We start from the raw sequence: 243,793 nt of genomic DNA, 5'->3' as shown, positions 1-243,793 counted from the left end.
CTCATCATCCCCCCCCACCCCCCTCATCATCCCCCCCCCACCCCCCTCATCATTCCCCCCCTCCATCATTCCCCCCCCCACCCCCCTCATCATCCCCCCCACACCTCCTCATCACCCACCCCAAACCACTAGCAATCCAAATTAACTGTTCATACTTATTATACAGGCACAAGAGTGGATCATTTACACAGAGGCTAAGTGACTCTATAGTCCTCTCTCTTTCTCTGTGTGTGTTTGTGTCCCACTCAATGCCTTCCCCTTCTCCCGGAACCATTGTGCGGGGCCAGCAGCGCCTGGCCGTCGGGGTGCTTTAACTTGCGTGGTTTCCGGGTGAGGTGGCCCGGGTGCTGGGTCGGGTTAGGCTGGGCTGCTTTGCTGGGAGATGGCTGAATGCAGAGTGGAGGCACCGGGTCCGATCCCGATCCCGATCCCGGAGCCGGGGATCGGCGGCGGGGCCACGCAGACTAACAATAACCCGCTGGCCAGGAAGCTGAATAAAATCCTGGAGACCCGGCTGGACAATGACAAGGTGGGGGTTGTCAGTTAGTCAGTCAGTCAGCCAGCCAGCCAGCTGTCAATATACTGACTTCACTCTACTAAATAATCAGATTCATTATCTATTCAGTGAGAATTACGTTAGACAGAAATAAGCCTCCTGCAACTAAGAAAAAAACACAGTTCACTGAATGGAAGCTGCAAAGCTTCTGAATATATTGCAATTATAGACAATTCTTTCCAATGTAGAGAGCCTCAGATTAGAAGTGACGATGTTCCTCTAGCATTTTGTAAATGTAATCTGCTTGGATATGTCAATGAGAAAGAAAAGGCGCAGCTCCATTTGCTTAAATAGGTTAACAAAGTGTAACGCTCTGTAAATCGGTTCATTCTCACTCGTTATAAGGTGTTATTTACATTTTGATTTAAAACGTTTCTCATACTCAGACATAAACAGCAATATTCCTTTGGTCACCATGAACCTACTCTCAATATGAACCACAATCGCTCCCTCAAGTTAAAGGGTGCAGACTTGAGCATATCTGATGCACAACTGGTTCAGCTATCCATTCAATCGCATCAAGTGCTATCACACTCAAAACTATTTACTAGTCCAGGATCACTGGAGAACAAAGATAATCCTTGGCATCTTTTCTCCACTATCAACTGCCTTTCCTTTCTGCTACTTCCTCCACCCTCATCCTCAACAAAAGGTGCAAGGAGCTTGTGGATGTTTTTGTCAATATAATTCATTTGAATGCTTCTCCTCAGGCCCTAACTAGGACACCCCTGTGTTTCACTCTAGTTTCTTTCTTATCTTCCTCAATGCCCTTTCTGAGCTCACCTAGCCCATAAAATTCACCTCCTGTTGTCTTGAAAACTCTGGTTCCCACTCCACAGGTATTGCCCCCACCCCCCTTTATCAAACCACTGTCACCACCCTCATCGTAAAAGAAATGTGCTTGATATCTCTATTCTTGCAGATATCTATATGCAATATAGATGTCCTTTCCAAAGACTTTGAATGTGCTGTTGCCGCCCAAATCTATACTTCTACACAATGTCATGTTTGAACCTCTCAGTTTTTGCCCCTGATCATATCCAGAGTTCTCTAGAAATGGCTTCTCTTCCTGGCCCTGCGCTGTAATATATATTTGGATCCTTTTCTTCCCCATCAACATGCTGGTTCTTAATGACATCATCTGCAGACTTGGGGTCAGTTTTCATAGGTTTGGTGTTGATATCCAGATCTACCTCTATCAGCTTTCCACTGTATGTTTTGTGAGACTGTTTGTTTGAAATATTATCTGAGTCTTGGATGAGCCCCAATCTCTGGCACCTAAACGTTGGGAAGATTGAAGCCACTTGGACTCCTCCATACCTTTGCCATTGATTCTATCTCATGCGGAACCCAACTGATCACAAACCTGGTATCCTTCATGACCCTGAGTTGAGCTTTTAATCCCATATCCTTTTTGTCACAAAGGCCATCTCCATCCATCTCCATAATATCACTGGGCACTGACTCTGCCTCTCCTCCAATGCATCTATTGCTGAAACGTTCCTCATCCATTATCACCTCCTGGATCCACCTCCCACCCTGCACCCAGCATAAACTTCAGCTTGTCCAAAACTTTGCTACTCATATCCTGTCCCTGTTAAGTCCTGCTCTGACATTGCCTTTATCTTCACTACCTTAGTTATAGTGGCTTTCGACTCTCCATATCTTCAATTTAAAATCCTAATCCTTGTGGTTACAATCCACCATGGCCTTGCTGCACCCTATCCCAGGAACTTCCTTAGACCTCAGCCCTACAGCCACTACTCCAGCAGCCCGCAATGTCTCTCTTTTCCTTTAATTGTGGCCTCCTGTGCATGCCAATGTCCCACAGTTGGTAATTATGTTTCGTGCTTAGGCCTCACACTCTGGGATTCCCTCCGTAAAACATTTGCTTCTCCAGCTCCTTAAACATGTTCCTTAAAACTCCTTTGACCAAGCTTTTTATCACCCCGGTACCATCTCCTTCTTTGGCTTGGAGTTGATTTTTCTTCCCTTGCTTCTCAGTGAAGCCTGATGAGATGCTTTTTCTATGCTTTGCGGGTGACACAAAACTAGGTGGGAATGTGAATTGTGAGGAGGATGCAAAGATGTTCAAGGAGATTTGGACAGGCTTAATGAGTGGGCAAGAACATTGCAGATGGAATATAATGTGGATAAGCGTGAGTTATCCACTTTGGTAGGAGGAATGGAGGTGCAGAGTATTTCTTAAATGATGAGAGATTGTGAAGTGTTGATGTCCAAAGGGACTTGGGAGTCCTTGTTCATAAGACACTGACAACTAACATGCAGGTGCAGCAAGCAATTAGGAGGGCAAAATGGTATGTTGGTCTTTATCACAAGAGGATTTGAGTACAGGAGTAAAGATGTCTTGCTTCAATTGTATAGAACCTTGGTTAGACCGCAGCTGGAGTATTGTGTACAGTTTTAGTGGTCTTAGCTAAGGAAGGACATACTTGCCATAGAGGGAATGCAGCGGGGGTTCACTGGACTAATTCCAGGAATGGTGGGAGTGTCCTATGAGGAGTGATTGAGGTGGCTGGGCCTGTAACCTCTAGAGTTTAGAAGAATGATAGGTGATCTCATTGAAACTTACAAAATTTTTAAAGGGCTCAACAGGGTAGATGCAGAAAGGATGTTTCTCCTGGCTAGGGGGTGGGGGTGTCTAGAATCAGGGAATATAGTCTCAGAATTGTACTCAAACACAATCTGTAACCTCATGGCCCAGCATATCCTCCACTCTACCATTACCATCAGGCCAGGGGATCAAACCTGGTTTAATGAAGAGTGGAGGAGGGCCAGTCAGGAGCAGCACCAGGCATACTTAAAAATGAGGTGTCAACATGGTGAAGCTATAGCATAGGACCACTTGCGTGCCAAACAGCATAAGCAGCAAGAGATAGACAGAGCTGAGCGATCCCACAACAAATGGATCAGATCTAAGCTGTGCAGTCCTGCCACATCCAGTCGTGAATAGTGGCAGACAATTAAACAACTCGCTGGAGGAGGAGGCCCCACAAATATCCCCATCCTCAATGATGGAGGAGCCCAGCACAGCAGTGCAAAAGATAAGGCTGAAGCATTGCAACAATCTTCAGCCAGAAGTGCCAAGTGGATGATCCATCTTGGCCTTCTCCAGAGGTCTCCAGCATCACAGACGCCAGTCTTCAGCCAACTTGATTCACTCCACATGATATCAAGAAACAGCTGAAGGCACTGGATGCTGCAAAGGCTATGGGCCCTGACAATATTCCGGCAATAGTACCGAAGACTTTTCTCCAGAACTTGCCGCGCCCGTAGTTAAGCTCCTCCAGTACAGCTACAACACTGGCATCTACCCGTGTGATAAACTACCCAGGTGTGTCCTGTACACAAAAGCAGGACAAATCCAACACAGCCAATAACTGCCCCATCAGTCTGCTCTCGATCATCAGTATAGTAATGGAAGGGGTCATTAACAGTCCAATCAAGTGGCACTTGCTTAGCAATAACCTGCTCACTGATGCCCAGTTTGGGTTCCGCCAGGGCCACTCAGCTCCTGACCTCATTACAGCCTTAGTTCAAACCACGGACAGAGAAGCTGAACTCCCGAGGTGAGGTGAGATTGACTGCCCTTAACATAAAGGCAGCATTTGACCGAGTGTGGCATCAAGTAGCCCTGGAAAAACTGGATTAATGGGAATCAGGGGGAAAACTTTCCGCTGGTTGGAGTCACGCCTAGCCCAAAGGAAGATGGTTGTGGTTGTTGGAGATCAGTCATCACTGCAGGAGTTCCTCAGGGTAGTGTCCTAGGCCCAACCATCTTCAGCTGCGTCATCAATGATCTTCCTTCCATCATAAGGTCAGAAGTGGGGATGTTGGCTGATGTTGCACAATGTTCAGCACCATTTGCAACTCCTCAGATACTGAAGCAGTCCATGTCCAAATGCAGTAAGACCTGGACAATATTCAGGCTTGGGCTGACAAGTGGCAAGTAACATTTCACGCCACACAAGTGTCAGGCAATGACCATCTCCAACAAGAGAGAATCCAACCATCGCCCCTTGATGTTCAATGGAGTATTGTGTGCAGTTCTGGTCACCACATTACAGGAAGGATGTAATAGCTCTGGAGAGAGTGCAGAGGAGGTTTACAAGAATGTTGCCAGGGTTAGAAAAGAGTAGCTACAAGGAGAGATTGGATAAGTTGGGGTTATTTTCCTTAGAATAAAGAAGGCTGAGAGGTGACTTGATTGAGGTGTACAAAATTATGAGGGGAATAGATAGAGTGGACAGAATAAAATTGTTTCCCTTGACGGAGAATTCTAGAACCGGGGACATAGATTCAAGATAAGTGGCAGAAGGTGTAGGGGGGACATGAGGAAGAACTTTTTTATGCAGAGGGTAGTGGGTGTCTGGAATTCGCTGCCCAAGTTGGTGGTAGAGGCAGAAGTGTAACTCTTTTAAAAAGTACCTGGATCTGCACCTAAAGTGCTGTAAGCTGCAGGGCTATGGGCCGTGTGAAGGAAGGTGGGATTAGAAAGGGCACCTGGGTATCCTTGGGTTGGCATGGACAAGATGGGCCGAATGGCCTCCTTCTGTGCTGTAACTTTTCTATGGTTCTATTACCATCACTGAATCCCATGTTATCAACATACTGGGAGTTACCATTGACCAGAAACTGAACTGGACTAGCCATATAAACACTGTGGCCACAAGAGCAGGCCAGAGGCTAGGAATCGTGCGACAAGTAACTCACCTCCTGACTCCCCAAAACCTGTTTGACATCTACAAGGCAGAAGTCAGGAGTGTGTTGGAATACTCCCCACTTGCTTCGATGAGTGCGGCTCCCACAACACTGAAGAAGCTTGACAGTGTCCAGCACAAAGCAATCCGCTTGATTGGCACCACATCACAAACATTCACTCCCGCCACCACCGACGCAGAGTAGCAGCAGTGCGTACCATCTTCAAGATGCACTGCAGGAATTCACCAAGGCTCCTTAGACAGTATCTTCCAAACCCATGACCATGACCATGTATACGGATAAGGGCAGCAGATCGATGGGAACACCAACTCCTGGAGGTCCTCCAAGTCACTCACCAACCTGACTTGGAAATATATCGCCATTCCTTCACTGTTGCTGGGTCAAAATCCTGGAACTCCCTTCCTAACAGCACTGTGTGTATACCTACACCACATGTACTGCAGCGGTTCAAGAAGGCAGCTCACCACCACCTTCTCAAGGGTAACTAGGGCTGGGCAATAAATGCTGGCCCAGCCAGCGAAGCCAACATCCCATGAATGAATAATAAAAAAAAAACTCTAGGAAGGATGTCAGGATCCTTGAGAGGGTGCAAAGGAGATTTACCAGAGTGGTTCCAGGGATGAGGGATCTTTGCTACAAGGTTGGGAAAGCTGGGTTGCTCTCCTTGGAGCAAAGGAGTTTGAGGGGAGATTTGATAGAGGTGTACAAGATAATAAGTTTAGATAAGGTGAATGGAGAAAAGCTGTTCCCATTAGCTGATTATAAAAGGACTAGGGGACACAGATGTAAAGTTTTGGGCAAGAGATGCAGGGGGATATGAAAAGGAGCTTTTTTATGCAACGAGTGGTAATGACGTGGAACTCACTGCCTATGAGGGTGATGAAAGTGGAAATAATAAATAATTTCAAAAGGAAATTGGTTGGACATTTGAGGAAAATAAACTTGCAGGTCAATGGAGATAGAGCAGGAGAACAGGACTGACCAGATTGCTCTACGTCGAGCCGGCATGGACCCAATGGGCTGATGGCCTTCTCTGTGCCGTTACGACACTATGGAAGCATATTGGAAACACGTAGTGACCAAGGAAATTAAAATGGGTTTGCAATGTCTGTCACTCTGACATAAATGCCACTCCTTACATTTCAATATTGACAGCTCTGATATATTAAGTCAATATAGCCAATTCAAGATTTTTACTAGCCTCTAATAAGTAGTTACCGCAATCTATAATTACTGGCTGAGTGACTGAGAACCTTGAGAAATTTGAGCTGATCCGAGAGAGCTAGCATGAATTTGTAAAGATTAGGTCATGTCTATTGAACCTAATAGAATTCAGCCATTTCGGACAGAAGTTAGGAAACACCTCTGTGCAAAGGGTGGTAGAAGTGGGGAATTCTCTCTTAGAGAAAGCAGTCGATGCTAGCTCAATTAATAATTTTAAATCTGTGATCAATAGGTTTTTGCTAACCAAGGGTATTAAGGGATAGGGAACCAAGCTGAATGGATGGAGTTAGAATACAGATTAACCATGATCTCAATGAAAGATGGAGTAGGCTCGCGGGGCTGAATGGCCTGCTTGTGTTCCTATGACACTGGGAACTTTATATATAGGTGGACATATAAAGATCTTTGTTGAAGAAGTTTTTACATAGCACTGTATATGTCGACAATGTTTATGTTTAACAGTTAAAGTCAGGTTCAGATAATCTTGTAGCTACTGATTTAAGTTAGAACCCGGGCGCTTTTTTTTTCTTTAATGAGATGTGGATATTGCTGGCAAGGCCAGCTATTACTCGACTAGTCTGTGGGACACCTTCCCTGATTTTGGCACAGGCCCCCGGTTTTAATAAGGAGGATTTTGCAGGGTCGACAGCATACCTTTTGTCGTTTCCAGTGACTAAGTTGATGCCAGGTCGTTGATTGGTTTTATTCCTTTTTGGCATTTCTGTGGCGGTTTGGTTCAACTGATTGGCTTGCCAGGCAATTTCAGAGGACAGTTAAGAGTCAACCGCATTGCTGTGTGTCTGGAATCACATGGGTAGGCCAGACTGGGTCAGGATGGCAGATTTCCTCCCCTAAAGGACATTAGTGAGCCAGGTAGTTTTTTTTACAACAATCGATGATAGTTGTCATTGTCACCATTGAGACGAGCTTTATATTTCAGATTTATTACCAGCTGCCATGGTGAAATTTGAACTTGTGACCCAGGGCATCAGGCTGGTTCTCTGGATTACCAGACATGATCACTCGTGAGAGTAGAAATTGCAGGGGCACTAGTGATAATCTTTCAGTCTTCCTTAGACACAGGGGAGATGCCAGAGGACTGGAGAAATGTGAATGTTACAGCCCTGTTCAGAAAGGGGTGCAAGGATAAAGCTGGCAACTACAGACTAGTCAGTTTGACCTCAGTGGCAGGGAAACTTCTGGAAGCTATAGTTTGGGGTAAAATCAGTAGTCACTTGTGCAGGATAACTAAGGAAAGCCAGTATGGATTCATTAAGGGAAAATCATGTTTAACTAACTTTCGGGAGTTTTTTTGAGGAGGTAACAGAGAAGGTTGATAAGGAAACACTGTGGTATATATGGATTTTCAAAATGATTTGGTACAGTGCCACACAACAGACTTGTGAGCAAAATTCTAGGTAATGGAATAAAAGGGAAAGTAGGCACTTGGATAAGAATTGGCTGAGTGACAGGAAACAGAGAGTAGTGATAAATGATTGTTTTTCAGATTCGAGGAAGGTTTGTGGTGGAGTTCCCCAGGGGTCAGTGTTGGGGCCCTTGCTCTTCCTGATGTACATTAATGACCTAGACTGTGTTGTGCAGAGTATGATTTCAAAATTTGCAGATGATACAAAGACTGAAAATATTGTCAACTGTGATGAGGATAGTCTTGAACTTCAAAAGGACATAGACATGTTGGTGGATTAGGCAGACAAATGGCAGATGAAGTTCAATGCAGAGAAGTGTGAGGTGATCCATTTTGGCAGGAAGAATATGGTGAGACAGTATAAAATAAAGGGAGGGACTTTAAAGGAGGTGCAGGAACAGAGGGACCTTGGTTTATATGTACATAGGTCATTGAAGATGGCAGGGCATGTTGAGAGACCAGCTAAAAAAGCATATAGTATCTTAGGCTTTATTAATAGGGGTATTGAGTACAAGAATAAGGAGGTCATGTTGAACTTGTATAAGACACTACTTATCTGGAGGACTGTATCCAGTTCTGGGCGCCATACTTGAGAAAGGATATGAAGACATTGGAAAGAGTGCAGAGGAGACTCACAAGAATGATTCCAGGGTTAAAGAACTGTAGCTATGAGGATAGATTGGAGAGTTTGGGACTCTTTCCCTTGGAGGAACGAAGACTGAGAGGAGACTTGTTAGAGGTATTCAAGATCCTGAGGGGTATGGACAGGGTAAATAGTGAGAAACTATTCCCACTCAAGAGAGCATCAAGATTCAAAATAATTGGCAAAAGGAGTAAATGTGATGTGAGGAAATTTTTTTTCACTTAGAGGGTGGTTGGAGTCTGGAACTTTTCTGAAAGGGTGGTGGAGGCAGGTTTGATCGAGGTATTCAAAAGGGAATTGGATTACTGCCTGAAAAGAAATAATGTGCAAGGTTATGGGGATAAGGCAGGAGAATGAGACTAGGTGAAATGCTCTTTCAGAGAGCCAGGGCAGACTTGATGATCCAGATGGCCTCCTTCTGCACTGTAAAGATTCTGTGACTATGCCACCATCTCCCCCTAAGTTAAAGAGGCCTGTGGGTTGAGTGCTCAATCTATGCACCTTGATGTTGAACCATGGAATATATTTTAATTGTGAAGTGTTCAGATTCTTCCCTCCATTGAGCAGGTTTCGTGTCTCTCACAAAAAGGAACGATGGTGGCATAGTGGAGCATCACTGGACTAGTAATCCAGAGACCCAAGATAATGCTCTGGATTACTGGATTACTCTGGTTTGAATTCCACCATGGCAGAGGGTGAAAGTTGAATTCACTAAAACTCCATGAAACCATTGCTGATTGTTGTAAAAACCCATCTGGTTCATTAATGTCCTTTAGGGAAGGAAATCTACTGTCCTTAGATAAAAGCAAAATACTGCGGATGCTGGAAATCTGAAACAAAAACAAAAATAACTGGAAAAACTCAGCAGGTCTGACAGCACCTGCAGAGAGGAACACAGTTAACGTTTCGAGTCCGTATGACTCTTCATCAGAACTAAGGAAATATAGAAATGTGGTGAAATATAAGCTGGTTGAGGGGGTGGGACAGGTAGAGCTGGATAGAGGGCCAGTGATAGGTGGAGGCAAAGAAGAGATTGCCAAAGATGTCATAGACAAAAGGACAAAGGAGTGTTGATGGTGGTGATATTATCTAAGGAATGTGCTAATGGTGACATTAAGGGTAGAAAGCAAGACAAGCAAGTGACAGGTGGTCCTAGTGGGGGGTGGGGGGAAGAGATTGAAATGGGCTAAAAGGTGGAGATAAAACGATAGATCGAAATAAATTTTAAAATAGGTGGGAAAAGAAAAATATATTGAAAAAAATTATAAATTATTGGAAAAAGGGGGAATCGGAAAGGAGGTGGGGATGGAGGAGAGAGTTCATGATCTGAAGTTGTTGAACTCAATGTTAAGTCCGGAAGGCTGTAGAGTGCCCAGTCGGAAGATGATGCGCTGTTCCTCCAGTTTATGTTGAAACGCAGGCACTCCACAGCCTTCTGGACTTAACATTGAGTTCAACAACTTCAGGTCACGAACTCTCTCCTCCATCCCCGCCCGCTTTCCGATTCCCCCTTTTTCCAATAATTTATAATTTTTTTAATATATTTTTCTTTTCCCACCTATTTTAAAATTTATTTCTATTGTTTTATCTCCACCTATTAGCCCATTTCAATCCCTTCCCCCCCACCCCACCCCCACTAGGGCCATCTGTCACTTGCTTGTCCTGCTTTCTACCCTTAGTGTCACCATTAACACATTCCTTAGATAATATCACCACCGTCAACACCCCTTTGTCCTTTTATCTATGACATCTTTGGCAATCTCTTCTTTGCCTCCACCTATCACTGGCCCTCTATCCAGCTCTACCTGTCCCACCCCCCATCAGCCAGCTTATATTTCACCACATTTCTATATTTCCTTAGTTCTGATGAAGAGTCATACAGACTCGAAACGTTAAATGTGTTCCTCTCTGCAGATGCTGTCAAATCTACTGCCCTTACCTGGTCTGGCCTACATATGACTCCAGATCCACAGCAATGTGGTTGACTCTTAACTGCGCTCTGAACAAGGGCAATTAGGGATGGGCAATAAATAACATGATGGTTTTATAGGATAGTGACCTCTCTGCGATCCCAATCTTGAAGTTATTTGAAATATACCACAGTAATTAACCTGATATCAAGCCTGTTTTTCAGTGTATCACAGGCAGTTGGACAACCTGGCTCAGACTGGGCCAGAAAAGGGAAAACAAAGGGAGAGTGCACCAAAGCTTGTGGGTATTTGTTCTTTGCTAAGCCTGTTGGAGAGACAAGAATTATATTTTGTTTTCTTTGAAAGTAAATTAGAAACAGTGTTGACTCTAGACAAGCCAGGTCACAGTCAAACCATTTTCTGAGCTCTTCCCTTTTCGTTGCTTTGCTGTGCCGAACTAATACATGTAATGGAAGAATGATCAGCCACTTTTGCAAATATTTTTAACATCTATCAACACAAAATAATTGTGCAAATAATTTCTATGTCAGTATTCTTGAACAAAATCTTTTCTTGTAAACTTGATGGCAGCAACTCAAAGTTAACCTCTCTTGTGCATGTTCGAGTATCAGTTAATGCTGGAGAAAGTATAAGCGGACATCAAAATTGGTGCGTTATAACACTTGGGAGTGTTTTTATCAGTGACTAAAATGCATTCGCATGGCATGTGTTTTTTTTCATAAATATGACTGTTCTGCTGTTCAGGGAAGGCTGAAAGGACTATTTTGATATTCCATATGCATTCCTAACTTTCTTTTAGATAATGCATTTATTCCTGTTCAGAATAAAATACGAATGATAATTTAGCAACAAAACTAATCTGATAGTTTTTATGGTAACATAAATGCTTTCATTCATTTTATTGGTGGTAAATAACTTAATGTACCAGTAGACTGTTCAGAAGTTTGGTTGATTGGGAAACAGGATGACATTGAGAAAACAGTCTGTAGCTGCAGGTGAGGGAATGCATAGTGTGCAAGAGGGAGAACCAGATGGAAAGGAATGGTGGGAAGAAGAAGGTACGTGGAAAGCAATAATCTTGAGAAACAAGCCAGATGGAAGGGGTCACCATGAGAGCAACATACATGGTATTCTCAGGCATCCTGTTGTCTAGAGCTAATCTGTTATAATGTTCATATGTTAGTAGCTTGTAGAATTGAGACCAGTGAAATTTGTAACAGTGCACCAGTGAGCATGTTCTGATGAATATTGCATGTCCTCTGATTGTACTCTCTCATACTAGTATCTTGGTTTTTATGTTTCTAAAGCTGCTTATTGTAAATGTTTTGACTTTCTGATATTGCCAGGCTAGCGATTGTTCTCAATTACTGGCCTTAATTCTAAATTAAATAATTGCTTTTAAAAATACCACATATGAGGCATAAGTAAAATTCTGTAGGGGTTCTCTAATGATTCAGTGGATATGTTTATCTGTATGTTTACCAGCTATTCCATGTGGATCAAAAAAATCCAAACTGGCTGAGTCAGTCGATTCCTGCTTGGCAGTGTTGGGAACACTGCAATTAGCTTTAGCCCTACTAAAAATGAATCAAGATTATTGGTACTGTTAGTGCTGTGTTAGAAACAGTCAAATGTATCTGTAATGGTCACTGTGAGCCTTGCTACCCAGAAGAACAAACTCTTGACAAATACCTTGAAGGGCCTGTGCCGCATGTCGAACTATACTACACAATGTGTTGCTGCCATGGAGATAGCTAATGGAAGAAAACTAGACAGAATCAACCTCTTGATAAATCTGTGATATGGGTCTCAAACTTCTTGATGTCTAATGACAGTTGTACACAATTATTAAGAAGCAGGACCAACGTTGGTGCATATCGCCAACAGAAAAGAGAATCTCTTCTCCTCCTCCCAAAAAAAATTGACTCTTATAATATAAATCACTTCACTCCTTTTGACTTAGTGTCATTGGGAACTTTTAGAATTTTTTTTTAACCTACTCTGAAAATATATTGAAGCAGAAGTATTTGGTTTGTTGAAGTCCTGTTATGGCGACATGCATTTACTTGTTCTTGGTACCTCTTAAATGTATCTGTTAATCTTGTTGCATGGTGGAGCTGGAGAAATGAGCAGCTTTCGTGCGAAAGAAAAGTTGACTTCAACAATCATTTTATTTTTCTGGGTGTTAACTCATCACAATCCTAAAGGGTAAAAATTCTTGCATTCTACAAGTTTCAATAACTTACTTCAAACCCATCACAATCCTTTTCATTCACTTTGAGCTGTCCTTTCCTGCTGAAAATGGGGAACATTTTCAGCAGATTTGGCATGATTGCTATTTAGTTATTTTACCTCTCTTGCCACCATGCTGTTGCATGGTTCCAAAAACACTGGCAATCCTTTGACACTTCTTTCCATTGGCCATTCTTATATAAGTCTACATAGTGAGTGTTGGCATTCCTACCCTGGAAAACATTAAAGCCAAATCTAATCCTGTTCACAAGTTCACTTTTCACCTGGGATCATTGAATAGTGATCAGGAAGAGGAACACTACCTGATTTTCCTTTTCTCTCCCTAGCCAGAAATGCTATTGCCGTTATCTCAAGTTTCAATTGTATCTTAGTTGAAACATCAAGCTGAATATAAGTACAGTGAAACCTGTACGTTACGGACACTTTAGGAACTGGCACCAGGCATCATTGTCTTGCAGGTGTCTTTATTTTCAAAATGATCATTGTTTGTGCTGTAGACATCATCAGTAAAATGGGGAGTTCTTTGCCCAGGATCCATAGTAGCAAAGAAACCTCTCCAATCCTGGGATAGAACTGCAGATGCATTCACCCCTCGAGATAGAGCAGCATCTCTGCTGCCCTGCATGCTAGGTAAAAAACTTCCCATTCCACAAAAGACGTTTCTTTCACAAAACGCACCACTGCATTGCATGAGATGGTGTACACTGATCTCACGAGAACTTGAGGGCAGAAAGGAAGCCAGCTTCAAGTTAAAGCATAAAAACAAAAAGCTAAAAGCTACTGCGGATGCTGGAAATCCAAAACAAAAACAGAATTACCTGGAAAAACTCAGCAGGTCTGGCAGCATCGGCGGAGAAGAAATCAGTTAACGTTTCGAGCCTTCATGGCCCTTCGGCAGAACTGAAGCATAGTTAGAAGAAGGGAGAAATATAAATTGGTTTAAGGTGGCGGGGGGGGCGGGGTGGTGGGGGTGGTGGGGGGAGAGAGAGACATTGAGGGTGTGGTGATTGTGGAGATGAGCAGATAATCAAAATATGTCACAGACAAAAGGGTCAAAGAGGTGTTTTGTCTGAGAAAAGTGCTAATTAAGAATGGAGTGATTTATATTATAAGAGTCAATTTTTTTTGGGAGGAGGAGAAGAGATTCTCTTTTCTGTTGGCGATATGCAGCAATGGTGGTCTTGCTTCTTAATAATTGTGTACAACTGTCATTAGACATCAAGAAGTTTGAGACCCATATCACAGATTTATCAAGAGGTTGATTCTGTCTAGTTTTCTTCCATTAGCTATCTCCATGGCAGCAACACATTGTGTCCTCCATTCTTAATTAGCACTTTTCTCAGACAAAACACCTCTTTGACCCTTTTGTCTGTGACATCCTTTAATTATCTGCTCATCTCCACAATCACCACACCCTCAATGTCTCTCTCTCTCTCTCCCCCCACCCCCCCCCCACCCCACCTTAAACCAATTTATATTTCTCCCTTCTTCTAACTATGCTTCAGTTCTGCCGAAGGGCCATGAAGGCTCGAAACGTTAACTGATTTCTTCTCCGCCGATGCTGCCAGACCTGCTGAGTTTTTCCAGGTAATTCTGTTTTTGTTCAAGTTAAAGCATGGCTGATCTCAACTCACTGAATGTTCAAGATACAGCAGCTTTGTGACAAGCTGTGTCCTGTGCATTAAAAGCTGTCCTTAGTTCGTAGTTTCAGAGTGTTTCTTGAACATGTTGCCATGTAAGTTACTTTGGGTCTCTTAATGTGTTTCATTTTTAGGGATGTAAATTTATACTGGTTTTACTGAAATATACAAAATGTGTGAATTGGACTAACAGTAGATTGTTATATGTTTTGACAACTTTGCCCTTAACTGTTTTGCACCCCCCCCTTCCTCTCTGAGATGTTGATTTGAGCGTGGTTGCAGGTACCTGCTACTCTGGTACCTCACCCTTGCTAATACTCATGTGTGAGGCATTGACAGTAAATGTTAGCAGGTTATTCAATATGGGGTTAGCATACCCGAGTCTGATCTTGTCCAAACATGCATGCTGCCAGCAAGGGTCACTTCATAGAGATCAATGGTGAGAACTCACTGTTTCAGCTTACATGATGCCAAGAATAGTTTACCTATAAACGCCTCCCGGACTTCAGCCAAAGCAAGACAGTCCAAGGGCTTACCCCAGAGCTGTTTGACCTGTATGCCCTAGGTATTTACTGTATATACCCATTGAGATGTTGAAGTGTTGGGATTGTTGTGTTTGAAGCAGCTAGGCGTTTAACTAGACTTAATGCTAGTACAGAAAAAGAAACATTCATTAACTCTACAATCAATAAAGCCTTAAAATCCTTATTACTATTTTCAATAAAATACCTTGGTTCTCTGTAATACTTTCATTTGTCACAGTGATTCATAGGGGCTCCAGTTTCTTGTAGGAATTTCCCAGTAAATACTAATTTGCCAGTGATTCATGACAGTTCTTGTTTCTCTAAGGATTTCCTCGATCTCATTCCTCAAAGGGACTTGCTTTGACAGGCTTCTTATAACCATGCCCTAAATTCTTGGAAATTAGCTTCTTGTAAAGCCCTTACTTTATACAGAGATGGACTATAGTGCTAAAATCTGTTATTGATTTTTTTTTTAAACCAGCTTTATTTATTTAAATGTAGAACTGATGAGAACCTTGAATTTAATTTTAAAAATAAAAAAATGTGCAGCATTAGCTCTATTAGATCTTCATGGAATAGAGCTTCCAGACCTATCATCCTATGAATGGGATGCTGCTGTGCATTTCACTTGTGCTTCATTATACTACTAGCTTTAAATGCAAGTCCAAAACCTCAGGTTACATAATCACAGTGCTTTACAATATTTTTGACATAATTTCCCATAGGAAGGACAGTAAAGACAAGGTAATCAGCTCTTCAACTTGTAATTTAAGATTTTTTAAAGTGTTCAGTCTCAATGTAGTACATTTCCTATTAAATTGTAAAATATACCTTTTCAATTCACAGGACATGTTGGAGGCTCTTAAAGCCTTGTCTGTATTCTTCACTGAGAATAGTTTACGTACCAGGAGAAATTTGCGAGGAGACATAGAGCGGCGTAGCTTGTCCATTAATGAGGAATTTGTACGTGTATTCAAAGAAGTCAAAGAGGTACGTGTCAAACATCTCTTACAATGAAGAGGACTTATGGCTTGTGAAGTATTGATTGATGGAATTTAGATTATAAATGAAGGTTCTTTTTTCAAAAAAACTAAAAAGAAATTGGAGCAAACTGATGACAAAAAGTCACATTTTGCACCTATGCATCAACAAAAATTAAACATGTCTTTCTTCATTAGGGAGCTTTTGCTCACTTTCAATAGGTTGCTGCATGGAACGTTTGCTGAAGTGGTATGCTTCATCTTGATAAAGAGAGACAGAGAGAAAGGATGGCATGACCAGATTTGAACTTTCTATTTTTATTAATCTGGGTGATCACAATGAAGAACATAAGAAATTTTAAGGGCATGAAAAGCCATTCAAGCCATTAAACCTCATCCCTCTACTGCTTTAACTCTCCTATTGTGGGATATCTATCTTTTGAACAATCCCAGTATTTTGCCTTGATTACCTAATCTGGCAGGTTACTCTGCCGCAATTTATGTCAGCGACTACCTTGATGTACTTTGAAGCAATAATGTGGATTTTTCTTGCAGAAAGGAAAGAAACACCTTGCATGAATATGATGCCCTTCAAGACACAGCCAATGAACTACTTTTAAAGTGTAGAGACTGTTGTAACTATAGAAATGGGGCTTACAATTTGTGTACAGGAAGGTCTGACAAACAGTAATAAAGTAACAAGTAAATAATCAGTCTGAGGTGATGTTGGCAAAAGGATAAAGTTTGGCCAGGGCACCAACAGGAGAATTCCCCTGCTCTTCCTGGTATAGTGCCGTCGAATCTTTTATGTTACTTGAGAGGGCAGGCACCTCCGACAGTGCTCTTTCAATTCTGACCTCTCCTATATCCCTGAGTTCAGTCATTCCATCATTAATGCCTGCAGCTGCCTGGCCATATCAGGTCTATAACATAGGAAGGCATTTGATAAAGTGCCACATCAAAGGTTATGTAGAAAATAAAAGGTATAGGGGGTAGCATATTGGCATGGATAGAAGATTGGCTGGCTAACAGGAAACAAGGAATAGGCATAAATGGGTCTTTTTCAGGTTGGCAAGATGTAACGAGTGGTGTGCCACAGGGATCAGTGCTGGGACCTCAACTGTTTACCATTTATATAAATGACTTGGATGAAGAGATGGGTGGGATGGTTGCCAAATTTGCTGATGACACAAAGATAGGTAGGAAAGTAAGTTGTGAAGAAGACATAAGGAGGCTACATAAAGATATAGATAGGTTAAGTGAGTGGGCAAAGATCTGGCAAATGGAATTTATTGTGGGAAAATGTGAAATTGTCCATTTTGGCAGGAAGAATAAAAGAAAAGCATTTTAGCTAAATGGTGAGAGATTGCAGAACTCTGAAATGCAGAGGGATCACAAAAGGCTAGTTTGCAGGTACAGCAAGTAATTAGGGAAGCTAATAGAATGTTCTCATTTATTGTGAGGGGAATTGAATACAAAAGTAGGGAGGTTATGCTTCAGTTATACAGAGCACTAGTGAGACCACATCTGGAGTACTGTGTACAGTATTGGTCACCTTATTTGAGGAAGGATGTAAATGCATTGGAAGCAGGTCAGAAAAGGTTTACCAGGCTAATAACTGGAATGGGCGGGTTGTCTTATGAGGAAAGGTTGGACAGGCTAGGCTTGTATCTGCTGGAGTTTAGAAGAGTAAGAGGCGATTTGATTGAAACATATAAGATCCTGAGGGGTCTTAACAGGGTGGATGTGGAGAGAATGTTTCCTCTTGTGGGAGAATCTAGAACTAGGGGTCATTGTTTAAAAATAAGGGGTCACCCATTTAAAATGGAGATGAGGCAAAAAAAATTTCTCTGAGGGTCATGAGTCTTTGGAACTCTCTTCCTGAAAAGGCAGCAAAAGCGGAGTCCTTGAATATTTTTAAAGCAGAGGTGGATAGATTCTTGGTAAGCAAGGATGTGATATGTTATCAGGGGTAGGTGGGATACAGATTTGAGGTTACTATCAGATCAGCCATGATCTTATTAAATGGCGGAGCAGGATCGAGGGGCTGAATGGCCTACTCCTGCTCCTTGTTTGTATGTTCATATGTTAACTGGACTAGTTCCTCAGGCCTGAACTAATAATCTGGAGATGTGAGTTCAGATTCTACCATAGGAGTTTATGAACTTGTATTCTGTTATGTAAATACGTGCTGGGTATCGATTGTCTTAACAGCCCATTTTGTACAATTAATGCCCTTTAGGGAAGAAAACCCGACCTTACCTGGTCTGGCCTCCATGCCTAAAGCTATGTGGTTGACTTTTAACTGCCTTTGAAATGGCCACTAACTTGTACCAAAGGTCTAAAAAAAGGTTTAATAAGTATAAACTGGATGCACCACCTGGCATCAATCTAGGCATCAAGTTCAGGCATTACACATAAAAAGGCACACCCAGCCCAGCCAACCCTGCAAAGTCTTCCTCACTAACACCTGGGGACTTGTGCCAAAATTAAGAGAGCTGTCCCACAGACTAGCCAGGCAACAGCTTAACATAAAAGCAAAATACTGTGGACGCTGGAAATCTGAAACAAAAACAGAAAATGCTGGAAAAACTCAGCAGGCCTAATAGCTTCTGTGGAGAGAGAAACAGAGTTAACGTTTCGATTCCGTATGACCCTTCTTCAGAGCTGAAGAGAAGTGGAAATGTGATGAAATTTATACTATTTAAAGGGGGTGGAGCTGGATAGAAGGCCAACGATAGGTGGGAACAAAGGAGAGGTTGACAAAGATTTCATGAACTAAAGGTCAAAGGGAGTGTTAATGGTCGTGGTAAGAGCTAAAAAAGGTGCTGATAGTGGCAAAGGTAAGAAGGCAGAATGTGATAATAGCAGAACAAGGGCCAGCACTCTGAAAAAAACAATATGAGCAAGTAACAGATGGCCCTTTTGGGGATGGGGTGAAGGGAAAACAGGATAGGAAATGGGCTTGAAACAGCTTAACATAGTCATACACAAAGAATCATACCAATCAGCCAATTTCCCAGACTTCTCCATCAGTATCCTTCGGTATGTTGTGCCCCATCGGCAGAACAAACTTACCAGAAGTGTCGGCACAGTGATCTACAACCAGGAAGGAGTGGCCCTGCGAGTCCTCAACATTGACTCTGGATCCCATGAGGTTTCATGGTGTCACTACTTACTGCCATCTCTCAGCTGGTGAATCAGTACTCCTCCATGTTGAAAACCACTTGACAGATGCATTGAGTATTCTGATTTCACTACAGATCAAAATGGGTATGATAATGCTGGGAAGTGGAACAGTCACATATTGGTGAAGGATTAGCAGTATTTTATTGGCCTATGATCGATAAGGGATGGATTCCAGTTCATTGCAAAGATTCACCAGAACTTACGTACACAGCTACGATCTCTGTAGAGACCAGTAACCTTTAAAAAAAATATTTGAATTCCTAGTGACCAACTTAAGGGGATTGCACTAACAAGATTTTGAGTTTAAGCCTTTTACTGTAACAAACAAATTAAAAGCAACATAATTTAGAAAGCAGCTAATACACTAAACTACCAAAAAGATATCTGCCTTTTAACTTTTAATATGATTGACAATCCCATACCATTGTACATTATACCCTTCTCTCAGCTGAATAACAGTGTTCTCAAGAACCAGTCCAACACCACTCCCAGCTTCCCCAATTCACCAAGTTGTAATAGCGAGTGACTGTCAAAAGGTACTTTTGGAGGAGTCCTGAACCAAATAAAAGCAGTAAGGCCAATTCTGGTGATTCTTTTCCCCCCTGGGCCACACCAGAAAGATCTCCCGAATACCTTAGGTTACCATAGGATACATCTTTTCGACCAGAGACCCTCTTCCCTCCTGTATCCTACTTGGTAGTTAACCATAAGGCAGCACACTCTTCTCTGCTGACCACACTAGCTGCAGTCCTTTGTCTCTTTCAGAGAGACCTCTCTCTATACTTTTCTATCCAAAAACCTGGAGACTGAAAGTCTATCCACCATCAGCACAGCTGTTCTTGCCTTGTTTTCAGGTGAGAAAATCTTGCACCTTCTTGCTAGTAAGTCAACCTGGGCGCTAACTGTCTCCATAGTAACCAAGCCAGCCAGGCTTGTTGCGAAGCAAGATTCAAAGCAGGTCACATGACCTTTTTAATTCCTCCATTTTACCAGGAATTATGTCCCAAAACAAAATCATCTTATTAAACCTCACATTCATAACAACACTTAGGCTACAGTTACACTATGATTGTTGTGTCTATACAAAACAAGATTGCTTTACGCCAGTGCTCTAGTTGTGTAATTCTGTGATTGGGGTCTGATCTGACTGGAGAAAAATGGAATGAGACTCCTTCCTCCATGTTGAATCCAGATTTATAACTTCAGTTTTACATGAAAACAAGCCATTTAAAATGGACACCCCAGTTGCACTCCAAATGCAGCCATAATTTCCACACGTTGGGTATATACCTTAGCATTCCATTTGCTTTATAAAACATAATTTGTTACACTTCTGGACTGTAAAAGTGGTGTGCCTTTTATTACTTCCAGGTCACTATTAAATCACTCTGCAAATTGAGATCAACCAATTGAAATCCTCCAAATCTTTTGCTGCATGTTATGTTTCTACTGCACCCCCTGTTTCAGCAAACTTGATTAGTTAGTTGTTGTTATGCACAAGCTAGTGACCTACATACTTTAGCACTCAATGTAAAGCATATAAGGTGACCCAGTCATTTTATCTGAAGGAAGAGTGAAAGGCAATGATAAGGCCCCTTTTCATTAAGAATAGTTCTGAATGCAGGAAGCTTTCTCAATTTACAGAATATTTTATACCTTAAGCATTTTTCTTAATACCTTAAATATTTTCCTTTTCTGATCGCTGGAGTTGATTAATTTAGAATCCTTGAGAATTAGATGACAATATATTTTTCTTTTACCAGAACCAATTGCTTTGTCCAGAGAATTTGCAAATGAGATCACCAAATAATGATCACAACATATTTTACTTCCTTGTAGTGTGACTATTGACTTAACTATCATTTCAGTGGAGACTTTTATAGTGTATTATGACACAGCTGATGGTAAAGGCTGAGTTGTTCAAATCCCAGAGAGAAACTTGAAACAACTGTCATAATCCATTTTTGCAATTTGTATGTTTCGAGATGCAGGCTTTGAATTCAGCAGTAATAAGACCACTGCGTCTCAAGAGGTTTCTTATATAAAACTAAATTAAACATTTATTAATTTAACAACAAATTAAACACTTATACATGGCTACAAATACCTACTATAATAACTTCTAAACCAATCCTCAAATTAACCACTCCCAGTTAAATCTCTGCCAAGGCAACAGTAACCCATAGCTTTTAAAGGACCTGAGGCAAAGCACATTTAACCATACGAATTCAAAATGAGGTTCCTTGCAAGTTAGTTCCATGCAGACACAGTTGGAGGTGTACAGGCTGGCTAGATCATAAATGCCTCTGCCTTGCACACACAAACTCCTTTCTGTTTATACCTAGCTTTTCCTTTGAATGTAAATTTTCCATTGTAGCACCAGGCTTTAAACATTGCATCTTCTAACAACAATATCCTTTCATTCCACCAATTTCATTAGTAAGCTGAAAAAAATAAACACCTTGCTTGGCGTCTTCTAGCTAGGTGCAAGATTTCACCCATTATTTTGAATGGTTTATTCAACAAGTGCAAATGTACACTTTACCTTTTAACTTCCTTACTGTTTCCCCAATTAGCATCTCAAAACTACTATACATCAAAGCACCCAGACTTGCTGGCTTTAATCCAATTAAGACACACATAAGACACAGACCCCACTAGAACTCTATTTTAAAAAATAATTTCCAATAACATTATAGACATTAATCTCTTCATGACAAGTTGCATTATGGAGATTATAACCATCCTGTCCTTAGTCTACATGTGGACTGGTTCCCTTTATAAACCCAAAATGCAGATTTGAATTTTTATTAATCTTAAAAGGTTTAGTTTTAACCAGCACATATTTGCTTTGATACAGTGAACTTGTTCTCTTCAGTTAACACTCTTTGAGAGCCATATATAAACTTGTTTGATTGGGAAGTTATAATGTTCTCTTGTATACACGGTGCTTTAGCTAGTGGAAAGGGAAGCAGCAATATACATCATGTTGCTGACATGTTTAGTGTTTTATTGACTTTGACTTTAAACAGAGTTTCTAGCCATAAATGTACAGACCACTCCAATTCTTCACCCAAATTGCCAGGATTGTTTCTGAAAAGTGCCTTAACTGTTGACATGGTGTAATGACTTCTCTGAAATATAATTGGCAAGTTGTGGATCAAAGGAAATGCAGCAACCCCACATCCTAAATTAGCAGAAGTTATGTAAAGTTAGGACATTTTTTGGTGTTCACAGTTTTAATGGCAGTCTTATTCTGAATAAAATCTCATAATAAACAGATCAAGGTTTCATGTTTTGTGTATCTCATCACATTTGAATTTAAGAAATTTTTTTGTACCTCTTTTCATGCAGCTGTAGAGTAGAGGGCTTGAAGAGTGTACATAACTTATACTTCTAATTTTCTTGAGCCTCAATATAGGGTTCTGGAGCAGTTTTGTTTTCACCTGAGTGTACATATGGCTGTTGCTGCAGCTGCCATGGGGAGCAGGAAGGATTTACAATAATGTGATATACAATCGCAGCATTATTCTAAAAGTTATCTGATAAAGTAATTATTAACTAGAAATGATTGCATGGAGGTGGTGTATGCCAGCAAGTTGTTACGATCTTAATTATACGTGGAGTTTAGAACATGTTGTAAGCCATAAAAGTGCAACTGAGAAATGCTTATTATATGAATCCTGTCAAGAACTTACAGCAAGAACTTCTGTGACCATTGTTTAATAGTAATAAATAATGTATATATATGATATATACACAGACACCATATACTGTTGACTTGAGTTGGAAGGGAAGTTTCATTTTCTGACAACCTCCATGTACATTTTATTTCAATTTGTACCTGGGAACTCCACTGTCTTTTCTATTAATTGTTTTCAGCTTAACTCTGCACCCCGCCCCCCCCCCCCCACCCCTCCACCTGCTCCCTGTTTCTGCCTTGCTCCTGTTTTCAACACTTCCCATTTCTCCTTCTCATTGCACCATGTCCCGCTTGGTCCCCTAAGCCACCTTCTGCTGTTCAGCTTTTGCAACTCTCCCCTTGTTGGCCTCCTAAACTACTTCTTATGCAAACTCCAACTTACACAAACTCAACTTGTTATTTCTTTCATCCTATTCTGCATTAAGAACTGCTCATCAGTCACACTTGTACTTGCCATTAGGCTCTCCATTGGCTCTACTTAAAATTTTACAGCGCAGAAGGCCATTCAGCATCATGTTTTTGCCGCTCTTTGAAAGAATATTCAATTAATCCCATTCCACTTTGCCTGGGTTTTTTTCCTATCCTATAGTACATTTAATTCAAAATTCTTGTCCTGAATTGTGTTGCTCCCTAAAAAAAAATTGGTTCAGCGCCATGTAGCAACGCATGCACTCTGCTTCTCTGATTTGAATCTCTTTTTGCACTCCTTTTTCCATCCCTCTAACTTATCCTTGGTGGTGGAGACTTCAGACACCTTGATCCATCACTGTGACCTATATCCCTCTACCTTACTATTTCTCTCACCATCTTCAAAAGCCTCCTCAAATCTTACCTCTTTGGTCATGGTTTGGCCACTTCTACTGCAACTATCACTCAGCCTTTGTTTTTGTCTCTGCAGTACTTTAAGACACTTTATTACTTTAATAATGTTTTTTTTTTGGAAAAATATACTTTATTCATAAAATATCTAAAAGATCACTACAAAACATTTCTAAATGGCCAGCACAAAAAGTGCAATCATATTCAACTTTAACACATGAATCACTAGGTGCTTCAACACAATCAATGAATATTACAGTCATTTCAATATGGTCATTACAGACAGTCAGACAGTGCAATGGTATTGGCGTTATCGATATACATCATGTTGCACTCTGAGGTGCTTCAATACAATTATGATACATTTAGTTTTCACTACATTCATTCATTGTGAGTCGTATAGCCCGAGGGGTTTAAACAATTCCTAGCCCCTCGGTGCACTATGGCAGAAAGGTCTTAGACAGCGACCTTTTTTTTTATTGTAAAAATATACTTTATTCATAAAAAATCTTCAATCACATTCAAAACCATTTCAAAAACAACATTACAAGGGTACAATCCAGGTTAAACTTTTACAAAATGTATCACCAGGTGCATCAGTACAAACAATATTACAATCATTTACAGCCTTTCATTTTAATCTGTACAGCCCGAGGGGCTCTAAACAGTTCCCAGTCTCTCGGTGCGCTGTGGTAGAAAGGTCTTAGACAGCGACCCTTCCCCATTGCGCCTTTGCGGCAGCTGCCCCAAGCTTTAGTGCGTCCCTCAGCACGTAGTCCTGGACTTTGGATTGTGCCAGTCCGCAACAATCGGTCGGGGACAACTCTTTGTGCTGGAAGACCAACAAGTTTCGGGCAGACCAAAGCGCGTCTTTCACCGAGTTGATGATCCTCCAGCTGCAGTCGATGTTTGTCTCGGTGTGTGTCCCTGGGAACAGCCCGTAGAGCACAGAGTCCTGTGTCACAGAACTGCTCGGGATGAACCTCGACAGCAACCACTGCATCTCTCTCCAGACTTTCTTTGCAAAGGCACAATCCACAAGGAGGTGAACAACGGTCTCTTCCCCACCACAGCCACCTCGAGGGCATCGTGCAGAGGGGGTGAGACTCCTGGCGTGTAGGAAGGATCTGACGGGGAGGGCCTTTCTCACCACCAGCCAAGCTACGTCTTGGTGCTTGTTGGAAAGTTCTGGCGATGAGGCATTCTGCCAAATGACTTTGACAGTCTGCTCGGGGAACCATCCCACAGGGTCCACCCTCTCCTTATCCCTCAGGGCCTCTAGGACGTTACGTGCTGACCACTGCCTGATGGACTTGTGGTCAAAGGTGTTTTTCTGCATAAATTTTTCCACCAGGGACAGGTGGTACGGCACGGTCCAACTACTTGGAGCGTTCCGCGGCAGCGTGGCCAGACCCATCCTTCGCAACACCGGGGACAGGTAGAACCTCAGCACGTAGTGACACTTGGTGTTTGCGTACTGAGGGTCTACGCACCGCTTGATGCAGCCGCACACAAAGGTGGCCATCAGTATGAGGGCGATGTTGGGCACGTTTTTTCCCCCTTTATCTAGAGGCTTGTACATCGCGTCCCTGCAGACACGATCCATTTTCGACCTCCAGATAAAGCGGAAGATGGCTCGAGTGATCGCCATCGCGCAGGAGTGTGGAATGGGCCAGACCTGCGCCACGTACAGCAACAGCGAGAGTACCTCACACCTGATGACCAGGTTCTTACCCGCAATGGAGAGGGAGCGTCGCTCCCACATGCCCAGTTTCCTTTTCACCATAGCCACTCGCTCCTTCCAGTTTCTAACGCATGCCCCGGTCCCTCCGAACCATATCCCCAGCACCTTCAGGCCGTCAGCCCTGACAGTGAAGGGGACAAAGGATCGGTCAGCCCACTTCCCAAAGAACATGGCCTCGCTCTTCCCACGATTTACCTTGGCTCCCGAGGCCAGTTCGAACTGGTCGCAGACGTGCATCAGTCTGCGCACCGACAGCGGATCCGAGCAGAAGACGGCGACGTCGTCCATGTACAGGGAGGCTTTTACCTGAGTGCCTCCACTGCCTGGGATCGTCACTCCTCTTATGCCCGGATCCTTCCTGATGGACTCGGCAAAGGGTTCTATGCAGCACACAAAAAGGACAGGCGAGAGAGGGCAGCCCTGCCTGACTCCAGATTTAATCGGAAAGCTATCTGTTTCCCACCCATTGATTGAGACTGCGCTACTGATGTTAGTGTAGAGCAGTTGGATCCAATTTCGAATTCCCTCCCCAAAGCCCATTTTGGAGAGCACATCCCCCATGTAGGTGTGCGATATTCTGTCAAAGGCCTTCTCCTGATCCAAGCTGATGAGGCAGGTATCCACACCCCTGTCCTGTACATAGGCAATCGTATCCCTGAGCAGCGCCAGGCTGTCAGAGATCTTCCTGCCTGGCACAGAGCAGGTCTGGTCAGGGTGAATCACCAATTCCAGAGCGGATTTGACCCGGTTGGCGATGACCTTGGACAGAATCTTATAGTCCACATTCAACAGTGAAATGGGTCGCCAATTTCTAATTTCCTCCCTTTCCCCCTTGTGCTTGTAGATGAGGGTGATGATGCCTTTCCTCATGGATTCTGACATGCTGCCGGCCAGGAGCATACTCTCGTACACTTCTAGCAGGTCTGGGCCGATCAAGTCCCACAGAGCCGAATACAACTCCGCCGGCAGGCCGTCGCTTCCGGGGGTTTTACTCTTCTCGAAGGACTCGAGGGCCTTAGTCAGTTCGTCAGGAGTTAGCGGTTTGTCTAGGCTCTCCCGCGTACTGTGGTCTAGGACCTCCGTGATAGAGGACAGGAAGGACTGGGAGGCCGTGCTGTCCGTGGGCTTCACGTCATACAGTCCGGCATAAAAGGATTTGCTGATCCTCAGAATGTCGGACCGTGATGACTTTACTGAGCCGTCTTCTTCCTTCAGGCTGCTGATCACAGAGCGCTCTCTGTGTACCTTTTGGAAGAAGAAACGTGAGCACGTCTCATCCTGCTCCACGGAGCGGACTCTGGAACGGAAGATGATCTTGGAGGCCTCCGAGGCAAAGTGCGAGGCTTGCTGGCCCTTCACCTCTTGGAGCTCCTCCTTGACATCGACCCCCATCGACTGCAGCCGGAGCAGATTCTGCATCTTTTCCTGGAGTCGGGACATTTCCCTCTGTTCCTTTCTAGCTTTCTGGGTGCCTTTGAGGATGAAAAACCTCTTGATGCTTCCCTTGATCACTTCCCACCAGTGTGTCAGGGACTCAAAGAGGGGTTTCACGGTTCTCCAACCTTTGTAATCCCTCTTGAGCTCCTCAATGTTCTCTGGGGTCAGCAGTTGCACATTTAGCTTCCATGCCCCCCTGCCCACCCTCAGGTCTTCCTCCAAGTGGCAGTCCGCCAGTAGGAGGCAGTGGTCAGAGAAGAACACCGGCTTGACGTCGGTGGATCTGACTGTGAATGCACGGGACACAAACAGGAAGTCTATCCTGGAACGAATGGACCCGTCTGGCCGCGACCAGGTGTATCTACGCTGCGCTCCGTCTGCAGGGTTGCTGAAGACGTCGTGCAGCTTGGCATCCTTAACTGTTTCCATCAGGGATCTGGACGTAGCGTCCAATCTGCTTCCGGCCCTGCCGGATCGTCCAGCCGCATCGATGATGCAGTTGAAGTCCCCGCCCAGAATGACCGGCCTGGAGGTCGCCAGCAGCAGTGGGAGCTGCTGAAAAACCTCCAGCCGCTCAGCCCCTTGTGCCGGGCCGTACACGTTAATTAACCGGAGTGGAGCGTTCTTGTACATTACGTCTGCTACCAGGAGTCGCCCGCCCACCACCTCCTTGACCTCGGAGACGGTGAAGTTGCCTCCCCGCAGCAGAATACCCAGGCCGGAGGAACGAGAGTCGTTTCCGCCCGACCAGATCGATGGCCCGTGGGACCACCATCGTGACCATTGCCTGTAGGAGCTGAGGTGCGGTATCGCACACTCCTGCAGAAACAACAGGTCAGCTTTGACCTTGGCTAGGTAGTCCAAGGTCGTAACACATCGCGTAGTAGATTTAATGCTACGCACATTTATGGATACAATCTTTAAACCCATATTAAAGCATTTATTCTCCTACCAAACCCACTGTCTCTGAGAGTCCCAGACCTTTAGTCTGCTCCTTCATACCCGTAGTGAGCTCAAATTCCTTCACTTTGGATGGGCTGAGGTAGATCTCCTTGGCCGTGTTCTGCTCCAGTGGCATCTGGAGGTTCACGTAGTGAGCGGATTTTGAGATGACCTTTGCTGGAGAAGCTTCTCCAAAACTCACCCCCTCTGGGGGGTTGCTGTTCCCGGCTTCCTGGAGCTGGGGTGCGATGATTGCCTCACTGCTCCCAGATTCCAGGGGCTGTGGTGCACTGGCCTCCTCAGGTTGCAGGCAAAGTTGGGGTGCGTTGGTCTCCTTGTTGTCTCCAATTTTCTGGAGCTCGGGTGTCTCGTCCTCCAACGCCCTGGAGCTTTGCCGCCTCTTCTGTCGGTGCCGCTCTGGCACTTCCTCATCCGAAGAGCTGCTGCCCTTGTCATCCGTGTCGGATGGGAGACGCCTCTTGCCGCTTCTCTGGGAAACGCCTTTGCTTCTTCTTCGCTCCCTCTTACTTTTCTTGTTCTTCACCGTCCGCCACTCCCCCTGCTGCTTTTCCACTGCTGCCTCCTCCTCCATTGATTCGCTGTCCTGAGGACTGGAAGGTTCAGGGGGTGGTGCTGTTGATTGGCTCTCTGTTGCCTCAATCTCTTTCTCCACCTTGTCTCTCTCTGTGTCCTCCTTTGTCCCGTTGAGCTCCCTGGGGGCCTTGGTGGTTGGAGTGACACGGAACATTTCTTCTGCTTCCCCGTGGTCGGCTTTGGCTGCCTGTGCGTAAGTACGGCAGCGTTTGGGGCAGGTCCTGTAGAGGTGACTTGCCTCGCCACACAGGTTGCAGCACTTGGCCTGTTTGCAGTCTTTTGTCTGGTGCCCTTCCTGTTTGCAGATCTTGCAGAGGGAGGCGCTGCAGTTGGCCGCCACATGACCAGCCTTGCCGCATGAGCGACAATGCTTGGGTTGCCCAGCGTAGACCAGGTAGCCACGGTTTCCCCCGATTGCGAAACTGGAAGGAGGGTGGAAAATGGCTCCCTTACCATCGGTCTTTAGCGTGACCTTAAACAGGCGTTTGCCTGTCCAGATCCCCAAGTCGTCTCGAATCTCGGTGCCGCTCCCCACCTTATCGAAGTACCTGGTGAGGAAGGTGACCACGTCGGCGACAGGGACGAAGGGGTAGACAGCGACCTTTGCATAAATGCAGGTGGCTTTTGTTTTCACTAAGCCAGGCACCACTAGTGGACAATGTGATTCTAGACCTCTGTTGATACTGCTTTAGGTGATGAGTTTCTGTCCAATCTTTCCTTATCCTCGATGGCAAGGCATTGCCCTTCATCCAATCCCCATAGCAGTGTAATACTTTTATACCTAGTTATGCCGTTAACCAAAGTATAACTTTATTTTGAACAGAAAAGTAAATCCCATCTCCTTTATGTAAACTATGTAAAATGGCAGGTCTGGTAGCAACTGTGGAGAGAGAAGTAGATTTTCAAGTCCAATGTGATTCCTTTTCAGAACTGATTCACAGATGCTTCCAGACTTGCTGAGTTTTTCCAGTTTTTTCTGTTTTTCAGATTTCCAACATGTGCAATATTTTGCTTTTATTATGTAAATGGCATGTTGATTTCACTCTTTTGTAGGAACTAGAGGGTGTTCATGAAGATGTCCAAGCAATGAGCGCCTGCTGCCAGGATATGACCAGCCGTTTAAAGGTAAGCTGTAAGAAATCTACACCTCTCACAGTATGCATAGGAACATGGCTGGATTGATATTATACAGCAAGCCTGATAAATATTGACTACTGTTAACTTTTCTATTTTCATGTGATATGTATGCTGTGGCATTTTGTGGTTTGGGTGAGGGTTGGCAGATGCTTGCCATTACCTTATGACATGTACAAGACTATGATGACATTAAATCAGGAGATCACTCTCTGCCAGCCTACCAACAGTACATGTGTACATTGGTTATGGATTCCATCTGTTTCAGAGGAGTACTTTGTGACTAAATATAAATTTACACTTAAGAAACAAACAAGATTCAGAGTATTTTCTTTACTTGAAATGTATTGTTTCACATTGGCTTAACATTCAACAATAACTTGCAATTATATAGCGCATTTAACATGTTAAAACATCCCAAGGCACTTTACAGGTGTGTAATGAGACACAAATTGACATGAGCCAGATAAGGCAGCATTAGTACAGGTGACATAAAGCAGGGTACAGAGGTAGTGTTTAATGGGTGTCTTAAAGGAGGTGGAGAAATGGACAGATTTCAAGAGGGAATTCCAAAACTTTAGGCTGATGACCACTTAATGGTGGGTTGAATAAACTGAGGAATATAAGAAATCCCAGAACTGGAGGGAATGTGCAATTTGGGCTCATGGAACCACTTTGTTGGCCAGTGTAGCTTTACTGAGTGGTTCAGTCTGCAAATGAGCAGAGGCAGACTATTCTTGATTCAAAATATGATAAGAAAATACTTCAGCTTATTCCCCTAACCTTTACAATAGGATGTTATGAGCCTCATTTAAGAGATAACTATTAATGAATGTTCAATGACTTGAGGGGAAATTTGCCTTGGTGCACTAGGGGAAAGGAGGGAAGCAGCAGAAGTAGCTGAACAGGTGGTCTCAATCTTAGTGACAAAGAAGTCCATGAACTTCTTTTGTTAGCGATCATGGTGGAGCAGCCATGGGAGACTGGTTTAAAAAGATGATTTGTTGCGAAGGGAAGTTGGTTGATATAACTGCACTCTACGATGGTCTAGGCTAAACCAAATATTCAAGTCTGTGTTCCTTGGGTCTCAGGGAGCTAAGATACAGATTGTACCACGAGGAATGGATAGGGAGAGTGTATTAGTATTAGTGAGGACAAGGAGATTAAAGGTGGAGGTGAAGGTTTAGCTGAGCAGATATGTCAAAATGAATGGAGGGCCAAAGGCTAAGCAGTTGGGAACTTGAAAGTGCCATTGTAAGTGACTTCCTAGGGGTGGACACAGAAAGAAAGTGGGGTTTGGAGGGGGAAGGGGGCTGTAAGGAGTGCCGAGTAATAGAACATGGGAACCTGCCAAAACTCCACAGGATGATTTTCTATTTTTATCCATGTTGCTGTTGCTGGTTGGAGACTACAGTAGTTGCTTTGTCAAATTTGGAAGACAGTCATCTCAGGTTGCTCTGACATAACCTCCTTGTGCAACTTTCAGAATGCCACTCATATAAGCCTGGGAGCAGGTTACCTGTTGCCTCCCCTTGAGGGGAGATGGGAGTAGGGAGAAGGTTAAAACTGTACTGGCTGGAAAAATCAAATGTGTTGAATGTAATTTTCATTCTTGACTTAGATTTGTATAAGTGATATGAGTAAAATATCTATTTGTGTAAGAATTGTTGATATGTTATTTGAAGATGTATTTGACTTTTCTCAGGTATCTAACAGCAAAACACATCTTTTCTGTGTTCATTTCCAGCTAGCAAAGGAACAGACACAAGACCTAATCATTAAAACTACTAAGCTTCAATCAGAGAAGTAAGTAGTGTATTACATTTCCTGGCCACTTATTTTATGGAGGCTATTGGGGGTTCCATCTTGTGTTTCATTCCACCATTTTAAAGCTATGTTCTACATTGCATGTCATTATTGCTCTGAATTTCCGATAAGAATTCTTGTGCACTATAATCTGTGTTTCTTCTAAGAAGGCTGGATGAAGTTGGTCACCTTCAATCACAAAAGCTTGTGGGTCAAAGGCTGTCTCTATACCTTGGTACTGTTGCTGAGGGCTTACTTGACTTTGGCAGTTTGGTACATTAAATCAGGGCTAGTGGCACTCCTGATGGTGGGGTAGCCAGAATGAATTCCTCTGGAAGCATGGAGTGGGAGTGATGTTGTCAATTGCTGCGATTTGCTTCCATTATTTCATGTGGCCACATTCATCAGTGGGGCAAGTCCCAAAGCACCAAAGACCAGACAGACAGAAACAGATTTATTTGAAGCAGTTCTACATACTCTCACATAATGGCCTAGTAATGTTTTGGGCAGGAGAATACCAATTTTTTAACTAGCCTACCTTTCCAAATCACCCATTAATTTTCTTATTATGATTCTGGAACTAAGGAATTCATCCTGACCGTTATGTCCTCATAGATTTTTATCTGTTCTTAGGGTTTGGGTGTCCTGGCCATGCCACGTTTATGACCTATCCCTGGTTACCATGGGAAGGGGTTGGTAGGTCCTCTCCTTTATCTCCTTGTAGTTCCTGTAGTGATAGTACTCGAACAGTGGTGGTTAGGGAATTCCACAACATTGGCCAAGCAGCAAATGAAGGAACGACAGCATATGCCCATCAGGTTGGTAAGGACTTGGAAGAGAAATTTAGAGGTTACCACAACATTATATTGACTGTACACCTGGTGGTTAGCTCACTAGGCAAAGGAGGTGCTGACACAGACACAGTAAGCCAGACAAATGGTTTCCTTCTGTGCTGTCTGATTCAGTGAAGCTTGGTTAGTTTCTGCAGTGCATCCTATAAGAAGTGAAGAAACTGCTGCTACAGTGTTGGTGATGAGGGAGTGTATCATGGTTTCAGTAGTTGGGGAGCCAATCAAGCAAAATCCAGGAACTCAGTCCCTAACTGCACTGTGGGTGTACCTACACCATGTGGACTGCTGCGGTTCAAGAAAGCAGCTCACCACCACCACCTTCTCAAGGGCAATTAGGGATAGGCAACAAATACTGGCCTGCCCAGTGATGCCCACAATCTGTAAATGAATTAAAAAAATGTCAAGTTTGAATGTAGCTGCAACTGCACCCACTCAAGTGAGTGATGAGAATTCTATCACGCTCACCATTTGAGCCTTAGTAGATGATATACACACGTTGAGTAGTCAGAAGATGAGCCCATCAGGGTAGATCACCCAGCCTCAACTCTTACGGACAAATTGTGAATCTGGCTGGTCCAGGTAAATTTCTGGTCATTGGTGATCCTCAAGATGTTATTGGATGTTAGAAATGGTGGTGCCTTTAAAGGTAAGCAGAGATAAGACTAGGATTCCTCTTGTTTAAAATGGTCATTACCTGGTAATTATGTAGTATAAATCTTAGCTGCCAATTGTCAGTCCAAGCCTGAATTGTGTCCAGGCCCTGCTGGAGGCTGACAAGGGCTGTTTACGATCGGAGGAATTGTGAAGGGATCTGGATACCTCAGAATTGTCATTGAACAGCCTCACTCCAGACTTGAAGTTGAGGTTTATGATATTGTAGCTAAAGAGGGTTGGGCAGAGGACACTTCTGTGGGGAACTCACACAGCAATGTCCTGAGGGTATGTTGAATGACCTCCAACAACCATGATAAATTTCCATTGCGTTAGTCTCGGCCTTTTGGCTAAGATCAAGTGTTGCAGGGGCGACACCATGGTCCTGCCATGGCAAGGTCGGGATGGAAGGGCGAAAACCAATCGCAATCCGAATTCATACCGTGGGTTACCTATCACCGTCCGAGTCACGGTGAACCACAGCGACGAAGGAGGATCACCTATGGATCGGGGCTTCTTCACCAGGAGGATCCTGTTGAAGGCGTGCGGCTTCCAAGCTACGGAGATCTTCACCCTGCACGACTCCCGCAAAGGTGGTTATTTTGACGTGACGTTCAAGCAAGTGGCAGACTGCGTCCGGCTCCTGAGGGTGTTCGAGGAGAAGAGAGACCTGCCGGAGATGAAGATCCTGACGGCGGAGCCGCACTTTTCTCTGCCGTTGCAACGGGAACGTGAGGTGATGGTGCATGTGTACAACCCCTTCGTCCCTGTCGCCGACGTGGTCACCTTCCTCACCAGGTACTTCGATAAGGTGGGGAGCGGCACTGAGATTCGAGACGACTTGGGGATCTGGACAGGCAAACGCCTGTTTAAGGTCACGCTAAAGACCGATGGTAAGGGAGCCATTTTCCACCCTCCTTCCAGTTTCGCTATCGGGGGAAACCGGGGCTACCTGGTCTACGCTGGGCAACCCAAGCATTGTCGCTCATGCGGCAAGGCTGGTCATGTGGCGGCCAACTGCAGCGCCTCCCTCTGCAAGATCTGCAAACAGGAAGGGCACCAGACAAAAGACTGCAAACAGGCCAAGTGCTGCAACCTGTGTGGCGAGGCAAGTCACCTCTACAGGACCTGCCCCAAACGCTGCCGTACTTACGCACAGGCAGCCAAAGCCGACCACGGGGAAGCAGAAGAAATGTTCCGTGTCACTCCAACCACCAAGGCCCCCAGGGAGCTCAACGGGACAAAGGAGGACACAGAGAGAGACAAGGTGGAGAAAGAGATTGAGGCAACAGAGAGCCAATCAACAGCACTACCCCCTGAACCTTCCAGTCCTCAGGACAGCGAATCAATGGAGGAGGAGGCAGCAGTGGAAAAGCAGCAGGGGGAGTGGCGGACGGTGAAGAACAAGAAAAGTAAGAGGGAGCGAAGAAGAAGCAAAGGCGTTTCCCAGAGAAGCGGCAAGAGGCGTCTCCCATCCGACACGGATGACAAGGGCAGCAGCTCTTCGGATGAGGAAGTGCCAGAGCGGCACCGACAGAAGAGGCGGCAAAGCTCCAGGGCGTTGGAGGACGAGACACCCGAGCTCCAGAAAATTGGAGACAACAAGGAGACCAGCGCACCCCAACTTGGCCTGCAACCTGAGGAGGCCAGTGCACCACAGCCCCTGGAATCTGGGAGCAGTGAGGCAATCATCGCACCCCAGCTCCAGGAAGCCGGGAACAGCAACCCCCCAGAGGGGGTGAGTTTTGGAGAAGCTTCTCCAGCAAAGGTCATCTCAAAATCCGCTCACTACGTGAACCTCCAGATGCCACTGGAGCAGAACACGGCCAAGGAGATCTACCTCAGCCCATCCAAAGTGAAGGAATTTGAGCTCACTACGGGTATGAAGGAGCAGACTAAAGGTCTGGGACTCTCAGAGACAGTGGGTTTGGTAGGAGAATAAATGCTTTAATATGGGTTTAAAGATTGTATCCATAAATGTGCGTAGCATTAAATCTACTACGCGATGTGTTGCGACCTTGGACTACCTAGCCAAGGTCAAAGCTGACCTGTTGTTTCTGCAGGAGTGTGCGATACCGCACCTCAGCTCCTACAGGCAATGGTCACGATGGTGGTCCCACGGGCCATCGATCTGGTCGGGCGGAAACGACTCTCGTTCCTCCGGCCTGTGTATTCTGCTGCGGGGAGGCAACTTCACCGTCTCCGAGGTCAAGGAGGTGGTGGGCGGGCGACTCCTGGTAGCAGACGTAATGTACAAGAACGCTCCACTCCGGTTAATTAACGTGTACGGCCCGGCACAAGGGGCTGAGCGGCTGGAGGTTTTTCAGCAGCTCCCACTGCTGCTGGCGACCTCCAGGCCGGTCATTCTGGGCGGGGACTTCAACTGCATCATCGATGCGGCTGGACGATCCGGCAGGGCCGGAAGCAGATTGGACGCTACGTCCAGATCCCTGATGGAAACAGTTAAGGATGCCAAGCTGCACGACGTCTTCAGCAACCCTGCAGACGGAGCGCAGCGTAGATACACCTGGTCGCGGCCAGACGGGTCCATTCGTTCCAGGATAGACTTCCTGTTTGTGTCCCGTGCATTCACAGTCAGATCCACCGACGTCAAGCCGGTGTTCTTCTCTGACCACTGCCTCCTACTGGCGGACTGCCACTTGGAGGAAGACCTGAGGGTGGGCAGGGGGGCATGGAAGCTAAATGTGCAACTGCTGACCCCAGAGAACATTGAGGAGCTCAAGAGGGATTACAAAGGTTGGAGAACCGTGAAACCCCTCTTTGAGTCCCTGACACACTGGTGGGAAGTGATCAAGGGAAGCATCAAGAGGTTTTTCATCCTCAAAGGCACCCAGAAAGCTAGAAAGGAACAGAGGGAAATGTCCCGACTCCAGGAAAAGATGCAGAATCTGCTCCGGCTGCAGTCGATGGGGGTCGATGTCAAGGAGGAGCTCCAAGAGGTGAAGGGCCAGCAAGCCTCGCACTTTGCCTCGGAGGCCTCCAAGATCATCTTCCGTTCCAGAGTCCGCTCCGTGGAGCAGGATGAGACGTGCTCACGTTTCTTCTTCCAAAAGGTACACAGAGAGCGCTCTGTGATCAGCAGCCTGAAGGAAGAAGACGGCTCAGTAAAGTCATCACGGTCCGACATTCTGAGGATCAGCAAATCCTTTTATGCCGGACTGTATGACGTGAAGCCCACGGACAGCACGGCCTCCCAGTCCTTCCTGTCCTCTATCACGGAGGTCCTAGACCACAGTACGCGGGAGAGCCTAGACAAACCGCTAACTCCTGACGAACTGACTAAGGCCCTCGAGTCCTTCGAGAAGAGTAAAACCCCCGGAAGCGACGGCCTGCCGGCGGAGTTGTATTCGGCTCTGTGGGACTTGATCGGCCCAGACCTGCTAGAAGTGTACGAGAGTATGCTCCTGGCCGGCAGCATGTCAGAATCCATGAGGAAAGGCATCATCACCCTCATCTACAAGCACAAGGGGGAAAGGGAGGAAATTAGAAATTGGCGACCCATTTCACTGTTGAATGTGGACTATAAGATTCTGTCCAAGGTCATCGCCAACCGGGTCAAATCCGCTCTGGAATTGGTGATTCACCCTGACCAGACCTGCTCTGTGCCAGGCAGGAAGATCTCTGACAGCCTGGCGCTGCTCAGGGATACGATTGCCTATGTACAGGACAGGGGTGTGGATACCTGCCTCATCAGCTTGGATCAGGAGAAGGCCTTTGACAGAATATCGCACACCTACATGGGGGATGTGCTCTCCAAAATGGGCTTTGGGGAGGGAATTCGAAATTGGATCCAACTGCTCTACACTAACATCAGTAGCGCAGTCTCAATCAATGGGTGGGAAACAGATAGCTTTCCGATTAAATCTGGAGTCAGGCAGGGCTGCCCTCTCTCGCCTGTCCTTTTTGTGTGCTGCATAGAACCCTTTGCCGAGTCCATCAGGAAGGATCCGGGCATAAGAGGAGTGACGATCCCAGGCAGTGGAGGCACTCAGGTAAAAGCCTCCCTGTACATGGACGACGTCGCCGTCTTCTGCTCGGATCCGCTGTCGGTGCGCAGACTGATGCACGTCTGCGACCAGTTCGAACTGGCCTCGGGAGCCAAGGTAAATCGTGGGAAGAGCGAGGCCATGTTCTTTGGGAAGTGGGCTGACCGATCCTTTGTCCCCTTCACTGTCAGGGCTGACGGCCTGAAGGTGCTGGGGATATGGTTCGGAGGGACCGGGGCATGCGTTAGAAACTGGAAGGAGCGAGTGGCTATGGTGAAAAGGAAACTGGGCATGTGGGAGCGACGCTCCCTCTCCATTGCGGGTAAGAACCTGGTCATCAGGTGTGAGGTACTCTCGCTGTTGCTGTACGTGGCGCAGGTCTGGCCCATTCCACACTCCTGCGCGATGGCGATCACTCGAGCCATCTTCCGCTTTATCTGGAGGTCGAAAATGGATCGTGTCTGCAGGGACGCGATGTACAAGCCTCTAGATAAAGGGGGAAAAAACGTGCCCAACATCGCCCTCATACTGATGGCCACCTTTGTGTGCGGCTGCATCAAGCGGTGCGTAGACCCTCAGTACGCAAACACCAAGTGTCACTACGTGCTGAGGTTCTACCTGTCCCCGGTGTTGCGAAGGATGGGTCTGGCCACGCTGCCGCGGAACGCTCCAAGTAGTTGGACCGTGCCGTACCACCTGTCCCTGGTGGAAAAATTTATGCAGAAAAACACCTTTGACCACAAGTCCATCAGGCAGTGGTCAGCACGTAACGTCCTAGAGGCCCTGAGGGATAAGGAGAGGGTGGACCCTGTGGGATGGTTCCCCGAGCAGACTGTCAAAGTCATTTGGCAGAATGCCTCATCGCCAGAACTTTCCAACAAGCACCAAGACGTAGCTTGGCTGGTGGTGAGAAAGGCCCTCCCCGTCAGATCCTTCCTACACGCCAGGAGTCTCACCCCCTCTGCACGATGCCCTCGAGGTGGCTGTGGTGGGGAAGAGACCGTTGTTCACCTCCTTGTGGATTGTGCCTTTGCAAAGAAAGTCTGGAGAGAGATGCAGTGGTTGCTGTCGAGGTTCATCCCGAGCAGTTCTGTGACACAGGACTCTGTGCTCTACGGGCTGTTCCCAGGGACACACACCGAGACAAACATCAACTGCAGCTGGAGGATCATCAACTCGGTGAAAGACGCGCTTTGGTCTGCCCGAAACTTGTTGGTCTTCCAGCACAAAGAGTTGTCCCCGACCGATTGTTGCGGACTGGCACAATCCAAAGTCCAGGACTACGTGCTGAGGGACGCACTAAAGCTTGGGGCAGCTGCCGCAAAGGCGCAATGGGGAAGGGTCGCTGTCTAAGACCTTTCTACCACAGCGCACCGAGAGACTGGGAACTGTTTAGAGCCCCTCGGGCTGTACAGATCAGAATGAAAGGCTGTAAATGACTGTAATATTGTTTGTACTGATGCACCTGGTGATACATTTTGTAAAAGTTTAACCTGGATTGTACCCTTGTAATGTTGTTTTTGAAATGGTTTTGAATGTGATTGAAGATTTTTATGAATAAAGTATATTTTTACAAAAAAAAAGATAAATTTCCATTGCGTTAGTTAAGACTCCAGTCACTGGAGTTTTCCCTTCAACTCCCATTAACTTCAGTTTTGGTGGAGTTCCTTGGCTGCTCACTCAGTCAAATGCTGCTCTCTCCTCCATCCCCACCCCCTTTCCGATTTTCCCCCTCCTTTTTGTTTTTTTCCAATAATTTATATAGATTTTTCTTTTCCCACCTACTTCCATTATTTTTAAGTGTATTTCCATCCATTGTTTTATCTCTACCTGTTAGCCTATTTCGATCCCTTCCCCCCACCCCACCCCCACTAGGGCTATCTGTACCTTGCTCGTCCTGCTTTCTACCCTTAATTAGCACATTCCTTTAGATAATATCACCACCTTCAACACCTCTTTGTCCTTTTGTCTGTGACATCTTTTGGTTATCTCCACCTATCACTAGCCCTCTATCCAGCTCTTCTTGTCCCACCCCTCCCTTAAACCAGCTTATATTTCACCTCTCTTCTATTTTTACTTAGTTCTGTTGAAGGGTCATTCGGACTCGAAACGTTAACTGTGCTCCTCTCCGCAGATGCTGCCAGACCTGCCGAGTTTTTCCAGGTATTTTTATTTTGTGCTGCTTTAATGTTCAGTGCAGCTCCTCTCACCTCTCCTCTGATAAGAATAGTATTCAGTTAGCAGAACAATAGCACTTTGTCAGAATGTGTGACTTCGAATCATGTTTATTACAAGAAAAAAAACCTAGTAATGGAAAATGACTACAGCAGATTCATCTTTAGAACTTTTAACTTCTACCTTCTCGAGTACAAAACTGACACAGATGTGACATTTTGTTATACTTTTGCATAAGTTTTCATATAGCAACACAAGTGCTAGGGATTACTTTGGGGGATTAGATGTAACTGTAAGTATAATATAACTTGAGCTGGGTTTTGTTATATGGCATATGCTGTTAGTACTCTTTTAAAGTTTAAATCTGGAATACAGAAAATGCAGTGTGTTTCATAGCTGAACAATGTTTATCAAATTCAGGTTCGAGTTTCTTCATCTTAATCCCAACTCTAGACCTGAACTCATTGCTTTGATTTGATTTACCTTTGAAACAGAGCATCAGAATATATTAAATGGTTTCTGCTTTCTATGCAATATGAACGCATTTGCAGAAAGCATAATGCCTTTGAAGTGAAGGTTTGCATTTGCTTCAACATGTGGATGATGAATTAGCAGCAACAACTAAATCTAAACAATAAAGATTCCCTCCCAGCATTTGCAGTAATCAAATTTAAAGTGACTGGACAAATCATAAATAGTTGTTGAAATAGGTAAGCACTTTCTGATTTGAATCGTGACAAATCCCCAACCACTGTAGGCATAGAGCTGCTGATTTTTGAAGTGCCTATCTTGTTGTTTGTACCATCTTAAAACAGAAAGATTTGCTAAGACCAGCATTAAAAGAGACAGGGTGAAAAGGGTAAAAATTTCCAGACTACTGCTTGTAACAAATCTGGCAAATTTAGATCAGAGTTGTGCGAGACCCATGTCTCTGCATCAATTTAAAAGTAGGTTTTATCTATCTGCTGTTTCTGTGAAAACCGCTCATCTTCCAAAATTCACTTGTTTCACATTTAAATAATGATGAAGTGAGAGGACTTCTCCAATGGCTGGTTCTGGACTTTGTAACTATTAACTGTAGTGCAAAGAAAAAAATGAATGTATGCATCCATGGTTTGCTTCATCAGATTTACTGAAACAGATTAAGTACAGTAATCTACAGATTATCAGACCTCTACTAGCTTGCAGTGGATATATTTTTTTACCTTTAGCGTAGCTGTCAACTACTGATTACAATTCTTATTTCCAAACTCAGATAATATTCCAAAGAAGATAAGCTATTGGGAGTGGTTGAATGAAATGCTCGAGTAATATATTAACCAATAAGCTCCTCGGGGTTTAACAGAAAATACTCATTTATTCTGTAAATTAAGTTATTTGTTACTTTCTTACAGCCCTGTGAAATCAACCATTATCTTTCTGCACTATGGATTTTCTTATTAGTTTCATACTGAGATTAATTGAAACCAGAAGCACAATATCAGTGCTTTTGGAAATGCAGTCAATATGAAGTGTGAAAATGATAGTCATTTTTATATGAACATCCGAATTAGGAGCAGGAGTAGGCCATTCGTGCCCTCGAGCCTACTCTGCCATTAAATAAGATCATGGCTACTCTGATTGTGTCTTGAACTCCACTTTCCTGCCAATCCCCTATCCAATTGACTTCCTTGTTAGTCAAGAACCTATCTACCTCTGCCTTAAAGCTATTTGATGACCTTGCCTCCAGCAAGGTCTCTAGGGAAGAGAGCTCCAAAGACCCAAGGCCCACTGAAGGAAAAAAAAATTCTTCTCATCTCCATCTTAAATGGGGGACTGCTTATTTTGAACTGTGTTCCCTTGTTCTAGTCGCTCCTGCAAGGGGAAGCATTCTCTCAGCATCTACCCTGTCAAGTTCCCTCAGGAACTTTCTTGTTTCAAGTAAGATCATCTCACATTCTTCTAAACCCCAATGGATACAGACCCAACCTGTCCAACTTTTCCTCCTAAGATCCCAGGCACCAGTTGAGTGAACCTCCACTGAACTGCAAATGCATTTATATCCTTTCTTAAATAAGGAGACCAAAACTGTACACAGTACTCCAGGTATGGTCTCACCAATGCATTGTACAACTTGCAATAAACATCAAGATTTCATTTGCCTTCCAAATTACTTGCTGTACCTGCTTGCTAACTTTTTGTGATTATGTACCAGGACAACCAGATCCCTCCATACCTCAGAGTTCTTCAATCTCGTGCCATTTAAATAATATGCTGCTTTTATATTGTTGCTGCCAAAATGGGCAAATTCACATTTTCACACAAAATACTCCATCTGCCAAATATTTGCTCACTCACTCAACCTACCTATATCCCTTTGCATACGCCTTGTGTCCTCTTCACAACTTACCTTCCTACCTACCTTTGTGTCATCAGCAAATTTAGCAACCATACATTCGGTCCCTTCATCCAAGTCATTGATATAAGTTGTAAATAGTTGAGGCCTCAGCACTGATCACTGCGGCACTCCACTCGTCACATCTTGCCAACTCAAAAATTACCCATTTATGCCTACTCTCTGTTTCCTGTTAGTTAACCAATCCTCTATCCATGCTAAAATGCTATCCCCTACAACTTGAGCTCTTATTTTACATCGTAACCTTTGATATGGTGCCTTCGCAAATGCCTTCTGGAAATATAAGTACAGTGCATCCACAAGTTCCCCTTTACCCACTTTGGAGTTCTTTGAGGAAGTAACAAACAATAAATTAGTTAAACATGATTTCCCATTCACAAAACCATGTTGATTCTGCCTGATTGCATTGAGATTTTTTAAGTGTCCCGCTGTAACTTCCTTAATAATAGATTCCAGCAATTTCTCTATAATATAACTGGCCTGCAGTTTCATAAAATGTCACACTTTTTGTATAGGATTTGCTGTACAGGTATTCGTCCTTCAGCTGCATGTTAGCAGGAAAGAATCAGATTACTAAGTCAAAGTCAGAAGCTGGAATCTTTAAATTGAAATTTTCAAATAGTGTTATCTTAAAATACTATTTTATCTTGAAGAAAATCCCATCAAATGCAGAGAGCAACGGTTTCGACCTGGAATTAAATGAATTCTATTGCTCTTTTAAAATCTTATAAACTTAAGTAGTTACAGTGCCTTGCTACATTTATTGTGTTTGAATTTTGGAATTTTCAGAAATGTTTAATATGTGCAGAGGTGCACTGTATTTTTGCCAAATAACAGCAAATGTGAAGGAATGAAAAAGCTATATTCTTATGTGAACTATTTTGCAGTATTGTATTATCATGTTTACATGATTAGATGTGGTAAACCCAGGGCACACAACAACAGCCTTTGTAATTTTCCGTTCAACTACAGTTTCCCTGAAGTTCACCCACTATACCATTATCCTCTTTTCTTCTGGTGCTGACATTCATACATCAAAAGTGGATTTGTACTCTAGAATGGTATTTATGCATCCCACCACCAGAATCTTCTTAGTATTAAAGCTAAGACCAGAAGAGGGTGAGTTTATTTTAATTTGCCACCAAAGTTTGTAATTGGGACCAAAGTTATAGTTTCTTGGCAAACCTGATCAAAATAAAAGTAACAAACCTTTATTAGGTTGCACTTTTGATTCATTGGTTAGTGCAGAGCTATCCTGTTCTGCTAACTATACAGCAGGGGAGGTCCTAAATACTATAATACTACTGAGCCTCAGCTCAGTAATAGCACTGTTGTCTTCTAGTCAGAAGATTGTGGGTTTATGCCTCACTTCTCCTGTGGCCTGTAAATCTCATATGAATTGCTTTTTTAAAAATTGTTGTTACTTGTTCTGATGGAGGAGAAATTAAACCTGGTTTCACTGGTCTTTTGGTTGCAAAGTGAAGCATGAGAGCCGAGGGGATGAGTTTTGCCTTACGATCTTCTGCGCATAATTTGGCTCAAAAATGTGTCAGATGCCAAACTAGAAGCTGGTGACTTTTTAAGTGTCCAGGGCACTCTCTAGAAACAAGTGTTGGGTGCCTTGCATGTACATAGAGCGTACCCCACACTGGTTGTATGACCCTGATCAAAATTTGTGTACAAATAGGCGGAGCTTGCAATATGCAACTTCTGCTTAATTGTATCACATCTTGAGCAACCAAACCTGCAGTCCCTAAAGGGATCACAAGTAACTTCAAGGGAGGATAAAAATTTTGGAATGGCAGTACCCCAAGTATTTCCCCAGCTAGGATCAGCTAACTTGGCAGAGATTAGAAATGAAACTGTGGCTATTGTGATATGTCTAGTCTGAAAGGAAATAGCATTATTCCAAAAAGTCTGAATATATTGAATTGATTAATTTATTGTAGCTACACATCTTTGTCTTGTTTTTGTGGTGATACTGCACTGAAGTTAACCACATGTCTGTGCAATGTCAGTGTTGGCCCAGTATCTTTAAAGTGCAGTGCATGACCAGCAGGTTTAAATTAGACAGCTGACTGCACAATGTTGCACCATATGGACTGCCCAGCAAACACGAATGCACATTGATCATTGCCTCAGCCAGTTCATTTTTAATAAGAAAGCATGGGCTTACACCTAACACAAAAACAACTCCAACATAAAAGTGTTCAAGAGATTGCTTAGGCATTCTTGAACCTTCACTCTTTGCCAAGCTGATGTTACACTACACTTTATCGAAAACACTAGCATATCATAGCTTACTGAGGCTATGGTACTACAACAGGCAGCCTTACATTTACTTGCCTCAAGACGATCAGTGCCTGACTTCCAAACCTCATTATTGCTTTTTCAGTGCACACCCAATGCTCTCCTGTTGCTTCATCTTGATCTGAAAGCAGTTGCATAATTGCATTTATTTGAACTGCCCTATAATGTTCACAATGAAGTTTGAGGGATGTAAATAACGATTGAGTCAAAGTAAAACAATCAGCTACTTTTTACAAATTGGTCATTATTTTAAGTGGCCATCAAGTACCTCTTTTAATGCCCATGCTGTGCTTTAAATCTTTACTGTCACTGCTGTAGTACAGTACTTATTATAGTAGCATGGTGCAGTTTTATAATATTTGTTGCTTGTTTTTCTCATCTTGCTCATCAAAATGCATTAACCCTTTGCTGGGGTGCGGTTGCATGAATGCAAGTCATATTTTGATAGCTCATCCAAGCCACTACTGTTCATGTGTAAACCTTCACAGTAAGTATTAACAAACTATTCAACTGTGGGGAATATCAGAACAGTGTTTGATCTTCTCCTCAGTTGACATGAACATGTGTTTTCCGACAGGAATTACTACACAACAGAGGTAGTGGAAGAATTCTCATGCTTTTTCTTCTGACAATCTCAGGGTGCACTGAAGTGAAAAAGATAATCGACCTGAAATGTTAACTCTGTTTATCTGCACAGATACTGCCTGATCTGCTGAATATTTTCCAGCACTTTTGTTTTTATTTTAGGCTAATTGAGTGATGTGGTTACAGTGTGAACTAAGTAAAGATCTAATTGGAAAGTTGCCTTGATGAAATGCAACATTGATTCCCAAACTCACTCACTCTACCCTCAGAAATAATGTCATCTGACATTTCTGAGTTTTAAGATCTGCTCCTTTCTCACATTAAACCTGACCTCAAATAGTAGGCTTATAACATTATTTGAGTCAGATCCAAAGCGGAAAGTTTTGCTTCAACATATCTGAGACTGTCTCAGTCAAACACAACAGGTCCTGATGGTTTTGTGATTTTTTTTAGGAGTATGTGAAAGCTGAACATATGCGTTCAGCAGGTGTTACTGCATGCGCCATTTATTGGATACAGGTTTCATTGCTGATAAGGGCACTGAGTACGACAAATAATTAATATTACTCTTCAATATGCTGTGTATTCCGAATGTTCAAATATTCAATTTTTTAAATGTTCATCTGTGATATTAATGATAATAAGTCATTTTATAATAAATCTACATCTAACAGCTTTCCTGTGCAGCATCAATGCTACCAGTATTTATTTTTCCAAATGCTTTTGAATCATTGACTTTTAAATGGTGAATTCACAAATCAGAATGCTATGAGGATGATTTATGATTTTGTACAGCAACACATACAAACCAAATAAAATGTATTTAAAATTGATTGCAAAGGAAAAATTGCCTTCATGTGAATTCAAGAGATGTTTATTAGCTTCTCAACAGTTGAGTCTGTTATATGCTTCCCTGCCCGTTTGAAGGCATGGCGCATGCTGGGGCATGGGTCTATAGCCACTAGCAGCCCTAAATGACCAATTACATATTGTTCCTTTGTGAGTCCAACACTGAGGTCTGGAGTTTGGCTCCTGGGTTGGGAGCGTGGTCACGACGTTCCCTGGCTCCGCAAACCTGGCTTGGAAGAAAGTGGCCCGGAGTGTCGGATGTTCATTCCAGGATGGCAGGGTTCCCTGGGAGTTGGACCGGGCGATCCTGGAATGAGTGCAGAGGATGCCAGGTGCAGAGGCGAGCTGAGCAAAAACCTGTCTTGGTGCACTGACACTGTATCGAAGTTTCAAAAACAAAACAGAAAAATGTAAAATAGCCTTCCAGCCCTCAACCCCCACACACACTCTCCATGCCCCATCCATGCTAACTCATGCCACCTCATGGCCCCACCGAGCCCCCCCATGGCCTCCATACACTCTATGCCAACCTATGCCCCCACCAACTTCCCATGGCCCCTCACTCTCCATACCAACTTAGTGCCAACTCATGCCAACCCATCTGATTGTAACCTCAACACCGCATTCCTTCCTACCCCCCGATAACCTTTTACCCCCTTGTTAATCAAGAATCTATCACCACTGCCTTAAAAATATTCAAAGACTCTGCTTCCACCGCCTTTTGAGGAAGAGACCCTCTGAGAGAAAAAAATTCTCCTCATCTCTGTCTAAATGAATGACCCCTTATTTTTAAACAGTGACGCCTAGTTCTAGATTCTCCCACAAAAGGAAACATCCTCTCCACATCCACCCTGTCAAAACCCCTCAGGATTTTAAAGGTTTCAATCAACCTCTTACTCTTCTAAACTCCAGTGGATACAAGTTTAACCTGTCCAACCTTTCCTCATAAGACGGACCTGCCCATTCCTGGTATTAGCTTAATAAACCTACTCTGAACTGCTAACAGATTTACATCTTTCCTTAAATAAGATCAATACTGTACACAATACTCCAGATGTGGTCTCACCAGTGCCCTGTACAAATAAAGCATAACTCCCTACTTTTGTATTTAATTCCCCTTTCTTAACTACTTGCTGTACCTGCATAATGACTTTTTGTGATTCATGCACTAGGTCACCCAGATCTCTCTGAATCTCAAATCTCAGCAATCACTCACCATTTAGATAATATGCTTCTTTTTTATTATTTTTATCAAAATGGGGCAATTTCACATTTTCCCACATTATACTCCATTTGCTAGGTATGTGCCCAATCACTTAACCTATCCATGTCACTTTGTAGCCCCCTTACGTCCTCTTCACAACTTACTTTTCTACCTATCTTTGTGTCATCAGCAAATTTAGCAAATATACCATCTGTCCCTTCATCCAAGCATCTATATAAATTGTAAAAAGTGGAGGCCCAGCACTGATCCCTGTGGCACACCACTTGTTACATCCTGCCAACCAGAAATGAACCCATTTATGGCTATTCTGTTTCCTGTTAGCTACCCAATCTTCTATCCATGCCAGTATGTTACCCCCTACACCGTGAGCTGTTTGTTTGCAATAACCTTTCATGTGGCACCTTATCAAATGCCTTCTAGAAGTTTAAGTACAGTACATCCACCGGTTCCCCTTTATCCACAGCCAGTGTGACTCCTTCAAAGAACTCCACTAAATTGGTTAGACATGATTTCCCTTTCACAAAGCCAGGTTGACTCTGTCTGATTGTCTTAAACTTTTCTAAGTGCCCTGCTATGACATCTTTAGTAATAGCTTCTAACATTTTCCCTATGACAGGTGTTAAGCTAACTGGCCTGTAGTTTCCTGCTTTCCGTTTCCCTCCCTGTTTGAAGAAAGGAGATACATTTGCTACATACCTTATCTACTGCCCTTGCTATGATGAACTTAGTCAGCATAGACTAGAATCTGATGTGGAACATTTTGTTCTGTATAGCTACTGCTACAATGGATGGCTACTCTTGACTTTGAAGTCCGAGTACATCAAAGGCTCAAATATCATTCTCATGCCCAAGGATGCTATTGTAACTCTTCGCTTAAATTTTGGGACAAGATAGCAAAATGTCAGAAAGGGATGATGCCCATGAGGACTTGAAAGCAAAATCTATTTTGGTTACAATAAAGAAACAATGGAGGAGCTGTTATGCTGCTGGGTGTATACTGTAGAACATCCAATAATGGAAAAGAGTTAGAAGAGCAAATTTGCAGCCAAACTGCAGAAGTATATAAGAACTTTTGAGTATTGATATTGGGGCATTTCAACTATCCTAATTTAGACTGGGAAAATAATAGCATAAAAGGTAAAGAAAAGGAGGAATTTCTGAAATAAGAACTTTTTTGATCATTATGTTTCTAGCCTAAAGAGGAAGAAAGCAATGCTGGATCTAGTTCTGGGAAACGAAGTGAAGCAAGTAGTGGACCATTTGGGAAATGATAATCACAGTATCATTAGATTTGGAGTAGTTATGAAAAAGAGCTAGAAAAAGCAAACGTTCAAGTACCCAACTGAAGGAGAGTTCAAAAATGGATCTAGCCCAGATGGATTAGAATCAAAGATTGGCAGGTAAAGCTGTATATATGCAGTGGGATACCTTCAAAGAGGATATAGTTCAAGTACATATTAGGCAGATTCTCATCAGGAGGGAAAGGACGGGCATCCAAAGCTAGAGCTCCCTGAATGACTAAAGATAAAGAGATTAAAATAAAACAGAACAAGGAGGCTTATGATTTTGGTTTATGCCAGATGCGTTATTCACTAGAGAAGCAAGCTAAATACAAAAAGTACAGAGGAGAATTGAGAAAGGAAACTAAACGGAGTGTATGAGAATAGATTACCGGGTAACATAAAAAGGAACCCTAAAATCATCTTAACATATAAATATTGAAAGGGTAGTCAAAGGAATTATGGACAATTGTGGACAAAAAGGAGATCTTGTGGAGAGAGAAGGCATGACTGAGGTACTAAATTACTACTTTGCATGAAATGGTGGTGGAAGCAGATTCATAATAACATTCTAAAGAGAATTGGATAAATACATTCTACAATGGCACAAATCTTCCGATATAGGGAGAGGCCTCCGACTCAATGTCGCTGGGAAGTGCCAATGCATGCATATTCACGGTGCTTATTCGGGAAGTTTAAAAGTTCTGATTCCTGGTTTTACCCTGGCTGGACTGCTCTGTGTTTCCAATGACATTGGGATCAGATAGCTAGAACCACTGTTTAGCTGTTTACACTATTCCTACCTTGACTTTTTCATGGGTTTACCTGAAGCTTTTCATAGCAGGTAAAAAAATCAGTGAAACTCAAGTAAATCAGCTGTCAAAGTACTCCAGAACCCACAGCAATGTTCAGCCCTTGTCCTGGCAATGTTCACCCACCCCTCAGACAGTGCTCACCCACTTCCCCCTCCCAGACAGTGCTCACCCCTGCCTCACCCCAGACTGTGGATGCTGCCTCCTGCACCCCCTCTCCCGACTCACCTTCCAGAACCCCAGGCTCCTGCCTGGCCGATGTCAGTATAGGTTGGGGTGTTGAGCATTTTTGTGCATTCCTGGGGGGAGAGGAGGGGTGTGAACACTAGGGAGTGAGAGAGGGGTAGTGAACTATGATGGGGGTGTGGTAGGAAGGGTGAACATTGTAACGGGGCAGAGGGAGGGTGGTGAATAATTTTGGGGGTAAGGGAGGTGAGATTGAACATTGTCGAGGTGTGAGGCTGTGCAGTGTAGGGGTTCACAGCTTTATTAAAAGCAATGTAAGTCAGTGAACTGAAGACAGACCTTAAGGGGTGTGTTTTCAGTTCCTGATGAGAAAAGTGGACGTGACTGCGCTGGAATTACATCCAACAATTTGTCTCCTGACTCTGTTTGCCCCTGCATCCCTGCTGGGGCTGGCACCAGAAGGTGCAAAGGCTCCAGAGTAAAATGGTAAGTGGGCAGATTAAATCGGAGTCAGCATCAGATGCACCCTCACCAACACTGACTGGAAGATCTGGGCCAATATTACAGAATGCCTAAAAGATTGAGTTTAAATGTTTAGCCTGCAAGTTGTTTAAAAAATACTGTGACTATTTTTTATATTTCCTTAAGCACGTGTTAGCAGTCAAAAGTAATGGAATCGCCTTTTGCTAAATGCCTTTTAGAAACCAGGGGATTTAATTTGCATCCTATCTTAAAATGGTACCCAAAAGCCTGTTAATTAATGGGCTGCTTCCATTTAAATAATAGAGAGCAAAATGGGTCATCTTGAGTCATTTCTTTCTGGCATACAATAAATATTCCTGATAGCAGTTGGCGGAAGAAAGGCACTATTGGTTTTTATGTACAAATGTCATTTTTAAAATAAAAAGAATGCACTAAGTTTTTAAGTACTGTGACCGCGAGGAACGTTTTTCATGCTGTATTTTCACACCCTCCTGGAAGAAAAAATGGATAATAAACTTACTTGTGGAAAATAATTATTCAGTAGAATTCAAAATGGTGTGAAAAATGCAACTCAACCTGTTTGTTTTTATTTCCCTGATAGCTAAGAGAAACACTACTTTTGTTGCACAAATGTGTCCTCAGATTGCTTTTTGTGAATTCTACAAGCAGGGCTTCTGTAGATAATACTAATTTTGGACTGATTTTTATTTTCTTTCTATGGCAAGCTTTTTGTTTAGAATCTGCACATCCCTGTATAATGCCAGACAGTGCAGCTTTCATTTACAGCAGCTGAACTAGTTTGTGATTATGTTGATGAACAATCTTGCTGCTTTTTTTCCCCTGTTGTAATTTTTTTTAAAAATAGGATATTTAATCTTGAGTTTGATTCTTAAAAAGCAGGATTTTATTCTCACATAACCAAAATTGCTAACTTTTACCAACCTATAAATGTTTCAGTAACCTTAGGAACATTTTCTTTAATTTTTCCCTTTGCTTTAAGATATCAGCTTAAGTTGGGGCATGATTCTAATTTGCTCTCTGATACCACATGAGCAGTAGAGTGAGTGTTAGGTTTTTAAGCATGAAGTTGAGTCCTCAACCAGCATCAACTTTGATGCACATTTCAGTAGGTGGCCATGGGAGAGCAATGAAGAGAAAATGCATGCCTGATTTTCCTTACCTCTTCCTCCTAACCTGTGGATGCTGAAGCCAATTCTAGTACCCTGCTGTTTCCCTGATTTGGATCAGCTAATTTAGCACATATGGTGATCAAACCTGGAAATTTCTTGACCTATATGGCTCAGTTCCACACTCTAAAGAGATTTTGCCACCGGCAAATATTCCATAGTGTTCCTAATAGCTAGACAAGAAATGTCAACAGTGAAGGAAGAATTAATTTTATGAAGAAAATAGATGTTTGTACTTAAAATTATAAAACGAAGCATGGAATGAGAAAATATCATTGACTTTGCCAAACTTTCTGCTTTGAATGGATTATGTAAAATTTCCAAAACTCTGCACAACAATCAATTGCTTTTTTGAAGTGCAGCCATTGGGTAGAATTGTTCCAGATTTGCACAAAGTGCAGGAGCGGGTGGGAAAAAAGTCGTTTACCCACTGGTCACAAAGGCGGATTTTCCAAGGTATTGTCCCATTCCCAGTACATACCTGCTCATTAATGATGCATTCACAGGTAACACGCTGGATTTCTGGCATGGATTTGCCCGCCATGCCGTGACCTCAGCGCTTCCTTGCTCCGGGCGTCATATTTAAAGCACACCAGAGCGCATGCCTACTTCATGTCTAAGACCAGGACTGCTGCAGGTGACAGATGGCCCCGAAAGCAAAGAAGACGGCAGCCCCCAAATTTGCAGTGCCTCTCTAGGGCGCCTGTTGAATGCAGTGGAAGGCCCCCACAATGTCCTCTACCCCCACTCTGGCCGCAGGAGGTCCACCAGAGTCACCAATCCGGCCTGGGAGACGGTGGCAGCGGCGATCAGTGCCACCGGAGCACAGAGGTCAGCCATCCAGTGCAGGAAGAGGATGAATGCTGTCATCCGTTCCATCATGGTAAGTCAACCATCTCATCACTCAACTCTCACACTCTCAAATCCACAGGGATCTCACACCTCAAGGTACAACACCACTAACTCTCTCACACACCCTCACATCTCCATCAGACTCATATCCTCTGGAGCTTGTGTCCTCATCCTGTCCATAGCTTCGTTCACCACAGAAACATTCCATTTGTCCTGCTCATACTCTCTCCATCTGATTTCACACAGGAGAAGCTGGCTCACCACAGGAGGGAAAGGCCCCAGACCGGGGGTAGAGTGGCCCACGTTAGGCCCCTCACTCACTATCGCGCTGACTGGTGAGGACATTGATACTGCCTGCGGCAACAGTGAGGTCGGCGGTGAATACCCACATGATGATCCTGTACCACATCACCCCTCTCTCAATGCAACTGTGAGTGCTCTCTCTCCTGCTTGTGACTCTGGTGCCATGCTCTAACTATCTCTGCTTCGGTCCACAGGGAGCTCTGCCAAGCGATCGACACCCTCAGCCAGCCAGTCCATCAGCTCCATCCAGGTCCTCACCTCCAGCCTAAAGGACACCTCCTCCATTGAACGGCTGGAAATAATCAGCTTGGAAGACTTGTCACAGCACCTACCCACACCCTCCACCAGCACAGAGACACACACCTCAGTGGGACCTAGATCTAGAGCAGGCTCGGATTCACAATCTGGTGGTCTCCGTACGGACACGTGTCCGCAGCAAGAGGAGGCCGGTTCAGCCGAGCTCCCCAGCATTCAGAGGACTACTGGGGAAGAGGCATCTGTGAAGTCTGTGTCAGATGACGAGCCTCTGAATTCGGCCTTCCAAGTCATCGTGGAGAGTCAGCAGAAGGCAGGGGGACATCACGCAGAGCTGTTGAGGGCTTCCAACAGATTGGCATGTGACTCGGATTTGTCCAGCTGCAACAGGGCCAACCATTGCACAGTCTGTCTCCACCCCTGCTGCAGATGTCAAGGCAGCACCTAGAAGAAGTGGTAGGCCTAGAAAAGTTAAGAAATTCTGATCGCAAGTGGTTGCACGGGTGAACACATTTTGTCACTTTATAATCTGAAAATATCTTCACTTTCACTGATTATTGTGTAATGTTGTCTTTCAGCTTCATTGACAGGCTTCACGAGTCTTCCCACTGTTTCCCCTCCACAACCCCCCCTCACAGTTCGGTTGCATGCACCAGACCATGAGTAATTCTGGAGGGAGAAGTGTGTGTGTGGCAGGGCCTTTCGTACAAGCACTCTCCCACACACGCAGAGCCTTCACCCGTCACACTCATCTTATTGTCCCAAGTGTTTTGAATGCCGCATGCTGGGGTTCTCTTTCAGTTGTCTATCTGAGCTGACCTGCATCTCCGCCCACCCACTGATCACACTCCCATGCAGCACCTGTGCCTGTCCAATACGAGGCTTCGCTCACTTTTGATTTTGACAACAATGGTCACAGTCAAGCTTTTGATCAGCCCCCCTCCCCCATTCACCCATGTCCTTTCCCCTATCACTTTTGACCCCCCTGACATCACATTCCACCTTCCCACCCTCACCTACTAACCCAAACCCTTTTTCCAGGATGTCCAGGTGAACGTGCATGTCCCCACCTTCCTGAGAATCCCACCCCCATCCACGTTGACCTCCCCAACCTCCTCCTTCCGACCCCCAGGGTCCATGTCTGGCTCCGAGTCCCCACCAACCACCCTCGCCATCCTTTCTACCACTAATATCGCACTCTCCCACCCTTCCAGTTCCCTCTGCCCCCACTCATACTCACCATTCTCTCCTACGATGCCCACGCTCAGCTCGCTTCCCAGGAGGCAGTCATTGACTCCATAGACCCCCTCTCTGGCAAGTTCACCTGGACGTCCCTCACCCGTTACACCCTCCTCCCCCCTTACTCCCTCCTCCCCCTGGTCACTTGCCCCGCTCTGAACACCCTCCTCCCTTCTGATCCCTTCCCCTCCCCCCTCCAGACACATTCTACCCCCCTGGCATCTTCTCTCCCCACCTGCCCTCCGGACACCTCTTTCCAGCTTCAGACATCCTCCACGCCCCCCCCACCCCCACCCAAGCTCCTTACCTTATACCTTCCTGCCCCCTTATGCCTACCTCCCGCCTTACACCTACTTCCCCACTTGCTGCATTCTCCCCCATTGCACCCTTCTCACCACCCCTTACTCCCTCCTCCCCCCCACAACCTCACCACCCCTGACATCTTCATACCTTCATCCCCCCACTCCCAGCCCCATCCCCCCGACACTTTTGTCGTCGTCCCCCAACCTCACCCTTCCTGACGCATTCGCCCCCTCTCCCAAACTCAGCCCCCCTGCCCCCCGGTACACCTTTCTCTCCCCACCCTCACTGATCATCTGTAGCAGCCCATGGCTAAGACCATGATGTTCCAAAGCAGACCTGAGACATCAGCGGAGACCTCCCAGTTTCCGCAAGCTGCTTCGCAGCTGAACCATTTCCATGAGAATCCACCCAGCATGCGATGCATGTGTTCGTCCAGGGGCCAGTAGCTGTAGGGCTCCGGCGTCTTCTGCTCCCTCAATGTTCAAGATTTGAGCAACGTCTTAATGGTAAGTCCCAACTTCTGCATGTCACACTTGACCATACATGTTCTGGGTCAGCATGTTTTCCCGTCGGTGTAATAGTTTATCTGGTGTTGGGGGATGATTTCAGTTGGGCCTTACTTTGCATCCCATTAGCGGGATGCAAAGCGGGGTACACAACAGCCTCCAGTGGGATTTACGTTCCACCATGGCGGACATCATCAGATGATCCCGCTGTGCTTTCACACCGGTGTGAAACTGATTTTTGGCCTTCTCGCCATACTGTCGCTCCCCCCCCGCCATGATGCCCGATGCCAACTGGGCTGGAAAATTCCAGCCATTGTTGCTACATAGGCCAATGCAGCAAGTAATTATGAATGCCAAGGTTCCACAAATAAATAAAAGCAAAATACTGTGGATGCTGGAAATCTGAAATGAATCCACAAATGAATGACCGGTCAATCTATTTGGGTGATGTTTGAGGAATTAATATTAGTTGGGAGATGGGAAAACTTTGTGTTCTTTGAGGAATGTAACCTGAACAGGGACATAGATAAAAGTTTGCCATGCCAGTCAAAAGATGGCACCTTTGAAGCACAGCGTCCACCTAGATTATATGCTCAAATCAGGATTGGGACTTGAACCCATGATCATCTGACTGACGGGCGAGACTGTTAACTGGCCCAAGATGCTGTGAACCCCAATTACCTTTTTTTGAAAAAGTTGAACAATTATGACCAGTGGTAGCATTAAGTTTTCAGTGACTCTCATCCTAGAATACTCTTCCTAATCAACCATCTTGTAGTAAAGTGAGGGAGAGAGGCAAATACATAGAAGACAGCAAGCCATGCGAGTCTCTCACACATATAGCTTTGGGTTATTAAGTGATAGAAGGATGAAAACTGGTAAGTTGCCTTTCCTTGACTAGGAACTAGTGGAAGAATATTACCCTGGAGAAGAGCAGGAAATGTAGAAGGGTGTCTCTTTGGGGTAGAGTTGGCCCCAAGAGAGCATAGCTGGCGATGGAAGTTTGAAACTTAATCGACTCTGGTAGCATTCTAAAGCTACTGTTGATGATTGACCAGCTAGCCTGGACTATTGATGGAACCTAAATTGGTAGAACTTTGGGAAATGGAGTTGTGTCCACTTGGTACTGTATAGTTCTACAATCAGTATCTATGTAGTAGAGTAGTGCTGGATCAACAACCATGGGAAAGCTTGCATGGTCTTGGTTATGAACACTATAGCAACTTATAGCATAAGAGAGAGCTAGGCTAGAGCACTCATGATCTGCCTGGCTCAGAGATCACATTACCAAAACTGCCATAATGGGTTGGCTTGATTCTATCACTAATCATGCCAAATCAGAGTTACTTCAATCCTGCCTACCTTCTCTTGGCCTTTTCCAGGAGGTTAACCATTCCCTTTAACTATTTCCTGGCCAAAGGGTGGGCTGATCTTGCAACACTTGTGCAATCACTCTATCGCTTTATAACCCAACACTAGCAAGTGTGTGAAACTGACATGGATTGCTGGCCCTCCAATATCACTCCCTCTTCTTCACCTCACTCCACACCCACCTGGATTTGCAGACTTTGTGATGTTGGGCATCATTGGGCACAAATCTGTTTACTAGCACCTGGCATGGCAATTTATCTTTATTGAGACATTTTCTTCTTTTCAAACTGAAATTTATGTTTGTATCTTTTAGATTTCACACTCTTTTAAAAAAATTCAGTGTTATCAGGCATTATGTTTTCACAGGGCCTTTGAAGTCCTTTGTTCCACTACTGCATTTGTTGCTTGACCGTTATTTTGTCTTCAATTTTCTAATTTCTATTGCCCTTTAATCTTGATAAGATTATTCATCGAGAAATATACCTGGTATTTTATCACCACTGAGATTTTTTTGATCTAGGCGATAGTTATTTATGGACTATAACCTTTCAAAATATGGCTTGCTGGATGTAGCAATGTTATCAGATTCAGACAGGCATTTTATTTATGTAGGTCTGCCCCTGTTTATCTTCAGAACATAAAACCAACCTACTTTCCCTGTTAACTGAATTCCTGCAATAGTTCACTTCCTTTGAAGGTTATCAGGGATTTTTTTACTATTATTTCTTCTGACAGGATTTTGTATAGTAAACTTTAAAGTAATAAGTTGCAATTCTTCTCTCCAACAGAAAGTATTGTAGCTGCCTCCATCCATATAACTTGTAAGTTTGAAGCATTTACACCACAGTGAAATTCATTACGTGACCAAACTTCACAATGTCGTATTGTACAGTCTTGTTGAGCCACTCCTTTGAAGTGGCCTTAATTCATGTGTGAGCTCATACAGGGAGTATCAGCATTTTATTTTACTATGGAGGGCATTAGTGAAATGAGCTTATCCTCATCCAGTATATATCAGGCACTGAATACCACTCTGGACTGGGGGCTTAACGTGAAGGTTTTTTACTCTTTCCTAATTCATAGCTTGCTGTCATTATGAAGCCATCTTGCAATATATTTGCAATGTTTTAAATGCCCAAGGAACTCTTTGCAATCTCAAAGCATTACTGGATATTTTGAACATGTGACTCACCTCTGTCCCCAAAGCCTCTACACCACTTACAAAGCACACATCACGAGTGTGACGGAATACTCTCCACCTACCTGAAGGGTTGCAGTTGCAAGAACACTCAAACTTGGCACCATTCAGGACAGAGCAACTCGCTTAATTGGTACACCATCCAACACCAACAGGTTTACTATGTGCATTATCTACACGATGCACTGCAGCAAGTCTCTCAAAACTGCAAACATCATCATGAAGAAGGACAAGGGGAGTGAGGAACACCATCACCTCCAAGTTCCCCACCATCCTGACTTGGTTCATTCATGAGTAATTTTAGTGTTAGTAAAGTTAATGGTGTTCACATGTTTGTTCATTATAAATACAATTTTTTCCAAACAAACATAAATTGATTTAAATAGTCACTGTACTAAATTGGTTCTTGGTGTTAGAGAAGTTATGCTTTCCAGTAATTAATGAAACCTGTCATTTACATAGAGAGATTTGCCATCTAAATCCTCCTTATACTTTTAAATCTTCTATTGAACTTTTTTTTTCTTATTCTTTCATGGGATATGAGTGTTGCTGGGAGGGCAACATTTGTTGCCCATCTTTAATTGCCCATGAGAAGGTGGCGGTGAGCTGCCTTCTTGAACTGCTGCAGTTCATCCGGTGCAGGTACACCCACAGTGGTGTTGGCGAGGGAATTCCAGGATTTTAACACAGTGACAGTGAAGGAATGTTGATATAGTCCCAAGCCAGGATGGTGTGTGGCCTGGATGGAACTTGAGGGTGGTGATGTTTCCATGTGTCTTTTGCCCTAGTCTCTCTGGCTGGTAGAGGTCGCGGGTTTGCAAAGTGCTGTCGAAGGAGGCTTGGTGAGTTGTTGCATTGCATCTTGTATATAGTACACATTGTTACCACTGTGCATCAGTATTGGTGGGAGTGAATGTTTAACGTGGTGGATGTGGTGCCGACCAAGTGGGCTGCTTTGTCCTGGATGGTATCGACCTTCTTGAGTGTTGTGGAGAGTATTCCAGCATAGTCCTGAATTGTGTCTTATAGATGGTGGACAGGCTTTCGGGAATCAAGATATGAGTTACTTGCTGCAGAATTCCCAGTCTCTGAACTGCTCTTGTAGCCACAATATTTATATGGCTGGTCCATGATAACTCCCGGGATGTTGATAGTGGGGATTCAGCAATGGTAATGCCATAGAATGTTAAGGTGAGATGGTTAGATTCTGTCTTGTTGAAGATGGTCATTGCCTGGCACTTGTGTGGCGCGAATGTTACTTGTCACTTATTAGCCCATGCTTAAATGTCATCTAGGTCTTACTGCAAGCAGACATGGACTGCTTCAGTATCTGAGGAGTCATGAATGTTATTGAACATTGTGCAATCATCAGTGAACATCCCCACTTCTGACCTTATGATGGAGCAAAGGTCTTTGACAAAGCAGCTGACAATGGTTGGGCCTAGGACCCTGAGGAGCTCCTGCAGCAGTGTCCTAGGGCTGAATCATCTTCCTTTGTGCTGGGTAGCTCTACTGGCGGTTCTATTTTTCCCACATAATCATGATGAATTGACGTTTAAATTAAACTACAAATTCTAATAATATATTGCTATGACTGGTCCCTGGGCGAGGTTCCCCCAATTTGTTATGATCCCGGGCAAGGCACCCCAAATTGTTATGCTACCAGGTGAGGAGGGATGAACTGGCCCCCCTTCTTTATTCAACCCCCTCATTTGGTCGCAAGTAGGTTAATTTAAAAAGGATCCCCTCCCTTGTGGATACCTTTTCCCAGTTCCAATGTATTTATGTTTTAAGAGGAGCCAATTTAACCAGGCTTTCTTGAGTCAAAGAAAGAACAAGTTTATTAGTTACTAAAACGCAAGAAAGAAAGAATAATAAAAACACAACACACATACACACAGATTAGAAATGAGAAGTGAGTCCAGAAATAAAGGTTAAAAAAAAGATGTACGAATCAGTCCTTTGGCTTGTCTGTGAGGAGTAGATGGTGAAACGTTGCTGCCATTAAGTTGGGTGATTCCAGTAGAGCTGACTTTGTCAGTTGAGCAGTGGGTTTGGAGATTCTTGGTTCTGCAGGTTAGCTGAAAGGAGTTGTTTTTTTTCCTTTTCGACTGTGGCTTTGTTGACTTGTGATATGCTTCCAGCAATCAGAGAGAGAGAAGACATTTTTACCTGCAAGCGCAGGGACACCTAGTTGATGTTCTTTATCTGTGACCTTCACAGCATACTCTTGCACACCAGATTTGGAACACCAAAACTAGCACACACAGACCAGGGTTGCAGTTGGCTTTTAACCCCTTTTCTTGTGTATTCCCAGAGGGGGATAAACAAACATGTCTTTCCCCCAAATTTGCTTTCTTTTCAACTGACATCATGTCCACAGTCTGGGATATAACTCATGGGAGATGGTTTCTGCTGAGATGGTAATCAGCCTCCATTATCTCTGCAACCACAAGAGATTAGTGCAGTTTTTGCATTGCATCTTTTCCTTTGAAGTATCCCTGTCTGAAGTAGGCCTTGACACCTTTTTAGGTGTGATATTCCATTCTCTGGACTAGCTGGTCAAGTGTAATCCACATAGGAATTTTCCAGCAAATGTTTACTTTACAGTCTACAAGTTAAGTATGCCTGTGAATAATTCAGGCTATGGTCCGCTGTCATGTCAATATGTATAATTTTATGTATAATCAGTTGGTTTTAGATTTGTAGCTACTACTCCTTTGTTTTGTAAGTAAGTTTGCAGTAAGAATAATACCTACTTGCACATCAAGACAGGTGAAAATGAATATTATGAGTATTGCTTTGGTTTGGAGAAATCTTTGATCTCAACAGTTAACATAAATATCAAAAATTACAATATACTTTAGGCAATGAATACAAATCCTTGCTCAAGCTACAATTATTTATGTAGTGCGTGTGGTGGTAATGTATTGACAGCAGCTCATTTCATCCTTCTTTGTTTATCTCCCAAAATATTGAAGCATTTTTAATAAATGAGACTACCTAATGCATACATACTTAATTTTGTGATGGTATGTACAAACTTTTAACACTACACAGAAGCCAAATTATTGGTATGATGCTGCCAGTTTCTCAAAAATTAGCAGTTTGATAATAGATAGACTGCATAGTTAGGGCAATCTGGTTTGCCAGTACTGCTGGTGTAGAGTTGCCTTTTAAATCCTTTAACCCTTTCCATGTTTTAGAAAATCTATTATGTGTATATATGGATTGCTGTTCCCAAGAATGAATAAGTAATTTGTACTAGGAGTATAACCGGCTGTCCACTCATGTCTCTTGCTCACACTGCTCAGAAATATTCCATGTACTGCATCATGTGGTACACTATAATTCGGAAATATATTATTCTTGTCTTTACAAATGAAATTGAGAGAGTTCTGAAGATCCTTAATTTGAATATTTATAAATGTTTAGCTCCTTATTCCAAAGTTTTCTTTGTAGTTTATTCCTAAATTGGTCTTTCTTTTGAGTTAAATTCCAGAATAAAATTTATCATTCAGATGCAGCATTCTGGAACTCTGAATGAAAGACTTAGAGCTGACATCAAACTGCAGGGTATCCTGCTCAATTTGCACATAAAGGTGCATTAATTACTCTTTTATTTGAGGTGTGAGTTGCTTCTATATTTCGGACTTCTCCATCAATATGTTCTCCATTGCTACGCTGTTGTTTTCGTGCCTGGCTGTGACATCTACAACTGCAACCATTTGCCCTTTACTGTCAATTGTGACTCAGATAGTAGCACTCTCACCTCTGGATCAGAAGGTTGTGGGTTTAAATCCTGCTCCAGGACTTGAATACAGAAATCTAGACTGACACCCCAGTGAAGTACTGAGGGAATATTGCACTGTCAAAGGTGCTGTCTTTCAAATGAGAAGTTAAACTGAGGCCCTGTCAGTTCTCTGAGGTGGATGTAAAAGATTTCATGGCACTATTTTGAAGAGGTACAAGCGAGGTGTCACCGGTGTCGTAGCCAATACTTATCCCTCAATCAAAATCACAAAAACTGATTATCTGATTGCTGTCTGTAGGACCTTGCTACATGGAAACTGGCTGTTACATTTCCTACCTTAAACAGTGAGTAAGTACACTTCAAAAGCACCTTATTGATTGTAAAATACTTTAGGATCTCTTGAGGTTGGGAAAGACGCAATATCAATGCAAGCGTTTCTTTATGAGTGAAATGTTGGTCCACATTGACACCCTGCTTTTTAACTACTCTTTGATTTGATCCATTTGGTAGGAACTGCCAGATGACCACATTGACCTTGTTGCATCAGCGTTTATAACTTTTGATTCTGGATTGATGTTTGCTTTAGGGTAAGGTACATTTATGCAGCTCCTTGTTTGGATCCAGTCTCAAGCACTGCAGATTCTGTAGACTTAAATTATACTGCCGACATTGTACCACTAACAAAACAGAGCAGCGTATATGCATATAAGCAACATGCCCCGAACCAGACACTGAAGTTAAAAATGCCAGTGACATTTTAATCTTACTATAGAGTTGGCAACTCTCTACTAATATTTTTTTAAAATAAAATGAAGATTAAACAAGTTGGATAGTTTCTAAAATTTCACTTCACATTGGTTCCATCTTGTGTGAAGATGCATTATTGTTACACTAGCATCATCAGATTTTAGTGCACAGTTTGCTTCTGGAGCACAGCTGACACTAAAGGGTAAGAGTTTTAGTTGCAGATGTCATGGTTGGGCAGGAAAACAACATTACGGTGCTTGAGAAGTGTGAAAAATAATAAGCACCTCTCACCTTAAATAAAAGAGTAAGCAGTACAGTTTTATTTGCAAATCAAAGCAACATCTGTTTGATACTTTTGCAGCTGGGATTATGCTACTCATTTTACATCAATACCAGACTTTACATCAGTGGAAAATATGTTATATAAACTGGCTTGTAAAGCATCCAGAACCAATGTAAAGTATAGAAAGTAGAAGGCAAAGTAAGAATGTTTTGACCCTGTTGATGTAACTGAGCATTGGAGTAAGAAGCTGCCCATTTTTCTCTTACATTGAAATTTAGAATAAAGATTTGAGAGGTTTTGAAAAGGTAAATGGTAAAAGATTATTTCCTCTGATCAGTGAATTAAAAATAAAGGGAAAGTAGGCTATATTGAGAATGAAGAGGGAAGTTAGGAACTTTCCACCAAGAAGATTCTTAGAACATGGAACCCTTTACCTGACTATTGAGATAGACACTATTACATAATTTAAAAGGGAATTGGATAAGATTTTGAAAAGAAAAAATAGAAAAGGATATGAAGAAAGGGAGTACAAATCAGATTAGTCAGGCCTAGTCATAGGATTAAATAGGCAGAAAGAAGCAAAAGTACTGCTTCAATGCTTTAAATTCTGTGGATGTTTTCATGGAATCACAGAATGGTTGCAGCACAGAAGGAGGTCATTTGGTCCATCATGTCCATGCCAGTTCTCTGCACGAGCAACTCAGTCCAACTCTTCTTTCTCCTGGCAGGGCTCGCTCGCCGATGCATAAGATGACGCGGGATGACGTCGGGCGGAACTCCCAATGTCACCCTGCGTTATTTTAATTTTCAGGTCGGCGCGAGCTCAGCTGTATCAGCTGTGCACCCGCCGACCTGTCAATGGCCTATTGAGGCCATTGACAAACTCATTAACATCATTAATGGACTTGCTCATCCAACCTTAAAGTTGGCGGGTAAGCTGGGAGCCCTGGCGGGCTTCAGAGAAAGCATGAAACCTCATCCACAGGCGGGATGAGGTTTCATGTAGGTTTTGTAAAATTTAATAAAAGTTTAACGAAAAGTGATGGACATGTCCCAACTCATGTGACAGTGTCACATGAGGGGACACGTCAAGGAAATTTTATTTTTCTATTTTTAGCATTTTTACATTTGGCGCCAATCTCCCTGAGGCAGCACTTAGCCTCAGGGAGATGAGTGCGCTCCTTCGCGCACATGCGCGAAAGAGCGCCCTTTTGGCTCAGGGAATACCCCCACCCCCCGCCCACAGATGGAGCGCATAGCACTTCCTGGCTGACGTCACACTGGGCAGGCCTTAATTGGCCCGCCCACGTAAAATGGTGGCGCACCCCCAATTAGGGGCGCCAATCGGAGTTGTGTCTCCACACGCCCGCATCTAAACTGCACCCCCCCACCCCAGACCGGGGGGAAAATTCTGCCCTTTGTCTCATTGATTATTGCAGGTTTCCAAGTATTCCAGAACATTTCAAATAATTCAAAAAGGAAATTTGTCTTTTCCAGCTACTACTGAAGATGGTCAGATTGTCAGAAACCAGAGAGGCTAGTCCAATGGTCGTAAACTGTATAAACTGACTTAAATTTACTGTGACATTAAGTTGACATACAGCCATCAAACTGCTAATATCGGCTAAAAGGCTAATAGCTACTCTAGTGGTCAATCTTAACTGCACTGCAGTGAAGTTGTAAAAGTGCATAAATTTAGCTGAACAACAAGACTAATTTTCACTGATATAGCATTTTTCAGGACCACCAGATGTCTCAAAGCACTTTGCAGCCAATGAATTACTTTTGAAGTGTAGTCATTGTTGCAATGTAGGAAGCATTTCCAAGCAAATCATTATGGGTTTAAACATCAGGACTTCTGTTACTCAAACTTGATACCCAAATACCACACAGGCCTGAGTTCACTTTTCAGCTGGTGCACTAGTCGAATGGTGTGCTCTGGAAGTAGAGTTATATCCCATTTATATTACAGAACCACTGCCATTGTTTTGTCAAATTCAACCTGTGGTATTGATGGATAACTGCTTATGTGCATTTTCACACATGTACAGTTTGCCGGTCTACCATCCTTATTATAAAGAATTATATAGAGAGACACAAACTCGCATTCGTACATCGTCTTCACAACCTCAGAACGCCCCAAAATGTTTACAGCCAATGAAATATTTCTGAAATGTAATAACTGCACTGACATAGCTCCATTCTTAGCTCAGCTTAGCCAGAGAATAACCTGCAATGACTTTGCTCTGATCTCAACACCATAGCATGTAGTTTTCTCTTTGCTCTCCAGTTAGGTAGAAGAGTGAGAAATGGTTGCCACTCTTGATTGCTGTCAAGTAGCCCTTGCTGGAAATTGAGTTTGTGGACATTGTATAAGTAAGAATTGGGTTTAGCTGTGATGTCTTACTGTCGTGAAACAGCACATGGCACTCGCTGACCAGTTCTTGCCAGAAGAGCAGCCAATTGGACATTGAGTTAAAGGGTGTGAATTCATGACATACCCAGGCATTAGTAATTCCTTAGCACGAGACTCATGAAGAGAGAAAATTATAGGAGGAAAAACATCAATCAATCAATGTACAAATTCAATAACTTGCTGTATAATCTTCATATCTGTTAACTTGCTAAGAATCTTTACACAGTAAAAAAAAGCCTTTGTTGCAATCTAAAATTGAAATGGGCTCACATTAATGTATCACCAAGAACTACCTTCTGAAGTGATTGTAATTTCAGTCTCTAGTACAACATGCAGTTTGAATGGGAGTGAACTTGGTCTTGGACAGTAGAGCAAAGGGATTCATAGTGAATTGCCTGATCATTTTATACCCTGGATGATTTTTCATTGACTACCCTGGAAAGGAAAATCAAACGGGACTTAAATTAGGCTGCCGATTTGCTATTACCTGTGTTTTCAACCGAGGTCAATTTCACCCTCAATATTCTCCAAAAGATAAAAAAAACCTACAAATCCCTAAAAATCTTAAATAAGAGCAGAAAATGCTAGAAACAGCAAGTCATTCAGCATCTGAAAGTGAATGATACATTCAGAGCCCATGGTGTTAGAGGCAAGGTATTAGCATGGATAGAAGATTATATTTCACCCCTCTCCTAACTACACTCAGTTCTGTTGAAGGGTCATTGGACTCGAAACGTCAACTCTTTTCTTCTCCACCGATGCTGCCAGACCTGCTGAGTTTTTCCAGGTAATTCTGTTTTTGTTTTGGATTTCCAGCATCCGCAGTAGTTTTTTGTTTTTATGGATAGAAGATTGGCTGTCTGGCAGGAGGCAGAGAGTGGAGATAAGGGGGTCCTTCTCAGGATGGCGGCCGGTGACTAGTGGAGTTCCGCAGGGGTCAGTGTTGGGATCACAACTTTTCACTTTATACATTAATGATCTAGATGAAGGAACTGAGGGCATCCTGGCTAAGTTTGCAGATGATACAAAGATAGGTGGAGGGACAGGTAGTATTGAGGAGGCGGGGAGGCTGCAGAAGGATTTGGACAGGTTAGGAGAATGGACAAAGAAGTGGCAGATGGAATACAACGTGGACAAGTGTGAGGTCATGCACTTTGGTAGGAAGAATAGAGGCATAGACTATTTTCTAAATGAGGAGAGAATTCAGAAATCTGGAGAGCAAAGGGACTTGGGAGTCCTAGTCCAGGATTCTCTTAAGGTTAACTTGCAGGTTGAGTCGGTAGTTAGGAAGGCAAATGCAATATTGGCATTTATTTCGAGAGGATTGGAATATAAAAGCAGGGATGTGCTGCTGAGGCTTTATAAGGCTCTGGTCAGACCACATTTAGAATATTGTGAACAATTTTGGGCCCCGTATCTCAGGAAGGATGTGCTGGCCCTGGAGAGGGTCCAGAGGAGGTTCACGAGAACGATCCCAGAAATGAAAGGCTTAACATGTGAGGAACGTTTGAGGACTCTGGGTCTATACTCAATGGAGTTTAGAAGGTTGAGGGGGGATCTGATTGAAATTTACAGAATACTGAAAGGCCTGGATAGAGTGGACGTGGGGAAGATGTTTCCATTAGTAGGAGAGACTAGGACCCGAGGGCACAGCCTCAGAGTAAAGGGAAGACCTTTTAGAACAGAGATGAGGAGAAACTTCTTTAGCCAGAGAGTGGTGAATCTATGGAATTCATTGCCACAGAAGGCTGTTGTGGCCAGGTCATTGAGTGTATTTAAGGCCGAAATAGATAGGTTCTTGATTGGTAAGGGGATCAAAGGTTACGGGGAAAAGGCGGGAGAATGGGGTTGAAAAACTTATCAGCCCTGCTTGAATGGCGGAGCAGACTCGATGGGCTGAATGGCTTAATTTTTGCTCCTATGTCTTAAGGTCTTATGGTTTTAAGGCCTCCACACCTGGTGAAGAAGGCATAGAGAAGACAAGCTTTTGGTTACCTACCCTTAATATCTCCTTATGTGCTTCAGTGTCAAATTTTGTTTGATAGTGCCTCTGCAAAGTGCCTTGAAATGTTTTGTGGTGTTAAGGAATGCTTTATGCTGTAAGCTGTTGTTAAGTATCCAGAAGTTTCATCGGTCAAGCTTGATCCTGCCCTACCTGAAGTTCACTACCTAGTAGGATATTAACAGAAATCTGGCTGGTTATTTACTGTCTCTCTAATTTAGGATCACTGAGACCAATTATTAAGCAACTTAAACCCCTCTGGGATCAGCTGATTTGGAACAGGCTATGGATCGAATCTGGGATTTCTTTTGTTTTGCTAAGGATGCCCATTGGGTAGTGTTATTATCCAATAGAATTTTGCAGGAGCTGTAGCCTTTTTTAAATTAAACCTTAAATAAAAACTGTGATTTTTCTTTTTAAAATACCCTGCACTGCCCAATGTTCATTTTAACTCATCAGGTCAACCATTAACTCAGTAGAATCCCTCCATACATTGAGTACATAGTACCCTTGTCACAGACTTGTTTAAGCAGTGTTAATAAGCCTAATATTCTGTATTCAGAGAAAAAAAAATAGAATTTGCAACTAAAACCTTTTCTTCGGAAAGAGTAGCTAATATCCGTCATCATTATCTTCTGACAGTGTATTAATAAAAGCTAATAAATATCACCAAGAGCGCAGTCAGCTACTTGGGTCCAACTTAATTACACCCTGCCTTCTTGTATAGCTGAAGTATACTCCTGTCAAATAATGAGTGCTGCCTTATTAGACTTTCACTGTTAATGTCAGCTGTGAGAAATTGTTAGTGTGAGTACTTTGTACACATTGTGTTGTGTGAATTAAATAAATATCTATCAGCCTGTTGTCATTTGCTAATCTGAATATGTTAGGAAAGTAATGGTAGTGAGCTAGCCACAAAATATGCATACAGGGTTCTGCTCATTAAAGTTGAACCTTTCAGTAAATGCATTTGTTGAAAAGTAGGACTTGCTCCACTGTTGGAGACCACATTACATTGGAATCCTCTATATTTGACTTTACAGATAAGTATTTCCTCAGGTTATAAGCAGGCAGTTGTCATTTAATCTACAGAGTTCAGATGTTTTATTAAACAGAATGATTTAATGGTGTAGTGTACTTTGATACAGTTCTTTTGGCTCTAGGACCTGGATATGAGTTCCATCCAAACAGATGGAATGAAAGTCTAATCTCTGAAAGTGAAATGAATATTTGCCAATCTCAGTTACGTAGCATGACCCACATATAAATCAAAATCCTTCACATTTCACTAGTGGAATAAAAGGAAGCATGAAATTGGACCTTTTTTTATAAGGTGACAATGTTTTGTTTATTTGAATTAAGTTGTGGAAATTTTTTTAAAATTTCAAGCATGAGTTTGATTACTTTTAAATGCTCTTAATCGGAGAAGGCAATCGTGTTACAAAATCATTAGTGGTCATTGTTAAGGAATGCCTTGCATTTATATAGCATATTGCACAACCTCTGGACATCCCAAAGTGGTTTCCAGCCAATGAAGTACTTTGACGTATAGTAACTGTTATAATGTAGGAAACATGGCAACCAATCTGCACACAGCAAATTCCCACAAACAGCAATGTGATAATGTCCAGATAATCTGTTTTTTGTGATGTTTATTGAGGGATAAATATTGGCTAGGACACTGGGGGATAACTCCCTGGCTGTTCTTTGAGATAGTGCCATTGGATCTTTTACAATCATCTGAGAGAGCATACAGGGCCTCGGTTTAATGTCCCAACCAAAAACCGGCACTTCTGACGGTGCAGCACTTCCTTGGTACTGCACCGGAATGTCAGTTCAAATTGTTGTGCTCAAGTCCTGGAGTGGGACTTTGCCCACAACCTTCTGACAGAGACTAGAGTGCTACCAATTGAACCACAGCTGACAAATTGTAGAAGGATAAGCTACATAGATTTAAAGGGTCCGCTTACTGTACTTACCTTTGTGATTTTAAGAGGTTTTTAAAAATTAACATATATAAACATTATGTCTTAAGATTAATGTTTCAAATTCTTTACGTGCAAACTTCAGGTGAAATTAGTGTTGAGATTAGCTGTGATGATCTTACTATGGTGAGAGAGTTAGTGGGCCTCACTATCTAGACTTACCCATAAATTATGGCCATTTAAATAACATGCTGGTGAGCGGCCAGTAACCATACAACTACAAATATTAAAAACAAAAAGCTAAAAGCTACTGCGGATGCTGGAAATCCAAAACAAAAACAGAATTACCTGGAAAAACTCAGCAGGTCTGGCAGCATCGGCGGAGAAGAAATCAGTTAACGTTTCGAGCCTTCATGGCCCTTCGGCAGAACTGAAGCATAGTTAGAAGAAGGGAGAAATATAAATTGGTTTAACGTGGGGGTGGGGGGGGTGGTGGGGGGAGAGAGAGACACATTGAGGGTGTGGTGATTGTGGAGATGAGCAGATAATCAAAAGATGTCACAGACAAAAGGGTCAAAGAGGTGTTTTGTCTGAGAAAAGTGCTAATTAAGAATGGAGGACAGGATATTCAAAGTACAGCTCTAGTGGGGGTGGGGTGGAAAGGCTAACAAGGTTTTAGTTTTAGATTTAAAAATAATGGAAATAGGTGGGGAAAGAAGAATCTATATAAATTATTGAAAAAAAAGCGGGTGGGGGTGGGGGGAAGAAACGGGGTGGGGATGGGGGGAGGGGGAGTTTAAGATCTAAAGTTGTTGAATTCAATATTCAGCCCGGAAGGCTGTAAAGTGCCTAGTCGGAAGATGAGGTGCTGTTCCTCCAGTTTGCGTTGGGCTTCACTGGAACAATGCAGCAAGCCAAGGACAGACATGTGGGCAAGAGAACAGGGTGGAGTGTTAAAATGGCAAGCGACAGGGAGGTTTGGGTCTTCCTTGCGGACAGACCGCAGGTGTTCCGCAAAACGGTCGCCCAGTTTGCGTTTGGTCTCTCCAATGTAGAGGAGACCGCATTGGGAGCAACGAATGCAGTAGACTAAGTTAGGGGAAATGCAAGTGAAATGCTGCTTCACTTGAAAGGAGTGTTTGGGCCCTTGGACGGTGAGGAGAGAGGAAGTGAAGGGGCAGGTGTTGCATCTTCTGCGTGGGCATGGGGAGGTGCCATAAGTGGGGATTGAGGAGTAGGGGGTGATGGAGGAGTGGACCAGGGTGTCCCGGAGGGAACGATCCCTACGGAATGCCGTCAGGGGGGGTGAAGGGAAGATGTGTTTGGTGGTGGCATCATGCTGGAGTTGGCGGAAATGGCGGAGGATGATCCTTTGAATGCGGAGGCTGGTGGGGTGATAAGTGAGGACAAGGGGGACCCTATCATGTTTCTGGGAAGGAGGAGAAGGCGTGAGGGAGGATGCGCGGGATATGGGCCGGACACGGTTGAGGGCCCTGTCAACGACCGTGGATGGAAAACCTCGGTTAAGGAAGAAGGAGGACATGTCAGAGGAGCTGTTTTTGAAGGTAGCGTCATCAGAACAGATGCGACGGAGGCGAAGGAACTGAGAGAATGGGATGGAGTCTTTACAAGAAGCTGGGTGTGAGGAGCTGTAGTCGAGGTAGCTGTGGGAGTCGGTAGGCTTGTAATGGATATTGGTGGACAGTCTATCATCAGAAATTGAGACAGAGAGGTCAAGGAAGGGAAGAGAAGTGTCAGAGATGGACCATGTGAAGATGATGGAGGGGTGGAGATTGGAAGCAAAATTAATAAATTTTTCCAGGTCCCGACGAGAGCATGAAGCAGCACCGAAGTAATCATCGATGTACCGGAGAAAGAGTTGTGGGAGGGGGCCGGAGTAGGACTGGAACAAGGAATGTTCCACATAGCCCATAAAGAGACAGGCATAGCTGGGGCCCATGCGGGTACCCATAGCCACACCTTTTATTTGGAGGAAGTGAGAGGAGTTAAAGGAGAAATTGTTCAGTGTGAGAACAAGTTCAGCCAGACGGAGGAGAGTAGTGGTGGATGGGGATTGTTGGGGCCTCTGTTCAAGGAAGAAGCTAAGGGCCCTCAGACCATCCTGGTGGGGGATGGAGGTGTAGAGGGATTGGACATCCATGGTGAAGAGGAAGCGGTTGGGGCCAGGGAACTGGAAATTGTTGATGTGACGTAAGGTGTCAGAGGAATCACGGATGTAGGTGGGAAGGGACTGGACAAGGGGAGAGAGAAGGGAGTCAAGATAACGAGAAATGAGTTCCGTGGGGCAGGAACAGGCTGACACGATCGGACTGCCAGGACAGTTCTGTTTGTGGATTTTGGGTAGCAGGTAGAAGCGGGCCGTCCGAGGTTGGGCGACTATCAAGTTGGAAGCTGTGGGAGGAAGATCTCCAGAGGAGATGAGGTCAGTGACAGTCCTGGAAACAATGGCTTGATGTTCTGTGGTGGGATCATGGTCCAGGGAGAGGTAGGAGGAAATGTCTGCGAGTTGACGCTCAGCCTCCGCGAGGTAGAGGTCAATGCGCCAGACAACAACAGTACCACCCAGAGGACCATCAATTTGTTGAAAGATGCTATTTGTAAGATGTTCAGGAAACCTGTTAGTCTTTCAGTGCAAACGCTTGTCCACGACCCAGTGTTGGCTGACTGGCGCATTTCAAGGTTCAGGATTATGTGCTAAGGGATGCAGTAAAGCTTGGGACAGCTGCCACAAAGGCACAGTGGGGAAAGGCCACTGTCTAAGGCCCTTTAGTCATAGTACACCCAGGGGCTGTAAACAGTGAAAAATCCTTCAGGCTGTTTGAATGAATATTGTAACTGGTAATTGTCATTGTAAATGTAGTGAATAATATAGTATTGGAAGAAACTCATTTGTTTTGCACCTTATGTAATGCCAACTTTGAACAGTCATGTAATGTACTTTTATAAATTTATGAATAAAATATATTTTTGGGATACAAAGTAACCATGCAACCCTGTAATCTAAAGGGAACGTTTGAGTATTGATACTATCCCTTATAAAACTGTCAAATATTTTTCCCATTTCAGATCATGAGTAATAGAACTAAAACTTGTAAACAAAATACAGAGGAACTGTCAAAATCCTTTATAACCTATTCGTGACTTTGACATTTCCAGCAGATTTCAATTGGTTAAAAAGCTGAGTATGCACACAATGTAACTGTGTTCAATTTCGGGCTTTCAGGCTCCCTAAGGAGCTCCTTACTGTGCATCCCTATCCTTGGTAATCCTCTGCCATATGTTCCCCCTTCTCCTCCAATGTCCTCTCTTCCACTGTAAATTCCCTTGGCTTTAATGGTGGGTGCATTTTTTGCTCTAACGAAAGGTTAACTGCTAGTTTAAACTGTTACTGCCCATTGCCCAGACCATTGCTGGTCTCTGCCTTCCTCAGTGAATACTGAAAACTTTTCTCAAACTTGGCTTCAAAATTCCTGGACTTTTCTGTACATCAAGATTTTGTTTTTACACAAGATTATACCATAAGGTTCAGCTGCTGCATCTCTGTTCCTCTGCTCTGCTGTTTAAATCTTAAAGTACTGTTATCAATTTAAGAGCCCTTTCTCCACTGCCCCTGTTCCCTGCTGAGCCTGTGACTGACCGACTGGTTCTGCTGTTATTTCAGTTTCAGCTTCAGTCTGGTTCCTAGCCAGAGATCCACTCCCCCAAGCCAAGGTATATCCCTCTGCTGCTTCTGGATCTTAGTAACTTCTAACCTCACCACCGTTTTTTTTCCTGCCCTGCAACTGATTTGCACAACTCCGGATTTTAATTCCAACATCCCTTCAAATAGCTTCTGGACTTCACTCACTCACCACACCTGACTCCAAACCTGGATAGCAGTACATTGATGCTCTATGCTAAGCCTGCCCTACTTCTGTCAACTTTATCCCACCATGCGACCCCTGACTTTAACTCTGGACACCCTCCTGTTGCCTCTTCATTATAGCCCTCTTACCAGCAGGATGTATGTATCCTAATCATTGCTATTGTCATAAATAATAATTTTCATAATATTTTTCTGGTTTATGGGATTAAGTATAGTTGGATCTGTCTGTGTGTGATTTAATTACTTTTGGAGTCAAGGAGACTCCAAGCTTAAATCATAAAAAGAAGCTAGGTGCTTGACATGCTGATGAGCAAACATGGATGCTGGTTTAGTGTGTAAGGTGTGAAGGGAATTTGCATTTTGAGATAAATGAAGGGATATTTGGATTTCGATGGGATTTTAGTCTGTTTACAACTAGCCAGATAAGCGAGGCTAAGGAATGTGTTTATTTTTCTCAAAGGTTACTGACAATATATGGTGACAACATGAAAGTTTTTAAATTATGAGGGAGATACAATTTCAAAGACGTATGGAATAATATAATTTACATATTAAAAAGAGAGAAACATATATAAAGGAGAATGAAAGGCTATGTGTCAGGAAAGGCCATGTAAGGTCTAATAGGAGTGTGTGAAATAGCCTTAATGAAGCCTCCAGCATTTGTGCATAAGTCTGCTATATAACAGAACTGAAGCTGGAGAAAAGCCATTTGGAATTCCACTGTCCATGGTATTGTGTTAACTTGCTGAGTCTATTTTAAATCTAAAATCTGTTTCGGACCATTGCCTTAAAGAGAGTGTAACTGGGGGTCAGGTTAATTAGGAATTTTAGGAGTTATTATAGTAGCAATTGTAGTCTTATGTATATGCTTGAAATCTTTTATATTTTGTTAGTAAGTATTTTAATTTAATTTTTTATATCTCTAAGGGTCTTGGTGGACTTATTACTTCTGAATTCAGTGCACACATCTCGTAATAAATACAAATTGTAAAACCGTTGTATAGCACATCCACGTTTCCCTCATGGATTTAGTCTGCCTGGCATACATCATCTGCCGGGTCACAGCACTATATAGCCAGACCTGTATGGCTGAGTTTTTCATGTGTGGTTTGGCTGCCATTCCAAACCTGAGCTTATCACTTCCATTTTCAGTATTTTTAAATCCATTTTACTTCTTTAATCTTTACCCTTCCTAGACCCTTCCTGTCATTATGCCCCCTTTCATATCTCCCTTGTTGGACAATCTGCCTTCCCTAACCTCCCTCCAAGTCTTGACCTCATTTTCTCCTGCTGCTGTTCCAGGCCTGACTCCTTCTTAGGTAAGCCTGCAACTTCCCTCAGTGCCTCTCTTGGCACTCTCAAGATAGTTTTCACTGCCTTCTTATGGACAGCAACCTACCTGCCCCATCTACTCTCTCACCAGCATTCCCACCCATCGCTCTTGCTGGGAGCTAATCTTGCCATTATTTTTTCTGTACTAATCATGTCTCCCAATGCTGAACATGTGGACTCTGCCAGCGGATCAACTATCACTGCCACTCTCCACATTTCCGTCCAGAATGATCATACACTTGTGAACAAAGCTCTTACATCCATGAGTTCATTGTGGATGTTTGCATCGACATCGTGGCCTTGACGGAAGCTTGGCTGCAGGATGATGACACCTTACCCTTATGTGAAGCCGCGCCACCTGGCTATACTTGTCACTGCTTTTCCTGCCCTGACCAACACGGTGGCAGTGTGGCTTTTCGCACTGAATCACACACTGATCTGAACCCATACGCTCCTGGCACTTTCTTCTCTTTTGGCCATCACACCTTGTTCCACCCCTCTCACATCTCATTTAAAATCTTTGTCCCACCCAAGTACCATAATATTTTGGGAATACTCAGCAGTTATGGCATCATCTGTAGAGAGAGAAAAGCAGAATTACATATAAACATGAGAAATAGGAAGAGCAATAGGCTATTCAGAATTTCGCGCCTGCTCTGCTGTTCAGCTCTGCTGTTCAATAAGGTTTTTTTCCTTCATTCGTGGGATATGGGCATCGCTGGCTAGGCCAGCTTTTATTGCCCATTCCTAATTGCCCTTGAGAAGGTGGTGGTGAGCTGCCGCCTTGAACTGCTGCAGTGCATGTGGTGTAGGTACACCTACAGTGCTGTTAGGGAGGGAGTTTCAGGATTTTGTCCAGCAACAGTGAAGGAACAGCAATATATTTCCAAGTCAGGATGGTGAGTAGCTTGGAGGAGAACTTGCTGGTGATGGTGTTACCTGGAAGGTTCCCTAGTAGATCATGGCTGATGTTTCACTTCAACTCTACCTTTCTGCACTATCCCCATAACCCTTAATTATAAGTACCCCAAAAATATTAATCTCTTTCTTGAATGTGCTCAAAGAATTCCAAAGATTTGAAACCTTTTGAATGAAGGAATTTCTCCTCATGCCTGTACTAAGTGGCTGATCTCCAATTTTAAGACTGCAATCTCTACTTTTAGACTGTCCAGCAACAAAAACCTGTATTTATATATCTCTTTCAACATAATAAAACATACTAAGGAGCCTCACAGGAGCAATATGAAGCAAAATTGGACAATGAGCCACATAAAATTACATTAGAGCACAGTTTGGACTAAGAGGTAAATTTTAAGGAGCATCTTAAAAAGAGGTAGAGAAGCGGAGAGGTTTAAGGATGGAATTCCAAGCAGCCTGAAGCATGGCTACCAATGTTGGATCAGTTAAAATCGGGAATGCTCAAGAGGTCAGAATTAGAGCAGTGCAGATATCTTGGAGGTTTGTGGAGCTGGAGCAGTTTAAAGATGGAAGCGGCGAGGCCATGTATGGACTTGAGAACAAGGATAAGAATTTTAAAACCAAAGCATTGCTTGACCAGGAGTCAATGTATGTCATTGTGCACAGGGATGATGAGCAAGTGAGACTTGACACGAGTAAGGTCTCAGGCACCAGAGTTTTAATGACCTCAAGTTTACAGAACATAGAATGTGAGTGACTGACCAAGTGTATCTGGAATAGTCAAATCTAGAGGTAACAAAGGCATTAATGAGGGTTTCAGCATCAGATAAGAGGTAGAGGCAAAATTGGGTGATGTTACAGAGGTAACATAGGCATAGGCAGTCACATTGCCTATGGAAATGTGACTGGAAGCTCATCTCAGTGTCAAGGTTGCGAACAATCTGGTTCAGCCTCAGATTATTGCCCGGAAGAAGGTTGGAGTTGGTAGCTAGGGAACAGTTTGTAATGGTGCCGAAAGACAATGGCTTTGGTGTTCCCAAAATTAATTGGAGGAAGTTTCTGCTGATACAGTACTGGATGTTGGACAAGCAGTCTGATAACTTAGCAGAAGTGGAGGAGTCAGGAGAGATGGTAGTAAGGTAGGGCTGGGTGTCGTCAGTGTACATGTGAAAACTAATGCTGTGCTTTTAGATGATGTTGTCAATAGGCAACATGTAGATGAGAAATAGGAGGGGGCCTAGGATAGTTCCTTCGGGCCTAGGATACTTCCTTCGGGCCTAGGATACTTCCTTCGGGGACATCGGTGTGGGATAGGGAAGATAAGCCATTGCAAGTGATGCTCTGATTGCGATTAGATAGATAAGAATGGAACCAGATGAGTGCAATCCACCCAGCCAGGTGACAGTGGGAGACATTGGAAGAGAATGGTAAGAATCATGTCACAACCAGCAGGCAGGCCAAGAAGGATGAGGGAGGAATGTTTACCTTGTTACATCAAATTGGATGTCATTTTTGATTTTGATAAGTGCAGTTTCAGTACGTGGCAGAGGTGGAAACCTGATCAGAGCGATTCTAACATGGAGTTATGGAAAAGTTGGACACAGATTTGGCGACAACAGGCTCAAGGACTTTGGAAAGAAGCAGATAGAGTGGTAGTGTACAAGGGCAGTGGGGTCATTGTTTTTTTTGAAGTGAGAGATGATGATTGCAGATTTAGAGGAGAGAGGGTTAATGTCAGCTAACATGGGACCAGGAAGGGAAGTTGGTGGTCAGCAGTTTAGTGGGAATAGGGCCAAGGGAGCAGGGAGTGGGTCTCTTGAACATGATAAGGGAGATGGGAGAGAGACTAAAGAAAGATGCGAGTTCGGAGCTAGGGCAATGGGGAGCTTTAGGTGGCCCAGTGAAGTAATGGAAAGGAGAGAGGCGGTACAGGCAGCTGATCAAATGGTCTCAATCTTAGTCACAAAGAAGTTCTTGAGCTCCTCACACTTATTGCTGGAAGTTAGGGTGGAGGAGTACAGGGTAGAAAGGGGTTTAAGAAGAGGACTTACAGTAGAGAAAAGAAACCGGGGATATCTTTGTATTCTAGGATGATGCTAGAAGAATGAGCAGTTTCTCTGGCCAGGGGAAACATTCTTCCAGCATCTACCCTGCCAAACCCTTAAAAATCTTCAATGTTTCTGTTAGATCACCTCTCATTCTTCTAAATTCTAGGGAATGTAGACTGAGTCTGCTCAATCCCTCTTGGTAGGTCAATCCACTCATTCCAGGAATCAGACTAGCAAATTTTTGTTGCACTCCCTTTAGCACAAGTATATTTTAACTTGGAGTTGGGGACCAAACTGAATACAGTACTTCAGGTGTGATTTCACCAAGGCCCTATTTAATTGCAGTAAAACTTCTTTAGTCTTATGCTCTTCTACTTGGTCAAAACAGTTGTGACCTGAAGTATTAACTCTGATTCTGTCTCCGCAGATGCTGCCTGACCTGCTGAGTATTTTCCAATATTTTGTTTTTATTGCAGATTTCCAGGTGTATTTTGCTTTTGTATGATAATTTTCTAACCAAGATATCTCACTGATTTCCTTCCTTAGCCTTTACACCGAGTGACTTCTTATCCTGAGTGATTTTGACTTCCATCTCAATTCATCACACGCTCTCTCTCTCTCTCCTTAGAGCTCACTGCCCTCCTATCCTCCCTTAATCTATCCCTCCATATAAACTCCCCAACCCATATTCACGACCACCCCTTGACCTTGCCACCTTACATGTTCCCACTACTTCCATTGTGTTAATCACAGATAAGGTAATCTCTGATTACTTCCTTGCATCACGCTCCTCCCACATCCCCTTCCCAAGCTTACTGCCCTGGGAAATAAATCTCCCTTACAACTGCTCTTTCGTAATACCAACTGTCTAGCCTTTGGCCCTCCGTGCGCCATGACTTTTCTGCAGTTACCAATCTGCTATACCACACTCTCACCTCCATTTTCAATGCCCTAGTCCACATTAAAACCATTACCTGCTCTCTTCATGGTTGTTCCTCCTCGTACAGGTTAATTCTCCATTCCCTTAAGTCCAAGGGATACAGACATGAACAGATATGGTGGACAACAGGGTTACTCATTTACTGCCAGATCTGGTTGGACTACATAAAGTACTGTCAGTTCCTGCTCTAGTCTTTCACACTGTCACCTTAAACCACTCTTCCCGTGTCCTTCATCGTCACCTTCAACAAGAAGTGTGAGGAACTCATGGACTTCATTGTTACTAAGATTGAGACCATTTGTTCAACTGTCTCTGCCACTTCTCACTCTCCACTCCTATCACCCTTCCCTCTAATAATGTTCTTTACTATTTTTAAATATTGCATTTTCCTCTCCTACATTATCAATCTTTACAAGATTTATGAACTCCATTTTAAGTACAATGACCTTGAAATTATAGTACATTTGTCTGAAATTCCTTTTTCCGCTTATTTTAATGGAACTGTAACCTAATTATTGTAAATTGATTAATTTCTCCATTAAAACAGCAGAGTGGAGTTTCAGATAAACACTTTTAAACATTCATACACTATTAATCCATAATGTAATTTCAAGGTCAGTGTTACAGATGTATAGTCATCAGAATTAGACTCTGCCAGACAAACATAGAGACTGTTACAATTAAAGACAATTATTTTTCTCTAGTGAGCAGCACTATGGGAAATCGACTAGTCTTAGAGAAAAACATTTAGCAATTGGTCAGTAGTTATAGCTTGCTCCTCATCTTTATATAGATTGTCGTTGCATATCTTGAAATGGAGTCATTTACTGTCACCATTCAGACATGATCAAAGTTACATTGTTGGCATGCTCAGTTTCTTAGTTCCTTGAACTCTGTGCCAAAACTTTTTGTGTTCCTCTTGTCTGGAAATCTCACTTGTGTTTTGAATTATAAAGGCATGTATGCACAAGTGTGCTGTATATGCTTCACGTTTCCAAATGACAATTGTTTCTTCTTCCTTCTGATTACAATAATTTCCTTTTTGTTCCTCTGCTGAAAACTGGAATATGGATCCATAAGTGCCATCAGTCCACTAATAACTTTTTAAATTCATTTATGGGATGTGGGCGTCACTGGCTGGGTCAGCATTTATTGCCCATCCCTAATTGCCCTTACAAAGCCATCCTTTGCACATGAGCCTTGACAGTGTGTATTGGCTAGCTATTCTTTTCAATCATGAAAGCACATAAGATGGTGCCAGGAGGTAAATATACAGCAGGAAATGAACAACCAGTGACCGAATAGCATGTGGATAAGCAGCAGATTAAAAGAAAAAAAAAGACGGAATGGAGAAATCATTGCCATTGTCAGATTGTTTCAAGCAAGTTGCAGAGATGAGGAGGAATTTTTTCTCTCAGAGGTTAGTTAATTTGTGGAACTCTTTACCGCAAAGAGCTGTAGAGACTGGGTAGTTAAGTATATTCAAGGTTGAGATAGACAGATTTTTAATCAGTAAAGGAGTCAAGGGTTATGGGGAAGAGGCAGGAAATTGGAGTTGAGGATTATCAGATCAGCCGTGATCTCATTGAATGGCAGAGCAGACTCGATGGGCCGAATGGCCTACTTCTGCTCCTATGTCTTATGGTCTTACACTAAGGTCACTTGGGTATCACGAAGTGTGGTGCCAGAGTGAGAAATTCTGTCTGGTGGTCAGGGCTATCCACTGCTTAAATGAAAATAAATTATGTTTATAGAAAATGAAAGAGATCTGGGGGTGGGGGGCTCCTTATTGGCATATTGAAGCTATCACAACAATTCTCAGTGGCAGTGAGTAAAGCATATCAGATGTATAAATAGATCAATAATGAGCCAAAAGTGTGAGGCACATCTACCACTTTATAAATCAATACTGCAACTACTGGTCACCACAGTGCAAGAAAGAAATTGCAACTATTGAAAACATACAGAAGAAGGCAATCAAAATAATTAAGGGGATGGAGGGATTAGATTACAATTATTGATTTTGTGAGTTGGGTATGTTCTAACTTGAAAAGGGAAGGTTGAGGTGACATAATTACTGTTTTTAGGATTCTACAGTGACTAGATAATGTAGATCATGACAGCTTGTCTACACAGTAAAACATGAGGACAGCAGAGTGGAACGTGCTCCCTGTGGAGCCAGTGGAAGGGGATTATGTTGATTCATTCAAGTGCAAATTAGGCAGATTTCTTTCAGCAAATAATATTTTTGGATAATATGGAAAGGCATTGGTGGACCTGTTTCTAGACCTGCAATGTTCCTGATGCAAACTGGTAAAACTGAGTGGTTTGTAAGGCCACTTCATTGTCTCAAATGGAAGTTACACATCAGCCACATTAGGTAAGGACAGCAGGTTTGCTTCCCTAAAGAATACTAGTGGGTTCTTATAACAATGCAAAAGCATTTTATTTCCAATCCCAACCATCCATGATGAGATTTGAGCTCCTATTCTCATGTTTACTACTCCAGTAACATAACCACTACACTATCTTGCTCCTTCGAAGTGCCTAAGCACACTCTTGCGCAAGACTATAATCAAGGGAAATCCCTAGTTAGTGCTTTTTTTTGCTAATTCAGCCACACATAGTTTCAGTAAATGGGCGGGATTTTGCATACCTGCCCACCGCCCGCCTCACCCGTGGCGGGTCCCATCTGTGACAGGGCCAGAAAATCCCGGCCAGTGTTTCTTTATTTTTTTTTAAAGGGGAGAGCGCGAACGCAGTCCCCATGTAGGAAACTCTTTCGAGTTACCAACAGTCACAGATTGCAACTCTTTTTCAAGTACAATCACAGTTCTTGGTTTCCGGGAGTGGGACATGAACCCACAACCCTCTGATTCAAAGGCGAGGGTGCTATGAACTGAGCCACAGCTGACACCTTGCAGTCCCTTTATAAAGTGTAAGGTGAACATATCACACCGTTATTACACTAACGTATGATGGGCTGAGGGAGCTCAGGTCTGTAGAGAATCACCTCCACTCCCTCACCATACTCAGGATAGTAACTCTTTCGAGTTATCAACAGTCACAGATTGTAACTCTTTCAAGTACATTCACAGTTCTTGGTTTCCGGGAGTGGGACATGAACCCACAACCTTCTGATTCAAAGGCGAGGGTGCTATGAACTGAGCCACAGCTGACACCTTGCAGTCATATGTGCTCAATTGAAACCCCAGTTAATGCCCTGCACCTGCATACAATTAAATACAATTGAAAACAATTAACATCCACTGGCCCCACTCTGGCTGAGCTGTGCACTGAGCATGGTCATTCCTAGTCATGGAACATCATGTACTGTCTTTATGTTTGGAGCTGTGAGATGCATTGATAATAATAGTACTTTTTCTTTTAGGAAGGATTTGATGCATTCTGTTATTTGATACTGCTGCCTAGCAATCAGGAAGACCCCAGCTTCAATACCTAACCAGCACTATCTGGTCTCACATAGGATAGTAATAAGAAATTACATTTAGCTTTAATGTTCCATGGACCAAAAAAAGGCAAAATCAACCAGATTCATACTCTTTATTACTGCCTTACAAGATGTGTGTAAGAGGGTTCACTCCAAGTTCTTTCCCTTTTCTCAAATCTTTAGTTTTATTCCCAAAATAATTTCTTCAGTGGAAGAGGGTGAAAAAATATTACCAGTCTGAGCTAATACAAGTCTTAGGTCTATTTTTCAGATTCCAGTAGAGAGCACAAAAGATTAAAATGTTTTAAACCATTTTATTTTTATGCCTCGCCTTTTTAAACTGTGCAGAGATCTGCATTTCTAACCTCCTCCAGACGCTCTAGATTATCATTCTAAGTAAACATCTAGAATGATAGTGCAATAACAAATGCTAGTTAGGTACCAACTTTAGCAGATTCATTTGTGGTTACAAACTCAAAATAAATTTGTAATCGCTAACAACATTTTTGGAACACCTCCATCACCCGGATTGCAGTGTTTCAAGAAGAAGGCCCACCTTACCAAAGGTAACCAGGGATAGACAACAAAAGCTGGCCTTGCCAGCGATGCACACATCCTGGGAATGAGTAATAAGAAAAAGAAATTCATGGATACTTGCAGCATCCTTTAATTGCAATTTGATAAATGGGGGATGTATATAGCTAGCAAGTTTGACCTGAAGTGCTTTGATGGTGTTGTCATCTAGCGAAGAGCAGCCTTTTCCTTCCTAACTTGCACGTCTGCCCTCAACAGATGCTGTGGGTAGCATTTGGCAGCTTTACACTCTGGTACTTGCATATTGTACTCTTATGATGGCAAAAGATTCACAAACTAAATCCTGAGAAATTACATAGAATTGGAAAAGTTGAAGAGAAATATACCATTTCAGACTTGTCTCCTAATATGTCAAAGTCAGAGGACTGTATTCCATAGCGTTACGTTCTTGAGATCTTAAGTATCAAGTAAAACCTCAGACAAAATTCAATGAACTAGGACCAATACTTTCTTGTTGAGGGCAAAGTTGCCTTTCTTTGTTAATATGTCAAGGCACCTGGGTGATAATCCCAAAGAGCAGTTCACTTTTGTATTGTGCAAAAGGAGAAAGAACGCCTAGCGTTAGCAACAACTCCAGAATGAGTGCTCTCTCACTGAAGTTCGATTGCCTTGGAAACTATTATAGTTGTGGCTCCCTGGCTCCACTGGATTCCTCCTGGGAATATAAAGCAGGCTTGTGTTCCAGCTTCTTCCCTGTACAGGGGCGGTATTTTTGTCTCGAGTTCCCATGTTCTGCACGTTTTTGTTTATGTATGAAGGACGCACTATGAAAGGCAGGTTTGTCTTCATAGAAGGATGTAACTTTAATGTGACTGCATTACCTTTAAAAACCTGCTGAACATGCATTGTTGTCAAAAAGAACAGAGAATTGAGTATTTATTTTGGTGTTAAAGCACAGTCACAAGGTAAAGTCAAAGTTTATTTATTACTTATAAGGCTTTCCTTGGTTAATATGAAATGAGAGGATATTTGTTTCTGCTAATTATATCAAGATATCTACTTATTCATTTCCACAGAGATTGTAAGAACAAACTCTGAATGCTGACGTGTTCCTTTGTGGGATCCAAAAACAAAATGATGGAGGTGGCTGACATGCCCTAATCTTTTTTTTTGTCATTTACGATTAGAGGAAAAGATGTTCTGTTAATCTGATTAGGTTTCAAAGCCAGTATGGGCAACATATATCTTTGTAGCTCAATTTTTTTTTTGTAGCTTTATTGGCTCATGTTCAAGATTTCTGATTGGTTCAGATAAAGCTGAGCTTTCTGATAGGTTTATTGTTACTAGTACTAAAAGCAACCAATCAGATAGTAGAAGGGAAGATGATTCCTTTCAGCTGTCATCCTGCTACAATTTCTGCAACCTGTCCAACAATCTTAAAGAAGGAAAGAGATAAATCACAACTAATCTCCACAAGTACTTCTTAGCAGATTCCTGATGTTTTGTCCCTTATTCCCTATGCATCCCACTTTCTAATGCCTGGACCCTTGGATTTCACTTGCTCCCAGCTCTGACCCAGATTTCCCTTTCACCCTTGCCTCAGGTCTACCCGCCCCCAAATTCTCCATGCTTTTATCCACAAGCAACAACATGGATGTGATGATGAGCCTTCCGAAACGATGACGTTCCAGAACTGTATTTTTTTTGTATTTTTCTGACTGCGCACACCATTTCTTCATGTGGAGGGTAAACACTAACACAGACTGATTGGGCCAAATAGCCTGGTGCATGTTGTAGCTTCTAAATATTCTAAGAAGGCTAAGAGAATGTTTTCTCCCTGGTTTCTATGAATACATACAGTAACTAGCTAGGATGTTGGTAAGAATGTCACAAATCATCCCAACAAAACCTGTATGAGAAATTGCAGGTGTAAACCTGTTTTACCATTCAGTGTAGCAATGCTTGCAATCCAGAATTAATCACAAATTCAGGAAAAATCAACAATTATCTAGCATTCATTCTAATTTTCCAGCCTATTGTTGAACTTGCGTTGTAGATTTAAGTAATGTTATACCTATTAATTAGATATTCTGATATGCTATTAACATTTTGAATCTATACAATAGGGTCTCTCGTCAGCGTAAGACCATAAGGTGGAGCAGAATTAGGCCATTCAGCCCATCGAGTCTGCTCCACCATTCAATGAGATCATGGCTGATCTGATGATCCTCAACTCCACTTCTTGCCTTTTCCCCATAACCCTTGATTCCCTTACTGATCAAGAATCTGCCTGTCTCAGCCTTGAATGTACTTAACAACCCAGCCTCTACAGCCTTCTGCAGTAAAGAATTCCAGAGATTCACTACTGTCTGAGAGAAGAAATTCCTCCTCATCTCTGTAATAAATGGGCAATCCCTTACTCTGAGATTATGCCCTCTGGTCCTAGACTTTCCCACAAGGGGAAACAACCTCTCAGTATCTACCCTGTCAAGCCCCATAGGAACCTTATGTGTTTCTATAAGGTTGCCTCTCATTCTTCTAAACTCCAATGAGTACAGGCCCAACCTACTCAACCTCTCCTCCTAAAAAAATCCCTCCATACCCGGGACCAACCTAGTGAACCTTCTCTGGACTGCCTCCAATGCCAGTATATCTTTCCTTAGATAAGGGGACCAAAACTGTTCACAGTATTCTAAGTGTGGTCTAACTAGTGCCTTGTATAGTTTTAGCAAGACTTCCCTATTTTTATATTGCATTCCTTTGAAATAAAGGCCAACATTCCATTTGCCTTCCATATTACCTGCTGAACTTGTATGCTAGCTTTTTGTGAATCATGCATGAGGACCCCCAAATCTCTCTGTGCTGCAGCTTTCTGCAGCCTTTCTCTATTTAAATAATATTCAGCTCCTCTATTCTTTCTGCCAAAGTTCATAACCTCACATTTTCCCACATTATATTCCAACTGCCAAGTTTTTGCCCACTCACTTAACCTGTCTATATCTCTGTGTCATCCTCACCACTTGTCTTCCCACCTATTTTTGTGTCATCCACAAACTTGGTGATAGTACTTTCACTTCCCTCATCCAGTTCATTAATATATATTGTAAATAATTGTGGCCCCAGCACTAAGCCCTGTGGCACTCCACTAGTTACAGGTTGCCATCCTGAAAATGCCCTCTTATCCAAACTTTCAGTTTTCTATTAATTAGCCAGTCCTCTATCCATGCTGATATACTACCCCCAGCACCATGGGCTCTTATCTTATTGAGTAGCCTTATGTACCTTATTATCGAACGCCTTTTGGAAATCCAAATAAATGACATCTACTGGCTCCCCTTTATCTATCCTGCTTGTTACCCCCTCAAAGAATTCTAATAATATTGTCAGGCAAGATTTCCCCTTCTTGAAGCCATGCTAACTCTGATTTATTATGTTATGCATTTCTAATTGCTCTGCTATTACATCCTTTACAATAGACTGACATTTTCTCAGTGACGGATGATAAGCTAACTGGCCTATGGTTACCTGTTTTTTTGTCTCCCTCCCTTTTTGAATAAGGGTGATACATTGGCAGTTTTCCAATCCTCTGGGACTTTTCCAGAACTTAAGGATTCTTGGAAGATTACTACCAGTGCACCCACTATCTCTGGGGCTACTTCCTTTAATATCCTACGATGCAACCCATAAGGTCCAAGGGACTTATCAGCCATGAGCCCCATTAGTTGCCCTAGTACTTTTTCTCTCGTGATAGTTATTGTACTTATTTCCTCCCCCTTTTACCCCTTGATTATTTAGTATTTTTGGAATGCTATTATTGCCTTCCACCATGAAGACTGATGCAATGTATTTATTCAGCTCCACTGCTATTTCCTGGTTCCCCATTATTATTTCCCCAGCCTAATTCTCTTAAGGGGCCGATGTTCGCTTTGGCCTCTCTCTTCCTTTTTATATATTTAAAGAAGCTCTTACTGTCTGGTTTTATATTACTTGCTAGTTTGCCATCAAAGTTTATTTTCTCCCTCTTTATTATTTTTGTAGTTATCTTTTGTTGGTTTTTAAAACTTTCCCTCTGGCTTGCCACTAACCTTTGCCACATTGTATTTTTTTTTCAATTTGATACCATCCTTAACTCCTTTGGTTAACCATGGTTGGTTTATCCCCTTCCTAGAATTCTCGTTCCTCACTGGGATATATCTTTGTTGTGAGTCATGAACTGTTTTTTTAAATGCCTGCCATTGTTCATCAACCATCTTTTCTGCTAAAATCCTCTCCCAGTCCACTCCAGCCAACTCTGCCCTCATTCCTTTATAATTACCCTTATTTAAGTTTAGCACAGTTGTTTCTGACCCAAGTTTCTCACACTCAAACTGAATGCTAAATTCTACTATGTTACGGTCACTGTTTCCTAGGGGATCTTTCACTCTAATATCATTTATGAAACCTGCCTCATTACACATTACAAGATCCAAAATAGCCTGATCCCTGGTTCGATCCACAACATATTGTTCTCGGAAACTGTCCCGAATACACTATGAATTCTTGCTCGTGGCTACCTCTGCCAATTTGATTTTCCCAATCAACATCATGATTAAAGTCACCCATGATTAATGTACTGCCTTTTTTACATGCCCTAATTATCTCCGGGTTTATTCTCTGACCTACAGTATAGCTACTGTTAGGGGTCCTATAGACCACTACCACCAGTGTCCTCTTCCCCATGTTATTTCTTACCTCCGCCCATGGATTCTACATCTTCCGATCCAAGATCATTTCTTGCTATCGTACTTATTCCATCATGTACTAACAAAGCTAACCCACCACCCTTTCCTTCCTGCATGTCCTTTCGAAAAGTCACATACTCCTGAATATTTAATTCCCAGTAACCATGTCTCCATAATGGTTATAAGATCATACCCATTAACCTTTATTTGTGCTGTTAATTCATTTATTTTGTTCCGAGTACTATGTGCATTTAAGTAAAGAGCCATTAATTTTGCCTTTTTACCATTTTTCTCCCTTTGACCCTATTTGCTGCTTTTTTTAATGTTTGTACATTCTGTCCCTTCTTGTCACAATCTGGGTATCATTACCTAAATAGCTGCCTTCCAATGCTGACATATCCTTTTGCTTTGTAAGCCTACATACCTCCTTTCCAGAACCCTACCCCCTCCATATTTTGGAGATTCTATATTAAAATTATAGACTTAGAGACGATTGTCTTCATTTGTTCATTAGATTCTCAGGAAAGTATATTTATGTTTTTTGAAGCTATCATGTGTGTACATGAATACCTATATTTTAAAAACTATGATGCAGAGTTGTCTATTCGCGTGCCTTATGAAGGAATTGTATATTTAGCTATACAACCATCGATATTTTATAAAGTCATTGTATGTTTAGCAGCACAAATTTTAAGGAACAATATACTCTTACATATAGTTTAAAAAGCCAATATATTCTGCAGGAGGAATATTTCACCATATATGCGTTTGGGCTGGGGGACAATTAATCTGATTTAGGCCTTAGTTCTGGAGTCAGTTGGGTTCCTGTATCGTGGAAGGGTGCCCTGCAATCTAGTGGCTTTGGCTATGGTCGATGTACCCCATGGTTAGTTGGTGGATTGCTGTATGAATAGGGTAGCTCTCACTTTTTTTGGTGAGATTCTACCTTGTTCTCTTAGCTTTGGAGAAAAAACTATGCAGGAATAGCAAAAATGGAAGCTGAAGACCCCCTCATGGTTCTGTGGCTAAATGCACAAATTATGTGATACCGTGGAGAAAAAACGTAAGTTTAACCTTTGGACCACTGGAGAAGTCTGCAATCATATCTCACTTTATGGGGAAAAAGTTGCCTTGATTCTCACTCCTGCCCATTATTCAACGTCTTCTGCTGAAAAATGTACGTGAGGGCGTTGGTCAAGGAAAAAATCAAGCTTGGTTGTTAAGCTGAACAGTCTAATCAGAATTAAGTGAGGTACTTGGGGTGAGGATGGAGGGGAGAGGCTTTAGACACCGGTCAAGGATAAAATAGGGTGCTAAAAAAAGAATGGAAATGAGTAAAGGTATTCCTTTAATTAAACTTGAGTTTGCAATTTTGTAATGTTCTTTTATTGGTCAAGTAGCTGCATTTTGTTTAGGGAGAAAGTTTGAGGATGTGCTGATCGTTGCTGCCACCTTTTGGATTCTTTGCCGTACTACCTTGTTACAAAATTATGTGTGGAATTTTAGGAAATGCAGAGAGCCATTCAAAAGTCCGTTGACTCCTGGGTGACTGGAAAATCCTGCCAGCGGGAGGGGCTGTAAAATTCCACCCTATAAAGTTATTGGGTATTTACTACTACATCACTGACTTGTTCTTGCCTATACTGATCCTGCATTACAACAGTGACTGCATTTCAAAAGTAATTCATGGGCTGTAAAGGCCTTCAGGACATCTAATGTGAAAGGCATGATAGAAATGATTTTTTTTCCATTCACACTGCAGACCGAAATGATAAATGCAATTACAGACATAATAACCGACTTCCATTCATTTCTCATCCATGGTGCTTTCTCTGAAAAGAAGATTCTCTAACTCTGTTGTTACTCCTACGGGGTTCTCTCCCAGTGACCTCAGAAAAGCTGGTGAAAAGCCGTTATTCCTCACGCGGGGAACGTCGAGATGCCTAGGGCCGATGGCCTCTGTGTTCCTTAGCTTGTGAGAACCTAGCTGCAGACCCTTGCACCTCAGCTGTTGTCAAAGTAGTCTGGTCCAGCTGACTTGCTGGCACCATGGGAGGGGGGGGGGGTGGTATTGGTTGAGGGGGTGGCAAAAGAATGGAAGCAAAACGTAATGCTTTCATTGCACCATTGTCAATCTTATGGGGCTGAGTCTCATCTCTTCCACTGATCTGCAGGTCAGCAGACTTTAGAAGATAAATAGTTCCTTGAAAACCCCTACCAATTCATTCCATCAATCTGTCCAAGGCGTACAACTGTCTCTCCAAGATGGAGCCCAGACTGGAGTAGGCTATTCTGTTCTGAAGCTGTTTGAGCTTCCACCAAATCTGCAAAAGCTGGTGAACACAGCCTTTATCACCAATTTATTAGTTAGAATGTTCATGTTTATTGATGTAATAGTGAAGCTGATTATTTTTCCTTTTGTACAGCTAAACTTTAAAAACATTCATTTAAATAAACGGTGATTTCATAAATAGCAGAGCTTCTGGAACACAATATGAAAGCAGGCATCAGCTCGTGTAAGGCAGTAATGTTGTTTGCAATTTGAATAGGCGATAACTGCTACTTATACATCTGCTAGACAAGTGAATACCAACCCCATCATTATCAATTCAGCTTTGTCCAATGCCTCGGCTATGGTGGGTACACTGTTAATCAAGTTTAAAGCAATTCATAAGGACTCGAAACACCAACTCTGTTTCTCTCTCCACAGATGCTGTCAGATCTGCTGAGTTTTTCCAGCATTTTCAGTTTTTGTTTCAGATTTCCAGCATATGCAGTATTTTGCTTTTATATTAAAGCAATTCATGTCTGATATGATCAAATTCTTTGCATTAGTATGGTGTTTTGAGTTTGTCCAGTAAGCTAAAGGCTGCAAGTTAAGCTGCAAACTTGAGCAGTAGAAAATCATATCTTCTGATCTTGCTGTTTTTTTCATTACAGCCAAAGATTAGAAATCCGAGCTGAGGTAGCAAATGCTTTCTTATCCAAGTTTCAACTAAATGCTGATGAACTGAATGTCCTCCGAGGTCCAAGAGAGGGACCGATCACAGAGGTAATCCACAGGTCCTCAGCTTCCTATTATGTAGAAGAAGGACTGTATTGCATTTATAAAATTGTGTCCTATAATCTTTCTTATGGTTTTAGGACTTCTTCAAAGCACTTGGAAAAGTGAAACTAATTCACAATGATGTCAAGATTCTGTTACGAACAAACCAGCAAACTGCAGGGTAAGGAGTATTTTTAACTGCCCCTCTACGAAGTGTTCTAATTTCCAACTGCTGTAACTTTTTTTTTTAGTAAGTATAGGTTGAGTTGAGGAAGCAAAGGAAATAGTGGTAGACTATTACAACTTTGGTGCCATTGTTCAAATGTAATCTTGGGTATAAGCTTTTGAACAGAGTATTTGGAAGAGAAATAGAGCACGTGGACAAAGAATGGAAGAACTGAGTGGTGAAACGGTATGAAGCTGGGTAACAGAGCAGTCTGACGCGAATTGAAATAAGACTCAAAGTCTAAACTGAAACAGGATTGAAATGCTATCGATTTCCTGTGTGGTGACAATTAGCAGGAAATTCCAGGGCCCAGGATGCCCATGAGAAAGCAAATTCCAGAGCATAAAGCTGGAAGAGGATTAGTGGCGATGAGGCTGAGAGGGAAAGTATTCCTAGAGCTGGAAGCGGGGATAGAATTTTGGGTTGCGGCTAAGGGAACAGAACACAGGTAATAATGATGCGGTTATCTAGGATATCATCACTACTCTTTTGAAAAAAAAAAATTGGCATCTGAGCCTCCTGCCTAAGCCTGGCCTCACTGGTTAAGCTTATGCCTTGTTGCTCATTTCACAAGTTAACAATCAGTAAAATAAGGTCATTTAGAGCAACTTCACAGCCAAGCCTGATCCTGTTTCCGGCTCAATGTCCAGGGGTTACTGCATTGAGATCAGAAATCCTGACCAATTTTTCATTCCTTAACATAGTATGTTAAGGCTATTACTAAAATAAGTTTATTCATCACAGACTGGTAACTGAACCCTGAAACAACCTATTCCATATCACCTACTTACTCACCGGATAAGTCCACTGCTTCATGCCACAGAAAATTGTAATAAAATTTCTAACAAATTTGTCAAACAATCACTGTACTTGAATTTTCAGTAACTTTATCCAAAGTAAAGATAATTAAAGCAGTTTGAATAATAAATAATAAGGAACTTGACATTTCCAAAGATTCATTTTTGGAATTTACCAAGATTTAAATTCCATCAGCATTTAGTCCATCTGTACTTAGATGTGTCAATCAGAAAATTTCTGGTTGCTTGAAGTTTTCATACAGGTTCCTCGAAGATTGCTTTGAAATATATATATATATATATATTTTTTATATATATATATATATATGTATATAGCTTGCTGATTAATCAGGCAGGATATACCTTACTTGCCAAACCTGATCATTTTACAAAGCTATGAACATGTCGCATGTAAATATAGCACTTTGTCATGCAATATCATATTGTTGTGGCTGGTCTGCGTGATCACAAAAATAAGCACACAATAACAGTAAGTGCTTCAGAATAATAAGTTACATTCTCTGTTGTCTTAAAGTTTGGAAATCATGGAACAGATGGCACTCCTCCAAGAAACATCATATGAAAAACTTTACAGATGGGCACAAGGTATGTCACCAGTCTAATGTAAGGAACTGCCGAAGTTCTGATTGAATTAAGCAGAATGCATCCATCAAGTGTACAGAAGTCAAGCATTAAGGATTCTCAGTAATGTTTGGCAAGAAAATTAATTGGGAACTGCTATACATAAGTGATTCATAATGAATAATTTTGAATTACTTCTGAAATGAGAGGCAGTTTGCTGTGCTTATCTTATTGTTATGTTGTAGTTACAACTTTACCATTGTCAAAGCATTTCAGCTGCTTATCCTTTGCACTGAGGTCTCGTGATTTTGGCTGCTGGTCTCAGCAATCAGCAAAGCTGTATTTGACCAAATGTGGCATCAAGGAGCCCTACCAAAACTGGAGTCAATGGGAAACAGGGTGAAAACTCTCCGCTAGTTGGGGTCATATCTAGCACAAAGGAAGATTGTTGTCGTTGTTGGAGGTCAGTCATCTCAGCTCCAAGACATCACTGCAGGAGTTTCTCAGGGTAGTGTCCTCGGCCCAACCATCTTCAGCTGCTTCATCAATGACCTTCCTTCCATCATAAGGTCAGAAGTGGGGATGTTTGCTGATGATTGCATAATGCTCAGCACCATTCGTGACTCCTCAGATACTGAAACAGTCCATGTCAAAATGCAGCAAGACCTGGACAATATCCAGGCTTGGGCTGATAAATGGCAAGTAACATTTGCCCCACACAAGTGCCAGGCAATGACCATCTCCAACAAGAGAGAATCCAACCATCTTGATGTTCAGTGACATTACCATCATCGAATCCCCTACAATCAATATCCTGAGGGTTATCATTGACCAGAAACTGAACTGGACTAGCCAGATAAATACTGTGGCTACAAGAGCATGTCAGAGGCTAGGAATCCTGCGACGAGTAACTCACCTCCTGACTCTCCAAAGCCTGCCCACTATCTACAAGACACAAGTCAGGAGTGTGATGAAATATTTCCCACTTGCCTGGATGAGTGCAGCTCCTACAACACTAAAGAAGCTTAACACCGTCCAGGACAATACAGCCCGTTTGATTGGCACCACATCCAGAAACATTCACTCCCTCCACCACTGATGCACAGTAGCAGCAGTGTGTACCATCTACAAGATGTACTGCAGGAATTCACCAAGGCTGCTTCGACAGCATCTCCCAAACCCACAACCACTACCATCTAGAAGGACAAGGGCAGCAGATAGATGGGAACACCTCCACCTGGAAGTTCCCCTCCAAGTCACTCACCATCCTGACTTGGAAATATATTGCCGTTCCTTCACTGTCGCTGGGTCAAACCCTGGAACTCCCTTCCTAACAGCACTGTGGGTGTACCTACATCACATGAACTGCAGCGGTTCAAGAAGGCAGCTCACCACCACCTTCTCAAGGGCAGCCAGGGATGGGCAATAAATGCTGGCTCAGCCAGCAAAGCTCACATCCTGTGAATGAATATTTAAAAAATCTGAGCTCAACGATCAAATTCCTTGAGTGGAAGTGCATCAGCTACCTTGGTGACTCTCAATGTCTGTAACTTGTGAACATATATTCATTGTGAGGTGAGTTTGCCTGAGGCTAGCTGTGCATATTTACATTTTTAATAAAACAAACTTTATGAAGCTGCCACACTGGCCCCACTATAAAACATTTTAGTTGTAGCATTACTTTGTTGAGTCCAATTCGTAGAACAGAAATTCTGCAATGTGTGTTGCCAGTCAGGGGTTGGATCTTGATGGGCCTTATGTGTTCTCTGACTTACAATTTAAATTTGCCCCTCCTTTCTTGGAAATGGTGACTCCTGCTTGGGGCATGGCTTCATGCATGGCAACAGCACCCCGCATACAGCACAGATGTAGTTCTCCTCATCATAGTCAGATCAGTGAATGCTGTTAGGTTCAAGTAGTTCTGATTCTGGCATTCTCAATTATGTACAAAAGCAAGGTCTCTGGGTAGTGATCCGGAACAAGATATCTGCTGACTGTAATCCCTTCACTCGCCCAAGTGAAGTCAAGCATAGACCCAGCTGCCACCCCAATTGAAAATAACTAATTCAGTACCAGTGTAAAGCTAAAGCTGGATCTTTTCTTATTTGCATGGGTTAGTAGCACAAGAGGTACTATTGAGTCCTGAGTAGAACTACAGACTTCTGAATTTAATTAGAATCAGGTTCTTGGTTCCCCTTGAAATGGGAATTATTCTTATGCTGTTGAATGTATGAAGTGCAATGCTGTTTTCAATTTTGGATTTCTGAAAAGATCCCTGGATAAATTAATCTCTTTGACATTATCAATTGGATAACAAATGCAAAAATGATGCATCCAGTGCTCAGAAAATGAAGGCAATTAACATTGATGAAGGTAGACTATTAACCATTCATCTCTACTCCTAAAGGTGCACATTTTCTCCATTTAGACAGTCAAGCTCTTGGCTTGATAATTCCATGCAATCAGTGTTGAAGAAAGGGAGCTGGCTGGACATGCTGACAGAAGAGAACGTCTAGCCCCACTCATCGTTAGTAATTTCAATGTTCTACAAAGCCTCACTCTTCCCATGATAAGTTAGGTTGCAGAGGATACAACCTATTTTTCAATGAATCACTACAGGACAAAATAATTCAGATCGGTGAACTGATGAAAATCATCCTCTGCATCAGAAAGATATGGCCAGCCTGTCTGCCACACCACGTTTATATAGGGTGTCATAGGCTGCACTCTCTTTTTAGTTATTTAAAAAACCTTCTGATGCTGTTTTGTTTGCACTTCAGTCCCACGCTCCTGATCTACGGACACCCGGTGCGGAAGGGGGTCGGGAAGGAGGAGGACCTCCTTGTGAACCTGCTCCTGGGCCTGGCCAGGTTGGCCATTAACAAGTCCAGGCAGCGGGCGATCGAGGGGGGAGTCCCGCCCGATTGTTTGTCCCTCTTCCGCGGCTACGTTCGCGGCCAGGTGTCCTTGGAGAGGGAGCACGCGGTGTCTGCCGGCACCACCGAGGCCTTCTGTGCCCGGTGGGCGCCGCGGGGACTGGGGTGGTTTGTTGACCCCTTTAATCACATTTTGGTTTAATGTTTGTAAGTTTCCTTTAAACTTTATCCTTGGTTTTACAGCTGACCTGAATTAGGGGCTGTGTTTGATTTATCCCTTGTTATTGTTAATTTAGTTAATTGTTTTTAACTCTACAAGAGTTACCATTAGAAGGGATTAGGCCAGAGTTTCAAGTTCATTCTGGGACAAAAATAGCTGGAGAAGCTCCATCAGGATATTCTTTATTCTTTCAACACATTTGACAAGAACACCTCAGTGGTTTAGTAGGTAAATTTTCTGCCCAGAATGAAACTGAGCAATATAAACCAGGAAGGTCCCAGGTTTCATCCCTGGTCTGTGCTGAGTAGCTGATCTCAGCTAGAACAACTCCAACTTGCACGGGAGACCAGAACTAGAGCCATAAATATCAGATAGCCACTGATAAATCCAGTAGGGCATTCTGGGGAAAGTTCATTACCTGGAGAGTGGTTAAAATCTGGAACTCACTGCCACAAGGATCAGGTGAGTCAAATAATATAGATAGATTTAAGTAGAAGCTGGATAAACATGAGGGATAAAGGAATATAAAGATACATTATTGGGGTTAGGTAGGGTGGGAGGAGGCTTGCGGAAGCATAAACAGTGGCATGGATCTGTTGGGCTGAATGGCCTGCTTCATGCTGTAAATACTATGTGACACCGTGTAAATATTAAGAAGTAAAATGCAAACAATAAAACTATGGAAAGATTTTATCTTTTTATTTTCTTCTTTGCAGCTGAATGTAGAACCCTGACTCAGGAATCTTGTGACATTTCTCCAGCACAAGCTCAAGCTATGGAGGCTCTGCAAGACAGGCTTGTGCTCTACAAGTTAGTACTGCTTTATGTAATCATCCCTAATTTAAATTCACTATGTTACTCTTAACTAAAGCTTTTGAAATGTAGAACAATTATGTTATTATTGCCTGAATTCCTTACTTTAAACTCAATCTTTTGGCTTCTTCTGTGGCAAATGCACTGTCAGGGCGGGATTTTCCGCACCCGCCCGCCGCCAGGATTGTCCGGTCCTGCCGCAAGTCAATGGGCTTCTGGTTGGGGCGCCGCCTCGCCCTCGGTGGGTCCCGCCCGCAATGGGGCCAGAAAATCCCGGCCTAAGACTCACACTTTGTTTTGAGTCGCACAGTTTAAAAATGTCCTTGCTTTTGATCTAAGCATGAGCTTAGACAGCGTATTTGTTTCTCCTGCCCCCTCAACTCTTTTTTTCCCCACCCTCTTTTTTTCTCTTAAATCCACCATTTTCTTCTGCATATCCAAAATTTTGGTGTGAACTGTTGTAGAGGACTCCTTAAGCATTTTTAAAATATGGACTTGTGAATCAAGAATTATGTAACGGAGAGATACATGTTAAGCCTCTAGCTTGAGCCTTCATGTATAAAGATGGCTTTATATTCGAAGGAAAGGTTATATTTAAGGAAGATGAAAGTGCCTTTTTTGAGTTTAAAGCTGGAACATTTTTGTCTGTCTAGTGCTCTTTTCAGAGAAGCCGCTGACCTTTGCAATGATGAAAGTGTCAATTTATGTGAAATACATTTTACAGCCTCTGAGGGTTCATGTTAGTCTTGGCTAGTGTCTCTGTTTTGGGTGAGGTAGACGGAGAGAAATGACATTTTGAAGCAAACGATTATAACAACCAATTACTAAGAAAAATACAAATTATGAATGTTATTTTCTTGCAGATAAGTATAAGATGTAACTGGGATGATATGCTTATGTTAAAAGTGGTAAGCCATAAATTGTGGTTAACCCTGCAAAAAGGAAAATAAATTTTATTTTACATCCTTGCTGAGGGCATTTAGTTCAACTACTTCAACTCTGTAGTCCCATCTTCATCCATGTCACATAAAGGTTACATGTAATGATGTTGAATTTATTCTCCTTGATCGTGCACCATGTGCCGCTTGTGAATTGGGATCAGGCTTCAGGTGATCAGGAGCATACAATCATACTAACCCCAACAACCCTTCAAGGAGAATGGCTATCTTTGTGTAGCAGATGAACAATGAAAGACAGAAGTAGATTCCCTAGTCCATCCAACCTGTCCCATAAACCAGCATTGGAGTGTCATCCATTTTTATCCTTCTTGTCCAATTTGCATGTATAATATATTTTATACTCAGTTGGCAGGAGTTGGAATTAATTGCTGAAGGACATTCTTTATTTAAGAGATTCATAAATTTATACTAAGTTAACTGAACTCAGCAGGGACATAAAAGGGTGCCACAATTGGCCTCAATTCCTTTTATCTATGGAACAATAGAACCAGAACCTGGTTCCTGTTCCCCAGGACCCTATGAACAGGGGTTGTCCTCAGCTCTGATGCCCTCCAGGATTAAATATTCTGACAACGCTCTATTAGGGCTCACACAGTGTGCAAGTTTTTTTTTATTCATTCATGGGATGTGGGCATCACTGGCTAGGCCAGCACTTATTGCCCATCCCTAATTGCCCTTGAGAAGGTGGTGGTGAGCTGCTTTCTTGAACCGCTGCAGTCTCTGTGGTGTAGGTACACCCACAGTGCTGTTAGGAAGGGAGTTCCAGGATTTTGTAGTGGTTATTGTACTGGACTAGCAAACCAGAAGCAGAGAACTGAAATCCCACCATAGAAAATTGTGAAATTTAATTCAGTAAATATGGTAATATGTGACAGTCATCAAAGGAAACAATCATGAAAGCTGTCGGATTGTTATAAAAAACTTGACTAGATCACTAATGATCTGCAGGAAAGGAATCATACCATTCCTCCCAGCCTGACACACATGTGAATTCAGTCCCATCTGACAGGATTGACTTTTTAAATTAAAAGACACTTGGAACCATTTATAGCTAAGCTTTCACAAATATTAAAAATATAAGAACATAAGAAATAGGAGCAGGAGTAGGTCATTCAGCCCCTCAAGCCTGCCCTGCCATTCCATAAGATCATGGCTGATCTGCCCAGGCCTCAACTCCGCTTTCGTGCCAGCTCCTCATAACCATCAATTCCCCAATATTTCAAAAATCTATCTACCTCCTCTTTAAATACTTCCAGTGATATAGCCTCCACAACTCTCTGGGGTAGAAAATTCCAAACATTCATTACGCTCTGGGAGAAGAAATTCCTTTGCATCTCAGTTTTAAATGAGTGTCCCCTTATTCTGTAACTATGTCCCCTAGTTCGAGATTCCCCCACTGGTGGAAACATCTTCTCAACATCTACCCTGTCAAGCCCCCTCAGAATCTTGTACGTTTCAGTAAGATCACCCCTCATTCTTCTAAACTCTAATGAATAAAGGCCTAACCTGTTCAGCCATTCTTGATAAGTCAACCCTTCATCCCAGGAATCAGCCTAGTGAATATCTTTTGAACTGCCTCCACTGCCAGTACATCCTTTCTTAAATACATGGACCAAAACTGTACACAGTACTCCAGGTGAGGCCTCACCAACAGTTGTAACAAGACTTCCCTATTTTTAAACTCCAACCCCCTAGCAATACAGGCCAGAATTCCATTTGCCTTCTTAATCACTTGCTGCACCTGTATGCTAACTTTTTGTGTTTCATGCACAAAAACACCCAGATCCCTCTGTACTGCACTTTATTGCAGTCTCTCTCCATTTAGATAATAGTCTGCCTTTTGATTTTTCCTACCAAAGTGCATGACCTCACACTTTCCTACATGACACTCCATCTGCCAAGTTTTTGCCCATTCGCTCAACCTGTCTGTATCCCCTTGCAGATTCATTATGTCCTTATCACCTATTTTTTATCGTAAGCAAATTTGTATACATTACTCTCTGTCCCCTCCTCCAAGTCATTAATATAGATAGTAAATAATTGAGGCCCTAGGACTGATCCTTGTGGCACTCCACTAGTTATGTCTTTCCAACCTGAAAAAGACCCATTAATCCCGGCTCTCTGTTTTCTGTATGTTAACCAATTTCAATCCATGCTAATACATTACCCCTAATACTGTGAGCTCCTATCTTGTTCAATGACCTTTTATGTGGCACCTTATCGAATGCCTTCTGGAAATCCAAGTACACTACACCTACCTGTTCCCCTTTTATCAACTCTGCTTGTTACATCCTCAAAGAACTCTAGAAAATTTGTCAAACATGATTTCTCTTTCACTAAACCATGTTGACTCTGTTTGATTACGTTAAGCTTTTCTAAATGTCCTGCTATTTCTTCCTTAATAATGGACTCTAGCATTTTCCGAACAACAGATGTTAGGCTGACTGGCCTATAGTTTCCTGCTTTTTGTGTCTCTCCCTTCTTGATCAGGGTTGTCACATTAGCGGTTTTCCAATCCACTAGGACCCTCTCGGAATCCAGTGAGTCCTGGAATATTTCGACCAATGCCTCCACTATCTCTGCAGCCATTTCCTTTAAAACCTTTGGATGCAGGCCATCAGGTCCTGGTGACTTGTCTGCTTTTAGCCCCATTAGTTTGTCAAATACTTTGTCCCTCGTGATAGAGACTGTTACAAGATCTTTCCTCCCATTAGTTCCTTGCTTATCTGATATCTTTGGAATGTTTATAGTGTCCTACACCGTGAAGATCGCTGCAAAATATTGGTTTAAATTATCTGCTGTTTCCCTGTTCCCTGTTATCAATTCTCCAGCGCATCCTCCAAGGGTCCCACATTCACTTTAGCTATTCTGTTTTTATATACTCTTTGAAGCTCTTACTGTTTGTTTTTATATTTCTTGCCAATTTACTTTCATAATCAATTTTCTCCCTCTCTATTAGCTTTTTAGTCATCCACTGCTGGTTCCTAAAAAATTCCCAATCCTCTGGCCTACCACTAGTTTTCGCCGCTTTGAGTGCCTTAGTTTTTGATTGGATACTCTCCTTGACTGCCTTTGTTAACCATGGGTAGTTTAGCCTTCTCATCGAGTCCTTCTTTTTGACCGGGATAAATTTTTGCTGAGCGTTATGAAATATCTGCTTAAATGTCTGCCATTGATCATTCACTGACCTTCCCCTTAGTCTATTTTCCCAGCCTGCTTTAGACAACTCTTTCCTCATACCTCTGTAATTTCCCTTATTTAAGTTGAGGACACTGGTTTGAGACCCGAGTTGCTCGCCCTCAAACTGAATTTGAAATTCTACTATGTTGTGATCACTACCCCCGAGAGGATCCTTAACTACGAGATCTCTTATTAATCCTACCTCGTTACACGTTACTAGATCAAAAATAGGCTGTTCCCAAGTAGGTTTTGCAACATATTGCTCTAAGAAACAATCCCTGATGTACTCTACAAATTCATCTTCAATGTTACCCCTGCCAATCTGATTTGTCCATTCAATATGCAGATTAAAATTGCCTATGACAATTGTAGCACCCTTCTTACACGCCTCCATTATTTCCTGATTTATACTTTGTCCTACAGTGTGGCAACTCTTCGAGGGCCTACAGATGACTCCCACTTGTGACTTCTTCCCCTTGCTATTCCTTATTTCCATCCAAACTGATTCCACATCACAATCTATTGCACCTATATCATTACTCACCATCGCACTGATACCTTCCTTTATTAAGAAAGCTATCCCACTTCCTTTTCCTTTTTGCCTATTTTTCCTGAACGTTGAATACCTGTGAATATTGAGTTCCCAGTCTTGGTCACCCTGCAGCCACATCTCTGCAATAGCTATTAAGTCATATACATTTATTTCTATTTGTACTGTCAACTCATCTATCTTTTTTACAAATGCTGTGTGCATTCAGATAAAGAGCCTTACGCTTTGACTTATTGCCATTATTACTCATTGTGGTTCTAATGTCTGCAGCACTCTTCTACTTATATTTTCTGCCCCTTCCTGTCACACTTTGATTATCGTTCGCCTCTTCACTATCCTGCATCTCTGCTCTCCTGTTTCTTTTTGATTTTTTAAACTTCCCTTCAATTGAACCCTCCCCCCTTCCAATTAGTTTAAAGTCCTATCTACAACCCTAGTTATACAATTCGCCAGGACACTGGTGCCAGCATGGTTCGAATGAAGCCCGTCCCAATGGAACAGCTCTCTCCTTCCCCAGTACTGGTACCAATGCCTCATGAATCAGAACCCATTTCTCCCACACCAGTCTTTGAGCCACGCATTTACCTCTCTAGTCTTATTTACCCTACGCCAATTTACAGGTGGCTCAGATAGTAATCTGGAGATTATTACCTTTGTGGTCTACTTTTTAATTTAGCCCTGATCTGCTTGTAGTCCCTCAGCAGAACCTCTTTCCTAATCCTACCTATGCATTTGGTACCTACGTAGACCACGACAACTAGATCCTTTCCCTCCCACTCCAAGTTCCTCTCCAGCCCAGAAGAGATGTCCTTAACCTTGGCACCAGGTAGGCAACACAACCTTCGGAACTCTCTGTCTTTGCTGCAGAGAACAGTATCTATCCCCCTAACTATGCTATCCCTATTACTACTATATTTCTCTTTTCTCCCCCCACTTGAATCGCGCTCTGTACCATGGTGCTGTGGTCAGTTCACTCATCCTCCATATAGACTGTGTCCTCGTCCACACCAGGAGCAAGAACCTCGTACCTATTGGGAAAGAGCACTGGCTGAGGCTCCTCCAAAGCTAAATTCTGGATCCCCATACCTGCCTCACTTGCGGTCACACCCTCCTGTCCCTGACCATGGACCAAATTTGATGACATTAATCTAAGGGGCGTGACTGCCTCCTGAAACACAGTATCCAGGTAACTCTCCCCCTTCCTGATGTGTCGCAGTGTCCACAGCTCGGACTTCAGCTCATCAACTCTGAGCCAAAGTTCCTTGAGCAGCCAGCACTTGCTCGAAACGTTAACTGTGTTCCTCTCCGCAGATGCTGCCAGACCTGCTGAGTTTTTCCAGGTATTTTTATTTTAGTTTTGGATTTCCAGCATCCGCAGTTTTTTGCTTTTATTGTAGAATTATGTGTTATGGAAGTTGGTCCAGTTTTAGCATTATCAACAAAATTTGTGAATTGTGACGTCCTTCATTATTTTTGTACCCAAGTCAGTGTGGTCAAATGTTCTATAAATTAAGTGAAATTTGCTGTGTAGACTTTCTGCCACTGTTTAATTTTTACTTCGAATAAACCTCATTTGTAGTTTCTAGCCTGAGCCATATCTGAAACAAGCATTTTGGTGTAGGGATAAGTGAGGTACTTAGCATGGAATATGGATTGTAGCCAGGGCTGTTACACTATTAAGCGAATTCTGAGAGACTCATGCCTCTATACACCTCCACACTAGGCAGTAATTCTGGTAAAATAAATCCCACGAGATGAGATGCAGTACAGATGGTAGTAGCACTGAGAATGATTTGGGCTAATTCATTGAGTATCACATAAGAAAAAAATGTGTCCTGGTCTTAATCTGATATCATGCTTAATGTCTTCATACCTGTATACTGAATGAGCCAAGTGACTAAATTGGTTAAAGACTAAGGCCGGAATTTTCCAGCTCCTCACGCCAATCCTGCCAATTCGAACAGAGATTTCAATGGCTCGCCAGCCCTGCCATGGGGGAGCCCAACGTGGGGGTTCTGGAAACTTCCGTCCTAAAACTCAGCATGGTTATAGATGATTCTTGTAAGTATTAGCCAGTTATTCCTGGAGGGAAATTAATATTCTATTTGCTTGTTTCTACTAAAGAGCATGTTTGAAGTAGCTCTTAAAGGGGTTTGCAACAAGATCTGAATTAATATGCATAGACAGAAATCATGTGCATTATGCAGGATAGAGAAGCACTTGGTTCTCTTTACTGCTGACAGCATTCACTGTAAAAGTGCACTTCTTGGTAGGGCTATAGGTACATAAGTGCACTGCAGCATAAACTAATAGAATATAGATCTCTTTTGTCTAAATGTGACCTTCTTTATCACTCCTTGGGTAGAATTTAATAAGAGGAATGTGGGACCCAACAACAGAACTGGGAGTGGCGCCACTTCCACTTATGTGTTGGGAGCCAGTGCACATGGCAATTACATGCCCTGGATGTTGTCTCCTGGCCAGCCACCCCCTCTGGTGCTACCTGCTGCTGGCCTTCCAGCCTCTGCTGTTGGCTGGCGATAGCCCTCTTTTGTCACATCCTCTACCCCTGCCCCCAAGGTTGTAAGAACCAAGTGAGTGTCAGATCCATAGTAAATCCACCAAGTTAACTGCGTGAAGAAGGCAGGCAATGATATGAGCACCTCTGTCCATGGCTTTTATCTATACAGCCACAACCAAAAATTCCTCCTCCACCCCCACCACCCCACCACAGTGACCTCCTCCCACTTGGACCTGGACTCCTGCCAACTTAATCATAAGTTTGGGGCAATGGCCAGTGACAGAACAAGAATCACGATCCACCTGGAACCCATCACGATCCATCCTCTGTCGCCTTCATGTTTGAGCCCATGACATTCCGAACCTCACTTTGTGCCTTCCCTCTGTATGTCACCCTCACACCTCCACCATCACCCTTACCCTGTGACAGTGGGCATGCCATCTCCCCCTTGACCCTGCCCCTTCACTATTGACATTCCTCCTCTGATGCTAGACCTGACCCCCACCCCATCAACCTTGATATGTACTTATAATCCCTTGACTCACCCTCTGAGACCTTCACTTATCCCCTCCCCAAAATAAGCATACAGTATCTTCTTTATATCTGCGCTGTACTTAATGTGTGACTGTCTAAAACCGGCTATCATAGAATTGTACAGCAGAGAAGGAGGCCATTTGGTCCATCATGTCTGTGCTGGCTCTTTGAAATAGCTATCCAATTAGTTTAATGCCCTTGCTCTTTCCCCATAGCCCTGTATATTTTCTTTTTGAAATTTATTATTGAATTTGCTTCCAACACCTTCCTCATCTCTCTCCTGGTTCTTTTGTCCATTACCTTAAATCCTTGTCCTCTGGTTACTGACTCCCCTGTCAGTTGAAACAGTTTCTCCCAAAATTTTCTATCAAAACCCCCACCATTTTGAATGCCTTTATTGAATTTCCACTTAACATTCTCTGCTTTAAGGAGAACAATCCTAACTTATCTATTCTCTGAAGTCCCTCGCCCCCAGTAACATTCCAACAAATGTCTTCTGCATCTCCCCTAAGCCCATGGAATCCTTCCTAAAGCTGCCCTGAATTGGATACAATACTTCAGCTGAGACTTAACGAATGATTTATGAATTAAGCATAATTTCCTTACTCTAACCTCTGTTTATAAAGCCAGGAATTGCATATGACTTTTTAACAGCCTTACCATGTTGTCCTACACCTTCAAAGATTGGTGCATGTATAGCTGAAGGTGTCTTTCTCTCTTCCTGCACCTCATTTAAATTTGTACCATTTAATTTATATTGCCACTTCTCTTTCCTCAAAATGTATAACTTCACATTTCTTTACTTTGAATTTTATCTGCCATGTGTAAATATTTATACGCAGTGGTCCTGGATAACACCACTGTATATTTCCCTTAAGTCTGAAAAACAACCATTCACCACCATTGTCTGCTTTCTGTCCCTTAGCCAATTTTCTTTCCACACTGCCATTGCCTGTTCAATCCCATGGGCTTCAATTTTGCTAATAACTTTTGCGACATTTTTAAATTTTAACTTGTTCTTCTGCAGTAGTCATCAAAAACTAGAACTATTAGAAGAAAAGCTGACTGGTTGATTGTGACCAAAAATCACTATGTAAATCATGAAATTTTCACTGGTAAATAAATGTCACTATATTGGTGAATTTAAAATTATAGCAGTAACTGTAAGGGCAGAATTTAATAATAAGAGCGCCGCTTCTGACAAGGGCGCCACTTCCACTTGAATGTCGGGAGCCACGATGCACGCAATCACAGTGCAAATTTTAAGTGTGCATGGCAGAGACATTCCCACGTTCAATCACGTGGTGGGGGATCACTTTCGGTAGTCTGTCTCCTCGTCTGCTGCTGATGTCGGGGTCGTAACAAGATGTAGTGGTCATATAAGAAAAATGAAGGAATATTGAGGGCACTTTGGTGGCACAGTGCTGAGACACTGTTATCGTAAGCACATGTATACAGATATCACAATATATTTTGTTTACTTGACTATTGTGTGCATTTGTTGGGATGTCCTCCTCCTGAATGAATTAAGGGGACTGACGGACATCTCATCTGTGTAGGTAACAATGTGGCAGCGTGTTAGAGATTAGTCTTTATTGTATGGTAATGAGTGTGGCGTAATTTGTATTCCCAAGGTTGCACATGCAGTATCTGCTAGCCTCCCCATGTACGACTTGCCAAGCAGATTGGCCAACGTCACTGGTAAGCATGAGAAATGATGTGCTGCTCATGCAATCATGGCCTTGACAATGTAGGCAAGGAGCAGAAAGGAGGCTTCATTGACTTGAGTGCCAGTGCAAAGCCGGTACTCTCGGAGGGGAGTAATCTTTTTTCATCCCATGTTAGAACGGTCCATCCCCCTTGGTCTTCTAAGGGGTAGAAGATATGTATTATGAGATAGTTCCGGGTGGAAGCTGGCAGAGATGGACGCACAATCAGAGCAAGCAAAGCTTTGCAGGCGAGAAAATGATGGGCAGATAGATGTACCACTTGTGGACAAAACAATTGAAGATGAGGTTGTCCCTGATAGCTCTGGCAAATCTCTGCCTGGCCCTGGCATCTGCGCAGGCTGCTGCGAGATCTCTGCCATCCTCCTCATATTCCTCCCTGCCGTCCTCATCTGAGGAGGCAATCAGCTCCCCATGTCCTCGATCAGCAATTCTCCTTCCCTTTGCAATGCCACGTTATGTAAACCACAGCAGACGATGACAATCCAGACACCCTCTGTGGATTGTATTGTAAAGCTCTGCCTGACCGGTGAAAGCATCAGAAACGCATTTTGAACAATCCTATGGTGTGCTCTATGATTACCGTTGTTGAGCAGTGTGCAACATTGTAACGTCCCTCTGCAGGTCTTGGGGGATAACACACTGGTGTTATGAGCTACCATGAGGGGATAGCCCATGTCACCCAGGATCCAACCCTGCACTTGGGTAGTGACCTCAAATAGCTGTGACAGCTGGGAGTTCCTTAAGTTGTATGCGTCACGAGAGCTCCCTGGCAAACGAGCGCACATCTGCATAATTCTGTTCCAGTGGTCACAGCCAACTTAAATGTTAAGGGAGTGAAACTCCTTCCAATTTGCAAATACAGCTGGCTGTTCCCAGGGAATTCTAATGGCCACATGTGTGCAGTCCATTACATCCTGTAGCTGTGGGAGCAGCGTGCTGGCCCCGAAGCCAACTGCTCCAATGGCTAGGCTATCAGTTGGCCTCGTTGGCCTTTCTGAACAAGGCATTTGTCACCTCACGTATGCACCTATGTATTGCCACATGTTCCCCTATGAAGCCTTGAAATAAGATGCTGGTGTAGAATTTTAGAGCCGCAGTTACCTTGAGGGCAACTGGCATGGAGTTACCTCCAAAGCCATGAGGCTCAAGGGCAACTAGGGATGGGCAATAAATGCTGGCCTAGCCAGCAAAGCCCACATCCTGCGAATTAATTTTAAAAAAGGGCTGCAGGTCTTTTTGTAGGGACACGCACAGGTTAGTAACCGCCTTGAGAAAGCCTTAGCCATCTCCGACATTGCCTCTCAGAAAAAGGGGCAGAGTTTTACGTTCCGCGGGTGGGTGCGCACCCAACCCAATCAGGCGTAAAATAGCATGAGATGACGGCGGGCGAGCGTCCCGACGTCATCGTGCACTCGTGTGATATTTCACTCGGCAGGCACGCGCGGGAGTCGAAAGCGTGCTCTCCAACAATTAAGCGGGCAATTAAGCCCATTAACGGCACAATTGAATGGCCCGTCCAATCTTACAGTTGGCACAAGGGTGAATCAGCCAGGCGGCCTTTACATTTTTTATGAAACCTCATTCAAGGGCGGAATGAAATCTCCATTAGGAAATAAAATAAAAAGAAATATCTGGGGACAGTATTTTTATGAAGTATGTTTTCAGGTCCTTGATTTTGATTATTTATGCTTTATTTTATTATTTGCAGGTCTGTAGCTCACTGAGGCAGCTGTCTGCCTTCCGAGAGCTCTCTCACAGCGCTCACCCGCACCTGTGGTGACATCGTCGCCCGCCTTCTTCCCACCCCCACCCCGGGACCACTGAGCTTTTTGGCATGTGTTTCACGTTGGCTGGCCGTTTATTGGCCAGCCAGCTTGAAATCGTAGACGGGAGCTGATTGTGGTCAGGGACCCATTTCCGGACTGCTCCCGGGTCCGCCTATCGCGCACGAGGGAAAAATTCAGGCCATGGAGATGCATGTGCTGAACACTTGCTGATGCACCAATGCTCATTGGCCCTTGTTGGCTTCCTCCTGACATTCTTCCCCCTCTGGTGAATCCTCTTCTCCACCCCCAAGGTAGCAAAAAGATTGTACCCATTGCTCATCCATAAAGCGAACTGTGTAAAGAAAGCAGACAATGATATGAGCACCTCATGTTGATGTGGCTTTCATTCCTTGTGCAGCTGCAGTTGACCTTCCCATGGGTCACACCCAGAACTTCTCCCATCCCTCCTTCCACAACAGCCTGATCTCCTGCGCGATAAAAGTCACCTAACAGCACCTGATCTCCAGCAAGGTAGCAGTTTTTTTAGCAACCATGTCGATGAACACCAACACTGTGACTTTTCAGCTGGAGCCCATCCAACTCCACCCTCCCTTTGTCACCCTCGAGGTTCCTCCCATCTCCCTTGACCATCCCAACATTACCCTGCCCTTCCCCCAATCATCCTAGAGCATCCAACCATCATCCTTCACCTGCCTTCACTTTTCCTTGACTCTCCCTCATAGACCATTAACTTGCTCCCCCTGATTGTTGACCTGCCCTTTGTGCTGCAGCTGCCTCCGTTGGACACACAGGACGAGACTATTGCAACAACGGACCCCGCCCTATAGGCCGGAGCCTGGCTCCCTTCCGACACCTCCTCAACCCCTTGCTGGGGTTGCATGTGCTGAACACTTGCTGATGCACATCAGTACCTTGCTGTGCTGCTGCTTGAGGACCCGAGCAAGACCCACCGTCTTGCCAGCCCAACCGCAGCACCATTTGAGGATCTGAGCAGAACACTCTCCATCTCTGTTTCATCCTTTCCGCTACCTTCCCCTGGTAATGTCCCCTGTGCTGCTGTGTTAGACAAAGACAAAACCTCATCTCAGATCCAAAGATTGAACAACCTCACTTGGTGCATGCCATCTTTAAACTATCAGGAAACAGGGGACATGAGTTTCCTGTGCCTCATTGACTCAATCTTGAAGGTAGGATTAAATTTGGTGTGCTTCCCAATTAATGGTATGCAAATGAATGGTAAATAGGTTCCTGCCACTGGGCAACATGTTAGCTGCTCCGCTGCTGACACACTGCCTTGCTTATCTCACAAACTCAACCAGACGTCAGGGAACCAAGATTTTGGCTCCTGCCTAATTACGCCCTCCCACGCCCCACTTTCCCCACTCTTGCGAGCTCCGTTAAATATCAGCTTAAAGGCCTGATTGGAAATAAGTAATTTTGTGAAAAAGATCTGGCAGTATTGGGTTGCATGAAATTTACAATAATGTTCTCATATATTTAATCATTTTGGTGGTTTGCTGGTCTTAAATTTTGCTAATGAGGTATATAATAATCAATAATCAATTACTGATGGAACCATAGTATCCATGTAAAAAATTGATAACTTATTTTTGTCATAAACTGCCAGTATTTAATATGAATGTAGAGTTAAACTATAAATATTTAGATTTAACAAAAATATTTGTGTAAATTTCTGCCTGTCTTTTGTTTGTGGTGTTAGAGAGCATAGAGTTCTCAAATTTCTTTCCAGCTTTCTCAAGTTTCTGATTTGAATTATTTCCCCACTATTAAAAGTAAATTCTCTATCTTCCTGTCTGTAAACTCACCAAAAAAGAGGTTGTGTAGATATTGTTATCCCAGAAGCTAGCAGCAAAGTGATAGATGAAAGTGGCAGGGGTTGATTGATTCACCAGGCTTCCCTCTCTCCCACTAAAGGAACATCTTGCTACAGCTTGACATCTCCCTCTGATGGCTTGGTTAAGATTCTGAATTCATTGGCGGGATGTGGGTATGTGTTAATTTGTAGGTATGAAGCCATATCCTATAGCTGCTTAAAATCAACAAGTGAGAGTCTTTATGAGAAACTCCAGTGAGGGATCTTAGCCTGTTAGGTCACAAAGAGCAGAAAAGGGTGCCTTTATTTCAGCATATATATTTTCTGATAAATAGCTATTCATAGTCTTTTTATATATCTATGGCGGTGAAAAGAAAGTCTACTGCATATTCCAATTATCCTTCCTGGACACTGGCGTGAGTTTGTATAACCTTAGGAGGACTTGCTTAAGGAGTTAACAAAGAACAAAGAACAAAGAAAAGTACAGCACAGGAACAGGCCCTTCGGCCCTCCAAGCCTGCGCCGATCATATTGCCTGTCAACTAAAACATTTTGCACTTCCGGGGTCCGTATCCCTCTATTCCCATGCTATTCATGTATTTGTCAAGCTGCCTCTTAAACACCGCTATCGTACCTGCTTCCACCACCTCCTCTGGCAGCGAATTCCAGACACTCACTACACTCTGCATAAAAAACTTGCCCCGCACATCACCTCTATAGTTTACTCCTTTCACCTTAAATCTATGTCCCCTAGTAATTGACTCTTTCACCCTGGGAAAAAGCTTCTGACTATCTACTCTGTCCACGCCACTCATAATTTTGTAAACTTCTATCAAGTCGCCCCTCAATCTCTGTCGCTCTAGTGAGAACAATCCGAGTTTCTCCAACCTCTCCTTATAGCTAATAACCTCCAGACCAGGCAACAAGCTGGTAAACCTCCTCTGCACCCTCTCCAATGCCTCCATATCCCTCTGGTAATGTGGCGACCAGAATTGCACACAATATTCCAAGTGTGGCCTAACCAAGGTTCTATACAGCTGCAGCATGACTTCCCAGCTTTTATACTCAATACCCCTGCCAATGAAGGCAAGCATGCCATATGCCTTCCTGACTACCTTATCCACCTGCGTTGCCACTTACAGTGACCTGTGGACCTGTACACCCAGATCCCTCTGCCCATCGATGCACTTAACGGTTCTGCCATTTATTGTATAATTCCTGCCTGTATTAGACCTTCCAAAGTGCATTACCTCGCATTTGTCCGGATTAAACTCCATCTGCCATTTCTCTGCCCAAGTCTCCAACTGATCTATATCCCATTGTATCCTTTGACAATCTTCTTCACTATCTGCAACTCCTCCAACCTTAGTGTCATCTACAAACTTACTAATTAGCCCAGTTTACATTTTCCTCCAAATCATTTATGTATACTACAAACAGCAAAGGTCCCAGCGCTGATCCCTGTGGAACTCCACTAGTCACAGCTCTCCATTCAGAAAAGCACCCTTCCACTGCTACCCTCTGTCTTCTATGACCAAGCCTATTCTGTATCCATCTTGCCAGCTCACCTCTGATCCCGTGCGACTTTACCTTCTGTACCAGTCTGCCATGAGGGACCTTGTCAAAGGCCTTACTGAAACCCATGTATATAACATCCACTGCCCTTCCATCATCGATGATCTTTGTCACTTCCTCGAAAAACTCGATCAAGTTAGTGAGACACGACCTCCCCTTCACAAAACCATGCTGCCTCTCACTAATACGCCCATTTGCTTCCAAATGGTAGTAAATCCTGTCATGAAGAATCTTCTCCAATAATTTCCCTACCACTGACGTAAGGCCCACCGGCCTGTAATTTCCTGGATTATCCCTGCTACCCTTCTTAAACAATGGAACAACATTGGCCATTCTCCAGTCCTCTGGGACCTCACCCGTAGCCAGTGAGGATACAAAGATTTCTGTCAAGGCCCCAGCAATCTCCCCCCTTGCCTCCCTCAGTACTCTGGAACTTCTGTTCTGATGAAGAGTCATACGGACTTGAAACGTTAACTGTGTTCCTCTCCGCAGATGCTGTCAGACCTGCTGAGTTTTTCCAGCTATTTTTGTTTTTGTTTCAGATTTCCAGCATCCGCAGTATTTTGCTTTTATCTTGCTTAAGGAGTGTTTGGTTCAGAACTTACTGTTTATGTGATTGGCTAGTTTGTTTTCACCTCCTGAATGCAAGCTACCGTTTAAAACATTTATGTTGTCATTTGTCAAAGATCAAGGACAGTAAGTTATTTATTTAAATAGGTCTGTTAGATAGACAGCAGTGCTTGGAAGCAAGATTTTCCTTTAATGCCTTACTCCTGCCCTCCAACCCCCCACCACAAGGTTTTTGCACATGTATTCCATAGATCCAATGGAAGAATGTGTGGCTCCACAGAAAAGCCCTTTCAGTGGGTTAAATTAGAATGCTAATTTTTTATTAGAAAATTAAGTTTAGAAGTGAGTACTTGCTTTACAAGTTCATTTCTCCTTTCTACTGTTCTTATATTCCCTTCTCACATTTCACATGTGTATTTATTGCCCTAGCTACATTCTTGATGAGTTTGGCACAGCCAGGAGGAGTGCAGTGGTTCGTGGTTTTATAGACGCTCTCACCAGAGGTGGGCCCGGTGGAACTCCTCGGCCAATTGAAATGCATTCCCATGACCCTTTAAGGTATGTCATTGGATGCTTCGAATTTGCTTATGGTATTAGTCTTTTCTTAAACCTGACGAGTAAATCTTGTGCTTTCAGGTATGTTGGGGATATGTTGGCATGGTTACACCAGGCAGCTGCTTCAGAGAAAGAACATCTTGAAGCTTTGCTGAAGCTCGTAACAATGCAAGGTAATTATTTAATCCTTTAAGTGGGCTACCTCCTCCCACGATTATGCAGAAACCATTTGTATAATTCAGATCCCTAAAATTTAATGGTACTGCAAGGCAAATTTCCCTGACAAGCTGAACAGTATTCTACACAGACATCAGATTTGTTCTTTATAGTGAGGTGTTTGTTATATTCAATAAAATATATAATTTATCTCAGCTGAAAAGCAGTTTTTCCGTTAGAATAAATGAAAAAAGGGAGTATTTTTTTAGTATTTTTTGCATATCTTTTAGTGTTTGTAGGGAACTGGGGAACACACCAACCACCTGTTAGCACCCCTGTAAATGATGTGTGGTGTAAAATAGACCTATAGAAGAAGGACGAAAGTACTTTTTGAAAATAAGATAAATGATAGATTTTTAAAAATATATATTTTGGTGAAGCTGTGTCTGGGACTAGCTCTGTGTTTAACTCTCACAGTGCGTATTTGCTGTCTGTGCCTGCAACCTACTTGCCAGCTACACTTGAGAAGCTCTTGCAGAATGCATTTGCAGCACCAGAAGTGTGGAAAAATGAGTAATTGAAGTTCTGTAATGGTTTTCCTCATTGTAGCATCAGAGTGCTGCAGGCCCAAATGTAATTTTAAAAACTTATCCTTGCGAATTGTTCTATCAAATATTAATAAACTCTCGTTCAAGTTAAGTTTTCTGTAACTTTTATTTAAGAAAGTATTACAAGAGTCTAAATCATTGACCAAACAAACAAATAAGGATTCTAATAAAAACAAAAAACTGCGGAAATCCAAAACAAAAACAGAATTACCTGGAAAAACTCAGCAGGTCTGGCAGCATCGGCGGTGAAGAAAAGAGTTGACGTTTCGAGTCCTCATGACCCTTCAACAGAACTGTTCTGTTGAAGGGTCATGAGGACTCGAAACATCAGCTCTTTTCTTTTCTGCCGAAGCTGCCAGACCTGCTGAGTTTTTCCAGGTAAATAAGGATTCTAGTTCAGTTAAATTTATGGATCAAAAAGGCATGTAGGAACTAAATTAAGTAATTCAGCTTAAACTGTCATCCCATGTGAGTTGAATGACTTTTTCTGCATTTAGTCCGACTAGTATGCTCTTTTTCCAACACCATGCTCAAACTTTTCTCTTGAACTGAGTTGATCCAATTCCATTTTCACTGCTGCAGATGACTCAAAATTTATTACACTAGATGGCAGTCTATACATTGGTCATTCTATGCGTGAAGATATTTTTCCTTTGAAGCAGGAGTGAGTAAACCTGAACAAACTAGCTCATGAAACCCAAACAACTGTTCTTTTGTGCTGATATCTCTTAATCATTTGTCCAGTTTAAATTTCAGTGGCCTAAAAGCTGGTTAAGGGCAGATCTTAGTCTGGTTGTTCAACTGATGAATCCTAAATCAGAATACCAAGATCTGTTTGCAGCTTAAGATTTTAGCAAATGGAAAATTGATTTAAAATTTCTATGTGGCCTGCAATGATAGATCCCTAAGTACCTTTTTAAAGTCAGAAAGCTTGGACACATCTGCTTTAAGGATAAGTACAACAGAAGTCATAGGTACTTTTCGTTCACGGTGCTGGTAGTTTGGAATATCTATCAAAAAAGATTACAATTATATAATAATTATATAACATGTTTTTAATAAGTCTTAAAATAAATGTCAAATTTCCAAAGACTGCAGGGCACTCTTATAACATCACAGATGAGGTAAACACCTCTTGCGCCTGGAAGCAATTGTTGGTTTAACCATATCTGCAATGAAATGAGATCAGTCCCCATACTTCACTTCCATTAGTCTAATCATCAATTCTTGTAACAATTATTTTCTATATCTCAATTTTAGTTATTAGTAGGCTGTACTACTGTTTTGCAGTCAAAAATTGATCAATACAGCACTGATTTCAATACCAACACTGGGTTAAATTAAATATTACTATTACAAATCTATGAGGAAGGGCAAAAAAGCTTCTTCTTTCTACAGCTTCATTTTACAGTGGTGTAAGCTGTTCCCCTGCCAGAAATGTGGTTTCTGCTGAGATCATGGAAGAGATGTGTATTAATAAAAGACTTGCTACAGCTAGGGTAAGCTGTACTTTAAAGTAAGACATTCTTTATTATTACAGGCGTGGAAGATAATATTCAGCAGGTGGTAGGACACATCACTGAAGGAGTGTGCAGACCATTAAAGGTACTGACTGAATTTATTAGACACTTGAACTGATACATTTGAGCTAAGAATGCATTGAAGATCAAGGATTTTATGTAATCCTAAAGGCACATACTTCAAATTTTTGAAGTATTGGACTTCCTAATAGCTTTGAGTTTATCCAGTGGGTAGCTGAGCTGTGCAGGTCAAGAACATGTTTGGGTTGAAGCAGAGTCTATGGTTAGTGCTAGGGTCAGTACAGTTAGTCTTGGCATTCCTGGATTAAGGAGGAAACATTGACCAAATGCATCTGGCTGGCTGTGACACTCTTACAGATGAATAGTATGCCAAGGTTCATATGTGTATAATTGACAATTGGATAAGGTACAATAAAGTTGTGAGATCATATCCTACTCAGCAGTAAACACCTTGAGGAGGGTAAGGAGGAAACGTGACAAGGAAAAGATGATGAGAAAGCAAATATTTAGACTTGCATTTTTAACCTAAATCTTATATTTATTTTAAGTTGTGTTTTCTTCCGTAAACTTGAGTGCTAAAACAAAAATTGAGGGTTAGTGGAAAAGTAGCTAACTCTGATGTTATGGCACACACGGTTACACTGATCAGTAGGATACATGTTCATGCTCTAAGTTCCTCATATCCAGTGATGTCATCTGAGATAGAGATGAAGTGTGTGCCCACAAAATGAGGAGGAAAGTCAGTCATCCTGCATTGCTGTTGTCTTAGCTCAAAGTAGAGCTGAAATTATGATGTCTGGGAGCAAGTTGTCTGGCTGCTCTGGGCCAAAGTAGGTGTGTCAGGCAATCAATAGAGAAAGGGAAAATCTTTTTCAAGAAGGGGATACTCAAAGTGCAAAAGTCTTGTTGGACAGATTCTCAATTTTTTTAAATTGTGCTTATACTGGTCACAATAAGCATATTTCTGTTATGGCTTTTGGTATATTTTTCAATTAAAACTTACATAATGTTTAATAGTTACAGATTTAGATATTAACCTTCCAATCATTAAGCAAAACTAACTGATTTCAGGAACAGTTTGTACACATGATGGGCAAGGCATTGTTGATTCAAACATTCACAGTGTCTTGTGTGTAAAGAAAATTGAAAGGGAGAGTGCATAAAAATGCATCATATAGAACAGTAAATGTTTTTGTTGCATTCTGAATAATATTGCTGAATAGCAGCAGGATTTAATAGTTCATATAGACATTTTAAATCACAAGAAAAGGTAATTTATTCACCTTTTAAGCAAAAGCTTTGTAACAGATTCAGTTTTTTTGATGTTTTGCTTATTTCCTCCTATCCTTCACCAATTCTTATGTATGTGTTATTCTCCATTGCGACATTGAAGCAATAAAGTACCAATAGATACTGTGAGTAGCATTTTATGACCGCCTAGCCAAGTGGTGGGCTTAAGCACGATGAATAGATTTTCATCTCTGTCCTCAAGAAAGATTAGATTTTTTTTTAGAAAACAAGTAAGCTATACCAATGGGACCTAAAACACCCATTTATATACAGCAATTTGATGGGATAATACATTGGTGCAAAAGCATACTGCACTAAGGAGCGATTGGCACAACTTTGTTACATGATTCTACACACAGCAGGTTCCTGATTGCAGTTGGACTGCTGGTAAGGCAAAAAAAGAGAAATAGAAAATAGAAGGCAAGTCTGTTGAGCCTTTTTTTCCCTGTGCCTCTTAGTTTAATATGAAGGAATGAAAGAGGGTAATCTGCCCTTCTCTCAAGAGGAGAATGAAGTCTAAAATGAAGAGAAAAGAAGAACAATGAGGGAAATCACATTACTAGAACTTGTTTACAAGTTCTATATTATCAATTCTCAAAGGGAGCCCCGATGCAGCACCAAAACAGGCGTCTTGAGGTAGCGCTAAGGCTTGTTCAGCAGCTTTTCGGTGCACTTAAAGATTCTCACATAGACATTGGGTTCAACCCTTTGAGAATTGTAGGTTGTCAGCAGTGCTAAAAATAGTTGTATTCCGTTTTTTGCTTTTCCCCCTCTCTTTAACGCGGTGGTTTCAAACTATTGTTTTGCATCTTCTGACTGCACATCTGGTTTGTCTTAGTTTTCCTTGAAGGAAAGACGGTTGAGAGGAGATTTGAAAGAGGTATTCAAAATCATGAGGCGTCTGGACAGAGTAGATAGGGATAAACCGTTTCCACTGGCGGGAGAATCAAGAAAAAGAGGGCATAGATTTAAGGTAATTGGCAAAAAAAGCAATGGAGACATGAGGAGAAACTTTTTCATGCAACGCGTGGGTAAGATCTGGAATGCACTGTCTGATTGTGTGGTGGAGGCAGGTTCCAATTGAAGCATTCAAGGGGGAATTGTGTTATTACCTGCAAAGGAAGAATGTGCATGGTTACGGGGAAAAGCCTGGGCAATGGCGCTAGGTGAATTGGAGAGCCAGGTAGACACGACAGGCCCATTGGCCTTCTGTGCTGTAACAATTCTGTGATAATTTTGCTGATCAGTTGAGCCCTCAGAACATTTTGTGCAAGGCAATAAATGTGTGAGCAGCAATATACTAAAATTAAAGAAATGCAATTAAATTGTTGTTTCATCTAGAAGGAGTGTTTGAAGTCTCACTCTGTGAGAAGGGAGGAGGCAAAAGGGCAAGTACTGCATCTCCTATGCTTGCATGGAAAGATGCCATGCGTGGCGGAGAGGGTATTGGTATCGACTGAGAAGTGGACCAGGGTATCACAAGGGAATGAACCCTTCAGAATGTTGAAAAGGGAGGGGGAAGGTCTGTTTGGTGGTGGCATCATGCTGGAAAAAGCAGAGGATGACCCATTGCATATGGAGACTGGTGGGGTGAAAGGTGAGGAAAAAGGGAACTCTGCCCTGGTTTTGGGAGGGAGGAGATGGGGCGAGAGCAGAAATGTACAAAATCAAACGGACGTGGCCAAGGCCCCTGTCAACCATGGTGTGGGGTTGGGGCACGGAGCGGGGTTGAGGTTGAGGGAAAAGAAGACATCAAAAGCACCTTTATAGAAGGTTGCAACATCAGGCCAGATGTGACGGATATGGAAAAACTGGGAAAATGGAACAGATTTCTTACAGAAAGTGGTGTATGAGAAAGTATCGTCAAGGTAGCTATGGGAGTCAGTGGTCTTATGGTGAATATTTGTTGTTAGTCTATCCCATAAATGGAGACAAAAATAAAGGAAAGGAATGGAAGAGTTAGGGGATAGACCATGTGAAGGCTCAATAAGAGTTGAAATTGGAAGCAAAGTGTATGAAATTTTCCAGTTCAGTACTGGACAGCAGCTGTTTGGGGACCTGCCATTCACACCTCCTCTAGACACATTGTTTCTTTACTTGTCCCTTTGGCCTTGTACCATGGGGAAAAAGAGAATTCTGATGATCAGTCATAGACCTGAATCATTAATTCTTGTTTTTCTCTCCATAGATCCTGCCAGACCGGCTGAGTGTTTCTAGTATTTCTAGTATTTCCAGTTGTTGAAAATAGAGAATAATTTGCATTTTCTTCTTGACAATGTTTTTTCGTAAAGATTATCTGATTATCTGACATGGCAATTTCATAGTATTCATTCTTTCCTAAAAAACATGTACCCCGGTGACAATGAGGTTCTGTTTTAAAACTATTGAAACTATGACGCTGAACATCTGAGGAATAAGTGACACAATAGACTGGAACAATACCCTTTAGCTTAAAGTCCCTACTCTGTGAAGGCTGTAAGAGTCCAATTCTGTTCTTGATCCTGGTGGCCATATAAGCATTAATTTGTCAATTTACATTCTGAGACCACAAAGCTGCCTAAAGTGGAAAGTAAAATCTCTTACTATTGTAGTATGGAATAATTTTTGTTAGTTTAGGTATTTTGCAATGCAATAATATTGTATTATAACTGAATCCATGACCTGTGCTTGACAACATTGCCTACCCATCTCTATGCTTCAGTGCTATCTCTACCTCGTTCATGACCACTTTTATCATTCCTTTTTTTCAGCAGGCACACTCTCAAGCCTCCTTTTTTATCCAGCTTTCATCCTATCTCCAACCTTCTTTCTTTACAAGGGCCTGGAATATGTTATTGCCTCTGTTTCTATCTTGTCCACAACTCTTTATTTAGGTCATTCTGAAATAGCATCAGTTTTTGCCCACAGCACTGAGACCACACTGGTGAAAATCACAAATAATCATAATCATGGTTCTGTCTCTCTCCTATTTCTCTCCACCTTTAGCACTGTTGAACATTTGATCCTCCTCCAATGTCTTTTCTGCAATCCACTTCAGAGACACTGCATTACCTTAGCTCTGCATGTACCTATCATGATGCAGACATTGCACTGCCTCCTACAGCTTCTCCTCATGAGCATAGCTTGTTTCTTGGGAGCATTTCCTTTGAAATAAATAGATACCTATTGAATTAAGTTCTGCTATCATTATATTGTATTATCACATATAAAATGAAAAATTCCGTGAGACCCCCCCCCCATATACCTGTAATGTTTTGTTATTTATACCTGTGTGTTTAAAGGAAAAAGTCATGAACAAACACTGCATGGGGATCATTCCACAATCCTGGGTTCACCCTTGATTAGAATAACTGTTTCATTACGTTACCTGATGCAGTATTTATTCGGTGTGTTTTGTCTGGTGCTGTTTTAGGTGCGTATTGAACAGGTTATAGTAGCAGAGCCAGGTGCAGTTCTGCTATACAAACTCTCCAATCTCCTCAAATTTTATCACCACACCATCTGGTAAGCAAGAAAACAAAATACCCTATTTAGTTACTAATGCATCGATTTTTTTTTGACACCTTAGGTGCACAAGCTTGTGATTCAAAATAGGTTTAAAAAGCAGTCAAACTGACTGCAAATCTGGAAAATAAGTACAATAGTCAAAGTTAGCATGAAAGTATAGCAAGTATTTAAGAAGGCAAATTGAATGTTGGCCTTTATTGTAATGGGGTTGGAGTATAAAAGTAGGGAAGTCTTGCTACTACTGAACAAGGTGTTGGTGACACTACACCTAGAGCATTGTGTACAGTTTTGGTCTCCTTACTTAAGGAGGGTTATACTTGCATTGGAAGCAGTTCAGAGAAGGCTCGTTAGGCTGATTACTGGGGTGTCTTATGAGGAAAGGTTGAGCAAGTTGGGCCTGTATTCATTGGAGTTTACAAGAATGAGAGGTGCTTTTTGAAATATAGAAGATTCTGAGAGAGGGTAGATGCTGAAAGGATGTCTGGCCTTGTGGAGTTATCTAGAACTAGGGGGCTTAGCTTCAGAATAAGGGGTTTCTCATTAAGAGGGAAGTGAGATGGAATTTCTTCTCTCAGAAGTTCATGAATCTTTGGAATTCTTTACCCCAGTGAGCTGTGGAGGCTGGGTTATTGAATATGTTCAAGGCTGAGATAGACAGATCCTAGAACTATAGGAGAGTCAAGGGTTATGGCAAACAGGCAAGAAAATGAGACCAAGATCAGCCATGATTTTATTAACTGGTGGAGCAAGCTTGAGGAGCTATATGGCCTACGCCTGCTCCTATTTCTTATATTCTTAAGTAACCAAGCAGACACATGTATTAAACCTGAGACTTTTCATGTCTCTATGGCTCATCTTCTGAGCTATTAGGGGTATCATAGTTACTCTTTGTGCGGCCTATTCAACTATAGTGGCATCACAATGGTCACAGGGAAGTGATCAGGGGGAGGTGAAGACGTAGTGGTATTGTCACTGGACTAGCAATCCAGAGACCCAGGGTAATGCTCTGGACCCAGGTTTGAATCCCACCAAGGCAGATGGTGGAATTTGAATTCAATCAATAAAAATCTGAAATTTAAAGTCTAAGGATGACCATGAAACCATTGTCGATTGTCTGGTTCACCAATGTCCTGGTCTGGCCTACATGTGACTCCAGGCACACAGACTCCTAAATGCCCTCTGAAAGCCACACAGCTGTGTGAAACCACCAGAAAGACTATAAGGCATCGACTTAGGCACGACAATGGCGAACACAGCCCTGTTGATCCTGTAAAGCCCTCCTAACTAACATCCGGGGGCTTGTGTCAAAATTGGGAGAGTTGTCCCACAGACAAGTCAAGCAACAGCCTGACATTGTAATATTCACAGAATCATACCTTACAGATAATGTCCCAGACACCACCATCACCATCCCCTGGGTACGTCCTGTTCCACCGGCAGGACAGACCCAGCAGAGGTGGTGGCACAGTGGTATACGGTCAGGAGGGAGTTGCCCTGGGAGTCCTCAACATCAACTCCAGACCCCTTGAAGTCTCATGGCATCAGGTCAAACATGGTCAAGGAAGCTTCCTGCTGATTATCATGCACCGCACCCTGCCCACCCTCACCACCCTCAGCTGATTAATCAGTACTCCTCCATGTTGAACACCACTTGGAGGAAGCACTGAGGGTGGCAAGGGTGCAGAATGTACTCTGGGTGGGGGACTTCAATGTCCGCCACCAAGAGTAATTCGGTAGCATCACTACTGACTGAGCTGGCCTAGTCCTTAATGACATGGCTGCTAGACTGTGTCTGCGCCAGGTGGTGCAGGAACCAACCAGAGGGAAAAACATACTTGACTTCATCTGCCTGCCGCAGATGCATCTGCCCATTATAGCATCGGTAGGAGTGACCACTGCGCAGTCCTTGTGGAGACAAAGTCCCGTCTTCACATTGAGGATACCCTCCATTATGTGTGACATTACCACCGTGCGAAATGGGATAGATTTCAATGGATCTAGCAACTCAAAACTGGTTATCCATGAGACATTGTGGCCAACAGCAACAGCATAATTGTACTTCAAAACAATCTGTAACCTCATAGCCCGGCATATCCCCCACTCTACCATTACCACCAAGCCAGGGGATCAACCCTGGTTCAGTGAAGAGTGCAGGAGGGCATGCCAGTAGCAGCCCAGGCATATCTAAAACTGAGGTGTCAACCTGATGAAGCTACAACTCAGGACTACTTGTGAGCCAAACAGCATAAACAGTATACGAAATACAGAGCTCAGTGATCCCACAACCAATGGATCAGATCTGAGCTCTGCAGTCCTGCCATATCCAGCCGTGAATGGTGGTGGACAATTAAACAACTCACTGGCAGAGGAGGCTCCACACATATCCCCATCCTCAGTGACGGGGGAGCCCAGCATATCAGTGCAAGAGATGAGGCTGAAGCATTTGCAACAATCTACAGCCAGAAGTGCCAAGTGGATGATCCATCTTGGCCACCTCCAGAGGTCCCCAGCATCACAGATGCCAGTCTTCAGCCAATTCAGTTCACTCCACGTGATATCTAGAAATGGCTGAAGGCACTGGATATGGCAAAGGCTATCTGCCCTGACAATATTCTGGCAATAGTACTGAAGTCTTGTGCTCCAGAACTTGCCGTGCCCCTAGCCTGCTGTTCCAGTACAGCTACAACACAGGGATCTACCAAGCAATGTGGAAAATTATCCAGGTATGTACTGTACACAAAAAGCAGGAAAAATCCAACCCAGCCAATTAGCACCCCATTACTCTGCTCTCGATCATCAGTAAAGTGGTGAATGGGGTCATTAGCAGTGCTATCAAGGTGCACTTCTTTGCAATAACCTGCTCACTGACGCTCAGTTTGGGTTCTGCCAGGATCACGCAGCTCTTGACCTCATTAAAACCTTGTGTCAAAAATGGACAAAAGAGCTGATCTCCCAAGGTGAGGTGAGAGTGACTGCCTTTGACATCAAGGCAGCATTTGACTGAGTATGGCATCAAGGAGTCCTAGCAAAACTAGAAACAATGGGAATCAGGAGGGAAACTCTCCGCTGCTTGGAGTCATACCTAGCACAAAGGAAGATGGTTGTTGTGGCTGGAAGTCAATCATCTCAGTTCCAGCATATCACTGCAGGAGTTCCTCAGGGTAGTGTCCTAGGCCCAACCATCTGCAGCTGCTTCATCAGTGACCTTCCTTCCATCATAAGGTCAAAAGTGGAGATGTTTGCTGATAATTGCACAATGTTCTCCTCAGATACTGAAACAGTCCATGTTCAAATGCAGCAAGATCTGGACAATATCCAGGCTTGGGCTGACAAGTGACAAGTAAAATTCGCGCCACATAAGTGCCAGGCAATGACCATTTCCAACAAGAGAGAGTCTAACCATCGCCACTTGACATTTAATGACATTACCATCATGGAATCCCCCTACTATCAACATCTTTGGGGTTACCATTGACCAGAAACTGAACTGGACCAGCCATATAAATGCTGTGGCTACAAGAGCAGGTCAGAGGCTAGGAATCCTGCGACGAGTAACTCATCTCCTAACTCCCTAAAGTCTGTCCGCCATCTACAAGATACAAGTCAGGAGTGTGATTGATTACTCTCCACTTGCGTGGATGAGTGCAGCTCCAACAACACTCAAGAAGTTTGACACCATCCAGTACTAAGCAGCTCTCTTGATTGGCACCTCATCCACAAACACTCACTCCTTCCACCACTGATGCACAGTGGCAGTAGTGTATACCATCTACAAAATGCACTTCAGGAACTCTCCCAGCCTTCTTAGACAGCACCTTCCAAACCCATGACTGCTATCACCTAAAAGAACTGGGCAGCAGATGCATGGGAATACCACCACCTGTTCCTCTCCAAGCCACACACCATCCTGACTTGGAAATATATTGCCATTCCTTCACTATCGCTAGGGCAAAAATCCTGGAACACCCTCCCTAACAGCACATGGACTGCAACTACACCACATGGACTACAGCGGTTCAAGAAGGCAGCTCACCACCACTTTGTCAAGGGCAACTAGGGATGGGCAATAAATGCTGGCTCAGCCAGTGATCCGCATATCCCATGAATGAATATAAAAAATCAGATGTGGCTGTGGTGCCACTTGGAGTGCCACTGCCATCCTACACTGAGTTGTGTTGTCTCGTCATGAACCAGTAATCTTCCATGTTTGTATGGGACCACCTCATGGTGCATTTACCCATTAATTCACTAATGATATTCAACCAAAACTTACAATCCTGATTACTTTTCTTTCCTTTCCACAGTGGAATTGTTGGAAACTGTGCAGCCACACTGCTGACCACAATTGAAGAAATGCATGTCCTCAGCAAGAAAATGTTCTTCAATAGCCTGGGTCTTCATGCCAGTAAATTAATGGATAAGGTGAATTGTAGAAGTAACATCAATCTTTGTAGCAACCTTCAGTAGATTCTCTTCCAGTATAAATCAACTGATGGCAAAAGAAAATAACAAGCTGTGTGCGGCTTGGAATTATACTCTGTTTCTTGCATTCTTTTCAGTGCTATTGCCAAAATACACATTTTTGTAAATGGAGCAGCTGAAAGATTAGAAGGATAGTTTAGAGAATGTAGTTCAAATATTAATTTTACATGTAATGTGCTCAATCAAGATTTTCAAAAAGGTCTGTAGTCCTTTTTGGATAATGTCCATTTTCCATTCGTACTTTTTTTAATCTCTGAAATGAACAAATCCCAAAGTTCTAATGTCACATTCTTGACCATACCTTTTACTAATAGTATTCATTTATAATGTACCCAAAAGCATTTAACCCAGCATGGGCTGTCCTCCTTTATGCATTCTATAGATATTAGAAAACAAAGAGTATGCATAAATAGGTCCTTTTCTGATTGGCAGGTTTTGACGAAGGGAGTCCCGCAGGGGTCTGTGCTGGGGCCTCAACTTTTTACAATTTATATCAATCACTTAGATGAGGGGAGTGAAGGCATGGCAGCTAAATTTGCAGATGTTGTGAAGAGGATGTAAGGAGGTTGCAGCTGGATATAGGTAGGTTGACTGAGTGGGCAAAAATCTGTTACGTGGAGCACAATGTAGGAAAATGTGAAGTTGTTCACTTTGGCAGGAAGAATAAAAAAGCAGACCATTAATTAAACGGACAACACCTGCAGAATTCCAAGGTGCAGGGGGATCTAGGTATTCTAGTGCATGGGTCACAAAAAGTGAGTATGCAGATACGGCAAGTAATTAAAAAGGCTAATGGGATGCTATCCTTTATTACGAGAGGAATTGAACATAAAAGTAAGATGTTATGCTTCAGTTATACAGGGCATTAGTGAGACCACATCTCGAATATTTTGTGTAAGGTCTCTATTTAAGAAAGGATGTAAATGCGCTTGAGGCGGTTCAGAGGAGGTTTATTAGATTGATACCTGGAATGAGCTGGTTGTCTTATGAGGAAAGATTAGACAGACTGGGCTTGTTTCCACTGGAGTTTAGTAGAGTGAAGGGTGACTTGATTGATGTATATAAGGTCCTGAGGGGTATTGACAAAGTGGATGTGGGTGGGGTGGGTCCAGAACTAGGGAATACTGTTTTAAAATTAGGGGTTGTCCTCTTAGGACAGAGATGAGGAGAAATATTTTCTGTCAGAGGGTTGTGCAACTTTGGAACTCTCTGCCTCCGAACATTTTTGAATATTTTTAAGGCAGAGGTAGATAGATTCTTGTAAGGCAGGGGAATCAAAGGTCATCGGAGGTAGTTGGGAATGTGGAATTCAAAACACAAACTGATCAGCCATGATCTTATTGAATGGTGGAGCAGGCTTGAGGGGCTGAATTGCCTACTTTTGCTCCTATTTCATATGTCCATATATGTTCGTAAATTATCCAGTCATTGACTGTAGCTAATTAGCTAGATCCTGTAAAATTGTGATTGTCAAGTGCCAACTAACAGAAATGATTTCTTAATTACTGTATGTAAATGAAAACGTTCATTAGGATAAGGAGCATCTTTGTTTACTCAAACAATAAAATTTTAAGAGGTTCCAGCATATTTTCATGTGAAGGGCCAGAGCAATTGTGAATGCCTTGCTTAACAATTTCACTCAACAAAACCTGTTTGTTTATCATACTAAGACCGCCAATTTCCACCTCCATACATCACCTGTCTTTGTCCTGCCTCAGCTCTGCTGTTTGAATCTCATCTGCTTTTGTTATTTCTGAACTGAACTATTTGAAAGCTCTGCTGACCAGCTATCCACATTGAACTCTCCGTAAACTTGAGCTCACCCAAAACTCTGCTGCCCTTGTCATTACTTGCACCAATCCCTATCCTGTTCACCTATTACCCTTGTGCTCACTAACCTACATTGGCTCCTGGTCCAACAATAGCCCGATTTAAAAATTCTCATCCATGTTTTCAAATCCCTCCAATGCTTTGACCTCCCTATCTCTGTAATCTCCTACAATCCTTGTTCCCTCTAATTTCCCTTTGATGTGCACAGCCCATCAGACTGCGTAATCCCTTTAAGATTGCTGTACAGCATACAGGTGCAAATTTTAAAGAGACTACTTCTTTGTGCCCTGTGTGATTGGCTCTGACCTGCTGTGTGCCCACAGACACATGTAACTTAAATGGAACTCTGTCTACAACTCCCTGAGACCTCCGCTCCCCCAATTCTGGCCTTTTGTGCATCTCCAATAATCATTGCTCCACCATTAGTAGTGACGCCTTCAGCTGCTGAGGCTCTAAGTTTTGGAATTCCCTCCATCAACCTCTCCACCTCTCTACCCCTCTCTTCTACTTTAAGACACTCTTACCTCTTTGACAAAACTGTTCTAATATCTCCTTATATGGTTTGGTGCCAAATTTGGTTTCAAAACGCCCCTGTGAAGTTACTTGGGCCATCTTACTACATTAAAGGCTGTGGATATAGTAACCATTAAGAAAGAAACTAATGCCTCCATTTCAATTTACACAGGTTGAACTCCCTCCTCCTGACCTAGGACCTACCACTGCACTGAATCACACTTTGTCCCTGTTGCGTGAAGTTCTTTCCTGTCATGACTCCTCAGTTGTGCCGTTGGATGCAAGACAAGCGGATTTTGTTCAGGTAAATTGAAACTTACCCAAAAATGTAATTCCTTTGGTCAAAGGCCTTGAAATTTTTCAAATGTATCAAATTGTGCACTTGTTTTAATCGCAATAGTATGTGGTTTGTAGAGATACTGAACTTGCATTGCCAAGAACTTAGTTTTGAACGTGTTGAAACCCTTTCATCATTTTCAGCACACTATTCTATAAATGTCAAAAGCTTGTTCTTTAAAGAGGTTTTTAGCCTCTCTAATACAGGATGTCCAACAGTCCAGCCAACTGAAACAAAACCAGAAACAGAAATACCTGGAAAAACTCAGCAGGTCTGGCAGCATCGGCGGAGAAGAGCACAGTTGACGTTTCGAGTCCTCATGACCCTTCAACAGAACAGGGTCATGAGGACTCGAAACGTCAACTGTGCTCTTCTCTGCCGATGCTGCCAGACCTGCTGAGTTTTCCAGGTATTTCTGTTCCTGTTTTTGTTTTGGATTTCCAGCATCCGCAGTTTTTTGCTTTTAGTCCAGCCAACTGTTCTGTTTTCACTTATTTTTCATGCGTGTTTTGATCTTGGTTGAATTTCATGAAGCTTTTGAAGAGCTATTCTTAGCTTAATTTGTGGATACATTTTCAATCAAGATTTGTTAGTATCAGCAACTTAACAGTGTTGAGTGGGTATGCGCTCAATGAGACATGAAGGCGATAAGCCTCATTATTCCCACTTTAAACCGTAAGTCAGCAGGAATGGAAATCTAAGGGTCGGATTTCTGTCTCAGCAAAAAAAAACTATTTTCCTCTGCCTTCCCGACCTCACACCGGTTTCATGTGGCCTTTTTGCGGGGCGGGAAGGCGGGTCGACAAAAGCCACAAGCACCTCTTCTGAAGTTGGGTCCCCATTGTGAGGACCACAAAAAAAATTACATTTCTTCCAGCACACAGCTTTTGTGTATCGGTGTGGGTTTTGGAAGCCCTAAAAAAAACACCACCTTGGAGAGCTCATGACCACGGAAGGAAGCCTGCTGAAGAGTCGGGAACATTTTGAAAGGTAAGTGTAAAATGTTTTGGCCCCTTCAAGCATCACTATTAGATGCGGTATTGAAATGTAGATGTGTTTTTAATGCAGTGATTCATCATAGAAATCTGTCCTGCAAAGGTAAGTTGACCCTTACATTGACCATCAATGTGTCATGCATTACAGTGCCTTTTTCAGTGCAGAAAATGCCATAATGCATTTAAAAAATGTAAAAAAAATCTGTCAGCCTCTGCTGTCATGTTTCGTGGGATGATTTAATTTGACTGATAGCTCTGGCTGTTTAAAAAAAAAACCTACTTTTGAAAGTTAAAAAAAATCTCCGCACCTGATCCTCTTCATTGATTGACAGGCATTCTGCTTTGAAATAAAAGTTGGACACCATTCCATTCCATCGGTTTTGGGCAGTGTAGCTGGAAACCTTTGTTATGATACCTGTAACTGCTCAGCAGGTATTTTCTATTGATCCGAAAATGATTGACATTTTAAGAGGCAGTAATAACAGATTATGCTTTTTATTTAGTTTATTTGTTTACAACCTTAATAGGCACTTGCAGGATGACTTTTTTTTTACTGTAGTAGATTTTTCTTTCCAGTTATCAATGATCATGGGTTTGAATTCATGGTTTTATTAGATTGTTAGTGATTTTTTTTTCCCTAATGATTTCAAAATAATTCCCATTGCTATTGCATGGCTTCTGAAGACTCTACATATTGTATACTGGGTGAGTGATTATAGAGGATGTTATGGACAGAATTTGTGTGGTCACTTCAAGCCTGTAATCAGGGTGTTTCTATGTAAGGTGTGTGTATTTCCTTACCTCAGAGTGATTTTTCCTAATTTAAAAATAAATTCCAGCAGCAGGCTTTTTGGTGATTTTAAAAATAAACAAGGTAATTTGTTATCACATACTTTCTTCAGATGTTTGAAACACAATGGGGAGAATCCCCCCCCCCCCCCCCAAGTTGGGGGGGTTGTGCGGGGGCGCACCTCATCGGCACCCCTGATCAGGTCTGTGCTGCCATTTTATGTGGGCTTGGCAATTAAGGCCCGCCCAGTGTGACGCGCACCCGGAAGCGCTGAGTGCTCCCTGTGCGGGCGGGTGGGGGGGGATGGGTTCCCTGAGTTGGGGCCTACACTCTTTCACGCATGTGCACGAAAGAATGCAGAAATCTCCCTGAGGCACTTCTGTGCCTCAGGGAGATTAGTTTAAGTTTTAACTACCTAAATAAAGAAATTAAAAATTTTTTAAACATGTCCCCTCATGTGACACTGTCACAAGAGCTGGGATATGTCAATGAATTTTTAAGAAAAGTTTTATTCAGCTTTTAAACACTTCATGAAACCTCATCCCGCCCGTGAATGAGGTTCCATGAAAAATGTGAAGGCCACCTGGGCTCTTCGCCTGCCCACCAACCTTAAGGTTGGATGGGCAGCTCAGTTTATTAGTTCAATTCGTTTTTAATAGGCCTTTGACAGTTCAGCGGGTGTCCGCTGAACCGAAAATCTAAATGACGTGCGGTGATGTCGGGACGCTCGCCCGACATTACCCCATGTCATTTTACGCTTCGGTGAACGGGCCCACCCCCGCTCGCCAAGCAGAAAATTCTGGCCAATGTCTCAATCACTCTCCTCACTCACACTATCACATATACAAAGATTATATACAGATGAAGTTAAGGCCCTAATTATACAAATGGAATTTATAACTCAGTCCCTATTTCGATGCAGACCTGATGTCATCTTAGTTGAGTTGATACTTTATTTGCACTGAACATCTTTCAGAAACAGAGGATTCTCATGAAGCTGTAAAGCCTATTGTAGACAAATAGCCATGAGATTGGCTCTCAGGTAGAGTAGGCCGCTGGAGAAAATACAATACTAGCTGTATTAGAAGACTTTCAGCTATGATGGTTCAGCCGTTTCAGATGTTTCTGGTGGTTCAGATGTTTCTCTGCTGGATTTGCTTTGTTCAGGGTATTTTAAACTTCAGTTCCTGAAAGTCAGTTTGTCACAAGACTGCAGGATTAACATTTCTGGGCTCCAGACCAGCACGATACCATAGAAGTCGACAATGGTCATTCACTCTTATCTCTGCCCCAATCTGAGCTCAAATATCCTTCTTTGTTCAATATGGCACACGGAGACCAGCAGCCTAGAGATGCCATATTCTTCAAGCGCTGTTTCATCCTGAAACAATGAGATGTTCAAACTTCACAGATGGCCGTGAAGTACCCTTATTCAGATCTTGTTTAACTAAACATTGGCCACAGAATCGAATACTGTCCACGGTTTAAATGCCCATTGTTGCATGTTAAGTGGCAGCCATCTTAACAGGTTTTGTGGCTTTCACAAAGTACAATCTTATAGCCTGGAATATCTAATATCCTCATGCTTGTACTGAGCATGACAAGAGTCCGGTGGGGGCGTGGGGTGCATGGAGGTGGCATGGGCGATTTGAGGGGGGAAGTGGTTGGAGGGGTGGGTTGGATGAGGGGTGATGATTAGGGGACCTTGAAACATAGTTGGGAGCTGGGCTGCAATGTGTTGGAGAACCGAGGTGGACCTTCTAACTGGCCCCCACCATACCCACGCCCCTCATGCACTTCACTGCGACTCGCAAAATGTACTGCAACCCCAACCTCTTTGTGAAAAGACAAAAATCCTGGGCAAAGTAACGCATGGGTCGGGTGTGTCTTTCTTAAGATATTAACATTTGTAGGTCAGGTTTTCCCAAGTTCACAGGAAAATCAGTCCAAAGTCTTAAGTTTTTATCTCATTGCAAGCAAGCTGATGCTGTAGTTTCCACTATACTCCTTTTGTATATATAAAAATGTTAATGAAGCACTATATTACCTTTAGTTTCAATTCCCTTCTCTCTGGTTCAGCCATTTTACTTTTACTGATTTTTATTTTTATCATTAGCTGACTCTTTAAGACCTGAACGAGTTTGTGTTCTATTTGCTGGTGTGTACAATTCCAAATTTAAAAGGTTGAACTAAATTGAAGTTGCAAAATGAAATGTGAAAGCTCCTGGGTCCAAACATATCAGGCAAGCAGTTTTAAAGTCTACTGTCTGTTTAATTCTTTTAAAAGTTTCCCAAGGCTTTTTTGTTCTTTGGGCTACCAGTAATTTCAAGGAATAAGGCAGCTGTCCTGCCCCCAGATCTCCACCAATGTCTACGTGTTTGAAAGTGAATCACAATGATTCTGTTGCAGTTGCTTAGTGATTCCTTCCATTTCCTTTGGGAAGCAATCAGCCTCCACTCAGTGCCTCTCACAGCTACGATGGCTAAGGTTAAAAAATCAAGGTGAGGAGCCAGAAAACTGTGGTGCATGTGGGAAAAAAAATCAAGCCAAAGGTGTGTTGCCTGCAAAAACAGTCAACCAACAAATGAACGGTTACAAATGAATTTAGGAGACAATCTGGTGCATTCAAAGAGGACATGAATAATGAGAAGTCAACTTTGAAAACTTTGTGAAGGTGCAGAACAACATGTAGGTTGTTTACCTAAATAAATATTTTGAAGTATTTTACTTTCTATCATCAGGTACTTTCCTGTATAATGGACCCACTATTACAGTTGTGCACTGTATCCGCAAGCAACCTTGACACCGCAGACATGGCGACCTACATGGTAAACTCTCTACACATGATGAAGACAACTTTGTCCCTCTTTGAATTTACTGATAAGCGGCTTGAAATGCTTCAGTTTCAGGTACATTTTTCAGTGCTCACATATGAAAGGCAACTGTAATTAGAGGAGATTTTAGCTCTGCTCAATTTGTCTTTTTAGGCTAAACCTATATTAGAGAATTGCATTTAAAGTTGAAAGTGACAATGTAGTAGGCCCGCAGAACATCACATCCAAAGCTTCAAGCATCAATTATTCTTTCTTTCTCAGGTGCTTGTTAATTAACCTGATTTGCATTTCATGCATTTTCTGCTTTTATTTCATATTCCCATGATTCATGTTTTTCATTTTAATGCTTGAAGGCCCTGCAGAGTTCCACCTGTTACTTCTTTGCCACCATTTTTCCCCTTACCATTGCTTCCTGCTTTCTTTTCAATTTTCAGTTGAGGTAGCTACTTCACCAAAAATTACACATTTTACCTTCTTTGAGACTCCGGTGTGCAACTTTTTCAAGTACCTGCTGAAAATCTACTAATACAATCAAATGTTTCAGACTTTTGAAACCTGTTTTACTTTTCCAAAGCCATACTGGGTTCCTCATTACATCTAAACCAGAGATACAATCGATTTTGACTTTTGGGCACTCCGCTGGTCAACCCCACCCCCATCTGGTGTCGAAGTGGCGCCCCCGTGATTTTGAGGTCCCAGCTTCATTTGAACTTTGGTGACAACCTGTGGGGCACCAAACAGCCCCTATGATTGGGCCAGGACAGCCTTCAGCAAGGTCGTTTGGGGTTGGTCTGGAAATCAAATTTGTGAAGAGTGGGCATCCCAGAGTGGCAAGGACTGAGATTATTTTGTGGACTATTTTCCTCCCCCTCCTCCCTGCTCGTGTGTATTATTTACAGTAGAAAAAAATACTGTGCTTAGTTATCCCCCAACTGATTAGTTTTGTGTTGTTAATAATTTACTCATTCAACCCCGTCCCTGGTCTCAGCCTTACCTTTATTCTGCATAATGTTGTACATTTCCACGTATTTTTTTTCGGTTAGCCAATCTTTTCCTTGGAATTTTTGATCAGATCTTCAACGCTATCCTTCTCATAATCTGAAGGTTTGCTCTTCCAAAGCATTGCACTTCTCTATTATTTTTGCCACGCCATAATTAAATCCAAATGTTTGAGCACATGGTTTTGGTGGACAGCCAGAAATAGCATACACACATTTCCCCCTTTTGCGCTTTGTAATAGCACTTGCCTCAAAGCTATTATTATAGAAAAAAATGTCTTAACATCAAAAGAAATAGGAAAAGGAGTAGGCCATGCAACCTATCGAGCCTATTCCACCACTCAGTAAGATCATGGCTTATCTGATTGTGGCTTAACTCCACTTTCCTGCCTGTCCTCCATAACCCTTGACTGCCTTGTCAATCAAAAATCTGTCTAACTCAGCCTTGAATGGATTCAGTGACCCAGCCTCCACTGCTCTCTGTGAAAGAGAATTCCAAAGAGGAATGATCCTCTGAGAGAAGAAATTCCTCCTCATCTCCATCTCAAATGAGAGACCCTTTATTTTGAAACTGTGTCCCCTAGTTCTAGCTTCCCCCACAAGAAGAAGCATCCTCTCAGCATCTACCCTGTCATGTCCCCTCAGAATCTTGTATGTTTCAATAAGATCACCTCTCATTCTTCTAAACTCCAACGAGTGTAGGCCCAACCTGCTCAAGACAATCCCTTTGTCCTAGGAATCAGCCTTGTGAACCTTCTCTAAACTGCTTTCAATGCAAGTATATCCTTCCTTACATAAGGAGACCAAAACTGTACACAGTACTCCACGTACAGTCTCACCAATACCCTGTATAGCTGTAGAAAACTTCCCTACTTTTCCTAATTACTTGTGGTACCTGCATGCTAATTGTTTGTAATTCATGTACAAGGACACCCAGATCCTTCTATATTTCAACATTCTGTATATTTAAATGATATTCTGCTTTTCTATTCTTCCTGCCAAAGTGGACAGCCTCATCTTTTCTCACATCTTCCAGTTTTTTGCCCACCCACTTAACCTATCTATATTCTTTTGCAGACTCTTTGATTCCTTCTCATAACTTGCTTTCTTACCTATATTTGCATCATCAGCAAACTTGGCTGCAAAACAGCCTGTCCCTGATTCAAGTCATTAATATAGATCGTAAATAGCTGGGGCCCGCTGCATTGATCCATGCAGTTCTACACTAGCTATAGCTTGCAAACCTGAAAATGACCCACGCATCCTGACTCTTGTTTCCTTTTAGTTAGCCAATCCTCTATTCATGCTAATATACTATGCTCAACATAATGAGGTCTTACGCCTTTTGCTAATCCAAAGAAACTACGTGTATTGGTTCCCCTTTATCCACCCTGCTTGTTACGTCCTCAGAGAACTCTATTAAATTTGTCAAACACGACTTCCCCTTCACAAAACCATGTTGACTCTGCCCGATTTTCTAAATGTCCAACAATTACCTCCTTAATAATGTATTCTAGCATGTTCCCAATGACAGATGTTAGACAAACTGGCCTGTAGTTTTCTGCTTTCTGTCCCCCTCCTTTCTTGAATAGCAGTGTTACATTCGTGGCTTTCCAATCCACTGGGACCTTTTCAGAATCTAAGGAATTTTGGAAGATTACAACCAATGTATCCACAATCTCTGCAGCCACTTCCTTTAAGACCCTAGGATGCAAGCCATCAGGTACAGGGACCATTGGTTTTCCAAGTACTTTTTCTCTAGTGATCGCGACTGCTTTAAGTTTCTCTCTCCCTTTTTCCCTTTGCTTTTCTACTATTTTTGGGATGCTTTCTGTGTCTCCTACTGTGAAGACAGATACAAAATGTTTGTTCAAAGTCACTGCCATTGCCTTATTTTCCATTATTAATTCCCCAGTCTCACCCTATAAGGAACCAACACTCACCTTCGTTGTTCTTTTCCTTTTTATGTACTTGTAGAAGCTTTTACCATCTGTTTTTAATTTTTTTTCCAGTTTTTGCTCATACTCCAATTTCTCCCTCTTTGTTGTTTTTAATCACCCATTACTGGTTTCTAAAACGTTCCCAATCTTCTGGGCTACCACGAATCTTTGTAGCATTGTACATCCTTTCTTTCAATTTGTTACCATCCTTAACTTCCTTAGGTAGCCATGGATGGTGCATACTTCTTGTGGAGTCTTTCTTTTTTAATGGAATATATCTTTTTGTTGATTGTTGTGAAATAGCTCCTTAAATGTCTGCCGCAGTGGCAGTTCCCCTATCGTCTTACCTTTTAGCCTATTTTCCCAATCCACTCAACCTACTCTGTAATTGGCTTTATTTAAGTTTAAGACAGTAGTTTCAGACCCAGATTTCTCACCCTTAAACTGAATGTGATATTATTCTGTCATGTTATGATCAGTCTTACCTAGAGGTTCCTTTACTATGGGATCATTTATTAATCCTGTCTCATTACACATTACTGGATCTAAACGAGCCTGTTCCCTGGTAGGTTCCAGACTTGAATTTCAATTGTGCTTTTCACAATCACAGGGATCCCAAAGTGTTTTACAACCAATGAAGTTCTTTTGAAGTGTAGTCTTTGTTTTAATGTAGTAAATGGCAATCAGTTTGCACATAGCAAGCTCCCAAAAACAGCAATGTGATAATGAGCAGATAATCTCTTTTTGCGATGTTGATTGTGGGATAAGTATTGGCCAGGACATCGGGTATAACTTCCCTGCTCCTCTTCAAAATAGTGCCATGGGTTCTTTTATGTTCACCTGCCAGGGTAGACGGCACCTCTGTTTCACATCTGATCCGAAAGAAGGCACCTCTGACAGTGCAGCACTTGAGTGTCAGTTTTTATTTTTAAGCTCAAGTGGTACTTGAACCCATAACTTTCTGTCTCACTGGTGAAGATACTACCAATTGAGCCACAGCTGACACATACATACATAAGTAAGATAGCTCCTAATTGTTCAAAAGTGTACTTATTTTAATTAATTTCTCCTGAAATGGTGACTCAGTGTGTTGAGTCTGTTTTCTCACCTGAATCGTCCTACTAATTTATGTTACAACTGCAACCAGAGTGTGTCTTGAAGTGCTAGGTTAGCTAAGAAGTTGCCTAGGAACTGCTGTGAACTCAAGTGTACTCACATTTCATAGTTCGAATCAGGACATTCTCTGCTTTTGAATGAGCTGTTTTGGTGACATGCATGGACTGCTCCCATCACATGATCTGAAAAGTATTTAGCTGATATGATCATGGACTGCAAGTTGGATCACATCTTGACAATCCATAAGCTTTATTCTTAATACTCTGTGGAGGAGATTCAGGTTCTTGTTAAAAATTTGTTTACATGTTCTTCATTTCTTTCTGCAGATAGAAGCTCACTTAGATACTTTAATAAATGAACAGGCTTCATTTGTGTTAACCAGGGCAGGATTAAGTTACATTTACAACAGTGTACAACAACACAAACCAGAGCAGGTAAGTACCTGTATATGTAGTTGCCTACTCTAATTCATGCCAGGCCAGGACAGCTGTACATGCCACATTTCTAAACTCTCCTTTTGTCCTATGTGCTAGGGTCCTTTATCCAATCTTCCTAATATGGATGGAGGATCACTGAAAGCTGCCATGGTAAGTGCAAAAATCAAAAAAACCATTTATACTTGTTGATGAGCAATAGAATAGTGCAACATTCTACAGCGTATATTCGTCACAGAGGTCCCCACCTATGGCACCTCCCCATGCCCACGCAGAAGATGCAACACCTGCCCTTTCACTTTCTCTCTCCTCACCGTCCAAGGGCCCAAACACTCCTTTCAAGTGAAGCAGCATTTCACTTGCATTTCCCCTAACTTAGTCTACTGCATTCGTTGCTCCCAATGCGGTCTCCTCTACATTGGAGAGACCAAACATAAACTGGGCGACCGCTTTGCAGAACACCTGCGGTCTGTCCGCAAGAAAGACCCATACCTCCCTGTCGCATGCCATTTTAACACTCCACCCTGTTCTCTTGCCCACATGTCTGTCCTTGGCTTGCTGCATTGTTCCAGTGAAGCCCAATGCAAACTGGAGGAACAGCACCTCATCTTCCGACTAGGCACTTTACAGCCTTCCGGACTGAATATTGAATTCAACAACTTTAGATCTTGAACTCCCTCCTCCATCCCCACCCCCTTTCCGTTTCTTCCCCCTCCCTTTTGTTTTTTCCAATAATTTATATAGATTTTTCTTTTCCCACCTAGTTCCATTATTTTTAAATCTATACCTTTAATGCCCTATCAGTCTTTCCACCCCACCCCCACTAGAGCTGTACCTTGAGTGTCCTGCCATCCATTCTTAATTAGCACATTCTCTTAGATAATATCACCACCTTCAACACCTCTTTGTTCCTTTGTCTGTGACATCTTTTGATTATCTGCTCCTATCACTGCTTGCTTGTCCCTACAACCACGCCCCCCCACAACTTCTCTCCCCCCACCTTAAACCAGCTTATATTTCACCCCTCTCCTAATATTACTCAGTTCTGTTGAAGGGTCATGAGGACTCGAAACGTAAACTCTTTTCTTCTCCGCCAATGCTGCCAGACCTGCTGAGTTTTTCCAAGTAATTCTGTTTTTGTTTTGGATTTCCAGCATCCGCAGTAGTTTTTTGTTTTTATCTCTGTGTTAGCATTATGTTTTGCAAGGCAACTATATTTTGTCCCAACTCAGAAGCTTCTATCCATTCTGACCCTCCATTAGCTGAAATGCACTTCTTTGTGTTTTGTAGTTTAACAATATTATTTCCTTGAAGGTTGCTCACTAAGGATGGATGCACGATATAACATTCTATGCTTTGATAAAGTATTGATTATACTTGTGAAAAGAATATGGCTTTAGAAAAGAATATGGCTTTAGGATGCATGGAACAAGAAAAGGTTGTTCAGCTCATCAAGCTCATTCCTTCGACAAACAATGTACAATCTACAGCTTCATGACTCTTTTCTTCTTCGTTTCCTGTTTAAGTTTTATGCAGAAGTTTTGTAGAATTCCTCTCAGGTTCCAAAGGTAAATAAGAGAAGCTCCAGAATGTTCAACCACAATTCAATCCTGATCTGTTGCTTTTCGTGACCACCCCCTTCCTTCATCTCTTCTCCAGCAATACAGGGCAGCAGCACTATTTTTGTGAAAATATTTTTTAAAGAATCATTTTTAGACTAAAAATATAATTGAAACTAAGTTCAGTTAGCCCTGATGGGAAGAAATAACCATCATTTTTAAAATTAATTGCACAGAGTACTGCTCTGTTTTCTTGTTGAAACTTCAGAACATAACCTAAACTAAATGTACTTTTGCTATGTTTCATGTCACCAAGTAGAATAATTAAAATAATTCCTCAAGGAGGTAAATGTTATTCATCATTTTTTTGTCAGTTTTTGATTTTAATAGCTTGAATACTTATATGTATGTACAAATTTATTGAAGTCAATTTTTAAGTATTGACATCAGCTCTATTTTTTCTAATTAATGAACATTTTCATGGAATTTTCAGAATATATTACTGCAGGTAATAAATAAAGAATTTGCATTTATATAAACCTTTCACACCTCAGGACATCCCAAAATATTGTACTACCAATTAACTACCATGAAGTGTAATCACTGTTGTAGAGCAATGGGGAAGCCAATAGGTTCAACAAACAGTAGGGGGATAATAGTCAGACAATCTGCTTTAAGGATAGCGTTGAGAGATAAATGTTGGTTAAACTCCTTGCAGTTAATTGAATAATGCATGGAAGCTTTTATATTCGCCTGAGAGAACACATGAGGTCTGAATTTAATGTTTCATCTGAAAGAAGGTACCTCCGACCGTGCAGCGCACTCCCTGTATTCCGCTGAAATGTCAGCCTGAATTATGAGTTTGGTGTCGACTTTTGAGATCCAATCTTCTGCCTGAGAGGCAGGATTTCTACTACCAAGGCTGAGGTTCTAGTGGGTCCAAAGATTCAGTGCAGGATCATCAGAGAAACAATGTGACACATATTGAATAAAGACCACATCATACATATTTTTTATCAGCAATTGTATTAACTACATGCGCGCTGGCTCAGTTTTGAATCCTTTCAGACAGATAGGCTTACAGAGATAAAACTGGGATTTTGGCACAACACATCCTGTCTTACAATATCATGCAAGAATCTGTTCAGGAGCAGTGGTAAGGGTACAATGGTTTGACTTGCCATTTGGTCCTGTGAGGTACTTGTAAATCTCATTGTGTGATAACTGTATAGAAACATGTCTCCAAATGTATTCAAAAATGGCCAGCTTCCTTTTCACTTGATAAGTCACTTTGTGATGTGGCAACTGAAGCAGATACCCCTTTGACTTCCATTGAGCAGTTCTTTTCCACCCCAAAATGAAGCTTTTTATAATTTCCTGAAAGTGGTTCGGCTACAAAGCATTCCCCACCCAAAAATAAATTACAAGAAAACTGACCAAAAAAAAAATGAAAAGTGAATACTCCTGTGAGTCAGGAGTATAACACTGTATCTGTGTTATGAATAAAATGTGTCTCCTTTGTGCTTTATAATGCAGCCAATGTTACTGTATCACAAATCATTACCCATCTATCCCCCTCTATTTACTGCACAGAAACCTATGTTAATGAATCACTTTCTGTGGAGAACACAATTTTGGTATTTATGAAGTCAAATATTGCCACTTAAGATGAGTAAAGTATGTTTTTATTCTCACAGCTATCAAAAGTTTAACCTGATTTCACTGAGTGTTCAAAAAGCACTTGTCTAGTCATTGTGGAGAGGAAATGGCTTCAGCAACTGTGTTGTGCCATGTGAGGCCATTTCCTTCCTGACGTCTCTGCTGGAATTCCAGCACGTCAACACGAAAACACTGAGGGGAAATCTGAGTCAAATAAGGTCACTAATTCTTTTTATGTGTTTATATAACAGGGTTACCTTTTTACATGTAATGCGTTATGTCCTCTCTTTAATTGGTTACCAAGTTTGGGAATACCAAGGCATTTTCTTGTGAAGACTTGACTCATTTAACATTAGTCACAGAGGGCTCTTTGCACTAGATGATGCAGGATTCAGACACACTCATTACATTTTTGGGACCTTTGTTTGAACGCAGAATGAGCCTAGTGCTTTGCAGAGCCACTGAAATAATGATGCCAAGGACAACACAAGGTTACACAATCCCCGCACTAGCTACCTCAACTTCTGTTCCCAACTCAACTGTGGCGTCTTCCTATTTACTTGTCCTTCCACAACTGAAAAGCAATAAAGGTCAGAGTTGGAGCCCTTTTCAACATTGAGACCACCTTACTTATTTCCCCTTAAATCCTATTTGTCGCAAGTTAAGTTGAGAATTGCGCAATGCTTCCTTGACTAATACTTCCCCTTAAGGACTTAATGTAGATGGGGAGTTTAAAACTCAACAAGGTATACGTTATAAATTTGCAAATAGCAGAAGCCCAGCTCGTTCTGAAAGCAGGCCAAGGGCATGGCTGTGTTTTTGAAAAGGACACCTACCTATGCAACATTTGACTCTAACTTTGCGATTATGTTCTCATTACACAAGTTTAGTTTCACTTTACCTCCAGAATGTAGTATTAAACAAACAGCAGTAAGATAAACCATTACAAAGGTTTGAATTCTATTAACATTATAGAATCACATCTTTGCTGCATGACTCTAGAACAAGATTGCCCAAGAGAAAATAAATTACACATAAGCAATTTGCATAATTTGACGTAAGAGAGGACAACAAACAAGGGTCATATTTAAAAAAGACATTTCAAGCATTTGGTTTCTTGATTGAGCTAATAAAATTGGAAAAAATCAAGATAAGAGTGAACTTTAGTGAATAGTAAATTCTTCATCAGAAACAAAGAGACCGAACTTGCCTCTCAGCCCTAGCATCATTGTGAATTTAAAGTGCAAACAATGATGCATGATTGCAGTGACCATAAGATTATAGGATCATGATCAGAGTGGTATGGCTAGGAGACTTGTGGGAGAATATTTGAACCTTCCAGGAATTTGGAAGACAGAGCAACTGTTTGAACGTATTTTCAGGAAAGCCTTAGCTGTCTCTGCAACTAGTTGCATGGAAGAGATTGTTGAATTAATCATCTATCTCCCTCTCTCTCTCTCTCTCTCTGCCTCCCCCCACCCTCCCCACCCCCCATCAGCTTAAGACTCCCAAGCAAAATAATTTTGAATATTGTCAACCCCACAGCAAAATACTGTCCACAATTTACTACTATACCAATCACAAATAGAGGCCATCACAATAGCTATTCTAGGAAATTACAATATTAACACTGGTGGAATAAAAGGTTACACTTGTGAGTTTGCGATTAGGATACAGTAATGACAAGATAGAGGAGCTTTACACCACATCCAGGATATGAGCTGTACTTGAGCTGGATCTCCAAGATATTGGCGTTAAGTGGCCTAAGCTGTAACAGTGTTAATTTCCTACTACTGATATCCCTCACTCTGGTTCGTAGAATGACATAGCACAGGAGGAGACTATATTGTGCGTATGACGGCACAGCAAAATTACCAACGCACAAAATGCTCCTTCATATAGATTTTTTTTCACATGTTACTTCTAATGTATTGAAATCAATATTGATGCGAATAATTTATTTTCCACCAATCTAGCTAAATTAAGAAAATTCAATCTTTTACTTCAGTTATTATAAAACTTCAGTAGTTTAACTTGGTAAAAATCATTGGTGCAAATGTTTGAATATCTATAACTAATTGAATTGGATATGTGTGTTTTGTAGGTCCAGTTTGATCGCTATCTGTCCTCTCCAGATAGTCTATTAATGCCACAACTGAATTTCATTTTGAGTGGAACACTAAAGTGAGTATAATGTGAAAGATTCACAGCAACACTTTGAAAATGTATTAGTACTAATGATTTTAAGCCTTTTTGTGGGGAATGCAAATACATAACCCAACAGGAAAACAGTTCACTTATACCGTTATAATATAGATAAGTTTTAAAAAGGAATCGATGCCACTAATCCGAAATACAAACAGAACATGCTGGAAATGCGCAACAGGTCAACCAGAATCTGAAAGGGAAAAATAGGCAAATGCTTTGAACGGGCATATTCCAATCGCAAACAAAAATCTTAAACTTAAACAAAGCCAGTTACTTAGGTATGAGGGGAGAATTGGCTAAGTTTAATTGGGTAAATAGGCTAAAAGGTATGGCGGTAAATTAACAGTAGGAAACATTTAAAGAAACAATTTGAAATATTCACCAAAAATACATTCTACTGAAGAACAAAAACTCAGCAAGGACTCATCTGTTGCTCACTTAGGAAGTTAAGGATAGTATTAGATTAAAAGAAAAAGCTTACAATGTGCAAAGAACAGTAGCAAGTCTGAGGATTGGGAGTGTTTTACAAACCAGCAAAGGACCACCAAAAAGTTGATAAAAATGGAAAAAATAGGGTATGAGAGTAAACTAACCAGGAATAGAAAAACAGGTTGTAAGAGCTTTTATAAGTATATAAAAAGGCAGAGTATCTAAAGTAAACATTGGTCCCTTAGAAGCAGAGGCAGGAGGAATTATGGGGAATGAGGAAATAGCGGAGTCATTTAACAAATACTTTGTGTCTGTCTTCACAGTAAAAGACACAAGTTCTATACCAGAAATAGATGATAACGTAGGGGCTAAAAAGAGTGAGGATAATTGGATAATTAATGAAGATTGGATAATTAATATAGTAGAGACAATGTATTGGAGAAACGTAAGGGACTAAAATCTGACAAATTCCCAGGACCTGATGGCCTACACCTAAAGGTTCTAAAAGAGCTGCAGAAATAGTGGATGAGCTCCAAAATTCCTTAGATTTGGGAATGGTCCCACTAGACTGGAAATTGGTAAATGTTACACCGCTTTTCAAGAAAGTAAGAAAACAGTGAACCACAGGCCAGTTAATCTAACACCAGTTGTTGGGAACATGCTGGAATCTATTATTAAGGAACTCTTAACAATGCATTTAGAAAGCATAGTATTATTAGAACTAGTCAACGTGGTTTTACGAAAGGGTCCTGTTTGACAAATTTATTAAAGTTTTTTGAGGATGCATCTCATACTGTAGCTAAAGGGGAACTGGTGCGCAGTATACCTGGATTTCCAAAAGGCATTCGATAAGGTGCCACACAAATGTTAATAAGTAAGATAAGGGCTCATGGAGTTGGGGGTAATATATTAGCATAGATAGAGGATTGGCTAATGGATAGAAAGCCAAGAGAGGGCATAAATGGGGCACTTTCAAATGGGCAGGCAGTGAATAGTGAAGTGCCGCAAGGATCAGTGTTGGAGTCTCAGCGATTTAGAATCTATATTAATGACTTGGATGAAGAGGCAGAGTAATGTATCTAAGTGGTCATAAGAGTGAAAAAGCAGAATAGTTTTTAAAAGGTGAGAAACTTGTAGGCGTTGATGTTCAAAGAGAGAAAAAGAAAAAGCAGAAAGCTAGCATGCAGGTGCAGCAAGCAATTAGGAAAGCAAATGACATTTTGGCCTTTATTGCAAGGGGATTGGAGTACAAGAATAAAGAAGCCTTTCTACAGTTGTACAGGGTTTTGGTGAGACCGCATCTGGAGTACTGTGTGTGGTTTTGGTCTCCACGTTTAAGAAACAACATACTTGCATTGGATGTGGTACAGCAAAGGTTCACTAAATTGGCACCTAAGATGAGGGGGTTGTCCTATGATTTGAGGCTAAGTAAATTGGGCTTACATAGGACTGAGAGGTGGAGAAATTACTTCACTCAAAGGATTGTGAATCTTTGGAATCTCCACATCAGAGAGTTGTAGATGTTCCATTGTTGAATACATTTAAGGCTGGGATAGACAGAGTTTTGGTGTCTCAGGGAATTAAGGGATATGGGGGGGTGGAGGGGAAAATGGAGTTAAAGCCCAAGATCAACTATAATCGTATTGAATTCCATGGCAGGCTCGATGGGCCATGTGGTCTACTCCTGCTTCTATTTCTTGTGTTCTAATGGGGCTTAGAATATTCAGATGCTTCCTGTGACCAATAGTTTGTCTCATTTAGTAAAACCAATCGTCCAAAAGCAAAGGTATTAGATGTTGCATAGCTGATGGCACAATTGTACATTTTACCTGTAGCCTTTTCATACTCTGATATGAGATTTCCATTTTTGACCATTTCTGTTCTAACTTTCAGGGAGAAAATTTTCAAACGATCCACAGAGCTAGTGTATGGTGCCTACAGCAACATCTACGCAGCAGTTGTGAACCCAACCAACGAGTACAAGGAACCAGCAACAATCCTGCAAAGATCTCCACAACAAGTGCAGACTTTGCTATCCTAACCAATTCCAACAGGACTAGTTCATGCCAATCACTGTACAGCATGTGTTATGTTTTTTCTATATCCTCTATGAAAATTTGCTTTGGAATCAGTTAGCACGCTTCCTCTATGTATTTACAATCTATATCCAGCTAACATCAATATCCTCATATCACAGGTGAGGAGGGTAGGGATTTAACCTTGATCTGATTTTCAAAAGGACATCGAGTATTTGCAGGGAAGATTTTTCTGATTACTGTGGAACTAATGCAATTTATACTAAAAAGTGCTTTGCACCATTTTCCTGCCATTATGCAGATAACTGTGTGAATGGTAACTTTCATGCCTGCAAATCAAGCTTAATATCTTCAGTTCTAAACTAGCAAACATATAGTCTGCACTTACTATTTTAATCAGTTTTAAGTGAATAGAGATGTTAAATTGTGCAGCTACAAACTTCAATAGAATGCGAGAAACCTCATTGATTAAAAAGGGAGGGGGAAACTGTTTGTAAATTCATTGGAATATATAATAACTATGATAAACCCAAGGAAATCAGAAGAAAAGGTTAAATTTTCCACCAGAATAAAAAAGTCACCCTTTACATGCAGGTAATTTGGCCAATTTGTAGATAATATGCATCTGACAAATGCCCTGTTTAAAAGTGATATAGAAAGGAAAGAAAATATTTCTTAAGTAAAAGGTGGCTCAATGTTCTTGTTTAAAATGGTTATCTTTAGGATTTGAAATTACAGAATTATTTTGTATATAATACATTACGTTAGGTGATGGTATAGTACATGGAAAGATTTTGCCTTAAATTAAAATTTTGGTTAAGCAAATAAATTCAGTTGAGTTTGTCCATAACGTCAAGCAGTAGTTCAAAGGTCATAGCACCATTTCACGTGTTTATATTACAAAATTATTTCAGAACGAAATGCATGTTCGGTGGTTTGAATGTCAGAATTTGTGACTTCATTTCAAATCTTTCCTGAAAAAGAGGAAGACGGGTCTTCCGGGGGTTGGGGCGGGGAGTGGGGGTGGGGGGAATGTAGTGGAAGAGGGTGGGGTTCGGGGGACTGGCACAGATGAGAAATGGGAAAACCATTTAATCCAGCTGATGTGTCTATATAAAATGCCAGTTGTTTGAATAGATGGCATTTAATATTCTTGCTGCAACTTTGTTTGTTTAGAGGTGACAATCAAAACCAATTCTTCAAACAGGTTTTCAGTCCTTCCAAAAGTAGCTGCCAGTTAGCACTGTTAGAGCATAGATGTCCCCTTTTTTTAAATTTTCTCACCCTCACAGACAATGCTGTTGTGAAAAATTTTATAATAGGAACATTTTTGTAAAACAAATTTGAAAGAATACTTAAATTTACGCTAATGTCTCTATTGACCTGAAATTTTTTCCCCCACAAGTAACTTGGAATTTTCTGATTATGCAATTTTTATTTATTTTATTTTTGAATTTGCTGCCTATTGATCACTATTACCTTGAAGGATGGGGCAGTCTATGCAGCTAACTTCTCTGCAGCTGCGTCAATGTAGTCCGATGACTAGCTCCTGGATTGTACATTTAGAAACATAGAATGGTTACAACATAGAAGGAGGCCATTCTGCCCATCTTTTCTGTGCTAGCTCTCTGCAAGAGCACTTCAGCTGTCCCATACCCCTACCTTTTCCCCATAGCCCTGCAATTTTTTTCCGTCCAGATAATTTTCCCATTCTGCTTTGAAAGCCACGATTAAATCTGCTTTCACCACACTCTCAGGCAACGCTTGGAGAACCTAACCATTTGCTGTGTAAAAAGGTTTTTGTTCATGTCACCTTTGGGTTCTTTTGCCATTCAGCTTAAATTGGTGTCCCCAGGCCCTAGACCCTTCACCAACTGGATCCTACCAGTTAAGCCATGGATGACACTTGGGATTCGGATTCTTGCCATCTGGCTCCAAATAATCCTCCAATCCAGTGGGCCTATGGGTAAGATAGTCCTTGCTGGACCAGCAACGGGAAGTTTACCAGTGACCTGTACTGATCAACTATGTAGTTTTAGCTGATTAACCTCAAACTATACCCTTTTTTAAAAATTCATTCACAGGGTTTGGACTTTGCTGGCTGGGCCAGCATTTATTGCCCATCCCCAGTTGCCCTTGAGAAGGTGGTGGTGACCTGCCTTCTTGAACCGCTGCAGTCCATATGTGTAGGTACACCCACAGTGCTGTTAGGGAGAGAGTTCCAGGATTTTGACCCAGTGACAGTGAAGGAACGGTGATACATTTCCACATCAGGATGGTAAGTGACTTGAAGGGGAACTTCCAGGTGGTGGTGTTCCCATCTATCTGCTGCCCTTGTCCTTCTAGATGGTGGCAGTCGTGGGTTTGGAATGTGCTGTCTAAAGAGTCTTGGTGAATTCCTGCAGTCCATCCTGTAGATGGTATACACTGCTGCTACTGTGCGTCGGTGGTGGAGGGAGTGAATGTTTGTGAATGTGGTACCAATCAAGCGGGCTGCTTTGTCCTGGATGGTGTCAAGCTTCTTGAATGTTGTGGCAGCCGCACTCATTCAGGAATGTGGGAAGTATTCCATCACATTCCTGACTTGTGCCTTGTGGATGGTGGACAGGCTTTGGGGAGTCAGGAGGTGAGTTACTCGTCACAGGATTCCTAGCCTCTGACCTGCTCTTGTAGCCACAGTATTTATATGGCTAGTCCAGTTCAGTTTCTGGTCAATGGTAACCCCCAGGATGTTGATAGTGCACACCTAAGGGTCTACACATAAGCTAAGTGAGATCTGTTCAAACTACTTTACAACAGTGACTACTTCAAAAGTACTAAATTGGTTATAAAGCATTTGAGAGGTGTCCTGCAGATGGAGATCTGAAAGGTGCAATACATCATCATCTATTAAAAGGCGTGCTGCAATATTTTGAGGATGAACACGGAACTGCCAGCACATGTGATGTTATCCATCATATCAAGACATTGAATATGAAAGCTGACAGTGGACAAATTGGTCCTATCTTTTAAGAGAAACATCTTTACTCAAAAAAATGGTGAGAATGTAGAACTCCTTACTACAAGTGTTGAGGTTAATAATATAATAGATGCATTTAAGGAGCAGCTAGATAACTATATGAGAGAGAAGGGAATAGACGTGTGTAGAGCGGGGCAGAATAGAAAGAGACTCGTGGAACATAAGCAGTGACGTAGACAAATTGGGCTAAATGCCTTATTTCTGTGCTGTAAATTTGATGCAAAAGAAATTTAGCTAGTCCCTTGCCAATCCTAACACAGAACTTAGAGCAGCTGTACACATCCAGATTTGGATTTGTGCTCTCGAACTTCTAGCTTTATAATGAGGCATGAAAACGGGTTCTTTTGAAGCAATCCATGTAAGTGGCATTCCTTTTAGCCTTGCAATGTTCTTCAAATTGCATATTAAGATCTCAGGTAAGAACTGGCGAAACTCATCCAAATGAAGGTACTTAAATTTGAATATCAATTTGAAACAGGAATTGAAGCTAGCACCATTTGCTTATGAATATAGTAGCTACTAGACATATTCATATTATGATATTTGAACTATTAGGCATATGAAAGAAGCTTTTCTCTGTCACATTAATGATAATCATACTATTGCAGTAATATATCTACCAAACATTTTGATAATGATTGTGTTTATGTGAGCTAATTGCAACCATTTGTAGAATAGAATAATAATTTCATAAAGAGAAAGATTTTCTGTAGTGAAACACTTATTCCAGACCTAATAATTTTACATGAAATAATTACTGTCCTCAAAATTTGGTACCACAAATCTGATTGTGTGATAACCATCCCAGTTTCAAACTTATTTCAAATTTTCATTGAACACTGATAAAGAGTGCTGGTTCATCTGAGGAATGCAGCAAGAACCAGGTCCATGGCACCACAGGTGGCTCAGCTCACATGAATCCAGGATGGTTGGTTGCCTCTCTGGCGTCAGGGTCAAGGATGTCACTGAGCAGCTGAAGAGCACGCTGAGGGAGGAGGGTGAACAGCCAGCAGTTGTGGTCCACTTTAGTACAAATGACATAGGCAGAAAGAGGGATGTGGTCCTGCAGTCATAATTTAGGGAGCTAGGTAGGAAATTAGCAAGCAGGACTTCAAAAGTACTGATTCCCAGATTAATCCCAGCACCACACGCAAGTGAGTATAAAAATAGGAAGATAAAGCAGATGAATACAAAGCTGGAAAGATGGTGCAGGATGGAGGGCTTTAGATTCTTGGGACTGACTGGCAGAAATTAGACCTGTACAGGCCAGATGGATTGCACCTAAACATAGCCAGGATTGAGTTCCTTTTAGAGCGATTTGCTAGTGCTACTGGGGAGCATTTAAACTAACTTGGCAGATGTTGGGAACCAGAAGGAATTAACAGAGAGGAATACCAAGATGGACAGAATGCTGGGAGATAGATAGCATTAGAATAGGGAATAGTAAGTTGTTAGGGTGGGGTCAGAGAAAGGGAGAAAGTAATAAATCCAAATCTGGGTTAATATGCATGTATGTGAATGCAGGGAGTGTGGTTCATAAGATTGGTGAGTTAGAGGCATAGATTGACGTACAAATATGGGCACAGATCTTCCATTCTCCAGAGAATTGTACCCCAGAAGATGGCCATGGGACCCCTCACAAGTCTCCACTCACTGACTGCACAGAAATTGCCTGGGATGTTTCAACTTCCATTGGGCAATTACCCTGCAACTGGAATCCTCCGAAACTCCGATTCAAAGTCAGAGACTTCGGATAGTTCTGACTCACTTACTAGAACATACGAACAAGGAGCAGGAGAAGGCTATTTGGCCCCTCGAGCACACTATGCCATTTTATAAGATCATGGCTGATATGATAGTAACCTCAAATCTGCATCCTGCCTACCCCACTATCCTATCATCCCCTTGCTTACCAAGAACCTATCCACATCTGCCTTAAAAATATTCAAAGACTCTGCTTCCACCGCCTTTTCAGGAAGAGAATTCCACAGACTCATGACCCTCTGAGAGAAAAACATTTGCTTCATCTCCATTTTAAATGGGTGACCCCTTATTTTTAAATTGTGACCCCTAGTTCTAGATTCTCCCACAAGAGAAAACATCCTCTCCACATCCACCCTGTCAAGACCCCTCAGGATCTTATATGTTTCAATCAAGTTGCCTCTTACTCTTCTAAACTTCAGTGGATACAAGCCTAGCCTGTCTAACCTTTCCTCACAAGACAACCCACCCATTCCAGGTATCAGTCTGGTAAACCTTCCCTGAACTGCTTCCAACGCATTTTCATCCTTCCTTAAATAAAGTGACCAATACTGTACACACTACTCCAGATGTGGTCTCACTAGTGGTCTGTATAACTGAAGCAAAACCTCCCTACTTTTGTATTCAATTCCCCTTGCAATAAATGATAACATTCTATTAGCTTTCCTAATTACTTGGTGTACCTGCACTAAGACACCCAGATCCCTCTGCATCTCAGAGTTCTGCAATCTCTCACCATTTAGATAATAGGCTTCTCTTTTATTCTTCCTGCCAAAATGGACAATTTCACATTTTCCCACATTATACTCTGCCAGATATTTGCCCACTCACTTAATCTATCTATATCTTTTTATAGCCTCTTTATGTCCTCTTCACAATTTACTTTCCTATCTTTGTGTCATCAGCAAATTTGGCAACCATCCTGCCCATCCCTTCATCCAAGTCATTTATATAAATTGTAAATAGTTGAGGTCCCAGCATTGATCCCTGTGGCACACCATTTGTTACATCTTCCCAACCTGAAAAAAGACCCATTTCTTGCCTACTCTGCTTCCTGTTAGCCAGCCACTCGTCTATCCATGCCAATATGTTACCCAGAACAGTTATGCAGGAGAGTTAGAAGGATTAAAACCAGTCCTAACTCCTGAGTAACTATACTACTGACCCTTCCCACCCCGATCCTGCACTGGATCCACCCGACTACATCTACCCTGACCAGCCGATTACCCTCCCCACACCTCTGACTACCTGCCCCCAACCACCCACTATTCCCCAACTACCCTCCCAACTCCCCAGCTATCTCTACCCCCTTGACCACCCATCCTGCAGCCCCCCCCCAACCCCTCAACTATCCCCCGGAACCACCACCCGACTACCACCAACTACCAGCCAACTACACTGGCCACACGACCTCCCCCTAACACAATCTACCTACCCTCTCACCCATTTAACTTATACACTTACCTTCTGTCCCTAACTTGTCAAAATGGTTGAGACATTTAAACATACCAGAATATGGCTGCTATTGTCTTAAAAAGGGGGCAAGGCTTAGCTCCCCCCGATACTCCTACACTACAAGGGAAAGACTCCAGGAGCAGCTATGCTCCACATTTCTCGGCAGGCCTGGATGTCTGGGTGAGAAATTTGGATTTCCAATCGAAAGCAAGAAAATAGGAGCGGAGTGACAATCCCACAGTGATGGCCACTCTATGGAAGATTCAGCCCATGATATTGTGGCTATAGCAAGAGACCTGGCTCAAAGAAGGGCAAGACTGGATATTAAATATTCCTGGATACAATGTGTTCAGGAAAGATAGGAAAGGAAGATTGGTGGTATTGATTAAGGAGAACATTGCAATGCTGCAGAGAGGATGACCTAAAGGAGTCAAGGACACAATTTATTTGGCTAGAGCTAAAGAACAAAAAAAAAGGTGCAATTACATTCCTCAGTGTAGTCTATAGGCCACCAACAAGTGGGAAAGGTGTAGAGGAACAAATTCGTAAGGAAATTATAGAGAGGTGCAAGAATTATAAAGTAGTTATGCATTACTTAAATTATCTGAATATAGACAGGGATAGTAGTAGCGTAAAGGGCAGAGAGGGGAAAGAGTTCCTAGAGTGTATTCAGGAAAACTTTTGACAGTATGTTTCCAGTCCAATGAGAAAGGAAGCATTGATAGCCTAGGTTCTTGGGAATGAGGTGGGCCAAGTGGGTCAAGTGTCAGTAGGAGAACATTTAGGGGACAGTGATCCTAGTATCATAAGGTTTAGGTTGGCTATGAGAAAGGACAAAAACAATCCAGAGTAAGGATAATTAACTGGGGGAAAGCCAACTTCACTGGGGTAAGAATAGGTGTGGGCCAAGCAAATTGCAGTCAAAGGTTTCAGAAAAAACAATGGCTGAACAATGGGCTGCCTTCAAAGAAGAGACATGTCAGGGACTGTCAAGGTATATTCCCTCGAAAGGGAAAGGTAGACCAAACAAATCCAGAGAGCCCTGGATGACAAAAGAGATAGAGATTAAGATGAAGAAGAATAAGTGTGCTTATGCCAGATGTCAGGTGAATAATACAATAGAGAACCAGGCTGAATATACTAGAAGGTTCAGAGGGAAGTAAAAAAGCAAATAACAGAAACAAATTGTGAATATGCAAAAAAAACTGGCAGCTAACATAAAAGGGAATCCCAAAGTCTTCTATAGACATATAAATAGTGAAAGGGTGGTACAAGGAGGAGTAGGACTGATTAGGGACCAAAAAGGGGATTTGTGCACTGAGATAGGTGGCATAGCTGAGGTATTAAATGAATACTTTGCACCTGTCTTTACCAAGGAAGAAAATGCTACCCAGGCCAGGTGAAAGATGAGGTAATTAATACAATAGAAGGGTTTAAAATTGATAATGAGGTGGTATTAGATAGGGTGTCTGTACTCAAAGTTGATAAGACACCAGGATCAGATGTGATGCATCCAAGGATACTGAAGGAAGTGAGGATGGAAATTGCAGAGGCACCAGCCATAATTTTCCAGCGTTCCTTAAACTCAGAGGTTGTGCCAGAGGACTGGAGAATTGCAAATGTTACACTCTGGTTCAAAAAAGGGTGTAAAGGTAAGCTCAGCAACCACAGGCCAGTTGGTTTAACTTTGGTGGTGGGGAAACTTCTAGAAACAATAATTCTGGATAAACTTATAGTCATATGGACAAATGTAGGTTAATTAAGGAAAGTCAGCATGGATTTGTTAAAGAATAATCATATTTAACTAACTTTCTGGAGTTTTTTGATGAGGTAACAGGGGTTGATGAGGGCAATGCTGTTGATGTGCTGCACATAGACTTCCAAAAGATATTTGATACAATGCCGCACAACAGACTTGTGAGCAAAGTTGTAGCTCATGCAATAAAAGGAACAGTAGCAACATGGATACAAAATTGGCTGAATGACAGTATTAATGTTGTTTTCCGGCTGGAGGGAGGTTTGTAGTGGGGGTCCCCACAGGTCAGTTTGGCACCATTGCTCTTCCTGATACATATTAATGACCTAGACCTTGGTGTACAGGGCACAATTTCAAAATTTGCAGATGATACAAAACTTTGAAGTATTGTGAACTGTGAGGAGGATAGTGTAGAACTTCTAAAGGACATCGGACAATTTGGTGGAATGGGGTACAAGTGGCAGATGAAGTTCAATGCGGCGAAATGTGAAGTGATTCATTTTAGCAGGAAGAACATGGAGAGACAATATAAATTAAAGAGTACAACTCTAAACAGAGTTTAAGGGGGAGGTGATGACGTAGTGGTATTGTCACTGGACTAGTAATCCAGAGACCATGGGTAATGCTATGGGGACCTGAGTTCGAATCCCGCCACGGCAGATAAAAATCTGGAATTAAAAGTCTAATGATGACCAAGAAACTGTAGTCAATTGTTGTAAAAACCCATCTGGTTCACTAATGCGAAGGAAATCTGCTGTCCTTACCTAGTCTGGCCTACACGTGACTCCAGACCCACAGAAATGTGGTTGACTCTTAAATGTCCTCTGAACATGGACAATTAGGGATGGGCAATAAATGCTGACCTAGCCAGCAATGCCCACACTCAATGAATTAAAAAAAAAGAGGAGCAGAATGAGGTGGGCCAAGTGCATCAAGTGTCAGGAGGAGAACATTTAAGGGACAGCCTTGCCTTGTAGATGGCAGACAAGCTTTGGGGAATCTGGAGTTACTCGCCTCAGAATTCCCAGCCTCTGACCTGCACTTGTAGCCACAGACTATGACTGCCCCAGTTCAGTTTCTGTTCAATGGTAACCCCTAGGATGTTGATAGTGGAGGATTCAGTGATGGTAATGCCATTGAATGTCATGGAGAGATGGTTAGATTCTCTCTTGTTTGAGATGGGCATTGCCTGGCACTTGTGTGGCTGAATGTCACTTGCCACTTATCAGCCCAAGCATGAATGTTATCCAGGTTTAACTGCATATGGACACAGACTGCTTCAGTATCTGAGGAACTGCAAATGGTACTGAACACTGCAATCATACACACAATGTATCGGACTATGCTTACACACGATATTGGAGTGCTTGATGCTAATGCTGGGTCTCCAAACTGAAATATGAAAAAAAACTGATATCATTCACAAAATTCAATATTAAAAATAAAATGTTGGTGGAAGAATGAGGCCGAGTTTCCACTCATTTCTGCTAGTTATATCAGCACAATTCAAGATTGGAGAATTTTAAATATCAGTGAGTTACACCCAAAGCCACTTATGTTCATGATTTCTGTGATTATTTGAGCTAGTGCAAGAATCAATTTGGCCAAATCACAAAACTGGTCAAACACGCTGGTTGAAATTGTGAGATTCCACTGATTGCCCTGGTTTGAGAAGGCTCTTCAAATGGCACTGATTTTCTTAGCACTAGTAGACATGTTTTAAAAGTTTATTCATATCAAAAAATATTTAATTTACTAAGCAATTGATAAAGTATACCAAAGAAACTAATAAATGGTTCAGTGTAGGTTTTTTCAAGCTAATTTTAAATCACATTATTTACAGGTGGAAAATACCCTTATTAAAAATTGCAATAGAAGCATAGAAACTAGGAGCAGGAAAGGGCCATTCGGCCCTTCGAGCCTGCTCTGCCATTCAAAATGATCATAGCTGATCCTCTATCTCAACGCCATATTCCCGTTTTCTCGCCATATCCCTTGATGCCCCTAATATCCAAAAAATTATCAAATTCTTTCTTGAATATACTCAGTACCCGGCTTCCACAGCCTTCCATGGTAGAGAATTCCACAGGTTGACCACCTTCTAAGTGAAGAAACTTTTCCTCATCTCAGTCCTAAATGGCCTGACCCATATCATGAGACTGTAGCCCCTGGTTCTAGACTCCCCAACCAGGGGAGACATCCTCTTTGCATCCAGTCTGTCTAGCCCTGTTAGAATTTTATACATTTCAATCAGATCCCCTCTCATTCTTCTAAGCTCTAGTGAATACAGGCCCAGTCGAATCAATCTCTCCTCATACGACAGTCCTGCCATCCCTGGTATCAGTCTAGTGAGCCTTCGCTGCACTCCCTCTCTGGCAAGTGTATCCTTTCTTAGGTAGGGAGACCAAAACTGCACGCAACACTCCAGGTGTGGTCTCACCAAGGCCCTGTATAACTGCAGTAAGACATCCCTACTTCTGAACTCAAATCCGCTTGCAATGAAGGCCAACATACCATTTGTCTTCCTAATTGCTTGCTGCACCTGCCTATTTACTTTCGTTGACTGGTGTACAAGGACACCCAGATCCCTTTGTACATCCACATTTCCCAATATATCATGTTTTAAATAATACTCTGTCTTTCTGTTTTTCACACCGAGGCATATAATTTCACATTTATCCATGTTATACTGCATCTGCCATGTGTTTGCCAACACACACAACTTGTCTAAATCGCCCTGAAGCCTCCTTGCATCCTCCTCACAACTCAGAACCCTGCCCAGTTTTGTGTCATCAGCAAACTTGGAAATGTTGCATTTGGTTCTCTCATCCAAGTCATTTATATATATATACGGTCTGTCCGCAAGCATGACCCAGACCTCCCTGTCGCTTGCCGTTTCAACACTCCACCCTGCTCTCATGCCCACATGTCTGTCCTTGGCCTGCTGCATTGTTCCAGTGAAGCTCAACACAAACTGGAGGAACAGCACCTCATCTTCCGACTAGGCACTTTACAGCCTTCCGGACTGAATATTGAGTTCAACAATTTTAGATCATGAGCTCTCTCCTCCATCCCCACCCCCTTTCTGATCCCCCTTTTTTCCACAAATTTATATAGATTTTTCTTTTCCCACCTATTTCCATTATTTTAAAATGTATTTCCATCCATTGCTTTCTCTCTACCTTTTAACCTGTTTTGATCCCTTCCCCCCACCCCACCCTCACTAGGGCTATCTGTACCTTGCTCGTCCTGCTTTCTACCCTTAATGTCACCTATTAGCACATTCCTTAGATAATATCACCACCTTCAACACCTCTTTGTCCTTTTGTCTATGACATCTTTTGGCAATCACCACCTATCACTGGCCCTCTATCCAGCTCTACCTGTCCCAACCCCGCCCTTAAACCAGCTTATATTTCACCTCTTTTCTATTTTTCCTTAGTTCTGTTGAAGTGTCATACGGACTTGAAATGTTAACTGTATTCTTCTCCACAGAAGCTGTCAGACCTGCTGAGTTTTTCCAGGTATTTTTATTTTTGTTTTGGATTTCCAGCATCCGCAGTTTTTTGCTTTTATCATTTATATATATCATGAATAGCTGGGGCCCAAACATTGATCTCTGTGGTACACCACTAGTCACCGCCTGCCACCTGGAAAAAGAACCATCTATTCCCACTCTGTTTCCAGTCTGTCAACCAATTCTCAACCCATGCCAGTATTTTACGCCCAATCCTATGTGCTTTAATTTTGCCCACTAGCCTCTTATGTGGGACCTTATCAAAAGCCTTCTTGAAATCCAAATACACCACATCTGCTGGTTCTCCTTTATCTAATCAATGACTTACATCCTCAAAAAACTCCAGTAGATTAGTTAAGCATGATTTCCCTTTCATAAACCCAGGCTGACTTTGTCTAATCCTGTTAATGCTTTCCAAGTCTTCTGTTACCATGGGTAGAATTTTCCCCCCATGGGGGCGTTGTGCAAGGACGGGCGCGGATGGGCATGGGTGGGCACGGACCTGGACCCGATCAGCACCCCCGATCGGGAGTGCACTACCATTTTATGTGGGCGGGCCAATTAAGACCCCCAGCATGACTTGCACCCAGAAGCGCTGTGCGGTCCCTCTGTGGGCTGGGTGGGGGTGGGTGGGCGGGGGCGCGCGAAAAAGCGCAGAAATCTCCCTGAAGCACAGAGGTGCCTCAGGGAGATTAGTTTTAAGTTTTAACAGTTCAATAAAGTGTTGAAAAATTTTTTATAACATGTCCCCTCATGTGAAACTGTCACATGAGCTGGGACATGTACATTAATTTCAATAAAAATTTTAGAGAAAATTTTAAACCATTCATGAAACTTCATCCCGCCCATCGATGAGGCTCCATGAAAACTGCAAAAACCACCTGGGCTCTTCACCTGCCCACCAACTTTAAGGTTGGACGGGCAGCTCCATTAATTACTTTAATTGTTAGTTAAATGGATTTAATGGGCTGCGTGCCCACCGAACTGAAAATCTAAATGACGTGCAGTGACGTCAGGACGCACGCCCGACATCACCCCTCGTCATTTTACACCTCGGCGAGCGGGTCCCGCCCCCACTCGCCAATCCGAAGATTCTCCCCCATGTCTTTTATAATAGATTAACATTTTCCCCTCTACTGATGTTAGGCTAATTGGTCTGTAATTCTCTGTTTTTTCTCTCTCTCCTTTGTTAAATGGTGGGGATACATTTGTCACCCTCCAATCTATTTATTTTTGTTTTGGATTTATAGGAACTGCTCCAGAGTCTATAGAATTTTGGAAGATGACCAATCCATCCAATATTTCCAGGGCCACTTTCTTTAGCACTCTGGGATGTAGATTATCAGGCCCTGAGGATTTTTCAGCCTTTAACCCATTAATTTCTCTAGCACCATTTTTTTACTAATACTGATTTTCTTCAATTCCTCCCTCTCACCAGACCCTTAGTTCCCTAATATTTCTGGGAAATTATTTGTTTCCTCTTTTGTGAAGACAGAACCAAAATATGTGATCAATTCTTCTGCCATTTCTTTGTTCCCTATTATAATGTCACCTGTTTCTGCCTATAAGGGACCTACATTTGTCTTTGCTAATCCCTTTCTCTTCACATATTTATAGAAGATTTTACAGTCAGTTTTTATGTTCTTTGCCAGTTTACTCTCATACTCCATTTTCCCCTTCTTGATCAATCTTTTTGTCCACTTTTGCTGAATTCTAAACTGCTCCCAATCCTCAGGCTTGTAGCATTTTTTTTGGCAATTTTATATGTCTCCTCTTTGGATCTAATACGATCCCAAATTTCTTTTGTAAGCCATGGTTGAGCCACCTTTCCTGTTTTATTTTTACCAGGACAGGAATGAATAATTGTTGTACTTCATGCATACGTTCCTTAAATATTAGCTATTGCCTCTCCACTGTCAACCCTTTCAGTAAGGTTCCCCAATACATCATTGCCAACTCGCACCACATATCCTCGTAGTTCCCTTTATTTAAATTCAGGGCCCTAGTTTCGGATTCAACTTCTTCACTCTCCATCCTAACGAATAAATCTATCATTTTATGGTCGTTCTTCCCCAGGAGACCCTGCAAAACAAGATTGTTAATTAATCCTTTCACAATAGCCAGTCTGGGATAGCCTGATCTCTAGTTGGTTCCTCAATGTATTGGCCTAAAAAACCATCACGTACACACTCTAGGAAATCCTCCTCCACAGTATTATTGCTGGTTTAGTTTGTCCAATCTATATGTAGATTAAAGTCACCCATGATTACAGTTGTACCCTATTACATGTGTCTCTAATTTCCTGCTTAATGCCTTCCCTTACATCTCCATTACTGTTTGGGGGGGGCCTATAGACAACCCTCACCAACGTTTTCTGCCCCTTGGTGTTTCTTATCTCCACCCAAACAGATTCCACATCATGATTTTCCAAGCCAGTATCCTTCCTCGCTATTGCATTGATTTCCTCCTTACTAACAATGCTATCTCAGCTCCTTTCCCTATTTGTCTGTCCTTCCTAAATATTGAATACCCCTGAATGTTCAGTTCCCATCCTTGGTCACCCTGCAGCCAAGTCTCTGTAATTGCAACTGTATCATAACCGTTTATATCTATTTGCGCTGTTAATTCATCTACCCTTATTGCGAATGCTCCACGCATTAAGATACAATGTCTTTAGACTTGTCTCTTTAACCTTGTTAGTCATCTTAGTTTTATTTTGCACTATGACCCCATTTGTTTATCGTCCTTGTTTTTTCTGCCTTCCACTTTTGCTTCTTACTTTTTTGCCTTTTGTTTCTATCCTTGTTTCCCCCTCCTCTGTCTCCCTGCTCAGGTATCCATCCTCCTGCCATTCTAGTTTAAACCTTCCCTGACCGCACTAGCAAACACCCTCCCGAGGACATTGGTCCTGGTCCTGCCCAGACGCAACCCGTCCTGTTTGTACTGGTCCCACCTTCCCCAGGACTGGTCCCAATGTCCCAAGAATCTGAATCCCTCCCCCCTACATCATGTCTTCAACCATGTATTAATCTGATATATCCTGTTATTTCTAATCTCGCTAGCATGTGGCACTGGTAGTATGCCTGAAATTGCTACCTTTGAGGTCCTACATTTTAATTTAAGTCCTAACTCCCTATATTCAGCTTATAGGACCTCATCCTTTTTTTTTACTTATGTCGTTGGTACCGATATGTACCACAACCACTGGCTGTTCACCCTTCCCCTTCAGAATGCCCTGAAGCCTCTCCAAGACATCCTTGACCCTGGCACCAGGGAGGCAACATACCATCCAGGAGTCTCTTTTGCGGCTACACAAACACCTGTCTGTTCCCCTTACTATTGAATCCCCTATCACTATAGCCCTGCCACTCTTCTTTCTCTTGTGTAGCAGAGCCACCCGTGGTGCCAAAGACTTGGCTCCTGCTGCTTTCCCCTGAGAAGTCGTCTTCCCCAACAGTATCCAAAACGGTATATCTGTTAGAGAGGGGGATGGCCACAGGAGACTCCTGCACTACCTGTCTTCCTCTAGTCTACCTGGTGGTCACCCATCCCCTTTCTGCCTGTTCAGTCTTTACCTGCAGTGTGACCACCTCACTGAACGTGCTGTCCACGATAATCTCAGCATCGCGGATGCTCCACAGTGAATCCACCTGCAGCTCCAGCTCCAAAATACAGTTAGCAAGTAGCTGCAGCTGGACTCACTTCCTGCACACATGGTTGCTAGGGACACTGGAAGTGTCCATGACTTCCCACATAGCACAGGAGGAGCATATCATGGGCGCGAGTTCTGCTGCCATGACTTCCCTTTCGATTAAACTCGTTAGTTGTTCCCTTTAAAGAATACTAATTACGCTAGGAGCCTTATTCCATTCCAAACATTCCACTACAGCCCAAAGTCCTCACCTTGTTTTATTTAAGCTAATGGACTACAGCAGTTTAATTAGTAGAAAAAGTAGACGTACTCACCTGACCCTACTTACCAATCAGCTGCCTCCCATGCATCACATCACTTTTTGAATCATGACGTCCTCTCTCCCCTTTCAACCCCGAGTCTCCCTGTAACTCTCACTCTGTCCTCGCTCCACTTTCAACCCCGAGTCTCCCTGTAACTCTCACTCTGTCCTCGCTCCGCTTTCAGCCCCGAGTCTGCCCAGAACTCTCGCTCTGTCCTCGCGCCGCTTTCAGCCCCGAGTCTGCCCAGAACTCTCGCTCTGTCCTTGCGCCGCTTTCAGCCCCGAGTCTGCCCAGAACTCTCGCTCTGTCCTCGCGCCGCTTTCAGCCCCGAGTCTGCCCAGAACTCTTGCTCTGTCCTCGCGCCGCTTTCAGCCCCGAGTCTGCCCAGAACTCTCGCTCTGTCCTCATGCCACTTTCAGCCCCGAGTCCAGCTCCTTTTGAATCTCCGCTCTGACTCTCAGCTCCCGCTCTTTTTTTTAGTGTTAAGCCTGTTTTGAATTATATTAATGAAACTGCAGCACGTTACAGCTCTTTAATACATTAAGGGATACTTCACAATGAAAGGAAAAAGCTATTACTTTCTATTATGTTCATGGAAGATTTTACATCTGTGATTATGCTAATGTATTTTAGCTGAAACTTGCAGCCCAACTGAACCATTTCATGTGCCTGTTCGGCACATTTTCTCAATTGAGCCCACAGCAAAAATTCTATCCCAAGAAACTTAGCAAGAGGTTAAGGCATACAAATAAATATGGTTTATGGCCCAAGTAACGTATTTGGTTGCCCTGTGCACCTGGAAATTTGGCTGTCTATAAAAGTGTAATATCTAACAAATACTCTCCTGTAAATTCTGTTCTGCTAAAAATTTAATATTTTGGATACAACCAATCATTCTCTTGTAAAAGCTAACTGACCTGCTACAGATTCCTAGCATTTTGCTTTTATTTTAATGCATAACTAAGTAATGATGTAATATACTGACAATATAATTTATTTTAATTGGCCATTGTTATTTTAAAGGATACTGATATAACCCACTGCACCACAGGCACATAGAGACAAGAGTGGGGCATTCAGGCCCCCACAAACCTGTTCTGCCACTCAATTGAATCATGGCTGATCTGTACCTTAACTTAATTTTCCCTTAATACCCTTACCTAATAAAAATCTATCAGTCTCAGTGTTGAAAATTACTAATGACCCAGCATTCATGGTCTTTTGGGGAAAGAGTCCCAGATCTCCAGAATCCTTTAATGTGAAAAGGTGCTTCCTGATTTCACACTTAGCTCTAAATTTAAGGTTATGTCCCCTTGTTCTGGATTCCCTCACCAGAGGAAATTGTTTCTCTGTATCCGGCCTACCAAATTCCTTTATCATTTGAAAGTCCTCTACTAAATTACCCCTAAGCAATCTAGACTCAAGAGAATACAAGTCCCACTGGTAACGAAGTGCAGGAATGTACAGGCCTGGAAGAGGTGACTGTGCTCATCTGATCAGTCTTGGCTTGACTTCAGTTAGGCCCTGAAAGCTGTCAAGCTCAGACATCTATTGGTTCCTGCACCCTCCACCTGGTCATAAATCAGCTGTGTCATCAGGTCTGCGAACATTGTTTAATCTTTGAGTTAAATTGCCATCAGTGTTTCATTTTGCCTTAGCCCATCTCTGAATAAATTCACTGGGTGCTGTGTTCTGCCGTGAGACTGTTGAGTCAGCTCAAAAGTGTTTCAGAAATGTGCTGCTCTCAGGCATGGTTGGTTCAAACCTCAATTATCTTTCTTCCAGTTGGCTAGAAAAATAGTGGTTTTCAACATTCACATTGAAAGCAGGTGACAAGAAAGCAAATAAGCTTGCAAGTACAAAACGGCTAAGACATAAAATAGAACAGAAAATACAGATAATAAATAATGCAAAGTAAAATATTAGGGGAGAATATCGGAGAAAAAGATTGGAGAAGAAAGGAGCTAGAAGTATTATTTCAACCTGCTTACTGTTGTTTAGGGTTTACTTTGAGTATATGCCAATATTATCGTAGTATTAAAGTAATGAAAGTAATCCAGATATTTCAGTCGTACAGTATTATTGATGTGACCTTAGGTGATTCTCCAGTCTCAGTGTTTGAGCTGAAATTTTTTTAAGAAGCCATCCCTCAAGTTGAGAATTCTCTGGAGATGCCTGCACGATAAAGGTGGTTTTAATAACTCATACAAACGCACGCACAGGTAATTCTTTTGAATATTTTATATGGGAAAATGCATGAATTCTGTTGCATAATCTAAAGGTTCATATGATACTTTAGAAATAGCTCACATGGTATATGATCATGTAATTTTCTTTCAATACCTCCTTAGGTACTTTTAATCCTTTTAAAAAAATATATGCTGCTAAATAAATATTTCAATCAATATTTTTCATGCTGTGTATCACTAGAGGGCACCTAGATGATGAATTTTAACTGTTGTGCAAGTTGTTTCGCATGATAAAACCCAGAACATGTCTATATTTCTATGTATAGCTTAAGTGTATCATCTTGTTAAATGCACACATTTCAGTGGAGTACAAAATTAATCCTGTTTAAAATGGGGTTTTGATCAGTAAATTCATGGGGATGAGGTTAATTCATTATTTGCAAAAGGAAAGTGCATCTAGTTTTGGATCAACGGTTTTAAAATTACAGAGACTTAAGTTCTCAATAAATGAGATGAATACATAATTTGATTGTAGCGTAGGTTTGGGATTGAGTTCAGAATCCAGTAGTGCTTGCCCACTCACCAATATGTGTAATCCACCTCAATCTGTCTGTCTGTGGGGCTGAGTAAGAATGTGAGGTGATGAAGCCAGGAGGATTTTTTAAATTCAAGTATAAACTAAGGATATGCATTATTAAACGCGAGCATTTACCCCTAGATAATTATGCTCCCCTCCCATGAAAAATGTCAAAAAGTAATCACAACTGAAAGTCCCAGTAGAACCTAATTAGTTTCTCCATTTACTCAATGACAGTGAAGTGGATGTAATCCAACAACATCAGCCAAAGGCAACCCTTACACACCCATTGCCTCCCAGAGCATGGACATTTCCTACAATAAGTGTCATTATGCCTGGTCTATTTTCAGAAAACATTTTTTGTAAAAGACTTGCTCTCTGCTTAGTCCTTTAACTGCATCTGCAAACAGTGCAAAGATACAGGTGGCTGAAACTGTTGAGTTCAGTGCTTTACAGGAGATTTGGAGGGTCAGTGTGGCTCAATTGAAAACCCCGTAAATGGGATTGTTTTCAGAGTTAACTTTCATTATGCTTTCCCCCAGCCTTCTTCACTTTTAATACATTTAATTTAAACTTGCTGTCATCATAAGAGTAAACAAAGCTTCAGAAACATTACTGCAGTCCTCTGTGGCAATTCACACACCATTAATTATATTGAATGTTCAGCACAATCTCTGTGCACTGTTCTAGAATAGGCAGCATTGTCCTGGGATGAACAGAAAAAATTATGTCAGTTGTTCAACCCAAAATTGTAGTATTAGCAATACTGATAGAGAGGTATTCACTATGGCCAACATAGGATGAGCCTAAATCTCCTGATTATTTACTGTAGAGTGTCACTGAAAAACTGTTTTGTTGACAAATGCAGTCTAACTTAGCGTTCCTCATAAAGCCCAGGCATGTCACAATGTACGCAATATTTTAACACTTTTAGCATTCTAATATTCAAGAAGCAAGAGGAATTTCAATATTCCAGAGGTAAAGTGGACAGAGCAGGAGCAACTAAAGGAGAAGGGTGAAAATATAATTAATGAGTGATGGCTTCTTAACACGACATGCAACGTGAAAGGTCCTTTTGAAATAGGTAAAGTTTGTGATTTTGAGGAATAAGGTTTATAACAGGGTGGAGTGTAGACCAAATGCGACTGAGGTAACAATGTTATTTCCACGTTTATTACTTACTTGCTACATTCTGTTTGAATTTCATAAATGTGTCAGCATTTGTTGCCTCAGTGATGGATGAACCCCAAATGCGAACACTAAAAGCACTCAGGACAAGTGCAAAGTGCACTTGTTGAAGAAAGTATCAGGTCCATACAATTATAATGAATGTTCAGCACAATCTCCATGCACTGTCCTAGAATGGGCAGCATTGTCCTGGTATAAACAGAAAATATTACCTCAGTTGTTCAACCCAAAATTGTAGTATTAGTGTTCTCGCTTGGGATTCATCCATCCATGAGGTAGCAAGCGCTGACACGTTTATGAAGTTCAAACAAAACATAGCAATTAAGAAATAAAAGTAGAAATAGCACTGTTACCTGAGTCGCAAATGGTCTCCTGTATCTCATCTAAATCTGAAAGTCATTCTCTCATCCACCATGTTAGTTACGTTGTCAGAAATATCAACTGCATTAGTCAGAAATGACATAGCCTTCAGAGATCCATGGTGACTGTAGGGTTGGATTCAAAACTACCAAACACATCTTCCCTTCACCCCCACTGTCAGCATTCCATAGGGACCGTTCCCTCCAGGACACCCTCATCCACTCCTCCATCACCCCCAACATCTCATCCCCTTGCCATGGCACCTTCCCATGCAATCGAAGAAGGTGAAACACCTGCCCGTTTACCTTTTCCCTCCTCACCGTCCAAGAGCCCAAACACTCCTTTCAGGTGAAGCAGCACTTCACTTGCACCTCCTCCAATTTAGTCTACTGCATCCGCTGCTCCCAATGTGGTCTCCTCTACATCGGGAGACCAAATGCAGACTGGGTGACCGCTTTGTGGAACACCTCCAGTCTGTCCGCAAGCGTGACCCAGACCTTCCTGTCGCTTGCCATTTCAACACATCATCCTGCTCTCATGCCCACATGTCCATCCTTGACCTTCTGCAATGTTCCAGTGAAGCCCAATGCAAACTGGAGGAACAGAACCTCATCTTCCGATTAGGCACTTTACAACCTTCTGACTTAACATTGAGTCCAACAACTTCAGATCATGAACTCTCTCCTCCATCCTCATCTTCTTTTCGAATACCTTTTTTCCTACATTCATTTTTATTTTTTATCCACTTATTTTTATTTTTATTCATTTATCCATGGTTTTATCCCCCTTTTTAATCCCCCTTCTATTCCATTTTCTATCCTTTTTTTCCACCCACCACCTCCCCCTTCCACCACCCCATTCCCTACAGGGTCATCTGTTACTTGTTTCATGTTGTTATGACTGTCCTTGATCAGCTGATATTTGTTCAAGTGCTCAGGCACTCTGGCCCCCATATTAGTTGGAGGCAGGGGTTACTGTTTTGTGGTCAGGAAACTTGGATGGGTCTCCCTCTGGCCCTGCCGAATTTAATGGCACGATCTTAACATCTTTTTGCCTCAGTTTCCTAGTCACAGCCAGCTGGATTGAGAGGCTGGCAGGCTGTTGGGCAGATGAGCCTTTAGCACCAGGCTGCAGCCAAGGAACAAAGAGAAGGGAGGGGCCAGAAAGGCCAGAGTGGGGATCAGAGGCCGGAGGGGAGATAGGAAAGGTCAAAAGGGAAAGTGGAAGGGTCAGGCAGGGGGAGATTGTGGTTCAGAGGATTATCCTATCATGGAGAGGCAAGCACCTACCTTATGAATCCAGCAGTCCCCTCCACCTCGTAACTGCCAGGTTTCCCGAGAAACCCCATCAGCAAAATGGAGATTAAATCAGAGGCACACTGCCTAAATATAATATCTTAAGGTAGGATCTGTCTCCTGGAAGCTAGTTATCGATTGCCCACCACAACCCCCCACCACCACCTTGCCTCTGTTAAAACTGGAAGTGGGTGAGTTCAAGGATGATTGGGGTCGGGTTTGAGATTTTTAACATCCCACCCAACCCAAACTTTCACAGCTTTGGGATTAAAATTCTCCTCTCTTTCTCTGTCTCCCTGTCTCAGATAATGAATTCCAGCAACTCCCCTACAGCTAATGTTAAACAGGCAAGTCTGCGGTTTCTCGTTCCCATGCTTCTCAAATAATGGGGTAACTTTTGCAATTATCCAATCAAAATGAACAATTACTGAATCCAGAGAGCTTTGGAAATAGTGACTAAGACATCTGCAATTTTTATACCTATTTCCTGTAATGCATCTGGGCAAAAACTATTATGTTCCAGAAACTTGTCTATCTTATGTTTCATTATTTTTTCCGTTAGTTTTTTAAAATCTACTTTTCCTGTTCATCAAATGATCTTTAGAGTCCCTTCTGGTGGTTTATCCTCTTTCTCCATGGTGAAAACCATACAAAGTATTCATGTAACCAGCCTGCCATTCCTTATTTTCTATTATTAACTCTCCTGCATCTATCTTTAATAGGCCATGTTCTCCTTTATCACTCTCTTTCTCCTAACATATTTAGAAAAACTTCTGCTATCCAATATTCTCTTTCTGCACCTCTTATTACTTTGCGTTTCCCTTTGTTGCCTTTTTAAAGTCTCTCAATTTGCTAGATTGCCACTTTGAAATGAAATTACTTGTGGTGAATCAGAGAGATGCACTGGTTTGAAATGGGGGCATGTGCAAAATATAAACAGGAAGTCTCCATGACATTCAGGGCACATCTCAGGAAAAGACACCAGCAGAAACAATTGATTTGTTAACAATGAGTACTCACGATCAGCCGATCGGTTGAAGAGATAATGGTTCCTGGTTCAGTGCTTTAATCGGTCTCGGGAACTCGACAACACCACAGTACTACATCACAGCCAAGCACAATCACACAGAGACAAGATTTTGAATAACATAGATACATACGTGTATCACAATAATATTATTGACAAAATACTATTTAATTTGTACTTCTTATTGCTTTGGGCTATTTGCATTACAATTTGAATTAATTATTATTGATCTCCAGAAGAGGCAAAATCAAGAAACTGTTGAGAAACGTCTGTGTAGCTCTTTGGGAACTGGGAAGCTGGTATGAATACGCATTTTGAAATCAGGAAGCACTGTGGTCGTGGTTGTAACCAGAATGCAATGAGATCAAATCTGTAATAAATAAAGCATGGGTAATTTAAGACAAACTCAAATAATTCATTTCAAAAACCACAATGAAGTAACAAACCCAATAGAACACATTCTCCAATAAATTTTCTACTTAGAATGTTCCAAAAGACTTCCTACTAAAAACCTGACAACAATTTGTTTTATATCAAAACCTTTAACGTTAAAAAAAGTCCCAAGATGCTTCACAGACCATTATTAAGCCAAATATGACACTGAGCAGCATAAGGAGATACTAGGGTCGCTTTGACAAATAGGTAGGCTTTGAGAAAGTATTAAAGGAGGAAGGCAAGGTGGAGATGTTGAGTGTTTTAGAGATGGATTTCCAGAGATCAGGCAATTGGCAACTGAAGGCACCAATGGTGACGCAATTAAAATCGGGGATGCTCAAGAGGCCAAAATTAGAAGAGTATAGATATCTCGATTTATCTGTTCACAATTGCAAATATGGAGAAGAGCCAGGCCTGGAGGAATTCAAAAATCAAGGATGAGAATTTTAAAATCAAGGTTTTGCTTAACTGGGGGCCAGTGTATGTCAGCGAGCACAGGGGTGATATGTAAATGGGATTTGGTGCGAATTAGGACTTGAAGAGCAGAGTTTTGGGTGACCTCAAGTTTACAGAGGGCAGAATGTGGGAGTGTATTAGAATAATCAAGTCTAGAGGCAACAAGAGTATGGATGAGGATTTCAGCAGCAGATGAAATGAGGAAGAGGATGAGTTGGGCAATGTGACAGAAGTAGAAATAGGCTGTCTTAGTGATGGCATGGATATGTGGTTGAAAGCTCAACTTGGGGTAAGATATGATGTCGGTGTTGTAAACTGTCTGGTTCAGACTAAGACAGTTGTAAGGGAGAGGAATGGATATAGTGGCGATGGAGCGGAGTTTGTAGTGGGGACCGAAGACAATGGCTTCAGTCTTCACAAAATTTAATTGGAGGAAATTTCTGCTCATCCAGTACTGGGTGTCGGACAAGCTGTCTGACAATTTAGAGACAATGGAGGGGTAGAGAGAGGCGGTAGTGAATTAAAGTTGGATATCATCAGTGTACTCATGGAAACTGACGTGTTTTCGAATGGTGTTGCCGAGGGCAGCATATAGTTGAGAAATAGGAGGGGGCCAAGGATAGATCCTTGGAGGACATCAGAGGTAACTGTGCAATTTAGTAAGTTAAAGATCTGGTGGCTGATTAAAAACGCTGCCTGTTAATCCCCACTTAACTACTTTGATACAAACTTTATTTATTTTTTTCTTTGAGCAGCGGAAACTTAAATAAACTCGGTGGCAAGAACTTTGGAATTTATTATTATTTGCAGTCAAGAATGTGGCTTTGTCGCAAGTAAGGTTTGCCAGGAATAAAAATGGCAGCCTCTTAATTGTCACAAGCTATAAAAAGAGACTGAATAGAAGTGTAGCCTGTTAAGTGCCTAGAAAATATTGTATAAAATGCCAGCACAAATATCGAGAAATGTGCCAAAGCTCCATCAATGGCCCCTGGTAAAAGGGATAGGCCTATGCAAAGAAGATTACAGGGATTTCTAAAATAAGTTTAGCAATTCCTTTTGAGAATTGTTATTTGTCTATTTATTATGTTATAAATTAAGAACTAGACTTTCCACTCGAGTTGCTGATATAACTCCAGTGGATTGGAGTGCGAAATCTTTGGATTACTGCTCCCCCTGCTCACTGCTATTGCTTCTGGGGTTTTCCACTGGAAATAATGTCAGGTGTACAATATATTCACCCTCACATGGTCTAGGGGTATTGCAATTGTATGCAAATGAGGGTACTACTTCAATGGTTCTGCACAGACAATGCCATTATTTTGCTGGGTCCGTGATAGCTGGAACTGTGAATGGGAGTGGAGTCACTTTTAAAATGTAACAGATCAACTTACCCCCAGAAAGGGAATTAATTGCATTCGCGAAGGTGGTATTTAATAAAAGGAATTCGTTTCAAAATTTTCCTTTGGTTTCCTCTCCCGAGCTGATATTTATTGTAAAACCTACAGCATCCTTGTTCTATTTACACTATAAATGTTGCTTTTACACACGATCCTAATATAATTTGGTGTTTTCATTCTTCATTCTTCGTTATGCATAGCTATTACAAAAGGCCATAGACAGCTTGGAGCCTGGCAATACATTGTGACAACATCAGACCTGAATACTGCACACTTTCAGATTATGCCTCCGCTCTGCAGAACTAAGTATTGAAGGTAAACATGTCTTTTTAAAAATCAATCAAAACGTTTTCTGAATAATGACATCTAGCTACATTGAGGCTATGGCACAGAAACAGGGCATTCAGCCGAACTGGTTTAGTACACTAGCCAGTGTTTATCTTACACATAAGCCCCCTCCCAGCCCTCATCATCGAACCCTATCAGCATATACTTATATTCCTTTCTCCCTCATGTACTTATCTAGCTTCCTGTTAAGTGCATCTATTCTATTTGTCTCAACTAGTCCTTGTGGTAGCTGTGCATGTTTTTTTGAGGTCATTGTGATCAGGTGTGATGGATTATCTTACCTATCACATTTTTGATCTGTTCTTAGTCATAATCCACACATTTTGCCTTGGTTAGTCATGTGAGACAAAAATAAAAATATCTGGAAAAACTCAGCAGGTCTGACAGCATCTGCGGAGAGGAACACAGTTAAGTTTCGAGTCCGTATGACTCTTCAACAGAACTAAGGGAAAATAGAAAAGAGGTGAAATATAAGCTGGTTTGGGGGGGGAGGGGGGGTGGGGCGGGGAGAGGTAGAACTGGATAGAGGGTGGGGGGGCGGAGAGGTAGAGCTGGATAGACAGCCAGTGATAGGTGGTGATTGCCAAAAGATGTCACAGACAAAAGGACAAAGGGGTGTTGAAGGTGGTGATATTATCTAAGGAATGTGCTAATAGGTGACATTAAGGGTGGAAAGCAGGATGAGCAAGGTACACATAGCCCTAGTGGGGGTGGGGTGGGGGGAAGGGATCGAAATAGGCTAAAAGGTAGAGATAAAACAATGGATGGAAATACATTTAAAAATAATGGAAATAGGTGGGGAAAGAAAAATCTGTATAAATTATTGGAAAAAAGGGGGATCAGAAAGGGGGTGGGGATGGAGGAGACAGTTCATGATCTAAAGTTGTTGAACTCAATATTCAGTCTGGAAGGCTGTAAAGTGCCTAGTCGGAAGATGAGGTGCTGTTCCTCCAGTTTGCTTTGAGCTTCACTGGAACAATGCAGCAGGCCAAGGACGGACATGTGGGCATGAGAGCAGGGTTGAAATGGCAAGCGACAAGGAGGTCTGGGTCATGCTTGCGGACAGACCAAAGGTGTTCCGCAAAGCGGTCACCCAGTCTGCGTTTGGTCTCTCCAATGTAGAGGAAACCGCATTGAGAGCAGTGAATGCAGTAGACTAAATTGAGGGAAGTGCACGTGAAATGCTGCTTCACTTGAAAGGAGTGTTTGGGCCCTTGGACGGTGTGCAGAGGGGAAGTAAAGGGGCAGATGTTGCATCTTCTGCGGTTGCATGGGAAGGTGCCGTGGGAGGGGGTTGAGGTGTAGGGGGTGATGGAGGAGTGGACCTCGAACAGAGGCCCGAACAATCCCCATCCACCTCTACTCTCCTCCGTCTGGCTGAACTTGTTCTCTCACTGAACAATTTCTCCTTAAATTCCTCTCACTTCCTCCAAATAAAAGGTGTGGCTATGGGTACCCGCATGGGTCCCAGCTATGCCTGTCTCTTTATGGGGTATGTGGAACATTCCTTGTTCCAGTCCTACTCCGGCCCCCTCCCACAACTCTTTCTCCGGTACATCGATGATTGCTTCGGTACTGCTTCGTGCTCTCGTCTGGACCTGGAAAAATTTATTAATTTTGCTTCCAATTTCCACTCCTCCATCATTTTCACATGGTCCATCTCTGACACTTCCCTTCCCTTCCTCAACATCTCTGTCTCAATTTCTGGTGATAGACTGTCCACCAATATTCATTACAAGCCTACCGACTCCCACAGCTACCTCAACTACAGCTCCTCACACCCCGCTTCCTGTAAGGACTCCATCCCATTCTCTCAGTTCCTTCGCCTCCGTCGCATCTGTTCTGATGATGCCACTTTCATAAACAGTTCCTCTGACATGTCTTCCTTCTTCCTTAACCGAGGTTTTCCACCCACGGTGGTTGACAGGGCCCTCAAACGTGTCCGGCCCATTTCCCACCCATCCGCCCTCACACCTTCCTCACCTTCCCAGAACCATGATAGGGTCCCCCTTGTCCTCATTTATCACCCCACCAGCCTCCGCATTCAAAGGATCATCCTCCTCCATTTCCGCCAACTCCAGCATGATGCTACCACCAAACGCATCTTCCCTTCACTACCCCGGCGGCATTCCGCAGGGATCGTTCCCTCCGGGACACCCTGGTCCACTCCTCCATCACCCCCTACACCTCAACCCCCTCCCACAGCACCTTCCCGTGCAACCGCAGAAGGTGTAATACCTGCCCCTTTACTTCCCCTCTCCTCACCGTCCAAGGGCCCAAACACTCCTTTCAAGTGAAGCAGCATTTCACTTGCACTTCCCTCAATTTGGTCTACTGCATTCGCTGCTCCCAATGTGGTTTCCTCTACATTGGAGAGACCAAACGCAGACTGGGTGACCGCTTTGCAGAACACCTTTGGTCTGTCCGCAAGCCTGACCCAGACCTCCCTGTCGCTTGCCATTTCAACACTCCACCCTGCTCTCATGCCCACATGTCTGTCCTTGGCCTGCTGTATTGTTCCAGTGAAGCTCAAAGCAGACTGGAGGAACAGCACCTCATCTTCCAACTAGGCACTTTACAGCCTTCCAGACTGAATATTGAGTTCAACAACTTTAGATCATGAACTGTCTCCTTCATCCCCACCCCCTTTCTGATCCCCCTTTTTTCCAATAATTTATATAGATTTTTCTTTTCCCACCTATTTCCATTATTTTTAAATGTATTTCCATCCATTGTTTTATTTCTACCTTTTAGCCTATTTCGATCCCTTCCCCCCACCCCACCCCACTAGGGCTATCTGTACCTTGCTCGTCCTGCTTTCCACCCATAATGTCACCTATTAGCACATTCCTTAGTTAATATCACCACCTTCAACACCTCTTTATCCTTTTGTCTGTGACATCTTTTGGCAATCACCACCTATCACTGGCCCTCTATCCAGCTCTACCTGTCCCACACCGCCCCACGCCATAAACCAGCTCATATTTCACCTCTTTTCTATTTTTCCTTAGTTCTGTTGAAGAGTCATACGGACTCGAAACGTTAACTGTGTTCCTCTCCGCAGATGCTGTCAGACCTGCTGAGTTTTTCCAGGTATTTTTATTTTTGTTTTGGGTTTCCAGCATTCGCAGTTTTTTGCTTTTATCTTAGTCATGTGAGAGTTGCATTTCTTTGAATTGTTCATTTTAACAATTAATTGAACCAGTGAAATGGTTTGATGGTGAGGTAACACAGCAGGGTGTGCTCCAACACATTGTTAAATGATATAACATGAATTCATGTCTGTAGCGCTTTGTGTGGCTCTGGGAAAGATGCAGATTAAAAGCCAGTAAGTTGCTCATCCACAGAGAAGAAAGGAAAACTGGAATGCATGTCATCACAGGCTACTGTCACACAAATCTTAAGTCAATAGAGGACTTGGAATTTGGTACCTGTTTGCTATCTCCATCTAACATACCATGATAAACAAGAATAAGGAACAAAAAATAGGGAAATAACATATTTGTGTTATCACTTGTGTATTTTGCATTTTTTGTTTTTTAAATAGATTGTAAATGAACTGATAATTTACTGTTGGGGAGGAGCAGAATTGTGAAGGTTGCAATAAGCTTTGCATTTCTCTATTCGGGGATTTGCATTCGCTAAATAAAACAAATACTCATAACTTCTTTTTTTCAAAGACACTAACATCCTGGTTTTAACCTAACCCATCTTTATCTCAACGGCTTTTTACAATATTTACAATTTAGTCTTAGAAGATCTTTGGGTCTGTGGGAAAACAGACTGCAGAAGTTCATTACTCCTCCAAAGCCTGTCTTTTCTACCAATCTCTTCACAGTGGACATCTGTCTTTCAGCATAAGAATGGCAGCTGTATGGGCAAATACTAAAGCTGCAAAGGCTGTATGCATTGCTTCCAATTGTGAGGGCCTAGCTGCAGTGGCCCTGGTTAAAGAAGGTAGGTTAAAGAAAGCTGAATGCAAAATGAAAGCACACAAGCTAAAAGCTGATCTTTCCATATAGTCAGCCATGGTGCTGAAACTCCTTGGCAGGCCTTCCAATGCCTGATGTAACTGCTTGTGAGAGACAAGCAGTTCTCTTCACATTGTTGGCCACATGAAGTCCTTATCTTTGTGAAGCTTGGTAGAGCTCAGAGAGAGCTACGACCACCTGCAAGCTGTTCCTTGGTTTATCCCTATTGCCACCAAATCCTGCTACTTCTTACTGGTGCTGGGTGCATCACCATGTGCAGATACCTTTAATTCACCCACTAACCCAGTTTGGATGCTGTGTCAGTGCTGATTCTGGGAGATGATGCAGAGTGTGATAATAGCTTCTAAGAAGGATTCTCCTCAGAAGTATCTTCTTCTATAGATTGCAGCTGCTGAGAAGAACTTGATAGGAAAGAGAAAAGGGGCTAAGGTTGCAATGGACTGAGAGGCTGGGCAGTAATAGATGCCACGCATCCCAATGCACCTTGATGTAGTGAAGCTCATGATGGGATGCAAGTAACAGTCAGTGACCTTGTTCAGAGAAACTCCCACCCTGGATAAATCCTATTCTGACATCTCCAGAGGGGTCACTGACTTCCAGCACTTGCTGCTGCAGCTCAGAGAGAATTTGATTGGTCCTTCTCTCCCTTGTAATGTGTGTTGTCTTGTCCTGCAGCGGGGGAGGGTGAAACATAATTGGGTGTCTCTTATAAAGTAGGGTGCACATGTTTGGAGTTTCTGCTTGTCATACAGGTGCTAAGGGGGATAAGAAGCGAAATGCAAACAGGTTGGAGACGTGTTGAATGGGAAGCGCCTACTCAAGAGTGTAAAGTGTGAAAGAGTGTGTTAAGTCTGCAAAACAGCTATCAGTTGAGAAGAGAATGCTGGTAGTGGGTGATGTGAAGTGATTAAGGAAGAGGCGAGTGCGTGAGAAAGAGAAGTGGTGTAGTGTGGCCATATGCTGGTGAAGTCTGCAAGTGGGGGGAAGGTAATGTTGAGTACTAGGGAAGGGAAAAAGGAGAACTGCCACATGTTTTCGAGGGAGGTAATGACACGTAGCTATCCCCATCCTTAAAGCTCTTGTAGGTGATTGAAGTTCTTCCAGCACTGCATCTAGATCCTGGAGGTAAAGCTCCTGGAGCTGCCAATTTCAGCAATTTCTCTATATCCCTGGTGCACAGTGTTTAGAGATGCACCTCCCACTGACTGGAAAGAAAACTTCTACCCACACCCCGATTTTTTTTTCCCAGCAGGAATTCTCATTACAATACACACCCATCTCTTCAGGGAGACTTCTGAGGAATTGGGGACTTGCCTACAACTCAGGCTGCCTTGGTCATGCTCCACAGCTCCTGCATCAAAATTGTGCAGAAGGGAATGCAACCTTGCTTTAAGAGGAGGTGTATTTGGGCTTTAAATAGGCCTCTGCCTGAACCGCCAGAAATTGTGCTGATTAAATGGGTAGGTTTTCCGCGGTGTCTGTAAAAACCAGTCTGTATGATTTTAACGAGGTCTGGGATTTAAAGTACCCCGGAACTGTGCTCTGGGGCAGCGGGTAAGTTTTGAACTCAGCTTGCTACCCTTCTGCCCAAAATCCACCCATTTAAAATCGAAGGTTTAATGTTAATGCTGGTAATAGTGGGAACACAGCTGATAACGCTGAGTGAAATTCCATCTATTTAGTGACAGGAGAAAAATGTCAGGCAATCGAATGGTTTTCAGCAATAACTAACCTCAGTGCCATCTGCAAAAGAAAAGGAAAATAAGTGGCTATGAAGTGGTAGGCTATCATGTACAAAATAAAATACATGTAACCCAGGTAACGGCAGTGGAGGAAATGATGTGCCAAAAAGAATTACACCTCAGACACTTGGCTTTCTGTGTATTTGCATAGAACATGCAGAATGTAAAATTCCATATAAGACCAGAGTGTGAGACGCCAAAGGCAAATTTTATTTGCAATATCGCAGACCACTTAAGAGAGAAATTTAACTCATGGCTGTCCATTTTGTGCCTGAAAACTGAAGGCAGAAATTGAAATTGAATGGGCCCTTCTGTAGCCTCATTCCCATCCCAAGTCCAACTAGTGCCATATTGAAGTGGGCTGGAATTGGATGAGGAACATACTTGCCTGAATCAGGCATATTTTTGCAGTTTTATTATGCAAGTCATGGATTTATGTCAATCATTGGGTCCTGATACAAAATGCAGGTGCAAATCAGCGTAGCTTGTGAAGCCTAACCGATGGTTCTTAACAGGACTGCAATAGGTTGCCCAAAAACACCTTGCAACTTTTATATTTCTGGAAACAAAAGTAACAGGAGTGCTCAGTAATGAACCTAATTGACATCCTGCCATTAGTGGGTGAATTTTTTTTCTTTATTCATCCATGGGATGTGGATGTCGCTGGCAAGGCCAGCATTTGTTGCACCTCCCTAATTGTCATTGATCTGAGGGCAGTTAAGAGTCAACTACAATGCTGAGATTCTGGAGTCACATGAGGCCAGACCAGGTAAGGATGGCAGATTTCCTTCCCTAAAGGACATTAGCAAACCAGACAGGTTTTTACAACAATCAATGATAGTTATCATGGTCACCATTACTGAGACTAAGCTTTATATTCCAGATTTATTAATTGAATTCAAATTCCATCAGATGCCATGGTGGACCATGAGCCCAGGTCCCCAGAGCATTAGGCTAGGCCTCTGGTTTACAAATCTGGTGATATTACCAGTCTCCCCCAAATGGGCCTCTCTCGGTCTCCAGCTTAATTACAGGAGATTTTCCTGCTGACGGGAGTCTGATAAACCGGCTATTCTAGGATTAAGTGGGCCTGGCTGCCATGTTTGCCGCCACGATGGGCTGGATTAAATTTCGCTCATGATCTGCTATTGTGAATATCATCACAGGCTTTCTCTGATCAAATTAACTGGGCAATCTCCTTTTCTTTCTGATATGGTTTAAGAAAAGATGGAGTAGATTTTGACTTTGTATGATAATGTAAAATGGATGATAGTGAGTTAGCAGCCCATTTTACATTGATTTTTATTGCCATTGGGCATTAGAAATAAAAAATGAAGCAAGATGTAAAATGGGTTGCCTCTTCGCTATTATTCAATTTACAATATGGCACAAAGTCAAAATCTATCTGGGTGGTGCGGTTTAACACAATTTATATCATCGCAGAATGTATTTGTAAAGAAATGAAATTTTTCATAAACTGTTTCAAGATGTATATTTTTACATTTGAAGACCTACATTACAGACATCAACTTGGAGGAAGCAAAAAAGAAGACGCAATAAATTAGGTAACACAAAGGAAGCACCTTAATGAATATACCACCTTTTGCAACCTCAGGACATCCCAAGCTCTTTACATAAAGTGAATGACTTTATTGAAGTGTTACTGTTTTAACATAGGAAAAGTGACAGCCAATATGCACACAACAAGGTCCCACAAACAATAATTTGAGCACTGCCTGATCATCTGTTTCTTAGTGATATCGGTTGAGCGGTAAACCTGGATAATGGGGAGAATGCCCCTGCTCTATTTCAAAATAGTGCTTTTATATCCACCTCAGAGGGTAGATGGGGCCTTGGTTTAACATCTCATTCAAATACCAGTGTGAAGTTTTAAAAGCCAGTTGGTTGTGAAAGGAAAGAAATACAGAGGGAAGTTAGGAACTCTACCACATTGAGGTCCTGGCTAAAAAATGATGCTGCAATGCAATTGTCTTTCTTACAGTGTGGATGCAAGGGAAAGGAAGGAGATGTAGATCATAAATAGAGTCCTGTTTAAGGAACCTCATGAACAAAATGTCCATAGTGAAAATGATGTTGCCTTTAAATATGGTGAACGCCATTTTTATTTAAAGAACCACTGGGTGCTTTGAGTTTTCCTCTAACAATTAAACTTGTACCTTCTCGTGGTCAATTTGCAGACCTTGAAATCTATAATGGCAGGAAATTTGTAATGGCCAATTAAACACTTCTTGATCTAAAATGCAAACCATCTTTAGCAGCAATAAAATAACTTAGATTATTTATGGGGTTATAGAAAAAAACACATATTTTTCTCCGCAAATGAAAACGCCAAGTGTGATAGCAGTTAGCATTTATGTGTGGGCATTTGTTTAAACGGTTTCTTTTAATCTTATAATTGGGATCGCTGGTTCAATTAATAAAGACATGAAATAAGGTTTTGCCAAATACTTTTTTATGAAGCTTCGTAATTGAGAAACCTGCTTGAGAAACCTAGACCTATAATGGACAGCCCACCCACATGGAAAACATTAGAATGTAGAGAATGTAAGTTGTGTTAAGCCACATCATAACAAAAGCTCATCGACCTGAAACACTAACCCCACATCCCACCCCCCACCCTCCCAATTCACGGATGATGCCTGACGGCTGAGTGTTTCCTGTACTTTTTGTTTTCATTTTAAATTTCCAGTATCTGCAATCTGCAGTATTTTTGCCTCCTTCAATGAAATATTGTTTGCACCATTAATTTGATCAGAGAAGCAGCCAGTAGCAGTGACTTCTAGCAGCATCTTCACTTTTGATTTTTTTAATATTCCTTTTCCTAATCAAGGAATGGATTTTAAAAAATCAACTCCTGTGCAACCAGGGCAAACTTGAAAACCAGGAGGTGAGATCTATGCTGGAAATTGTGTATACATTTAATATACACTCTCTGAAATATATACATTTAATGTACACTTAGGGAAAAGAAGGCTGGGAGGAGATTTGATAGAGATATTCAAAATCATGAGGACTCGACACAGTATAGATAGGAGGAAACTGTTGGCGCTCGGTAAAGGATTGAGAATGAGAGGGCAGAGATTTAAAGGCCAGAATTTTTACGTTGGGCGTGCGGGTGCGTGCCCGACACGCCCGAGCGTAATATGACACGCGATGACATCGGGCGTGCGTGCCGACGTCACCACGCACCCTCGCGATATTTCGCTAGGCAGGCACGCAATGAAAACGGAGGCCCCCGGCCATTAATTGACGGGCCAGTGAAGGCCCTTGAGACACCAATTGTCTGGGAGTTTACGTAGCCCGTGCAATTTTCAGTGCGTCGCCCGGGTCCAACAGGTAGGCGGGTAGGCCACATTTTCAAAAACCTCATCCATGGGCAGGATAAGCCAGGTGAGTGGGCTTCTAAATGTGAGTTGTTTGTACTTTAGCTTATAAGTTGCTGCTACTTGCTTGTGTGAACAGGACACCTTCATTTCGCTTCAGAGCTACTCTGACGGAAATAAGAGGCTTCAGTTCAGCACTCCAGAGCAGTCATACCACTTGGGTCCTTCCAGGTATCAGACAGCCTTCCATTACCCTGGTAAATGGGGATTGTGGTCTCCGCTGGAGGCACCCCCTCTGAGGAGGAAGAGAGGGCCAGAAGGGGGAGAAGGCCAGGTGTCCATATTCAGCCTCCAGGGAGGAGAGGCGCAGGCACAAGGGGCGCAGGGCCAACAGGAAGCCCAAGGCAGAAGGGGCCACAGAAGATGCCACTATCCTGCTGCCAGGGTTTACAGGCAGCGAAGCAGCTACCTCAATATGTCTGAGGTGCAGTGCCGAAGGAAGCTCCGCCTCTCAAGGGAGACAGACACCTCCATCTGTCAGCTGATTGGCCCTGAGATCAGCTCCGACTATGTGGATGGACACCCCATGCCAGTGGCGCTGAAGGTCACAGTGGCCCTCAACCTCTATGCCTCCAATTCTTTCCAGGGGTTGGTGGGTGATCTTTGTGGAGTCTCCCAATCAGCTGTCCACACTTGTGTCAAGCTGGTGATGGATGCTCTGTTCAGGCGTGCATTGACTTTCATTCACTACCGTATGGATGAGGCCAGCCAGGCGGAGCGAGCCAGAGGCTTTGCCACGATTGCTGAGGTCCCCTGTGTCCAGGGTGCAATAGACTGTACACATGTGGCCATCAAGGCGCCAGCAGGTAAGCCTGGTGTCTCCATCAACAGGAAGGGATTCCACTCCATGAACGTGCAGATAGTGTGTGATCACAGTATGCTGATTCTACAAGTCTGTGCAAGGTACACAGGCAGCTCCCGTGACGCCTACATCCTCAGACATTCCCAAGTGCCGGGGCTCTTCAGTGCTTCAGCCTGACTGGATGGATGGCTGCTGAGTGACAAGGGCTATCCCCTCAAAAGGTGGCACATGATGCCTCTCCAGCATCCAAGAACAGAGGCCTAGCAGCGGTACAATAGGAGCCACGCCTCCACAAGGGCGGTGGGAGAGAGAGCCATTGGTCTTCTCAAGATACGTTTCCGAAGCCTGGACCGTTCAGGGGGTGCACTCCAGCACCCCCCAGATTGTGTGTCACTGATAGTGGTTGCACGCTGCACTCTCCACAATCTGGCACTGGAAAGGGGGGACGCAGTGGAGGAAGAAGATGTTGATGCAGCTGCTATGGCAGCAGACGATGAGTCCAGTAGTGAGTCTGAGGACGAGTGCGGTCAGGATAACACTGAACGGATAGATGCTGAACTGAGCAACCTCCAGGGAGGCAGGGACACCCGAGATGCTTTGATCCAACCCTCCTTCAGCTAGCCTACCAAATAAGAACCACCACCACATGCCAGGGTTGCAGGCTCCATACTCAATACCTGACAGGAACATTTGCTTAGTCAACAACATGCACTATGTGCCATCTCAATAAAGTTCAATGACAAACAAGTCACGCATAACATCATGGGTTCCTGCACCTGCAGAACTAGTGAAGCACCCAGAGGCTTGTTGAACAGAAACACATTTAATGTTGTGGTGCCTGGCATACATAATACAAATTAAATCGATAGGTGTTATCCATCACAGCAAATAGTATCTAATGTAAAAGTGGGGGGAAAAAATATTACCAATCATAAGCCCGTATTGTGCTTAAGATGCTTTAAGTTTTCGCTTACGGGTGCTACATCTAGGTGCTCCCCCTTTCTGGCACCAGCATTGGAGACAGCCTGCTCACTCTGCTGTCCTGCTGTCCTTGATGGCCTTGGCAGGCGTGCTCTGGCCTGTGGAGCCTGTGCTGGCCTTGGTGGGAGGGAGTGGCCTGTGCCATGGCTGGCATCTCCCCAGCCACCACAGCCTCATCGTATGCCATGGTCACTGGCAGAGGGGCGGAGGGGCTGCTGCCCTCATCCAGAGAGCCCTGAGAGGAGCCCACAGAGACAGCAAGCAGCTCGTGTGCCAGTGTGAGGTCACTTCGGACCTCTCTGCTCACGTAGCTGGGATACTGGGTGCCCAATCCATCTCCCACACTGACATTGACCACCTGAGGTCATTGCCGGTGGGAGGGCTTGCAGGTCCGAGCACATCCCCAGGAACCCCTGATTCAGCTCCTGGAGGAGCCTCTTCATGAGAGTCGCCACTCTCTCCATGGAGGAGGCAGTGTGCTTGGTCATGAGGGTCATTGCCTTTTTCATGCTCCGCAAGGACTCCTCCACAACGGAGACCATGGCACGCATTTCCTCGTGTATCTCCACCAGATCCTCCCGCACACCCTGCTGGACTTCCAGCATCTGTTCCCTCAGGGGCCACTGAGCATGTTCCTGGTCCCCAGCAGTCCTCTGACTGCCGGTGCCCTAGGCATTCTCTGCCTCCACCTGCACCTCAAGCGAGTGTGAAATGTCCTCAACGCTGTGCACCGAAATACTAGCCGCCGATGTAACGCCCACCGAGGTGCTGGTATCTGTGCTGGTACCTGCTTGGCTGAGAGGGCGTGACGCAGGTGCGTTCTTTGGGTGCTGTCCTCTGGGATCAGCGGTGGGCCTTCAGACTCCTCACCCCGATGGTCTGTTAGTGAGCCTGAAAGGAAGAACAAGGACATGTCATTAGTTGAAGTCATTACACTGTTTCTGTGCATGCCTGGCACCCGGATCAGGGTGCCCTCGTCTTTCTGATATCAGTGGGGATTCCATGCTCGATGCTCACATCAACATAGAGGCTACAGTGGAATGGTTGCAATTACCGATACTCTGACCTCAGTGCATGGTACTCTTACCTCCCTGTGGCACCCCAACCTCACCGCAGCCAGTTGACCTAGGCGCATGGCGCCTCTCCAGCTCTAGGGCCTCCAGCTCATATCGAGTTAGGATGAGTAGGTTGGGCGGTCTTCCGCCAGTCCGAAACCTCTTGGTATTATTATGGGATGTCTTCTCCTAAAAGGACAGAGGAGCATTGATTAGTCCACCCTGTACCTGCATTGCCATTGCAGCCTGGCCAACCCCACTGAGGAACACCTCGCAGGGCTCAGGCGATTCTGGAGCCTCAAGACATTCATTCCAAGCAGCCAGGGCTCACCCCCTTGCCCAGATGCTGCCTCATTGACATTTGCCACTCACACTTTAAGACCTCTGAGGTCCAAGGCATTCAAAATGGAATTAGGCTGTTATCTGAAAAAGAAGAATGAGCAGGGTTATGGGGAGAAGGCGGGAGAATGGCACCAGGTGAGTTGCTCATTCAAAGAGCCGGGGCAGACACATTGGGCCATTTGTCCTCCTTCTGCACTGTAACAATTCTGTGATTCTATGAACGCACAGATGTCACATTCATAATGGATAACAATGAATGGGAACTGGAAGGGAAAGTGGATAGCAATGAAGGAGAAGGTGAAATGAGACAAAGAGGGAAATGAATGGTAAAGAAGAGCGAGGAAGGGAGAAATGAAAGAAAGAGGAAAGGGAACAGAGGTGGGATTTTTTTGAGGAGGAAGATAAGAGTGCCAGATTTAACTGAGGGGATAGAAGAAGAATGAGGGAGCAGCAGCAGAAGAGAGTGATGAACGGAAGAGGTAAATTACTGTTCTTTATCATATGCATTCAGCTAAATTCACCCACAAAAAAATTACACTGCTGGGTACAGTAGTTTCTTATTTCTATAATGTAACATTTTTTTATTCATTCACGGAATGTGGGCATCGCTGGCTTGGCCAACATTTTTTGTCCATCCCTAATTGCCCTTGAGAAGGTGATGGTGATCTGTCTTCTTGAACTGCTGCAGTCCCTGTGTTGTAGGGACACCTACAGTGCTGTTAGAAAGGAAATTACGGGATTTTGACCCAGCGACAGTGAAGGAACAGCGATATACTTCCAAGTCAGGATACTGTGTGACTTGGGGAAGTTGCAGGTGGTTGTGTTCCATTTATCTGCTGCCCTTGTCCTTCTAGGTGGTGGAGGTCGGGGGTTTGGAAGGTGCTGTCGAAGGATCCTTGATGAGCTGATGCAGTGCACCTTGTAGATGGTGCACGTACTGTCACTATGTGTCAGTGGTGGAAGGAGTGAATGTTTAAGGTGGTGGATGGGGTGCCAATCAAGCATACTGCTTTGCGCTGGATGGTGAAAAGCTTCTTGATTGTTGTTGAAGTTGCACTCATCCAGGCATATGTAGAGAATTCTATCACACTTGTTAGGAACTAGAGATATTTTAAGTAAGTTATATTTGAACTTGTGGGCATTAGGAATGAATTTTAGCTTTAAGTTTAAGTTTAATTTGTATTTCTGCATTTGTGTGTTAAGAAAGGGGGGAACTTAAGTTTTGGTTTGACTTTAAATTAAGCCTGCATCCTAATGAGGTTTTATGAGTCTTGGAGGGAAGTTAAAACAAACGCAAAGTAAAAAAACCTGTGCTGTTGCCTAGCAATAGAGGTCCAGAGAGAGGGATCCACAGAGACAGAGAAAAACAGAAAAAGTAGTCTCAGTTCAGTTGAAAGGAGTTGCTAAGAGAAGCAGCATAGGAGAGGGACAGGTATCAAGTCCCAAACTAAAGAAGAAGCCAAAACCAGGGAGTGGGACAGGAGAAAGGTCCCAAGAAGACCTTCTAGTCAAAGGAAGAACAGGAATCTGGAAAAGGTTCTGTTAAGTGAAGTTAAAAATGAGGAGAAGAGGAAGGCTCCAAGCGTAAAGGGAGAAGGCTGCAGGGCACAAACTTAAAGCAAAATAGGCTTGCGAGAAGCCAGAAGATTTGAGGAGACAGCCAAAGGTTAGTGACTCCTCACTATGGGCATGTGAAGCAGTGGTGTTCTGTTGGCACAGCTGAGTATCTGAGAGAGAGTGCATGGAAGCCAAAGCTTAAATGCACATGGTGATTCAGGGGAGAGAACAACAGAAGGAGAGTTTGAAACCTTGGAGGTGGACCCTTGTGGAAGGCATCCAAGAGAAAGCGTCGTTTGGGAGAAGATTCCAAAACAGGTGCATCGAGAGTGGAGATTGGGAAACCCTCATGTGCAAGACGAAGTTTAATGAGACTGGTTGGCTCACAGTGTGACAAGCATCTGGGGGGAGTTAAGAACATAAGAACATAAGAAATAGGAGCAGGAGTAGGCCATTCAGCCCTTCAAGCCTGCCCTGCCATTCAAAAGATCATGGCTGATCTGCCACAGGCCTCAACTCCTCTTCGTACCAGCTCCTCATAGCCCTCAACTCCACGATATTTCAAAAACCCATCTACCTCCTCTTTAAATACTTTCATTGACCTAGCCTCCACAACTCACTGGGATAGAGAATTCCAGACATTCACTACCCTCTGAGAGAACGAATTCCACAGATTGACTACCCTCTGAGAGAAGAAATTCCTCCTCACCTCTGTTTTAAATGGGTGCCCCTTTACTCTAAGATTATGCCCTCTGGTCCTAGACTCTCCCACAAGGGGAAACAACCTTTCAGCATCTACCCTGTCAAGCTCCCTAAGAATCTTATATGTTTCAATAAAGTTGCCTCTCATTCTTCTAAACTCCAATGAGTACAGACCCAACTTACTCAACCTCTACTCATAAGAAAATTCCTCCATACCTGGGATCAATCTAGTGAATCTTCTGTGGACTACCTCCAATGCCAGTGTATCTTTCCTTAGAAAAGGGGACCAAAATTGTTCACAGTATTCTAGGTGTGGTCTAACTAGTGCCTTGTATAGTTTTAGCAAGATTTCCCTATTTTTATACTCCATTCTTTGAAATAAAGGCCAACATTCCATTTGCCTTTCTTATTACCTGTTGAACTTGTATGTTAGCTTATTGGGATTATGATCCTAGTTTATGACCCTTATGATCCCAGCTGCTGTTACTACTGGACAAGTCAGGTCCCAGGGTGGAACCCCGCTTGATAGAGCCTAACTTTTATTTTTTGTTTAGAAATGTGAAGGGTGGCTAGTGAACAGAGTCACAGCTGTTGAACTCTTAACAAAAGAATAAAACATTTATTAAACAAGAAAAAATGAACTATATTACAATACTCCTTCACCCACAACTATACTTTTACAGATATATACAGATTCGTATGGATAACACAAGTTACAAAAGCTATTTTATACTCTAATATTCACAGTAAGTACACAGTCCATGTAAACCAATAGGCAATCTATGGCCAGGCACACCACACTCTGAAACAGCAAGTGTGAGAGAAACAGTGTGGTCATTTACAGTGAGAGAGTGCGAGAGAAACAGCGTGGTCATTTACAGTGAGAGAGTGCAAGAGAAACAGTGTGGTCATTTACAGTGAGAGAGTGTGAGAGAAACAGTGTGGCCATTTACAGTGAGAGAGTGTGAGAGAAACAGCATGGTCATTTACAGTGAGAGAGTGTGAGAGAAACAGTGTGGTCATTTACAGTGAGAGAGTGCAAGAGAAACAGTGTGGTCATTTACAGTGAGAGAGTGTGAGAGAAACAGTGTGGTCATTTACAGTGAGAGAGTGCGAGAGAAACAGTGTGGCCATTTACAGTGAGAGAGTGTGAGAGAAACAGTGTGGCCATTTACAGTGAGAGAGTGTGAGAGAAACAGCATGGTCATTTACAGTGAGAGAGTGTGAGAGAAACAGTGTGGTCATTTACAGTGAGAGAGTGCGAGAGAAACAGTGTGGCCATTTACAGTGAGAGAGTGTGAGAGAAACAGCATGGTCATTTACAGTGAGAGAGTGTGAGAGAAACAGTGTGGTCATTTACAGTGAGAGAGTGCAAGAGAAACAGTGTGGTCATTTACAGTGAGAGAGTGCAAGAGAAACAGTGTGGTCATTTACAGTGAGAGAGTGCGAGAGAAACAGCATGGTCATTTACAGTGAGAGAGTGTGAGAGAATCAGCGTGGTCATTTACAGTGAGAGAGTGTGAGAGAAACAGTGTGGTCATTTACAGTGAGAGAGTGCGAGAGAAACAGCATGGTCATTTACAGTGAGAGAGTGCGAGAGAAACAGTGTGGTCATTTACAGTGAGAGAGTGCGAGAGAAACAGCGTGGTCATTTACAGTGAGAGAGTGCGAGAGAAACAGCGTGGTCATTTACAGCGAGAGAGTGTGAGAGAAACAGTGTGGTCATTTACAGTGAGAGAGTGCAAGAGAAACAGTGTGGTCATTTACAGTGAGAGAGTGTGAGAGAAACAGTGTGGTCATTTACAGTGAGAGAGTGTGAGAGAAACAGTGTGGTCATTTACAGTGAGAGAGTGTGAGAGAAACAGTGTGGTCATTTACAGTGAGAGAGTGTGAGAGAAACAGTGTGGTCATTTACAGCGAGAGAGTGTGAGAGAAACAGCGTGGTCATTTACAGTGAGAGAGTGTGAGAGAAACAGTGTGATCATTTACAGTGAGAGAGTGCGAGAGAAACAGCATGATCATTTACAGCGAGAGAGTGTGAGGGGAGCAGTGTCATTTACAGCAAGAGAGTGTGAGAGAAGCGGGGTCTTTAAGATTGAGAGAGTGAGAGAAGAGTATGAGACCATTAAAGAGCATGGGAGGGAAAAGAGCAGCTAATTGGTGAGTAGGATTGGTCAGTATTTCTAGTCTTTAAGATAAAGTAAGGTCTTTAGTTTGTGTTTAGATCTGTAGTTTATTTTTTCTCTTTTTCTTAAAGGTAGTTTGTTAAGTATAAGATCAATATTGATGTGTGTAAAAATAATTATAATGAAGTCTAAAGAGTGGGGATACTAGAGTACTTAATTAATAAATTGAATAAAATATGATAACGACGGCAGGATGGGTGATGTGTTGCTGCTGCAGCATGTGGGAGCTGCTGCTGAACACCAAGGTGATCCAGAGCGAACACATCTGTACCAAATGTTTGCAGCTTGAGGAACTTCGGATCCGAGTTAAGGAGCTAGAGCCCATACTGCAGACATTACGCCACATCAGGGAGGGGGAAAGCTACCTGGACACTCTGCTCCAGGAGACGGTCACACCCTTCAGATTAGGTAATTCAAGTTTGGTCTGTGATCAGGGACAGGAGGGTGTGACTGCTGGTAAAACAGGTTTGGGGACCCAGGGGGTAGCATTCGAGGAGCCACAGCCCTTGCAACTGTCCAACAGTTACAAGGTTCTTGCAAACTGTGTGGATGAGAGTGGGGACTGCAGAGAGACTGAGTGATCTGATCATGGCACTGTGGTACAGGGAGCCATTCAAGTCGGGGGAGGAAATGGGAACGTAGTAATGATAGGAGACTGTATAATTAGGGAGATAGATACTGTTCTCTGCAGCCACAAGCTTGAGTCCCGAAGGCTGTGTTGCCTGCCTAGTGCCAGCATTAAGGACATCATCTCAGGGCTGGAGAGGAACTCGGAGTGGGAGGGGAGGGATCCAATTGTCGTCGTCCATATTGGTACCAACGACATTGATAGGACTGGAAAGGAGGTTCTGCTGAAAGAATTTGAACAGTTAGGAGCTTAATTAAAAAGCAGAGCCTCCAAGGTAATAATCCCGGAATGTTACCTGAGCCATGGGCAAACTGGCATAGGGTAAATAAAGTTAAATGCGTGGCTTAGAGATTGGTGTGGGAGGAATGGGTTTCAGTTCATGGGGCACCGGCACCAATACTGGGGTAGAAGGGGGCTGTTCTGGTGGGACGGCCTTCACTTGAACTGTGCTGGGACCAGTGTCCTGGTGAATCGAATAACTAGGGCTGTACAGAGGACTTTAAACTAAATCGGGATTGGGGGGGTGGGTTCTGGAAAGGAGATACATAGGCTTACAAAGCAAAAGGACATGGCAGCCTTGCAGAGCAGCCACTTAGTTAAAACCCAGAGTGTGACAGGAAGGGGCAGAGTGTACAAACATAAATAAACATCAGCAAATAGGGTCAAAAGGGGAAAAAAATGGTAAAAAGGCAAAATTAATGGCCCTTTACTTAAATGCATGTAGTATTCGGAACAAAATAAATGAATTAACGGCACAAGTAGAGGTTAATGGGAATGATCTTATAGCCATTACAGAGATGTGGTTACAAGGAGATCAAAGCTGGGATCTCCTTATCCCAGGGGGTATGTGACTTTTCAAAAGGAGAGGCAGGAAGGAAAGGGTGGTGGGGTAGCTTTGTTAGTAAAAGATGGAATAAGTACAATAGCAAGAAAGGATCTTGAATTGGAAGATGTAGAATCCATATGGGTGGAGGTAAGAAATAACAAGGGGAAGAAGACACTGGTGGGAGTAGCCTATAGACACCCTGACTAAATTGTAGGACAGAGAATAAATCAGGAGATAATGAGAGCATGTAAAGAAGGCAGTATATTAATCATGGGTGACTTTAATCTTCATGTAGATTGGGAAAATCAAATTGGCAAAGGTAGACACGAGCAAGAATTCATAGAGTGTATTCGGGACAGTTTCTTAGAACAATATGTTGTGAATCCAACCAGGGATCAGGCTATTTAGGACCTTGTAATGTGTAATGAGGCAGGTTTAATAAATGATCTCAGAGTAAAGGATCCCCTAGGAAACAGTGACCATAATATGGTAGAATTTAGCGTTCAGTTTGAAAGTGAGAAACTTGGGTTGGAAACAACTGTGCTAAACTTAGATAAGGGTAATTGCAAAGGATTGAGGGCAGAGTTGGCTGGAGTGGACTGGGAAAGCAGTTTAGTAGAAAAGATGATTGATGAACAATGGCAGACGTTTAAGAAAATAGTTCATAATTCTCAACAAAGATATATCCCAGTGAGGAAGAAGGATTCAAGGAAGGGGACAAACCAATCATAGTTAAACATGGAAGTTAAGGACAGTATCAAATTGAAATAAAAAACATAAAGGCAACAGATATTAGTGGTAAGCCAGAGGATTGGGAAAGTTTTAAAAACCAACAAAAGATGACCAAAAAATAATAAAGAAGGAGAAAATAAACTTTGAGGGTAAGCTAGCAATTAATATAAAAATGGACAGTAAGAGCTTCTTTAAATATATATAAAGGAAGAGAGAGGCCAAAGCAAACATAGGCCCCTTAGAGAATGAGGCTGGGGAAATAATAATGGGGAACCAGGAAATGGCACAGGAGTTGAATAAATACATTGCTTCAGTCTTCACAGTAGAAGATACAAATAGCATTCCATACTAAATAATCAAGGGGCAAAGGAGGGGGAGGAAATAAATATAATAACTATCACTGGAGAAAAAGTACTATGGACACTAATGGGGCTAAAGGCCGATAAGTCCCTGGGCCTGATGGGTTTCATAGATATTAAAGGAAGTAGCTACAGAGATAGTGGATGCACTGGTAGTAATCTTCCAAGAATCCTTAGATTCTGGATAACTCTGGATTGGAGAACGGCCAATGAAATACCCTTATTCAAAAAGGGAGGGAGAGAAAAAACAGGTAACTATAAGCCAGTTAGCTTAACATCTGTCATTGGGAAAATGGTGGAGTCTATTATAAAGAATGTAATAGCAGAGCATTTAGAAATACATAATCAATCAAGCAGAGTCAGCATGGCTTCATGAAGGGGAAATCATGCCTAACAAATTTATTAGAATTCTTTGAGAAGGTAACAAGCAGGATAGATAAAGGGGAACCAGTAGATGTAATATATTTGGATTTCCAAAAGACATTCGATAAGGTACCGCACATAAGGCTACTTAATAAAATAAGAGCCCATGGTGTTGGGGATAGTATATTGGCATAGATGGAGGATTGGCTGACTAATAGAAGACAGAGCTGGGATAAGGGGGCATTTTCAGGGTGGCACCCTGTAACTAGTGGAGTGGCACAGGGATCTGTGCTGGGGCCTCAATTATTTACAATATATATTAATGACTTCGATGAGGGAAGTGAATGTACTATCGACAAGTTTGTGGATGACACAAAAATAGGTGGGAAGGCAAGTGATGAGGATGACACAAGGAGTCTACAGAGGGATATAGACAGGTTAAGTGAGTGGGCAAAAACTTGGCAGATGGAATATAATGTGAGAAAATGTGAGGTTATGTACTTTGGCAGGAAGAATAGAGGAGCTGAAAATTATTTAAACGGAGAAAGTCTGCAGAGCGCTGCACCACAGAGGGATTTGAGAGTCCTTGTTGATGGTGGACATGTTCTGGGGATGCAGGAGATGAGTTACTCTCCACAAAATTCCTAGCCTCTGACCTGCTTTTGTAATCATAGTATTTATATGGCTGGCCCAGTTCAGTTTCTGGTCAATGGTAACCTCAGGATGTTGATTGTGGGGGATTCGCGATGGTAATGTCAATGAATGTCAAGAGGAGGTGGTTAGATTCTCCCTTGTTGGAGGTGGTCATGGCCTGGCACTTGTATGGCACGATTGTTATCACTTATCAGCCCAAGCCTGAATGCTGTCCAGGTCTTCCTGCATATGGTCACGGATTGCTTCAATGTCTGAGGAGTCGTGAATGGTGCTGAACATTGTGCAATCATCTGTGAACATCCCCACTTCTGACCTTATGATGGAGGGAAGGAAGGTCATTGATGAAGCAACTGAAGGTAGTTGAGCCGAGGACACAACCCTGAGGAACTCCTGCAGCAATGTCCCAGGGCTGAGATGATGACCTCCAGCAACCACAAACATCTTCCTTTGTGCTAGGTTTCCAGCCAGTGGAGAGTTTTCTTTATGATTATAGACTTTTGTTTTGCTAGGGCTCCTGATGCCACACTCAGTCAAATGCTGTCTTGATGTCAAGGCTAGTCACTCTCGTCTCAACTCTGGAGTTCAGAACTGATGGAATATTAGGTATAACTGCACCTGAAGTCATGGCAAGTTCATATCCCATTGTAAACTATTATTTTTTGATATGTCCTACTTAAGGCCAATGAATTTTAGTTTTCACAAAAAAAACTAAATTGCAGGACAGGATCACAAAATACCAATAAAAACCTTTAAATCTGAGTTATATAAACAAATTTAATTTCTTCAATTGTCTTGAAGCAGAGGCCTTGGCCATAGGCCTTTATTGCAGGCCACTTTTCAGTTGTGCACTGTGTTTTGAGTTGTCAGCTTCAGTGAATCTATTCATCAGCTTTTCTGAGTTTTGTGCGTTCTTATGTGTGGATTGGGAAAATGCCAGTATGAAGTGGAAGGGGTGTTGAAGATGAGGACTTCGCTGTTAAAAGGGTACATTGAATATGGTGTCTCTGTGAATTAGACCTGGGGAGACTTTGAAACACAGGTGAGGGGGAGAGTGGTTGGATGTAGGAGCGTGACTGTTGAGTTAATTTAGTGATGGCTTGGTTGGTCTGTTGAAAGTATGTTACTTTGGTTTTCATTTTTCGTCTTATCTGTGCAGTGCAAAAGTGTTTAAAATTAACCAGTATGAACTATTTATAATGTAAAACTTCATGCTTTTCAATGGAAAGGTCAATTTTGTGCCTTTAGCATTTGGACTTCCTCCTTTGGGCTCTCATATACTTATTTTCTCCCCCTTCAGTAAAGCTGAAGAAATGTCGGGTGTGTGTCCTGAGCATAAGTTACAAAGCTTTCACCTGCCATAGGCTTATCATCAAGGTCATTCTTAAGTTATCAGCTTTTTTGGGGGAGTTGGGGGGCGTGGGGAGGAACAAGGGGATGGGGTTCTGTCAGTTTTTGTGAAGCTGTTGGATAATTTTTTTGCCAGTTTTCACAGAATCACAGAATCGTTGGTTGGCGTGCATGAAGGCAACATGTACAGCCTCACCCCACCCCTACACCCACTTCCACCCCCTCACTATAAATGTTAAAAAGACACACAATATCCAAATCAATTGAAATAAACCAACAAGGACTCAGTATAGTTAAGCCTAACTAGCTTATAATAATAATCCTCTGATCTCCTTCCCCCAGTAATCACACTGAACACCAGCATACATACTGCTGCCAGGGTCATCCACAGGCCACTGATTGTATTCCATTTGGCAGGCTCTCATTTAATGCAAATTGAGAAAGTAACACCAGTTACTGTATCGTGACATTGTATCCAAGCAATAGTTGCAAAAACAAATAATTATCAAAGATGAAAAAGTTACACATTCAAATGACACTTTGTATTAAAAACTCCTCAGCAAGAAGCAAGATATAGGATAACAAATCCCTCGCGGTGTATTTTTTAAATGAGAAATGTAGTGGCTATTGCCAGTAAATAAATCTATGGTAGAGTTTGCTATTTTAGTGATCATACATATCTGTTCAGTTTTTTGTTTTACCCTTTTGTTCTCATTTTTGGATGTAGAAATATGTGTGGTGCATTATGTCACTGCTTAAGTACCCCAAATGCCATTCAGCTTGTAAATGTAATCATAGAATCATGCATACAATGCAGAAAGAGGCCATTTGGCCCATCATGCCTGTGCTGGCTAGAATGAATGATAATTGGACAAGCTGAGATTTAGAACTTTCCAGGAAGTGTGTCAGTTGTCCGTGTTTCCATGCGCTCAGAAATAAATTGTGTTTTTGTCTAAGAGAGAGACTAGTGGCGAAAATCCTGGTAATGGCTGAAAATTCAAAGTCCCGCCCCTGAACCCAGCATTTGCCAACTTTACGGGGATGGGACTGAAGCCAGGCCAGGGTTCGCGATTTGTGGAGTCAGTTGGTCATTTAAATCCCATTGAAGTGAGATTTTGGAAGGGCAGGAGTGTGGAATCCAAACTGTGCAGATTTGAACAGGTAAGAGGAGGTCTGAACTTGGTTGATTCGTTTGGAGAGCCAGGGTACCCATTTGGAGAGCTAAAATACTCCTTTGGATATGGTCCCAGGACACCTTTGGGAGAAACAAGGCACCCTTTAGGATTGTTAAAAGTGAATATTATTATGCATTTTTACAAACAAACTCATTGTAACTGACAAGCTGTCAGAGCTATCCAGCTGCAAGCAACTGCAAGCAGTTGTCAAGGCACTGTTAAAGAGTTGTCCAGCTGTCAAAGCTGTCCAGGAAGTGTCAAAACTGTCAAAGCTATGCAGGAAGTGTCAAAGCTGTCAAGGAACTGTCCAAGGATACTAGGTGAGTTGGCATGGAGAGGGTAAGGGCAAAGGGTGGCAGGTGGGGGGCATGTGTTGTCATGAATTGACACTAAGGTGGCATGGGGGTATGGAGGCAATAGGGATGGGTAGAGGGCACTAAGATGGTGTGGGGTAGTTGGGCCATGGGGGTGGGTAGGGGCATGGGTTGGCATGAGGGACACTAAGATAGCATGGGGGTTTGGAGGCAATGGGGGTGAGTACAGAGCGCTAAGCTGGCATGGGGTAATAGAGCCATGGGGGTTGGTGGGGGTATGGGTTGGAATGGGAATGTGAGGGGCCATGCAGGTAGGTGGGGGGCATGGTTTGGCATAGGTTGGCACGGACGGGGAATAGGGAGTGTGTGGAGGGTGAGGGGTGAGGGCAGGAGGGATGATTTTTGTTTTATTATTATTATTTTGTATTTATTTAAACACAGTGCTGGAGCATGGAGGCAGGCCATGCACCCAGCCCACCTCTGCACCCTGCAGCTTCCGCACTCATTTCGGGGTAACCCGGTCCGACTCCTATTTTAGCCCACTGCCCCTGACCGAAAATCTGACCTGCAGGTGGCCATTTTTAAAGGTCAGAGTCGCCAAGCTGGGAAATCTCCTGACTCTACGAGCCTGACCGGGGGACAATAATCTGGTCCTAGGTTTTTGTGTTGATGCAAATAGTTTTGGGTATGCAACAGTGGCAGTATAAGACTTCTGAGCAAACTACAAGTGTGAAGTGTGTACCCCTCCAGGGGCTGTCTCACACCTGTCTGAATTTGCACAGAATGCTATAAAATTGTGGCAATAGATTTATTCTTGAGATTGCCTACATGGCATGTCGAAGTGATCAATATCATCATCAGTCTTCAGTATTAGTCTAAACTCAGTCATAGTACTCCTACCTCTCTACCGCTGTCTCAGAAGATTAGAGGTTCATGACTCACTTCATCACATGATATTGTTTATGCTGATACTTTAATGTTGTACTGAGGGGGTGCTGCACTGTTCAAGTGAGAAAGACAGGGCTTTCAATCTGCTTACTTGTTCAGGTAGCAATCTTGAGGCAATTTTTGAAGATATGCAAGGGAGTTGCCCTGGCCAATATTTATCCCTCAACCAACATCATGAAAATACTAGATCAAGCTGGTTCATTAGATTCGTAGAAATTTGATGTTTTCAAATTGGGTGCCGCACTTGTCTACGGTGATAACAATTCAAAAGTAACTTGTTAGTTGCGACATACTTCGAGGCATCGGCTTGAAAGGTGCAATATAAATATAAATCCTTTCTTTTCATAAAATGGTGACTCACCCTGGGTGACTTAAATGTCCGTCACTTAAAATGAGATTGCAAGAGGACTAGATATTCGTGTATAGTACAGTCAACCTTAAAGAGAATGACAACACTCTTCTTTTAGAAAAGGTAAATAAACATAATATACCATAGAACATAAAACACCTCACTTTACAATGTCTTTTACCAAGATAAGTGATTCTTGAATAAAGCATGCAATTATGGGTCTAATGTCAACTCCCTTTAATTCAGTTTATCTATTAATTGAATTGAAATCATGCATAAAACAGTTTTCTGCTGTTTTGTTCAAATTTCTTAATTTGTACTATTTAGATAATTGGATTTTTTAAGCCAATCCATGCCCCCACCCACCCCCACGGCCCAATTACCCTATGCCAACTTAGTGCCCTCTACTCACCCCATTGCCTCCATATCCTCATGCCACCTTAGTGTCAACTCTAATTTAGCAAGAAACAGGTTCTATATTATCACCTCAAAAACCAATTAGAATTGTAATAAGCTGGCAAGTAATGCTAGTGGCAAAAGAATATTTCACAGCACTTAAGCAATGCATGAAGAGACGGATATGTTATTTAACATAAAATTAACCAGTTTTACTGGAATAGACTGGTTCTACCACAGGAGTGGAATAGCAATAAAGGGCAAGTTTTGAAAAATAATCCTGAAATGTAAAACTGTACTAAACATAGCAATTTTTAGTGGACATGCAACTCCAAAAAGTTGACAAATAGAACTCTTTAGTTTCTACTCATGTTACACTGGCACGGACATATGCATATTTCTCTCTCCTGGAACGGTACTTGCAGTTCAAGCAAATCTGAGCAAAGCATAAGCAGAAAGAAGACAGCTGGTGCATGCCATGAAAAACATGGAAATCAAAGACTACATAGAAGACTGAGCACCACCATGGATAGTGGGTAAGCAAAATCAGTTACTGTAGGAAAATATGGCTTGGAAAGAAAACAGTGTTGCTTGGAACTTAAAATAATAGCCCATGGAGCTGGGTCATGAGTGCAACTTGCAGTAAAGGATGTTTTGAGGAGACTATTAAATGCTTTCCTGTAAGTAATTTCATAGACAAATACACAGTTAAGAAGCGGGATCAAATGTATTTCTCTTTAACATTTATCACCTCAAATGTGCATTATTTTAATCTCTTTTACAAATACAAATGTAGACAGGGCATAATGGAGCACATAACTACGTGATCATTGTGCTGGCTTTCCACCAAGTCTGCTTCACACCCAAGTTTCCAGTGGAAACTTCCATCCAAAACAGGTGGGAGTTTTATAATATTTTAATAAGGAAGATATGCAGTCATTTTGACATTAATAGCATTTTACACCAGATAAGGCTTGTTTCTCGTCACCACCAGTTGTGATAAAGTTCCTGCTGATAAAGTGCTGAAAATGACATGTACACTGAGGCTGACACTTACATGAACAAGAAATGAAAGTTCCATTGCAAGAAATTTTAAGACATAGAAAATTCATTATAGGGTCTACAGTGGTAATAGCCGAGGCAAATTAGAACAAAAACAGCAAAAGATTGTGGAGATATAAGAAAACAAGAATTCTTAGGAACAAGGACAGGCCATTACGCCCAATAAGGAATTTCTTTTCGTAGATTTCTTTCTCACCTCAGGGCAATAATGTAATAGTGATACCAAGTCAGCAGCCCATTTTACATTTTTTCCTAAGTTTTATTTCATTGACTTTAAATCAAGCTGACAGTGTCCAATTTTTCTGAAATGTGCTCTTGAGTGAGACTCCACAGTGGGAGCTGTGACTCAGAGTTTATGGTTTGATGAGTTAATCAACATCTGGAAGAGACAGACAGGCTCATATATTGGGTGGAAGCCTTCATCAGACAAGTTCTGATGAAGGGTTCTCTCTAATATGCTGACCTGTCGTTCGCTTTGAGATGCTGATGAACCTATTGTGCATTTCCAGCATTTCCTATTTTTGTTTCGGGCTCCTAGCATTTGTGGTTTTTCTTTTGAAATCAGAATTGCAGCATTGAGATTAAGGGGAATTGTTGCTTTAGGAGGATGTGAACAAGCATTTGATAACAAGGTAATTGCAATGTAATCATCAGATGGCAACTGAGCAATGCTTAATGACTATGGGGCCTGACTTTTTAAAATAGCTGTGACTCTGCTGCTCTATTTGTGGTTTGTACTAGCTCCATAATGAGCCCCGTGGAACTTCTGTGGATGGGATCTATTTTTAATAAGTACACCTAAAGATCCATATGGAGGTTGTAGATCATCCTTCTCAAGGGTGGAGTGCATTATAAGGTTCTATTTATGAAGATATTTCAGGCCATAGCCTATGACAGTGGTTTGTCGTTACAGTAAATGTCTCAGAGCATTTGTCTTTACTGCTTGGTTTCAAGAAAGAAAACAGTAAATTTTATTTGGTGGAATTGTACTTTGGTGCATATATGTTGTAGGATGAATGTTGAAGACCCCCAGGGCCATTCCCTCCTCACTGTATCGCACTGTGAAACCACCTCTGGTGGATCTATTCTGGTGGGGGGAAGGATATACCGGGATGGTGATGGATGAGTCTGGAACATTGGCTGTAAGGGATGATTTGGTAAGTATGCCCATATCAGGCTGTTGTTTGACTAGCCTGTGGAACAGCTCTCCTAATTTTGACACAGGATGCTAATGAGAAGGACTTTGCAAGCCACTGGGCAGGGTGTGCCTTTGTCATTCCAATACCTTGGTTGATGAGGATACTGCATCAGGTTTTATTCTTATTCAATGTTTCTTCAGTAGTTTGATACAACTGAATGGCATACTAGGTCAGTTCAGAGAGGGGTTAAGCATCAGCCATGTTACAAATTCAAAGACAGTCTTTCTAGTGTAATGTCTTTATTGAACTGAATGTAAAGTGGTTCCTCGCAGCCCTATGCCTCGTGGCAGAGGTCACATGACTACAGGAAGGCAGATAGGACAAGTAGTAATGATTGCATTTCAAAAGCCAAACAAACCGCATTGCTGAGAGTCTGGAGTCACATGTAGGCCAGACTTGGTAAGGACGACAGATTTCACCTCCTGATGAACATTAGTGCCATTAAATGCAGCCTTGCCTGCATCAACTGTATTCTGAGAACAACTTTTTTATTTATTTGATATAGAGCACCTTACTGTAGGAAAATGGCCCAGGTGCTTCAGAGAGTCTGCATGAGTTGAAGGGAGAAAATTGGCAGAGAGAATTAAAATCAAATCAATATCCCAGCTGTAGGTAGCATTCCTGTTCCAAATGTGGAGTGGAATGGGTTAGAGTTAGCTCATGGAACATTAACACTGACATTTTCTATTACTTTAAATAAATCTGAAGCTAAAATGAATTTTCTAGCTGCTTTTGGCAAATTGCCCTCTCTCTCACTGGATGTGAGGTTATGTAATGCACTAGGCTTTACAAAATAATATCAAATCAGACATGTACTCTCAGAGTAAATTGTTTTGTCCAAACCTACATCTTGAGTCCTGATGCTGTGCAGTGTTTAAACATTAATTGAGTAGGTGTACTAAGTGTTGGGCTCTCTAGTTTTAAAACCTTGTTATTCAATAGACAAAGGTTGCTCAATTGAAAAACAACTAACATGAATGCTGTTGCATCCTGGAACCTATAATCTTTGAACTCTGAATCTTTGTGTTAACATTTCAAAAGGTAAAAAAAACACAATTCCAGTTGTATGTTTTGCTCAGTGAACAATACTGCCAATTCAGAAATATGCTGTGATGTTGCATAATTTTATTTAACGCTAATATCAAAACTCAGAAATAAACATAAAGGTCAGGAAATTATGCAATAATTAAATTAATGCGTTTCTCAGGAACAGTTTCTGCTAATTTAGCAAAGGCATTAATGCATTTATTTTAAACAGCTTGTTTACTACTTGTACAAAGCTTTCTTCTGAATGTTCTCTGTTATCAGGAGATTCTAGTTTTCCCACAAATCATTAATTACAAGAATGCATTTGCTGTGTACCTATCACTGATTCCTAAACATTATCTCAGATCCCTTCCGATCACAAAACCAGAAGCCAAAGGCAAACTTTGAACGGCCAAGGGGTTGGCAATTTTGGGTGCTGATATGGGTTAAAGTCCCGAGAAGTGGCCTTGGTACAGAAACCCGACACGGTCTCGCCCACCCCTTCTGGGTTTCATTGGGTCAGCAACGCAGGTGAGGGGGTGGGGGGTAACTCCATGCACCTATCGTGTAAATAATTTAAATAACCAATTAGGCAATTGATTAATGCAAAATACTGTGGATGCTGGAAGTCTGAAACAAAAACAAAAAATGCTGGAAAAACTCAGCAGGTCCGACAGCATCTATGGAGAGAAAGACAGAGTTAACGTTTCGAGTCCGTATGACTCTTCTTCAGAGCTAAAGAGAAGTAAAAACGTGGTGAAATTTATACTGTTTAACGGGGAGTGGATCAGGTGAAGCTGGATTGAAGGCCAGTGATAGGTGGAGGCAAAGGAGAGATTGCCAAAGTTGTCATAAACAAAAGATCAAAGGGGTGTTGATGGTGGTGGTACTGGCTAAAGGAGGTGATAATGGTGACATTAAGGGTAGAAAGCAGAAAGTGATAATAGCCGGACCAGGGTAAGCACTCTGGACAAACAACATAAGCAAATGTCATGGCCCTAGTTGGGGTGGGGTGGGGGGAGGGGACGGAGGTGGGAAAAACCATCAAAAATAGGATAATAGGTGGGGATAAAACAATTAATAAAAATGAAAATGAGTTTTAAAATAATAATAATAAAAATAAGTGGAAAAAGATTATAAAATTTTAAAAATAAAAATGAATATTGAAAAAAGGGGTTAAAAAAGAGGTGAGGATGGAGGAGAGAGTTCATGGCCTGAAGTTGGTCTGAAGTTGCAGAAGGTGCAATACCTGCCCCTTTACCCCCCGCCCCCTCCTCACTGTCCAAGCGCCCAAACACTCCTTTCAAGCGTAGCAGCGCTTCACTTGCACTTCCCTCAATTTGCTCTACTGCATTTGCTGCTCCCAATGCGGTCTCCTCTACACTGGAGACACCAAACGCAGACTGGGTGACCGCTTTGCAGAACACCTTTGGTCTGTCTGCAAGCATGACCCAGACCTTCCTGTTGCTTGCCATTTCAACACTCCATCCTGCTCTCAGGCCCACATGTCCGTCCTTAGCTTGCTGCAATGTTCCAGTGAAGCTCAAGGCAAAATGGAGGAACAGCACCTCATCTTCTGATTAGGCACTTTACTGCCTTCCGGACTTAACATTGAGTTCAACAACTTCATACCATGAACTCTCTCCTATTTTGGAGAAGATGGAGCTGCTCTCTTTGGAGAAGAGAAAGTTAAGAGCAGATTTGATAATGGCATTCAAAATCATGAGGGGTCTAGACAGAGTAGATGGTGAGAAACTGTTTCTGTTGATGGAAGGATCAAGAACCAGAGGACACTGATTTAAGATGACTGGCAAAAGAAGCAACGGTACATGAGGAAAAAGCATGTAATTAGAAACAAAAACAGAATTACCTGGAAAAACTCAGCAGGTCTGGCAGCATCGGCGGAGAAGAAAAGAGTTGACGTTTCGAGTCCTCATGACCCTTCAGTTCTGTTGAAGGGTCATGAGGACTTGAAACGTCAACTCTTTTCTTCTCCGCCGATGCTGCCAGATCTGCTGAGTTTTTCCAGGTAATTCTGTTTTTGTTTTGGATTTCCAGCATCCGCAGTAGATTTTTGTTTTTATGTAAGCATGTAATTAGGATCTGCAATGCACTGCTTGAGGGTGTGGTGGACGTACGTTCAATCAAGGCCTTCAAAACAGAATTAAATAAGTACAGGAAGAGAAAAAAATTACAGGGCTACGGGGAAAAGATGGCGAAGTTTGGTTAGATGAGTTCTACTTGCAGAGAGCCAGCATAGATATGATGGGCCAAGTGGCCTTCTTCTGTGCTGTAACCATTCTGTGATTCCGTGATTGTATCCAGGATCCTACTGATCTTTGTGATCCAGGTAGTCACTAGATCAACTCAATGAGCCTTTAGGGGAACCTGTCATAGCTTCATTTCAAAGCTCTGCTTTTTGAGAGAAATTGTACCCTAGATAAAAAAACATAATAATGACCCAGTTCTTTAGAATTGTGTTCATGATTTTATTGTATGCATTCCACTACAGCGCACAGGGAAATCTTCCTGCTTTGCACCTAAATGATGTAAATATTTTTCACTTGATGGATTATTCACTTCCTGAGTTACCATTAGATATGTACAAATTCTAGTTGACACTGTGGAGGGATTTTTGATTCATAACCATTTTTGTAAAATTCAGTAGAAAACCATCAAAGCAGGTCTTGAAGAAAAATGAACTAGTGAACACATGTGGAAGCATGAGGAAATTCTGGAGGTAGAAATTTTTATGCTCATTGGGTTTTATAAATTTTTCCTTTTTAATTTTCAGTTTGTATGAGCTTTAATCACATTAAGCAGAAAATATATCCAAGCAGCAGTACTGTTTTCAAAATTTACTGTCTTTGCAATTCTCAATGATTCATAGCTTGTCCCATCTTCCACAAAATGGGCGGGACTTGCCAACTCTGCCCGCCACCAGGATCATCTGGTCCCGCCGAGAGTCAATGGACTTTTGGCTGGACCACTGAATCTCCCACGGTAGGCCCCGCCACAATGGAGCTGGAAAATCCAGGCCCATGACCTCCAGAGATTGTGGATTATTGCTGTATTACTTCATTTGTTCAAGTTATTTGCATTAGGTTTTTGACAATTTGTCCTGTTTTTCTATATTCTCCTCTCATCTTTTTCTTGTAAAGGACACAAATCAAAACATTGCCCGCAAAAATAAATGGAACCCTACACGCTAGTATAAGTGTTAACAAGCAAAGTTGTCAAATTGGTCTGTAAGGAGGTTAGCCAATCATGGATGATGCTGCATCATGATGGCATCAATCCACTGTGTGTATCTATGTCCCACACACATGGATGAAACATCAAAGTGTGTCAATATCTGAGTGACAGCCAACTCTACACAAACCAGAAGATGAGACTTTGTTAAATATTGAACCTTTTAACTTATTACAACTTCAAAATGCAAATGGTTTGAACCAGATTTTAGGATCCTATGCACTTGTAAATACATTTATGATGAATTTCCAGAGTAACTCATTAAATATTTGGCTAAGAATGCCATGCTATGTATTTTAGAATAATAGTGTATTTTTCAAGCACAAAGCATTTGTTCTACATTTTTCTGACATACAATCAGGTGAAATCAGAATTTCATGAATGAACATTATTCAAGTGTTGCTGTGCAACTTCAATAAATAACTACATACCAAATCTGTCTTGGTCAATACAATTCTATCATTGCAATCAAAAATATAAAAGCTTTGTTTCTTTTTCTTTTAAAATATTTTATTTTTGTCAAATCATTGTTTGGGTTTTTTTCTGTATCTTAGTTTTACTAAATTTCTGATATTAATTGGCACTACTAAAAGATTCTGAGCACCATAACTAATTGCTGCATCTAACCTTTGACCTCTTATATTCTGGACTCTTGTAGACTGGGTCCATTGATTTTAGTTTGCTTTCCTTGTTGGCACCACTGAAGGTGTTATCAAAAAGCTAAAGCCAACATTTATCATTAAATGAATCCAGGTTAAAGGAACCCTACCTGGCCCCATTGTCTTTATCTGCTTTATTTATAAGATGTGGACGTCATTCATGTTGTGTCTATTACTGCCATTACGTTAAAGATACCTCCCTGTCTGACAAACATCAGCATTATCAATTATTGTGCAAGACCGTTCCAAATGTTTAAACTTCCTTGAACTATCCAAACGTGCAGATTGTTTATTTTTAATTCCGCAGCTACTCGCTCTTCCCTATCGAAAGGAATGATGATCCTTTGCCATATTTTAATCCCATGTCAAAGTAAAATATTTACGAAGCGGCTAATTTTCTCAATTGTGGCTGTGCAAGAGCATTTGTAAATTCCAACTCTGTCACAGCTGGCTCTTCCTGACTTTTCAATCGTTACAATTTGTGGTAGCAGATTGTGGCCATTTTTAAGAGCTGCAGACAATAAAATAACCTCCATCTGTTTTAGAACTGCTTGATCATAAATTGGAAGAGCATGTATCGCAAATGGTTACATTAAGCTTGGCAGGAACAGAATCTTAAAATTTTGTATACCTCCAACTCACAGGGCTTGTGAGACATTCAACTTAAACAGCTTTAAATATTTCTCAGGCATTCATACATTTTTATACATGCAGACTAGCAACTGACAAAAATGTAAGAAGGGAGAAATAAAGCTTTATATTCGTATAGTACTATTCATGACTTCATGAATTCTCAAAGTACTTTATAGCTAATTAAGCAGTTTTGACATATAATCAATGCTGTTAATGCAGCAGTCAATTTTCACACAGCAACGCCTAATGCAGCAAATTAGATGGGACTAACAATCCACTGCGGTTTTAATGGAGGAATAAATTTTGACATTATAACTCAGAGTCAAGAGTACTGCCCTGAATCAAGCTGCACATAGCACAAAAATCCCTGAAAGAAAAACAATTAAGGACTTTCCAAATTTAAATGGTTAGATTTTGCCAAGGGCTTTACCCCAGTGTCGGGACAAAATGGGGGTGAACCCGGACTTGGTGGCAGTGAGACTGGCTCGACCCATGTTCATGGAGGCTACACTAATTAAGAACCTAAGAACTAGGAATAGGAGTAGGCCATTTGCTGATGATGATGAACAAGATCATGGCTGATCAGATTGTGGCCTTAACTCCACTTTCCTGCCTGGCCCCTATAACCCTTGGCTCGCTTGTCAATCAAAACTCTGTCTAACTCAGCCTTGAATGTATTCAATGACCCAGCCTCCACTGCTCTCTGGGGTAGAGATTTCCAAAAATTAATGACCCTCAGAGAAGAAATTCCTCCTCATCTCTGTCTTAAATGAAAGACCCCTTGTTTTGAAAATGTGCCCCCAGTTCTAGATTCCCATACAAGGGGAAACATCCCTTCAGCATCTACCCTGTGAAGTCTCCTCAGAATCTTATGTTTCAATAACATCACCCCTCATTCTTCTAAACTCCAATATGTACAGCCCAGTACTGCTCAAGCTTTCCTCATAAGACAAACTCCACATCCCAAGAATCATCCCAGTGAAACCTCCCTGAACTGCCTCCGTGCAAATATGTCTCTCCTTAAATAAGGAGACCAAAATGTACACATATAGGCCAACATTTTCCCACCATTGGGAAGGAAGAGTGGGAGCGGACGTGGGCGGGGGGACGGGTGGGACTCTTATCGGCACCCTGGGTCGGGGGCGTGCTGCCATTTTACGTGGGTGGGCCAATTTAAGCCCGCCCAGCGTGACGTCCGCCAGGAAGCGCTATGCACTCCCTGTGCGGGCGGGGGGGGTGGTGGCGGGTGGGTGGGCGGAGGTATTCCCTCAGCTGGGAGTGTTTTCTTTCACGCACGCTTGCGAAAGAGCGCGCAGATTTTCCTAAGGCAAAGTGCTGCCCCAGGGAGATCATCTCCGATTTAAAACTTTAAATACGGAGGTTTAAAAAATTTCCCTGCCATGTCCCCTCATGTGACATTGTCACACATCAGTTGGGACATGTCCATAACTTTTATTGAAACCTTTTGTAAAAAGTTAAAGACCCTCATGAAACCTGATCCTGTCCATGGGTGAGGTTTCATGCTTTTTCCGAGACCCACCTGGGCTCCCGGCCTGCCCGCCAACCTTAAGATTGGACAGGCAGGTACATCAATGAGGTTAATTAGTTTTTTAATAGCCTTAATAGGCCATTGACAGTTAATCAGCTGCGCGCCCGCCAAACTGAATATCTAAATGACGTGGGGTGATGTCAGGACACTCGACGAATGTATACCTGCGTCATTTTACACGTCAGCGAGCAGGCCCCGCCCCCACTGACTGACTGGAAAAACCTGCCCATAGTGATCTAGTTGCAAGCTCATGCCCTGTATGGTTGTGGCAAGACTTTCCTACTTATATACTCTGCACCCCCACCCCCACCCTTTGTAATAAAGACCAACATTCCATTTAACATCCTAATTACTTGCTGTACTTACGTGCTAACTTTTTGTGATTCATGTACAAGGATACTCAGATCCTCCTGTACTTCAGCATCCTGCAGTCTCTCTTCATTTAAATAACATTCTGCTTTTCCATTCTTCCTGTCAAAGTGGACAACCTCTCATTTTCTCTCATTATACACCATCTGCCAGATTTTTGCCTGCTTACTTAGCCTGTCAATACCCCTTTGCAGACTTTTCATATCCTCCTCACAACTTGCTTTCCTACCTACCTTTGTATCATCAGCAATTTAGCTGCAACAACTCGGTCCCTTCATCCAAGTCATTAATATAGATTGTTAATAGTTGAGGTTCCAGCACTGGTCCCTCTGGCACTCCACTAGTTACAGTTTGTCAACCTGAAAATGACCTGAAAATTTGCTGTCTCCTTGCTCAGCATTATTTTAAGGATGGCTGGCAGGCTTCCAATGCTGCGGGCCCAATCAAAGTCTTGGCAGTCTCAACAGGAGAGGTGGGTGTTACTAAAGCGGGTAAGAGACTGCGAAGGTATCTCAAAATGGAGCTGCCTTCGGAGGGCTCAAATCAAATTAATAAATGGGGGGGTGGGGAGGGTAAGGTGGTGGGCTGCTCAGATTGGGGGAAAATGCCTCTGGATGTATTGTTGGAACCATGGGGTGGGGATGGACTTTCATGCCTGTGGACCCCTCTTTGAAGCATGGAGCCTCCAGCTCCAGTGACTCCTAGATTGTCAAAAAGAAGCCACCTCCATTGAGCTGGCAGCCTCTGCACACGGTGGTGTGGGGGTGGGGGCAGGTGGGTGGGAGTGTGGTGGGTGCTCCGTCACCAGCGAAATGCTAGTGAGCCCTCTAAATCATCCTCATTGGAATGTAAATTGACTCTGTGGTGTGGACAGCTGATACATTGCCCAGGCTGCCCTGGGAAAGTTCCCTGGCAGCAGGAATGGAAACGTCCTGGTGTTGTTCCCTGATACTTTCCCAGGCCCCATCACATTCAGCCCAAAGTCTTCAGTCATGATCACTAGATAGTGTGTATGTGCATACCTCAGTTAATGGAACTGTGCATATTTTTATAAGAATAACTATTCTGATATCACAATTCTGGGAGTAAGGTATGAATGTTAATATTTCCTGCGAAGAATATCTTGGTCCTAGAGTGAATCATCAAAACTCCAAATTGAATCTTTTTCACCTAACAGTTTTTGACATCCATCAGTGTGAAATAAAGGCCTTTTTAAATTTAGCAAAATTCACTCCTTACTGATGTCAGACATTCTCTATTGTCACTTCATGTCCGACAGTGAGTTATTAACTAAGCATGATCAGAATGCCTGCATTGTATGGAAAATATATACTCATCCAATGTGAGCACTCAACCAAATTGACACTTAAATTAATGTCAGACATCAGGATTGATTTTAACTGTTTCCAACATGGGCTAATAAGCCTCTATATGTCACCCCCTTCAATGGAATCACAGGAATGGAAAGGAGAATCAGGCAGCATAATATTCGACAGCTGACTTGTTTCCTCTATGGCGGGTACTGTTAACATCAACACCGCTAATTCTATTGTTGACAATGTGACCATCCCAACCTTTAGAATTCTAGACCTTGATCTTCAGAAAAATCGACCTTCTGATCTGCTTTATAGCTCATCAGGGGCCAATAATTTAAAGTGGTTGCCACCTTCTAGATTGAAAATGGCACATAGGAGGAGAAAGAAACCATGCTGGGGGGAAAGATTCTCATCTATGGGTGGCCAGAGAGAAGTGGAACGCACGAGCCATGCCAGGAATGAAGAGGCTGGAACCATTTCAAGGCCAAGGCCCATTTAATTAGAACCAGTGTCTGTGGCTGCCAAATAGGATTTAGGCCAGTGAAAAATCAGGCACCCCAGAGGCTGCCTAGCCATTAGCAAGCAGAGGGTGGTTGTGCAATTAGGATGGGGTGGAGGTGGTGGGGGCTCTGTGTGCCAGATTATTTTTGTGGAGTACTTGTGCTCCATCTGGCCTCATAGAAATTATTTTAAACTTACATTTTTTGGCGTCTTCTCCATCATACCATTAGTCGAACTGATCCAAAGTGCATGATGTATGCTGTTGCTCAGTTCCATCCAAAAATAGCAACCAGGGAGCAATCTAGGTACATCACTAACAGGATCTAACACCTGAAACAGGCAGGCGCTTTGACTGCCCACAGGTAGGCCCTTTTAAAAATGGCCGAAACTGAACTGGCAGCATAAACAGGACATTATTCTATTTTGAAGGTGTCACTTCTGTTGTGATATGCCTTTAATGGATAGCAGCATGCCATTATTTTAAGGGAAGTGTGACATGTGATCTAACCTCAGTTTCACTTCGGCCTGGAGAATAGTGCAGACGACACATCAGACACCCTGATGTCTTCAAGCTTTCTGTCCATGTATATCTGTTCACATGTGCCTAGAACTAATAAATGAACCCACAATGGGTTTCCACAATCCCTTATGAGTGATTGGTGCCTTGATATCATGATCAACACACACGACAGCTTCATCCTTAATGCCATTTCAAACTGGGTTCCTCAGAACAACAGCATTATTTCACCAAAAGTGCAGCAGAAACCCCATTTACATGTAATTCTTTTATTAAAAGTGCATGTTTTTTTTGGGTACAATTTCTACACAGATTATCACAAGATTTATTGTAAGTTCCAAACATTCTTACAAGTCATTTGAATTGAACAGGCTTGTGAAAGCTATAAAACAGCAGGAAATGCGACCAGCTAAAAGTTTAAAATGTGCCGTAGTTCCTACTGTGGATACCTTTTTTCATTTTTGGGATGTAGGCATTGCTGGCAAGGCCATCATTTTTTGCTCACTCCCAGTTTCCCTGAGAGGCGGGTCTTCTTTTAACAATTGAATGACTTAGTAGGCATCTTCAGAGGCCAGTTAGGAACCAGTCACTTTGGTGGTGATTGGATCACATTTGGCCAGACAGCAGGTTTGCTTGCCAAAGGACATTAGTGAATGAGTTGGATTTTTCCGACAACCTGACAGCTTTGTGGTCACTTGTACGAGCACCAGAGTTTTATTTCTATGATTTTAAATTGCATTCAAATTCTCAAAAGCAACCATGGTGGGAGTTGAACTCACCTTAGATTGTCTAGGCTTCTGAAATACCAGTCTAGGAATATAAATATACCCGGTAAACAGTTCTGTTAAACGGCTTCAGGTTCATAGCATTCACACTGTAGGACAGAGGAGTACGCAATTCAGCCTGTTGCACCATTCAGTCAGGTGATGATTGTTCTGTAGCTCTATATGATTTACCTGCCTTTAATCATATCCCTTGATACCTTTACATAACAAAAATCTACATCAAAAATATACACAAAAAAATTGTTTTTATTCATGATGATGATCTCATTTTTAGCGTCTGCTTCAACGGCCTTCCCTGGTAGCTCGTACTTGAGTAATCCTACTCCATTATGCTTCTGATTTGTTTTCAAGTAATTAAAATAGTGCCACGTGGCAGGGAAAGTGGGGTGCATTTACAGAAATATGTGTTAACATTACAAGAAAATGCTGTTGGCTTTACTTATTTTTATACAGATCTTTATAAAATTTGAAAATTCTTTGCAGCCTGTCACCCTAAATTATTCTTTATACACAGTTAAACCACAAGTATCCTTTAGAACAGTTATCCCATTCAACATTACAAAAACAGCAATGAGGTTTGCTGAAGTGATGAGGACTATTTTTAAACATGCTGTTGCAATTTTATCATCTTTAACAATAATGTGCAATCTGCCAGTCTTGTACAGAGAGATTGCTACATTTTTAACATAAAATAAAAACAGAAAATGCTGGAACATTCTCAGTGGATCTGGCAGCATCTGTGGAGATAGAAAAGAGTCAGGTCCATGACCTTTCAACAGAAAGGCGAATATTTCCAACATTTTCTGTTTTTTATTCCTGAAAGCGCTGCATGCTTCTAAACTTGAAAAAATTGGGGGACATAAGCAGTTTGATACCTGCCTGATTTGGGTATTGCTCTTGTGTGGCTAAGATTAGAACTCTCTGCTGCAGGGAATCGTATTTGTGAACCACTGCATGGCACAGAACATTGAAATGCCAATCTATTATGTTAGTTGACCTCTCCTTTTCATGCTTACTCCTAAGTTCTGAATGAAAATGTCAACAAATCCCATGCTTTTAATGACACCATTACCTTTAAAATTGCATCACGTTTGTTCCATAATTTAAATGTACGCATCAAAGTCCACTTACATTCCTTGGATCATTAACGTCCATATGTTGCTGCAATACATGTCCTGGAAGTCAGCCAGGGAACGATGTTAACAGCATTCATTGACATATCCGGGATTGTTGGGCTCTCTCAACCAAGAATAATATGGGAGGGGAGGGAGAGTGAACAAAATTCAAAAATGCTGTTCCTGTTTGAATCAAAGATGAAATCCTTCACAAGAAGTGCTTGAGAAAACTGTGGGAATTTAAGAAAGACTTCCATTTACATTGTGCCTTTCATGACTTCAGGGTATCCCAAAGCATTTACAGCCAATGAAGTGTGTTTGAAGTGCAGTCACTGTTGTGATGAAGTATTGTAGAGTGGTCACGGTGTACGATTAATGATAGAGTTGATCTGCTCACACTTCTTGGGCAGAATTTTGCCGGCGGTGAGCAGGGGGCAGTGGCCAATTGAGGCCATTGACAGGATCAATTATACAATTAAAGGTTAACCTTAAGGTTGGTGGGCAGGCCAGGAGCCCTGGCGGGCAATAGAAAAAACATGAAACTTCATCCACCAGTGGGATGAGGTTTCATGTAGGCATTTAAAAAGTTTATTAAAGTTATAGTGTAAATTATGAACATGTCCCATCTCATGTTAAGGATTTTTTTTTCTATATTTAATGTTTTTAAAAGTGTCAGCGATCTCCCTGAGGCAGCACTTAGCCTCAGGGAGATGTGCACTCTTTTGTGCGCATGCGTGAAAGAGCGCACTCTCGCTTTTAGGGAATCCCCCCCCCCGCCTGCACAGGGAGTGCATTGCGCTTCCTACCGGATGTCACGCGGGGCAGGCCTTAATCAGCCCGCCTACGTAAAATGGTGGCTGGGCCCGCTTCTCCGGCGGGGATTGGCTCCCCGCCCGCCGGAGATTGGGTTGGGCCCGCCTGCCTGGCAGGCAGAAAATTCTGCCTCTTAAGTTTATTTACAATATTCTCATCAGCAACTACATGTGTGCTTTCAACTCCAACTCTATCTCTACACTGACTGCTGAGGTAGCCCATGCTGCTCTCCTATTGGTTACTATGGATCATGTGATCTCCCTTAACACGTATTACCCTTAAAGGTACATTACACACTAAATAAAACCATAATTACTGCATGTAGGTAATGTGACAGCCAATTTTGCATACCAATAACTACCAAAAACAGCAATATGATAATGACCTGATAATCTGTTTGTGATGTTGATTGAAGAATAAACATTGGCCAGGATACTGGGAAGAACTCCTCTTCTCTTCTTTGGAATAGCACCATGAGATCTTTTATGTCCACCTTGGTTTAATACACTGTAACCTCTCCAGTCCGTTTGGAAACATCAGATGTTTAGTAATTTTTTGAGCGGACCCAAGCAACTCACACTTTCTTCTTTATACAGTAGTTTGGGGGCAGAAAAATGGAAGCTACAGTATTTGGATAAGTGGAACTATTTTTATCTCTGTTTTATATTTCAAGTAAATATTTATATCTATGGTAATAACAAAGCAAAATACTGCGGATGTTGGAAATCTGAAATCAAAACAGAAAATGCTGGAAAAACTCAGCAAGTCTGGCAGCACCTGCGGTGAGAGAAACAGAGTTAACATTTTGAGTCTGTATGACTCTTCTCCAGTTCTGAAGAAGAGTTTTCTTTAGAGCTGGAGAAGAGTCATACGGACTCAAAACATTTTTCAGATCAGATGATGCTTCTTCGAAAGAAGAAATGCTGAGTTTTTCCAGCATTTCCTAGGTTTAAAACGACGATGTTTTCCGGATCACATTCTTGTGATTAGGCATTCTAATTTCATCCTAAAATCCAGAAAATTCTGAAATCCAGAAATGACTTGGTTGCAAACATTCTGGACTGGAGAGGTTACAGTGTATCTTATCTAAAAAACAACAGCATCTCCAACAGTGCAGCACCCCCTCAGTTTACTCTGGAATGTCAACCTAGATTATGGGCAGAATTTTTTCCTTGGCGAGCAGGCTTCCGCGATCGGCACGGGACCACAATTTCACGTTGATCGGCCGATTAAGGCCTGCGCAGCGTGAAATGTGAGCGGCAGCGCTGAGTGTTGCCTGTGTGGGGAGAGGAGGGCGAGTGGGCCGAGTGCGAACTTGGTGCATGCGTGAAAGTGGGTGCTTTATAATCTCCCTGAGGCACAGAGCTGTCTCAGGGAGATGAAGAGATATGAAAAAAATAATTAAAAAAATAAAAATGTAATGAAACATGTCCCCTCACATGAGCAGGGACATGTTATTAATGAAAAAGTAAAGTTTTTATTTTATTTTTATTTGCTTTTGGAAACCTCATTCCACCCATGGATGAGGTTTCCAAAAAATGCAAAGGCTACTTGGCTTTTTTGCCTGCCCGCCAACTGTTAGGTTGGACGGGCAGTGAAAAATTTATGTTAGTTGATTACTTGATGGCCTTAACAGGCCTTTTAATTGTCGGTGGGTGTGCTGCTGGCTCCAGTGTGCGCCCATCGACTGAACTATCGTGCGACTGCACGTTGATGTTGGCACACTCGGCCAACGTCAACACGCATCGTTTCACACTCGAGCAGGTTGTGCATGTGCCCACCCACCGAGCGAAAACTTCTGCCCTATGTGTTCAAGTTTCTGGAGTCGGGTGTGAACCCACAGCCTTATAACTCAGACACAAAATAAGAGTGCTACCAGCTGAGTCAATGCTGATATTAATTCAAGGCATACCATGAGGGAAATGTCACTTCTAAGAATCGACAATAGGTTTTGAAATACAAGCTCGAATAACATAATAGAAAAGGTCCAGAATTTTAGGTTAAGGATCCTTACCAAATAAATGTAAGCAGTGCTCCATTAGTTTAAAGAGAACTGCAACTCAAATTCAGTAACCAAAACAACTTGAGAGCAAAAAAAAATCCAGAGGAACCAATATGAAAAATAAACCTTGAAGAAAGAAAAATGACCACATGCACACAATCGGAATAATATTTGTTAAAATAAAACGATAGTCAGGTATATTGAGTGGCTCACCCTTTATCATATGGCTACCCATTCGTTAGTCACCCACCTGTGCCTTGAACTTCAAGAGTCAATTTGTCAACAGGGACATTAGTTCCCCATCACATTAAAAGAGAAACTGCACCTGCAGCTAACAGAATTTCCATTGCTGACCCCTGTGGCATTCCTAATTGCATTTTGCATTACCATCTTGCCAGAAGCACAGCTGAAATATTTAAATGAGTTGATCTTGCATTATTGTGCAAGCACAACCCATTTTGGCAATGGGGCAGCCAACATCTGGATCAGCCAGTGCCAGATGGGCTGCACTATCAATTGTTGGTGGGATCATTATCCTTGAACTCAGCCTTTTCCACACACCTATGCCCTTTAAGGAAATGTAACTGGACAGCAATCAGGAGTATAAGTACTGTTTGATGTTTTTCTCCTTGTCCAGGGAAATTGAAGCCACTTGCAGCATCCTCAGCACTACTTGCCTTTATATGTAACTTGATGCCAAACTCACGTGGTAAGTTTCAAATTCCACACAAATTTAACCAAGCTGTTTCTTATGTTTGTATCAGTGTCGGGAGGGAGTGTTTATGTCACTACAACTATACGGGACAGGCTCGATGGGTTCTTTCCTGTTGATATGTTCAAATTCCTTGTTCATTAAGAGGACTAAGTTCCAGTAACACTGCTTTATATATTGGTACCAAGGTCAGACTAACCATTAGGAAATCACACGATTTCCTGAGTGTTCCCTGGGAATGACTCCATAGCTGTATTACTGGTGCCTTTACCATAAGACTACTATGCCCATTTGTGGGAGTCAGTCCACCTCTGATTGATAACACTTCTAGTTGCTTCAGTCAGTAAAATTGCAAAGTGAAAGATCAAAACATTTAATGTAAGATGGATTCATTTATTTTAAGTGGATGTAAATGCAATGTTTTCCATCAATATTTCATTGATTTGTGGTTCTCAGTGAGTCACCGATGCTGGTAGAAGTAACAAACAGTGCGTACATGTGTATCTTCAGCTGACCTTTTGTACCCATCTGTTTTGTTGTTGAAAACATGATTTCACGGAACACCATGTATAAAAGCAAAAGACTGATCAGTGAAGTCTCTCACAGTGTAATGGTACAATAACAGAGACTTGACAGAGAACACCCGATATTGACACTAAAAGCTTTTCAAAATTGATTTTTAGACTATTCATTTGAGATTACATGTTCCAAAACGAATTTATTGCCAATTGTATATACTTTGTAGCACCATTTCACTGATCTAGAATCGGTGGGAACATGATGTATTAACAATTTGAATAATTCATGTCTCTCGTGAAATTGTAGAAAACAAATTTCCAGTCTTATCTATGAAAGGAGTTGTTTTTACATTTACTACAGATAGGACTGAAGGCTTGTTTAATGAATGCTTTCTCAGGTGTACAATGAAGAGCAAAATATATGAGCATTACACCATGATGTGTGCTTGTAGCAATTATGGCTTCCTCTATACTTTTCTCTAAGAGCCAGCTTCCTCTGTATTCTAGCTGTATTTACATTTTTCCCACATTATATCCTTCTGAGTTTTAGAGAAAGATTAGCACCAAATTGAATGCAGCTTTCAACTATAAATCACCGGGAATAAGTATATGTGGACAATGGTATAAAGTGGTTGGCATTGACCCGTGTGAAGAAAGACAGAGGGGAGAATTGCCAGAATACTAACCATGACACGCTGGAGCAGGACATAGTCCAAGTTGGTGGGGGAGGTGAAGGAGCAGAATAGAAAGGTTGTAGTTATAAGGGATTCTATAATTAGGATGATATATAGCATCCTGTGGATTCATGACCGAGAGTCCAGAAGGGTCCCTGGTGCAAAATTAAAGGATATCTTGGAGCAACTGGAGAGAAACTTTGAAAGGGAAGGGGAAGAATTACTCTCCAAGGCACATGTAAATTGGAATAGGGATCGGCAGATCAGGAAAGTGAATGCATGACTGAAAGATTATTGCTGGAAGGAGGAATTCCGTACCATGGGACACTGGCGCCAATATTAGGACAGGAGTTGAAATTCTGCAATGGGCTTTTTACCTGAACCAGAATGACACCAACACCCTAACAGAAAGGATAAACCTGATTGTGGATAGGACTTTAAATTAGTATGATGAGGCAGGAATCTGATAACTTAAGCCAGCAAATAAAAAAATAGGGGATTAGAGTGAATTTAGACCAAGCTTTGGAATAAGGCTATAACAAATACAGTTATAACACATAAGTATAAGGTACTCTTAAAAATAATCTGAGGGGAACAATTAATAAGAGCAAATTAAATTGCCTGCGCAGCAATGTGCGCAGCATCAAAAACAAAACAAGAAGGGCAGAACTTTGCATTTTGTGTCGGGACCTCAGCATTGGGGTCAAATATGGGTTAGACCTCTGCAGTGTCGGAATCAGCTGCCCAACATTGATTCTGCCTGGCTTGACAATTAGTGGCCTGAGGGCACATTTGATGTTTTCAGGCTCTCAAAGCTGGATGGCCAATAGGAAGCCCTCCAGCACGGAAGGAGCTACAGCCTGCCATTACAGATAAGAGAGAAGGCACCTCCATCTTGAGCTGCCCTCTCAGCACTTCCGAAACTTTTGAAGTAAAAAATGGCCACAGCTGCCAGACCACCATTGTAGAGGGGGAACACTACACAGGTTGGCTTGTGGCTACAACTATGACTAGGTAGGCTGGGAGGGAGGACGGTCTCAAAGTCTTCCTGAAGCATTGTCCCCTCCTCCTGCCAACCCCAGCTGCCACTGGGAGGCCACCTCTAGGCAATGGTATTAATAAGCTACCTGCTGCTTGCATGCAAGTACCCATTCCGCTTCTCATCAGCCTCCAGGAAAATGGATTGGGGGTGGGATGATGCCAGGCAGCCAGCTGGAGATGGCAAATTATGCACTCGCCCACTTTTGTTCCCACCCCCATATTCAGGGTGAAAATCCTGCCCCAGAACTGGAACCAATAATTCATATTGAGAAGCCAGAGGTACTAGGGATAACTGAAAAATAGCCACATAAAGGATAGGGCTACCAGGATAGAAAAGAAGAGAAGAACGTTGGGATGTTGGAGTTAATTGCACTAATCAGAGACACATAATGGCAATAGTAAAAAGGGACATAGGAAACATAAAGATAGAAAAAGAATTCAGATAGATTGCGACAAAGGATAAGAAGGGATCAATCAAATGAATAAGGGTTTCTACAGACCACCAACTAGTGGAAGAAAAGTGAAGGAATGTAGGTAAACTTGTGAAATGAGTAAAAAAAAAATTGCATGATAATTGTCAATATCTTATCAATCACAGTGGTAAGGTTTGTTAATGTCAATTACATTGTTAAGGTCAAAAGAAACAGATGATGGGTATTAATTGTATTTGAGCACATATAAATAGGGGATTGCCCCACCAGGGGCTGTCACTCTCTCTCATTTATTGATTTTTGTTTCGCTTAAAAAAAGAGTATAAGTAGGGGATAGCTGGGACACTGGGTTGTGTGGGAGGAGAGCTATGAGACTGAACAAGTCAAAAGTATCTCTCAATAAAGAAAATCTGTGTGTCTTGGTTTCAGCTTCACTAACTGGCTGGGATCCTGTTAACAATAATCATGGGAAATTTCAACTGCCTCCAAATAAACTGGCAAGAAGAGGTAGGGAAATGGGAAAAGGAAATAGAGTTTTTGACATGTGTACGAGACTCATTTCTTACCCAGGACTTAAGAAGTCCAACAAGAGAGTAACCATTACTGGATCAAGTATTGGGAATGAACAAGAGCAGATAGAAGAAATAAGCATGGGGGAACATTTAGGCTATAGTGATGATAACACAATTTAAGTTCAAGGTAATAATTGAGAAAGACATAAATAGTGAAGGTCAATAGAAAGGAATATAACTAATTTTGAGGGGATGAGAATGGAACCCAGGAGGATAGATTGGCAAAAGCTTGACAGAACAGCACTGGGAAGTATTTGAAATGGAGATCGATAAAGCCTAGGAGCACTTTCAATAAAAATTCCAAGGAGTGGCAAAAAATTGATAAGAAAATAAATATCTTCAGATTATGCCTTGAGAGCCCCACAAGTGAGTTGTAGAATAAGATCAGGAAAAAGGAGAGCGAAGTGGGAAAGGAACGTTGTTCCTTTTGACATGCACACCTACAACCAAATACAAAGCAGTATAGTGAGGAGACAGTGATGTAGTGGTAATGTCACTGGACTAGTAATCCAGAGGGCCAGGCTAATGCTCTGGAGGCCATAGGTTCAAATCCTACCACGGCAGCTGGTGGAATTGAAATTCAATTTGTGAAAGCTGGCATCAGTGGTGTCTATGAAACTATCATCAATTGTCGTAAAGGTCCATTCGGTTCACCCATGCCCTTTAGGGAAGGAAACCTGCCACCCTTATCAGGTCTGGTACACATGACTCCAGACCCAATGTGGTTGACACTTAACTACCCTCTGAAATGACCTAGGAAGCCATTCAGTTCAAGGGCAATTAGGGATGGGTAACAAATGCTGGTCTTGTCAGTGATGTCCACATCAAATGTGTAGAGGCCTGTGGAGAGTAATGCAGGGAAGCTTAAAGCAAGGGAGAAAAATAACATCAAACAATAAATAACAACTTATATGTTTGAACTATACAGATTTGTCAGATATTCTGACTCTAGGCAATAAAGATTTTGATATCACTGGACTTTAGTAAGGGAAAATCTCTTTAAATATAATTGGAAATGCCATAATTACACAAATCTTTGGCCAAGTTTTCACCATGAGGCTATATTCCAAATGTACAGGAAACACATATTCCAACATAGTTCTCCTTTCTTTGGCTCAAAATGGATTGCCAATTGCCATACGTCAACCTGACATTAGTGTTGAGTCTCCTCTGAATTACTGCAACCTGCCATTGATCCAACTCCATGCTCTACTTGCTGCCAAAATGTAGGCCGCATGATGTCATGCCTTTGGCAGATAGATCTGAAGCTGCATCCTTCCACTAACCATATTGTGACTGTTGCTATTACTTTCCTCATCATTTCCACTCAGTGCAGACATGTCTATTTTGAGAATGCCTGACATGATATTGAGTGGGTTTGGATCAAGCACAGTTCAGAGCAATCATATAAAGATTCTGGCAGCCAGCACTGGCATATAGACAGACAGGATACTTCCTCCTTAAAATGAAATATCTAACTCAGACTCACAGTGGAGTCATTTTTTTTTAATATTAAGGGATGCGTCTTCCAATCATGCCACAGGTGGACATTGTGAATAAGGAACGCATTAACAAGAAAATAAGTTGTTGTGAATAAATGAAGGGCATTTAGTGCATCAAGTTAGTCCTGTCCATTTGGAATTCTTTGGCCAAATGCACTATAGTCCCACCTTGCCTCTACCCCATCCAGAAGTAAACTCCATAGATATGCATGTAATTCTGAATGCGAGAGAGTTTCAGGAAGTTATTGCAGAAGGGAGAGAGAGCATCGAAGACAGGAGAGGCTGCAAATTTTCTTGCTGGGCTCGGAGGGCTTATCCTTACCTTGGGGGGCCTCTTCTATCTGAAGACCTGAGTCAATCTGACTGGACAGTTGAGCCAGTTTATCTGCTTAATCCCCAGTTAAAATATAACAGAGTTCTTCAGACTGACAAAAGCTCAATTTTTCCCAATGCATTCATGCGTCTGCACCTATGCGGAGGCCCAGTTTTAGATTGGTGTTTTGAATGAATTAAAATCTCAACCTGTGTGTTAGAGAACATGTTAAGATGGATATAGTCAGAACTATCAATTTTTCTCTGGTTTCACTTCTATGAAGCACCTTGTTAAAGATGCCACATAAATGCACCAGTTGTGGCATTTGCTTTGTGCTAAGGGATCAAAGGAATGTAAGTGAAAAGCGGGTGGAAGAGTGATAGAGACAGAGATAGATAGAGTGAAAAAAACTCATAAGAACATAAGAAATAGAAGCAGGTGTAGACCATTCAGCCCCTTGAGTCTGTTCTGCCATTCAGCATGATCTTCTACCTCAACTTCACTTTCCTGCCCACTGCCCATATCCCTTGATTCACTGAGATCAAAAATCTATCAATCTAATTTTGAATATACACAAAGGGGTAGAGAATTCCAAAGATCCACAACTGCCAAGAGAAATAGAGGGAGTTCAGGTTAATTCGAGTTCAATTCTCCCAAAAAACATTGAATTTTGAAGCAGTTATTCCTCAGTGACCTCAGCAGCAGTCATTAAAGGGACTACTGGAGATTGGCATAATAGTGAGAAAACCTTTTAGCAATTTAATTTTTGTGAAGCCTGGAGCGGAATTGTGGGTGGCTGCTAACCCACCCACTTTGCCTCCGCATCCCAAGATTTAGGTATGGGCTGGCTCAGTATTGTAGCCAGCCAAAATTCCCAAGGCCCCAAATGGCAAGCTAAATCCCAATGGCTGATTAGCATCTGCAGCTCATTTTATTGGCGTCTACAGACCACTAGTTTAATGTAGCTAAGGCCAGAGACCTTAGTCAAAAAAATCAGTTCTGTAGTGCCGGTTTCTATGAAGCTAGAATTGCCAAAAATGTTGGGAGTATTAGTTCCTGCTTGCCAGGCCATGGTGCTCATGCAGGTGCACTGGAAGCTTTCACAATGGGAAGATGGTGACATTAAACAGCTTCTCAGGCTGATTTGATGCACGTTATTCTAATTTGGACTCTGCAGGTTCAGTTAACACTGTATCCTAAAAACACTCCCAACTGAGTGTATGTTCATCAAATGAGGGACCCCTCAACTGATCTTCTTTAAGGGGCTAGCCATCCAACTTGCAGTCACAGTGCTTTTGACTTACTTTTGTTGTAAAGTTTGTGGAAGTACCGTGGTGTGTCCTTATAAGAGTTTTGGTGAAGTGTTGAATTTTGAAGAAGGTGTCGCTGCACCCTGACAGGTAGGTTGGAGGTATTCTTTGCCCTGTCAACATAAGTCAGCTAGAGGTATGGGGACCTATAGTTGCACCCCTCTTCAGTTGCAGCATGACAGGAAGATGGAACACTGGTTGCAGAGAGGGGAAACTGTACGCAAAGGCAGAAGGAGTCTTGATGAAGGCCATACCCATTAAGCATTTTCAGGGATTAGATTCTCTTACCTCCACCTCAGCAAGGAGCATTACAATTCAGCAGGAGATACTGCACCGTGGCACCTCCTTTACCAGGGCCTGGGCTTCACAGAAGGCCAACAATTGTACTGCCGGTGGTCAGCAAGGTCACATCACCCTCAACTTATATGGAAGCCAATCCTTCCAGCTGGAATAGGCAACGCAGCCAATATTTCCCAGTTGGCTACCCACCATTCCAGCAGGGTGGTAACAGAGACTCTATATGCTAGGAAAGGGGACTTCATAGTCTTCTCTCTTACTAGAGAGAAACAGGAGTAGTGAACATGTGGCTTACACAAAATAACGGAATTCCCAATTGTATGGGGGCCATCAAATGCATGCACATGGCTCTTCAGGCTCGTCAAGTAACAGGAAGAGGTACAGGAACCACAAGAGCTACCATTCCATCAACATGCAGTTGGTGTGCGACCATGCCCAGAGCAGCATGGTGATGAATGCCTGCTATCCTGGCAGCAGCCACAATGCCTTCATTCCAGTGTCTTTGGGCCACCATGATGAACCAGAGGTTGGCTTCTTGGAGAAAAGTGGTATCCAATGTATACAAGGCTCATGACTTCCTCCGCCACCCAATCACAGGAGGGCAATGCATCTATAATGAGAGCCGGGGAGCCACAAGGAACATTGACATCTTCATGCAGTGATTCGGTTGTCAGGACCATGTGAGAAGTGCCCTCCAGAATTCATCAGAATGGGTGTTCAAGTTTGTGGTGGTCGTCTGCATCCTCCATAACCTCATTATCTTGAGGACACCGCCCTTGCCACCTGGAAGTACCAGAAGGCCACCTCAGGAGAAGGAAAAGAGGGCAGGAAGCAGGGAGGAGGCATCCACCACCCCTTTGTTCCAGACAAGCTGTCCAAGAGCTCTTCTTCTTCTTATCGTGTCCACGGACAGTCTATACGTGGCCCAGCCAGAACTGGACACATTTTTGCGCCTTGTTGTTGAATTCAGCAAGATCTGCAACAATGCATGGTTCCTCTAGCGATAGGCATTGCAGGAGATGTTGCATAGTCTGTGGCTCAGTTCCACATTCACAAGTTGTCAGGCTGGTTGTATATCCCCATTTGCTTAGTGACACCTTTGAACAACCTACACCAGTCCTAAGTCTGTTAAGGCACTTCCAGGTTGCCCAGTTGCAATTAGCTCCTGGGAGAAGGCTTTCATCCAGTAGAATTTCCATCGCTGGGTGTTGTGACGAGCTGGTCTTTCCACAAGGCGATGCGGGCTTCAGATGGGGTTGATTGTAATGGAACAACACTGTTCATGAAGCTCTTCCTCGACTTTAGGCGGCTGGGTGTAGGTGTATGACCATGTAGAGGGTGCCTCTCATCTGATGTTTGACGGAGTCGCTCTTTCTTGCTGGGTACCATTCTTCTTATATCAGGGGGAGCGATACCCGCCAGGATATATAGGCTGTTAGTGTTTGTTGGTTTTAAACAACCTGTGATAAGTCGGCAGCTTGCATTCAGAACGGCATCCATCTTCTTAGCATGAGTAGATCTTTCCCATGCAGGGCAGGCATATTCGGCAGTGGAATAGCAAAGAGCAAGTGCACTGGTTCGCAATGTTTTCGAGCTTGCTCCCCATTTTGTGTTAGTGAGCTTATTCAGGATTTTGTTTCGTGCGCTCACTTTTGCCGTTGTCTTTTTGATGTGGTTCTTGAAGGTGAGGCATCTGTCAAGGGTGACTCCTAAGTAGATAGGGTGCTTGCAATGCGTCAGTGTTGCTCCACACCAGGTTACTTTAAGCTGGCGTTTGGCTTCACGGTTTCTGAGGTGGAATGCACAAACTTGCGTCTTTGATGGGTTTGCGCGAAGGTGGTTTTCTTCATAGTAGGATGTTAGTCCCTCCAATGCCTCGGAAAGCGTTTTCTCCACGGTGTTAAAATCAGTGCTTCGGGCAGTGACACATAAGTCATCAGCATACATAAAATGGCGTGTGACACCGTCTATAGGTTGGTCATTCGTGTAGATGTCGTACAGCAGCAGTGCAAGCACGCTTCCCTGAGGAAGCCAAGAGCTGAGACTCCAAGAGCTGAGACTCCATTTCTCTTAAAACATCATCTCATTATCTCCACAATTCCCATCTTTCAACTCATCTGCTAAGTGTCATCACAGCTTCAACTTGGCTAAAGTTCTGAAGTAAAAACCTTTCTATAACATCTTTATTCAACAACACTTCCAATAATACAAACACATCTGAACTAATCACACTTGTCAATTCCATAAATGCCTGTCTTCCATGTGCCTTTGCTTGTCATAGTGCTCCTACGTAGCGGCTGCAACATGACTGGTGGAAGGCTGCTGGCTTGCAGTGGGGGAAACAGTAGGTGGTCATGCAGGACACCCTCAAGTAACCCTGGGCCTTGCAGGTCCAGCTTTGGACTGTAGCACATTAACATGTGCAGCAGCAGTATGGGCTGGCTGGCTGAGAGGCAACAGGGCACTGGCAGCGAGGCAGCGGTGGGAACACAAAAGCAGTCATTTTGAGAGCGGACAGCAGATTTGAAACCACTGCCACTCCTTAGGGTGGTGCCTCTGAGCCTCAGTGGAAGCAAGCATAGGCCTCGAGACCTCAGTCTGAGCCTCCATTGCAGCACTAGTTGTTGGGTGGCTTCTGCATTTCCTGCTGTGGAAGCTGAGTCATTGGCCACCAAATGCTGCATCATGGTTGTTATGCAGCTACCCACGACTTCCACCTGGGAGAGGATGGGCTTCAAGTTCTGTGCGAAGCCTCGACCAAGTTGAAGCCAGACTCTTCCCTGCTCCTTGATAGTGACAATAGGCTGTCTGGCAGCTTTGCCAATATGCCAAGCATCTCGATGTTCATGCCAATCAATGGTCCCCCTGTGCACTGCACAAAGTCCTCATCTGTGTCTGCTGCAATAGAACCTGACTGCAACCTCGCTATCGATTGAATGAGCTTATGCATTATCCTTTCCTCCTAGCCTGGCTGAAGCCCACACATGGCCGTTTCTCACCTTGTGCACATCCTGACTCTATGCTGCCCTCTCAGGTATGTCCAGTCCAGTTTATGAACCGGTGGCTACAAGTGTCAGATCATTTGATGAGATTAGTAGCAGCTCTTGCCCTTCCTCATGAGGCTGTAGTGGCTGGCTAGATGCAGTTCCTGGGATTCTGAAAGCATAAAAGGAGAAGAGAAGGGTGGGGTGAGGGAAGGAGGCGTAGGGTTGAAAGCAACAGGTCCATGGTCACAAGTCTGCTGCTTGATCTTTTTGCCAGAGAGCAGGATAATAGTGAAGTGGGATAAGGCAGGAACTTACCTTCCTTATAATACTGAAAATACTCAGTGATGTCAGATGCAATGGGCTCTGTGACAGCTGTTCCCACGATGCAAAGCACTGACTCCACCAGAGGGCTTAGGTGAAGCATACGTGTCTGTCTCACTCTGGTTCTGCTCTGCTCTCTTCTGTTATAGGTCATCTTTGCCTTGCGAGAGGGAGAGCAGAATATCAGTGATTGTGAAGCACTGTGTTTGGGTGATGTGCCTACTATAGCTAAATAGCTGGAGGTATGTAGAAGCAGCGAAAGGTGGATGTGAGGCTGGAAGCATTGGTAGGTGTGTGAGGATGAGATGGAAGCTCTAAATGTTAGGCTTGAGTTCTGAGGGCCAGAGAATGCTGATGCGTGAGTGATGGGCTGTGGTGCATTGAGCAGCTTGAGAGGTTGGTATTATGGTTCTATGAAGATGCAGTCACTTATCCTGAACATCCTGTGAGGTCTTTGAGCTTATTGTTGCATTACTGCCAAGTCTTCAGGGCCAGACTGTGGGAATTCACCTCCCTGCTCACCTGCACCCATTCCCTTTTGAGAGTTTGTCTTGAGGACCTCCTGTCCCCCTACAGAAACATTGCTCTCTCCTCTTTTGCATCCCCTGTCCTAATACTCAATCACAAATCACAACCACCATGCCTGAAAATGGGAGTAGTCAAATTGTCCCCACGTATTTCAAAGGGGCTTCAGACAGATGTCTTTGGGTGTGTATTCACATTTCAAACCAGAAATCGATGCAAGTTAAGTTCCGCCTCCGGACTTCTTAATTGCTAAAACCCATGTGGCAGAGAAGGGTAACGAAAGAGAAGAAAGGGGTGGGTCTTGCTATCCCAATGTTGAGCAAACCTACATCGGGTGGCCGAAAATGGAGTTGGGCGAGCGTAAGTTCAAATTTCTCACTTATTCCCACCAGCCGGTGGCTCGTGACCGATGTCTACTCAAAGTGATGTTGGGTTCAGCCTTTTAAATGCCTGCCTCAATTTTGAATTTCCCTGAGTTTAAAATCTTCAGCGAGGTAGGCGGATTCCTGAAGGCTATGTGAATCATGTTAAGTCAGTCAGTTCATGAACCTTGGGGAAAACCTGTTGTGGAGTCAGGAACCTTTTGACATGTAAGTTTAAAAGATGTTACCAAATTCAAATGTCATAATTAGATGCTGTATGATAAGGTAAGTATGTTTTTAATGCAGTGTTTGATCATAGGGCTCTGTCTTTAAAAGATAAGTCACCATTAAATTGACCAGCATTGTGCAAGTGTTCAGATGCATGAGGATACCTTCACCAGGGATAAAGTGCTCTTCTGCATTCCACAGTTTTGAGAACCAGATATTAATGTGTCATCTGGACCCTGTGCTTTGAATTTTACATCAATTGTCCAGACATCTAATTCAGCTTTATAAATAGCTGAACAGATGCCTGATTTTTTGATTGAAAGACCTATCCTAAATTTGCTGAAAAAGGAGGCATGTTGCCGAAGCTTTTTCTCTTGCGTTCATCAAGACAATACAAGAATGTCAAATTTCAAATGATCACAACAATTTATACTACAAGAGAAAAGGGATGCTGATTGGTTGGCAAGTCGGCTCTGAATGGCTGAGGGGTTATCATGGAGAAAGCAACGGGGAATTATAGGCTCCCTAAGCTCATTGGTAATTCTAAAAAGGGATAAGAACAACAGATTAAGCAAATCAGTTCACACTGCTACTATGCAGTGGCAACGTGAGTGGTATTCCCCACTAATAGGATGCTGCTGTCAGTCCAAAAATACATTCTGCCAATCACACAATTGAGCAATGTTATGTATGAAATTCGGTGCTGGTGCGATGCCAGGTATGTAGGCTGTACATCCCAATGATTGGCTGGTCAAATCAAACAACATGTTCCTTTGGATGTTTACAACGGACAGAATACAAACTGTACTCAACCAGCCAGTGCTTGCAAAACCCAAAACAAACATCTACCGTTAGATGTGATTATGCGATTGGGCAACACTTGCTGAACAATCCTGAGTGCGCTAATGGCTACATTAACAACCAACTTAAAATAATCAGTCAAGCTCATAATGTAGCTCATTTACACTTGCTAGAATTGACATACCTTCATAGGCAAGGACACATTCTCTACAAACAAAAGGATATGTTCAAGACCTGTGCCTGTTTTAATTTCCCACTGCTTTCTCCATGGTAATTCCTTGGCCAAGCAGAGCCGCATTGTCAACCAATCAGCACCCTTTTTCTCCTGTTGTATAAATTGTTCTGGTCGTTTGAAATTTAGCATTCTTGCCTTTGTCCTGATGAGTACAAGATGGAAAGTTTCAACAACATTTTCTATTTCCAGCAATGTTCAAGGTGGTTACCTATTCAGGAAACTTCAAATGCTCTACTGTATTGAGCCCTGGAGGGTTTATTTATACAGTTGTTTAATGAAAGCTCATTATGAATGTTTAGATGAGTTTATTCTGGTGACAAATAGCCTTAAAAATCCAGTCTTAGAGAAAAGGCTATTTCTACACGTGGGTGGACTGACATTTGAAGATGGCTACATTAACAGGCATTATTGAGTGACTGGAAGAGTACATCCATTAGAGTCTTTTGGTGAGTATGTGGAACGACTTAGAGATGCTTTCACTGCTAATAATGTCCTCAAAGATTCTGATAATCCAACTGTTAATCAGGCAGGGGTAGGGGGGAAGGAAAAGGGAGATATTTTTGAAGGAAGCAGGCCCAGGAGTGTATGAAATGCTCAAGACCTTGCTCACCCCTGCTAAGCCAAAAGACAGGCCGCTATCGGGCATTTTGTGTAAGCTTGAGCAGCACTACTGTCTGAAGCCATTGGAGATTGCAGAAAGCTATCAGTTTGGAACAAGGAATCAGTTGCCCAGTGAAGGCTTTGGAAAGTTGATTGTGGCTTTGAAAAAGCTGTCTGTCTATTGCAGTTTTGGAGATTTTCAAGAGAGCATTGTGGGACAGATTTGCATGCAGCTTTGAAAATGGACAGTTCGCAATAAGTTGCTGACATTGCCAAGGTTAACTTTCGACATAGCTTGCCAAACAGCATTGTCCATGGACGTGGTGGAATGTGACCCTAGAGAAATTGGAGTTAACAACCACCAGTCATCTGCTGAAGTAAATAAGCTGCAGCTGAGTAAGCAGAAGGCCCCAACAAAGGAAGTTAGTAGTAGCAATGCTACTACAAAGTCCTGTTACCAGTGCTCAGGCCAACATTGGGTACAGAATTGTCCATTTCTGAGTGCTACAGCTGCAAGAAGAAAGGAGATTTTGTCAAGGTATGGCGGAAGAATGTAAACGGAGAAAATGCTGGCTGGAGAAAACGGCCATCACTGCCTGTGGTTGCTGAACAGCAGCAGGTCAATGAGGAGTTGCTTGAGGTCCATAAGATCCGAAGCACAAAGATGGGATTAAAATGGGTGGCTAGTTTTTTATTTTTATTTTTCTGCCGGTGCAAACATGATGGGCTGAATGGCCTCTTCCTGTGCTGAAACTTTTCTGTGGTTCTATGTCCAGTGGAAATTCACAAGGCATCATGGTCCAACTAGAATTGGATGGAGCTCCGGTAAACATGGAGGTCAATACGGGTGCTTCAGTTTGCATTTTTAAAAAATTAATTCATGAGATGTGGGCTTTGCTGGCTAGGCCAGCATTTATTGCCCACCCCTAATTGCCCTTGAGAAGGTGGTGATGAGCTACCTTCTTGAACCGCTGCAGTACATGTGGTGTAGGTACACCCACAGTTCCAGGAGTTCCAGGATTTTGACCCAGCGACAGTGAAGGAACCGCGATATATTTCCAAGTCAGGATGGTGAGTGACTTGGAGGGGAACTTCCAGATGGTGGTGTTCCCGTCTATTTGCTGCCTTTGTCCCTCTAGGTGGTAGTGGTCGTGGGTTTGGAAGGTGCTGTCTAAGGAGCCTTGGTGAATTTCTGCAGTGCATCTTGTATATGGTACACACTGCTGCTACTGAACGTTGGTGATGGAGGGAGTGAATATTTGTGGGTGTGGTGCCAATCAAGCGGACTGCTTTGTCCTGGATGGTGTCAAGCTTCTTGAGTGTTGTGGGAGCTGCACTCACCCAGGCAAGTGGGGAGTGTTCCATCACACTTCTGACTTGTGCCTTGTAAATGGTGGACAGGCTTTGGGGAGTCAGAAGGTGATTTGATCTGACCTGCTCTTGTAGCCACAGTACTTATATGGCTAGTCCAGTTCAGTTTCTGGTCAATGGTAATCCCCAGGATGTTGATAGCGGGGGATTCAGTGGTGCCATTGAACATTAGGGGCGATGGTTGGATTCTCTCTTGTTGGAGATGGTCATTACCTGACACTTGTGAAGCTTGAATGTTACTTTCCACTTCTCAGCCCAAGCCTGGATGTTGTCCAGGTCTTGCTGCAGTTGGACATGGACTGCTTCAGGGCCCATAGCCTTTGCATGATTGCTGAATTGCTGTATCTTGAAAATTTGAGCCAACATCAGCAAGAAAAATCATGCATAGAGTTACAAGGTTATGGAGGAGAGAAAATTCACATCATTGAACTTGTGTCAGTTCCAGTCACATACAAACAGTGATGTGCAAAATTGCCCATCATTGTGGTGAAGGGTGAAAAACCAGCCTTGTTAAGAAGAAACTGGTTAATAGCACTTAAGTTAAATTGGAACATGTTGAAGCAATTCACAACACAAGGCTATGTGATCGACTAGTACCCTCAGCTGTTCCCTGAAACCAGCAAACTGATTCAAGGAAATAAGGTTGATGTATGGGTTCAGAGGAATGCAAGACCAGTTTATTTCGGGCCTTGTCCAGTACCCTGTGTTTTAAGGGAGAAAGTAGAGCAAGAGCTGGAAAGATTTGAGACTGAGAATATTATCTCTAAGGTAGATCAATTGGGCTACTCCAATAATGCTAATACCAAAGTCAGATGGCAGTGTAAGAATATGTGGTGATTATAAGATAACCGTAAATCAGGTACTAGAATATAATCCACCTGACAATTTGCCAAACACGGAACATCTTTTCATCTTGTTGTCAGGAGGCCAGATTTTTTCAAAATTAGATCTGACAAATGTCTAACTGCAATAGATGATGAGTCTAAGTCATATTTGACTATTAATACACACATGGGTCTATTTCAGTTTCATAGGCTGCCATTTTATGTTTCTTCAGCCCCCAGAATTTTCCAAGGGGTGGTGAATGAAATTTTGCAGGGAATTCAGGGAGTAGTGTGCTTTTTGGATGAGATCCTTATTTCAGCTACAAACAGACAGACCCTTGATGACAGACTGAAAAAGGTGCTCCAACATTTGGAAAAGCATGGAGTTCAGGCAAATGCACACAAATGTGAAATGTTTCAAAACTTTATTGAGTACTTGGGTCAAAGATGGGTTACCTCCTACCAAAAATAAGGTTCAAGCAATAAGAAGTGTGCCACACCCTCATAATATCTCTGAACACAGATCTTTTTTTGACCTAGTTACTACGGTAAAGTCATACAAAATTTGGCAACCTTATTGCCAATGGTCGCCCATTGAATGAACTCTTGAGGAAGTATGTTCTGTGGAATTGGATAAGAAAGTATGACAAGGTATTCAAGTTATGTAAAAGTAATTTGGTAGATGGTACAATGCTTGTACATTACAATGTGTTCAAAAAGATTAAGCTAGCATGTGATGCTCCTCCATACAGCGTAGGCCCTCTGATCTCTCATATGTTGGATAATGGTGAGGAGAGACCAATTGCATTTGCCTCACGCACCCTCAGTGTCAGTGAACAAAATTATGCTCAGATAGAACGTGAAGCATTGTCTTTGATTTTTGGAAGAAGATTTCATGAATACTATATGGTTGTAGCTTCATGATCAAAACTGATCATAAGCCACTTTCGGCTATTTTGAAACAAAGTCTCCAGTGCCCACTTTAGCTGCAGCTCAAATGAAGAGAGGGGCTTTGATTTTGTCTGTTTATCAGTACGACTTTAACTACTAATTGATCAGAAGATCATTGTAATGCCAATGCATTGTCTAGATTACCATCCCATTCAGAGGTAAAGCCCAACATGGAAGATGTATTTTTCTTTTCACATGTTGCCCGTCATGGCAGATGACATTGGTAGAACAACCCATAAGGATTCTGTATTGGCAAGGGTATATGAATATATCACAAATGGGTGGCCAAAACAGATACTGAATTAAGAAATCAGGCCATTTTTTATGCATAAGAATGAGTTGTCAATTGATAAAGGTTGTTCTATGTGGGGAGTCAGAGTCGTAATTCCTGAAAGGTACAGATTGCAGTTGCTATGTGACCTTCTTTATCAACACTTAGGGATGAGCTTGAGAAAGAGTCTAGCAAGAAGCTACATTTGGTGGCCAGGATTAGGTGAAGACATAGTGAAGCAGTGTAGACTATGTCAAGCTGCAGAAAAGAAGCTGCCATCAGTACCTTTGCAACTCATGGAAGCGAAACAATCCAGGCAAAAAGAGGGTCATGATGGGGGTAAAGTGAGAGAACGAAGTCAGAAGTTGAACCAGAAGATTAAGGTGAAAGATTATCATCATAAGTGGTTGAAGTGGCTACCAGGAAGAGCCATGAAAATATGTGATCCTCACACATATTTGGTCAAGGTGTTTGGTAGTGGAAAGATTAGTTTTGCACATATAGATCATGTTTTACCTTCAGAGGTTCATGTAGAAGGAGGGAGTTGGGAAGGATCGAATGTGTCTGATGAATTGGATAACTTGGATATGATTAGTGTGCCAATGGTTACTCCAAGACAAGTTGTGCCTGAAACCAGTTCAGATCCAAGTCAGAGTCAGACAGGCATGTCTGGTGAAGTGGAAAATTCAATTGAATGTCAAGAGCAAAATCAATCTTTGTTGGAGAAACCTCTTCAGACTCAGGCCGAGATGAGTCAGGGCCCTTACCCAAGTTCTACAGGTTTGGGTCAGGAAAGGCGGTATCCTCTTAGGAATAGGAAACCAGTGGTTAATTTGGATTTGTAAATAAATGAAAAACAAGAAATGTATATAAGGTGTATGGAGTTTGAACATTATGTAACTTTTTTCATTAAGGAGGGAGGAGTGTAATAGCACCTTCTTGTGGCCATTTGTATATGTATGTATATAAGCCAAATCAGAATAAACCAGTTCAGTTGGGTACTATACCTCCATGTATATGCACCAGTGTTTTTTCCTGCCAAGTTATCACACTAACCTGTCAGCCTTGGCACCCATCCGCCTCCATTCCTACCTTGGCCCTGACTCGTGAGGTGGTGGCCCCAAAATCTAGCCCACCCCCAACTCGTCCAGGGTAAATAATGTGTGTGTGCGCTGGTTCATTCAGAACTTGGAAACGTGATGTATGGAAATGGCCCAACTTGCAATTTCTATCATGAAAATCAAGCCTAAGGAGTAAAAAAAGAGAGACAGAGGCTAAGTCACAAACTGAGAATATGGCAAATTTCTTTCCTCATTCTAATTTGATCTTTTTTAAAACAAAAACATTGAATTTTGAAAGCAAGTAAAGCCTCTCTTAATGAAACAGATATGAAGAAAAGGAAAGAAGAATGATGGAAGAAGGAGATAGAAAATAAATTTAGGATCAAGAGGAGTTCTGGCTTCTAGCCTCTGGCTCTTGGAGAGTTTGGGGAGGAGTAAGAGGGATTGTATGGTAGGTTAAGGTTTAGATGAGTGACATGTGACCAAGAAAGAAGGAATGAGTTGTGGGAGCCAGAATGTGGTAGCAACAGAAGGAAATAGCAGGAAGGCGAAGGGGTAGGGGATGCAATGGGAGTGAAGGGGTAGAAGAAAGCAGACTGATTGGGAAAGGAGATGGAGAAGTTGAAGATGGTGACTACATTTTCCCTGCAATTCCACCTCAAATGCTGCCATTGGTGGTTTCTTTATCGACCATACTATTCATAAGCTTCCACCCAGAGGAAAAAGTCAGAAAAAGGGACTGAGAAGGAAAGAAGGACAAGCAGAAAGAAGAGCTCGGGAGAGAAACAGAGGAGTAGAGAAAGAGAGGAAGAGAAATGGAAGAAGAGAGACAGGGAGAAACACCACTGGACATGGACTGGTTACAAAAAGATTCACAATTTGGCAAAAAGGCACTGGCCTTAGATTATCTTGGACTCTTGCTCTTTATAACATACATAGACTCTGTTCAAAAGCTCCTTTGAAATTCATTCATTTAAATCCAGAATTTTGAATTGTTCTAGATATACTATTACACATTGTAGGCAACAATCTACAGACCTGATTTTCAACCCGTAATCTCTCGACCATACTTACAGGAGTTTTCCTTCCTGCCTTTTCTAAAAATACTCAATAATTAAGTAGCTAAACTCTGACAGCACGACTCATTCAAACTGGTAAAGGTAAATTTAGGACTGATGTCAGAAAGTTCTTCGCACACAGAGCACGCTCAACATATTTCTGGGTAGTACAGCGGAGGCAAAAAACTTTGAACACATTCAAGAAACAATTGGATTCCATATTGGGAGGGGTGTAGGTTTTTCTTGGATGGACAAGTTAAGGGGCAGATTGACCTCCCTGATCTGTATCCACCTTGTGAGTTGACGAAATACTGAGTTGTGTTCCCTACCTTGCAGCATGCTCTGTAAAAGATCCCAAGTGGAAATCGGGAACTTTTCCTTTATTTATAAATAAAAATGTATTTGTAACTATAATTTGGGATTAACGAATAGGTACTTCCTGCCTGATACAAGCCCACAGTGAGCGAAATGTGTGCCTCAGTGTCTGCTGGATCAATATCGTGTTGGTTGTGTAATGTCAAGCAGGCTATTATGACACAACCCAATGTGGCTGACTTTGAGATGAAAGGAGGAGAGTGTCATGACTTTGTTCACTATTTCTTTTAATTGCCACATTAACTTCACCGGAGTGTGGAGGAAATGTGGTTCTAATTTGTTATAGCAACTATATTATTATCTGAGGATCCAGTCATGAGGGGTAAAAATAGAAAGGTCTTGCATTTATATAGCACCTTATCACATCCTCATGATGTCCCAAAGCACTTTACAGCCAGTCACTGTTGTTGTGTAGGCAAAAATAGTTGCCTGCTTGCACACAGCAAGGTCTCACAAACAGCAAATGAATGAATGAACATGTCATTTATTTTTGGTGGTGGTATTGTTTGAGGGCCAGGATACTGGGAGAACATCCAACTCTTGGGCAAATTGTAACATGGGATATTTTACATTGACTTGAACATGTAGAAAGGGCTAAGTTTATGATGTAAGGTGGCACATCAGACAGTAAAACATTCCCTCAAGTAAGCACTGAAATGTAAACCCAGATTACGTGCTCCTTTAAAAAGGATTGCTGTCTGGTAACTCCAATGAAAGACCAGCGGAGCCTCCAGGAAACTGGCATTGGTCCTACCACTGGAATTTGGACAAGACCAATTGTCAAGTCTTGGGAAAAAAAGGGATAAACAACTGATGTTTTCCCAAGCATTTCAGTTTGGAGAGATATTCTAGTTCAGGATTATGTTGCTGTGTTTGATTCCTGTGCATGATTGCAATCATTTAAATTGAAAATTTTAAAGAATTTGAAATGCCTCTTGGACAAAATAAAGAAAAACATACTCCCCTGTTACCTCATAACAATACCAATTCTTTCTCATTTTAAAGAGATTATGGGGTGAATATCATGTTATGCATTGGCAGGAGGCTTGAACCATTTTAATATCCTCAGTTAATATCCTGCTAGGCAGCTCGCCCATTAGGAAGGGGGAAGGGTTTGGAATACCAGCAGCAATCTAAAGGTAGTATGCACCTCTTAAAGCTAATACTCCTCATCATGGCCTTCACTGAATTAAGTAAATATGGGATCATATAAAACCGGAGATCATCATCAAGTGATACTTTAAATGCGATTTCCAGTTGCCATCAAGTATAACAATAGCAATACCAATGTGCATATGTTTTGGCATCTTTAATGTAAGAAATGCCCAAAGGCACTTCACGAATAAGGAAAGCCAGTGCCGAATGATGGAAAAAGATTAGGGAGGATAACTGAAAATTTGGCTGAAGAGATGGGATTAGAAGAGTTAGCTCCAGTGGAAAGGCTGGCACCAGCCCAAGGAAAAGAACAATGAAAAATAATTCTATATTTTGGCTATTGTCAAAGGATTTGAGAGGGAATTTGTATTCATCTGGCACCCCAAAATGGTGCTCTCATTATTACGCAAATAAATCGTACTAAATTCAGTCGAACCCCAAACAGAATTTCAAGGCCACTGTTCTGTGCCATTTGTGTGCAGAATATCTATGCAGTTTAAATAATTATGACAATTAAGAAAAAAAGGCAATAACAATTATGAAACAGAAGGTGTAGAAAGTAGAATTTGGTCACTTCAATGCCTTTTGTGGTGAAGAGTTTTAATGCTAAATTTGTTTATTTTAGAATGATTTTAAACTTGTTTTTCTGTTTACATTGGGTTTCACAAGGCAACCTGAAAACAATTTCGACCTAAAAAACACCAAAAGACACAGAAGAAATTTGTATTAACCCTATTGGCCCAACTCTAGCTTTAATTTTGCCCAATTAACTTCAGTGGAACACTCAATTTATTAATTGCGCTCAGGGATTGTAAGAACCCAGTGTCCCTGTTGTCCCCTTGCTGTACTGTTCAAATTTGGCAAACATTTCATATGACATAAACCAAGTCAAACACCCTTCCTGGCAATTAGCCCTTTATGCCCAAGTTATTTCTGTCCAGTTCTGCATCCATCTGTGAACCTAAGGGAGTAGCAGCTTTGAATTTTGTTATTGCACTAACAAGGGAACTACTACCTACCTGCACTGCAGAAAGTTCAAATCCAGCACACAGTAAGATATTCATTGTTATAAAATCCTTCTATTTCTAATTGACACAAAGCAATTACCCAAACCTCCCTGTCGCTTGCCATTTTAACACTCCACCCTGTTCTCTTGCCCACATGTCTGTCCTTGGCTTGCTGCATTGTTCCAGTGAAGCCCAACGCAAACTGGAGGAACAGCACCTCATCTTCCGACTAGGCACTTTACAGCCTTCCGGGCTGAATATTGAATTCAACAACTTTAGAACTTAAACTCCCCCTCCCCCAATCCCCACCCCGTTATTTCCCCCTCCCTTTTTTTTTCAATAATTTATATAGATTCTTCTTTTCCCACCTATTTCCATTATTTTTAAATCTACAACTAATACTTTGTTAATCTTTCCACCCCACCCCCACTAGGGCTGTACCTTGAGTATCCTGCCATCCATTCTTAATTAGCACTTTTCTTAGATAATATCACCACCTTCAACACCTCTTTGATCCTTTTGTCTGTGACATCTTTTGATTATCTGCTCCTATCACTGCTTGCTTATCCCCACAACCACCCCACCTTCAACTTCTCTCTCCCCCCGCCCCCCACCTTAGACCAGCTTATATTTCACCTCTCTCCTAACTATACTTCAGTTCTGCCGAAGGGTCATGAGGACTCGAAACGTCAACTGTTTTCTTCTCCACCAATGCTGTCAGACCTGCTGAGTTTTTCGAGGTAATTCTGTTTTTGTTTTGGATTTCCAGCATCCGCAGTAGCTTTTAGCTTTTTGTTTTTATCTTTATTTGTTGGAGTTGATTGGAAATTTTGGAAGATTGTCAAATAGGAAAATAAACTCAAGGAATTTGAAAGCTTCTTTAGTTTGTTTTGTGGTATATTGTTAACACTTTTCTACAGGGTTAGAATTCACATCAAATATCTGGAAACCACGGATCAGTCAAGTGTATATGTCATTGCTAATATTCATTTTCATCCCATTATAATATATATGGAGCTAATATGCAGCAAGAGGGAAATAGTTATGGCATGACAATATATATTACACTAGAGAATAAGAGAGTCAATATTCAGTATATGGACAGGACATCAATTAATGCTCTCAACTCTTATTTCTCAGCTTTATTTCATGAAATTAAAGTATTCTTTACAGCTTTTCTGAGGATGAGATGTGTAAGGGTTAGAAGCCAAAAAATAGTCCCCTAAGATTGTGGAATGAATTATATAATGGCTTATAACGTATAAAAGCTGGTTTATGTTATAAAGAGCCTAACTCAAAGGCTCAATGGAGTAACTGCATCAAACAGTATTCTACAGACCAGGAAGGCATGAGGTTTGATCCCTGAGCAGTGTTCACTTGGCTGGTACCTGCCAGTGCATGGGTTGAAGTATAGGCCTCAGTAACCCTAGTGAGGAAAGGTAAAATCAGTCAGGGTTCCCAAGTGTTGTCTGGTGATTCCTGCTGCAAAGCGCACATGGGTTAGTGATGGATGGAAACATAATCAGACTGGTATGTGATAGCTGCTCCACTGAACAACTTGCTGATGCAAGCAGTTTAGTTCGGGCAATAATAGAAATGCTATAATTGACGTTAAATGCCCATAAGTAAAAGGAGGGAAAATCAGCCAAGGTCCCTGCCCCTAATACCTGTCAAATCACTAACAGGAAAGGGTCATGCACAGGCATGATCAGACTTGGGTATGATGCAGCACATGATATAACAGCCTATTAACATTCTGTGTCAGTGGTTTGCCACAGGGTGATGTTATGCATCAAGTGCAGTTGCATGATCCACTGCCACTGGCTAGTCTATTATGGAGAGGGAGCCAAGTACCTAAGTCTCTCCTGCCAGTACACAGTCTCTGCATCAGTGCCTCATTGCCGCAACACACAGCAAGCAGGCACCCTATGGCAGGAGATCTCGGAGGAAGCTTGGCCCCAGGGGAGATTTGATATGCAGGACCAGCAGAATGTAGACACAGCTTGGCATCCCAACTATGGGTCAAAGAGTTGGCACTGCCTTGTGGGTCTAGCTCTAAGGCACTGGAATGGAGTCCTATAGGTGGCTGGTGATCCTTTTAAGCAAGCACCTTCTGACAATTCCTGCAACTAAGTGGGCTCCAGACATAGAGGCTCCTGTCCTTCCTCTGGATTCAATCCATAAGGCAGAGAGGGAGATGCAGATGCTGGGAAGGTATGTGTCTCCTACCCAAGCTATGCAGTCAAAACAAATAGAGAGGACACTTCACCCTTGATACAAATGGAGAAGACACTTCATCTTTTCTCTTATCAATGAGATAGCCAACACAGGAGGTAGAAGTTCACGGGTTATAAGCCCAGTGCAATGGTGTAAATGAAAGGCACCACAGGTTGCCACCATCTGCCTTAAGTTGGGCAACCCCCAGCTAAATAAAGTACTGACGCAACTATGCCTGTCTTCCTCTATAGGTGCCTGAGGAATAGGGATCCTATTTTGACAAGCATATAGTAAATGGATACCATTACAAATATGAAGTTTATAAGATTATTCTGTTTTGGGGCCATCTCTATAATCTAGGGTAAAATAGAGGATTGAAGGGTGACCTGCTCTGAATCCTATCCAACAATGAGCTTCAGTGGCTTTGTTGTTAAAGGCTGTTGTGGGGTGGGGGGGTGGTGGGTAGCAGCAGGTTGTTTTACTTGGAAGAAGGTGCAAGTTGTTCACACCTGTAGACAATGGGGTAAGAGCATCTGCGTTACTTTGGGTAGACTGTTATGGCTGAATTTTCACTCCTGAGTCAGTAGCGCAGAGTCAGGAAAATTCCCAACTCTGCAAACCAAACTGAGGAGAAAGTGCCCCGGATTTATGGATTTTTCTTCCAGGGTGGGGAGTTGGAGCAGATGTTAACAGGAGTCAGGCTCACTGTCCCTGGAAACAGTGCGAAGGTAGCCAGAGGGGCCTACATCAGTGCTTCAGGACTTGGTCCCAGCTGTAAAAAAAAATATTAAAACCAAAAACAGCCCTCCAGCCCTCACCCCTTACCCCCACATACTCCCCATGCCTCACCCGTACCAACTCATGCCCCCACCCAACCTTCATGGCCCCTCATATCCTCCATGCAAACCTATACACTTCTGCCCTCCCTTACAACCCTTCATACCCTCCATGCCAACCTATGCCCTGCTACCCATCCCTATGGCCTCTCTCACTGCCCATGGCAATCTATGCCCCTCTACCCACACTCATGGCCTCTATCAAGGAGATACAATAATTCTCATAATATTATTGGAATTTATTGTAAAATAGAGTGATAGTGTCTATAGGTGTCTGTGTGTTTGTGTAAGACTTAATTGAATTAGAACCAGTTAGTCTGGGTGCTTTGATGAAGAAAGAGAAGTTAGGTTTAAAATGTTAATTAGGTAAACATGGGGAAGTTTAGAAACATAGGGCAGAATTTTCTGCCTACCGGGCGGGCGGGCCCGACCCAATCTCCGGTGGGCAGGGAGCTGATCCCTGCCAGAGAAGCAGGCCCTGCCGCCATTTTAAATGGGTGGGCCAATTAAGGCCCGCCCAGCATGACGTCTGCTGGGAAGCTCTATGCACTCCCTGTGCAGGCAGGGGGGATTCCCCAGATGCGAGAGTGCGCTCTTTCGCGCATGCACATGACAGAGCGCACATCTCCCTGAGGCTAAGTGCTGCCTCAGGGAGATCGCTGACAGTTTTAAAAATGTTAAAAATAGAGAAAAAAAATCCTTAACATGTCCCCCTCATGAGATGGGACATGTTCATAAATTACACTAAAACTTTATTGAACTTTTTAAACCTCTACATGAAACCTCATCCCGCTGGTGGATGAGGTTTCTTGTTTTTCTGTTGCCCGCCAGGGCTCCTGGCCTGCTCGCCAACCTTAAGGTTGGACGGGCAGGTCCTTTAATTGTTTCAATGATCCTGTCAATGGCCTCAATTGGCCATTGACAGGTCGGCAGGCCCGCAGCTGATTTTGCTGTGCCCTCACCTTTCTGAAAATTTAAATGGGGCGGGGTGACATCGGGGGTTCCCCCCGATATCATCCCATGTCATTTTACATGTCGGTGAGCAGGTCCCATCCCCTGCCCACCGATGGCAAAATTCAGTCCATAGGCGTCAAGGGAACATTTGCATTTTTAAATAAACCAGACTAGATTGTTTTCAAAAGAGGGGGTGAAATGTGTCACCTAGCCAGGTGAAGTTTAGAAACTGTGTGTTTATTTTTCCCATCAGATTACCGGTAAAACTTAGTGCTATGAGACGTTTTTATTATCAGGGTGTTAAAGTCCAAAGACATAATGATACAATGGGTATTTGCATTCAAAGGGGAAAATATGTATAAAGGAGCAAAGGCTGTGTGTAAAGGCAGGCATTTTAACATCTTACAAGTGTAAAAAAGCCTTCAGCATCTATGTTTCAAGCTGCTGTCTTCAAGGGACTGAAGTTAAGAAAACTCACTTTGAATTCAAGTTGTTCAGGGTATCATGTTTCATTTCCTGAGTCTTCAAAATCTGTATGTCTTATTGTTGCCTTAATGAAAGTATAACTGGGAGTTAGATTGATTAGAGGATTCATAAGTTATCATAATAGTAATTTGTAGATCTATGTATGCATTTAAAATCATTTTTCATTAATAAATGTTTGATCTATTTTTGTAAAAACCTATAAGACTTGGTGGTCTTATTACTACTGAATTCAAGGCATGCATCATAAAATGTATACAAATTGAAAATTAGTTGTGACGGTTGTTTCAAGTTTCTCTCTGGGATTTGAACAGCTCAGCATTTACCATCTGCTGTGTTATAACACCTGTCATACCCTCCATGCCAACTCATGCCCTCCACCCACCGCACTTTTCCCTTACACCCTCTATGCCAACTCACCCAGAATCCAACATGGCCAGACCTCAGGGGCCATGGTGGGATGAAATAAAATAAATTTCTATATGAGTATTGTTGACTTCACTACTAAAAAACACTAACTCATAAAAGCCCATTCAACACATTTAAATTCCTTCAAGTACTTAATCCCTTATGAAAACAAACATTTGTATTCATAGCCCCACATCAAAGACTTTATAACCACTTGAAGCTGTCAATCAAACCGTGAACTTATAGGCCTCCACTGTGATAATGATAAATTATGGAATCAGTCATTCAGCACTAATCCAGTAATGGGAGCCCTCAGGGTTATGTCAACAGACAGCTAATGAAATTGCAAGCACTGATTTATTTCAACTGCAGGAATTTTGCTTTTTACCAAAAATTTAAAGAGTTTTGGGATTTAAATGCCTTGACAGTTCCACTGAGCTTATCCACTTTTTACACATTGTCTGTCTACTTTTAACAATCCCAAAGGGCACCTTGCCTCCCACAAAAGGAAACATACCCTCTCCCACTTTATCTGTCCTAAAGGGGTACCTGGACCTCTCCAAAAGGATAGCCTACCTCTCCAACTAACTCTGGTATCTTTGGACCTTTTGCTCAAATGTTGAAAGCCCACAAGTCGTGTTTCGGGAATCTCACTAACAAAAATTGTATCTGTTTGAAGGCAGCTGCACTTTTACTTGTGCAGCTAGTCCCATGAACCACAGATGTGCACCCCCTCTCCCGGTGCCAGGTTTTGGCATGGGACTTCTAGTATCAGAACTCTGGTGCCATTTTGGCTAAGGCACAGAGCCCCTCTGGCATTGTGCAAGTTCAGGCTTCAGTCTCCAATTCTCACAGGGAGGTGTCAGGTATGTCAGGTTTTATAAATGATTAGACTTTAAACTGTCTATTTAATTTCAAGATAAAATGGAGCTGGGCTCTGCAGGATAGCTAATCGGAATTTCTACCTGGATAGAAGGCCCATGTGATTCACATTACCAAGGAGGGGCATTAAGAGGGGAAGAGTCCATAGCAAGCCATTATAGTATCGGCTTACAGGGTTTTCTACGATATCACTGAACCTGAAAGAATCTAAGACAGAGAGAGAGAGAGGGAGGGAGAGAGGGAGAGCAGTGAGATGGAGACAGCCACTATCAATTCTTCACCACGCAGAATGTGACAGGGACTTGAGACCAAATTCATTAGGATTTAAACAAGGCAAGAAGATTCACCTAGCTGTGGCTGGAGGGAGGAATCTCCAGGGTAACCCTCACCATTCAGGAAGGAGTTATTTTGTTAGAAAAGGAAAAAAGAAGCAAGTCATTGGGAGCTGAGAATAGCTTTGGACTCATTCCTGGAGAACGAAATATCAACTTAAGGGAGAGAGTAAAGTGTAACCCATGGCGGGGGATTTATAATCATTAAAAAAATTAAATGGAGGAACTTTCCTGTAACTTAGAGTACAAGTTGCCTATTGAATAGTGTTTAGATAATGTTGCTTTTAGTTTGCTTGTTAAGCCTTAAGCTTGAAAGCTTGTTGTGAGATCCTTCCAGTCAGTCACTGGAAATTTAAATATCTCTTTAAAGGTCATTGGTCCCTATGAGAATCGTAAACATATCCATGAAATAAAAAGTAACAAATTATTCCCATCATCTCTCACAGGTGAAAGGATACCAATCACCAATATTCAATGTCAAGAACATTATTATCACAGAACATTAAGTTGTACATTCTTTTATATGCAGTGAGTCATAATTCTGCCAATTTAGCTACAATCTATCCAAAAGAATGGGTTCCTCTTTTAATTAAAAATGCAATCTTGCAACAATATTACGAATATCATGCTCAGACTTCACAAAGAAAAATTCTTAAGGAAACAATCAATGATGTTTTCATACTTTCTTTTCTGTTGTGTAACTGTACAAATACAGGATTTTGTTTATTTGAAACTAAGGTGGCGGTTTTCACTGAATACTTTAGGTGCTAAAGAGCCTCCATGGTGGCCAAAGTGGAGTCATAAACTGCAACGTTGGTTTTGCCCTTATTTTGTGCAAGATACCATCTTGGTAAAGGAACTGAAACGTGCCACTAGGAATGGCCATGGCCTGCTGACACTTAAAGAGGCTGCATAGATATTTTGGTGGATAATGTTTCATTTACCAACCTCTCCTAACAGCGACCAGCTGAACAGGAGTAAACAATTTATTTCTGAGGTATGCGAGTGCTACTTAAAGCCATGTTCAGCTATCAATATTCACTTTCTGATTACAATTGACTGACCACAATGCCTTTGAAGAAGACTTTTGAGTTGTTCCCATTAGTTGATGCTACAAGGACTAGAGGGACAAAAATTTAAGGTTTCATGCAAGAGATGCAGAGGGGGATGTAAGGAGGAACTTTTTTTTAAGCAGGGAATGGTAATGACCTAGAACTTGCTGCCTACAAAGGTGGTGGAAGCAGAGACGATGCACGATCTGGAAAGGAAGTTGAATGGGCATTTGAGGGAAATAAAGCTGTAGGGTTACGGTGATACAACATGGGAATGGGACTGACTAGATTGCTGTACAGAGAACCGGCATGGACTTGATGGGCCGAATGGCCTTCTTCTGTGCCCTGATACAACTCTCTGCCTATGACATTGGAAGGTGTTGTCAAGACTTAAACACTCTGTCAACATTTTTACCTGGATATTTTCTCAAGACTTCAGCCTAAAAGAGCAAGGGCTGAATTAGACACCTTAGGAGTTACCAGGCATAACGGCATCTTGTTCTGCATGAGAAATTGGAGGAGTAAGTGAGGGCAGGCAGACCAGCACCAACTGCTACAAGAGAGAGGAACAGGAGGGTGAGAAGGGCTCTTAGGAAGAGGCTCTATCCTTCCAGAGTCTTCAGAGAACAGCACTCTTACAGTCATATGACAACACCAGTGCATGAGGAGGCTATGCTTTATGAAGGAGATCATTACAGACATCTGTGGCCACCTGGAATGAAGAGTCTAATGTCACAGCACAGCTAGCACTGCAATGTCTGTGGCAGTCAGGGTCACAGTAACAAATTTTATGCTACTGGAACTTTGCAGGCTGCCACATGCAACGTAAGTCACATCCCACAATCCTCTGTGCATTTCAACATAATGCTAGTGCTGAGGGTCTATAAGATCTGAGGAATGATTTTATGTCATCCCCTATTGCCAAAGAAGAGTAAGAGCTCCAGGATTCGACAGGATTGTGGGATTCCTCATGGCCCATAGGCTGTACACATGTGACTATGCAACCCCCTCACATAAACTTGGAGTTGTTCAGGAACAGGAAAGGGTGCCATTCCCTCAATGTGGTGTGTGACCACTGACAGTGCATCATGTAGGTGAATGAATGCCAACCGGGGAGTTGCCACGGTGCTTTTATAATGAGACAGTCATTCATCCCATGGATTTATGAGCCTTAACACAATGTGCATTACTGGCAGCTAGGTTACAAGGGATACTTTCTGTTGCCATACCTAATAACCGCCTTGAAAACTCCCCAGAAACTCAATCAGCCATCAGTAATATCATTGAGCAGATCATCGGGGTCCAGAAAAAGAACTTCAGATACTTTGACCAGCCAGGAGGTGCCCTATAGGGCTCGGCTGGAAAATTTGTGGTGATTTGTCGCATGCTCTGTAATCTGGCGATTAGAAGAGGTGAGTCATTATCTCCAGTAATTGTGACGGAGGGTCAAGCTCAGCAGCTTCAAGAGGAGGAGGAGGGCGACCAAGGGGATAACCAGAGACTTTCAGTTCAACAGCCCACATCTGGGAGGGATGTTCACCACCAGCTAGCAGAAGAGTGCCTTTGAGAGACATGCTCCACCATCAGACTCTGGAGCACTGTTGCCACATGATATATCTTACATGAATTAGGATCCGCCAGGAGTCCATCATCTGCACTTATTCCTTTCAACCTCTTCTCCATAACAGTTACAATAAAAAAGGACCACAAATTCCATCACTATCCAATTACCATCGTCACTCTTTACATACATCAAAAATTAACAATGTAAATATGATACAACCAACAAATATTAAACTATTCATCCTGTGCTTACCCTTAGTAGCTACCTGTAAATGCTCTTATGCAATCTAGTGTATCTGTGAAGTGCACCCCTGGTGGCAGCAACAGTCAAGGTGAATGGTTGCCGAGAACCTGAAGAAGACACTTCAGATGTCCTCCTGCAATCCCCTAAAGAGGCTGTGGGCTGTATAGATGCTGTGTCACGCCGCACCATCTTAGTATGGGCTTTAGCAATCTGGCCCACCTGACTGACAGGCAATGGCAAGGGCAATGGTGCAGTGGCAGGGGAAGGAGAAGCATTGCTGGACAGATTGATTCCTGCTCCATGATTTCCACGCCACGACCTTGAGGACTCTGTTCAGCCAGCCTTGTGATCTGCTGGATGGCAGATCGGAGACACTCTGCAAACCTCTTTCAACCAAGTACGCTTGAGCCTCCACAGCATGGCAGCTGCCTGAGCTTTGACTGCCGCAGTTTGCTATTCCCATGCAGGCTGTAATGGAATCTGTGACCTCAGTCACTTCATAATGTCAGAATGCACAGGCTGCACACTTCCAGCACTGAATGAATGTGCATGCTGCCCACCATACTGGAGACCTGGGTACCTGTTTTATGTTGCAGTATGCAGCACAATCTAATGTCTAGGCCAATACATTTTGAATAGATCAAGCAGAGCTGCCGCATCGCATACTAATTCACAGGCATAATTGCCAACTTCTTCAACTGTGGTGATCACATATGGTGATTATTAGAAATTTCTTAATCACTTGTCACCTGCAAACCTGGACTACATTACCTATCCAATTAGGAATAGTGTGTCCTACAAATTACATCTGGAAAATCTTTCTGATTGGTTTGTGCTGAAGTTAAAAGAAATAACCTCTTTATTATTTTGAAAGACAGCAGTGATTGACTGTCAGGTTAACACATTCTGATCTGAATTGGTCTCTTATATATAGAAAGTTCATGTCTGGTAGGATGCTGCTGGAGGTGGGGGCAGATGATTTAACCTGGTAATGCAATTTCATTGTTTTTAACTTAATTGTAATAAAATTAAAGTAAATACTCCAAATTTCCAAATTTTCTCTTCTTCTTTCCTGAAAAATAGAAAATAAAGACCTACTCAATTTTTGAAGTATAGTCATTGTTGTAATATAGGAAATTTTGGTGGCAAATTTGCATACAGCAAGCTCCCACAAACAGCAATGTGATAATGACCAATAAATCTGGTTTAATGATATGGGTTAAGGGAGGAATTTTGGCCAGGCCACTGGTAATAACTCCCCTGCTCTTCTTCAGGTGGTACCTCGGGATCTTTTACACCCACCTGAAAGGACAGAATTTTTAACAGCTCATTCGAAAGACGGGACCACTTGGCAGTGTAGCACTCCCTCAGTGCTGCATTGAAGTGGCAGCCTAGTTTAGGTACTGGAGTCTATAACCCTCTTGTCAGAGGCGAGAGTGCTACCATGGAGCCACAGCTAACACGTAAGCCTTTAACCAGTATCTAGGTACAGTCCCAAAAATTTCAGCTGTCCTTTACGTAATTCTTTTTCAAGCTATTGCATTTTGTCTGTGGCTGAAGAGAACAAATCATATCTGAACCCCATCCTGCCCTCACCCACTTTACGGTAAGACCAATCAGAAGCTGAAATCCTGGCTGACCTTTTATGCTCTCTTGGCCATTCTACGTCCAACTGAAGAACCCTCCTGAGATCAGCTCACTTAGAATGCATCAGGGATTAAACTTGGTTGAACAGTTCAACAGCACACACCGTTAAGTGAATGCCAGTGATAAATATTTTTAAAACTTAATTGTAAAATTCTGTGCCGCAGCAGGATTTCCCCAGTTTGCTCTTTGCAGTGAAAGCATGGGCAGAATTTTCTGCCTGTCGGGTGGGCTGGGTGGGAGCGGGCACAGGTGGGCGCGTACCCGATCGGTGCCCCCGATTGGGTCTGCACTGCCATTTTACGTGGGCGAGCTAATTAAGGCCCACCCAGCGTGACGCGCACCCAGAAGGGCTGTGCACTTCCTGTGCGGGCGGGGTGGGGGGGGGGCAGGGGGTTGCCTGAGTCATATGTAGGCGAAAAAGCACAGAAATCTCCCTGAGGCACGGAGCTACCTCAGGGAGATTGAGTGTGAAAAACTTAAAAAAAGATTTTTTAAAAATATTCAGACATGTCCCCTCATGTGAAATTGTCACAGGAGCTGGGACATGTGCATTAATTTCAATAAAATTTCTTTTCAAACTTTAAAATCATTTATGAAACCTCATCCCGCCCATCGATGAGGTTCCATGAAAAATGCGAAGGCCGACTGGGCTCTTCCCCTGCCCACCAACCTTAAGGTTGGATGGGCAGCTCCGTTAATTATTTTAATTGACAGTTAAATGGCCTTCATAGGCCTTTGACAGATCGGTGGGCCCGCCGAACTGAAAGTCTGAATGACGCGCGGTGATGTTGGGACGCACACCCAACGTCACTGCGCATCATTTTACACCTCAACAAGCGGGCCCTGCCCCCGCTCACTGAGCCGAAGATTCAGCCCCATATATATTTGCATAAAGAATTAAGTAGTGACTTAGCTGCAAACAGTGAAGAAACGTCGACTCTTTTCTTCTCCACCGATGCTGCCAGACCTGCTGAGTTTTTCCAGGTAATTCTGCTTTCGTTTTGGATTTCCAGCATCCGCAGTAGTTTTTTGTTTTTATCTCTGTGAAGAAGAATTCCCTGACAGCATCACCTCATGTGTGACCTTGCTGCAGTAGCCAGAAAGCAAGAGTTCACGGAGCGTATTGTTCTGTGAAGTGAGCCACCGTAAACCGTCTCCATCAAGGAGATAACATCCTTGTAGCTTCAAATACAGTATTGGTGCTTTGTTTACAAATATGTTGCAAGGATCTTTAATAAGGTTACATTCTTGTCTATATATAGATATATAATAACTCATTTCACAATGAGAGGAATAGCTAATCTGATGAAATCACACCCTTCAGATGATGTTCTGGTAGATAGTGTGATTTACAAGTCGCACAGTTTTTCTTACACCGTTCAGGAATTTTTCATAATAAATTTGACTTCTAACTTTGTATTTTATTAAATTTCATTTTTGAATCTAACAATTTAAAATGATTAATCTTTTCATAAACCAGTGCCAGTGATGCATTCTTTTACACCCAAGGCTTTAACAGCTGCGGTGTGCAAAGCATACACAATGAGATACAGAAGACTGGTTTTTCACTTGACTGAAAATTAGCTAACAATGAATGAGTTTATAATGTTAGTAACTGATTAGGTGCAAGGTAAAGCAAATGCTAATAAAAGCACGAGACAAGTCTAAAAACACTGATAAGTGTGCAAAGTTAAGTTAATTATGTTGCCTAGATTTTCACTATGGCCTTTTATTAATTTACTTCTCTCCTTATTGACTTTGATCACCATCGACACCTCTTTTTTCTTTTGTCTATGACATCTTTTGGCAATCTCCACCTATCACTGGCCCTCTATTCAGCTCTACCTGTCCCACCCCCCCCTTAAACCAGCTTATATTTCACCTCTTTTCTATTTTTCCTTAGTCCTGATGAAGAGTCATTCGGACTCGAAACGCTAACTGTATCCCTCTCCGCAGATGCTGTCAGACCTGCTGAGTTTTTCCAGGTATTTTTGTTTTTGTTCTAGATTTCCAGCATCCACAATATTTTGCTTTTACCAATATATTCCATGCCTGGACACAGACAGGTGGCCTGCTTCCACCGCAATACCATTTTTTTTTGAAGACAGGGCAGTGGATATCAATTGGCTGCATGACGGACTGATTACAGGGTTTTTAAACTTAGACGGTAATGATATATTGCTATAAAGTGCACATGATGCCATTCAGTTCAATGGCAGTGAATAGTTTGAAGCCGCAATAACTCTGAGAATAAGGTGAACAGGGTAATGCAGTATATTGTGCATTAAGTAGAACATGGCTTTTAATCCAACGCAAACTAGCAGAGTGCTAGATTTCCCATTATGAAAATGAGTTGGGACAGTTTTACTAATCTGACAGATGCAAATCCAATCATAAATTTGTCCATAAACTATCATGACACTATGGGTGCTGCAATTACCTGAGCACTGAACTCCCAACTTGAATAAATTTCAGTAAAATGACTGCTTAGGACTATCTATTTAAAATATAGAGAAATAAAAGTTTATAGAAATTTAAAAAGACTTGAGAAAAAAAATGATTCTGCTTTTAATTGCTATTTATTGCCCCTCATTGGGATTGTGTACCTGTTGTAATATCGCTTTAAGAGTGACGTCCCATTAAAAAACTTAACATGCAGATAAGCCAGGTACCTGGATGCCATCATGTGACCAGAAGCCACAGTCTCTCTCTGCATTGTAGTACTCTAGACAACAGGATGTATCTAGAGATTGCTCAACTGCTTGTACTGATTTTGCTGTAAATAAACCCCACCAATGACCCTCAAGGAAATGGCATCCATGTACCTCATTTGTGTTACATATAGCTAGCAAAAGGATATCACTGCAGACATTGGATAAGGGCAGAGTTGAGTTCAGCTGTCATTCTCCTGTCATTGAATAGCCAACCACATACAACTTCAACGTGCAAAAATTTATAAAGTCTCCTGCAAGTCATTAAAAACTGCTAGATGAAAGTGATGGCCATACAGAGCTAGATTTCATCAACTCTAGCAGGGAGGCCTGGAGATCTTCTTATTGTGTCCACGGACAGTCTGTACATGGCCCAGCCAGAACTGGACACATTTTTGCGCCTTGTTGCTGAATTCGGCAAGATCTGCAACAGTGCAGGGTTCCTCTAGCGATAGACATTGCAGGAGATGTTGCATAGTTTGTGGCTCAGTTCCACATTCACAAGTTGTCGGGCAGGTTGTATATCCCCATTTGCTTAGTGTCACCTTTGAATGACCTACACCAGTCCTAAGTCTGTTAAGGCACTTCCAGGTTGCCCAGTTGCGATTAGCTCCTGGGGGAAGGCTTTCATCCAGTAGAATTTCCATCGCTGGGGGTTGTTCGAGACTGACGAGCCGGTCTTTCCACAAGGCGATGCGGGCTTCAGATGGGGTTGATTGTAATGGAACAACACTGTTCATGAAGCACTTCCTTGACTTTAGGTGGCTGGGTGTAGGTGTATGACCATGTAGAGTGTGCCTCTCATCTGATGTTTGACGGAGTCGCTCTTTCTTGCTGGCTACCGTTCTTATATCAGGGGGTCCAATACCCGCCAGGATATATAGGCTATTGGTGTTTGTTGGTTTTAAACAACCTGTGATAAGTCGGCAGCTTGCATTCAGAACGGCATCCATCTTCTTAGCATGAGTAGATCTTTCCCATGCAGAGCAGGCGTATTCGGCAGTGGAATAGCAAAGAGCAAGTGCACTGGTTCACAATGTTTTCGAGCTTGCTCCCCATTTTGTGTTAGTGAGCTTATTCAGGATGTTGTTTCGTGCGCTCACCTTTGCCTTTGTCTTTTCGATGTGGTTCTTGAAGGTGGGGCATCTGTCAAGGCTGATTCCTAAGTAGATAGGGTGCTTTGGGGCCAAGGTAGAAGCGTTCACGTTGTGGCCGTTTCAACCAATTCTACCACCATCACGCACAGCAAGTAGGTCCTGGAGATTAAAATGATAGAATCATGGCAGGAGGTCATATGGTTCACGCCAGCTCTCTGTAACAGCAACTCAGCTAGTCCCACTCCCCCACCTTTTCCCCATAACCCTACAATTTTTTTCTCTTTAGGTACTTATCCAATTCCCTTTACAAAGCCCCAGTTGGATCTGCCTACACCACACTCTAAGGTAGTGCAGTCTGAATCCTAACTGTGCAAAATATTTTCCTCATGTTGCCATTGGTTCTTTCTCTAATCATCTTAATTTGGTCTCCTCTGGATCTTGACCTTCCAGACCCCTCATGATTTTGAATATTTCAATCAAATCTCCTGTCAATCTTCTCTTCTCTAGGGAGAACAACCCCAGCTTCTCCAATCTATCCATGTAACTAAAATCCCTCATCCCTGGAACCCATACTCATAAATCCTTTTTGCACC

The 243,793-nt window shown here is 42.5% G+C and overlaps 1 protein-coding gene across 3 annotated transcripts; it reads left to right on the top strand.

Annotated features, from left to right (window-relative positions):
• Positions 1-323: 323 nt before the first annotated feature.
• Positions 324-141,715, top strand: cog6 (component of oligomeric golgi complex 6). Of its 3 annotated transcripts, none has more exons than XM_078545271.1 (19): positions 324-529; positions 15,787-15,930; positions 29,402-29,473; positions 31,230-31,288; positions 88,209-88,320; positions 88,413-88,495; positions 89,873-89,943; positions 93,732-93,825; positions 109,498-109,626; positions 109,705-109,792; positions 111,924-111,992; positions 116,631-116,722; positions 121,030-121,147; positions 123,723-123,854; positions 128,415-128,582; positions 132,888-132,995; positions 133,095-133,148; positions 138,318-138,397; positions 140,744-141,715. In XM_078545271.1, exons 1-19 carry the CDS (start codon positions 383-385, stop codon positions 140,889-140,891), a joined length of 1,968 nt encoding a protein of 655 aa, XP_078401397.1. In that variant the 5' UTR covers positions 324-382; the 3' UTR covers positions 140,892-141,715. The 3 variants fall into 3 exon arrangements, with proteins under 3 accessions (XP_078401397.1, XP_078401396.1, XP_078401398.1); XM_078545270.1 differs by having other exon boundaries at positions 109,705-109,796; positions 111,928-111,992; XM_078545272.1 differs by lacking the exon at positions 15,787-15,930 and having other exon boundaries at positions 109,705-109,796; positions 111,928-111,992.
• The last annotated feature ends 102,078 nt before the right edge of the window (positions 141,716-243,793 follow it).

The sequence above is a fragment of the Cetorhinus maximus genome, chromosome 7 (assembly GCF_964194155.1).
Source record: "Cetorhinus maximus chromosome 7, sCetMax3.hap1.1, whole genome shotgun sequence".
NCBI lineage: Eukaryota > Metazoa > Chordata > Chondrichthyes > Lamniformes > Cetorhinidae > Cetorhinus > Cetorhinus maximus.
This window is presented reverse-complemented; position numbering and strand designations above follow the sequence as displayed.

Coding starts and splice junctions, on each gene's coding strand:
- cog6 (XM_078545271.1), top strand. CDS start 383: ATGGCTGAATGCAGAGTGGAGGCACCGGGTCCGATCCCGATCCCGATC. Junction 31,289..88,208: donor ACTAAGCTTCAATCAGAGAA/GTAAGTAGTGTA, acceptor TTTTCATTACAG/CCAAAGATTAGAAATCCGAG. Junction 116,723..121,029: donor TTTTATCACCACACCATCTG/GTAAGCAAGAAA, acceptor TCCTTTCCACAG/TGGAATTGTTGGAAACTGTG.